The following is a 212,447-nucleotide window of genomic DNA, read 5'->3' on the forward strand; positions in this document are numbered from 1 at the left end:
GTTTTATCAAGTCTAAAGTCAGTGCAGAGTTTCCCAAAAAATCTTACAACACTTCATGCTTCCCTCTGCTGACAACTTTTATGGAGATTTGGATTTCATTTTCCAGCAGGACTTGGCAAACTGCCCACACTGCCAACAGTACCAATTGGACTTATATAATGTTCTAATTTTCAATGATATTCTATTTTTTTTTAGATGCACTAGTATATAACATATTACTATATAGAGAGAGCCAGAAAAAAATACTATTTCAAAATCATAATGAAAGTTTCTCTGATTTTCGTATTCATATGTATATATTTTTTTGTAAAATGGACATATATGTATCTTCAGTTTTGAGATGCTCTAAAATGAGTGGGAATAATATTGCATTAATATTTGCATTGACTTCCATAGAAAGCTCTGAATTTCTAGGGATACATCGGATCACACTTTGAAAGCGTGTTAAATAGAAGTATATTTCCACCCACGAGGGGGCGCTGCAGCTCAACTATAATCCATTATACATAACTCTTAATACTGTCAGACCTACATTCTCCCATTTAATCCAGAGCAGACAGCAGTAATACAGCATTACAGCTCCCCAGCTGTGTTATCTGTTAGACATGCCTCTCAGATTATATACAGACACATATCCATATATACAGCCCTGGAAAAAAAAATAAGAGACCACTTTCTGAATCAGTTTCTCAGATTTTGCTATTTATAGGTTTATGTCTGAGTAAATTGAACATGGTTGTTTTATTCTATAAACTACAGACAATATTTTCCCTAATTCCAAATAAAAATATTGTCATTTAGAGCATTTATTAGCAGAAAATGAGAAATGGCTGAAATAACAAGAAAGAGGCAGAGCTTTCAGACCTCAAATAATGCAAAGAAAACAAGTTCATATTCATAAAGTTTTAAGAGTTCAGAAATCAATATTTGGTGCAATAACCCTGTTTTAATCACAGTTTTCATGCATCTTGGCCTGTTCTCCTCCACCAGTCTTACACACTGCTTTTGGATAACTTTATGCCATTACTCCTTGTGCAAAAAAAATTCAAGCAGTTCAGCTTGGTTTGATGGCTTGTGATCATCCATCTTTTTATATATATATTTTTTTATATATATACATAGTGTTACTGTATTTACTGTATACATTCACCACATTTTCACTACTGATGTGTGCTTTAAATTAATGATAAAAGTAAAGAATATAGAATTTTTGTTTTTAAAAAATTGAAGATGCCTGTCCTGTTGTGGGGGTGGTGCTGAGTGTATGGGTGGAGCTGGTAGGTGGCAGATGCTGTTCCACAGCTGGGGCAGAGAGAGAGAGAGAGAGAGAGAGAGGGGAAGAGATGGAGGGAGGGGTGAAGATGGTGAGGGAGGAGAGTGATGAGAGCAGGGGAGGGACTCCCTGTCTTGTCTGTCCGTCTGATTGGCTGGTTGGCTCTCTGGTTCCCGCCCCTTCTCTGGGAGAGAGCGAGAGAGGCTGGGCCATCCTTCTGTTGCTCTGTTGCTCTGAAGGAAAGCGAGAGAGAGATAGAGAGAGGGAGCGCACACTTTCAACCTGTTGCAGACGACGATGAAGGGCATGCGGCGTCTCCGGAGGTGTTTGTCGACTCGCTTTGAGGACAGATCGTCGATTAATCGCGACTAGAGCCGAAGGAATCGCCTGCGTAAAAGCCGTGCCAAAGGAGGAGCCTCGGTTTGGGGTAATTTAGGTGTTTTTCTGGAGGCTCCGCCCTCCCACCTGTTAACGGAATTAGGAGCCTGCCTGATGCCGCTGGGGGTAAAACACGCTGGTTGAAGGGGGGAAAAGGGCGATTAATCGGGGCAGGAGGGCTAAACGTCAGTAAGGTAGGGCGCGTCACTGCTGGGTCACTCGTAGCCTACTTGGACACACACATTCTGATGGACATCTTCAAGACTGGAGAAGATGCTTAGATGATCGAATAAAAAGAGAGAGAGAGAGAAGCTGAGAAAGAAAAACACATATACTCATACTTAGAAAGAAAAAGAGAAAAAAGAAATAGAGAGAGAGAGCTGTAGTAGGATCCAGGCTCTAAGCTCTAGGCTGGCACTGCCACCCAGTACCACACCATCATCACCCCCTTCAGCATCATCAGCATCATCATCAGCATCAGCACCACTTTGACCACCAGTCCAGGGGGCTCTCGGATTGAGAACGATGGCCCAGCCCCGGCCAGCTCAAGCCCGTGCCCGGACCCCCCAACCCGCCCATCACAACTGACCATGGAGCGCAGAGAAGCCGAGGTCACCAAGCCGTGATGACCAACCTGGTGTCCAGCGAGGTGTCCAACAGGAGAAACAGGATGGATGTGGTCATCCCGTACACTTCGGATGTGCCATGTGACAGCAACGGGCAGCGCATGTGGTGGGCTTTCCTGGCCTCCTCCATGGTCACTTTCTTCGGTGGGCTCTTTATCATCCTGCTGTGGAGGACCCTCAAGTACCTGTGGACCGTCTGCTGCCACTGCAATGTCAAGAAGAAGGTAGGTGGGCTTTGGTAGTTTGGGCTTCAGGTGTGTGAAGTGCGTGAGTTTTGGGTGGGTTAGTGCCTACTTATAGTCACAGTGGGCAATTTTTTGAGGTTTTGGAAGGTTTGGAGATTGGAGGGAGTTATGAGTAAAAGAATGTTGGAGAGATGTCTGGAGGGTTGGGTGGAGTAATGGCTAAAAGAATGTTGAGGAGGGTGGATGAGTTACAGGTAATTGAAAGTTGGAGAGATTGTCTATAAATTGGATGGGGTTATGTGGAAAAGAAAGTTTGGAAGATGTTTGGAGGTTGGATGAAGTTATGGAGGTTTTAAAATAACATTGAGAGTGTTACGGGAAAGAGAACCTTTTGTAGATGTCTGGTGGTTGGAAAGACTAACGGGTAAAAGACAATTGGGGAGATGTTTGGAGTTTGGAGGGAGTTATGAGTAAAAACAAAGTATGGGGAGATGTTTGGAGGTTGGATTGAGTTATGTGTAAAAAAGCATTGGGAAAAATTAAGGGAAATAGAATGTTGGGGAAAATCTGGAGGTTGGAAGAAGTTATGCTTGATGGCTAAAATATTTTTTGGGAGATGTTTGAAGGCTTGATTGAGTTTTGGTTAAAATAATTTTGTGGAGATGTTTGGAGGCTTGATTGAGTTTTGGTTAAAATAATTTTGGGGAGATGGCTGGAGGTTGGATAGAGTTATGGATAAAAGAAAGTTGATAAGATGTCTGGAGGCTTGATGGAGTTTCGGCTAAAAGAATGTTGGGGAGATGTTTGGAGGGTGGATGGAGTTATGGCTAAAACAACATATGGGGAAATGTTTGGAAGTTGGATGAAGTTATGTGTAATATAAAGCTGGGGAGATATTTAGAGGTTGGATGGAGTTATGGGGTAAATATGTTTGTATGTTAGATGGAGTTATGAGTAAAAGAGGTTGGGGAGGTGTTTTAAAGTTGGATGGAGCTACAGGTAATTGAAAGTTGGAGAGATGTCTGTAGACTTGAAAGATTGAGGGGTAAAATACGGTTTGGAAGATGTTTGAAGATTGGATGAAGTTATGGGTAAAATAAAATTTAAGAGAGTTACAGCAAAAAGAGCTTTTTGGAGATGTCTGGAGGTTGGATAGAGTTAGGGGTAGGCCTGGACAATAATTCGATATCGGTATTTATCGCGATAAGAAATGTTTCAATAACGGTGATATCATTTTTGTGGTATATCGATATGTATTATTTACAGAATCTGTCACGGACAGGCGTTTTACTGGCGTCAGCTCGCCGCACAGCTGAACACAATCAGCTTCCGTAGCTGGACTATCTCTGTGTGTGATGACGTAATCACATAGGCACGTAGCCAGATAGGCTAGGCTAGGCTAGGCTAGATTTGGCTAGGCTAGGGTAGGCTCGGGTCCGCTACGCATCTAAAATGCCTCGCGCTGGAGCCAAACGGAGCCGGCACGAGCGGATCCAAGGTTAAGGTAGGCTCGGTTTGCATCTGAAATGTTCCGCGCTGGAGTGGAACGGAACGGAACCGAGCCTAGCCTAGCCTCGGGTCCGCCCACGGGTCCGCTCGGTCCGCCTACGGGTCCGCTCTGTCCGCCTCTGGTTCGCTCGGTCCGCCCACGGGTCCGCTTGGTCAGCGGTCAGTCGCGGGTCCTCTCGGTCAGCCGCGGGTCCTCTTGGCTCCCAGCGCGGGACATTTTTGATGCAAAATGAATGCCCCTGCCGCTTCCACAAGTGATTAATTGAAGGAGGGAGGTCTAATTCAGTGGTGAGGATTTGGTTCGACTCTCGAAGGTCTGCTAAACTTCAGTTTGCTGCTAATTGTGCCGGAGAGTGGAGCAGGTTAGCAGCGGTAACGTTAAAACATCTAATCTGTTCCACCACCTCAATCAGTTTCACTACATACAATATTTTCCTTATACTGGCTGAAGCACTTTTATAGCTTATGTTGTAAGTTATTTAAGTTATTTAAAGTTTATGAATCCTTTAGGTTTGTTTATTTGACGGGGATATCATGTTCCTTTTATGTTGTATGTTAAAGAGTTGTATTTTGGCTGAAGCACTTTTGTAATATCGTGCCACATCACTCACCCCTAATTATCACATCAGGGTACTAATTGTTTTGCTGTTTTAAGCAAAAGAAAAACTCACACATTTCTAATTTCCTATTAAATATCTACTAGAGACAGATTATATCTGTAAAGTGTCATTTATTTTACTTTAATACTGGATATATGGAGATATTTGGAGTGCATTATTATTATTAGTATCATGTAATTCTCAATTATTGACTTCTGTTATAAATCTGCTAAAATTATTGTTTTTTTTTTTAAATATCTTAAAGGTGTGCAATATCATATCGTATACAATAATAAAAAAGTTTTTTGTTTTTTTGTCATATCGCCAAGAGTATCGTTATCGCGATAATACCATGAAATATTGTGATATTATTTTAGGGCCATATCGCCCACCCCTAGTAGGTACGTATTTCCATTGCAGGGATTCTTAGCAGTTTTCTGAGGCCTTCTAAGTATTTATATCGATATCGGAATTATATCGTATCGACCGAAATTAAGGAATATATCGTGATATGAATTTTGGCCATATCGTCCAGCACTAGTTATGGGTAATAAAATGTTGGAGAGATGTCTGTGGGATGGATGGAGTTATGGGGAAAAGAAGTTGGGGAGATGTTTGGAGGTTGGATGGAGTTACAGTTAGTTGGTTGTGGTGTTAGGTTGGAAGGTCTGTAGGCTGGATTAAGTTATGTGTAAAAGATCGTAATGGAGATGTCTGTAGGTTGGATAGAGTTATGGATAATAGAATATTGAAGAGATGTCTGTAGGTTGGGTTGAGTTTTGTGGAAAAGAAAGTTTGGGAAAGTTTGGAGGTTGGATGAAGATATGGGTAAAATAACATTGAGAGAGTTATGGGGAAAAAGAACATTATGTTGATGTCTGGAGCTTGGGCGAGGTTATAGGTAAAATAACATTACAAGAATTATGGGGAAAAAAACGTTATGGAGATGTCTGGAGGTTGGATAGACTGAAGGGTAACAGAAAATTGGGAAGATGTTTGGGGATTTGATGGAGTGACAGGTCATTTAATGTTTAGGAAATATCTGCAGGTTGGATAGAGCTATGTGGAAAAGAAAGTTTGGGAGATGTTTGGAGGTTGGATGAAGATATGGGTAAAATAAATTTAAGAAATTTATAGGGAAAATAACTTTATGGAGATGTCTGGAGGCTTGATGGAGTTAGGGGGTAAACGAATGTTAGGGAGATAAGTGTAGGTTAAATAGAGTTTTGGGTAAGTTATGAGGAAAAGAACATTGGGGTGGTGATTCTTTCAAACTTTAGGAAGAAATTTAAGAGCGTAAAAAATGACCATTACATGCATGAAATCTAAATAAAATATGTCCTATCAGCACTATTTTGTTTAGTAGACATTAAAAAAATAACAGAGCTGTTCACTGAAACTATTGGATTTGGGTTGAAATTAAAACACATTTTTCTATCACTTTTAAGCCAAAATGGAACTTTGTGTTTATTAAGGGACTTTTATTTTGAAGAGTCAGCTAAATCTCACTGTATCCCTGGAATGGAATTCAATGTTTTTTTTTCTTCAGTCGATTTAGTTAAAAACAAAAATATATTGGTCATAAATTGTAATTGTTGATTTTAATATTTTTATAATACTATATATTATATTATATAATATTATATATTAAAATATATTGTCTGTATTTAAGGATCAGAAATGTGCAGCTTAAAAGTCTCTTTAAAGTAAGTTGTACCTTGATCAAACACGTCTGGCAGCATCAACAAGCTTCTGTTTGGATTCTGATTGGATGTTTGTCTCTGGGTTCAGGGTTGTGTTAAATAGGTAGAATATCTGGCTCTGATTCTCCCTGTTTTTCAGCACCGGTGTTCTCATGTTACTGACAGTTCTGAGGTCAGGGCTCTGGGAAGACCTTAGCAGAAATTAAATATTAGTCTTAGTTCGTTTATATGATTTACTTTAATATCTGACGTGTGTTTGATACCGTAGAAAAAACAGTGAAGTCTGTGTGAAGAACTTAGGGTTTAGGGGTTTAAACACATCCATGAATAAAAAAAAAGTGTGTTTGGGGTCACTCTCCTCATTCTTATTAGTAAAGGTTCTTCAGATGGTTTCTCTCTGTCTGTTTTGTGTGTTGTTTAGCTTGTACCTTGAATTGTTGAAAAAAATGTTACTTCTATAAACCCTTTTCACACATCCTTAAAGATCCAGTGGGCTGCTGGGGATTGTTGGCTTGGTAGAGTTCCAGTTTTGATTTAGATTTGATTATTTACCAGCTGTACCAGATTATTTACCACTTAAAAAGTGTTAAAACTTGACTTGGGACCTGATTTGAGACTTGAGTGTTATAAGTTGGGTCTTAACTTGAGATTGAGTGTTAAGACTTTGGACTTGACTTAAGACTTGAGTGTTAAAACTTGGGACTAGACTTAAGACTTGAGTGTCAAGACTAGATACTTAAATGTTAAGAGGTGTGACTTGACTTGAGACTTGACTTGAGACTTGAGTCTTAAAACTTGACTTTACTTGAAATTGAGTATTAAGACTTGGGACTTAACTTGAGACTTGAGTGTCAAAACTTGGAACTTGACTTGAGACTTAAGGGTCAGGACTTGGGTCCTGACTTGAGATTTAAGTATTAAGACTTGGGACTTAAAAATGAGACTTAAGTGTTAAGAGTTGGTATTAGCTTGAGACTTGAGTGTTAAGACTAGGGACTTACCTTTACTCTTAAGTGTTAGGAGTTGGGACTTGACATTAGACTTCAGTGTCAAGTTTTTTATTTGACTTGAGACTTAAATGTCAAGATTTGGGACTTGACATGAGACTTGAGTGTTAGGAGTTGGGATTTAATGTGGGTCTTGAGTGTTATAACTTGGGACTTAACTTGGGACTTGAGTGTCAAGACTTGGGACTTAACTTGAGTGTTAAGACTCAGGTTCTGACTTGAGTGTTAGGAGTTGGGACTTGACTTGAGTGTCAGGAGTTGGGACTTAACTTGGGACTTGACTGTTACAACCTGGGACTTAACTTGGGACTTGAGTGTCAAGACTAGGGACTTAACTTGGGACTTGAGTGTCAAGACTAGGGACTTAACTTGGGACTTGAGTGTCAAGACTAGGGACTTAACTTGGGACTTGAATGTCAGTCCTTGGGACTTAACTTGGGACCTGAGTGTTAAGACTTGGGCTTGACTTGGGACTTGACTGTCAAGACTTGGGACTTGCATCTTAGCGACTTGTTCCCATCTCTGACTGTTGGCATTACCTGGCTTTGTACACTGATGACTGAAAATCCAGACTTTTCACTGTAGAGTTGAATGAAATTGGGAATTTAGGAAGTGGATAATTGGAATGTATACTGACCTCGTTTTCTGTCAGTGTGTAGGTGTAGGGTGACGTTAGCTGCTGGTTAATTAGTGTAGTTAAATAATGAATGGCTGCACGCTGCAGTGTAGGTGTTGATCTGTGTCATTAGGGTACTACTAAAACAGATTTGCCGTGGTGGAATCAACACAAAGCTTCTCACACATTTATACTCTCTTCTCCAAACTCTTCTGCAACATCTGATGAACAATGTATTTAGCTTGTGGCTCTCTATATGGACTGTGAAGTTAGGAGTGACTCAGATCAGATTCTTCATGTTCTATTTGGAAAAAGTCACTCAAAATCTGATTTTCTCAACAAATCCGATGTTCATTTTCGGCCATAGTTATTGAGCAGTTTCTTGGCTGTTGACACTCATTGGCTCAGTGTAAAGTTATGAGTTTGATTTATGTACACATGCTACTTATACGCCCTGCTCTGTATGCCTGTTTGCTGGGATTCTTGACAGTTTTGCGAGACCAGAGATATTTTGAATGATCCAACAGGTACAGCCACACATTCCTAAACCATCATTAAATAAATAGTTCCTGAAAACAAAAGCTCAGCTTGTCTTTCCCGCCAGACCAGGTAGTACTGCAGACCCCGCCCACAACATTCACACCCCATAAGACTGATGGGTGGATTAATAGACAGAAAAAAGTTTGGGCACCCTCCAGTTCAGTCAGGTTTGATGGTTTCTGATCATAAACAGCCCGCTTAAAATCACACCACAGATTATTTTCAATAATATTCAGGTCTGGGGACTGATATAATCTGAGATGATCATTCCAGAATGTTGTACTTGTTCCTCTGCATGAATGCTTTAGTAGATTTAGAGCAGTGTTTAGTTTTTAGGGTCGTTGTCTTGTTGAAGAATCCAGCCCTGGATACAACTTCAACTTTCTCACTGATTCTTCAACATTGTTCTCAAGAATCTGCTGAAATTGACTGTAATTCATGCGACCCTCAACTTTAACAAGATTCCCAGTACCTGCACTGATCACACAGCCCCACAGCATGATGAACCACCACCAAATTTTACTGTGGGGAGCAGTAAAGTGTTTGTGTTGGAATACTGTGTTCTTTTTCCTCCATGCATAAATAACCGCCCTCCAAATAACTCAATAAATTTAGTTTCATCAGTCCACACACAGCACCTTATTACAAAATTAAGCTGGCTTGTCTAAATTTGCTTTAGCTTTAGCATACCTCAAGCGACTCTGTTTGTGGTGTGTGCTCAGAGAAAAGGCTTTTTCTGCATTAAATAATCTTCCATACAGCCTCTCCTTGTGTAAAGTGCACTGAATAGTTAAACGATGCACAGTGACTCCATCTGCAGCAAGATGATTATGATGTAGGTCTTTGGAGCTGGTCTGTGGGTTGACTATGACTGTTCTCACCATTGGGACTTGAGCCTTGAGTGCTCCTTACACTCTCTGCTCTGTATGCCTGTTTGCTGGGATTCTTGACGGTTTTGCGAGACCAGATATATTTTGAATGATCCAACAGGTACAGCCACACATTCCTAAAACATCATTAAATAAATAGTTCCTGGAAACAACAGCTCAGTGCGTCTTTCCCACCAGACCAGGTAGTGCTGCATGGGTGCATTAATAGACCGATATAAAAAGAGTGATAGATGGGTGGATGAGTAGATAAATGGATGGATTAATGTGTGAACAGATGGAGATGATTCATGGTATTGTGTGGACAAGTATCTTGAGTCTCCAACAACAACATTAATGAATACCTGAAATGTGGATGGACAGGTTGTGTTTCATGCTCTTGATGGATAGATAGATAGATAGATAGATAGATAGATAGATAGATAGATAGATATTTACATATTTTTAAGACTACCCATCCATTCAACCCCCTATCAATCTACCTATTAGTCCATATATTTCATCTTCATCTTTCCATCCCTTAATCTATCCAACCATCAATGTGCACAACTATCCATTAATGGGTAGAGCAATTGATGGGTGGAAGGATGGATTTATAGACAGATGGAAGGATACATAGATTAATATTTTGATAGACTGATAAAGGAATAAATTATTAGAAGAATGGATGTTTGTTTTTTAGAATATTTTGTTTGCCAGTTGGCTGGATGGATGGATGATTGAATGAATGTATGAATGGATATATAAGTTTAATGGAAATTTTGATTTAGATGGAAAGTAAGATAGATTGAGGGTTGATCAACTGATGAGTGAATGGATGAATGGGTGGGTACTTGATAAATGAATTAGTAGATGAAAAGTTACAAAGATTGAGGGATAAAGTGATGGATGGATGAGGGATATAGGGATAGATCGATAAGTTTAATAGGTGGGTGGATGGATAAATAGATTGATGGTCAGATGGATAGATAGATCAGTAGCCTGGTAGATGGTTGGATGAATGGATAGATGGATGATTTGATATATTAGATGTTGGATGAAGTAATGTGTGTGTGTGTGTGTTTGTGGTGTGTGTTTGGGAGGTAATACTCAGGCTGATGTTAGATGTGTCTGTGTGTGTGTGTGTGTGTGTATTTGGTAGGTAATGCTCAGGCTGATGTTGATGTTAGATGTGTGTGTGTGTGTGTGTGTGTGTGTGTTTGGGAGGTAATGCTCAGGCTGATGTTGATGTTAGATGTGTGTGTGTGTGTGTGTTTGGGAGGTAATGCTCAGGCTGATGTTGATGTTAGATGTGTGTGTGTGTGTGTGTGTTTGGGAGGTAATACTCAGGCTGATATTGATGTTAGATGTGTGTGTGGTGTGTGTTTGGGAGGTAATGCTCAGGCTGATGTTGATGTTAGATGTGTGTGTGTGTGTGTGTGTGTGTGTGTGTGTGTGTGTGTGTTTGGGAGGTAATGCTCAGGCTGATGTTGATGTTAGATGTGTGTGTGTGTGTGTGTGTGTGTGTGTTTGGGAGGTAATGCTCAGGCTGATGTTGATGTTAGGTGTGTGTGTGTGTGTGTGTTTGGGAGGTAATGCTCAGGCTGATGTTGATGTTAGATGTGTGTGTGTGTGTGTGTGTTTGGGAGGTAATGCTCAGGCTGATGTTGATGTTAGGTGTGTGTGTGTGTGTTTGGGAGGTAATGCTCAGGCTGATGTTGATGTTAGATGTGTGTGTGTGTGTGTGTTTGGGAGGTAATGCTCAGGCTGATGTTGATGTTAGATGTGTGTGTGTGTGTGTGTTTGGGAGGTAATGCTCAGGCTGATGTTGATGTTAGATGTGTGTGTGTGTGTGTGTGTGTGTTTGGGAGGTAATGCTCAGGCTGATGTTGATGTTAGATGTGTGTGTGTGTGTGTGTGTGTGTGTTTGGGAGGTAATGCTCAGGCTGATGTTGATGTTAGATGTGTGTGTGTGTGTGTGTGTGTGTGTGTGTGTGTTTGGGAGGTAATGCTCAGGCTGATGTTGATGTTAGATGTGTGTGTGTGTGTGTGTGTTTGGGAGGTAATGCTCAGGCTGATGTTGATGTTAGATGTGTGTGTGTGTGTGTGTGTGTGTGTGTTTGGGAGGTAATGCTCAGGCTGATGTTGATGTTAGGTGTGTGTGTGTGTGTGTGTTTGGGAGGTAATGCTCAGGCTGATGTTGATGTTAGATGTGTGTGTGTGTGTGTGTGTGTGTGTGTGTTTGGGAGGTAATGCTCAGGCTGATGTTGATGTTAGGTGTGTGTGTGTGTGTGTGTTTGAGAGGTAATACTCAGGCTGATGCTGATGTTAGATGTGTGTGTGTGTGTGTGTGTTTGGGAGGTAATACTCAGGCTGATGCTGATGTTAGATGTGTGTGTGTGTGTGTGTGTTTGGGAGGTAATGCTCAGGCTGATGTTGATGTTAGGTGTGTGTGTGTGTGTGTGTGTGTGTGTGTGTGTTTGAGAGGTAATACTCAGGCTGATGCTGATGTTAGATGTGTGTGTGTGTGTGTGTTTGGGAGGTAATGCTCAGGCTGATGTTGATGTTAGATGTGTGTGTGTGTTTGGGAGGTAATGCTCAGGCTGATGTTGATGTTAGGTGTGTGTGTGTGTGTGTGTGTGTGTTTGAGAGGTAATACTCAGGCTGATGCTGATGTTAGATGTGTGTGTGTGTGTGTTTGGGAGGTAATACTCAGGCTGATGCTGATGTTAGATGTGTGTGTGTGTGTGTGTGTGTGTGTTTGGGAGGTAATACTCAGGCTGATGTTGATGTTAAATGTGTGTGTGTGTGTGTGTGTGTGTGTGTGTGTTTGGGAGGTAATACTCAGGCTGATGCTGATGTTAATGTTAGGTGTGTGTGTTTGGGAGGTAATGCTCAGGCTGATGTTGATGTTAAATGTGTGTGTGTGTGTGTGTGTGTGTTTGGGAGGTAATACTCAGGCTGATGTTGATGTTAAATGTGTGTGTGTGTGTGTGTGTGTGTGTGTGTGTTTGGGAGGTAATACTCAGGCTGATGCTGATGTTAATGTTAGGTGTGTGTGTTTGGGAGGTAATGCTCAGGTTGATGTTAAATGTGTGTGTGTGTGTGTGTGTGTGTGTTTGGGAGGTAATGCTCAGGCTGATGTTGATGTTAGATGTGTGTGTGTGTGTGTGTGTGTGTGTTTGGGAGGTAATGCTCAGGCTGATGTTGATGTTAGATGTGGGTGTGTGTTTGGGAGGTAATGCTCAGGCTGATGTTGATGTTAGGTGTGTGTGTGTGTTTGAGAGGTAATACTCAGGCTGATGCTGATGTTGATGTTAGATGTGTGTGTGTGTGTGTGTGTGTGTGTGTGTGTGTTTGGTAGGTAATGCTCAGGCTGATGTTGATGTTAGATGTGTGTGTGTGTGTGTGTGTTTGGGAGGTAATACTCAGGCTGATGTTAGGTGTGTGTGTTTGGGAGGTAATGCTCAGGCTGATGTTAGGTGTGTGTGTTTGGGAGGTAATGCTCAGGCTGATGTTGATGTTAGATGTGTGTGTGTGTGTGTGTGTGTTTAGGAGGTAATACTCAGGCTGATGCTGATGTAAGGTGTGTGTGTGTGTGTGTGTATGTGTGTGGAATGGGACACCCTGCAGAGTGTCCTAACTCTAATCAGACACACCTGATCCGGGTAATTAACTCAGCTCAGTGTTAGACTCAGGTGTGTGTGGGACAGGTGCTGTAACTAAACTCTGGGGGGCGGAGCTTCATCAGCATTGAACGCTTAGCCTGATTCTTTCCTAGCGTGCAAAAGTTTGTGCACCCCTGCACACCATATTGTTTACTGTGAACCGTAAGCATGACCCCATCTCCAAAAGTCATAAATTATATTTATAAATATGTTTAGAAATGTATAAATATCCTAATTAAAAATCTGTTCATTTCTGTCTTTTAGAGTGTCATAATAATAAAGTAAAAAGGGCAAATTGATTGGAGAGATTGATAGATAAATATTTAGATAATTGAAGATATAGATAGTTGTATAGATTATTGAATGGATGATTAAAAGGATGGCTGGATGGATGGATGAATGGATTCATAGGCGAGTAGATAGTTAGATTGATGAGAGGATGGATATATGAATTGGTGATTAGATAAGTGGATGGATAGTTGTTTAGATTTATGGGTAGATAGATAAAATAAATAGTAGGTAATTGGAAGAATGGATAAATGTTAGGGGTGTCACGATCTCGATATTTTATCGAAATCGAATCGAAATGAGGTCACGATCTCGAGTATCGAAGTCAAAAAGAGGATCGACGATCCCTCCCGCGCGCGCTACGCAAATAGCGCAGCGCGCTACGCAAATGGCGCGGCACCAACACAGCGCATCCTATTCATTTAAATAGAGATAGCCACTGCATGAGCGCAGTCGGCGGGAGTGTGATCACTGTTTTTATCTGTCCAACGGGGGAGGGGGGGCGGGGGTTGGGCGCGCAGGTTTTGTATCTGTATCTAACGGAGGGGTGGGTGCGCGCAGGTGAGAGCGTGTGAACTCGCTGAAATGCGTGTGTCAGTGTGACTTGAGAACACTGACTATAGATCACAGTGAGGTGGATTAAAAATCTTAAACTTATAATTGACTACACCTGTTGCTTTCCATTGAATTAAAAAAACATCTTTCTCTCAGATAAAGTAAACAGAAGCGTGTTTCTGACTAAAATAAAAGCTTTTCAGGAGAGATATAAGTTATGTGTAAATATTTATAGGACAATACCCACATCACTTATCTAACCAGCCTGTACTGATTTCTGCCCCCCAATAATGCTTTCAATAACCTCTTGTAACCCCTGGGAGCCAGGGGTTACACTCTAATAGCCTTTAATAGTCTTCAGTAGCCTTTAAAAGACTTACCTGGCGGCCGTGGTGTGTCCACTAAACTCCGTAGTTATAAACATCCTGAGGTTAGCAGCGCGCTAACTGACATGTTTATAATGTAATCCGAGCAGTGACTCCGTGTCGGCTGTTCTAACCTGCTGCTGTTAGCTGCTTGGGCTGAAAGATGAACTGTAGTGAGCTGTATTATCCGGTTAGTGGGGTTAAAACCTTTATTTGTTTACAGAAACAGTAAAAACGGACTGGCTGAGCTCTGTAGCCCGTGGCTGGGCTGTACTGAAGTAGTGACTGAGTGAAGAGAGCGGGGCTTGTGCTGCTGCTGCTAGTGGTTGGATGAAGAACTGCAGCTTCATGTAATGAGCAGTTTCACCAGCCATCCACACACAGCTCTGATAAACTGCTTGTTTTAATAGTGCACACTGTTGCTACCAAAAAAAGTCACTAGATGGCATTACCATATATATCTTAATAAATAATAATAATAATATTTATAATATTTATAATAATAATAATAATAATAATAATAATAAATATATTATTTAAATTTTATGAGGCATAAAATAATAACAAGAAAAAAAAACAAGAAAATCGAGAATCGAATCGAATCGTGACCCTCAAATCGAAAATGAAATCGAATCGAGGATTTAGAGAATCGTGACACCCCTAATAAATGTATAGATAGAACACTGAAGAGTGAATGTGTGGGAGGATTAATACATAGATTGTTAAATGTCTTGATGGATAGATTGATAGGTAAATTAATTGATTGATGGATATGTGGATAGATCATATGGATAAAATTAAGGATGAATAATGAATGGATAGATAGATTAATGAATGGATTGATTTATAGACAATAGATAGATTAACAAATGGATAGATTGATGGATAAAATAAAGCATAGATAGATAGATAGATAGATAGAAATGGATGGATATAATAAAAGATGGATGGATAAGAAGGTGGGTGGATGGATAGATTAACAAATTCATAGATTTGTGGGTAAAATAAAGAATGGATGGATGGATGGATAAAAAGTTGGATGGATGGATGGATGGATGGATGAGAAGTTGTATGGGCAGATTAATAAATGTGTAGATTTATGGGTAAAATAAAGGATGGATGGATGGATGGATGGATGGATGGATAAGAAGTTGTATGGGTAGATTAATAAATGCGAAGATTTATGGGTAAAATAAAGGATGGTTGGATGGATGGATGGATGAATGGATGAGAAGTTGGATGGATGGATGGATGGATGGATCGATAGATTAACAAATGTATAGATTTATGGGTAAAATAAAAGCATGGGTGGATGGGTGGATGGATAAGATGTTGAATGAATGAATGGAAGTATGGATAAGAAGTTGGATGGATGGATAGATTAACAAATGCATAGATTTATGGGTAAAACAAAGGATGGATGAATGGATAAGAAGTTGGATGGATGGATGGATGGATAAGAAGTTGGATAGATGGATGGATAGATGAATGGGTGAATGGATAAGAAGTTGGATGGATGGATGGATGGATGGGTGGATAGATTAACAAATGCATAGATTTATGGGTAAAATAAAGGATGCATGGATTGAAATACAGACGCATGAATAGTTGGAATTGAATTATAAACAACCAATTTTATTGTTTTAATTAATTAATTTTTATTTCTAAATAACTATGAAGGAAAAATAATGCAAAGCAAAAGTTTGGGTACCCTGTTTATCAGTGCTCCGTACCCCTGCTGCTTTATGAAGATCTCAGATAGCTCTTCGGATCTAGTGACCATAGTTTTTCACTCACTTCAAATATCATTATTACTCTATCTCTAATCTATCTCTCTCCCTGTCTCTCTGCTGGATCTGTTGTGCACATGCTGTGAAAATGAGCAGCACACACACACACACACACACACACACACACAGGCCTTTCAGGGCCCGGTTCTGCTGCTGCTTGTGAATCTCTGTGTTGGTCTGCAGCTCGGTACGTGATGAAGGAGCTTGTTGCTAAGCAACAGGTAGCTATTCTTCATCAACAGGGGGCGGGGTCAGATATACAGGAGAGAGTGATATTGGTGACACATGCAGACAGAAAAGCTGTACACACAATCTCTCTTTCTCTCTCTGTCTCTCTCTCTCTCTGTCTCTCTCTTGCTAGATGTTATATTGGTCGATCACAACTGGACCTCATCCCTGACTCCCCAACAACTCATCCCACCCAGAAGTATTGGATGGAGCTCCTCAGGGACTAGACAAGTTGTGTGTGTGTGTGTGCGTGTGTGTGTGATTGTTGGTGCATTTGCACATCTGTGTCAGCAATGTGTGCATTGTAAAGTAACAATCAGAATTAGAAAATGCAAATCAGAATTAGAAGGGGTGGTCATACACTGAAATGTGCCACTGACAAACGTTATAGGATAGTATTAATGAAAATTGACCTGGATGTGTTACCTCATTGGATAGCTTGGCGACACCCACAGTTATAAGGTGTATATGTTGTGAGGTGTTATCTTGTGAGTGAGTTTGAACACCAGCTTGTCAGCTTGTTCATGGAGCGGAGACTTTATTAAATGATGGTAGTTGCAGTGAGGCGAGGTGAGTGGGTGGTAATGATGGTGACCGCCAGCGTTTGGCTAGAATTGTCCATGTGTCCCTAAGTTTGACTTCCTATTATTCCAAAATGCTGAAGTAATATCACTTATAACTTGTATTATTAATAGTATGGAATGTGTTATTTGTGGAATTAAAGGTGACATTTAATAACAGTTTGATTTCCTAGGTTTTACTTCTCACTTCGCCAAATTGCTGCAATTTAATCAATCTGGAAACATATACTTTAAATACATGAAAAACAAATCTTTATGAATGTAGTGGTGTGATATGATAATCCTTTGATTTTCATGTTTTATAGGACTCCAAACTCTGGTCTATATACAACCAAATGGGCAAATTTCCTACATTCCTACATTACATCCAATTATTTTATGTTCCTACAGTATTATTGCTCAAAACATTATTAATACTATTACAATTGTTTTTAAGACTTCAGTGGCGCCACTATATGCAATGTTTAAATATATAGTGTATTTAACCTGAAAACAGATGTTTGTTATTTTAGTAAGAGACAGGTCTGCATTTCCACTATGTTACTCTGTTCTACAGATAGGTAGTTGTGGTTCTGGAGTATATTTTGTGTATTTATTAGATCTGGTTAAATTTTGTTTTTTGAGCTGTAAAACTAGTTTCATTTTCAGTTTCAGCACAAGAAGCATGAGCAGCTTTTTCCCCAATGGCTTTTTAAATGGCTTTTTAAATGGTAAATAAAAGGGATTAAAAGCGTGAATTCAGCTGTAAATGGAAATATCTGCGCAAAACTGTGCTGGACTGAGGTGCACAGTTTTCGACACGTGTCCACGTTTACAAGCACGTACCCAACCATGTAGATGGAGGCCATGCGGTTACCTCATGTTTACTTCTGCCACCCCCTCGTGCTCCCCCTCCCCCCTGCACTTCTTACACACTTACACGGACACAGAGATAACGCTGTGCATCTACTTGTTGTGTCAAGAATCAAAACATTGCAACATGACGTGTTTGATTTATTTGCTTTAAGTGACATCACACGTCCTGCGATGTGGCTGTTGTGCATGTACACATTGCAATGATTATGCTTAAAGGATATATTTGGCAGCCCTAGTATAGTGTATGACTAGGCTAATTGGCTGTATTGAGTAAGTAGATTTTGCCATTTTAAGTCATAGTAGTAAATCTGATTCTTAGTGGCATTGAAACTCTGAGAAAGCAGGTTCTCCTGCGGGTTCCTCTGCCCGGTCCTGTCAGTCACTGGTGCTGCCCGATATTACAGCTGGCAGCAGCAGACTCTCAGACGGCAAATAATCCTCATCTGTCCTCAAGAGCCCATTAAGCTCCAGCATCCGCCAGCCTTCACACTTCCCTCAGCACACAGTGCTCCAGCTTCACTTTCCCAGTTCCCTTCTGGAGTCGCCCAGTCTCAGCTTCACACCCTGCAGTGCTCTGGACATTTTTTTAAGTTATTAATCTGTAAAAAAAAGGGTAAAATCTTAATTGTTAAGCTGCAGATTCATAGCATACGCATAGCATTTAAATCATGCCTTTATCTGCTGCATTCAGCCAAGCCCACTTTTAAGTGTTAGTTTTTTCTGCATTTGTGTTAGAATTTTCCATTTCTAGACATCTCCAGCATTTTAAAGAAGCAATCAACAGGAAATGAGAGCGAGTGTGTAAAATGGCTACAGCAATCCATTTTTCAAAACACCAGAGAGAGTTTTATCATTTACTACTGAAAATATAATCCCTAATGATCCTTTAATCTTAATAACAGCACAGCTAAAAAGCTTTAACACACAACACAGAAAGACAGGGTTTTTGCTCCATTTTAAAAGTCAAATTTAACGTTTTTTAAATACATTTTTTAGACCACAAAAATATAATTTAAGTGTGGTCATATTTTATTTTGGTAGAAAATAATTTGTTGTATTGGAAACCAATTCTTAATGTAGCTAACTCACCGCTAACATTACTATGTTATATAGCCCAGTGCTAATGTTAGCCAGTTTGCTGCTAACCTTAGTTCTCTCCCTGGTAACGTAGCTTACTTGCTGCTATTGTTATTATGTTAGCATGTTAGCTAACTCGCCACTAATGTTACTATGCTAGCCAGCTCTCCGCTAACCTTAGTTTTCTCCTCAGTAATTTAGCTAAATAACTCGCTGCTAACATTAGTATGTAAGCTATCTTACCACTACCGTTGGCTAGCCCTATGCTAACTTTAGTTATCTCCCCAGTAATGTAGCTAGATAACTTCCTGCTTATGTTACTATGTTAGCCAGCTCTCTGCTAACCTTAGTTCTCTCCCCAGTAATGTAGCTACATAACTCACTGCTAACATTACTATGTTAGCTAGCTCTCCGCTAACCTTAGTTCTCTCCCCAATAATGTGGCTAGATAACTCGCTGCTAATGTTAGTATGTTAGCTAGTTCTCCGCTAACCTTAGTTCTCTCCTCTGTAATGTAGCTACATAACTCGCTGCTAATGTTACTATGTTAGCTAGCTCACTGCTAACCTTAGTTTTCTTCCCAGTAATGAAGCTACATAACTCACTGCTAATGTTAGTATGTTAGCTAGCTCTCCACTAACCTTAGTTCTCTTCCCAGTAGTGTAGCTACATAACTCACTGCTAATGTTAGTATGTTAGCTAGCTTGCTGCTACCATTAGCTAGATCTTCGTTAACCTAACTAGCTAACTCACCTTTAAAGTTAGTATGTGTTTTCCTACTGGTATTAAACACACAGTCTCAAAGTATAATAACTACAGCAAATTTACTGCAATTTAAGACAATTTAGGACCTTAATTACCCAGATTTTAATTTAAGACATTTTAAGACTTTTTAGGGACAACCTTGGAGAGAAAACCAATATCAGAACATCCTAACCCAGAGAAAAAGCCCAGTCCTGAAGCTCTGCTGAAGCAGATGTCTCTGGTGATGTTTGGCTGTCAAGCAGATGTTCGTCTAAAAGCAACACTAAGAGCATCAAAAGTTACTGGAACTTCAGAACATAAGAGCTATTTATTTGGTTAAAGATGTTTTGGTTATATTATATTATTACTCATTCTGTACGTTTATCATCACTGTGGGTAAAATCTATATCAGTGTAGCTTCTGCCACACCAGATGTTCTACACAAATTAAATAAAGACTGTAATTATGTAATTATGGGAAATAATGTGGATACAGTCAAAATTTTACAGTTGTTCTTTAGCAGATGTTTGTATTTTACCATCGGCATGGAGCTCGTTGATGTTTAAAGTCTAGCTTTTAAATTTTGTATTTTAAAACTTTTATTTTTTGAATGTTACACTTTGCAGCTTTCTGGAGTTTTAAGTTCTGAACTTTACATTTTGCATTTTTTATATAATATATATGTAATATAAATATATAGTGTATGCATTTCCACAGTTTTTTTAAAGTCTGAGCAGTAGGGGTGGGCGATATGGCCCTAAAACAATATCACGATACAATATTCTCTAAAACAAATTCCATTAAATCAATAATAAATACTACTACAAAAAAACAATGAAAATAAGTTTTATTTAGTATAAATATGACAGTAATATTTTGAAAACAGTAGCTGTCCAAGATTCTGTTTAAAGAATTTGTATAAAATAAAAAAGTAACAACATAAATCTAACACAGAACTAAAATTGCATGCATATACATTTTAAGCACACAATTAAAAGTAAATCAAATAAAAAAATAGACTGCTTTCAGTGCTATCGCAATGTCATAATATGGTGTTTTTTTATCGTTTTTTTACTAAAAATGAGACACATCTTGTTTAACTACTCTAGCAGGCTCTAGTAAAACTGAATGAGAAAATAATAGAATTTGAAGGTGGAATTTAAGGTGGAAGTGAAAACTTTGGGGGAAAATGCTAATGCTAACTTTTTTGCTATACATAAGTAGATATAAATTTATTTAGAATGAGACTCCTCTTGTTCAACTAATCTAGGAGGCTCTAGAAACATTGAGTAAGATAGAAATAGAACTAAGTTGCTATGAACGTACTGTGAATCTCCTTCACCTGTGGCTCCAACATGCATCCAGCTTAAGGGTGCTTTACTGCCACAGCTATTTTTTGCTATATTTTTGCTCATGATATGATTCAATCATGTCATATGATTCTTTTTGAATAATGTAATCATTCCTTTTGATGATTAATAATCTGTGCATTTTTGGGCATGTTGGTTTAGGTTGTGTTTGGTTTGTACGTGCTGTATCTTGTTAGAGGTGGGTAATGTGGTAAGGCCAGTCTGTTGGGTTGGTAGTAGGTAAATACGCCCAGCGGCGGCTGGGATCAGGAGTGCCTGTAGAAGTGATTTGAATAATTTGAGGACTCTTCACTGCTTCTATTTCTGCTGGAGATGGTGTGATTAATCCTGACCCCGCTCCTCTCGGGTCTGAAATAGCCGAGTCGGTTCTGAGAGGCTGAGGATAAACGACCTTTACTGTCTCGGCCTGTGCCGCTTTTTAGGCCAGACTCCATCACCAGCCGGCACGGCCCCGTTCCTTCACAATTCGGTGTTTAAGATGAACCCACTGCCACACGTGTGTGTGTGCGGTGTGTGTGTGTGTGTGTGTGTGTGGCTGCTTAATTGGCTGTTTGTCACATTTGGGAAGCACTATGGTGACACTTTACTTTGATGCTTAATTTCTAGTTATCTCCTACAGGGTGTTAAGCCTTGGAACCCCGTTGACGAAAATTGCGTCAAAAATCGGGCATTGTATATACAGCTTAATTACTCAGGAATGCTTTAACACCCCAACATAATTTATACATTGTGACAAACAGGGAACCCTATTGTTTCTAAAAATAGCACTGACCTCACACTGAACTGAAGTGTTTTTGAGAAATCTGTAGTGAAATACACCTAAAGAATAGGCTTACCTTCATATTTATATGCTGTATTCTTTCATTATAACACCATGTATTGTCTCAAAACACCATAATCCACAGTAAATCTCATGAAATCATTGCTGGCACTGATTTGTCCGAACAAAAATAGTAATAATAAATAAAAAAATGCTACAAAATTCTTTTTTCAGCCAATAATATGAGGTATGAAATCAAATAACATTTGAATAAATGCATTTGTGTCCAGATTGGCTCAAATTACTCTTAGCCTCTTAGCCTGCTATGACTGTCAAGATCTTAGCAATCTGCATCCTAGAGATGGAAATATCAACCCACCAATTTTAGCTAATTTAAGTGCAAAAATATGAACTTGAACTAGCTGTGAGGAACCACAGAATAGTTAAGCAGACGACTGGAAGAAATAAAAAAGACGAATTAGATAGACAGTACGTACGTAAATATGACCCACAGATTGGGGACAGTATATTATAGTAAATACTGATAAAGTTTATTATAGTACAATCTATAATAAAACAAAATATTATAGTACATATGATTGATTAATAAGTGCATTATAATGCATAAAAACACATCGTCCTTAACTGTAAATTCGAATTAATCGATAAAATCGATTAATCGCCCAGCTCTACCCTGAGGTAACACTTCATGATTAATTTACATACTACTATCCCATGACTTTTGGCATGCCAGTGTATAGTTTATCACTGAAGTGGTAAAAAGCCAGCAGCTTTTGCTGTAGATGAAAAGAGTTCAGTTCTGAGGAAGAACAACAAAAACAACGCCTACATCTCTCTCTCTTTCTCTTTCTCTTTCTCTCTCTCTCTCTTTCTCTCTCCCTCTCCCTCTACCTCTCTCTCTTTCTCTCCCTCCACCTCTCTCTCTCTGTCTCTCCCTCTACCTCTCTCTCTCTCTCTCTCCCTCTACCTCTCTCTCTCTCTCTCCCTCTACCTCTCTCTCTCTCTCCCTCTCCCTCTACCTCTCTCTCTCTCCCTCTCCCTCTCCCTCTCTCTCTCTCTTGCGCTCTTTATCTGGTTTTGAATGGACACTCTTCATACAACAGAGCTACAGCAGCAGCACCACCCCGTCACACTCCATAATAATGAAGGATAACAGAACTCTGCAGGTCTCTCCAGTGTATTATAGTACAGATTATAATGCCATCTGTCATTGTACAGTCTATTCTACTACCATACAGAGAGTACATGCTATATATGATATAGTATACTGTATTACAGTCTATGATAGTACAGTTGATTATAATACCGTATAGTATAATACACTGTATATGAAAGTACAGGTGATTATGATGCAGTAAATTGTTGTACTGTACATAAAAGTACAGGTGAGTAAAATACAGAATATGTTAATAAAGTGTGTTGTACAGTTTGAAATTGTACATTCTATATATGATACAGCATATTCAAGTACGTTATATAAAAGTTCAGGCAGTTAGGATAGAATATATATTGTAGTACAGTAATGTACATGAAAGGACAGGTGATTGTAATACATATACAGCTCTGGAAAAAAATAGGAGAGTTTCTTTGATTTTACTAAACTGAAAACCTCTAGAATATAATCAAGAGGAAAATGGATGATCACAAGCCTGAACTGCTAGAATTTTTGCACCAAGTGTGGCATACAGTTATCCAAAAGCAGTGTGTAAGACTGGTGGAGGAGATCATGCCACGATGCATGAAAACTGTGATTAAAAACCAGGGTTATTCCACCAAATATTGATTTCTGAACTCTTAAAACTTCATGAATATGAACTTGCATTATCTTTGCATTATTTGAGGTCTGAAAGCTCTCATTTTCTGCATATGAATGTAAATAAAAATATTATGCTCTAAATGACAATATTTGTGTTTGAAATTTGGGAGAAATGTTGTCTGTAGTTTATAGAATAAAATAACAATGTTCATTTTACTCAAACATATACCTATAAATAGCAAAATCTGAGAAACTGATTCAGAAACTGAAGTGGTCTCAGTGGTTAGGAGGTTGACTCTTGGCGGGTGGAGGCGGTGTGGATGGGTGCAGGGGTTAGGGGGTTGACTTGGCGGGTGGAGGCAGTGTGGATGGGTGTGGGGTTGGGGGTTGACTCTTGGCGGGTGAAGGCGGTGTGGATGGGTGCAGGGGTTAGGGGGTTGACTCTTGGCGGGTGGAGGTGGTGTGGATGGGTGCGGGGTTAGGGGGTTGACTTGGCGGGTGGAGGTGGTGTGGATGGGTGCAGGGGTTAGGGAGTTGACTTGGCGGGTGGAGGCAGTGTGGATGGGTGTGGGGTTGGGGGTTGACTTGGCGGGTGGAGGTGGTGTGTATGGGTGCGGGGTTGGGGGTTGACTCTTGGCGGGTGGAGGTGGTGTGTATGGGTGCGGGGTTGGGGGTTGACTCTTGGCGGGTGGAGGTGGTGTGGATGGGTATTGGGGTTAGGGGGTTGACTCTTGGTGGGTGGAGGCAGTGTGGATTGGTGTGGGGTTGACTCTTGGCGGGTGGAGGTGGTGTGGATGGGTGCGGGGTTGGGGGTTGACTCTTGGCAGGTGGAGGTGGTGTGGATGGGTATTGGGGTTAGGGGGTTGACTCTTGGTGGGTGGAGGCAGTGTGGATGGGTGTGGGGTTGGGGTTGACTCTTGGCGGGTGGAGGCAGTGTGGATTGGTGTGGGGTTAGAGGGCTGACTTGGCAGGTGGAGGTGGTGTGGATAGGTATTGGGGTAAGGGGGTTGACTCTTGGCGGGTGGAGGCAGTGTGGATGGGTGTGGGGGTTAGGGGGTTGACTCTTGGTGGGTGGAGGCAGTGTGGATGGGTGTGGGGTTGGGGGTTGACTCTTGGCGGGTGGAGGCGTGTGGATGGGTGTGGGGGTTAGGGGGTTGACTCTTGGCAGGTGGAGGTGGTGTGGATGGGTGTGGGGGTTAGGGGGTTGACTCTTGGCAGGTGGAGGTGGTGTGGATGGGTGTGGGGGTTAGGGGGTTGACTCTTGGCGGGTGGAGGTGGTGTGGATGTTTCTAGAATGTTTGTGTTTTCCTGAGCAGCTCACTGTTTAGCCTAGGATGCCCTCTATTCCCCAGCTTACTGTGTGTGTGTGTGTTGCGGGGGTGGATGTTGGTGAGAGTGCATGCGTGGGTGTGTGTGTGTGGGCGCAAACACACACACACACACACACGCATGTTTGCATTTGGGAGGATGGGGCTTGTCCGCACGTTGCCTGGCATGAGAATAAAATATCCTGTACACACACACTTTCACACTCACACACAGACACACACACACACACACACACACACACAGACAAACACACACTTGCACAAACAGTTCTATTAGCGGAACACCATTAAGAAGGAGGTCAGCTCTAAATCCGCCTCCTCCCTCTCTCTCTCTCTCTCTCTCTCTCTATCTCTCTCTCTCTCTTTCTCTTTCTCTGTAGCTCAATTCAGTTTATTTTGGAGATGCACCAAAATTAAACATTTTGTCTGAAACTTGAACTAAACACATTTTTTTCACAGGTTTCTATTAAATGTGGTACTTTAATATAAATGCACAGTGCATTTACCTCAGCAGTGCTGTTCTAATAATCAATTTATATCAGTACTGCTAATCTCTTCACACGAAGCTAGCTAGCCACCAATGCAGTACAGGTTTAGTCATGAATTTACCTCAGTTGTTGCTATTCTAATCATAAATGTATTTTAGTAGTTCTGATGTAGTCTTACATTTACCTCAGTAGTGCCATTCTAATCATAAATTTACCTCAGTAGTGTTGATTTAGTCATAAATTTAACTCAATAGTCTTGATTTAGTTAAACATTAGCACTGGCTAGTCATAAATGTTCCTCACTAGTGCCATTCTAATCATAAAATCACATCAGTAGTGCTGATTTAGTCAAAAGATTACCTCAGTGGTGCTAATTTAGTCAGAAATTTACCTTACTAGTGCCTTTCTATTCATAGATATTTCTTCAGATATGTTACTTTAAGCACATGTAGCTAGCTAACTTGAAATTTACACAAAGAAAGGCTGTCAGTCTTTAGATGAACAAACAAATACTAAAGCTATGTTAGTTTACCCACTTGAAACACTTGCTTATTAGAAATATTTATTTATTTATTTATTGTGTGGGAAGCCAGTTTGACTCGTACTGAGGACGTGATGTATTTGTTATGGTGAGAGAGAATTTGGTTGGTTAGGATGCAGCTGAATGCCCTCTCTCTCTCTCTCTCTCTCTCTCTCTCTCTCTCTCTCTCTCTCTCTCTCTCTCTTCTCTCTCTCTCTCTTTTGTGTGGTTAAGAACTGAATGGAGGTTTTAATGAAGGGTGTTTGAAGAGACTCAGTGAATAATCACACATTTGATGGTTTCCATTATTCTGTCCCCTCTTGAGCGGAGCTGTAACGTGCAGGCGTAAGCAGGTGTATATATTTATTTATACACCTGGCTCAGTCATCCAGTGTTCAAAACCCATTTTGCAAAGTGTTTTGGACTACAATATTTAGGCAAACTTGTTCATATGACATATATATTTGGATATTAATATTGTTATAAAAAACATTGAAATAAAACAAACAGCATACTTTTACTTTTTGAACTCTTAATATACAAATTCTTTTAGCACTTATCCAAAAGCTGTTTATACAAGCACATTTTTCCAGGTCAGGGCAGATGTAGAATGGTGCTGAGATAACTGAAACTAAAATCAGGTGAAATAATAATACGAATAAAGAGGACAAAAATACAATTCAAAAATAGCTCAGTGTGATTTTGATGAGCGTGTCATTTTAAAGGGCGACTAACCCCCCTAATTTTAGCTGACTCCACCCACAGCGCAAATTTGACAAATGCTAACATTCGGGAGGGGTAGTTTAGGATTGGCACCGGGTGATGTATGGGTTTAGGGGTGTGACATCCTCAGCTATAGCATAGTTTAACCTGTGAGGGCGCTGCAGAGGTGGACATGACATGACGTTTTTTTAAGGCAAGGAAATTGGAAAAAATGGAAACATTTTATGAAAAAAAAAAAAATATATATATATATATATATATATATATATATGGTTTAGGGTTTAGAGCCCCAGCAACAAGAAATACAGCACCACTACATAACAATTCACATAAAATTATTTTATTACAGTACATTGAGGAACGGACTGAAAGATCTGACACCCTCCAATATAGAAATCTGCTCAGTATGTAACAGACTGAGATCTAAATATTTAGGGTAAAATCATCAGCCATAACATTAAACACATCAGTCTGCCACATAAATCTATAGTATTAGTTCTATAGGTGTGCCATATTTGATGCATGTAGCTCAAGCAGTGTGTTCTGTAGAGAAGTTTAAATGTTTGGTTAAAAGTTTACGGAATGTTTTGGTTAAAGGTGCTGATGATGTTGCCTTGTTGGGACATGGTGTCTATCCACCAACCATCCACTACTCCATCCATCTGGATCTATTCAGGGTTAATGCTCGGCATTCATCAGTAAACAAGACTGTTTGGAAATTAGTCTTTATGTATGTCTGGATCCACTGCAGCCGTTTCTGCAGCAGGGAGATCCTTTTTCTTTTCCTAAGTAGTTTCCCTTTAATTGGGCCCTGAGACACAATACCATCCATGAGTTTAATTGAGAAACAAAAAAAAATCTCTCTGACACTTAAATACAATTTGCATAATAATTGGAATGCGTGTATATAGGGTAGAATGAGTGCTATAGGGTTAAAGAGTATAGTTATAGGACATACAGGGTAGTATTGAACTGGATTTTTTAACAGACTAAAATGAGCTTCTGGATACTGGATACTCCTGTGTTGTTTTTCATTCTATTTGCAGAATATTGTGATTAAAGGCTGCGGTTGGTGCTGTTTGTGTGTGTGGGGCTGTGCTGGACTGGTGGGAGTGTTTTGTCGCTGTGTAATCTAGCAGATGAGGGTTTTTTGGATGATGGATGTTAAGCTCTTTTGTATGGGGGCGGTTTCTCAGCTAATTAACCAAATGACCTGCGCTGGCCAAGGCCCTGATTTATAAGCATCACTCGGATGCTGATGGAGATGGAGGGATTAAATGGAAGGGGCTGTTTGGGCAGGCGGGTGGAGTGCGGAGCGGGACAGGCTGAATTAAATGAATGCTTGCTTGAATAATGCAGCGGCTTGATGGAATTGTCCCGGGCCCTTTTAATGTATTTCTCTGAATAGAGCTTTAATGCAGATGGATGTAGACGAGCAGCCGGTGCTTAATTTAACTCTCCAAAGGCAAATGATGAAACTCTCTTCAGGAGGAGGAAGAAGTGATTAAAAGACGTAGTGCAGAAAGTGGAGAGTTAATTTTAACACAGTCGTATTCAATTACAGCAGAGCTTAGTATGAATATTTTATTATAGAGCAATGTGGTTCTGTTAGCAGAAGATCAACTCCAGAACTCATAAAAATAGTTGTTGGAATTGAATAAAGCTTTATATGTACAAAGTAAATGAGAATATACAGGGGTTGGACAATGAAACTGAAACACCTGGTTTTAGAGCACAATAATTGAATTCTGCCGTGATTTGGGCAGCCGTGGTTTTATGTTTTTTGGATACAATCCGGGTTAGCACCCGAACATCCCTTTCAGACAGCTTCCTCTTGCGTCCACAGTTAATCCTGTTGGATGTTGTTTGTCCTTCTTGGTGGTATGCTGACATTACCCTGGATACCATGGCTCTTGATACATCACAAAGACTTGCTGTTTTGGTAACAGATGCACCAGCAAGACGTGCACCAACAATTTGTCCTCTTTTGAACTCTGGTTTGTCACTCATAATGTTGTGTGCATTGTAATATTTTGAGCAAACCTGTGCTCTTACCCTGCTAATTCAACCTTCACACTCTGCTCTTACTGGGGCAATGTGCAATTAATGAAGATTGGCCACCAGGCTGCTCCAATTTAACCATGAAACCTCCCACACTAAAATGACAGGTGTTTCAGTTTCATTGTCCAACCCCTGTACTTTCTAATTTGTTTCTGAATTTCTTTGGATATTTGAATGATTTCTAGATTTTGAGTATCTTTTGGTCTACTTTGCTTTTTTTCAGGCAGGTCCTATTTAAATCTATTTTAGTCTACAGTCCCGCACAGTGTGTGTTGATGGTGACGGTGTGTTGTTAGGCTGCACTTAATCTTAGCTGTAGATTAATGAACCCTGGAGACCGGACTGGCTGGAACAGCAGGCGAGCCTCGTTCACTCGAGCAGGTTCTCTCGTTTATCACTCGCTTATGCATTTGCATAATGTTTTACACTCTGTGAGTTGACGAGCGCTAATCAGTGTGACAGGGAGCAGTTAAGGGATCATCACCCAGCAGATCCAGCTCCAGCTGTGCTGAGGCGTAAGCTTCTGCGAGCAGGCTTCACTTTTACATGCTTTAATAAACGCTCTCTCTCTGAGTTAATGAACTTAATATGAAAAACACACATGCAAGACTGTCACAAGTCTTCTATATGGACAAGTAGAAATTTTCCAACTGCTTTCACTGCTGGTGTGGCTATTCACCTAAATATATTAGACATATTTGAATTTAAGTTGTCTGACCAAAGGGGTATGGGTCCCCCCTTATATACTAGCCTTGTAAGTACATGTGAGCCTTGGTTCCTCCCGAGTTTTCTTCCTGCTCCAGCTCTAAGGGAGTTTTGCCTTACATAACCTAACATGTACTGCTTTTACTTTTTCTGTAAGGCTTTGATTGCTGTCACTGTTGGATGATTATATCACCTCACCCCCAACTTTTCAAATCATTACACAAGTACTAGGTGTAGCTCCATTGTTCATCATTTCATTCTACCGTTCCATCATTTTATTTACTCGAAAACTATCCAAAAAACAAAAACAATTTATTGACAGTTCTGGTGGAAACCGGAGAGTTGAGGTGCACATTGAATTCCGCCGTGATTTGGGCAGCCGTGGTTTTATGTTTTTTGGATACAATCCGGGTTATCACCCGAACATCCCTTTCAGACAGCTTCCTCTTACAGCGTCCACAGTTAATCCTGTTGGATGTGGTTGGTTCTTCTTGGTGGTATGCTGACATTACCCTGGGTACCGTGGCTCTTGATGCATCACAAAGACTTGCTGTCTTGGTCACAGATGCTCCAGCAAGACGTGCACCAACAATTTGTCCTCTTTTGAATTCTGGTCTGTCACCCATAATGTTGTGTGCATTGCAATATTTTGAGCAAAACTGTGCTCTTACCCTGCTAAATGAACCTTCACACTCTGCTCTTACTGGTGCAATGTGCAATTAATGAAGATTGGCCACCAGGCTGCTTCAATTTAGCCATGAAACCTCCCACACTAAAATGGCAATTTTATGTATATACACACACAAACACACAACATCTATGGAAAAAATAGTTATAAGTTTATAGGTTTAGGTATAAGTTATAAGTTTATATTCATAAAGATTTAAGAGAAATCAGAAATCAGTATTTGGTGGAATAGCCCTGTTTTTTAATTACAGTTTTCATGCATCTTGGTATGTTCTCCTCCACCAGTCTTGCACACTGCTTTTGAATAACTTTATGCCACTCTTGGTGCAAAAATTCAAGCAGTTCATCTTGGTTTGATGGCTTGTGATTATTCATCACTTTAAGTGGTCTCTTTTTTCCAGAGCTGTATATACTAATATCAAACATAAAAGGTGTTTATAGTAAAGGATTTTTATACCTAAACATGAGGCACTATTTTATCTTTTGAGTTCTCCGCTCTGTGAGGTGCCTTCCTATCTCGAGGTAGAGGTGTTAGTCTGCCAGACGCACAGACTTTACACAGCTCACTGGCCACTTTACTGGAAACATCTACTACCTTGTGCTTTTACTCGCTGTTGGACACTTTATTAGAAACATCTACCTCACTTGTGCTTCTACTCTCTGTGAGCATTTTATTGGAACCCCCTGTGTGCTGACTCTGTGTGATGGTTTCAGGTGTGTGAATGTGAGATGAAAGCTGTGGTGGTGGCTCTTTATGGAGCTTCAGATCTTCAGTCTCTGGGTTTTTGTGCAGATGAAACGGGCGAGACGAGATCCGGGGGTTTAGGGGTCCATTAGAGCCGAGATCAGACCGGCGGAGATCTTTGATTCATGAGGGATATTTTCAGAATTAATTGGACAGAGGCAGCAGTTCCATCAGCCGTGGCTATCAGTCTTTGAACTTTGCCATCTTCTAGATGAAATATTTATCAGGAGCGGAGGGTCTGAGGGCCACATTTTCAGTCTTGTTCATTAATCCTGGACAGGCTGAGCGCCGGGACTCCAATTACACATTCAAGCACACGCCATGAGGCCAATTACACATTCTTCACAATATACTGCACATTCCTTACCACAGTGTTAATACGCATGGTGCGCTTCCACTTACTGGCCACTTTATTAGAAACACCTACCTTGTAATTCCACCTTAATTCCAGTTTATTGAAAGTTAAAGGGCTTTATTAATTCCTAATAAGAGTAATTCAAACTAGTACTCACAAACACAAAGGGAAGATATAATATCAAGAATGGTGAGAGAGTCCAGGTCAGTAACACAGCAGGGCAGTGTAGGAAGGCAAGGCAAAATCGTCATCATACAAAATACAAAAACAGTCATACATGGGAAAGATAAACACTTTGTAAAGCCGGAGGAACCAGTCTTATACTCGGCGGTGAGTGAATAAAGTGAAGGGGTATATATAGTGTATACAAAGAGAGGAACAGGTGAAATCAGTATTCAGGTGATTGTGCTCTGGGGAATATCAGGTGATCATTAATGTGCTGTGTGATGTGAGGAAGTGATGTGAGGAAGTGAGTGAGGGCAATGGAGTTCAGGTGTGACATCTGATAAAACTTTAATGTTGGAATAAGGGTACATTAATTAACAGTACTAATTATTTATTGACACCAGTTAATACATTAATAATTACATTATTTTTAACTACTGTTTCAATTAAGTAATATTTGTTATTCATCATTTAATAATTTAATAATTTAATAATTTAATAATTAATGTAGTGATGGTAAATCATGTGTTAATTGAAAAAAAAGTACGGATATTTTTTGTTTCTATTAAATGTTTAAAACTGGTAAATTTATACAAAATACAAATTTAATATTTGTTTTGTTGCAGACGTATATTCTTAAAATTAATAAAATAAAAAAATAGCCAAAATTTGGTTATTGCAAAATACATTGAAATCCATATCGCCCACCTTAAGATATTAATTAATACATTTATTTTATTTTTTATTATTATTATTTTTTTAAATACACAAACCTAAATTGGAAAACTGTTTGGAAAATATAAACATTAAAAAACATTACTTGACTTTTAAATTACAAACAAAATGAGCCCAAAATATTAGATGTTATATAAAAACAGTGACATGATAAAAAAGTGTGACATGCAAAAGTATTCAGCCCCCTTTTCTCTGAAACCCCTAAATAAAATCCAGTGCAATCAATTACCTTCAGAAGTATTTAATATGTAATTAATTAATATGTAATTTATTCTCAGTATAAATACACCTGTTCTCTAAAGGACTCAGTGGTTTGTTAGAGAACACTTGTGAACAAACAGGATCATAAAGACCAAGAAACTCAACAGACAGAGTGTAAAGCATTTACCACTTCGTAATGTTTCCATTCCTTCTCAATACACTTAAAAGATGTTTGGCACAGAAGACACCAAGAGATGAAGTGTTTCAGGTGTTAATGTGTTCTTTTATTCTTGCAAACCAGGTGTTTATTAATGTGTGCAAGAGGAGAGTGTTGTCTTCACATTTTCCATTTACAAATCCTCCAAACGCACTTTACAGAGGAGAGTTCAAGACTGCAGGCAGGCCAGTTCCAGTACCTGTACCCTCTTATTCTGCGGCCAAGGGTGTAGGAGTGGGTTTGACATTGGGGGGGATGCATTTGCTAATATGAATCAAAGCCCACCCTATAGTGACTTAGAACAGTTAATCACAAACAAAACAAAATACATTTTTTGTGCTTCTGTTTATTATTAGTTAAATCCAACCAAAGGTGACTTTACAACCTAAACACGTTTTTAGAAAATCTGAATTATTATTATTATTATTATTATCATCATCATCATGTATTGGCATGTTAATTCTGTTGTATACTTACATTTTCTCCATTCTTAGTGTTGGGTCCTGTGTTTTTAATTTTTTCTACTGAAAGTACTTCTTGCGATGGTGTCCTTTTATTAAAATAATGTAACTTCACGTTTCATAGTGATTTTTGGCAGCAGTTAATATAAACATTAGATAACTTAAACCCTCCCAGTCTGTTAGCAGAACAAGACATTACCCAAAAGGCGTTTTTATTTCAGTATATTGTTATTGTTGAGATTCATTACTCTCATCATTAACCTTGTGTGTAAAGTTGGTGTTGTGCCGAATTCAGCACCCCTGCCAGGAAAAGCACCCCCTCTCGGGCTTTAACTTTCCTTAAAAAATGGAAATACCCAAGATACTGTAGATACTACAAGATACTAGCAGCCTCTCCCGAGAGGGGGTGCTTTTCCTGGCTGGGTGCTAAAATCAGCACCGTCTCATTGATAAAAGTGGAGATAATTGCTTTAGCTAACTTTATTTACAAATGTGCTCCCAAGAGGAGGTGCTTTTCATGGCAGGGGTGCAGATTTCAGTGCGTTTTCAAAATAAAAGTTTTTATAAACTTTAAAATAATTACAGCTTTTTCTCCATGTTATTTTTGGGGGGACAAATCCACCTATTTCTGATATTGGGTGGGTCCACGTCCACCCCCCACCCCCCCCTCCCCCCGATTCCTACGCCATGTCTTTGTAATGTGTACAATATGTGGTTCTGCATAGTCTTGTTGAAAAATGTAATCTGAATGTAAACAGGCCTTGCTTTTGCTGGTTGTCTATATTTTTGGTTCTAAAGGGAATTTCCTGATTTTTTTATGGTGTGGACTGCCTGACAGGACCAAACCAGTGGTCATTACCCGCTGGTACTGTTGGGCTGTGCCAGTGTGGTAGAGTGAGTGGCAGAGAGCAGGCTGGTATTCAGGACTGTGTAGTTACAGTTAAAAATAAAATCCCCCAGGAGCTGCAGCGTCCACACTGATTCACCAACAGCTGCTAGCACACACACACACACACACACACACTAAGACACTGACACATAGACACACACACACACACACACACACACACACACACACACACACACACACACACACACACACACTACTGTTTATATACGCTGTCAGGGCACCAGGAGACATACATATATGCATATATGCAGCAGTAATGATACAGTGTCACAAATCTCTCTAACAATTGTCTAATAATATATAGCTGGTAGATGGATACACACACACAGACTGACATGCATAAAATCATAGAAAAGGAACTAGTGTTATGTTCCATGATTTTTGGCATGTCCCATGAAAGCTGAAGAATGCTGGATTTCACCCAGACAATCGTAGCCAGACACCGCTGGTCACCATTATCACCACTGCACTGTCCACTGTGTGTGGTAATACTGCCTTCTATGACATTTTCCTGCCCTTAGCAGAAACAACTGCAATCAGGTGTTGGCAGTTACTTACAATGAGTCTTTCACAGAGCTGTGGAAGAATTTTGGTTCACTCTTCTTAACAGAATTGTTATAACTCAGCCACATAGATGGACATGCTGGTGTGTTTTGGATCATTGTCCTGCTGCAAAACCCAAGTTCATTTCAGCTTGAGGTCACAAACAGATGGCCAGATATTCTCCTTTAGGACTTTTTGATAGACAACGGCATTCATGGTTCGATTTATCACAACAAGTCTTTCAGGTCCTGAAGCAATAAAACAGCCCCAGACCATCACACTATCACCACCATGTTTTACAGTAGGTATGATGTTCTTTTTCTGAAATGCGGTGTTACTTTTATGCCAGATGTACTGGGACACACACCTTGCAAAAAGTTTAGAGTCATCAAGATGTTTTCTGGCAAAATTATGTCGAGCTTTATTATTCTTTTTGCTCAGCAGTGGTTTTTATCTTGGCACTGTGCCATGCAGTCCATTTTTACCCAGTCTCTTTCTTATAGTGGAGTCATGAATGCTGACCTTAACTGAGGCAAGTGAGGCCGGTAGTTCTTCAGTTCTTTGGATGTTGCTGTGGGGGTCTTTTGTGACCTCTTGGATGAGTCGGCGCCTCTCTCTTGGGGTAATTTTGGTCGGCCGGCCACTCCTGGGAAGGTTCACCACTGTTCCACATCTTTGCCATTTGTGGATGATGACTCTCACTGTGGTTCGCTGGAGTCCCAAAACTATAGAAATGGCTTTATAACCTTTTCCAGACTAATAGATCTCAATTACTTCCTGAATTTCTTTGGATAGTGGCATGATGTCTAGTTTTTGAGTATCTTTTAGTCTATTTCGCTTCATCAGGCAGGTCCTATTTAAGCAATTTCTTGAGTGAGAACAGGTGTGACATTTTTCACACAGGGCCGTGTATTTTTCTTTTCTCCCTTAATAATAAAAATCATTGACTAATATTTAAATATGTTTGATTACCTGAAACATTTAAGAGTAATGAACATGCAAAAAAAGAAAAAAAAAATCATGATATGAATACATATAAATATTTTAATTCCTTTACTTAGTTTATTTTTTGATCCTTTTTTTTTGTTTTAGGGCATTTTTGTGTTCTCTTGCTTTTGTTTAAAGGCTCTTGTGTCCCATGTGCGTCTTAAAGCTGAATCATTTCTGTGACTAATTAATTAAATTCATTAGGCGTGATCCAGGAAAAAAAGCCTCTTGACATTTAAAACTGCGGTCTGCCCTTTTTGCCTGCGTGTGTGTGTGTGTGTGTGTGTGTGTGTGTGTGTGTGAGAGAGAGAGAGAGAGAGAGAAAGTGTGTGTGTGTGTGTGTGTGTGTTTGGCTTTGTATGTAATGATGGTAGTTGTATCAGATGTTATGAAACTGTACTGGAAGAGGTGGGAGGTTATATTGTTATATCAGAACAGCTTTTGATCATCTAAAATCATGACCTCACTAAAGCTTGTTTTCTTACTGAATGCAATCAAATCCTCACAGCAATGCTCCACTATCTAGTAGAAACTTTTTTTGGACAGTAGAGACAGTTACTACAACAAAAGCAGTATAAACATTTTTTTAAATAGCCTTGATTTCTGAAAAGAAAGTTAATTACTGTATTTTTTGCACTATAAGGCGCACCTGATTATAAGGTGTACTATCAACAAATGTCTATTTTCTGGTCTGTTCTCATACATGAGGCACTGGATTGTAAGGCGCATTTTAAGAGTTAAGTAAAGCTAAGCTAAGTAAACAAAAAGACTTTATTTTAAAGTTAAACGAGCGATGGATGTTAATCTACACAGATTTCTCTCCTGAAAACTGTGTTTGGGTGAGTAAGTATTATTTACAGTAAGCTTAGATTTACAAATTTCTCCAGCACCAAGGCTGGAGCATTAGCGGTTAGCGGCTAATGCCACCCGACAGAGCTACACTGAGGAACCCTGAATGCTCCGGTAAGCCAGGACGATATTATCTAGCGGTTTATCCCACGTAGCTTGTTTTAACACTGTAAACATGCAGGCTATAGTCCAATATACTCACCTCTCAACGGCAAAAAAGCTAGCATGATTAGCGGCTAATGCTGCTTCAGCAGTGCTACTCTTCACAGCAGGCTACAGGCCTGAAATAGCGGTGAGCAGCAAAGGCTAATGCTACTCCAGCCCCGGTGCTGGAGAACTAAACTGAAACTCCTGTAAAACACTGCACTTCAGCGGAGAGGCTTTACTGCTCCTTACAAGCTGACTGATAAAATTCTGATTAAAATTTAAGGATTTCAAACGCGCCTTATAGTGTAAAAAATATGATGATCAGCAGGGGTCCCAATACTTTTGTCCATGCAGCGGATGTGCTCAGAATGTGTGCACTAAGCTGGTACATTTTGATAAATGGTTGCCGTGGTTACTGTGGTCCCCCTTGTGATAAGTTAATGTAGTTGTAGTTTCTCACTGTACGTTGCCGTAATAAATATAAATGACGTAAACTGCAGCAGGTAGAAACCAGTAAACTGGGCTGTTTACACATAATTAAATTATACAGCATCAGCTCTGTTATGATCTCTATTATCTTTATGATATTTACTCTGGGTGAGAACTGATTGGCATTGTTTATTACAGTTTTTTTCCAATTGCTATCCCACTAAAATGACATGTGCAGCACCATTATATAAAACTGATACAAAGAGAAAGTCAACTCCTATTAAGACTCCAACACTCTAAACCCGTTTTTTGCTTTAGACACTTTAGATTTCGCATCTCAAAACAGCACTTTTTAATACACTGAACACGATTCTCTGCATAACACACAACAATCTAGTGCCACCTGACCAAGCACCTTGATGACTAATTGTTGCCACTTCAATCAGGAATTTAAATCCACTTTTTCTTGTGCTTTGAATAATACTATAGGTCTCTCTCAGTTGTAAATGATGCTGCATATGAAAATGTTCCTCAGCCTCCTCCACTCTCTGCAGTGGCAAAAGTAGTAAAAGAAAATCCTCAGAAATACGAGTCGATCAGAGAGACGAAAGGGTGTCGACGTCAATTAGTGAGTTCATAGCCTCGCCCACCTCGACTCAGGACTGCCCACAGGCGGAGCTTGCAGCTTCTGGTTACGGAGCTAGTTAACGTTAGCTATCTTGTGTAAGTAACTCTAGGTTTAAATCGGATCTCCGGTTGATTCCGTGTTTTACGAGACATTAAATATACACTACGGGAACACGGTTTTAAAGGTAGCACAATTCAACAGAATACTGGTCAAAGGATGCGCCGTTCACGTCGGATTTTATGATATAGAGCGGAGGGGGGGGTGTTCCGCGTGGCTGACATGAACTTGGGTTTTGCAGCAGGACAATGACCCAAAACATACCAGCAAGTCCACCTCTGAATGGCTAAAGAAAAACAAAGTGAAGACTTTGGAGTGGCCTTAGAATGACCTTAAAAAGGCTTTTTATTTTCGATGGGTGCTGCTAAGGGTGGCCCAACCAGTAATTAGGTTTAGGGGAAAAAACTTTTTCACACAATTGTACTATATTAGTATCTTATTAAAACTTCTTTTTGTAAACATATTTACCTTTATGGCAAATTCACATTAAATTAATATTTTTAGTTTTTTATATCATAAACTTTTAATGATCAATGCTCAATTACTCCACCTGTACTTGTATGTCACAACTTGGCCATTTACTGACCTTTGTGTATGTATTTGTATGTGTGTGTGTGTTTGCAGGATGTTCAGAGGGTCATTAACCCCATTGGAGCAGGTGATGGAGTCGGTAAAGTTGGAGACAAGAAGGAAGCGGCTGCGGCGGTCAGCGAGGTGGGCTGGATGACCTCAGTGAAGGACTGGGCCGGGGTCATGATCTCTGCGCAGACGCTGACCGGACGAGTGCTGGTGAGTCAAAACCCTGCTGACCTTTGCCCTATATATAGATGGGTCCGAACGTTATTCCAGAGAGTTCACTATAGGTCATGTCACGCCTGTCCGGAAACATCTACAGGCTACAAGCAGAAAATTAGCATCGCTGACTAGCATGCACTCTCCTACATTGACTTGGTTGCCAGATTGTAGATACGGAACCTACACATACAAGTGCAAGACGAATTTTAAGATCTTTTACAATGGTAGCATATAATAATCCCATATTTCCTATATTTTAGTTACAGTGGTTTCTGCCGAGGTGCTGTACAGCTGGGGCTCATTCGCTCCACCTATGCTGTAATTGTTAGCATTTCACAGTAGCATGTTGTAGTACAGGGGTCAGCAATTAAGTTTGGCCACGGGCCAGACTTTGTCCAAGCCATTAGGTGCCGGGGTGGTTTTGGAAAATGAAGTGTAATGGGATGGAGTGCTACAGACTAGTAGCTCTCCAGTCCAGAGGGTTGTTGAACCCAATTGCAGAACAGTTTATCTTAAAATCCAGATAAAAAAAAGATAAACCCAAAAAGAAAGGAAAAAAAAGAATAAACACACCATTCAAAGTGTCCTCAGGGTTGTGGACCAATACATTATCGCTGCCCCCCATAGTGAATTGGGACACGGCCGGGAAAAAATGCTCTTATAAGAAGACTAGGAAACTAGCCAGCACTAGTCTGGATTACTGTACCTATCTTAAAAATCTCACTGCTTTGATAACACAGCTGTATGCGGACCACAAAGTATAAATGTGAGACTCAAGTGTTAAAATGATCAGCTATTATTATTATTAGCTTAAGCTCAGTGCTAACCTGTTCAGGAGAAAATTAGCAGCTCACCATCTGTCTTGTAGTCCTTCTGGGCTCCAAACTGTCTCCATCTATCCAACACATTGCCAATATTTACTGGTGTTTTACTCCATATCTGATTACAGTGTTTACCTGCTATTGTGTTCCATACCTGACAAACCAAGATGTGGAAATTGGACCCTCATATTGACCTCCTCTTTGATTCCACCAGTGACATGTACAGCTGTCCGTAAGGGGATGCTCAACATTTGATTTGTATTTACTGCAGTAGAGTAAAAGTGAATTACGCTCCTCGCCTGTAGGGGGAGCACAGGAGCAAAAATACCCGTTTTCACACAATACTGAGTTAACTAGCAGCTTAAGTGTCCTGAGTGTGACAGGTGTAGGGAGGCATGACACGCAGCTAAAAAAAAAGTGGAGTGTGTGTGGGTTTGTGTGTGTGTGTGTGTGTGTGTGTGTGCGTGTGTGTGCTGTTGTGTAAGGAGGATGTAACTCTGCTGCAGCTGCTGTTGGATGAATGAAGCTCATCACTGACTGAACACTGAAATACGCTACAGTGTGTGTGTATGTGTGTGTGTGTGTGTGTGTGCACCTCTCCAGCAGAAATAATGGCTGGGTGCATGGCTGTGTGTTCAGCTGGCCCAGTCTGTAGCTATGGTAACAGCAGCTTACGGTAGCACGGCAGATGTGTGTGTTCGTGTGTGTGTGTGTGTTTGTGTGTTTCAGGAGGTGATGTAAAGCCTGTTCCAGCTCAGTCTTTTGCACACACACACTGTCTCTCTCACACACACACTCACACACACACAGCCTGTGGCCTTGGTTTAGTGACATGGTTGCTGACGTCGGTCTGTGAGGAAACTGAGTTAGTTTTTTATCTCCTTCAGAATCAGAGGATTTTAAAGCTCTGACCATGTTCCTCCCACACACACTCACACACACTTACATCCTACTGAATCATCCTACTGAATCCACAGGTCATGGTGGAGCTTGTCTTTTATGACCCATATGCCGTTCATATTAATTTAGGAACAACGAAAACAACAACAATACTAATGTTCTCCACCAGTCTTTCACACTGCTTTTTGGTGACCTTATACCACTGCTGCCTCAACAATTCAAGTAGTTCAGCTTTGTTCGATGTCTTGTGACCATCCATCATCCTCTTGATTACATCCCAGAGGTTTTCAATGGGGTTTAGGTCTGGAGAAAAGTTGGACCGTCAACCTATTCTAATATCAGTCAGCACCCAAGTACAGGAAGTTGAGGCATACCAGAAGAAAAAATAATTGGTGTTGTGCTGAAATCCGTCTCCCCTTGGCTTGTTTTGACTTTCAATGCATTAATTTATTTACTGTATCCATAGATTTACTCTTATATGTGAACAGAAATAAAAGGACTCTAAGGATAATCTTTTACAAAGAGGATATGAAGTATAGAGAGGCTCCTCCCACATAGCTAGGACGGAGTAAAGTTTTTTTTTTATTCTGCTTTAAATGCTTTAACTGCAGTGTGAAACCAAAATTTACTGCACTAAATGTACAGAATATAATGTAACAAAGACCAAATGAACCTTGGCGCGTACACTGATCCAGACTTTCAGGTTTGAAAACACCCTTAAAAGCGGTAGTAATTATTTTCTGGGTAATACATCAGGTTAAACTGCACCTGAACAGCTGTTTATCTCAAACATGGGGAGCACAAACAAATGCAAAACTGCTTCAAGGGTGCAAATGAACGGAAAGTAATCTTTTTTTTTTTTACCAGACCAAATAGTTCTAATGAAAACACCCAGTATAAATTGTGCTCTATGGCTTTAGGAGAGCAGGGAGTTCCAGGAAGCTGTGCGAGGATTCATTTTCACTGTTAGAATAAGCACAAAGCGCAGTTTACTCTCAACCTCTAGAGAAACGAGGGAGCAGGTACTGTATGTTCAGAATGAATGATGACTTCTCGTGAAAAAGGTTACTATGTACTGTCATCATGTCAGTGTGTGTGTGTGCGTGCAAGCAAATACTATAGGCATGCAATATGCGTAGGTGTGTGCACGCATAAATATGTCCAAACATATATGTATGTATATATGTATGTATGCAAGTGTGTGTGGGTGTATTGGTGTGTATCTGTATGGTCTGAGTGGTCAGTATTGTGGGCTGTACAGAACAAAAGGTCATGTGGAGAAGAGCATAGAGTCTCTCACGGTTTCACAAAACAAGAATAAACACAGATTCAGAATTCAGTTTGAAGTAGATCAGCTCTCACTAGCTCTCACTGTAAGATGTACAGGGGTTGGACAATGAAACTGAAACACCTGGTTTTAGACCACAATCATTTTTTGTCCCGACGGACAGTTCTGGTGGAAACAGGAGAGTTGAGGTGCACATTGAATTCTGCCGTGATTTGGGCAGCCGTGGTTTTATTTTTTTTGGATACAATCCGGGTTAGCACCCGAACATCCCTTTCAGACAGCTTCCTCTTGCGTCCACAGTTAATCCTGTTGGATGTGGTTGGTCCTTCTTGGTGGTATGCTGACATTACCCTGGATACCGTGGCTCTTGATACATCACAAAGACTTGCTGTCTTGGTCACAGATGTGCCAGCAAGACGTGCACCAACAATTTGTCCTCTTTTGAAGTCTGGTATGTCACCCATAATGTTGTGTGCATTGCAATATTTTGAGCAAAACTGTGCTCTTACCCTGCTAATTGAACCTTCACACTCTGCTCTTACTGGTGCAATGTGCAATTAATGAAGCTTGGCCATCAGGCTGGTCTAATGTAGCCATGAAACCTCCCACACTAAAATGACAGGTGTTTATAATTTCATTGTCCAACCCCTGTAGATGAAACTACCTCCACCATGTTTGAAAGCTGTACACTATCCTGGCTAGCTCTCACGTGTGTTGTAGATGAATAGACCTCTGCCATGTTTCCAAGCTTTACTTTATCCTGAATTACTGTTAATTCAGTATAATTTTGTACTGTTTGAAGCAGGTCAGCTTTCCCTTCTAAACACATTGTAGATCTACAGCTCTGGAAAAGAAAAATTAAGCGACCACTTCAGTTTCTGAATCAGTTTCTCTGATTTTGCTATTCATAGGTATATGTTTGACTAAATTAAATATTGTTGTTTTATTCTATAAACTACGGACAACATTTCTTCCAAATTCCAAACAAAAATATTGTCATTCAGAGCATTTATTTTATGAAATGAAATTCATAAACGCTGGGAATATTTAATCGAGTCTAAATGATGATTTATGCTTGAGTGACGGGGTGGTTAATAGGATCTAATCGAGTCTATTAGGTCAGTGGTGGGGAATGTTAATGGACTCTAAGCTTGTCTGCAGATTATAGGCTTGGTAGCAGATCATCCATCCTTCCTGTGGAGTGATAGAAGAGCAGAGTGTGCTGCAGTCGGACGGAGCGGAGCTGAGAATAGTGACGGGGTTGACATTTTATCAGAGAAACAGAGAAATGGAGAAATGTTTCTAAATGACCTGGATTCATTAGCCTGTATAGTGTGATATAATGCTGTGCATCATCTCCTCTGATGTCACTGAATGAACACACTGGCCTTTTCACGACTGATAGAATCACAGTATGTCCTGTGAGCTGTACGGTTTGTTGGCATAATATATATTATATATATATATATATATATATATATATATATATATATATATAATAGAAAATCTTAATAAAAAAAGAATAAAAGAAATTCTTCTGAAAATGGCAAACAATACATTACCTTACCTTGTGTTTTTAGTCACTGGCCACTTTATTAGAAACATCTACCTACCTTGTACTTCCACCCACTGGACACTTTTTTAGAAACACCTTCCTTCCTAGTATTTCTACTTATTGTCCTCTTTATTAGAAACACCTGTCTACCTTGAGTTTGGCCACTTTATTTGAAACACCTACCTACATTATACTTCCACTCACTCGCCACTTTATTAGAAACACCTGCCTACCTTGTACTTCCACTCACTGGCCACTTTATTGGAAACACCTACCTACCTTGTACTTCCACTCACTGGCCACTTTATTAGAAACACCTACCTACCTTGTACTTCCACTCACTGGCCACTTTATTAGAAACACATACCTACGTTCTACTTCTACCATTGGCCACTTTATTAAAAACACTTGTGTACCTCGTATTTTTACTCAGTGGACACTTTGTTAAAAAACACCCACCTACATTGCGCTTCTACTGACTGGCCACTTTTCACTTGCTCTTAATTAAAAATATTTTTTTGAAATGCAATTTATTGTAAGTAGATTTATTCCATGATCTGATGTTTCATATTGTTGTTCTTCAGAGTTCTGGATCTGAGGTTGAACTGTGTGAAGGTGAGGGAAGTTTAATTTAAATTAGAAGGAAAATGAGTAATTTCATCCTTTATTAAACTCCAGCACTGAAACAATATCCTAATCATGTTTACTCCTGCTGCAGACATGCTCCAAATTACCCACATCCATCCTATCAGCCGAGTCATAAACCAGCAAATTATACCTGTGTTACATTCTCCCTGTTCAGCCCAATCCAGCAGAAGAACAAGGTGTATCTATTTCCTGTGTGACTGAAAGACGGCAGGAGGAATAATAATACAGAGCTTTATTTCACTGCATGAACTCTCTCTGTTTAAATCAGAGGAACTGTGAGAACCGAGAGGCATAATGAGTTTGAGATTAAGATGTTTTCAAGACCTGCTGGAACTATAAACTTATCTAGACCACCTATTTTGTGTTCAGTGTAAAGGTTTCTTCCCACCTACCATGTTTATTCTGAACCAAAATAGTAAATGCGAGAGGCCACGAGACATGGTCCAAAAAAAGAAGTGGTATTGGGCAGGATCAGCTCAATTGCGGTCAATAAAAACACTGTAATAGATTATTCAGACATTCAGACCAGTTACAGGAAGTTGAGGCAGGCTGTCCACAATCAGTAAACAATAGAAGAAGAAAAAGAAGCAGTGTTGTGCTGAAATCAGACTCCCGCCTGGTTTGTTGGTGCGTCATGCAGCAGTATGAGTACAATATTTTGCGCTGGTGATTCTGTTTCTACTGTAACTGTAGATTTATAAACAGAAATAAAGGGACACTCCTGCACTCAAAGGGACTTTGACAAAATATCCAGAAAGGCACCTCGCAGAATTGACAACATTTTACCAACCAATCATTGTAAGGTATATAAAAAGCCCACCCTTGTAGACTGAGTCAAGACCAAATGAGAATAAGACTGAGTCAAGGCCAAGTGAGCGAGTGACTCATGAGACAAAATGAGAACAAGACTGTGTCAAGACTTAGACCAAGCTAAGACCAAATGAGGACAAAACTGTGTCAAGACTTGGACCAAGCTAAGACCAAATGAGGACAAGGCTGAGTCAAAACTTAAACCAAGTCAAGACCAAATAAGATCAAGGCTGAGTCAAAACTTAGATCCAAGACAAGTCCAAATGAGAACAAGACTGAGTCAAAACTTAGAACATGTCAAGACCAAATGAGAACAAGACCGTGTCAGGGCCAAGTGAATGAGTGACACATTGCTGAATAAGAACAAGACCAAATGAGAACAAAACTGAGTCAAGAATGAGACCAAGTTAAGACCAAATGAAGACAAGACTGAGTCAAGACTTAGACCAAGTCAATACCAAATGAGAACAATACATAGTCTAGGCCAAGTGAGTAAGTGACTCATTACTAAGACTAAATGAAAACAAGACTATGTCAAAGCTTAGACCAAGTCAAGACAAAATAAGGACAAGACTGAGTCAAGACTTAGGCCAAGTCAAGACCAAATAAAAGATTGTTTAAAAACTTAGTCTTGTTCTCATTTAGTCTTGAATTGAAAGTCTTGAAAGTTTTTACACAGACTTGATTTTATTTGGTCTTGACTTGGCCTTAGTCTTGAATCAGCCTTGTTCTCATTTGGTCTTAACTTGGTCTAAGTCTTGACTCAGCCTTGTTCTCATATGGCCTTGACTGGGTTTAAGTCTTGACTCAGTCTTGTCCTTATTTGGTCTTGGCCTAACTTTTAAACAGTCTTTTTCTCATTTAGTCTTGAATTGTTCTGTTTAAAATTTAGGCCAAGTCAAGACCAAATGAGGACAAGACTGAGTCAAGACTTAAACCCAGTCAAGGCCAAATGAGAACAAGGCTGATTCAAGACTTAGACCACGGTAATACCAAATGGGAACAAGACTTAGACCAAGTCAAAACCAAAAGAGGACAAGACTGAGTCCAGACTTAAACCAAGTCAAGACCAAATAAATATAAGGCTGAGTCAAAACGTAGACCACAGTAATACCAAATGAGAACAAGCCTTAGACCAAGTCAAAACCAAATGAGGACAAGACTTAGTCAAGAGTAATAACAAGACTAATTGAAGACCAAGTGAGTAAGACAGACTCATTTCTGAGTCAACTTAGATCAAGTCAACACCAAATAAGAACAAGTCTGAGTAAAATCTTAGAGCAAGTCAACACAAAATAAGGACAAGACTGATTTAAGACTTAGATTTAAATCAAAACTAAGACCAAGTGACAACAAAATAAGAACAAGGCCAAATTAGTGAGACAGATTCATTTCTGATACTAATGAGAACAAAACTGAGTCAATACTAATATTAAGTGAAGACCATCATATAGGGCAGTTGAGTCATGAATAAGAAAATTGAGAGCTGGATTCAGAAACACATTTGAAACTCCTTGTTTGGTTTTCTGTATTAGTACACCTGTACTGACGAGGTCATCAGTGTACATCCTAGAGAGATATTGGGGTAAAGAAAGAGTGGGCGGGGTTAGGTGGGGTGGGTGGAGTTTGAGTAGGTGGGAAATGCAGTAGAATAAGCTGAGCGGAGAGCAGATGGTGCCAGGCCGGTGAGGAAGGTGTCGTGTCTCTAAGTGGTTTGACCCGCTGTAGTGTTGCTCCCTCCTGAATATTTCAGAGGAAACCCAACTGCAATCAGGATGTAAACAGAACAGCGGGACAGGCCTGAGCTGCAGTGTAGCCTTACTCTTCAATTTACAGCTCCTTTAACCCCTTCTTACCATCTAACTCCTACTGTATATACAGCCCATTCACAAGAGTTTCCTCCTGATGACCTTTAGCTGGTTAGACCCCACCCCCTGAGAACTGAGACACGTACAGTAAAAGCAGATTTTTTAGGTTGTAGTTTATTTTACTCTTTTATTTAAATCTAAACACTTTTTTTAAATGTCTCAGGCTTTCAAACCAATTAGAGAAAGATAAGGCAGGCTATTAAACAATAAAAGAACAAATGAAGCGGGTGTTGTGCCAAAATTTGAGAGAAATAATAGGTTTTTAGTACCACTTTTTGGCAGGGATGCCAAATTTGGCACAACACCAGTTTTTTTATTTTTATTTTTGAGAGACAAAGTTTTTTCAAAATTTTTGAGAGACGAAAATTTTTCAGAGCCAAAGTTTTTTAAAAATTTAGGGAGATGAAGTCTTTTAGGCACCCATGAAAAAACAGGACTAGATACTGGGAGGAAGATTCACCTTCCAGCAAGACCCTAAACATACAGCCAGAGCTACAGCGGAGTGGTTTATATCAAAGAAAATGTCCAGTCAAAGTCCTGACCTAAATTGCATTGAGATTCTGTGGCAAGACATGAAAACTGCTGTTTTTTTTTATCTCCATCCAAACTGGCTGAGCTTGAGCTGGTGATCTCCTGCACCAGTCTTGCACACTGCTTTTGGATAACTTTATGCCACTCCTGGTATAAAATTCCAGCAGTTCAGCTTGGTTTGATGGCTTGTGATCATCCATCTTCCTCTTGATTATTTTCCAGGGGTTTTAAATTTGTCTAAATCAAAGAAACTCATCAATTTAAGTGGTCTGATTTTTTTTCCAGACGCTCTCCATCCAACCTGGCTGAGCTTGAGCTGTTTTGCAAAGAAGAACCTCCTCCACCAGTCTTGCACACTGCTTTTGGATAACTTTATTCCACTCCTGGTGCAAAAATTCAAGCAATTCAGCGTGTTTTGGTGGCTTGTGATCATCCATCTTCCTCTTGATTATTTTCCAGAGGTTTTCAATTTGGTAAAATCAAAGAAACTCATTGTTTTAGATGGTCTATTTTTTTTCCAGATGCTCTCCATCCAACCTGGCTGAGCTTGAGCTGTTTTGCAAAGAAGAATGAACAAAAATCTCTAAAATTATCATTACTGATTTACTACAGAATCCAGAGCTTTTTTTTCTTGCTTTTTAAAAAAAACTCAGAAGTCTTTAAACTTTTGACTGGGCGTGTATATAATGGAAGTGGAGTCTGGGCCGGTGAGTACGCAGTTCCTCTAATAGCTGTTCCTCTGAAAGCTCTGCGCAGAATAAACTGTTGGAAATGTTTTTGGACGGATTCCACGAGCCGCATTTAATTAAGATGAAAAGATTTCGGAGACTTTAAGTGCTCAGCCTCACATTGCGGATTAACGCACCGGTCACCCCGGGTCACTCCTGCAGCACGGGGTGGGTGTGTGTTCAGAAATGCCAATAATACACACGATCTACACAAACATTTACACACACAAACACACTCAAACACACACACACACACTCTTGTAATCTGTTTTGTCCTGAACACTCTGCAGTGCTGTGTTTTTAAATAATACGCAGAACTCATCACTGCGGGTTTCTTTTTTTAAAATGCTGGCAAATGATCTGCACGAGATCATAATTCAACTCCATCCACCAGGAGAAATGATCGGACTGTATAAACCGGTGCTAATCAGTAATAAAGAAAAGTGCTGCTTCTGTAAAAACGAAGCCCAGGACAGCTACAGAAAACATAAAAGCTTTTAAAACATGGAGAAGCACAATGAACTAATTGAGGCATTGGTACGAATCCAATGAGGGGGTTCTGAGTGACGAAGATTCTCTTCAGTGATTCCCCAGCCATCCGTAAGTGTGAGTTCCAGAGAGCATAACTGCCACACTCCACCCATTATCAGCGTGATGCTATCTGTAAGCTAATGTAGTAGAATTAGCAGTAGTGTTCTCCTGCAAGCGTGTTGAGCTCCTATGGTGTATGGTATTGTATGAGTGCCAATTAGAGAAGAATTGTCTTGTTCTAGTTCAGGTTTTTTCCCCCCAATTTGCAAGGTCAATTACCCAATCCACTCATTAGGACTCCCCTTTTCACTAGTGATGCCCCAACACCAGGTGGGTGAAGACTAGAACATGCCTTCTTTGATACATGTGAAGTCAGACTCCGACAATTTTCTATGTAGCATTGGCAAGTAGCATCACACTGTGCACTCAGAGGAAAGTGCAGTGACTCTGTTCCGATATATCCGCTCACAGTCGCAGCCTTGTGCTGAACGACATCACCCTTTGGAGTGAAGTGGGGAGAGAGTGCGCCATCTACCCACCCAGAGAGAGCATGGCCAATTGTGCTCTCTCAGGGCTCCGGTAGCCCATGGCAATGAACATGAACAGGATTCGAACCAAAAGTGAAACCTTTATAGTAAAACATAGAATCACAATTTCTATATCAGTGTCAGAGGTGTCAAGTGGAAGTAAAGTGGGAAGTAAAAATACTTTTTTTAAGTTACTTAAGTTGAAACGTTGGTTATCTATACTTTACTGAAGTAATTAATTTTCAGATATATTTTTAAGATGATGCATGGCAGAGACTCCAGAGAACGCGCGCGAACTCGAAATGTCCTAATTAAGATTTTTTTTATATATATGTGTTGTACTAAAATACATTAATTTTCAATGGGCATATATGCAGCTGAAACAGATAGCAGCCTAGTGCATTCCAAATTGATCAACATTAACGTTTTAATATAAGATTACAGTCATTATGGCTTTTAGAAAATGTGTTTTGAGGAGGGGGGGTCTTGCACTATTGGCTCCTGAGGTGCGACCTAAGCTTTTCTCCCTTACATTACTTTTAATTTTATACTTTGAGTTGTTTTGAAATCATTACTTTTACACTTTTACTTGAGTAAAAAGCTTAAGTTAGTACTTCAACTTCTATAGAAGTATTTATAAACCCTTTTTAAACTTTTAATTTGTGTAATCAATTGAGAAATAAAGAAAGAAAAGGTCTTAATTAGAAACACATAAATAGCAGATTATTTTACTGAACATTATTTAGTAAAGCTGATTTTTTAAAATACCAAATGCAAATGGTATTAAAAAGAGATCATTTTAAAAACAGAGGAATATTTAGTACAATAAAAAAAATCAAGTATAAAGCTAAGAAAGAAAATTACTTCTCATAAATAGTAGATTCTTATACTAAACTAATGTTATATCTAGTAAAAGCTAAAAACACTGGCATGGAGATATTGAAAGTGTTGATATACGGATATGAGTTCCTTGGTAAACATGCTGGATGCCAGTATTCAGATTAACAGTTCAGTGGAACACCAATGTTATAACAGAGCTTGTGATTAGAATTGAGTAAATATTGAATTTTGTATTTAGCATGAATTTGCTTAGGATACAGTTGTTCAGGATAGGAAGTGTGGGATTGCAGTACTATTTAAAAACTTTGAAAAAGTTGCCAGGAACAACAGATGATTAAAAAATGTAGATATGAGCCATATTTATTGGTCTACACATATACGAATGTAGTGTGTAACTAGTGCAAGGCTAGTTTGTAACTTCTGCCAGATTCTCATCATGGATTAGTAAATGTTAGTAAGTGCAATTGTTCTATAAAGCTTAGAGATACATATAGTATTAAAAAAAATAAAATACAAAATTTTAGCAATACAAAAATCATACTTTCTATATCAGTTTAATTAAAAAAATCCAGTAAGAAACAAAGAAAGAAAGAAGATTTTTCATAAATAGCTGATTATTTAACTGTGAAATATCTAGTAAAAGCTGAAGACCACTGAAATGGAGATGTTGCAGATGTTGTTGTGATATACAGATATGCGGATAAAGAGATATGCTTTGGAATTCTTGGGTAAACATTCTGGATGCCGGTATTCAAATTAGCAGTTCGGTGGAACACTGTGATGTTTTAACAGGGCTTATAATTAGAATTGAGTAAATATTGAATTTTGTATTTGTTCCAAAGGTCTGGATAGTTACGCTCGTCATCCAAAATAATTGCTGTACCCAGAAGGAATGTACAGTAGATGCAATGCAATGTAGAGGTTCCTAATGGTGTCCTACGAGAATCCATCCCATGCAGCGTAAAAGTTCTCACACAGATCCTGCAGATTTTGCGGTAGGCGTGGAGTGTTGATGACGTGGACATGTGATGTGATGGATTTGCCCTTGCCCTAATCTGATATATTAGCCACATAGTATACTGCTATGAACGAACACTGTCTCTGCTGCTCCATGCTGTTTACACAAGCAACATGTGCAGAGTTCCCTGCCCACAACCTCACAACTTCTTTTACTATGCTGACATATTTGATTTGAAAATGACTTAACTGATGCGAGTAATGCCTGCCGTTCTTTGAATGTTGATATGTGAAGAGGTCTTTTGTGGCCTCTTGGATGAGTCATCTCTGCACTCTTGGGGTAATTTTGGTCAGCAGTTTCCATTTCCAATGGTTCTCACTGTGGTTTGCTGGAGTCCCAAACTTTAGAAATGGGTTTATAACCTTTTCCAAATTATTAGATCTCAATTTCTTTATTACTGAATGTCTTTGGATATTGGCGTGATGTCTTTTGAGATGAGCTTTTGAGTATCTTTTAGTCTACTTTGATTTGTCGGCAGGTCCTGTTTAAGTGATTACTTGACTGAGAACAGGTGTGGCAGTAATTAGGCCTGGGTGTGGCTAGAGAAACTGAAACAGTTAAATTATGTTTTAACTTGTGGTACAAACACACACTTTTTCACACAGGAATATGTAGGATTAGAACAGGAACAGTTTAAAAACTGCATTTTGTATTAACTTGTGTTGTCTTTGACTAATATATATATATTTTTTGATGATCTGAAATATTGGGGGTAAACACCAACTTTTTCACACCACTGTATACGGCGTATGCTGTGGGGGCTGGTTTTCACAGTATGCCATTTTTTTTTGTGCATAACACCCAGGCAGGAGGTGTCAGACACTGGCACATAAGGTTCGGTACATCCCTTCACTACTACTGCTACTACTAGCGGGTTTATTTGATTTATCTGTTCTGTCTGAATAATCTAATTATCCGTCCCATCTCCGGGCAGAGCAGCCTGAATCCTCTCCCACAGCATCAGCTACGTCACACAGAAGCTTCACACTGAAGCTGGCAGAAGCTGTGATGTTCACGCCGTGTGTAACACCTGGCCTACACGCTACACGCTGCTGCTGCTGCTGTTATCTGAAACCATCAGCCTGGGGTTAAAGGAGACGCTAGTGTTAATCCAGTGAGGTGTATTATGGGTAGGGTCCTGATAATCACCTGGCATATTGGTGATGCTGGAGCTTATAGGGTTGGAAGTTCAGGATAATCTGATTGTAAAGGTACCTTGTTTGATTGGTTAGCGTTGGGTTAGCGTTTGCATTCATTCTGCACTTTATTTTATGGATCAAAACTATGTTTTTTGTGTGGCAGTGGATTATTTATGGATTTTTGATTAATCAAAAATGAAAAATGTATGATGCTATAAATACACAGCTATCACCTAATCAACCATGTACAACATACCATACAACAGTAACCAACATTTCATTTTTTTTAGCATGGCGGAAAAAAACAACAAAAGAAACATTAAACCCCACTGAATACTGGGATGAATTATAAAAGGGATTAATTGGAAGCCTGATTAATGAATATCTGGGTTATATTAAAGACACCATGTAAGTACACCATATCCTGGACTGCAGAGGTTCCACAGCTCAGTTTGGTAGAGGAGGGATAATGAGGCTCCTTGAGGCTGTGTTTCTCTGGGTCTAGGCTCGGACTAAGGCTGAACGATATGGATTAAAAAATAATATCTCTATTCTTTTTGATGAATGGCAATATACATTATATATCTCAATATTTATTTCCCATAAAGTAATAACATAAAGAAAAATACTGCTGAGACAAAGCTTCATTTCCCATTTATATTTGCTGCAGGTACTTTTATCATTCAGTGCCATCTCTTGTATATTCGAGAAGACTATTTGTCTATTTGTTGCAATATGCATTAAACCAAAATTTGACCGGTGCAAAAGTATGAGCACCCTTATCATTTTATTGATTTGAATACTCCTAACTACTTTTTACTGACTTACTGAAGCACAAAATTGAGCTTTGAACTTCATAGCCAGGTGTATCCAATCATGAGAAAAGATATTTAAGGTGGCCAATTGCAAGTTGTTCTCCTATTTGAATCTCCTCTGAAGAGTGGCATCATGGGCTCATCAAAACAACTCTCAAATGATCTAAAAACAAAGATTGTTCAACATAGTTGTTCAGGGGAAGGATACAAAAAGTTGTCTCAGAGATTTAACCTGTCAGTTTCCACTGTGAGGAGCATAGTAAGGAAATGGAATACTTTTCACCAATTTTGGTTTAATGCATATTGCACATTTTCTGTTAGTACAATAAACCTCATTTCAATCCTGAAATATTACTGTGTCCATCAGTTATCAGATATATCAAACTGAAATGGCTGTTGCAAACACCCAAATATTTAGAACTAAAAAAAGATTAATAGGGGTGCCAAAACTTTTTCATATGACTGTATATTATATTTTTTTGTATATTTACTAGTGTTTACATATTACCCAGCCCTAGCTTTTTGGCTGCAGCTTCAGAATGATTTTCTGTTTCTGCCTTTGTGAAGAAAAGCTTCACAAATGCATGTTTTGATGAGTTTGATGGGAATGAACTCCAGTGTTCTGTTCAGAACCCAGACCTTAACCCCACTGAATACTGGGATGAATTATAAAAGGGATTAATTGGAAGCCCGATTGATGAATATCTGGGTTACATAGAGGCTATAAGTACAACATACACTGGACTGCAGTGTTCCCACAGTCCAGTTTAGTGGAGGAGGGATAATGGGGGTCTGGACTCAAACCCCCAGTTCCAGTAAAGTATGATGTAAATGTCACAGCACACAAAGAACACAATTAGACAAATCCATCTTTTTTGCTGCAGCTTCAATAAAACCATGATTTTATGAGTTTCTTGTAAAAGAAATGAACACTGGGCTATAGATAAATTGTCAGTTTGAACGATGAACAGTTTAGGGAAGTCTCTTATCTGTTTTAAAATGACAAGAACACGGTTTAATGAGTTATGATATTGAGGAACTCCAGCGATCTGCACCAAGCTCTGACCTCAACCCCACTGGAAAATGGAATAAATTTATTGGGAAAATTAATTGTGAGCCAGGACTTGTCCAGCATCCTGTCCTGACCTGATCATGCTCTTTTTGGTGGAATGGTACAGGCTAGGGCTGCATGATATATTGTTTAAGCATCGTCATCGCAAAATAACTTAAGGCAATTAAATCAAACATGTCATGTTGAAATATTTTGATCCTTGACACAAGACGTAGATACACAGTGTTGTCTCTGTGTCTGTGTGAGTGACAGGCTGCTGCTGCCTGAGAAGTGGGAGGGGGAGGGGAGGGGGTGGCAGGAGTAAACACGAGGTAACCGCATGACCTCCATCCACATGGTTGGGTACGTGCTTGTAAACATGAACACGTGTCGAAAGCTGTGCACCTCAGTCCAGCACAGTTTTGCGCAGATATTTCCAGTTACAGCTGAATTCACGCTTTTAATCCCAGAAAAATGCTCTCATTTCAAAATACAGCGCGCTTAGCCGTTTACAATGCTAGCAATTGGGGCATAGCATTGCCCATACAAGGAAATCACTATTTTTACAACATTAACAAGTATCTCAAAGTAGCTCCAAACTTCATTGATAGAATTCTGAAAGCCCTGACATTTGAGAACTTTAAAAAACATTGTTTATACCAACAGTACCCTCAGCTAGTTCTCTGGAACCCGCCATCTTGAAATTAAGCCGACTAATGAGCATGAAGGATAAGGATGGTACTGTGTGTATAAACAGTATTTAGTTTTTTTTCCCTGTTCATTCACATTAATTGAAGTACACTTGGGATACAAGTTTACACAAACAGATTCACATACGTCTTGATCTAACTCAATTTTCGAAAATTTCTCCAAAATACCCTTTAAGTTTATTAAAAAAGATGGGGATTCCTTTGAAAACATTATATACGGCCTTAAAATCAGCCTTTTTTATTCATACAGTTTGGTAAAACATTGTTTCATCTCTGTCAGATTAATTCACAAACAGTGTTTTTAACAAATTACCTGTGCACTTTTAAAGTTCTCAGTTCCTTGTTTTAAATTTCTATTTCTATCTGTCAGGTTTGGAAATAATTTGAGCTTTTTATAGGTGTAAAAATATTGATTTATTCGCATGCATTGTAAAGTTGTTGAGAGCATCGGTTAAAAGCAGAAGTTTGTACTCTGTATCTTGTTTTACTACACCCAAAGTTCATTTCACACAGGATTTCTCCTTTAATTTAGAGTTGGGTTTAGCTGTTATTTAAAATACGATTTGAAAGGTCCATTGCTTTTAGTCAGTCCGCCGTGGACGGCGCTAAAGAATAACACATACAGAAATATCTTTGTTTTTATTTTTTATTTTTATTTTAAGGAGTCAAGGATTCAAGGAATCAAGGATACTTTATTGTCATTCGCATCACATGTGGTACATGAGTTGGAACGAAATTGTGATCTTATGATCCAGTTTACACCCAAGAGCTGTTGTTAAAATAGATAATATGGATAAAATAAGATGACAAAATAAAAGAAAACAATAAAAATAGAATAGAACAAAATAGGTAAAGATAAATACACAAAAAATTAAATAGGAAGAGTAGGCAGGTAGAGGCAACAGAAATATTTATAAATATTATTAACAACTCCAAGAGTTTTTTTTTTTTTTGCTTTCACTAAATAAACCATGAATAGTTGACTAGTGAAAGTTACTGTAATAAATAATTAGCTGTGCAACCTCTTTATCCTTCATGATTTTGATGTTAACCCCACTAGAGTGAAGTCATGGCAGTCTGATGGATAAGTCTGGGTTCAGTGTTCCCACAGTCCAGTTTGGTGGAGGAGGGATAATGGGGGTTCTTGGCTGGATTTCTGGGTCGGGGCTCGGTCAATGTCACAGCACACAAAGACCTTTTACACAATTCTACTTGTGAGAAGATCTGTTCTGTTCCAGAGTGGGACTCAAAGCGATCTCGATAAAGCCATTGTTTGATGAGTTTGATTTGGAAAAAGTCCAGTAGTCTGCACAGAGCTCTGACCCCCAAAGCCTCTAAACATTGGGGCAGATTCATTGCAATAAATGAAATATGAATTGTGAGCCAGATTTTCCTGTTCACTGTGAGTGCCTGACCAATTGGGCACAAATGTTTGAAATTCAGCCTGACCAATTGGGCACAAATTCATATACATAAACCTTGGGGTGAGTTGTTGCATTGGGTCCGGAAGGATAATGGAACATTCTGTACATTTCTGAAGTTGTGATTGTATTTAACATTGATTGATCCACATTGTCCTTTGTACTTTAATAGAATACGCCACAGAAGGCATTACCACCCACAGTGGACAGCTCAGCACAGTGCAGCAGATGGTAATGATCTTCAGCTGTGGTGTATGGCCAGAATTGTCTGTTTGAACAGAAAAGGGACATGCACGTCCAATGCAGGAGATCCCACACACATATCCTACAGATCTGTGCACCACTGTTTAGAATCTTGAGGAAATGGCAAAAGTCATGGGACACAATACTACTTTCTGTCCTATGACTTGATAAGTGGGTGAGTGAATAGCTGTGTAGGTGGAGAAGTGGGTGGATTAGTGGGTGGGCGAGTGGGTGGTTGGATGTCTGTGATTGGAGGATCGTTTGGAGTCACACTGGACAGCAATTATGTCAGTCTGATATTCTGGAGCCATCCGCAGTCTGGCTCCCATCCAATCAATACTGCAGTAATTACCGTCTTCAGAACATTCACTTACTAAATAATACACCACTCACCATTCATAAACACACTGAATGTGTGTTTGTGAATGTGTGTGCTTGTGTCTCTTTTTGGGAGGTCCAAATCACCCAGGATGATGAAATTTAGGGACATTTGGATAATTTCCGCAATGTTTTTTCTTCTCCAGGAAAACTAGCTGCTGCTAGAAAAAAGTAAAAAGGTTTTAGGTGGGCTAAATTACTGAATGTGTAATGGGTCAACCTAAATTGTAGGTGAAGCTAAATTTCCATACACTGAACTGGAGGTTGCTGGTGGAATAAGTGCCTAAATTTAATTTATTTAATAAAGTTGGACCAAACTAAACTTGGATTAAATGGGTAGAGCTTATCTGCTGTAGACTGACTGGATGGGGCTTAACTGCTGTAGGCTGAGTGGGTGTGGCTAGACTGATCTAAAATGGATATATGGCCCTAAATTGCTGTGCACATAATGGGTGGGGCTAAATTGTGGTAGGTTTAATGTGTGGGATTAAGCTGCTGTTGGGTAAATGGGTGGAGTTAATCTGCTGTAGGCTAAATAAGTAGGGCTAGACTGCTATAGACTGAATGTTGGGGCTTAACTACTGTAGACTTACTGGGGCTAAACTGCTGTACTTTGAAAGTGTGGAGCTAAACTGCTCTAAATTCGATAGGTGGGCCTAAATTGCTTTGCACAGACTGTGCGAGGCTGGACTGCTGTAGACTGACTGGGTGGAGCTAAACAACTATATACTGTGTGGGTGGGACTAAACTATTGTACACTATTGGACTAAACTGCTGTAAATGAAATGAATGGGATTAAACTGCATAGATGCATAGAGCTAACATGCTATGAACTAAATGGGAGGGACTAAACTGCTGTAGGCTGAATGGATGGAACTAGACAACAAAATACTGAATGGGTGGAGCTAATCTGCTCTAGGGTGAATAGGTGGTGCCAAACCTCTAAAGAATGGATAGGAAGCTTGATTACTGTAGGCTGTGTAGATGGAGCTAAACGTCTGTGCATTGAATGTGTGGGATGAAACTGCTATAGGTTGAATGGGTGAGGCTAAACAACTGTAGACTGACTGGGTGGATCTTAACAACTGTACTGTACCGAGTGGGTGGGGCTAAACTATTGTAAAAAAAAAAAAAAAAAAAAAAAACTATTGTGGGTGGGACTAAACTGATGTAAATTAAATAAATAGGATTAAACTGCTCTGTAGACTGAATGGATAGAGCTAACATGCTATGAACTATATGAGAGGGACTAAACTGCTATGGGCTAAATAGGTGGAGCTAATCTATTGTAGACAGAATGGGTGGAGCTTAACTGCTGTAGGATGAATAGGTGGAGATAAACTTCTAAAGACTGAATATGAAGCTAAATTACTGTTGACTGAATGGATGGACCCAAACTTCTATGCACTGAATATGTCAGATTAAACTGCTGTAAACTGCTGAATGGGTGAGTCTAAAAAAACTGTAGACTGAAAGGGTGGAGCTAATCTGCTGTAGGCTGAGTGGGTGGGGCTAAACTGCTCTAAAACGGATCGGTGGGCCTACATTGCTGTGCAGAGAAAAGGCAAGGCTAAACTGCTGTAGACTGAATATGGTGCTAAACTGCTGTAGACTGACTGGGTGGGGCTAAATTTCTGTAGACTAATTGGTAAAGCTAAATGCCTTACATTTCAATAGTGATTAGCTAATGTACAGTAGGTTTAATGGGTCAAGCTAAATTGTTGTGCGCTAAATTGGTGGAGCTAAATTTCCGTGCTCTGAATGGGAGGGACTAAAAGTGTTGCTGATGGAATAAAAGGTCATACATAGAGAAAAAAATTGGATAATTGACCATTTTGCAATGTTCCTGTATGTTCTGTATGGACATGTTTTTACATGGAAGCTCAAACTGAAACTTTGTAGAAGATAATGCGACATGTGGCCTTTAATGAAGCAGCCCTGTGCACTGGGCGAGTTTTTAGGTTACGTTATGCATATTGGAGAAATAGGCCTGAGGGGACAGACCAACAGAAAAAGAAAGAGACTGAAGATGAGAGAGCAAGAGAGAGAGAGAGCGTAAGAGCGAGTATCTGTGTGGCGTTAGTATGCTGTAGCTGGCAGTGCCCTGCGGATGGTCACTCGGAGTAAACAGTCTAATCTGCTTTAATTAGATTTCTCCTTCACACGTTCCATGTGTTCCACACGTTTCTTGATCCAGTTTATTTGATGTAGCAGTTATATAGTAATTCCTTTGGAGAGCTAATTGTCAAACAAAAGCAGTGACATTGTATGGAAATTGAGGCAAAAATTTTCACCATAATGTCAGATTTGCTGAAAGCAAGCTCAGCATCTCAGACCGCCTTCATTGAGTTTACTCAGCAGCCTAAAGGACCAGAAGCAGAGCAGATTTCCCCCTTGATTCCCATTTGTCCAGCAAGAGCAATGTCAGAGTAACAGTAAAAGTGCAGTTCATGTTTTTTATTACCAAACCATATACATTTCCATGAAGTTGCAGTGTGTCTTTTCTATTGTAACATCAGGAAAAGTACACCTTGCACTGCTAAAAACACACAAAAGCATGTATTAATTCTCTTAATTAATTATGGGTGTGTTTTTAGCATAACATGCAATAAACCAATCAGCATTTTACTTGCCATTCCCTTTAAGAGCCAACTGTCCAATACTTCTCAGCAGAGGAAACTGGGAACAGCAGAAACCCACCAAAGATCCCCAAGGTGAAGCAAGCGTTACAACTAAAAAAGTAATACGACAATGCATTTTATGTTGATGTAGAGTAATGTTATTTATTTTGTTTTCTGTTTATTGTTGATGTCAAAGTTTGCCTTGCTGCCAACAATTCACAATTCACAATTGACAATTCACTGCCAAGATAGCAATGAACGTGTGACTATTGACTGGTGTCTGTTTAGGTTGTATTTAATCAGTGGCGCACCTGTATTTACCATTGCCAAGATAGCAATACGCCAGAAATGTACCTGAACACACCTCACTTCCAAACCACCACGCCCATCAGCGTAGATATATTCACAAGCACTGTTGTTATTTAAACAACGCAAGCAGAGGGCATGAAAATAGACTTTTGGGGGGACTTTTGAAATTGAAAAATGGATAGGCTTTTTTGTAATTAAACCTATTTTTTTTATCTTGTAGCAGAACTACACATCAAACTGCGACCATCTAGAATAGGTGTTATACCTGTAGTGGTTTCACTTTTGACAAATGTTGCGCTGGCCATTGTTTTGCAGTAAAATATTAAAAACGACCATACATGTTTTGCAGCACCAGGACAATACAGCAGTCTGATTGTATAGAATATTGTGTATTACAATAATAGTTTATTGTGGAGCCTGAAGCCGTTTTTCTATATGACTGTCAGAAAACTTCCAGAACATCAGGCAGGTCTTGTAGGTGGTTCCTGGTATGCAGTGGTAATTACCTACCAGATTTGCTCTAAAGAAGGGTAACCGGTAAACTGACGACAGTCTCACTTATCCTCATATAGGTCCCACTAACAGAACTTTAAAAACTAGAACTTTATAAATCTGCTGTAATGTCTTGGTAATGTCAGATATCACAGAACATTTTCAGAGGTCTTATGGAGTCCATACTCCAATGGGTTAAAGCTGTTTTGGTGGATCAAGGTGGGACAGATATGCTGTCTTTTCAGTTTTCTCAGTTTGGCTGGATCCTGTAGACAGTTGATTTCTCTTTGCTTCACTCTCTCTCTCTTTTTTGTCTCTCTCTGTGGGTACCTCTCTCACTCTTTCTGTGTTGTTTGTGGGCCGACAGCATGGCCCAGAGGAATTCTCCTGCTCGGCGAGTCCGTCCATGTTGTCATTCATTTCTTTCTTCAGCGCACACGGTGAGCCAGCCAATTAGACTCACCTCACTGAGTCCACAGTGAAGCTGCACTTCATCCATACGTCAATCTGGGCAGCTTCCACAGTCTGGTCTCACATCCATCTCACTCTGAAGGCTGTTAAACACCGAACCCAGTGTAAATAAACAACACAAATGCATGAAATATTCATTTTCTGCATTAGGAATAAACATACCAGGTGCAAGGTGCGGTTCATGCCCAACAACCAAATATCTTCAACTGCCAACAGATATTTGATTAAATATCAGGTCATGCAGGTAAAGCAGCATTTATTGATTAACTTTCTGTTAATGGTGGAAGACTGGACTTGGATTTGTTACTCAAACTTAAAAACTTAAAAAATGGAATCTTAAAACTGGAATCGCCATCAGAGACTTTATTTGACTAAATTTGTGAGACTCTGAGATCTAAAACTTGGCTTTAACTTGTTCTCAGAGATTTGAGACCTGGCTCTTGTTCTCAGAGACTCGAGATGTGGCTCTTGTTTCCAGAAAACCAAGACTTGTCTCTTGTTCCCAGAGACTCAAGACTTGGCTTCAGCTTGTTGCCAGAGTCTCAAGACTTGGCTCTTCTTCCCAGAAACTCAAGACTTGGCTTCAACTTGTTCCCAGAGAGCCAAGACTTGACTTCAGCTTGTTCCTAGAGTCTCAAGACTTTGCTCTTCTTCCCAGAGACTCAAGACGTGGCTCTTGTTCCCAGAGACTCAAGACCTGGCTCTTGTTCCCAGAAAATCAAGATTTTGCTCTTGTTCTCAGAGACTCGATATTTGGCTTCAGCTTGTTCCCAGAGACTCAAGACTTGGCTCTTCTTCCCAGAAACTGAAGATTTGGCTTCAGCTTGTTCCCAGATATTTGAGACTTGGCTCTTGTTCTCTGAAACTCAAGACTTGGCTTCAGCTTGTTCCTAGAGACCCAAGACTAGGCTTCAGCTTCTTTACAGAGACTCAAGACTTGGCTCTCGTTCCTAGAGATTTGAGGCTTGGCTTTTGTTCCCAGAGACTCAATGACTTGAAACTTGGCTTTAACTTGTTCCCAGAGACTCGAGACCTAGCTCTTGTTCTCAGAGACTCGAGACTTGGCTCTCGTTCCCTGAGACTCAAGATTTTGCTCTTTGTCTCAGAGAATCGATATTTGGGTTCAGCTTCCCAGAGACTCAATGACTTGAAACTTTGCTTTAACTTGTTCCCAGAGACTCGAGACCTGGCTCTTATTCTCAGAGACTCGAGACTTGGCTCTTTTTCCCAGAGACTCAAGATTTGGCTTCAACTTGTTCCCAGAAACTCAAGACTTGGCTTCAGCTTGTTCCCAAAGACTCAAGACTTGGCTTCAGCTTGTTCCCAGAGACTCAAGACTTGGCTCTTATTCCCAGATACTCAAGATTTGGCTTCGGCTTGTTCCCAGAGACTCAAGACTTCTTTTTATCTTGTTCCCAGAGTCTCAAGATTTGTCTCTTGTTCCCAAAGACTCGAGAACCGGCTTCAACTTGTTTCATAAGACTCAAGACATGACTCTGACTTGTGCCTGGAGACTTGAGACTTGATCTGATTCTTACCCAAAGACTTAAGTCTTTGCTCTGAGCTCAGGCTTACAGTCAGAGATGCAACTGAAATTTGCACTTTAAAGACTCAACTCTGACTTTCACCTCACAGATTTGAGACTCCTTTATCAGACTTGCATTTAAAGACCCAGGATTCAAATGCTTTGTACACAGCTCAAATTTCAGTCTGAGCAGCTTTTAAGGTGATTGTCATGTGATGAAACCAAACTAGGGTTATGGTTAGGGTTCCTTTGAACCTTTTGATATCTCTTAACAGTTCTGGAACACAAATGATCTGTCAGCTTGGTTTTGGTTGTTGGCATGTAAAGGTGATGAGACCTAGCGACAATTGGAAAAACACACACAGTGTAAGTACCTGTGTGTTTGGAGACATAAATATAGCACAGCTGACCTCTGCCTCACCTCTGTGCAGACCCTTCTTGGCTGTGCCAGCTGCCGGGGTCAGGAGGTTAAGGGGTGTTTTATTGATGTGTAAAAATGCTGTAGATTGTGATGATGGCTGTATTCTCAGAGCTCCAGCAGATGGCTGGCAGCTCAGTCTCTTCATTAGAGCAGTTGGGCAGTGTGTGCAGTGGTGTGTGTGTGTGTGTGTGTGGCGGTCTGTGTGTGTGCGGTGGTGTGTACAGTATACGTGCGGTGGTGTGTGTGTGTGTGTGTGCTGGGCTGTGTGTTCGTTGACGGAGTCTGGGGCAATGGAGCGACTACTGGGAGAGACTGTGTGTGTGTGTGTGTGTGTGTGTGTGTGCTGTTGGAGTGTGTAATTTGTGTGTTACTGTACTGGATCTTTTCCACTGCACCTGCAACCTCAGTGCACAAACAACCTTACTGTCCTTCTTCCTTTTCCATCCTTAATCTACTGCACACAACTTGATTGGTAGTCAAATTGCCTTTTTTCTAAGTTTAATCTCTAATAACTCAAAAATTCTACAGTACTATAACTCAATACTTTCATCATTAATAGTATAGACATGATTATTGAATAATGTGATAGTGTCATTTAGTAAATGTTTGATTTGCTGGTTTTACAGGACTCCAAAATCTGGTTTAGACATTTTACCCCCTAAATTTTACTTACAATTATTCCAAAATAATACAGCAATATAACTCAATACATATGTCATTAATAGTATAGAAAGGTTTATTCAAGAATTTAATGGTGTCATTTAATAACAGTTTGATTTGCTGGTTTTACAGGACTTCAAAATCTGGTTTATGCAAAATCAAATAGACATTTTATCCCCTAAATTTAACTTACACTTATTCAAAAAGCTACAGTAATATACCCTGATACTTATATCATTAATAGGATAGAAAAGATTCTTCAAGAATTTAATAGTGTAATTTGATAACAGTTTGATTTGCTGGTTTTACAGGACTCCAGAATCTGGTTTATGCAAAACGGAATAGACATTTTATCCACTAAATTTAACTTACAATTATTCCAAATGCTAGAGTAATATACCGTGATACTTATATCATTATTAATATTCAAGAATGTATTGATGTTATTTATTAAAAGTTTGTTTTTTTGGTTTTACAGAACTCTAAAATCTGGTTTATGCAAAACCGAATAGACATTTTTCCTTAGTTTAACCTCTCATTACTCCAAAATGCTACAGAAGTACTTATATCATTAATATTCATAAATGTATTGATGATATTTAATAGCAGTTTGATTTGCTGGTTTTATAGGACTCCAAACTCTGGTTTATGCAAACTAAATAGATATTTTTCCATATGATGCAGTAAAATTATTACAAATTATTACTCAAATACATGAGAAGGTTATCTTTATGCATTTAGTGGTGGGACATGATAATCCTTTAATTTTTATGTTTTATAGAACTCCAAACTCTGGTATATATACAACCAAAGAGGGAAATTTCCTTAATTCAAATTCTTACAGTGCTTTTATTTGAAACATACATTATTATTAATACTATTACAAGTGTTCTTCAATCTGTGTCATTTAATAATCCTTCGATTTTTTTATTTTACTTTATAGGAGTCTAAATTCTGGTCTATTTGTCACATTTTACCATCCCATTACACCACTTTCCTACAGTAACATAATTAGAAAATTAAATGATTAATACTGTGGAAAGTGTTTTTTTTTTTTTTTTTTTTTTTTATAATTTTATTGATTTTCTTCCCTAATTTACACGGCAAATCACCCAACCCACTCAATTGGACTTTCCCTTTCACTAGTAATGCACTAACACCAGGAGGGTGTTAGTGATACATTTGAAGTCAGTCACCGCCTCTTTTTAAACAGCTGCTGATGCAGCACTACCGAGTAGCATCACAGCACACTCAGAGGAAAGCACAGCGACTTGGTTCTGATACATCAGCTTTTTTTTTTAAGACATCAGTGGTGTCATTTGATTTGACATCTAGATTTTCTTCTTTAATAATAAGACTTCTAATCCTGGTCTGTACATAACGTAATGTTTAAAATATAGTGCAATTAACTTAAAAACAGATTAATTTTATTTTTAGTAAGAGAAAGCCTGCATTTCCAAAATGTTACACTTTTCTACAGCTGACATATTTCACATTAATCTACGTCTTCTTATTCTCTGACCCTGAATATAGTGCAGTATTCTCTGTATCATGATATGTATCGTATCGACAGGTTCTTGCCAGTTCTTACTACACCTCTAAAACTCTATACTGCCCCCAAGTGTACTGTTATTTACTTTATTGCACTGCCCCCACCCCCAGGCTTTACTGCCCCTGACTCTTAATACCTCTACCCCCCCCTCCCCCCCCGCTCTAATAATCTGCTTTGTGGAGATGAATCCCTCTATCTTTCTCTCTCTGTCTTTGTATGTCAGACTCTATCACTCACATGCAGCTGTTTCCAAAAAAAGCTTGAAAGAGTTCTGTATTCACTTTTACCTCTATTGTTTGTGTGTGTGTGTGTGTGTGTATGTGTGTGTGTTTCCTAGTGTACTCAGAGAAACTCAGCCACTGGTGGCTGAGGGTCGGCTGGAGGCCATTTACTCAGTGTCCATTCTCACTGAGTGTGTGTGTGTGTGTGTGTGTGTTGGTACGCATACCTGTTGACTGGTCTGTCCTCCAGTTTCAAAAGCAGTTAGTTAATGAGATGGAGTTGACCTTTGACCCCTGAAAGCGTATCCCGGGGTAACGTCAGTAAACATGGCTGGAACAGGTGTGTGTGTGTGTGTGTGTGTGTGTGTGTGTGTCCACTGTTCTGAATATACAGTACTGACCAAAGGTTTAGAGAAGACCAATATTGGTGTCACTAAAGCCATCATAGCAGTGTCTAAATGCAGATATCATCAAAGTATATCATAATAACCTCACTAGCATACAGCTCTGGAATAAAAATGAGAGACCACTTCAGCTTCTGAATCAGTTTCTCTGATTTTGCTATTTACAGATATATATTTGAGTAAAATGAACATTTTTGTTTTATTCTATAAACTACAGACAACATTTCTCCTAAATTCCAAATAAAAAATAGTCATTTAGAGCATTTATTTGCAGAAAATGATTAATAGCTAAGAGATTCAGAAATCAATATTTGGTGGAATAACCCTTGGTTTTAATCACAGTTTTCATGCATCTTGGCATGTTCTCCTCCAGCAGTCTTACACACTGCTTTTGGATAATTTTATGCCTTTACTCCTGGTGCAAAATATCAAGCAGTTCAGCTTGATTTGATGGCTTGTGATCATCCATCTTCTTCTTAATTACATTCCAGAGGTTTTCAATGTGGTAAAATCAAAGAAATTCATAATTTTTAAGTGGTCTCATTTTTTTCACACCTGTATAAAACTTGCATATCTTAAGATTAGATCGAGCTGTTAATAACTTATTAATAACTTACGGAACCTTTAAATGGGAGGGCTTAATGACTGCAGGATCTACCTATTGGCTAGCCAGGTCAGACCACTGCCGTAGCAATTTAAGATGAGAATCACTGGCATGTTAGCGCCCCATTAGTGATGCTGGATGAGCCTGGTTCTTTGCATGCTAATGCCACGTTAGCAGTGTTGAGCGATGCTAGTATTAATCCTGCATTATGCATTTAGTTTTGTGAAAGGAAACCTCTACAACATGGCCCTGGTAACCAGTTGACCCTTTAGTGGAAAAGAAGCCATAGAATCTGAACCAAAGCCAAGATTTTACAGTAGCTGAGACAAAATCAAAATAAGGCACATCTATTCCAAATGAGGCCTGAGAATTTGTACTAGTTGATTTAATGCAAGGCCAGATACTGGGGCTTTGTGGTAGTCAAAAATTAGTCATGCGCAGTTGAATATAACAACTATAATTGCTGATAAAAATCTCAGTTATGTGTCTGTGAAACACAGATGAGAAAGAGGTAAAGACTGAGAGAGAGAGAGAGAGAGATGCTGGTTCAGGTCTCAAAATAGACCCACAACACCTGAGTCAGTGTTAGCCAGTCGTGCATGTGGTCAGCTGATCTTTAGACCGGCCTCAGTAGACAAAATCCAACACACACGCTTATCTTTTTATAGCAGAGCGAAAGCACTGAAATCGTCTTCATAAACCCAGATATGAAACTTTATTTACATCCATACAGATATGAATTCTGAGGTAAACTCTGCTGATGTAGTTTTATTGTTTAACTAGCCCTTAGCCCTATATTGGGGTCAGTTTCTGACAACAGAGCTGCTTTTGTTTTAATATTATTAGATAAAATTCTATATTTTTTATTATTTTTATTTCTACTTGCTCTGGTAATTACAGTGGCGTGCAAAATTTAGGACAATTACTGTAACTGTGAACAGTTGAACAAGTTGAAGATGAGGGGCCCTATTTTAGGGACGTGAGGGAGCGTCACAGGTTTGCTGGTTTCAGACCAGCAAGATTGTGGGGCCAGAACCGGCTTTTATGGACAAGAACCTCTGATTTTGTGGTGGAAATGCAAAGAACTGCTCGGGAACCTGGCACCAGCACCGGCACCGGCAACATGTCGGTGGAAAAGTGCCTTCAGTGTAGTGTTGCCGGGCTGCATTTACTAGCGCTAACCGTGGCTAAGCGTGGCGACACCCCTGTTCCTAACTAGTGTCGCATAATATGCCTTATAGTCCGGTGCACCTTATGTATAAAAAAATAGACCAGAAAATAGACGTTCATTGATAGTGCACCTTATAGTGCGGAAAATATAGTAACTAAACACATCTCACTTCCAAACCACCACGCTCAATGTAGATATATTCCTAAACAACATTGCTATTTTAATGGTGCAGTGGAGTGTACAACATGGCCCAAAATTCTCATAAAGGTTAAAAAAGTAAAAAAAATAAAAAAGGAAAATAAATTTTTCTTTGACTTTTCACATGAAGATGTAAGAATGGAATCAATTAAATCAGAAAGCAAAGAGAATGGCTTCTGGTAATAGATATAATGATCCTAAACACACCTTAAAGTACAAAATACACAAGCTGAATGTTTTACAATGCTCCTCACTGTCTCTTGATCTGAACATCACTAAAAATCTGTGTATAGATCTCAAAAAAGCTCCAGGAATCTCACAGATGTGTCTTCTATAGACTTGACAGCTCATTCAACTTCACACAAGCCTTAACAGAGGGAACATTGGGAGGTGAGGGCGAGTTCAAGAACAACCGTTGAAAGCTTGCTTATCTTCCCTATTCCTTATCACACATGTGCTCTAGCCTCACAAAGTGTTAGAGCATGATATCTGATGAAAAGAGACTACACCCTTATCTATAGACTATAGAAGATGAGTTCAAGCACTGTCCTCAATCTTCTTTTCTTCTCACAAGAAGTTAAAGCTCGTTAACTGTAACTTCTAGGAAAATGTCAGCTAACAGTTTTACTGCATAAGAATTAAGAATGAGCCACTAATGCAGTAATACCAAGATACAATAAAATAGAGTAGGTGTTTCTGATAAAGTGGCCACCAGTGCATGAAAGAACAAGATACAGTAGAGTAGAGAAGGTGTTTCTAATAAAGTGGCCACCAGTGAGCGAAAGCATAAGATACGGTAGAATAAAGTAGGTGTTTCTAATAAAGTGGCCACCAGTGAGTAGAAGCTTTAGATACAGTACAGTAGGTGTTTCTAATACCACCAACGAGTGGAAGCACAAGATACAGTAGAGTTAGTGTTTCTAATAAAGTGGCCACCAGTGAGTGAAAGCATAAGATACAGTATAGTAGGTGTTTCTAATAAAGTGGCCACCAGTAGGTGGAAGCATAAAATATAGTACAGTAGGGTGTTTCTAATAAAGCGGACACCAGTGAGTAAAAGAACAAGATTCAATAAAGTAGAGTAGGTGTTTTTAATAAAGTGGCCACCAGTGAAGGGAAGCATATGATACAGTAGAGTAGGTGTTTCTAATAAAGTGGCCACCAGTGAGTGTTAGCATAAGATACATTAAAGTAGAGTAGATGGCCACCAGTGATTGAAAGCACAAGATACAGTAGAGTAGGTGTTTCTAAAGTGGCCAACAGTACATTAAAGCACAAGGTAAAGTAAAGTATGTGTTTCTAATAAAGTGGCCACCAGTGAGTGAAAGCACAAGGCACAATAGATGTTTCCAATAAATTGAAATTGAAATGTTTTTGTGGTTATTTTTTGTGCATTAAATAACGCCCCCTAAAGGGCCAATCAAGGGTATCATAGCTGTTTTTGAGCACCATGCAAAACATTAATCAGACAGCGAGTCCGAGTACAATATTCATGCACTGCTGATGTAAATATAAAAGCTATTACAGTGTTTATCAACATGGCCATCCAGTGAACCCACGGTTAATGGCTCCTGCTGGATGTTCTGGCGAGTGTTCTGCGAGTGTTTAGCGTGGGGGCCGGCCCTTCGGAGGACCCCGCCATTGAGAGGGCGAGCAAAAATTAAAAATGCATGCTGGAGTTTTCTCATCAGCAGGGATCAACAGTAGAGCAGCGACAATGCTATTTCCCATCACGGAAAAATAATCGGCCTGCAGCTCATCCATTATGCATGCTGAGAGCTGCTGCGATAAAGAACGAGGCAGAGGAGGCCATTGTGTAACGTAGAACCAGATCCAGCCATACACGGTCCATCCTGCTCCTTAAATACATTATGTAAAAGACCAGCTCGCAGTCCAAGCTTAGATAAACCTTGTCTGATCTCTGATGCCCTCCTTAGTCTGATTTACTCTGTCCTTTGTCATGTCCATTCTTGTCTGATGCCTTGTTTCCTTTTATGTCTGATCTCAGCTTTCCCCGCTTTGTTGTTCATGTCAAATCTTTCGTTATTTTTTTTTACATTTTTTTTTTTTTTTGGCTGGTGTGTTCCTGATGAAAGCCAGTTTCATCAGAATGTTTTTTTTTATGGTCTTTGCAACCAAACTTGAGAAAGCTTTCGATTTCAAGTTGAATTCACTTTTTCTTGGTGTTTGTGAAATACTATAGATCTCTCTGAGTTGTATATGCATGCTACATTAAACTGTTCTTCGGCATCCCTTTTCTGCAGTAGCTAGTAAAAGAAAATCCTCAGAAATACAAGTTGATCAGAGAGATCTTAGGGTGTCGACATCAACCGGTGAGTTCATGGGAGGAAGGCAGGTAGGTGTTCTGCTGCAGTTCTGCTAGCCAATCAGAGGCGATATATATATATTTGCATGTTTGAATATTAATGAGCAAGAGCCAAGAGACCTCTAATCCAGGGTACTAAAGCAGAGCTAAATAGAAACACCTGAGCACTTTTTTAATCAAAAAATGGCTCACATGGCATTTATTAATACTAGAGAACACAACTAGACTGTTTAAAATGAATGAAAAAATGATGGAATGAGACTTTTGAAGTAAAACAAGTTTTTTCTTTACTTAGTTGAGCAGTTCTTACCATAATCTGGATAAACTTCACTGATTCTCTCAAACACATTAACCCTTTCAGACCATGCATCCATTTCAATAGTCCATTTGTGTGTGATGTGTGTTCTTCTTTCTTGCATATTTTAGCACTTAACACAGAGTAAGCCCTATAGTCAATTAGAACAGACATTTATCAGCCAGTCAAACAGCAGCTTAGCCCCATTAAAATCTGCACAATGAAATAAAGCATGGCAGCATCCCAGCTATATGGAGATTTTTCCCCCATCATGTTGTCGGTTTTAACGCTTAGGAATTGCGAGTCCACTGAAATAAACATAAAATATAAATAATATATGTAATTATCATTTACTTATTATTTAAGTCATGTATTTACAGAATAAATACATGTTTTTTTTTAGTGCATCGCATCATGGAATCATTTAGGTTTGCAAGGGTTAAGTGGTGAAGAAATTCAAGTAATTAACTCTTGACATGTTCAGCACAGCTGTTAACTGAAAGCTGAACATTTCAGGTGACTATACTTCATAAAGCAGACTGAGAAAATCCAGCCAAGGTGTGCGAAACTGTCATATAAACAAGAGGTGCTACTTTGAAGTGTTTTAATCTACAATGCAGAAGGTATTTTTAAAAATGAAAAACTTGATTGATAAAAAAATGAATTTAAAGTACTGTATATGTTTTGTAGCAGAAAAGTAGTCAAAAGCGTAAACATGTTGCAGCGGCTAATATTTTACAGTGGAACCTATTTTAAGATTATCAGCTTTTTTTTTTATTATGTTATATTAATTATTCCAATAATTACCGTATGAATTGTATTTTGGTTTAAACCCATTCTTCTCTCCCATTTCTAAACTCTCTCTGTGCTGTAAAATGCTTCTGAATCTGTGATGATAAAATGTGGTATCTTGGTTTTGCATCAGGTGTACTGCAGTCATTTTATCCGTGTATGATTCTGACCCTGTGGTCTTCTATTCCCCCAGCCCCACAGAGAGACAAGACAGAGAGCGAGAGATGAAAGGATAGAGATAGCATGGAGATGGAGAGAGATCGAGGACAGATATAAAGGAAAGAGAGAGAGAGAGAACGAGGGATGTATAAAGGAAAATCTCAAATCTCATCAGTCAGTCTGAGTGGGTGTGTTCATCCTCCTGGTCGGGGAGATTTAGTGTAATACGGGCTCCTGTGGTGCAGTGTGAGAGATGATAAAAAAGTGCTGTAATTCAGGTACACACACTCGTGCAGTCGCACACTCTGTGGTCACATGTCTTACTGAGCCGTGACGACCCGTGTGAATATTGCACCTGTTACAGAATAAGACAGATATCTGAGTGTTACATAATCCAACCAGCTGTGAACAAATCAGGCAGGTGCTGAACATGGATTTACACTGTACCTTTATATACAACAGAGAACTGTCCTTCCACTAAGACTCAGGTCTATTTAGACTCAGGACTATTCAGATTCAATGTCCACTGGTCTATTCAGACTCAGTATCTACTTAGACTCAGGTCCACTCAGACTCAGGTCCACTCAGACTCAATGTCTACGTAGACTCAGGTCTGCTGAGAAATCAGGTCCACTCAAACTCAGGTACAGTATATTCAGACTTGGGTCCATTTAGACTCAATGTCCATTTAGACTCAGGTCTATTCAGACTCAGTGTCCACTTAGACTCAAGTCTATTCAGGCTCAATGTCCACTTAGACTCAGGTCTATTTAAGACTCAGTATCCACTTAGACTCAGTTCTAGCAGGAAAACTCTAGAAACAAAGTGCAGCAAGAAAGATTTAATCCCAATAAACACGTATGACAATTAGTAATAGTGAATATAGTGTATATAGAGTCTTTGGCGAAAGCCCCGTCGAAGCCCAGGTCCGCAGCGTCTGGAACCTCGCAGATCCTGCCGTACTTGTACGGCGGGGGCGGAGCCTATCCCCAAAAATATAAAAGATATAATTACCCACAGGAGGATCCTTTACCTGGTTCACGTATTCTGGAAGGAAAACAGTTATAAACAAGCTTGAATAAGGTGTTCAAGATTAAAGTGTTATTTGCTGAGTACGTGTGCATTACAGTAGTTGCGCTCATGTTTTGATAGCATACATTTATTAGGTTCGTTGTATACAAAGTACTTGTATACACTGCTTGAGGCTATTTTAGAAGCGTATGATAAGCGTAACGTTGACGTGATCAGCATGAGAAAACACTGCGGACTAACAATACATTAAGCCTTTGAGGGGCACAACTTTTGGACGCCGTCGTAGCAAAACGCGGACTACGAGTCCAAAGGGAATAAGAGCGGGCACGGCCCGCTGTGCAGCAAAACGCGGACTACGAGTCCAAAGGGTATAAGAGCGGGCACGGCCCGCTGTGCAAAAAAAAAAAAAAAAAACTCAGACTAGGAGTCTATGAGCATAGGAACGGGCACGGCCCGTGTTGATATCTAGGAGCATAAGGAGTAGGATATTTGAGCGAGCGCGAGCTGTCGTGGCAGTACGTTATAACAGTATATTCATTTGACGTCTGTATAAAAATCTTACAACCGCCTCCAGTTGGTCCAGTGGGTATTTAGAGCGGGCACGGCCCGCGATCGCAGCAGCGAGGACTACGAGTCCAGGGTTAATAGAGCGGGCACGGCCCGTGATCGCAGCAGCGCGGACTACGAGTCCAGTGGGTATTAGGGCGGGCACGGCCCGAGAATTAAACTTTCCATTATCATTGACTTATAACATTTTACTGATGATTGTTATTAGACACCTTATAAGTCATGATGCGAACAAAGCAAATATAACAGGGGAAGCGAAATTAATGTCAAAACAAATGTCAGGAAGCACCAAATGCAGAACCAAGGACAGACTGTCCTTGGAGAACACCCCCAAAACCAAAGGACCAGGGAAATTAACATCAGCACAAACCATAAGACATAAAGCAACGACAAACCGGATCGGATACTTAACATTGAGGCACGGAATTTGCACAGCAGTACGTCGAAGCAACCCGTGATCGGTAAATGCGCAAAACTTCGGCCACTAAAAAAGTTTCAAGGCAATAGCAACCGCTGCCCACGGCGTTGAGTAATATGTTAATCCACGGAATCGTAAAAGTAGAATTTCTGCAAGAAATGTACATGCCAATCATGAAACAAAACATAGCACAGGCAACACAAAATTAACCCAATAAAAGGCAGCAAATCACCAGAATTAGACCAGGTACGGAGTCAGTGCAGTCCACGAATCACGTAATCGAGAACCTGTGCAGTACTGTACATACAAGCAGCATCGGACACGAGTCCAATCAAGCAGCGGAGCGGGCACGGCCTGAGACAATAAACAACGCGGACAGCGAGTACAGTAAAGCATTAGAGCGGGCACGGCCCGAGACAATAAACAACGCGAGCTGCGAGTACGGTAAAGCATTAGAGCGGGCACGGCCCGAGACAATAAACAACGCGAACTGCGAGTACGGTAAAGCATTAGAGCTGGCACGGCCCGAGATAATAAACCACGCGGACTGCGAGCCAGTAAAGCATTAGAGCGGGCACGGCCCGAGATAACAACGCGGACTGCGAGTACGGTAAAGCATTAGAGCTGGCACGGCCCGAGATAATAAACCACGCGGACTGCGAGCCAGTAAAGCATCAGAGCGGGCACGGCCCGAGATAATAAACCACGCGGACTGCGAGTACGGTAAAGCATTAGAGCTGGCACGGCCCGAGATAATAAACCACGCGGACTGCGAGTACGGTAAAGCATTAGAGCGGGCACGGCCCGAGATTATAAACGATGCGGACTGCGAGTATAGCAAACCATTAAAGCGGGCACGGCCCGAGATAATAAACCACGCGGACTGCGAGCCAGTAAAGCATTAGAGCGGGCACAGCCCGAGATAATAAACGATGCGGACTGCGCGTACAGTAAACCCTTAGAGCGGGCGCGGCCCGAGATAGTAAACAACGCGGACTGCGAGTACAGTAAACCATTAGAGCGGGCGCGGCCCGAGATAGTAAACAACGCTGACTGCGAGTACAGTAAACCATGAGAGCGGGCACGGCCCGAGATAATAAACAACGCGGACTGCGAGTACAGTAAACCATGAGAGCGGGCACGGCCCGAGATAATAAACAACGCGGACTGCGAGTACAGTAAACCATTAGAGCGGGCACGGCCCGAGATAAGAAACAACGCGGGCTGCGAGTACAGCAAAGCATTAGAGCGGGCACGGCCCGAGGTAAACAACGCGGACAGCGAGTCATTAAAGCATTAGAGCGGGCACGGCCCGAGGTAAACAACGCGGACAGCGAGTCATTAAAGCATTAGAGCGGGCACGGCCCGAGATAATAGGCAGCGCAGAAAGCGAGACATTAAAGCAGTAAGTAGAGCAGGCACGGCCCGAGACAATAAGCAGCACGGAAGCGAGTACAGAAAAGCAATTGAACGGGTACGGTCCGAGATAAGAAGCAGCGCAATAGGCACTTGCGACGAGCAAAACAGCTGCATAACAATGCTTTATAACAAAAAACGTATTACAACCAATTATGAAATTTACAAAATAGCGCCACTTCGACAAAATAACTTAAAACAAATGAAACAGTCAATACAATCACCCAATAAGAAAAAGTATTAAAGCAGCTCCATAACAAAAAAACGCCACAATACAAATATCAAATACAGTGCTTCAAAATTAATGTGTAAAATACGAAGGTATATAAAATGGAGAAAACGGCACCCATAATAGAGCCGGTTCCAATAGGTTACTTCGAAGAGTCGGCTCCAGAGCCGGATCGATCGCGAACGACACATCAATAACATTCAGCAACAGTAAAGCCCAAGACCGATAAACGAACCATAGGAGCGTCGCGAGAATGAGATCACAACGAATGAGGATTAACCAAGGACACTAAGTTTATTTATCATCGATCAAATTAGGTTTTGGTGCTGCATGAACGAAACACTTTGCAAGCAGTGCCTGAAGGGTCAGCCCCACTGAGGCGTGGGCGAGTGTGTGTGGACAGTAGGAAGGGAGCAGGCTATCAGCGCCACATTGCTGGTTCAATTTAATTTCGAGCACTAAACGTAAGCAACACAAGCAGGCGTGCGGAGCGGCAGAAACGTAAAAAAAAAACGGAGGGCGGGCGCGGGGCTAAAACTATCGGGTGCCAGCAGGAGCGGGTTTAAAAACAGCCATCCAGCCCAGACTTCTCGAGCGAAGCGTACAAACTCAGCCACAGGCACCGGACAGAGCCGTGGAAAACGCAGAAACACCAAGCAACTATCCGAACACCGCCGAGAAAAGCCTCAGCACTAGACCAGAACGCCACAGAATCGACACTGAGCCGAAACAGCCAGCACGATTCAGCACAGGGCTGCGAGCCGAGACAAAGCATCGGAGCAGCAAGCGCGACACGGTCACGTGATCCAGCAAAACAGGAACCCAGACCGCCAACAGCAAACACAGCGAGGATCCAACCAAAACGCCAGCGACAGAACAGAGAGCAATACAAACCAACATGGATCCTACGAGCAGGAAATCGAGCCAACTACGAACGAGCAGCCACGCAGACGGGCGAAAACGGCAAACGGAGAGCAGGCAATGACAAACGGCAGAAACACCATGAAGCCACGCGGCAACGACCGGCGCCCGAAAACGTATGTCAGCGTCTGCAAGCAGGGGAGAACAGGTATGAGGGAGGTCTTTTAAGGACAGGTGGGAGTTGGTGATTGGCTGAGAAAAGTGGCGTGATTTCGAGTTTCCCGCTAGAACCTACGCGGAGCTTTCAGATCTATTCAGCCTCAGTGTTCATTCAGACTCAGATCTATTCATACTCAGTGTTTACTTATACTCAGGTCCATTTGGACTCAGGTTCACTCAGACTCAGGTTCATTTAGGCTCAGGTGTATTCAGATTCAATGTCCACTTAGACTCAGATCCACTCAAGCTCAATTATATTCAGACTCAGGTCCACTTAGACTCAGGTTTCCTTTGCCTCAGGTCTATTCAGACTCATTGACCAACTAGACTTAGGTCTATTCAGATTCTGATCCATTTATACTCTGGTCCACTAAAACCCAAGTTTATTCAGACTCAGGTTATTTTATTCAGACTCAGGTTTTTTTATTCAGACTCATGTTTATTGACAACTTATTGACTTATTGACACTGATCCAATTAGACTCATTCACAAAGGTTCACAAAGACTCAGGTCCACTCAGGCTCAGGTGACAAACTCAGGTCCACTTAGACTCAGGTCTAGTCAGACACAGCATAGAGCTGCAGAGTAGTGGAACTGTGTTCTCTGGAATGATGAAGCTTCATGCAGTTCTTATAGACGGGATACGTTGGGGAGTTGGGGATGAGGTGGCGGTTTGATCATTCAGCCCAGAACATCCTGACCTCACTGATGCTGTTCTTGTGGTTTGTGGATGCAATAAAATCCTCAAAATAATGCTCTAACATGTAGTAGGATGTCTAACAGTCTGGACAGGAGAGAAAGTTACTCCAACAAAAGCAGGATGAAATCTTTTTGTAGTAGCCTCGATTTTGAAAGAAACAGGGAATGAGCAGGTGTTCAAATACTTGTGTCTATATCGTGGTTTATAGGTAGACACTTGCACTAGTGCACTAGTATGTGTGTATTTCTCTATTGGGAGGAAAGTGTGTGTGTGTGTGTGTGTGTGTGTGTTGTGTGTGTTGTGTGTATCAGTCTGGATAGAGTTGTGCTGTGGTTCTCCTGGGTGGGTCAGTCTGGGGCTGGGCTGTTGTGTCGGGTATGTGAGTCCCTCTAGAGCTGACCTGCTTCTACCTGCTGTGTCCCACTTTTACACACAAACACACACACACACACACACACACACACACACACACACACACACACAAATGCTGCAGGAAAAATGTTCTGTTCACTTAAGAGAACAAAAAAAACATGTAAACAAGACACAGGATAGAATTTAACAATATTCTGTAAACCAATCAGTCAGTCAATCAATCAATCAACCAATAAACTAATTAATTCAGTAAAAGTATAGAGAGATAAGAAAAAAAAAACACTGTAGTGAAGTGTCCCCTCAGGCCATGGCTTGGGAATGCCCACCCCTGTATAAGTGGTGAGGGGTTATCTTCTGATAACACCTCACCAGTGGTGGAGTCATGAATCCTGCATTTTTTAAATGTTGCTGTAGGGTCTTTTGTGACCTCTTGGATGAGATGCCGCTGCACTCCTGGGAAGCTTGACCACTGGTCCACATTTCTCACTGTGGTTTTCTGGAGTCCACAAACTATAGAAATGGCTTTATAACCTTTTCCAGGCTGATAGATCTCAATTAATTTCTTTCTCATTTGTTCCTGAATGTCTTTGGATATTGGCATGATGTTTAGCTTTTGAGCATCTTTTGGTCTACTTCGCTTTGTCAGGAAGGACCTATTAAAGTGATTCCTTGATTTAAAAAAAGGTGTGGCAGTAATTAGGCTTGGGTGTGGCTAGAGAAACTGAACTCAGGTGTGAAAAACCTGAGATAAGATTTTTGGATTTAAAAACTGCGCCTTATGTGTACTCATGTTGTGTTTGACTATAATTAAAATTAGTTTAACCCTTTCAGACCTGAATTGTAGTAATTCTAGTAATTAAAAAATATAAGAATATAAGAATGCTGTTTTTTTTAGTGACATACACAAAACAGGACTGTAATATTTGAACATAAACTCTATATTAAATTAAATCCAAAAAACTTCATTTTAAAATCAGTATTTTTCTGAATACAAATCAAACAGTTAATGTCCTCCGAACCTTTAGTTTCATTATGGTTGTCTAGTTTTTTTTACATCTGTTTTCAAACCTGCAGAATTTGGGTTTGATTCCTGTTACTGATCTAAATTATTACGTGGAGTAGAGTGTGAACAGGCAGCTTCTCCAAGTGTCCTGTAAGAGATTTTATAGCCCTCAGTTTTTCAGAGTGTAAATAAGTTATTTTACTGCAGGAAAAATGGGTTTTATATCACCTACACCTGTAGCCTGTGTAAGGGTCAAGGAATTTTAATGGGCTTTAATGTCCAATGCATTGTTTAGCTTTTTTAATATTTGATATTTTACCAACCAACCAACTAATATATATGGAGGACCAAAAAAGTATAAATAAATAAATGCACATATAAATGTAGTGTCACGTCTTAGCCCTGTCTCATGTCTCTGTGTGTCTTCCCCACGTGACCTGTGCCTCTCTGTGTCTCCTGTCAGTAGATTTCCACCATGTGTTTCTCATTTGTAGCTCCGCCCCTTCCCCAGGTGTTTCCAATTCTAGTGTGTTTTATGTTACTATAAATAGCCCTCCTCTGCCACCTTGTCCTCCATCGGTCTTTGCACCTTCCCCTGTTGTTTCGTCTCTCTCTGTGTTTCATAGTTTCTCAGTGTTTCATAGCCTCTGTTCTTCACATCGTAGTTTCTGTTTATCACTTGTTCATGTTTCTAGTTTCTTGTTTATGTCCGTCTTCCTTGGCTCCTTGTAGATACCCCTGCTTTGTGTTTATTAGTTTATTCCCTTGTATATATTTCCCTAGCCCTGTTAGTTTATTTCTAGTATATCTTGTTTGTTTAGGTTTATGTTATTTTGTTTCACTGTTTATTTTGGTTATTGGTTTATTATCTTTGTTATGCATTTTCTTGTTTCTTTGTTTCTTTGTTATTTATTTAATAAATTATTTATTTATTTCGCCCTTACCTGCACTTGTGTCCGCTTTCCTCGTCACCCTGCCTGGGTCACCCCCATTTCCGTGACATGTAGAAATAGATAAATATCTAAATAAATAAATTAATTAATAAATATATATATCGATAATATATAAAGTAAATAAAGATTATAAAAAGTGTTCTAAACCACTTAAAATGAGTAAAAATTAGCTCTTACTTTGAGTCTGAGTTGCTGTGTTTTCTAAAAAAAAATGAAATACATGATGTCCAATGTAATGGACGCACAAAGGGTCTGAAAGGGTTGATGATGTAGGACATTTAAGCGTGACAAATGTGCAAAAACATAAGAAATCATCAAGAGAGCAAACACTTTTTCACACCACTGTATATTCTATACCGGTTAAACAGTTCTTGGTCAGCACAGTGTATGTTGTGTTAGATTATACAGCAGCTGGCAGAAGGACAGCAGGTTCTAGAGCTGTTCTACTTAATGAGTTCTGGGTCAGCACTGAACAATTGTTTTCCGGATTTCCTGAGGAGATCTTGTTGCTGGTTGTGGTGGTGGATGGTTGATGAAGTGTGTGTGTGTGTGTGTGTGTGTGTGTGTGTGTGTGTGTAATTGTAGTTTCGGTGTACTGACTGATCTAGTCTTACACTTCAACATGACTCTTCCCAGGTATGGACGGCTGATCAGGTTTCATATAACAAGCTGTACAGCACTGCTCTACCTTTAACCCTCACTTAACCCTTAAACACCCAGAGCATTTCACCAACGACCCAACACTTACTGTACTGCTCTGCACTTTCAGTTACTACCTGTAATTAACTCTGTATATCATTATAATACTAAACCCAAATAAACATAAAGTCAGTGATCTAGAGTATTTATGTTTCTACTATTTCCCTAAAATGTTGCTAAATTTAAAGCATTTTTATGCTGGTCCAATTAACAATATAGTTTAGTAAATAAAAAAATTGACATTTTTAAATTAAGATTTTGTATTGGCAAGATATTGTTCATTTAGTACAAAATCATGATACAGGGGTTACGATTCAGTACATCACAATACAATGCAATACTGTAAGAAGGGTGATATATTGCAATTGTTTAAATCAAATTTTGGGAAAAAATGATAAAATCTGAGTATAAGAAAAATGTACATTTTAGGTGTCAAAACCATGGGACACAGCACAAAATGAACCACTGTCTGACATAAACCTTTGCATACTGTGTACTCTGCATACTGTGTACTCGTTCAGAGGTGATTATTTTTGGCCTGTATTTTGCTCCTAACTTCGGTTAGCACTGCTGGAGCAGCATTAGCATTACTTGGTAACCACGCTAAGCACTAGCTCTTTATTATAAGGGTGTAGCCTGCTAGCCTTGGTGGAAATCCGCAAATCTAAGCTTACTGTAAATAAACAGAAGCACTTTACTCACCCAAATAAACAGTTTTCAGGAGAGGAATCTTAAAAAGAAAATGTTTTTTTTAAAGAATTAACTTACAGTTTTGTTTACTTAATTTAGCTTAGTTTTATAGGTCTCACTGCTGGCTGCTGAATTAGAGGGAAATCATGGCGACACCCCTGTTCCTTACTAGTGTCACATAATGCGCCTTATAATCCAGTGCACCTTATGTATGAAAATAGACGTTTATTGATAGTGCGCCTTATAATCTGATGTGCCTTATAGTGTGAAAAATACAGTATACTGTATGTCGACAGTGTGTGTTAACTAAAGATGTGTCCTGTTTTCTGTGTGTGTGTGTGTTCTCTCTTCAGGTGGTGCTGGTGTTCGCCCTCAGCATTGGAGCGCTGGTCATCTACTTCATCGACTCTTCTGAGTGAGTGTTTCTTCATTTATATGTCTCAGTTTTGTCCATGGGTTTAATGGTGGTCCCAAAAATGAATGCACACAAGCATCATTGATGGGAAGAGGAGGGGTTAAACATGGGCACCATCTGTGGGGGTCTAGATGGGACCCATTTGCCCAACTCAAGCAAGCGCTGGAGGGAGAGAGGGGCTACGTCATTGGTCGTTTTGTGTGCTTATATTTAAAGCAATGTGCTAGACTAGTACTGTCTGTATGTGAATCAGCTTATTAATGTTACATAATTATAGAAGACATGATGAAACAGGTGATGTCCCACTCCTGATTCGTCCTGAGGTGCAAAAATAAATTATGGAACTTAATAAAAAAATAAGTCAAATTGGTCATGCCGGAAGAGCAGCTAGTCTGTCAAACTCTAATTTAAAAATATTAAAAATATAAAAAAAAAACATGTGTGATGTGTGTAGTTCAGAGCAGGGTGATCAAATGCACTAAAATCCATAACTGTACCCTGTACATAATTTTACGTTTGTGTGTCTGATTTACACATAAATTATTATATTTATTTTGTTATGACACATTCACCCATCCTGGGAACTCTCTTCAAATTCATTTACATTTTTTTACTGGGTTCTTTGGGTGCTCAGCACCCCCAAACCTCTGATTTCAGATTTTCTTTTTTTTTTCTTCAATATTAAAGCTGCTTGAAAAGTTGAAGGAGCTGCTGGTTATTCTTAAAATGTAGAAAAATAAAACATTTGTTTTTTTATTATACACAGTGATATGGTGTTAAATAAAACACTATTTCTACACCTTTAACAAGTAGTTTAAAGTAGCTCCACACTTTATTGGTAGAATTCCGAGAGCCCTTATATTTAAAAGGTGCTCAAATAGATTATTAAAATAATCTATTTGTAATGTGTTGGATGGGCTATGCTATGCCCCTATTACTAGCATTGTGAGCCTCGGCTAAAAGCTACGTATTTTAGAATGCTAGGGGTGCACAAAGGTGAACTATTCCACAAAAGTTTGTACTCATTATTATGGTTAACTACACCCAAAGTCTATTTCACACCAGATTTCTCCTTTAATAAAGTTGAAACATGATCAATCTGATCATTAACATTTTTAACTGCCGCAAATCATGACGGAGAAGCTCATATTAAGGTACGGCTGCAGGACCTGCAGGATTATTCAAACAATAAATAGCACAGAATGTATATGTTAAGTTTTAGTTTTAGGTTTTATCTGTGCAGAACATTTGTAGTTAGAGGAGTAACCAAAATGAAATCTAAAGAGCTGTGTATGGGTGAAAAACGAGCAACTGTGAAACTGAGAGATTAGAGCACCATTAGAGCGCAAATATTGTTAATAGCCAAAACACCTGTATGGAATGTCCTGAAGAAGAAAGTCTTCACTGGTGTACTAAGTAAAGGGTGAAAAACAGGTAGACCAAGGGAATGTCAGTTGATGACAGAAACATTGTGAGTTCTGTAAAGAAAGACCCTAAAACAACTGTTAGTGACATCAGCAACCACCTCCAGAGAGCAGGAGTGAATGTATCACAATCTACTCTTCAACAAAAGTACAGGGGTTTCAACTGAAGATTAAAACCACTATTAACAAGGTAAATAGGAATTTACCAAGAAGTATAGAGACAAGCCTGTGGACTGATTATGAACTGATGAAAGAAAGATAAATGGGTACCACTTTAAAATAAGACTACCTTTATAAAGGCTTTATAAATGGTTTACAATTAGTTTATTACTGGTTACTAATTAGGTTGTAAATGCCTTAAAATCATTAATAATCAGTTATAACACATACATAGAAAGGGCAACAATATAGATGGCTGTGGGTTCACTATTTGACAAACGACAGGTCATTGTTGCCCTTTCTACGTATCTGTTATAACTGATTATTAATGATTTTTAAGGCATTTACAACCTAATTAGTAACCACTAATAAACTAATTGTAAACTATTTATAAAGCCTTTATAAAGGTAGCCTTATTTTAAAGTGGTACCAATATATGTATACCAATGTGATGGAAAGGCTAAAGTTTGGAGAAAGAAAGGATCTGGCATGGCTTAAGCTCGGCATTAATCTTAATTGATGTTTAATGGACTTAGAAGTCTACAGAAACATTTTGTATATTAAGTTAAAGAAAGATTTAACCAAACTAATTTTGACATCCTTCATCATGCAGTAAAATGATGACCCAAAACCCACTGTATAAAAAAAAGCATCACAGAGAAAGAATGCAGAAGGTTAATGATGTCAGTGGGTCACAGACATGATGCAGTTATTATGTAAGTAAAACATTTGCAACTAAAGATTAAGTCTTTTATATTCACTTTAATACTTTTACTCATGAGACAAATGTGTGGGTCTAGGCGGAATGAAGATGTGTATCAGATCCAGATGTAAAAACCTGGAAATTAAAGCTAAAATGTTAAGCTTTTAAGCTTATATTCATCTTTTAATGATAAAACCCAAGTTTTTTTTTAAGTCTACAGCAGAAATAATGGATCGGCGTCACTGTCTCAACATTTTTGAAGGGGACCATTAAATATTGAGCACTTTACCATAACACCATATCATCATAACATTTCGTCCCTATCCTGAGAGATTTATCAGTAGCTGCCGCTAGTAGTAACCCACTAAGAACCCCCCCACATAGCCCACATACCACTCATGTCAGACCCACACAAGTATGTTGGCTGTGTAACATATTCATAACACACCTATTCCCCTCCACAGCAGTGCTCTATAGTGTAACAGCGAATCATCATGATCATGATCATGATCATCATCCTCTGTCCCCTCACAGCTGATCAACACAATGAGGCTTTGTGATGCAACTCTTCTGCTTGTGTGTATAAAAGAGAGACAGAGAGAGAGAAACAGAGAGAAAGAGAGAGATAAGCCACTTGTCCTTACATCATTCCAGTCCATATTCATTTGTCTGCAGCTCATTTCATCCTCCCTGCACACGCTGACCTTGCGGGACAGATTAAGGATGTGCGGCCGTTATATAAACACTGGGGTAAAGACCTGCAGTATCTGCTCAGTGTTCCTGCCTAATGCCCCATTCAGTGATTAGTCCCAGCATTGCCGACTTCTTTTTTCATGTAGCAGCTGAACTGTGCAGGTTTTTCCCACAAAGGTGGGAAAACGCAAAAGTTTCGCCAGCCTTTAGATTAGTAACAGTGATGTAAATACATTTGTAACACCTAAGGATGGATTAAGGATAGCCTGCAAAACGTCTGTTATGAAATATGGTAGTTTACCTGGCAATTTGTAGTTCCCTAGAAAGTCAAGGAGCCATGGTAATGACTTCAGTGGAAGTCAAGGGACCCATCAGGGATCCCACCAGCCTAACAAGAATCAGGACACCCTACCTCTAGACATGCACACTCAAAACAGAGGATTAGGGATAAGTGGTAGGGCTAAGGGGTAAAATGTGATTGGGCCTAAGCACATCTTCTACCCTGCATTGAATTTGTTCTGTCTGTTTGCCTCCAAAGGTTAATACCATAACAATTGTGACTGAGGTGGGTTTAATGTTATGGCTGATCCAGTTCCTCTAAACAAAAGATCTGAAGTAAGTTAGACTCTATAAAAGAGTCCACCTAAACCCCCGCAATGTTTAGTTCTTCTTGTCCAGTGCGTTAGGATATGGTCATTAGAGCTGGTGTTTAACTGTGGCAGTTTTTTGGGAAAGACCAGTGATGTTATTGTTCTACTGATTACACCAACTCCCCTGTTTCAATTCCTTGTTTAATGTTAGTGTTAGTGTTCCCTCGTCCACTTGCCCTAAATTTCCTAGTAGAATCCTCATAGTAATGGCTGTTTCTTTGCTAAATTAGCTGAAGTGAGTAGTAGCTGACTTTAAATCTTCTTTAAAATTTCCTACTTACCGAGGTTGGAGGCCGTAAATATGTTTTTTATCACATTAGAACCGTGAATCATACTAGACTTTTCTCATGTATTGCTATTAATTTTATTAGTAAACTAATAACAATAGTGTAAGCAATAACAGAGCAATAACAGAAGTGTAAGCAGTTTACAATATGAACTGTTTGCATCAATTTGTTGACCTCTTGTTCCTGACACGCCTCCAACTGGGATACTCTTATCTAAAATTCTGAGTTTCTTACTGGTAAATACGAGTTTGTGGTGGCGTTCATGTGCTCTCATCTCATAAGTACGATATTTCCAACACAACTTAAAGGCAGCATAAATATTGGTACATAATTTGCTCTTTTCAGCCTAGATCAGCGAAACAGTTCAAACATATACATATATAACCAAAACCATAACAATTGATTTCCTCTTTTAGGGTTCCCACACATCCTGGAAAAATAGAAAATAGAGATAGCATATTTTAGACATTGATGCCTACTAGAGCAACAGCATTTAGACCAAAACGGATGCTTCATATTAAGCCACGCTGAGGCTGGCTCTTAGCATTGTGGCTAACATGCTCCTAGCCTGCTATTGTCCCTGTTCGCATTATGAAAAACTGGCTCCAACCCTGCTTAGCCCGACTGTTAGCATTGCTGTTAACCTGCTTCAACCCTGCTGGTGTGACTGTTGGCATTGTGGCTTTAACCCTTTTAGAATAGATTTGTTTAAAAATAGATTTGTTTACACCTCTCAAAGTTATGTTTTTTTTTATTTCAAAATGTACATGGTTAGCAGACTAGCGCACTGAAGCTAACCTAACCACTGGTCTTCTAACTGAAAACTCAACTCAAACTCTAACTTTCCAGTGATGAGTGGAAGTTGACGAGGGCACGTTTATAACCGCATTGAAACGCAGCCCAAGTTCCACTCATGCGGTGATAAGGAAGAGGAAAGGCTGACTTCCTGTCTGAGAGGAAACAGTCTGTCAATTAGTGCAGATCAGAGAGAAACACGCACAACACAACTAGAGCTGCAGTATCACCAACAAAATACACAGTGTGTCCAAATATTTGTGGACACCCTTTCTAATGAAGGTACTAGCTACTTTAAGTTGTAGTATTGCTAATGGAATTGGACTTTCTTGAGCAATTGGAACCAATTGAAACCGTTGACACCATGCTTAATGCCAGGTGGGGGGCTATAGGGGTCAATGATGGTGCTCCATCCAACACTGTTGTGCATATACTATAGTATGTATTAAATACACAATGAATTTGGTTACTCGTGAGTCTGGAATGTGTACTTTAATGTCTGATTGGATTGATTTTAAATTTAAATTTAAAACTGTTCAGTATGAATGTGAAACACAGTAAATTAGTTTAAGCTTCTCAAAGTTTTTTTCTGCACTTGGCTTGGCTGCACTTATTAGCTTGGTGTGTTCATTTACTCTAGACCTTTACTTCATTCTACCTCACTCTACCTCACGCTATCTCACTATATCTTGCTCTACCTCGCTCTACCTCATTTTACCTTGCTCTGCCTTATTCTACCTAATGCTACCTCACTCTAACACACTCTACTTTGCTCCACCTCACACCTTTGTCTGTCTGCCTCTCCTCTATCTCTCTCTACCTTACTCCACCTTTCTCTACCTCACTCTGCCTTTCTCTGTCTCCCTCCACCTCACTCTAATTTGTTCCACCTCGCTCTACCTCACAATCTTCCTAACTCTACTGCAGTCTGCTGATTTTAACCACACACTAACTTGCTCTACCTCACTCTGCCTTCCTCTAGCTGGCTGTGCCTCACTCTGTCTCACTCTACTACATTCTATCTCACTCTTTCTTGCTCAATCTCACTCTTTCTCACTCTACCTTGCTCCCTCTACCTCACTCTCCTAACCTTGCACAGACCACCTCAGTCAGCCTTTTTTCGTTCTACCTCGCTTTTTCTTAGATCTTCCTCACTCTACCTCGCTCTACCTTATTCTACTACACTCTACCTTGCTTTATCTCGCTCTACCTCACTCTGCTACACTCTACCTCGCTTTATCTCACTCTACCTCACTTACTGTACTTCACTTTGATCTTCTTAACTCTACATCAGTGTGCCTCTTTCCACCTTACTCTACTACCCTCTACCTGGCTCTACCACACTTACTTTGATCTATTTCACTCTCCATCTTTATTCAGCACTCTACCACACACTACCGCACTCACTGTACTTTACTTCAATCTACTTAACTCTACCTTACTCTTTCTTACTCTACCTTGCTCCCTCTACCTCACTCTACCTCACTGTAACTAACTCTACCTCACTTCCCCTATGTTCTACCGCTCTAGTTCACTTCACCTCACTCTACTTTGCTTCACCTTGCTCTACTTCACTCCACCTCTCTCTACCTTACTCTATTACACTGTACTTCACTCCACCTCTCTTTACCTCACTCTACTACACTCTACTGCACTCTACCTCGCTCACTTCACTATATTTTGATCTACTTAACTCTACCTCACTGTACACAGCTCCCTGTACCTCATTCTACTACACTTTACCTCACTTTACTTTAATCTATTTTACTCTATATCTTTCTACAGCACTCTACCGCACTCTACCCCGCTTACTTTATTTTACGTCAATCTACTTAACCCTACCTTACTCTTCCTTTCTTGCTCTTGTATGAGTTTGCTTTCATTCACACTGTTATCTCAGCTCTTTCGGTGTGTTTATTCAGGTTGGTTTACGTTAAAGACAGAGGGGTATCTCCTGTTTATCAGCTGTCGTAAAGGCAGGTCGGTATCGTCAGGTGTGTTTGTGTTTGTGTGTGCGTAGAGATGTACACTGTGTGTAAGCCGGCCTCTCTCTCTGGGGTATTAGTTACATTAAACGTCTCTTAATTACAGAGGGCGCTGGGTTTCGGATCGCTCCCCATCACAGAGCTGTGACGTTCTGCTCAGACCTGCTGGAGCATAGCTAACCACACTCAGCCAGGTCCTGCCGCACATCCTGCTGCAGCAGCTGCTCTAAAGCTCCACGAACTGGACCGATCTGATCTAATCTCAGAGCACTGGACTTTCTGTTCCGTCAATCTGTTACATTCAGTCCAGGCACTTCAGCCTGACAGCAGTTTGGTATATCTGTAGCCTGCAAGAATCACCTGCGGAAATCTAGTCTAAATACACATCTTACACCCTCTGCAAGGTGTGGTGCGACGCACTGATTGGTTTCTTTCACACTAAGCCTAAAACACACTCATGATTAATAAAGAGACTTAGTACTTGCCTTTTATGCGTTACTTTTCCCATCATTATGATAGCAAAGCCACACTGATACACCCTAAATCAAGCTGCATGGTGCGCTTGAATCACTAAAATAGGGCCCTAAAGGTCAAAATGTATGTGGACAGACACACTTCATAAGCAGTGCATTCAGCTGCTTTAAGTTGTACCCATTGCTGACACAGGTTTTGCAAATGCACTAATGTGGCTTGTCTAGTCCATGCAGAGTGTAGAAGCCCTGTCAGTATAACAAGATTAAACAGGATTGTTTACACTCTTTTAATGAATGAAATGTACAGTTGGGTCATGGTCCCAAAGCACTGATCATATCCTTTATATTTCTATTAGCATATTGTTGATATAATAAGAAAATTTTTACAACATGATAAAATATTGATATATCGCCCTATGAAGTGAATTTTGTGCCAAAAAGTTTTACACAAAAAAATAAAATCCGCAATCAAAGTTTTGAGAATAAAAAAGAATTGTATGTTGCAAATTCAAAAGAGAAAACATATAAAGCAAATATATTTATATCCAAATACTTGGTTACTTTATTATCCTTTGCAGTTATTTGAAAATTATTTCAGTTTGGATTTTGTCAGTCATCGCATTTATTTTTATGTTTTTGGGGATTTTTAATTTATTTTATTTTTTATTTTTTGGGACTTTTGCTTTTGTCAGTTTCAGATGAGGTTTCAGGGTACCAGCAGCCAAAACTGTGCAAAAACTCAGAAGGAAAAAACCGAAGCAGAAGCAAACGAGAGATTCCAGAAGCAAAAGTCTTTAACAGAAAAATACAAAAAAAAAATAAAAGCAATGACTGACAAAATTCAAACTAAAATAATAATTTAACTGCAAAGGATAATAGAGTAACAAAGTATATTTAAAAATATATATTTGCTATATGTTTTTTCTCTTTTGAATTTTCAACATACAATTTTTCCTTTTTGATTTAAAAAAATTGGATTACAGATTATTTTTTATTAAGTGCAACAGGAAACTGTCTGGGAAACTTACCCCAGGTGTGTAACTTGACTGTATAGATGTTCCTAAAAGTCATTTGGATCATCAAGGTGTTTTCTGGCAATATTGATTAAAGAGCTTTAATGTTCTTTTTGCTCAGCAGTTCTTTTGTGACCTCTTGGATGAGTAGTCGCTGCACTTTTGGGGTAATTTTAGTCGGCCGGCCACACCTGGGAAGGTTCACCACTGTGTGGATAATGGCTCTCACAGTGGTTTGCTACAGTCACAAAACTTTATCTTTCTCATTTATTTCTGAATTTCTTTGGATATTGGCATGATGTCTAGACTATCTTCTGGTCTACTTCGCTTTGTCAGGCAGGTCATATTTAAGTGATTTCTTGATTGAGAACAGGTGTGGCAGTAATAAGGCCTGGGTGTGACTAGAGAAATTGATCTCCACAGTTCATAAACCACAGTTATATATTTTTTTCCACAGGACCATGTAGGTTTGGAATTGTTTTCTCCCTTAATAATAAAACTTCATTTAAAAACTTCATTTAAAAACTGCATTTTGTGTTAAGTTGTGTTTGTTTTTGTCTATTAGTTGAATTAGTTTGATGGTGTTAAACATTAAAGAGAGATAAACATAAAGCAAAAGAATAAAAAAATCATGTACCACTGTACATTTACTTCAAAACAGCTTTCAGTATGTTAACACTGGGCTTCATGAAAGGTCTTGTATTCATGGTGAAACTAAAACAAAGCAACATCCTCCTGCAATTAGACTCACCTGCTGTTCCAGCCGGCTTTCTTGTGGACACAGTGACCACCACACGGCATATGGCAGGAAACAGGCCAGAAGAGTCAATACAGAGATGCAGGAGATAGCGGTGCGGAGCGTACACCAGCGCTGATGAGCTCATAATGGAAAACAAACTGGTCTGCTGTGCTGGATGTGCTGGTGGCAGATGTTTTTCATAATAAAACGTGTTATAAAAGCTGCAGATGCGCTTTTGCTGATAAGCAGACAAGATGAGAGAGAAACAGTGAGAGATGTCGTTTCTGAAATTCAGAAGGTTTGAGGTCAATATATTGTCCACCATATATATCATTTCAGCATCGTCAACATGATCTGCAGAAAATAAAACAAAAAAATCTTCACAGATTCAATTTCCTGACTGAAAAACTGCATCAGATGTTATTTAACCACAGAAACATATGACCACACTGACCAGCTTTAACACAGTTATTTTTATGTTTTCTAGCTCTGCCCTCAGATGCATGATTTCTCATCATATTAAACCTCTTCTTTTAATATCTCTCATCATTACCAAAGAAATTATTCTGCTTCATTAAAAAAAAGATAGAACCCAAACTCACAAAATTATCTGACTTAGCAAATCATACAAATTATAAAAATCATTGTAAAATAGAAAAAAAAATGACTGCTCAAACTGGAAGTCTACACTATATTGGGAGTTAATTTCATCTCATCTCACCTCTACACACTTTTTTAAGACATTAAATATGTTTTATACTTTAGAAAACTCTTTATAATAACAAATAAGATTCTCTCTTTTACTGAGGAAATTGCAGTTAAAACCATGTTAGGTACATGTTTTAGTGTCTAAAATTGTATTTCTTATTTTAATATCACTATACATATCATAAAACACAATATTGTATTTGTTTTCTATTATCGTGCAGCTCTAGCCAGTGTTGTAAGGAGCCTGTTGGGGAAACTTTGTAGTCTGTGAATGTTTGAATGTGTGAATTTTTTAGCAACTGAAATGGTTGGTTTTGATTGGTTGTAGCATTTGTTTTGTACATCTACCCAACTAAAAAAATGGTTTTGATTGGTTTAGCAACTGAAATGGTTGGTTTTGATTGGTTGTAGCATTTGTTTTGTACATCTACCCAACTAAAATAATGGTTTTGATTGGTTCAGCAACTGAAATGGTTTGTTATGATTGGTTGTAGCATTTGTTTTGTACATCTACCCAACTAAAATATTTTGGTTATTTCTGCTTCTTGGTTTCACCAATCCAACCATGGTTTGCCCATCCACTTAAGTGAAATGGCAGTTTTGGTTGGTTTTGGTTACTGCTCAGTTTGACCAACCCATACAGCTAAAATGGTGCTGTCCCCACCCAACTCAACATAAATAATCATTTTGCAAATGAAATTGTTGGTTTGGATTGGTTGTACTACAGGTTTTGCACATCTACCCAACAAAAATGATGGTTTTGATTGCTTTTGCCACTGGGTTTGTCAATTGCGTTAACTAAAAAACTTGGTTTTGGTTATTTCTGCTTCCCAGTTTCACTAACCGACCCACCGACCTAACTAAAATAGATAATAGATTTGGATATGATCTTCTACTGCTCAATTTGACCAATCCAAACTGTAAAAATGTATATAATTATTGTTTCTACCATTGGAATTGCCCATGTTTGTAACTGAAAAGGTGATTTTGTGTAGTTGTATTATTGGTTATATCTCACACACACAGCCAAAAGAGCAATATTGATCATTCCATCGATATACCATTGGATTTATGCATCCATGCAGCAAAAATAATTATAAAATAAGTTATTTTCATTTGTTCTGCCACTGCCACTTGCCCACCCATTCTATTAATGCTATATAATAGTCTCCGTATCCATCTAGCTGATATGGTTTGTGCTGCTGTATGATAATGCTGTGGAGAAATTAAAGGAACATTAATTGCGCACGTTATAATTGCAGCATAGTAATTAATTTTTTATCAGTTTGACCCTGATGTGTCTCTCCAGCGCCACTCACTCCCCCCCTCTCTGTCTGAAGCATGATAAAACCACCTGCCTTTGCCTCGCCTTAATTAAAATTAGAAATCTAATCCAGTCAGAAATCAGATAATTAAATCAGGCTGATTGAATCAGGCAGTAATAGAGCAGGCAGACTGGCCGCGGTACAGCAGCTTTTCCGGTCCTGCAGGCCTTTAATTGCTGGTCCTGGTGCAGTTGTTTAGCTCGGGCCTTTTTAGTTCAGTAGAACTGGTGCTGGTTCTAAATCCGAGGCCGCTTTAAACTCAGGCTCGTCTTTTTATAGCGTAAACTGTCAGCGCAGAGCTGAATACACAGTCTGCACTGCCTCTGTACTTATTAGCCTTGCTTTATTATTCATGAGGGGTGTCTTATATGACTGGCTTGGCTTTGGTCACCCAACGCACCATGGTTTCTATGTAATGCACACCTGTCGTTAGCCATGTCCCAAATACAGCTGTCAGGAAATGAGCGATTACCCTGATTTTTTTCTTTTGGTAGTTTATTTATTTATTTATTTTGCTGCTTCCCTTGTACTGGAGGCTTTGAGAACATTACATTTTTCCTAATTTTTAATGTTCTAAAGAAAAGATCAAACTTTACATCATGTCCACCTTCTTGGCAAAAGTGTGGAACAGTGGTGAACCTTCCCAGGAGTGGCCGGCTGAACAAAATTACCCCAAGAGCGCAGAAACTACTCATCCACAAGATCACAAAAGACCTCACAACAACATCCAAAAAACTGCAGGCCTCACTTGCCTCAGTGAAGGTCAGCGTTCATGACTCAATCATAAGAAAGAGACTGGGCAAAATTGACCTGCATGGCAGATTGCCAAGATAAAAAAACACTGCTGAGAAAAAAGAACATTAAGGCTTATATTAATTTTGCCAGAAAACATCTTAATAATCCCCAAGACTTTTGAGAAAATACTCTGTGGACTGAGGACGAGTCAATTTCCCATTACATCTGGTGTATAAGTAACACCACAATTCAGAAAAAGAACCTACATCCTACAAAAGATCATACCTACAGTAAAACATGGTGGTGGTAGTATGATGGTTTGGGGCATGTTTTCTGCTTCAGCACCTGGAAGACTTGATGTAATAAATGAAACTGTCTACCACAAAATCCTGAAGGAGAATGTCCGGTCATCTGTTTGTGACCTCAAGCTGAAACAAACTTGGGTTCTGCTCATTATATTCATTATGATGGGTATATTTTTACAGTGTAATGATGCTGGTGGTTGTTCTAGTAGTGCCACAGGAAGTGGGAAGTGTACCCTCATGCGCAGACTGAATTAATATTGCTTTTCAAGGACAATGAAATAATAATCCTGAGCCAAAATCTATTTCCAGCCTTTAATGGACTGCATACATACATTAATAATGTGATTAGATTTTTAGTCAAAAACTGCCTTTTCGAGCAAGAAACTAAATACATGAAAAAATGTATCTTAAAAAGGTATTATAGATATCTATTATGTTTCCTAATAAGATTTATGTTTTCGTGAGATTTGTAATTCCAGAAATAAAAATATTATGTTTAATTAAACAAAACGACAACATACACCTGCCTATTTATTGGTTTATCTTAATTAATGGGTATTAAATTTATATTTTATGTTGCTTTTGTTGGAGTAACTGTTTCTTCTGTAAAGAGAAGACTTTCTAGACCGAGGTCAGGATTAATAGTGTCAAATAACAAAGTGGTTCATCCCACATAGTTTGTTTTAAACCGGTAAACATGCAGACTACGGTCTGTTATACTCACCTCTGAATGGTGAAAGAGCTAACGCCTAGTGTGGTTAGCAGCTAATGCTAATGCTGCTCTAGCAGTGCTATCCGCGGTTAGCAGCAGGCTACAGGCTACGATAATACTCACCTTGAGCGGCGAAAGAGCTAGCGTTTAGCGTGGTTAGCGGCTAATGTTAATACTTTTTCAGTCTCAGCGCTGGAGAAACTTCACTGAAACTCCTGTATAAAGCTGTACTTCAGTGGCGTGGCTTTACTGCTTCTTACAACCTGACTGGTAAAATTCATACATAAAACGCACTGACGATTTTTGGGAAAATTAAAGGATTTAAAGTGTGCCTTATAATCTGAAAAATATGGTACATTTTAAAAATAGCCTTATTACTCTAGTTTAAGTAGTTTAGAATCCAGTACTTTTATACTTTTACTTGATTAAAAAGCTTGAGTTGATACTTCAACTTCTACAGAATTTGAACTACAGTGAGTTTGAACACTGGCCAACATGCTCATGGCAAGGCCAGGTGAATAAGCATTCATGGGTCATGGCAAAAGTCGTGGGACATAGTACTATTTCCACTAGTTCTATAGTTAAACATTTGCTTGCGATGATGTCATGTTTACACTGTAAAGAACCCAGCCCCCCTGCTCCACCCCCTCAACCACTACACCTGAATGAATATGGAACATTGGTGCTAATAGGGCTGCAGTTCAGCTGGTCATGCATTATTTACTGTAGTGCTGCTCTGCTGAGGGGCACAGCGGTGGGAAGTTGAGCTGGTTGGGATGTTTACATTGGCACCAGCAGTGTGAGTGTACCATCTGTTCACAAGAGACCTGTCAGTCATCAGCCTAAATAGTAAACAAATATTCACTAAAACACATGAAGACATGAAGACATTACATAATAATTAGAGAAATATTGATACTCTCTGCTTTGAAATATAGATAACCTGAGCATAGTTAATATAACATTTGGTTAAATGTACCTACCATATAACTAACATCAACTAGAGTAGTTAATGTTGAACACATTGTCAATCATTTATATCTAATATCATCTTGCTGTTGTTCTAATAAACGTTAACAGGAGCAGTTAATGTCTAGCTAACACCAGCTATTTAGCACCTAACTAACATCAGCTATATAATTTAACATCCAATTAACATCAGCTAGAGTACTTAACATCTGACTAACATCACCTAAAGTAGCTGTTGATAAGGAAAGTTAGCGTGAACAGGGATTGGGTAATTGGCCTTCCAAATGGGGAAAATTTGGAATTGGAAATATACATATTTTACATGTTTTTTTTTTTAAAGAATGACTTAATAAAAAGAATATTTACCTGAATTAGATGAATCATGATTCACTTCTTCTCTGAAGTTGTTTAACGTCTCTGAATTTTTAATTTCATTCTAGCCTTGCAGATTTAAAGCTGTTTATTTGCTAAATGTTTTTTTTTGTCGTGTTTTTTCTCTTTACACAGTCCGATAGAATCATGTCAGATTTTCGATGAGGACATCACGCTGCAGATCGACATGGCGTTCAACATCTTCTTTCTGCTGTACTTCGGCCTGAGAGTGAGTACTTAATCTCATTACTAGGGGTGTGAAAAATATTGATATATCACAATATTTTGATTTGCTATACTGTATCAATTCTAAAACACACAGATGATTGATGATTGAGGATAATTCATGTTTTTTTAAACATGTTCAAACTTTTTTTAATGTTTCACTACTTTGTTACTTTTAAAGGACCATTATATAAAACAATAGTTTTATATAACATTGAAACATAACTTTGCAATTTAGTTTAAGTTTTGTTTTTGCAGAGGGTGGTTGCAAATATGTGAGATGAACCATGTTCATATTATATGATGATTACAATAATTAAGCCAAGCAGAAGAAGTTTTATACTGGAAAAATACTTTTAACTATTTTTCTAGATCTTCAAACTTTAAAACGGGTCAAATTTACCCCCAAACATGTCAGGAGGGTTAAGATTGGAGCAGAGAATGAGATCACAACAGAGTTAGCTGCGATTCAGTTGAACAGCTAATGTTGTTAGCATTGCCTCAGGTGAGCATTGCTAGTAAGATATTGGTTAATACAAAGCATTTTGTAGTATTTTGTGCATTTAAACTTTATGTAAACATGTCCACAGGTTGAACAGTACTGTGTGTATAACTGAATTAATGAAACTTAAATGACTGCTTCGATTTTTTACCTTGGGGTTGGTGAGACTCTCCCCTCTTTCTGAGTAGGAAAAAATATTTTTCCGTACTTTGCTTAAAGTATTGAAATTTATTGTGATATATTAAATAATTAATACACAGTCCTCAGTCCTCAATAAAGCAATTGTATCCATGAACTGGGAGGCTAATATAACTCGCTAATACATATGCTAAACTTGTATGTACACCTGTTAGCTAGCATGTTGCTATCAGCTGACAGCAGGCGGTCAAACACATCACAAACTTTCGTCAGAAGGAGTGCAGGTGTTTAGAAATCTCTAATAAACGTTGTTATAATACTCGTTGTATAATGTTAGGTGGAGGTTCTGGGAGGGGCAGGTGGGAGCTTATTTTATTGGTTCATTTTAATTTGACTTCACCCACTGACGCATTTAGAATACATTTTAAAGGTGAGAAAAATAGACCACTGAAGTCGTGTGGTCATTTTGTAGTCGGCGCCATGTTGTTTATGCCCATATTTGGGGTTCCGTTTCTAAGAGGTTTTGGTCTATGGAAAAAATGAATGGGCTTTTTAAAAAACTGGCCTCTGTCACATTCTGTGGTATATAAATATGTTCAGACCCCTGTATGTTTTATTCTGTGTACATTTATGTCCTAAATACCACTGGATCTTCTGAATTACGATTGAATTAGATTGTTTAAGGGTAGTAATTTAAAAAATGCTTGCGTTGTAAAAAACAGGAACAACTAATTTGTAGTTAATACTTGTACTTGTTTGTAATTAAAATTATATAGCGTTGCGCTAAATTATACTGAGTATGCTAGTCATATGTTATTTTCAGCACTATTTTTTACAATTTAGGTATATTTGTGTGAGCTGTCCAACTAAACTTTTTTTAAAACTTATTAAAGGTGTGATTAAAATATAGATGACATCACATTGAGGAGTTTTTGAGGAGTGTATATAAACCAAAGGAGTGTAAAAAACAAAAGCTCTTATTGCTGCAAGGATCAGCTATTCAAAATATATTCACCTACACTAAACTAACTAAAGTAAACTTTTAAAGGTTTATAATTTTAACACATAAAATTTCATAATCACAGCTTTAATTTGGCAACACAAAATTAATGTTTTGGTAGCAAATTTCACAAGTACAGTTTTATTGCAGAAATATCGTCTCCTAGGACACATTTTGTAAAAGTATAGTTTTATGATAAAAAGCACAGTTAATATAAAATATGACTAAGCACATATTTTTATTAAGTGCATCACCAGTACAAAATTAGCACATATACAGATTAAGCGGGTGAATGTATGTCAAATGAGATGAAGTATACTTTTAATTATTCTGCATAAAGTTCACAAGTACACTATTATTATTTTTAAATACACAACTTAACACAAGCATACAGGGAATGAAAAATCTTTCAGTGGTAGTGAGTGTAATTATTTTATTCCATTATTTTGTCATTTTGGAGCATTTCTATTGGTCCATTCATCACAAAAATATGGTACAGTATTACAACTGTCATATTTGCACTATTGCACTAATGAAGGTTCAAGGTTTTTGTGTGAGAGTGATGATAATATTAATATTATTATAATATTATAAGGGTAAATATACTTATCTATCTCTCTCTCTCTCTCTCTGTCTTATTCTTTCTCTCTCTCAGTTCATTGCGGCTAATGATAAGCTGTGGTTCTGGTTGGAGGTGAATTCGGTGGTGGATTTCTTCACGGTGCCGCCAGTGTTCGTGTCGGTGTATCTGAACCGGAGCTGGCTGGGTAAGAGCTCACGGCTTTGTTTAATACTGGTCTGGTTTCAGCACCTCTTCACATGTTTAGGTTGTGCTAGTCATCAGGAGATAAAGGGAAAACTGATCCTAGATCAGCATGTGCATCTAAATATTGTCACCCGTCAGACAAAAATTCAGAGTGTCAGTCAGAGAAAGGGAGTGTCCTGGAATAAAGCTGGTCTATCTTGCCACCTAGTGGCAATCTCTTGTGTGACAGAAGGAATAATAATAGTATTAAATCTATATACTAACAGCCAGTGGGTTAGTATATAGATTTATATTAATGTCTCTGCAAATCCAATCAAATCAAAATTTTATATACACACAGTGGTATGAACATTTTTCATGATTTACCTTTATTGGTTGTTCAGATCAGCAATTTCAGTTCAATGTATCATATAGCAGAAGAAGACAGTGATATTTGAGAAGTGAAATTAAGTTTATAGGATTTACAGAAAGTGTGCTTTCTTTCAACAAAATAAGGCAGGTGCATAAATTTGGGAACCCCAACAGAAAGATTTTTATCGGTATTTAGTAGATCCTCCTTTTTCAGGAATAACAGCCTTTAAATGCTTCCTGTAGCTTCTAGTTAGAGTCTGGTTGAGCTTCTGTTTGAAGGTATTTTGGATCATTCTTCTTTATAAGTCATCTCCAGTTCAGTCAGGATTGATGTTTTCTGATCATGAACAGCCCTCTTTAAATCACACCACAGACTTATTATAATATTCAGGTCTGGGGACTGATATAATCTGAGATGTTCATTCCAGAACGTTGTACTTGTTCCTCTGCATGAATGCTTTAGTAGATTTAGAGCAGTGTTTAGTGTTTAGGGTCGATGTCTTGTTGAAGTATTCAGCCCCGGCGCAACTTCATCTTTCTCAATGATTCTTGAACGTTGTTCACAAGAATCTGCTCATACTGCCTGACATCCATGTGACCCTCAACTTTAACAAGATTCCCAGTACCTGCACTGACCACACAGCCCCACAGCATGATGAAACCAACATCAAATTTTCCTTTGGGGAGCTTTAAGTGTTTTTTCTTGAAATGCTGTGTTCTTTTTCTCCATGCATAAATAACTCTATAAAGTTTAGTTTCATCAGTCCACACACATCACGCTATTCCATAATGAAGCTGGCTTGTTCAAATGTGCTTTAGCTTTAGCATACCTCAAGTGATTCTGTTTGTGGTGTGTGCGCAGAAAAGGCTTCTTCTGCATTACTCTCCCATACAGCCTCTCCTTGTGTAAAGTGCAATAAATAGTTGAACGATGCACAGTGACACCATCTGCAGCAAGATGATGTTGTGGGTCTTTGGAGCTCTGGAGGTCTGTGGGTTGATTATGACTGTTCTCACCATCCTTCTCCTCAGCTTATCTGAGATTTTTCTTTTCCTGCCACTTCAGGTCTTAACTAGAACTGTGTCTGTGGTTCTTCCATTTCCTCACTGTGTTCCTCACAGTGGAAACTGACAGCTGAAATCTCTGATATCTGAGCTTATTTTAGCCTTCCTCTAAATCATGATGTTGAACAGTCTTTGTTTTCAGGTAGTTTGAGAGTTGTTTTTTGAGGTTCCCATGTTGCCACTCTTCAGAGTAGATATAATGAATAGAACAACTTGCAGTTGGCTCAGTTTTAGTGTACTCCAAACTTCTAGTACTTAGAAAAGAGAGATGAGGAAATGTGGTTTGGGTGAAATGTCACTTTAAGACAGTATCTGAGTGAATCAGCTTATCTGGCGGCAGCTGGGATTTGGTGCCGGCTTTAGGAATTACAGAGAGATTCACTAGAAATGTTCCCATTGTTCAATCTGCTGTGTCCTGTGGATTTCTCAGCCTGTTCTAGCATGTGGATGTGTGTGTGTTCCTAGAGAGATACCCATCCATAAGAATCTATACCCATCCATACCAATCTATACCCTATAATCATACCAATCTGTACCCATCCATACCAATCTGTACCCATCCATACCATTCTATACCCACCCATACCAATCTGTACCCATCCATACCAATTTGTCCTCACCCATACCAATCTGTACCCACCCATACCAATCTGTACCCACCCATAGCAATCTGTAGCCATCCACACCAATCTGTACCCATTAGGGGTGTCACGATTCTCTAAATCCTCGATTCGATTTCATTTTCGATTTGAGGGTCACGATTCGATTCGATTCTCGATTTTCTTGTTTTTTTTTCTTGTTATTATTTTATGCCTCATAAAATTTAAATAATATATTTATTATTATTATTATTATTATTATTATTATAAATATTATAAATATTATTATTATTATTTATTAAGATATATATGGTAATGCCATCTAGTGACTTTTTTTGGTAGCAACAGTGTGCACTATTAAAACAAGCAGTTTATCAGAGCTGTGTGTGGATGGCTGGTGAAACTGCTCATTACATGAAGCTGCAGTTCTTCATCCAACCACTAGCAGCAGCAGCACAAGCCCCGCTCTCTTCACTCAGTCACTACTTCAGTACAGCCCAGCCACGGGCTACAGAGCTCAGCCAGTCCGTTTTTACTGTTTCTGTAAACAAATAAAGGTTTTAACCCCACTAACCGGATAATACAGCTCACTACAGTTCATCTTTCAGCCCAAGCAGCTAACAGCAGCAGGTTAGAACAGCCGACACGGAGTCACTGCTCGGATTACATTATAAACATGTCAGTTAGCGCGCTGCTAACCTCAGGATGTTTATAACTACGGAGTTTAGTGGACACACCACGGCCGCCAGGTAAGTCTTTTAAAGGCTACTGAAGACTATTAAAGGCTATTAGAGTGTAACCCCTGGCTCCCAGGGGTTACAAGAGGTTATTGAAAGCATTATTGGGGGGCAGAAATCAGTACAGGCTGGTTAGATAAGTGATGTGGGTATTGTCCTATAAATATTTACACATAACTTATATCTCTCCTGAAAAGCTTTTATTTTAGTCAGAAACACGCTTCTGTTTACTTTATCTGAGAGAAAGATGTTTTTTTAATTCAATGGAAAGCAACAGGTGTAGTCAATTATAAGTTTAAGATTTTTAATCCACCTCACTGTGATCTATAGTCAGTGTTCTCAAGTCACACTGACACACGCATTTCAGCGAGTTCACACGCTCTCACCTGCGCGCACCCACCCCTCCGTTAGATACAGATACAAAACCTGCGCGCCCAACCCCCGCCCCCCCTCCCCCGTTGGACAGATAAAAACAGTGATCACACTCCCGCCGACTGCGCTCATGCAGTGGCTATCTCTATTTAAATGAATAGGATGCGCTGTGTTGGTGCCGCGCCATTTGCGTAGCGCGCTGCGCTATTTGCGTAGCGCGCGCGGGAGGGATCGTCGATCCTCTTTTTGACTTCGATACTCGAGATCGTGACCTCATTTCGATTCGATTTCGATAAAATATCGAGATCGTGACACCCCTAGTACCCATCCATACCAATCTGTACCCATCCATACCAATCTATACCCATCCATACCAATCTATACCCATCCATACTAATCTGTAGCATCCATACCAATCTATACCATCCATACCAATCTACACCGCTCTATACTCATCTATGCTAATCTATACTTCTTTATACTCATCAATACCAATCTATACCCATCCATACCATCTGTACCCACCCATACCAATCTATACCCATCCATACCGATCTACAACCATCCATACCAATCTGTACCCATCCACACAAATCTATACACATCCATACCTATCTATACCCATCCATACCAATCTGTACTAGTCCATACTTCTTTATACTCACCCATACCAATCTATACCCATCAGTATTCATCTATCTGTAACCATCATCTATACACTTACATAAGCATTTATAGCCACTCATACCGATCTATACACATCTATACCAATCTATAACCATTCATACACATCTATACACATTTATAACCATCCATTTTTATCTATACCCAATCATATTCATCTCTACCCATTTATACCCATTCATGTCTATATCTTTTCATACCCATCTATACCCATTCATAACCATCCTTACCGATCTATTTCCATCAATGCTCATCTATACCCATTCATAATCCATTCATAGTGGTCAGGGTTTAAACACAACACTAAATGAACTGGTGTCACCAATATTTACATGCAAACTAATAAACAGTATTGAAAAACTAAATATCGCAATACGTAAATATTGATATTTTCTTACACCACTAATGTATATAGAAATCAGGCTGTAAAATATTTAATTGTAACTCTTGAAATTTCATTGTATCTGGCTGTCAGTTTAATCAGGCCACACCCACTTACTGTATTCTAATGCTGTAACCTGGTTTGAGAGTCACTTCAGGTGAGTTTAAAATAGAAACCCATTCTCTAAATGGACTTCTGTTTACGTCTTGTGGCGGTGACGTGTTGTGATTGGGTGAGAGACTCTTTTTTTCTCTGAGTGGAGATTGCTGTAATTTCAGTCCACTGGTCAATCAGGCCTGATCCTAAACCCCCGGAGTGTTCTCATCCATCGGGCCGCATTACTCCCTTCTAATAACATCACTGAGGCATCTGTGGCTTATCCCAGAGTGCTTCAGGGACAGCACAGCATAGGGTATGACCCATTAATAGCCATCCATACTCAGCTTTGATTATCCATACCAATCTATATCCATCCATACTGTTTTTATATATTGCATCTATGCTATCTATACCTTGACATATCTATACCATCTTTCCTTGAAATATTTATACCATTCATACCAATCTATACTATCTATACCCCAACCCATCCAAACTACTCTATTACCATCCATACTCACTCATACCTATCCATAACAATCTATACGCATCTATACCCCAACCCATTCAGACTACTCTATAACCATCCATACTCACTCATACCTATCCATAACAATCTATACGCATCTATACCCCAACCCATCCAGACTACTGTATAACCATCCATACTCACTCATACCTATCCATAACAATATATACACATCTATACCCCAACCCATCCAGACTACTGTATAACCATCCATACTCACTCATACCTATCCATAACAATCTATACACATCTATACCCCAACCCATCCAGACTACTGTATAACCATCCATACTCACTCATACCTATCCATAACAATCTATACGCATCTATACCCCAACCCATCCAGACTACTGTATAACCATCCATACTCACTCATACCTATCCATAACAATATATACCCATCTATACTCACTCATACCAGTCCATATCAATTGAAATCTTTTATACTCATTCATACCTGTCCTTGACATATTTATACCATTCATACCAATCTATACCATCTATACCCAAACTCATCCAGACTAATCTATACCATCTATACCCATATACCTCCTTACCAATATATACCCATCCGTACTTATTTATATACATCCAAACAAAGGTAAACCCATCCATATTCACTTATATACATCCATTCCACTCTTTACTTCAGTTTCTGAATCAGTTTCTCTGATTTTTATATTTATAGGTATATGCTTGAGTAAAATGAACATTGTTGTTTTATTCTATAAACGACGGAAAACATTTCTCCCAAATTCCAAATAAAAAATTATCATTTAGAGAATTTATTTGCAGAAAATGAGTAAAATAACAAAAGAACTCAAATAATGCAAAGAAAACAAGTTCATATTCATAAAGTTTTAAGAGTTCAGAAATCAATATCACGTGGAATAAACCTGGTTTCTAATCACACTTTTCATGCATCTTGGCATGTTCTCCTCCACCAATCTTACACACTGCTTTTGGATAACGTTATGCTTTTACTCCTGGTGCAAAATTCAAGCAGTTCAGCTTTGTTTGATGGCTTGTGATCATCCATCTTCCTCTTAATTACATTCCAGAGGTTTTCAGTTTGGTAAAATCAATAAATAAAGTCATTATTAAGTGGGCTTTTATTCTTTTCCGGAGCTGTAAGTGATCTTAGTGACATAGTTCTCATGAAAGAGACACAACACAGCAGCATGCAGTTAAAGGCTGTGCTGCCCCCTACTGGTATACTGCTGTATGAACACTGATGGATAGATACAGAGATGAGGGGCAGGTGAGGTGTAGTTAAGTACAGTTGAATGTACACATTCATCACAGATCTATATATTTACAGTGCTGGTTGCACAAATTTATAGAATTAATATTTTTAAATGTTTTAGAGTATTATTATTGCTGTGGTTTAAAAAAGGGCCTTATATTCACTGCAGCCAAAGAAGTGAAATCACTTTTGATTTCTGAATGCTGATTGTGTGATATATGTTTTATATTAAGTGTCTAATAAAAGCATAGCAATAACAAAATGTTTTTAATATGACAATATCAGAGTTAACAGTGTACCCAGTTATACCAATCTATACCCATATATATATATATAATATATATATATATATATATATTTTAGTAGCTCTGGAAAAAAATTAGAGACCACTTAAAATGGTGGGTTTCTTTGATTTTACCAAATTTAAATCCTCTGGAATATAATCAAGAGGAAGATGGATGATCACAACCCATCAAACCAAACTGAACTGCTTGAATTTTTTTTTTAACAGAATTATTACACCAAATATTTATATATATATATATATATATATATATATATATATATATATATATATATATATATATATATATATATAATATTTATGTAATATAATATATATTATATATATTTAAAGATTTCTGAACTTTTAAAACTTTATGAATATTAACTTATTTCAGACATTTCTAATTGTCTGCAAATAAATAATTTAAATGACAATATTTTTATTTGGAATTTGGGAGAAATGTTGTCCGTAGTTTAAAGAATAAAACAAAATGTTGATTTTTCTCAAACATATACCTATAAATAGCAACTGAAGTGGCCTCTTTATTTTTCCAGAGCTGTGTATATATATATATATATATACCTAACCATACTCATTCATATCCATAAATAGCCATCAATACCCATCCATTCTTATACATTTATCCATCCATAACACTCCATACACAACTATACTTTACTATACTCATCCAACCCATTTATTCCTGACCTTTCCTTTATGTAGCATTCATACTTCCTATGTCATCCATAGCTATCCATTTCTTTCAGAACAGTCTGCAGTCCTATCATCCTGTGTGTGTGTGTGTGTGTGTGTGTGTGTGTGTGTGTGTGTGTGTGTGTGTGTGTGTGTGTGTGTGTGTGTGTGTGTGTGTGTGTGTGTGTGTGTGGTTGTGTTTGTCCTACCGTGTTCCCCAGAGTGTGTTCAGAGTGAAAATGCTCATGTTTCTGCTGTCAAGATTGAGATTGGGCTGCAGGCCAGAACTGCAATTTACTGTGTGATTGTGGTATCACATTTACACTCCCTCTACACCACACACACACACACACACACACACACACACACACACACACACACACACACTCTGTATCAATCGAAATTTGGAATCACAGTAAAAATAGGTGTGTGTATACTGGACCAAAACATCTGTATTTGTTTGAATGTAATAAAGATGTGTGTTAGAGATTATAAAATTAGATTGGATTAGAAGGATGAGTTTATTGGGGAAAACTTTACAATATGTTTGGCATCCTTCAGCACATTGTGTTGTGGAATGTGATGGGGGATATACAGCTAATAAGCAGCTGAATGTGGGACAATTGGCCTAGCTAATTTATGAGAGAAATGGGAGAAAATTAGAATTAAAAAAGAATTTGTTGGACCTGAATAATATTCATTTACAATGTGAATAAGATATATTTTCTCTGTCTCACAAATTAAACAATCACATGGTCAAATTTACAATAATGCACTTTTATTTTAACGAATTGCATAGTCATTTTAAATAATACAAAATAGCAACTGTGCATTCTTATGCATATTATATTTGAAGCTAAAACTTAAAACTCTTTAAAAGTTAAATCAAATCATTCTTTAATTCAGCATCAAAAGTTCTTAAAGAATAATGCACTCATTATTTTCTGTATTGAATAAATCTGAGACATTCAGTCAGTAATGTTTCCTGAGGTTTGATTTAGTGAAAAGGATTTCCTGTAAAACACTATTTGAAATCTGTAGAACATGTATCTTCCTGTGTTCAGCAGATTACAGTGGTTTGTTGAGTCAGTGTACAGCATTCTTCTTTTTTATATTACATGCATTTTGATTAATTCAGGATTGATTTTATATCTGTTTATAAATCCAGAGTTGTATTAAATTTCTTCCTTTGTTTTATCTCTAGCCTTCTTCTAATAGCATCCCTGCTGTAGATTGAAGGCAGGATTCTTTATCACAGTCCAGGTCTTTAGCTGGTGTACAATAAATAAATAATATAGGAATATTATATGTTGGAATTGTGAATTAAATTATTTTTGAATAAAATAATTACTAAATATTTGCTAAAAGATAAGTATTAAGTAATTTTACATTTCAAAGGAAGAATATAAGTGCCAGTAACTACATTTTAAGAAAATGAAAAATGACATTGTAAAATAGGAAAATCGTCTTAAAGTTATTAAATGATATTTTTTATTATTTTCTATGAATATTGTAAGATTGTCCTATTATATATATATATTTTTTTTTTTTACTTGTTTGTTTGTTTTTAAAGTTTTGAATATCCATTTGATATAGTAAAAGCGTTTTAATGTATTGGCATATTCTTTCTTAGTTAAAAAAAAAATACTTTTAAAGTAAAGATAAAAGGAAAAATCCTACCAATGTAAAAAAAAAAAGGAATACATTTTCAATAGATAAAAATGTATTTGTGTAATTTTTACAAATAAATCTAATAACTTAAATGATTAATTTACGTAAAATTATTATATTTTAAGTTTCATAGAATTTATTATTAGTTTTATAGTTTATTAATTTTTTTAGTGAACTTCTTTTTTATTCTTTTTTTATTTTAAGAAATTTGTTAATATTATAATTTTTTTACAAATCCTAAAATAAGATAATATATTAGATATATTGGAAATTGTTTTTTTTGTGAGCAGTAAACAATAAATGATTAAATAAATGTTAATCAACATCCAATATCAACTGGCTGTAACACAGAAAAAAAAATAGAGAGCCCAAGGTCTAACACTGTAATATCTGCAATTTTTATATTAATATATATTATTATATATAATAAATATTAATAATATTTTAAGATAAGGAAATATACAGATATTTCTGTCTGAAAGATCCATTGGAACCAGTAAACAATTCTAGGCAGCAGCCATGGACATAAAGTATGGACTATAACCCCTGTTACTGACCCCTGTGGAATCTGTGGAAGCTCTATGAGCTGTGGGAGCTATATGAGCTGTGGGAGCTGTATGAGCTGTGGAAGCTGTTAAAGCTGTGGGAGCTATGGAAGCTTTATGAGCTGTGGGAGCTGTACGAGCTGTGGAAGCTGTGGAAGCAGTGGGAGCTGTGGGAGCTGTGGAAGCTGTATGAGCTGTGGGAGCTGTGGAAGCTGTATGATCTGTTGGAGCTGTGGAAGCTGCGGAAGCTATAGAAGCTGTGGAAGCTGCAGAAGCTGTGGAAGCTATAGAAGCTGTGCAAGCTATAGAAGCTGTGAAAGCTGCGGAAGCTGTGGAAGCTATATAATTTATTGAAGCTATAGAAGCTGTGGAGTGGAAGCTATAGAAGCTGTAGAAGCTGTGAAAGCTGCGGAAGCTGTGGAAGCTATTGAAGTTATTTCAGCTGCGAAAGCTATAGAAGCTACGGAATCTATAGAAGCTGTGAAAGCTATAGAGGCTGTGGAAGCTATTGAAGCTGCGGAAGCTATAGAAGCTGCAGAATCTATAGAAGCTGTGAAAGCTATAGAGGCTGTGGAAGCTATTGAAGCTGTGGAAGCTATTGAAGCTGCAGAAGCTATAGAAGCTGCAGAATCTATAGAAGCTGTGGAAGCTATAGAAGCTGTGGAAGCTATAAAAGCTGTGGAAGCTATAAAAGCTGTGGAAGCTATAGAAGCTGTGAAAGCTGTGAAAGCTAAAGAAGCTAAAGAAGCTGTATGAGCTGTGGGAGCTGTGGAAGCTATAGAAGCTGCGGAATCTATAGAAGCTGTGGAAGCTATAGAAGCTGTGGAAGCTGTGGGAGCTGTGAAAGCTATAGAAGCTATTGCAGTTGTGGAAGCTATAGAAGCTGTGGAAGCTATAGAAGCTGTGGAAGCTATAGAAGCTGTAGAAGCTATTGAAGTTGTGGAAGCTGTGAAAACTAAAGAAGCTGTATGAGCTGTGGAAGCTGTGGGAGCTGTGAAAGCTATAGAAGCTAAAGAAGCTGTGGAATCTATATGAGCTGTGGAAGATCTGGAAGCTGTATGAGCTGTGGAAGCTATGGAAACTATAGAATCTCTGGAAGCTCTGGGATTTGGGGGCAGCTCTGCAGAGCTGTAGATTAGTGACTGGCGTCAGATCACGGCGGGTTCAGAGAAAGCTCTCTCAGCGCAGATGAAGACCCAGATTGCTGTTCGGACTGTTGAACGCGGCCCTGCGTTTCCCGGGGCAGTTCCTAAAGAGCTTACGCTGTAATATCCTGATGGAGGGGGTTTGCTTTAAGCTCACTACTACACCACTGATCACAACCCACAAATCCCATCCTAAAGCCATGCTTTGTGTTCTTTATTGTTGGCTTGTGGGTTTGTGAGGGTCTTCAGAAGCTGCCAGATGCTGGTCTCCTTCTTTAGAGGCTGTAACTCTTCTTCTGCTGTTGCTTTTTTTATTATTTAAAAAATTAAATAAAATAAAAACTACAGAAGACTGGACAGAAGATCAGACGCCCTCAGGATCTGGAACTGGATAATGGACCTGACCATGCTGCTTCTACCTGCTGCACATCTTTCAGAGGCCTGAACTACAATCTAATCTGGAATTTTTGCCATTTTTGTTACTTTCTTCTGAAAAATTAAGCATCCTCTCTCACCATGATCCCCACGAAGATGCTGGCGTACCGCGGGCCGGACGGGCACACGCACTCACAGGCTCTCCCCAACACCCGCAGACGCAAAAAATCCTGCGGGCAGCTTTTTCATAACGGATACCGCGTCAAAATGACCCACGGCCATGCACCCACCACTGAGAAGGAGCAGCAGGACGGATGCCACCAAACCTTCTCCTCCTGCTTCCATGTGATTTCTTACTGGGGTAAGAAAGAGAAGGTTACTGGTGCGGTCCAGTTAAACCCCCACAGGCTTTACAGTATACAGTATCTCTATAAAACACTCATTATGATGATTTATTATTCAGACACGTTTTACTAAATCCTGCTTATAATACGTATTTTTTTGTATTTTTAGTGGCTAGAATTAATATTTAAAATTTATGTTCTATAATAAGTAAAAAAAAGTTAACTTTATTGATACTTACCTTTTCTAGAACATCAAAGTCTTAAAGTGCTTTACAATGCCAGGACACCAAACACCGAAATAAATAAAATACGGATTAATAATTAGCATTATGTGCAGCTATATAATATTTTTTTTTATATTAAGTATTTTATGCTGCTATGTAAAACAAATTATGACCTTTTTATGATTTTTTTTTTTTTGCTAAAATGTTTAAAATGTAGTATTTTTGGTAGCAAAAATGACAATTATAGTATATAAGTAACTATACATATAGATATTAAGTATTTTATGCTGCTATATAAAACACAAATTATGTAGCATTTTTAGTTGCTAAAATGTTTGATGTTGTTTTTTTTTTGGTAGCTACAATAATTTATATATAGTATTGTAGTTGCTTAACTCATTAATAATTAGTATTATGTGCAGCTATATAAAACAAATTTAGTATTTGTAGTTGCTAAAATGTTTAAAACTTACATAAATAACTAAATGTATTTTTGTATTTTAGTTAGTCTGTCACTGAAGCTGAGAATACAAAACAGTGGTTTTGATATTTAGTCTTTTCTGTTGTTAAAATGTTTGAAATGTGTTTTTTTTTGGTAGCTAAAATTACTTTATACAAAATATAGATTCTGATATTTAGTTTTTTTTTCTGAGCTACATATTAAACAGGGATTATTATGTTTAGTATAGTAGCTGTAATGATTGATATACAGTATTATAGTAGCTAAAATATTGATTATTTCTATTCTGTGCAACTGCATGAAACAACATATGATATTTAGTATTTTGTGTAGCTACATATAAAACAATTTTTGTTGTTACATAAAACATGTATGATATGTTAATTGCATTATAAAACACTGAAATCAATCAATAAATCAATCAATCAATCAATAAATCAATCAATCAACCTTTATTTTGACTTGGAAGGACATTGAGGGCAACCCTCAATTTCACTGTAGCCTAGCATTTACAAAAACGGACTGACATGACAGTTAATTATAATTAAAAGACAATTTAAAATAACAGTGGATAAAAAAACAGATACAAATAAAATAATAAGAAGAATAAAACGTGAGGTTTAATTGTTAAGAAATTAAGATCAAAAGAATTTAAGAGATTATCTTCTTAATATGTTCGTTATATGTTATTGAAAATAGTCAGTGCAATATCTGTTTTCTACACTTTATCTTGCAGTTTTGAAAAAAACAGGAATTAAAGTAAGAATTCATCTATCAAATCAATTATCCAACATGTCATACTGTTACTCTTGTGATAGAATTATACTAATAATAATATCATATTATTATACTATATAAAAATAGCACATTCAATGTATTCAAAATAAAAATGCATTAGTCAAAATACTCTGCTAATATGAGATAGGTCATGGAAAGGAAGATTTCTTTTTATTTTTGAAATTAATTCTAATGAGTGATGCATTTGATTTATTTTGGGAATGTATGTGACATTGCACATCCTGCAGTGTTACTATTGTGCAGACCCTACCAGACTGTATTGTAAATATACCACTAGAATAACAAACATTGCACACACACAGGATATTTTACAGGATGTCCAACATTTCACTAATGTTCAGCACTAATATACAGCTTTGAAGAAGTTTCTTAGATTTTACCAAATTGAAAATCTCTAGAATATAACCAAGAGGAAGATGGATAAACACAAGCCAATTTTTGCACCAGGAGTGGCATTTCTGTACTCTAAAAACTCTCTCTGATTTTGTTCTGTATATGTATTTTTATTTTTCAAGAAACCTTAAGGAATTTAAAGTACTTTTCAATATATAAATAACTAAATAATTAAAATCAGTTTCTTATGCATACATGACACAAGTTCCAAAAAAAAATCTCTCTCTCTCTCTCTCTCTGTTTTAATTACGAGTACATTTGTAAACTTTGTGCATGTGTGTGTGTGTACTGTAAGCTGTTTTGGCCTGTTATGAATGGGTTCAGTAGTTTTGGTTATGGTTCTGTTTGTCCTTGACCGTTTCTGAGGTACACTCCTGAAAAAGCAGGACTTTTGGGATTTTGCGTCATGGGTATTTACCCGTTTGACAGCGTACCACCTGTTTTTGTTTAATCCAGGTTTTTCATCCCACTTTTTCATCCCTCTCTCAGTCTAGCAATGAAAAATCATTCAGTATCAGTTCAGCTATTCACTCTGCGTACCTCTCTTATTCACACTGTGCTGATTTTATATGATATACTGTAGTTAAACTGTTGTTTTTATAGGGATTTATTTTATTTGTGTTGTTTATGTGAGCTAATGAAGTTGACCTCGTTGTTAACCATGGACGAGGGGTTTAAAGGTAAGTTCTGTCGTATGTGCTGAGTGTGTGACAGCAGTGTTTTCTGATTTCTAATGAGTGTTTTTTTTATTTGTGTGTTTTTCTTGCAGGACTGAGGTTTTTACGAGCCTTAAGATTGATACAGTTCTCAGAAATATTACAGTTTTTAAATATCTTAAAGACTAGGTAAGTGGATTTTTTTTAATCACTTCTTTGTATAGGCATAATATTATTATGCTAATATTTGTATTTGTTGGTATTCTTATCATTATTGAGGTTCTAAGTATTCATAAATATTTAATATTTATTTTTAATGTTTGCTTTGAAGTTTTAGGCTTGTAACTCTACTTTTTACACAATAACTCGCTATCACGAAGTTTGTATAGTTAAAATTACTGTTATATGTAGTATAATAAAATAAGTGTATATAAATGGAAAATGTTTACAGTGAAAAAGTTACAGTATTATCCTATCATCCAGAAGAGTTGTGTTTATTATATGTATATTATACCACAAAATCAATATCAGTATAAGAGTTGATGCAGCAGTGAAGAAGTGCTGCTTACACTTATACTTTATTACTGTAACACAACTTTTTTGTGTTATAAAGACAAATAAAAAGGTAAATACAATGTATATAAATAATAAATAGGTATTTTTACTGTTTTACTGGAAGACTTGTGCTCTATTTAATTTTAAACACTTGACATTTATATATTTTTATATAATAATAAATAAAAAAGTAATTTTAACTTCATTTAGATAATATAACCATGGCCTTTCCGAATTCCTCCGCCCACTCTTTTTTTAATTTGACCATAATGGACAGAATTCTTGCAGTGTCCTACCAGCTTAGAGTTAAAGCTGCAGCGCAGATGTCAGGAAGGGCTTACAGCTCGGCTGAATGTTGCTCTATAATCTCCTGACAATGCACTCCGCTGGAGGTACAGGGGTCACATTGAGTGGACGATAAGCCTCACATAGATAGAAAATGACCAGCATAGATAAAGCAATCCAGTTATTTACTGATCTGTATTAGAAACACCATTATTCACTGGCCACTTTAATAGAAACACCTGCCTAACCTATATTTCACTTATTGCCAATTTACTGGAAACACCTATTCCTTACCTTGTACTCTCATTCACTGGTCTCTTTATTAGAAACACTTAGCTAACTTGTGCTTTCATTCACTGGCCTCTTTATTAGAAACACCTACCAACCTTGTGCTTTCACTTACTGGAAACACTTATGTATTACCTTTTGCTTCCACTCACTGGTGGTCACTTTATTAGAAACACCTACCACTTTTTGCTTCCACTTATTGTGGCCACTTTATTAGAAACACCCACCAACCTTGCGTTTCATCTATCTAGCCACTTTATTAGAAACACCTAAATATTATTTTGGACTTTTACTCTTTGGATGCTTTATTGAAAAACAACTCCCTAATCTGTGCTCCACTCATTGGCCACTTTAATAGAAACACCTATCACCTTCTGCTTCCATGCATTGGCCACATTATTGGAAACATAGACATCTTCTCTTGTACTTTCACTTATTGGCCACTTTATTAGAAACACCTACTGTACCCTCTGCTTCCATGCACTGGCCACTTTATTAAAAACACCTACAGCTTCACTTGTACTCACTCATTTGCCACTTTATTGGAAACGCCTAGTGTACCTTGTGCTTCTGCTCACTGGTCACTTTATTAGAAACACCTACTGTATCTTGTATTTCCACTCATTGGCCACTATATTAGAATGCCTGCATCTTATCGTGTATTTCTGCATACTGGACACTTTATTAGAAACACCTACTATATCTTGTATTTCCACTTATTGGACACATTATTAGAAACACCTACATCTTACCTTATGTTTTCAGTCACTTTACACTTTATAATAACCTGTACTTGTACTGTGTACAGGTACAGTCTCAGTGGAGGTACGAGGTGGGCAGTGGCCAGAAAGTGCTTAGTGATTGGAGCTCTTCTGTATTACACAACCATAATCTGTCAATAATCTCTACAGTGAAGTCACAGCAGAACAGGAAAGATGTTTGATTATTACAGTATTATTGATATATCACTGACAGATATGAATTCTGTGTTCTGCAGCAATTCCATAAAGTTGGTGAATTTGTGCTCAATCTTCATAAGCACATGGCTAACTGCTGCAGGCTTCATACACTTGGTAAGTTTGTGATTCTTAAAGTTGTTCATGCAGTGAACTCTCTGGGAGTCCCATTGAATTGGTGAAGATCCTTCCCTCTTGTAGATTTCTTGTCCCAGCTGGTTCCATATATTCTTGATTGGAGATAAATCTGGCAACCGGACAATGCAAGAAAGTGTAGCAATCCTGTCAAGTGTAGTACCTTTCAAGGCATTTGGGAGCCCCAAGCAAAATTATCCTAATTTATTCAAAGTAAATGATCAATTACCGCTGTCTTGTTTCTTCTAGTCTTTCATGATTCTTGAAGTTGCTTATATTTTGCCGGCTGCAGGAATCATGAACCTGTCTGTTTGGCTACTTTCCCGCATTGACCATCACAGAACTTAAAGTGACGCTCACACGCTTTGTGTTTGCATTCAATTCCCAACAAGTCGTTGCCCTCAGGCAATTGATTGTTTTTCTCCCCAATTTAGCTATGCCAAATACACCACCCACTCAGTTTTAATATCATCTATCACTACCAATGCCTCAGCACCAGGATGGTGAAGCCTAGTTCATGCCTTCATCGATACATTTGAAATCAGCCACCACCTCTTTTCGAACTGCTTCTGATTTATCAGTAGGAAAGCGCAGTGACCCAGCTCAGATAAATCAGCTAACAGACACATGTGCTGACCAACATTACCTGGGGTGTGATGTGGAGAGAGAGCACCATCTACCCATCAGGAGAAAGAGCGTTGCCAGATATGCTTTCTCAGACTCCGGCTGCTGATGGAAAGCAACATGACTGAGATTATACCAGTGACCTCTTGATCATTATGGCAACACCTTAGTCCGCTGGACCACTTGGAGCCCTTGGAAATTGATTGTTTTGCAGGCCTTGATGCAATGGGCATGGATGTGTGTGGGAGACAATTACCATGACTGCAAATTAAGATGATGATGGCTGGATGACAGATGGCCTAGATGGCTGTGGGCAATTTGTGGATATAGATCCTGTTTCTCTTAGTCCAATGATGCACCTCTTCTCAAAATCTGTCAAGTGTGGAAGCATGTCTAGCAGTCAACAATCATTCTCAAGAAGCTGAATGACATCATAGGAAAGGCCGTCCTCAAATATTTGGTTATAAACTGTAGATCAAGTAACAATTCCAGCTAGTAACTATTTGATTTGTGTTGCAGGTGGAAAACTCAGGGGATCCTTGGGAAAACTTCCAAAATTCCCAACCACTTTCCTACTGGGAATGTGTGTACTTACTCATGGTAACCATGTCCACGGTGGGCTATGGAGATGTTTGTGCTAAAACGACGCTCGGCCGCCTTTTCATGGTCTTCTTCATCCTCGGCGGATTGGTAAAACCCGTCCCATATCTGTTCTCTCCTAGTTTGTTTTAGAGCCCTGCGGTTCTCATGACCCGAGCCATCGTATCCTTGAGCACCAGAGCTGGACACTGTCCCCCTTCATTTGATTCCAGCCCCAGTCCAAACCCCCTGCCCCAACCCCAGCTAGTGCTTGCTTTGTGTTTTTTTTTTTTTGCTGCAGTATGTGTTATGATTAATAACATTGATACATTGTATCCAGTATATATATATGTAAAGTTTTTACTCTGACAGATTATTATGATGTTATAGATTAGATTTGTTTATGCTTTGTTTATGTTTAAGTGGAACCATCAGCACATATATTTATTTATTTTAATTAAGAATATCTGTAATCTGCGGTTTTAGATGACCCCCTCCCAAGTTTCCCCTACCCAAATTCCAACAAACTTCATGAAGGGTTGATGAGGTATAGCATAGTCCTGATGGTCATAGTCTGTGAGCTGTAAAGGTGATTAGTGAATGGTAAGATTTTTTTTCGACCAAATTTCGCTTGTAAATTGAGTTTTATAATTAAAATCAGGTCATATTCAAATGATATGGCAACTTACTTGGTGTAGTTCATGTAGTTAATGAGATGAAAGGATTTTCTGTGCTATGATTCGTAGTTAATACGTTAATAATATATTTAAGACCATTATTGCATATTTTAAGGTGTCATGCATTATATATTATATATAGTTAAGGACTATTTAATTATCTACATAGGGCTTAAAATATAAGTAAAATCGGACCCATAAACAATCACGTGATTGGCTGAGCCAATGTTTAAATCTCCATACCCATACAAACTAAATTCTGAATGTATCTGAACGATAATATAGCATTGTGCTGGGCCATAATGTATTTTAACAGCCGGACATTCAACTATTAATGAACTACAGGGTAAAATCTGAAATGTATGGTGTCCAGTGTTCAGGTAAATTTCTGCCGTATTGCTATCTTGGCAACAGAAAACACAGGTGCGCCACTGACTGAATACAACCTACACAGACTACAGTCTGCTACACCATTGAAATAGCAATCCGTCAAAGTCTGAGTGCATTGAGGTTTAAGCCATGCAGGGCGCACTTTTCCCGACGCTACGATAGCAAAGACTTACTTATAGACCTTAAATTAAGGTGCACAAGTGACGGCTTGTCTTGTAAGTCCTGTACCATGACAAATACAGCTACAGATTGTATGATTGGTATAAATGGGTAAATGTTTTGACAGTCAAATGTTTTGAACCGCAAAATAAGCATAAGAAAGTTGAAAAATAAGTAAGTTGCCTTTTATATTTACAGAGTATATTGACCTGACACTTTTTTTTTTTTTGATGACTACACCACCTCAGGCTATGCTATTCACACAACCCTGCCATAAGTGTTTGTTGGACTAAACATGGCTCTTGAGGTTTTACTCCTCCACTGCATTTCTGACAAGATCCTCAAACACAGATTGATATTTATCTGTGGCACTTTTTCCTTTCAAAATCAACATCCCTGCAGAGCGAGGGATTACGATTACACCAACTCTTAACGAATGCATTTCGCTCTTGCTTTTATAAAAGACTCCATTCTGCTCTAAACCAGTAGCGTTAACTCTCCCCCCTCCATCAGATGAATGCTGACTTTATTATTCTTTACGCTATTCTTAATTTTCTCCAATAGAAACGTTACGATCGCTTAGTAATGTTTTCTTTATTTCTATTTATAAATTACTTTTCATAATTTATAAATATCCTCTATGAAACGTAGAAGCTGCTTTAGCTTCTATCAGACTTCTATTGTCTGTCTGTTTTTTAGTCTCTTCCTCTGTCTCCTGTCCTCTCCTCAGGCCATGTTTGCCAGCTACGTCCCTGAAATCATAGAATTAATAGGAAACCGCAAGAAATATGGTGGTTCCTATAGTGCGGTAAATGGGAGAAAGTAAGTATTGTGCGAATCCCGCCTGCATGCCCCTCTCTCTCTCTGTCTCGTGCATGTAGGCCATGTTTGCTCGCTACGTGCCAGAAATCGCTGCTCTCATCCTTAATCGGAAGAAATACGGAGGGACTTATAACTCGACCCGAGGCCGAAAGTAAGTCCCAGTAACTGCAGGAAAAAACTGTTCCTGATCCCTGACAACAGCTATCTACAACTGTTTCACCAGATATGTTTCCTGTCGGTGGTCCACATTAATATTTTACATATAGATGAATCTATATTTATATTACATTGAACGTACAATATTTACATTTAACTTATTTTAACTTAAAAATAGCGTTAACAATAGGTTCACAATAAATTGTCACAATTATTTCAGACAGTACTAATAGACATATAATCGAATTTAGCTGTATAATAATTATGTAATATTAAATTACTAAATGAAATGAATATGAAATAACTTTTGTGAGCAATATATTGTTCTCGAATTATTACGATAAACAATATCAGTGTCATTTTAATGCTATTTAAATGATACTGACATAATGATAATAGCACAGCATAACAATGCAAGTATACCCTTAAAGACAACAACATTAAATGAATTATAGTTTAGGAAATATATACTTTTTTTTGACGCAAGGTAGAAAACTAGGGAGACCAGCATGATTAAGCTAAATTATGTCCATACGAACCCAACTTTTAAATCAACTTAAAAAAGAATACAAAATAAAATAACATTGCTGTTCCAGTAAACACCTGCTGACACTCCTGACACACCTTCACAGTCAGTTTCCTCTGCTAAGAAGCGCAGAAGTGCTGCGCTGTAAAAATAGCAATCCGCCAAAGTCAGAGCATACCTGTCTTTTAAAGAAAATGCAAGGCAAGCGACACACTGATTGGTTTATTTTATGTTACGTCCACGCCATGCCACGTTACGCCTGAAATCAAGCTGCACCAAGCAAGGTTGACAGCTCGCATATAGATTGCTAAAATAGGGACTCTAGACCATTTTCTACAGGTCAACCAGCTTCATCTATTTAGCCAGTCTAGTTAAATTGTTTATAGTAATTTACTCACTAGTCCATCAAATCAAACACACACTATGCTGGTCAAAAGCCAGTAAATAGTAAACAGTTTTCACCTGGATGACCAGTTTTTTTGTAATCATAAATATAATATTGCTAACTAATATTAGCGGCTAACCGCTAGCGATTAGCCGCTAATGCTAATGCTCCTGCCTTAGTACTGTAAACAAACAGAAGCACTTTACTCACCCGAATAAACAGTTTTCAGGAGAGAACTCTGTGTAGATTAACATCCAGTGCTTGGTTAACTTTAAAAGAAAGCTTTTTTTTTATTTAAAGTTTTGTTTACTTAGTTTAGCTTAGCTTAACTTAGTTAGCTGCCCCCACACCACCACCACCACCTGCTGAATTAGAAGTTCCTTATAGTATCTCTCGAAATGCCCCTTATAATCTGGTGTGCTTTATGTATTAAAAAAAATAGACCAAAAAATATATGTTTATTGATAGTACGCCATATAATACAATGTGCCTTATAGTGCAAAAAATATGGTAAAACTTTACAAACAACCGTACTTATGACAGTAATAAACATTGTTAAATAAGTCACTGTTAGGTCTCGGCTAAATATGAACTGACAGTAGGTAAGACATTACTAAATTTACTAAAGTGCTAAAAGTGCTAAATGCACAGTATTATTATTTAACTTGCTTCTTACAGATTAGCAAATTTGCTATTTAGCAAAGTAAACAAACAACCTGTACAGCTAACAAAGCCTTTAAACAAAGGCTAAGCGAATTAGCGCCTGCGGCTAACGTGGGTAGATTTCACTGATTAAATGTCACAGCATTAGCCATAGCAGTAGTGTTGTGTAGTAGGGGCTAGTTAGTTTTGTGAGAAAATCTGTTAAAAAAATGAGAAATAGATACAGCAATACGTTAAGGCTACTACAGCTAGCGCTAATGCTAAAACCTTTAGAGGATGCGTTCTCTTATTCAATAATTTCTTATATATAAATAAATACAGTAAATGTCACAACCAAAACAATCATGCACGTGTACATGTACTTACAGACCACTGCTTTCTGATGTGATGCAGCATTCTCTTCCCTCTGTCCTTTTCTCTGAGGGTTTTGGTAAAAAGAACTATTTTAAAAAGAAGAAGGAGAAGAAAAAAAAGGCACAGCCATTCCACTGCTTACTGTGTTTCTGTGTTAGCCACCATCGCTTGCAAAGTTGCATTGGTTTCATTTGAAACTTGAGCTTTTTGTGTTTCTTGTGGCTTTTAGTGCTATATTTTAATTAGTGCTGTTTTTTATTAATGCTGTATATTAATGCTATATATTAGGGATGCATTAAAATTCAGCAACTGAAACTATACAGATGAAAAAAAAAACAACCACTGCACTTGAGTGAAAAGACTAAATAATGTATACCAATGTATACTATTATTTTCTTTGAAAACAAGTATTTAGCAAGTATTTAATTCATGCTATTGGTCCAATATTGAATTTTGTTAAATTTCGGTTTGTGCCCAAATGTTACAAATGTTCATTTTGGTGCATCCCTAATATATTAGTGCTAAATAGTAGTGTTGCATATTAGTGCTCAATATTATTTAACACTTTTAAGTTACTACATGTTTCCTTATGTGTTCCTTCATAGTCGGGATGACTTCAGCGTTAATTCACAATGTAGAAAAAAAAAAAACAACAACATTGAAAATAACTTTGAGTTGGTTTGTCCAAATTTTGTATAAGTACTGTATATATTATTAGTGTTATGTATTATTAGTGTTGTTTATTAATGGTATGTATTATTAGTGTTGCATATTAATACTATATATTATTAGTGTTATATCTTATTAGTACTGTATATTGGTGTATACATTATTAGTGTTATATATTATAAGTACTGTTTGTTAGTGTATATGGGCCATTCCACCGAAAGGTGGAATTAACATGTGTAACATGTATAAATGTGCCCACAAAATAACTTTAAAATACATTTTATTACTAAGTATAATGTCTTTGTATAATGACCAAAATGCAAAAGTAAGATATGTAATTAAAAACAATAATAAAATCTACTTAGAACGACTACAAATCTATTAACACTGCAATGATTAGTGTTGCATTTTAGTATTATATATTACTGTATATGATGTGTTATATATTATTAGTACTGTATGTTCGTGTATATGGCCCATTAAAATAAAATACTAACTTTAAAATACATTTTATTATTAAGCATAGTGTCTTGTACATTGGCCAAATTACAAAAGTAAGATATGTAATTAAAGACATTAATAAAATCTACTTAGAAAAAAATAGGATTTGTTGCCTGTCCCCACTTTCTTACTATAAACTTTATCATGAAATATAATTATTAAAATCCTTCAGAGATGCATTTTTTTTGCAAACAAAAAAAATTTAAAAATTAAAGCATACACATATGCAAGCAAACTGCTCTGAGTTTATGATTTTACTTCTGTTATTTTTGATAAATTCTGACAGAGCCAGTTAATCTGATTGGACAAGCAAAATTAAGTTTTATATTCAGAAATTTTTAAATATGATTGTTAATCCAGACACTGCACAGCTACACTTATTTTAGTAGTTGCAACAATAACAATAACAATAAAAAATTTTTACTGTTTATTTTAAAATGATTTCCTTATTATTGTCATAATCTTGTATACTCAAAGTATACACTCAAATAATCAAAGTGTACTAAACCAACAAAGTTGCATACCTGTGAATACTCTCAATCTAAAGAATTTACATTTTTTAAAGCATTAGACTTTTTTTTTTTCAATTTTACAAAAATACAGTACTGTGGAAACATTAAAGAGCACCCATCATTTATTTCATTTGCATTAAAAATAACCATTAAATATATATTTTTTTCAAAGAGCTTGTAAAATTAGTTCATAAGCAAATATATATATATATATATACCTGATATTCCACTAAAACAACCGCTGTCAGATTTCCAGTACCTAACATACTTTTTGTATTAGGCCATTTTTGAAAGACTGGAATTGTTTTGCTTTACATCTGATAATATCTGTCCATTTACTGTGAGAAGATAGCTGTTGGTGTGGATCTGAAAGTTGGAACTGAGGTGGAACTTAGGAAAAAAAATCCTACTGAGAAAAAAACTAAAGATAGACAGACAGACAGTGAGACAGATGTCCATCCTCTTCTAGAAGTCTACGCATTTTTCTGTATCCTAATATACAATGTGAGAATGGATGGACCTCAAATAATGCAAAAAAAAATTAATATTTTAAGTTTTATTTTAAGTTTTAAGAATTCAGAAATCAATATTTGGTGGAATAACCCAGATTTAATCACAGTTTTCATGCATCTTGGCATGTTCTCCTCCACCAGTCTTACACTCTGCTTTTGGATAACTTTATGCCACTCCTGGTGCAAATATTCAAGCAGTTCAGCTTGATTTGATGGCTTGTGATCATCCAGGTTTCTCTTGGTTATATTCATGAGGTTTTTAATTTGGTAGAATCAAAGAAACTCATTGTTTTTAAGTGATTTACTTAAAGCAGCATTATGCAAGAATTGGATTACCAAAACATTTTTTTCTTCAGGGCTTCCCCTAAAGTCCAATACTGTACCTTACGCTTTTAGCCACAGCTGAAGGACATGCTGTACACATGCATTTTTGGGCGTGCTGAGAAATCCTGAAGCAGTATCTGAAGTAAAAGAAACATGTGGACTGGTTAGGAAGCTTTACACAGTTTGGGAGAGGGGTTTTGTGCAGCTCCACCAAAGTTCCATAGTGCAGTAGCAGTGTTTTGGCCTTAAGTGGGAATCTCAGAGATTCCATTCTCCCCCTCAACTCACAGTCAGTGAAGCATCAACATGATCCTGCGGCTGATATTATAGGAAAATGTAATGTAAGGCTTCTTTAAAGTCAGTTTTATCTGGAAATGAACTATTTGATGGGTAGGTCTTTGATATCTGCACAGTACTGCATGTTCTCTGATTAGAATTAGAACAGCATATTATTATGAATACATTCGAAATTGTAAATGTGTGAATAGGGGGTTATAGTTATCCTGTACTGTTAAAATAAAGCGAGAGTATTTGTGACACCAGGTGAGCAATGATGAGCAATACTGTTCAGGTAAGAAAGGTAAGAAAAAGTATTGGACGGAAGAAGATTTGAACTGATTTAACTTCAATGTCTTTCTCAATAAGCAGTGTGTCTTATGACTGCCCATAACTTTTATCTCCAGGCATATTGTGGTGTGTGGTCACATCACTTTGGAAAGTGTTTCCAACTTCCTCAAAGACTTCCTCCACAAGGACAGGGACGATGTCAATGTAGAAATTGTTTTTCTCCATAAGTAAGTACATCAATAGCAATACAAGTAAAAAAGCACATTCATTACTCAACTCGTTCAGAGTGGGGGTTTGAGTTGAGCTCATTGTTGTGGGGTCTTTTGTGAGCTCTTTGATGAGTGGTTGCTGTGCTCTTGGGGTCATTTAAGTCGACCAGCCACTTCTGGGAAGGTTCTCCACTGTTCTGCATTTCAGCATTTGTGGATTATGGTTCTCACTGTGGTTTGCTGGAGTCCCAAAACTTTAGAAATGGCTTTATAACCTTTTCTAGACTGATAGATCTCCGTGATTTCTTTCTCATTTGTTCCTGAATTTCTTTGGATATTGGCATGATGTCTAGCTTTTGAGTTCTTTTAAGCTTTTGAGTCTTCTTCGCTTTGTCAGGCAGGTCCTATTTAAGTGATTTTTTGATTGAGAATGAGTGGCTAGAGAAATTTAACTGTAAATTAATTTGGCATCAATATTCAGAAATCGGGGTGGGCTCTTATAGGTTAATCCGTGTCTATTGTAAATGCTGGGCTAAATCTGAAGCTGAAAATCAGTGTCATCCTCAATGTACCTCAGAATGAAAATAAAGGCTGATTGATTGATTAATACGAGGAAATGTCTTTATTGCATTAGTGCAGGTGCAGTGAATTCCCTGCTATTGTATAAATGTAAAACTATGTCCTTACATCTTTGTGTTTCATTGTGTTTTTTTCTGTTTTTGTGTGTCGTAGTATTTCCCCTAATCTTGAGCTGGAAGCCTTATTCAAACGGCACTTCACTCAGGTGGAATTCTACCAGGGATCCGTCCTAAATCCCCACGACCTAGCAAGAGTGAAGGTACAGCACTGTGTTTATCGGGCAGCACATGATTATTACACTGTTCAGTGACATGATTTCCACTATATGTCCAAATATGTCTCGATATGTCCTTTTAATGGATGCATTTAGCTACTGTTACGTTGGATCCATTGGAGACATCTTGTTTAGTCCCTGTAGGACAGATGTACTGGCAATAGAGTATAATTGGGGGATAGAGGGGTATAGAGTACCTCAGTATTGAACTGTGGAGCAGTGGAACTATGTTCTCTGGAATGATGGAGCTCCATTCAAAACTTTAGCAGGAGATGAGTTTAGGAGTTAGGAATGAGATAGGGTGGGATGGAGATCATACAACATCATGATCACACTAATTCTCTTGTTACTGAATGCAAACAAATCCTCCCAGCAGTCTAATCTAATCTAATAGAATGTCTTAACTGGAGTTCAAGCGGATCAAGTGGTCAAGCAGACTAAGATGCTGTCACTATGATCAGAAGATCGCAAGGTTCGAATCCCAGTCATGTAGCTCGCCATCAGCGGCCGGAGTCTGAGAAAGCACAATTGGCCATGCTCTTTCTCAGGGTGAGTAGATGACTTCACTCAGCACAGGCATCTGTGAGCTGATGTATTGGAGCTGGGATCACTGTGCTTTCCTCCGATAAAAACAGACCTGCACAAACAGGATAAACTTTTTTAATGCTCATGATTTCTGAAGAAACTATTATTGAGCAGGTGTCCAAATATATATATATATATATATATTGCATTGTTATCCATAAGTATTTGAGATATACCTCTGTTCTGTGTTGTTGTAGATTGAGTCAGCAGACGCCTGTTTGATTCTCGCCAATAAATATTGTGCAGACCCTGATGCAGAAGATGCATCAAATATCATGAGGTAAGCAATTCTCTGTGATCCGAGCAATGCAAAACTTTCCAAACTGAATTTAAACAAATTAAAAACAGAATTGACAGACAGACACATGGTCAAGTAGATAATTAAGATGATAAGGGATGTACCAAAGAGAGAGACTTTTATATTGATATGACTGTATTTTCCTGTAGAGTAATATCTATCAAGAACTATCATCCAAAGATCCGAATCATCACACAGATGCTGCAATACCATAACAAGGTGAGAGGTTTTCAAACATCCTTATTTTTCTGTTTATTTTTGCCACATTTCTTTCAGGTCCAGTGAATAACCTATGATGGAAAAAAATCCAGGGAACTTAAATTGTTAGCATAAACTGCCAGGCCTTTTGTACTGAAAAACTGATAAAAAATTTAAACAAGTAGTTGTTTACCTTCCAAGTGGTTAGTTGACAACTTTAGCAATAGAAATAATTGAGCTTTGAAAATGGATGCAAGAAAGTGTACAATTCAGAAATGCTATATTACTGTTACTGCACTCTCTAACACATTACACATTTACACTTTCATCATAATAACTAGAAAAAGACAGAAACACAGAGAACTCTGTAACTATTAAAAGCATAAGTATTTTCTTTAGAGAAATTACAGATTAAGGCAGAGAGCAAGTGAGTAATGTTACCTACACCTTAAAAAGACTCTTGGAAACTGGAGAAAACCTGTGCAAAACTATGTTTGGCTGACCCACATGGAAAGGCCTTTGGCTGAGCTTAACATTGGACTGAGGGTGTTCTCACACTAGGCACAGTTTGGTTTAGTAGAGCTGGAGCACGGTTCTGCCCCCTCCCCACTTTAATGCTGGCCTGCACTCACACTACGTTGAAACAATCCGTGCCCAAGCACCCTGCGTCATTACTCACTGCTTGCTCAGTGGTCTTGCCGGTGTTGTGCCAAATTCAGTACCCCACCATAAAAAGCAGCCTCTCTTTGGAGCACATATGCACTGTCTCTGTGATAAAAGCAGATAAAATCTGCTTTAACTTACTTAGAAATACACGCTAAAAGTCACAGTTATCTCAGTCACGGCTACATATATAATAAAGTTAATGCTAACAAAGTCATTGCTAATTAGGCAAAATATAATATAATAATATAGCATATCTTGGCAATACAGCACAGCTACTGGACTACTACAAAATATTTTTGCCCGGTAGTGTTCTTTAAATAAACAATATATAATATAAAAGTATGTGTACTGTATTTTTGACACTATAAATCTCACTTAAAATCTTTTCATTTTCCCAAAACTCATCACTGCTCCTTATAATCTGGTGAGCCTCATGTAAAACTTTTACCAGTCAGGTTGTAAGGAGCAGTAAAGCCACTCTGCTGAAGTACAGAGTTATACAGGAGTTTCAGTTTAGTTCTCCAGGACTGAGACTTGGGACTGGAGCTGTATAAGCATTAGCCGCTAACCGTGCTAACTGTGCTAACCGCTAACTCAGAGGGGAGTACTATCGACCTGTAGCATGCTGCTTACCCTGGCTAGCACTGCTGGAACAGTATTAGCATTAGCCTATCGGCAAGCCTTAGTGGAAATCTAAGCTTACTGTAAAAAAAAGGAAGTGCTTTACTCACCCAAATAAACAGTTTTCAGCAGAGAAATCTGTGTAGATTAACATCCAGTGCTCGTTTGACCAAGAAAATGTAAAAAAAAAAAAAAAACTTAGCTTAGCTTTACAGAGCAGGTAGCAAGACCTGTTGAATTAGAAGGAAAACATGACAACACCCTTGTTCCTTACTTGAGTCGCATAATGCGCCTTATTATCCAGTGCGCCTTATGTATGAGAACAGACCAGAAAATAGACGTTTATTGATTTTTTTTTTTTTTTTTGCTTTATAGTGCAAAAAATAAGCTATGCACACAAACATCGTGCCAACCTGCAGTCGTTAGAACAGTGGACACTAAGTGTAGCTTTGTTTCAGGCTCACCTGCTGAACATTCCGAGCTGGAACTGGAAGGAGGGGGATGATGCGATCTGCCTGGCCGAGCTGAAGCTAGGCTTCATCGCTCAGAGCTGCCTGGCCCAGGGCCTGTCCACCATGCTGGCCAACCTCTTCTCCATGAGGTCATTCATCAAGGTAACACTGTTTCTCTGGCTATATATACTTTCAGACATTTGTTTTACATTTATACATTATTTTATTCCACGTACTATGTTATGTTACGTTGTGAAGCTAAGAGTCTGCCTAAGCCATTTTAACCACCAACATTTCCAAAATTAGGGAAAATTATAGAAATTATATAAAAAGGTCACCATGTATTTCATTTGAACAACCCCATGAAGTCAGTTGAAGGTAGGACATTGTGTAGAACATAAATAAAAATAAAAATGTGCAAATTAGTGCTGGGATGAACCGGTATACCGAGTGGGGAACTAGAACCGGTATGGATTTCTCTCATACCGCCATACCACTAGAAGGTGCTGCGGAGCGCCGTGCAGAACAGCGCCGTCAGAGAAGCACATGTAGCCCTGTGGAGCCAAAAGGTGTGTCTCAATTCATGGGCTGCATCCTTCGATGGACTCGGTGGATTTGAAGGCCGATTACGTCACAGCGGTGCGACTAGGCTGTCCCATTTGGAAGACTCCTTCGAATGCGGCAGACGAATGCAGCCTTCTTTTCCTCAGAAACGAAGGATGCACTGGGTGTATCTTTTGCAGCCTACAGTATCCCAAGATTCATTGCGCGCCGGCTTATTTCAGCGCGAAAAGGACAGAGTCAGCAGAGGAGTATTATGTAGTATATGTAGTATTATGTAGTTTATAGATATATAAATACTTATAGATCTATCTATTGTTATAGGTCTATTGTTCAATTCTTCAGCTGTTTTGCTGCTAATGAAGTTTGATTTCTTCATGTATTGTTTAATTTTGTGGGACAAAGTAAACCCTGTACTAAGCAAAGCCTTCATTTAAAGCCTTAGTGTTTTATACTATATTTTAGTGTTTTATACTATACTCCTAACAGTACAGTAACTCACAAACCTGTATTAAAGCCCAGTCATGCAAAAAATAATATAAAAAAAAATAAAAAATACCGTGATGTACCGTGAAACCATCAGAATCTTGAAAAATACTGTGATATGCATTTTTGGCCATACCGCCCAGCACTAGTGCAAATCCTTTTTAACCTATATTCAGTTAAATACACTACAAAGACATATAAAGATATTTAATGTTCAAATTGATAAACTGTATTGATTTTTGCCAATTGCTAAATTCCTGCTAAAGTCCAACTGTTGGACTATTTGCTGATGCAGTTGTTCACAAAGTGGTGAACCTCACTTCATCCTTGATGGAGCTGAAAAACTGAGCCTTTTAGTTATGGTACCCTTATACCCAATCGTGACACTCAGCTGTTTCCAATTAACCTGTTCACCTGTGGAATGTTCCGAACAGGCGTTCCTTTTTTGGAATGTGTTGCAGCATCAAATTCAAAATGAGTGAATATTTGCAAAAACAATAACGTTTATCCATTTGAACATTGCAGTGTATTCAACTGAATAAAAGTTAAAAAGGATTTGCAAATCATCGTATTCTTATTTTATTTTTATTTTACACAACATCCCAACTTCATTTTAATCAGGGTTGTAGAATCTGTTAATTAATCGTCTGTATCTGTAATCTGTGCTGTGTATCAGATTGAAGAGGACACGTGGCAGAAATATTATCTGGAAGGAGTCGCCAATGAAATGTACACAGAGTATCTGTCCAGTGCCTTTGTGGGGTTATCTTTCCCTGCGGTCTGTGAGTAAGTACAGCAATGTATTATTTTCTTTATTCACCCAATACTAAAATTAATATAGAACTGAGAAATAGAATAAAATATTATTCTATCATGATAATATATGCAGTACCATTTCTCATATGTATGTTTAGATATAAGGTTTTTTTTTAGATCATAATTTCAGGATGTGCAATACATTATGATACTGACAGATAGGGCTGGGTGAAATATGAAGATTTAAAAAAATTGGTATCATGATGGTGCAAGAAACATGCCTTACGTGGCTCTAAACGCACAAAAGGCATGAACTAATTCTTTTAATTAATTATGGGTGTTTTTTGGGCATAACGTGAAATAATTCAATGAGTGTGCTAATAGTCATTCCGTTTAAAAGCCAGGTGAGCTCTGACTTTGGCACGTTGATATCTTAACAGCATGGTGCTTTTGCACATCACAGCAGAGGAAAATGACATACATGTTCATGCTGTAAAGGTGCCCCAGCAGGTCATTTATATTTTGTTCTTTATTCTGTTTATTGTTGATGTAAAAGCTGGATTTGCATCCATATGTGTTTATAACAGGCTGAATGAATGTGAACGGTCAAATTGAAATTCATGCGCCTTTTTGCTTTTACACATGCGCTACGTGCTTCTCTCTTGTACCCACACATCTCTTGGTGCAGCTGTCTGGCCTTTTTTCACCTCCTCGTCCTGAGCATGTACTTCAGACCAGCTGTTTACTCTCCACTCCAGCAAAAGATGCTCCACATAAGAGCTGCTAACGCATCCATTTCACCTTTAAAAAGAAACAAATCATCTCTCAAATATGAGGTTTTTTTTGTTGAGGGAGAAGGTCAGTGATGGGAATAACAGCGTTGAAATAAACAGCGTTACTAACACCATTACTTTTTTCAGTAACGAGTAATCTAAGTAATTGCTCTGACTGTAACTATAACGCTGTTACCATTCTCGACACCCCGCTACTGCACGTTACTTTAGCCGCTCAATTAACTTTTTTTTGTTACGGGGGCGAGTACGCAAAAAGTAAAACAATAGTTACTTTTACTGGTAACTAGTTACTTTTATAGTGGAGTAACTCAGTTAGTAACTCAGTTACAGTTTTGGAGAAATAACTAGTAACTATAACTATAATAATAATAATAATACATTTTATTTTTATAGCGCTTTTCAGGATACTCAAAGACGCTTTACATTGCATAAAAAACACAATATGAAAATACATAGTAAAATAATCATCATCATCATCATCATCATCATCAACATCATCAATACCGTACAATAGAAATCAAATAGAGCAAAACAATCAATGCATAAAAGATAGAAAATTAAAAATTTAATGAGTTAAAAACAGATGAAGAAAACTAATTTATGAAGAATAACTAATTACTTTTTCAAAGTAACGTGCCCAACACTGGAGAAGGCGATGTTTATACACGTATCAATGTGCGCATGTGAGACGTTTCAAGAACAGGTTTGTTCACATTACACAGATACAGGCCACTTACATTTATTAATGTGAACCTTCAAGATCTAAGCAAAAAATCTGATTTGAGCAATGTGGCTTGCAATGTGAACGTAGCAATATATATATAGTATATGGCCATTCAGAAAAAACAGATATAATTAGCTGGATTGGTTTTCACCATTGCCATCAAGTACAGAGTGGCAGGTCCAGTTTTTACTTTTCTTTCTTTCTAAAGCATCTCATATAGATGTCTCTTTTTTAACGTATGTGACGTTGTGTTGTTGCAGACTCTGCTACGTGAAGCTGAAGCTCCTGTTGATAGCCATTGAGTATAAGTCTGACCAGAGAGAGAGCAGGTGAGTAAAAGCTTTATCTCTGTTGGTTAATCTTATGTTACCTTTTTTGAGGGCTTACAAAACTTCTTGGGTGCAGAAGATAAGCTTAAGGTTTGATCTTTAATCAGTTCCAGTCTTATCAAGTATAAATATTATTGTTTTCAAGGTTAAATATATTTTAATACGTAATAAAATGTTAATATAAATGTGTCACTATATCAAACATTAATTAATTAATGTGATGATCTAATGATGTTCTCATGCACCAGTGGGTGGGGCTAAACTATATTAACAAATAATACCATTTTACAACTCTCCCTACATCCCTATTATAGACGAATGTAAATATGTGTGTGTGTGTGTGTGTAGTACGTTGATTAATCCAGGAAATCATGTGAAGATGCAGGAGGGAACGCTGGGCTTCTTCATCGCCAGTGATGCCAAAGAAGTGAAGAGGTAAAGAGAGACCAAGAGAGACACAGACAGACTGGTCTGAGACACAGACAGGACTGAGAGATGGACAGGTCTTAGAGACATACAGGCATGACTGAGAGACAGACAGGGCTGAGAAACAAAACTGAGAGAGTGACAGATAGAAATGAGAGATGGACAGGTCTTAGAGACAGACATGACCTAGGGTCAGACTGGACTGAGGGACTGACATGTCTGAAAGACAGATAGACATGACTGAGAGACATGAATAAGAGAAAATAAACTGAGAGACAGACAGAAATGAGAGATCGACAAAGAGGACCAAGAGATAGACAGGCCTGAGAGACATGAGTGAGAGACAGATAAGACTTAGAGCCGGAAAGGACTGAGAGACAGACGGGTCTAGGAGACAGACAGGATTTAGAGACAAAGAACTGGGAAACGAACTGACAGAAAAGAGACATAGACAGACAGAAATAATGGATGTGTCTTAGACACATACAGACATGACATGACATGAGAGACAGACTGGACTTTGAGACAGACAGGACTGAGAGACAAAGAACTGAGTGAGAGACAGACAGAAATGAGAGATGGACAGGTGTTAAGGACAAACCTAGAGACAGACTGGACTCAGGGACTGACAGGTCTGAGAGACACAGACATGACGGATGGACACATAGGACTGAGAAACAGAATGGTCTGAGAGACAGACAGGATTTAGAGATGGAATAGACTGAGAGATGGACAGGTCTTAGATGCATACAGGCGTAACATAAAAACGAACTGGACTGAGAGATAGACAGGTCTAAGAGACAGACTGACATGAATGAGACACAGACAGGACTAAGAGATGGACAGAGAAATGAGAGATAGACAAAGAGGACTGAGCGACATACTGACATGACTAATAGATCGGTCTGAGAGACAGACAGATAGACAGGACTGAGAGACAAGAAATGAGAGACAGATAGACAGAAATAAGTGATGGACAGACGGGACTAAGAGACAGATGAACAGACAGACAGGAGTAAGAGAAAGACAGGTCTGAGAGACAGACATGGCTAAGAGATGGGCAGAGAAATGAGAGACGGACAGAGAGGACTGAAAGTTAGACAGAGAACTGAGAGACAGACAGAATGAGAGACAGATAGGACTGAGATAAAAATGAGTAACATGTTGCTGTTTATTTCTCAGGGCCCTTTACTACTGCAAAGCCTGCCATGATGACATCACAGATCCGAAAAGGATAAAGAAGTGTGGGTGTAAACGATGTAAGTGTTTAGAAATGCTGCAGTGATGCTGCTCTGAGAACAGTGTTTCAGAAATGGGATTTACACTCAGGTATTAGTGAATAAACACATCAGTGCTGTTTTGCAAAAACTTGTATCTCTATTTCTGCTGTTTTTACTTAATGATATAATTTAGCATTTGTTCTGTATCTAATCACAGTTTTCATGCATCTTGGCATATTGTCCTCCTCCACCAGTCTTACTCAATGCTTTTGGATAACTTTATGCAACTCCTGGTGCAAAAATTCAAGCAGTTCAGTTTGGTTTGATGGCTTGTGATCATCCATCTTTCTCTTGATTACATTCCAGAGGTTTTCAATTTGGTAAAATTAAAGAGTGAAGAACTGTTTTTTTATCCTGTGTTGCTGCTGTTTTGGGGATATAAGGTTTTTGCGTAACAGCAATGATACGTGATTATATTATGTTTTAGTGGTAATGTTTGCACAACAGGGTGGCTGGTATGTATTAAAAAAATGATGATGTAGGAGTTATGACACAAGTATCTCATGTGGTATTCAACCAGGTAAACCATCTGTTTGGGATTTAATCAGATAATAGATAGATAAAGATAGAATGTGATGAAATGAAAGACTGTATTGTTCTTGCTGTGCTGTCTTCTTATTGTCATATTCTAGTGTTATACATCTATGACTTATGCAACACTTTAAAAGGTGTATTACCTTACATCATTTTAATACATAAATTAATACACAGACGTGCCACATACTGTATTTTAGGACAGGATCTAGTATTGTGGAGCTAGTGTCCCATGATTTTTGTCTTGTCCCATAAAAGCTAGAGAGCACTGCACTGACCTGCAGGATATTTGTGCAGTGCCTAATATGGTCAGTTCTAACCAGATGTCGCCGGGCACCATCATTACCACCCACTGCACTTGCTGTCCACTGTGGGTGGTAATGCCTTCTAGAACATATTTTTGGTACGCATATGTTACAAAATGATTTGAAATTGAAATGTAAATATTACTCAAACACAACACAAGTAAACACAAAATTTAGTTTTTAATTGAAAGGGTTTAATAGGTTTTCATTATTAAGGGTGAAAAAAAAATCCAAACCTACATGGCTCTCTGTGAAAAAGTGATTAGCCACACCCAGGCCTGATAACTGCCACACCTGTTCTCAATGGAGAAATCACCTAAATACAACCTGCCTGATGAAGCAAAGTAGAACAAAAGATACTCAAATACTAGAAATCATGCAAATATCCAAAGAAATTCTGGAACAAACGAGATCAGCCTGGTAAAAAAAAAAAAGTTATTTGGAACACTGGTCAAGCTTCCCAGGAGTGGTTGGCCGATCAAAATTACCCCAAGAGAGCAGCGACGACTCATCCAAGAGGTCACAAAAGACCCCCACAGCAACATCCAAAAAACTGCAGGCCTCACTTGCCTCAGTTAAGATCAGCGTCCATGACTCCACTGTAAGAAAGAGACTTACGGAAACATCTTGTGGTCCTCAAGACTTTTGAGAAAAACCTCTGTGGACTGACGAGACAACAGTTAAACTTTTTGGAAGGTGTGTGTCCCATTACACCTGCCTTAAAAAAGCAACATAGCATTTCAGAAAAAGATCATCAAATCTACCAGTAAAACATGGTGGTGGTAGTATTAATGTCTGGAGCTGTTTTGCTGCTTCAGGACCTGGAAGACTTTGATAAATGTGATAAATGTTGTCAGTTGTCTACCAAAAATCCCGAAGGTAAATTTCTGGACATCTGTTCGTGACCTTAAGCTGAAAGGAACTTGGGCTTTGCAGCAGGACAATGACCCAAAACACATCAGAAGCAAGTCTACCTCTGAGTGGCCTAGTAAAACCTCTAATTTGAATCCTATTGAGATGCCGTGGCATGACCTTAAAAAGGTGGTTTATGCTGGAAAACCCTTTAATGTGGTGGAATTACAACAATTCTGTAAAAAAGAGTGAACCAAAATTCCTCCACAGCTCTGTAAAAGACTCACTACAAGCAAATTACCGCAAATCTTGATTGCAGCTGTTGCTGCTAAGGGTGAAACAAAAGTGTTATTAGGTTTAGGAGCCAAGAGGAACATGTAGGTTTGGACTGTTTTCTCCCTTATTAATATAAACCTATTTTAACATGCAAAAAAATAAGAACATATAAGTTTTTGACAGTTATTTGATGGTTTAAGCTTCAAAAATATGATTACTTTATTTTTCTGACACACTTGACATGTTCCTTCTTTCCTGCCTCCCTGGAAATGACTCTTTTGCTGTGTTAGTGATGTATTGTGAGTAAACTCTGGTTCTCTCTGTTTGTTGGTGTATATGGCCGCTGCATGTGTCAGTGAATTTACTGCAATCCTCCTGCATCCTCCGCAATCGCTGGCCTTCACCCTGCTGTCAATAATTAGAAACTCTAAACACACATAAAGCTTATAAAATAACTATGGTCCTGTAATAGTTCCATACTTAAACAGTAAATTCAGTTTCATAATAGCAGTACAATCCAGGAGTCCAATAAACTCTTCGGTGTGTAGTCTTTTCCCTGGAGTTTCTCCAAAAAGCAGATGGAACTGTGCCATATTGTCATGCATGTCCCCCGGTGTTACGTGTGCATGACGCATGACAGCTTTAAAAACCCTCAGTTTGATAAAAGCCCCCACATGAATGACAGAACATCCACTCTTTGTCTTTTCATTGCTCTTCCCACGTTTCCACATTGTTCCGCATTATTTGTGCCGGATGTTTCCAGCCCTGGTCCTGGAGAACCTTATGAACAAGGTTCTCCTGGACCAGGGTTGGGAATCTCTGGAACCTTTGCTACATAGACACATCTAAAGTATACAAAAGGGAATCATTTGTTGCTTTCACACTCCACTTCATGCGTTAATAGTAAATTAAGCTTAAAAACTCTGTGAACTAGGTGTACCTCAGGGTTCCACAATAAGTCTTTCTAGAAGTATTTGTTCTCCACTTTTAGCACGCTAACGTTGAATAAAGCTATCATAAACAGAAGAAAGAAGAATAAAGCTTTATACAAAAGCTGTACTGTACCTCAGGGCTCAGTACTTTGCCCTTTTCAGATGGTCTTCTATTGAAGTTCTTCAGAGGTGAAGAAGCAGTGGTCCATCCAGTTAATTTTATCCTCTCACTTTCCCTTTTTCTTCTCCTTCACCCGTTAACATCTTCAGCTCACAAATAGCCCAATATTGATGCCATAATCATCAATAAAGCTCCTACAAAAAATACCTGTATCAGGATCCTTTTAAAACAATATTCTTTTTTGATGGTGTGCCTCAGGGCTCAGTACCTGGCCTCCTTTAGTTTGTTTTGCTTTGTAGTTTTCAAAGGTGAAGAAGATCCTTACAGTCTTCCAGTTAACCTGAAGGTCTCCATCTCCTCCTCCTCTCTAATCCAGCTTCCAAAAGTATTGCAATATTACTGTACACATAGTTAATCAAATTGAACAGGATTGGGTCAATTGGCAAGAAGAAAGACTCAATACTTGCAGTTTTCGAAGTGAAGAAGGTCCCTGAAGGTCCTTAAGTTGAACTTATCCTTATTCCTTCAGCTCCACCCCCTAACCTTTCCCCCACCCCCTTTCCCTACTCCACCTCCTTACTATTAACCCAACATTATGGTAATAATATCTAAAAAAGCTTACTTAAATGAAGAGAATTGTATTGACATTCAGATAAAACTTTGCTCTTTTTTAAAGGCGTACCTCAGTAAGAGGATCTCTCCAGTTAACATGCTCCTCTCCTTCTCCTTCACTTTTTAACAACTACACCTCCCTACTCTATTAACCCAGTATTAATTGTATTCCATGAACAGAACTGTCCTAGTAAAACTTTACTCTGCTCTTTCTAGAATGTCCTGCTTTGCAGTTTTTAGAGGTGAAGAAGGTCCATCCAATTAATCTTATCCTCTCCATCTTATCCCCTTCATCCCCATTTCTTTATAACTCCACTATTAATACACTATTAACTCAAAATTGTTATATATGAATAGAGTTCTATCATTCTCCATCTAAAACTTTACTTTTTTGAAGGAGTTTCTCAGGGCTCAGTACTCAGCCCTTTCTAAAATGTCCTGTTTCGCGTATTTTGGAGTGAAGAAGGCCCATCAACTTAACACAGACCTCACCGTCTACCAACTATATCTCCTCACTATTAACCTAATATTAATATATTCCATGAACAGAACTGCACTAATTATCTGGTTAAACTTTACTTTCTTGAATGTGTTCCTCAGGGCTCAGTACTCGGCCCTTTTTAGAATGTCCTGTTTTACAGATTTTAGAGGTGAAGAAGGTCCATCATTTGAACCCAAACCTCTCCATCTACCACTTTCCTTTCTAACAACTATTAACCCAATATTAATGTATTCCATGAACAGAACTGCACTAATTATCTGGTAAAACTTTACTTTGTTTAAAGGAGTTCCTCAGGGCTCAGTACTCAGCCCTAATTAGAATGTCCTGTTTTGCAGTTTTTAGAGGTGAAGAAGGTCCATTAACTGAACCCAAACCTCACTGTCTACCCCTCCCTTTCTATCAAATATATCTTCCCACTGTTAAGCCAATATTAATGTATTCCATTAACAGAACTGCACCACTTTTCTAGGAAAACTTTAGTTTTTTAGGGTATACCTCAGGGCTCAGTACTCTGCCCTTTTTAGAATGTCCTGTTTTGCAGTTTTTAGAGGTGAAGAAGGTCCATCCAGTTAATCTTATCCTCTCCATCTTATCCCCTTCTCCTCCAACCCTTTCCTTCCCAACTCCAGCTAAGAAGGCCTGCAGGCGTGGAACGCGACTGGCATGTTGTTTAGATTGTGGAGAGGCAGATTACGGCTGCTTGTGCATGTCCCGCAGTGTCCGCAGCAATGCGGAGACTGCCTTTCCTCTGTCACCCACCTGTCTTAGCGATAATTCGGCAACTTTGCGCTCCTGTAAGTCCTTACACACACCTCCCTTGCACCTCGCCAGCCTCGCTAGTTTGTTGTCGTGCTAAGCTAAGTGTGCTAAGGTGCTAGCTGGTGTGGCTAGCTGGTGGCGTAGCTGCTGTTGTTTCGGCTTCGGGCAAAAAACGTTGTACTTGTATTGTAGCTGCTGTGAGCTGTGGATCGCTTCTGCATGTTTTATGCAGTTTTTTTTTATTTTCTGATTTAAAATTTAGCACAGTTTTGATGCTTTCATGACTATAATAAGCTATTCTCTCTGTAGTTTTGGTTTCTTAAGCAATGTTTATCAGTCAGGTCCCATTCCTTTTCTTTTCTTTTCTTTCCATGCATTTCTGGGCATTTCATTTTCGATTAACAGCTGCTAACTGTGTCCGCATTGCGCTAATCATTCTTAACCACAGGCCTCCTTTCAGGCCACGCCTCCTTTCAGGCCACGCCTTCTTCGCAGGGTCTCTTCGGGGGCCGTAATCCGATCACCTGCTCTATTTGTCCAGCACAATAATTGTTTGTTCATCAGTTCATTACAACATGTACCCTACTAACTTCACACTGTCTTTGCATTTTTCTCAGCTAAAAGTAACTATAACGGATATATCAAATCAAGTAAGTTTTCCTTTTTCCCTCCATTTGTTTCTTAACCTCCAGTTGTGCATTGTGTCAGTCATTTTCCATCTAGTCCTGTTTCCTTTTTTCTGGAAACTTGGCCCATTTTTTTTTCATTTTTTCATGCTGTCTCCCTCCTGTCCCTTTTCACTTTAGAAGCTACAATTATATATGTTGTTCAATTCATTTCACTTAAACGTTTGTGAAAGAATGAGTCAATGAGAAGCTGATTATATATTGTATATATTGTTTATATTATATCTGGTGTGATACAACTAAAACAAAAACGAGTGCCAGTCCAAAATAATTAGCCTTTGCCAGTTTATTCCAAAGATTTTTGTTTTGTCCTGGATAGAAGAGAAGTTTTGAAGTTTTGAACAGATAGTTTAATAGATAATGAAAACATAAGGGAAATATCAATCAAATCAATAAAAGTTTGTGTGGCTTCAGAGTTTCTGACTATGCATAATAACCTAAATGGATTTCCTGCCATGGCTCGGCCAGAAAGCATTCAGTTTTCCTTCAAAAGCTCTCAGGAAGCTCATATCTAGCATATCCTAACTTCCCTTATTCTGATCAGCTCAACGTCAAAGTCTTTGTCAATCCAACCATCTACACCAATTTCCACCAAGTTCCAATGTCAACCTGACCGAAAACATTAAAAACATGGTCTCAAACCTGTTTGATTAGCCTGTTCTAATCTTGAACAGGCAAAAAGAAAGAATGTTCTGGACAAAACAGAGTTTTAAATGAAAATGAAAATTGTGTGACTCTAGAGTTCTTGATTATGCACGATAACCTGAATGGACTCCCTGCCATGGCTTGGCAATAAACCAATCAGTTTTCTCTCAAACCATGTGCTGGAAGCTCATAGCTAACATATTACAGCTTCCTCCATTCTATTCTACTTACAATATATGTCTGTTGGAGCTAATCATTCACTCAAAGTGAACGATGTACACCCTTCCAAGGTAGACCCGACTTAAAACATAAAAAAATGTTCTCAAACCTGTTCAATTAGCCTGTTCTAATCCACAGGTTTCTGTTCATTGTTAAAAGTATTCAACAAAATACTGATTAAATATAGAGTTTTTCTTATGGTGATTCCTAGAAGACACTCTGAGGCCCAACTTGGCTGAGATAAAACACAGCACATATGGATTTTACCCATGGTTACATATGAATCTCTAAATTAGAATTAACCAAAGATTTGGGAGTTTGCTGGGTTGAATCCCGGTCATGCAGCTTGCCATCAGCGGCAGGAGCCCTGAGAGAGCACAATTGGCTTAGCTTTTTCTGGGTGGGTAGATGACGCTCTCTCCCCACTTCACTCCAAAAGGTGATGTCGCTCAGTACAAGGCATCTGTGAGCTGATGTATCAGAACTGACTTTCCTCCGAGTGCGCTGTGATGCTACTCGGCAATGCTGCATCAGCAGCAGTTCAAAAAGAGGCAGTGAGTGACTTCACATGTATCAGAGGAGGCATGTGCTAGACTTCACCCTCCAGGTGTTGGGGCATCACTAGTGACAGGGGGAATCCTATGAGTGGGTTGGCCTTGTAAATTGAGGAGAAAATAGGATTTGAAAAAATTTAAATAAAAAAACATAATTAACCAAAGATCATAAAATAAAACTGGATGACATATTGATGATGATAAATATTAAAACTGATTAATATATAGCTGATTGATTTGGAGTTTTTTCAACTGACATTGTCGTAATGCAGCTTTACAGAAATTTGTTAGCAAAACGAGAAAGAGTCATAAACATAAACATGAAACAACTGAAACCACCAGTGAACAACAGGTGAACATCAACCTCAGTAGAAACTAAGATGCACACTCCCATCCTCTTCTTATTAAAACATTTTGTACATTACATTGATAAAATATCACTATATCATCACATAAGAACTGAGTTTTTATTTATAGGTCATAGTGGTAATGGTACGGAAAATTAAAAGTAAACCTTAATGTGTAATAATGCTAATATAAAAAAGAATATTAGAATTAAACGTAGTTTACCACAAGCTTTTACGTAATTATTAGAAGCTACAGTGCTGAAGACTTTACTTTTGGATTGGTCTAAAATTGGTCTTAAAAAAAAAAAAATGCAAAAGTACAAAATTGTGAATTGCGCAGTGTAACAGCCCATGGCTGCTGATTTGTTGAGTCAAAAGAAGGAATTTCATTCAATACAGCTCTGGAAAAAAAAAATTGGTGGAATAACCCTGAATTTTAATCATAGTTTTCATGCATCTTGGCATGTTCTTCTCCACCAGCCTGCCTCTGTAGTTCTTTTTTAGTGTAAAATATCATTAAACTAAATTATATTAATCTAATTTATTCCTGACATACTCTATTTGTTTTTATTGATTTTTATCACTGTTTGCAATTGCATACAAATGTTATTTACATTAGAAGAGCTTTAATTGTAATTGAAGATTGTTTAATTAATGTTGAAACACAAAATAGACATTGACGTTGCGCAACATATAACAAGTCAAAAGGATCAGAGCAGATTAAATTTCTGACCCATTTGGCAGAGAGACTCTGGCACTCAGATTATGGCACAGATTATTGGTCGGCATGCTCAGCGTTTACAGAAAGGATTTATTTCTCCGTCAATGTATCTGATCGATTCAGTGTTCACAACATCTGACCCACTGATTTGAAGTGAATTAAATAAGAGTGTTCCTAATGAAATGAACAGTGAGTAAAAGCATAATCATTAACCCCTTACAGTTTGCCCAACCAAGCAATACTAGCTATGATAACTATTACTTAAAAGTAAATTATATTACAACTCTAATTCCAATGAGGTTGGCACATTGTTTAAACCGTAAAGCCCGATCTGGACGGGATTAGTTTCTCAGGGGGTCCTGAGAATTTTCTCTATATTTTATGGGGGTCCTCTGTGATTTTATTCCCATCCGGAACAACCATGTATGTGTTTTCCTCAGACGTCCTCTGAGAAAATTACAGGCTGAATTACCTACTGTTTTTTATCTGAACTCCGTGGTCCTACGGTAAAGTTAGTCCCATACGAATCCATATGTCTTGAAACATGAGTTTCTTCACCTCACATGCTACGCACTGTAATTACACTTTGTGCGTGCATTTCCATAGAGATCCAAGTAAACACAACATCGGTGGAAATGGAGGAGCTACTGAACGTGATGTTACGTGACCGAGAAAGCCAAAAAACTCACTGGTCCCCCTGTTTTTTTCAATTGCAAGAGTTTTTAGTCCAAGTGTGAAATATTTTTTTTTACAGGCGTCCACCTGAGAAACTAATCCCATCCGGATAGGGCTTATGACGATTTGCAAATAATATTTTTAAAAAATCCTTTATTCAATTGAATTCACTACAAAGACAGGATATTTAATGTTCAAATGGATGCAAATATTCACTCATTTTGAATTTGATGCTGCAACCGTTTATCCATTTGAATATTAAATATCTTGTCTTTGTATTATATTCAATTTAAGATATGTTAAAAAGGATTTGAAAATCATTGTATTATTTTCATTGGAATTAGAGTTGTAATATAATGAATATGTGTGTGTGTGGAATGGAATGGTTTGTAGATACTGGATAGTGTAAGTAGGTAGACTAGTGTGGTTAACCCCAGTTTGATTAATTAAATTAAGTGGTCTTTTGGTCAGAAAATCAATTTTAAATCATTAAAATATCAATTCCTTATATACAGCATTGGAAAAAATTAAGAGACCACTTCAGTTTCTAAATCAGTTTCCCAGATTTTTCTATTTATAGGTTTATGTTTGAGTAGAATAAACATTGTTGTTTTATTCTATAAACTACAGACAACATTTCTCCCAAATTCCAAATAAAAATATTGTCATTTGGAGCAATTATTTGCAGAAAATGAAAAATGGCTGAAATAACAAAAAAGAGGCAGAGCTTTCAGACCTCAAATAATAAAAAAAATCAAGTTCATATTCATAAAGTTTTAACAGAGTTCAGAAATCAATATTTGATGGAACAATCCTGTTTTTTAATCACAGTGCATTTTTCATGCATATTTGCATGTTCTCCTGCACCAGTCTTACACACTGCTTTTGGATAAATTGTATATGCCACTCCTGATGCAAAAAAAATCAGCTTGTTTGATGGCTTGTGATCGTCCGTCTTCCTCTTGATTATATTCGAGAGGTTTTCAATTCGGTAAAATCAAAGAAACTCATCATTTTTAAGCGGTCTCTAATTTATTTTCCAGAGCTGTATATGTATACATATCTATAGACCCCCTACCTGTTTCTCTGTTGTACTGTATCTGTTCCCTGCACTGCATATGTATGTATATGTGTGTATATATACACTATATGGACAAACAGTATTGGGACACCCCTTCCCATACATGGTTTGTTCTTAAAACGAGTTTATTATGCTTTTGTTGGAGTAACTGTCTCTACTGTCCAGGAAAATTTACACTAGATTTTTCAAGCAATACCATGGAAAATAAAGTAACCTATTTATTAGAAGGCATGTCCACAAATATTTGGTCATGTAGTGTATGTATACAGTGGCTTGCAAAAGTATTCATACCCCTTGAACTTTGTCACATTTTGTCACCTTACAACCAAAAACTTATATTATTGATTACTGATATTAAACTTATATTATAAAAACGTATTTTATTGAGATTTTAAGTAATAGACCAACACAAAGCAGCACATAATCAAATAAAAATCTGAAAAGTGTGATGTGCAAAAGTATTCAGCCCCTTTACTCTGAAACCTGTAAATAAAATCCAGTTTCAGTTCAGTTGCTTCAGACGTCACTTAATTAGTTAATAGAGTCTGGCTGTGTGCTGTTTAGACTCAGTATATTTAAGTTTGTGGTTGTAAGGTGACAAAATGAAAAGTTCAAGGGGTATGAATACTTTTGCAAGCCACTGTATGTGTGTGTCCCCTGATTGTCCCCTGCCTGCTGGGATTCTATGGTTTTCTGTTGTCTGATTATGATGTTAATACCGTATACTGTTCAGTCTGGTCTGGGCAGCTCAGGTTAACGTGTGTGTTGTTGCAGTTGAGGAGGTCCACCAGTCCACTCTGTCCCCGAAGAAGAAACAGCGCAATGGAGGAATGAGAACATCACCCAACTGCTCCCCCAAAAACCTCAGGTAACCACACTGGCCTTTTTGTTTGGTCTGGACTTTCAGACTTTTCAGTTTGATCTGAACCAAAATACCAGGTGGGAAAGGTGCCATGAAGCTCTGTCCAAAGAACCAACATCTGGTTCAACCAAAAGAGGTGGCCTCAGCTTAGATCTACTGCACCCTGATCCGGTTCGTTTGCAGTGTGAAAGCACTGTTTTGGGTGTTTCAGACCAATTACACAAAGTGTGAAAAAAAAGTGGAAAAAGTATTGACATTCATTCCTCAGGTAAAAGTATAGATTCTTGGTTTTAAAATACTATAAAATAGAAGTTGAAGTATTAACTCATGCTTTTTACTCAAGTAAAAGTTAAAAGTACTGGTTTTCAAAAAATGCCATAAGGGAAAAAGGATTCTATAGTGTACTACCCCCCCTCCCCAAAACACATTTTTCTAAAATCCATATCGACCATAATGTTATATTAAATTGTTAATGTTAATAAATTTGGGATGCACTAGGTTCACTATTTCAGCTGCATATATACCCATTGAAAATAAATGTATTTTAGTACAATGTAAATATATTAAAGAAGATTAGTTGAGCCTTGAGTGTATTATTGCGATTATAGCACACTTTCATTATCACTGTTTATCACTATTGAGAGATTTTGAGTTAAAGATAACGAGTTAAAATAGTTCCATTACTGCTCTGTTTGTAGCTGCGCTGTTTGGCTTGTAAGCGCCGCATTGTTGCTAGGTTACCTGTATGTGGTGGAGTAATACTGTAAATGGAGAGCTCCGGTTACAGTGCATTACCGGCTGATAACGGCAATCATAGAATGCCTCTCAACCAATTAGGTTGATAGGGTAGATAGGGTTTTTCAGAATAAAAACAAGCTGAAATGAAATTAAGTAGAAACAAGGCTATTTTTCAAACTTAAGGAGTAGAAAGTTTGGATAATTATGTGAATGTAAGAAGAAAAAAAAAATAATTACTTCTGTAATGTGTAGAGAATAATGTCTACTTAAGCAACATAAGGCAGAATTTGGCACGACACCAAGAAAGCCAAATGACAGCTTCTGCAAACCCAACAATGCGAAAGTATAAGGAGACTCTGCCTATGTAGGTGATGATGACAGGATGTAGTAATATTTTAAACCAAAACTACTCTACTCTACCAATTGTAGACTGTCATCATTTTTGTAGAACATCATTAAGCATTATTTAGTAGCATTGATATTTTTGCTATTTTTGATATTAACTAGCCTTCGATTATTGATATGGGGTGTATTTTACTTTAACTTCACTGCAGTAAACACAAATCATGTTTTATATTTACCAGAAATTGGTTTGTGTGTGTTACCAGCTACAGGTTGACTGGAACTTTTACTCTATAAACGTGCTCTATAAAGCTTGCTCAAGCTCAAAACAGTTGCTATGAAATAACTTACCCCTGTGGAAGGAGTCTAAAAGAGGTTAATGTGTGTGTGTTTTTTTTTTTTTTTTTTTCATATCTTCAGACATGACCCTCTCCTGATCCCCAGTCATGATCAGATGGAGACGATGGACGTGAACGTGAAGAAATATGACTCCACAGGGATGTTTCACTGGTGCCCGTCCAAAGACATCGAGAAGGTCATACTGGTGAGTTCTGCTGCAGACAATCACATCCAGAGAGATACGGAGTCATACTGCTACTCACAAGTAGTTTCATATGGAATTATATGAATAATTACATGGTAGTGAATTTGTATGGAGGATGAAAAAAACATAAGTGTAATTAAATAAATGCACAAATAAATGTCTACTTCTATAAAAATATTGTACTAATAGTAATAGAAGTGTTTTATTGTTCCTCAGACTCGCAGTGAGGCAGCGATGACGGTGCTGAGTGGTCACGTGGTGGTGTGTATATTTGGGGACGTGAAGTCGGCAGTGGTTGGGCTGAGGAACCTGGTGATGCCGCTGAGGGCCAGTAACTTTCATTACCACGAGCTGAAGCCCATCGTGTTCGTGGGCTCTCTGGAGTATCTGAAGCGGGAGTGGGAGACGCTCCACAACTTCCCCAAAGTCTCCATACTGCCCGTGAGTCTGGAAAAGCTGGGGTCAGATCTGGGGGTCATGAAGAGATTCATATATATATGCAGTACCAGTGAAAAAAAAAATATTTTAAAACAAAAGCCATCCAAACTATAAAGAAACACATATTGATTATTTATTAAACCAAAAAGTGTTAGACAAACCAGAATGTGTTTTATATTTTAGATTCTTTAAAGTGGCACCTCTTGCTTAGATGACAGCTTTGCACATCTTGGCACTTTCTCTAAGATGAAACTGGCACTCATCAGGACTGCCTCAGAAAAGGAAGAGCTACCTCTGTCGCACAGGATACGTTTTGGTTTGTTTAACACTTTTAAGTGACTACATGATTCCTTATGTGTTCCTTCACATTCTGGATGACTTCGGTATTCATTTACAATGTAGGAAAAAAATAAAAATAAAAACAATGAATGAGAACTCTTATTTTGGAAGGGGCTACTCTTTGATAGTGTACCTCTTGGTGAGAGATTATTGACTGCTAGACGTTCCTTTATGATGCATTTAAAGACCACCTTAGAATGTAACGAGGCAAATGAGAACAGATTTGAGTGCAACTTTAGATTTCTACAGTTAATAAAAGATAAAGTTTAAATTTAAAATCTATTACATTTACAGTAAGATGCTAATTAATAATTTAAAAATCATGCATTGTGATTTTTTTCAAAAATATTTTTTGATTCTGTCTCTTACTGTTTAAATTTACCTATAATGAAAATTACAGACCTCCCCATTCTTAGTAGATTGGAAAACTTGCTAAATCGGCAGTGTTTCAAATACCTACTGAATTTCCCCCAACTTTATATAACAGAAATCTGAGATAGTTATATGTATTAGAGCCCCTCAGCCCCATTCAGTGTTTTACAGGTGTTTGTATTGTTGTTTATTTGTTTGTTTATGCTGCTTATGAAGGGCAGTCCTCTGAGCAGAGCAGATCTGAGGGCCGTCAACATCAACCTGTGCGACATGTGTGTGATCCTGTCGGCCAATCAGAACAACATCGACGACGCGTCCCTGCAGGATAAGGAGTGTATCCTGGCCTCCCTCAACATCAAATCCATGCTGTTTGATGACAGCATAGGTCTTCTGCAGGCCAACTCACAGGGTACACACTCCCATCCCTCTGTTCAGAGGTTATATGCATGCCCACTAAAAGGGACTGTAGATAATTGTCTATACTAATTCTGATGTTAAAGTGTTTTTGTCTATGTAACATATATTTATAAGTTAATTTATGGTGTGTTTTGTATATACAGGCTTTACTCCTCCTGGAATGGACCGTTCATCTCCTGAGAACAGTCCAGTTCACGGCCTCGTGCGCCAGACCTCCGTCACAACAGGAGCAAACATCCCCATCATCACAGAGCTTGGTATATTTATATACACACAAACACACTCAAAATAAATGCTAAATAATATGCTTCTGTGCTACATCTAACCTAACCATCTATAAACCAAACATCCGCAACCACATGATCATCTATATATGGCTTCTTTTCTAACAATGTGGCGTTTTTGGGAGAAAAGCATGTTGCTTTATTGAAAGCAGCTAACCTACACCAAAACGTTCATGTTTTTCAAACATTCAAACTTTTGGTCCTTACAAAGAAAAAACTTACAAATATGTATAGAATGCAATTGTTTTACCACATTGGCTTTAAGGACACTTGCACCCAGACGTACACATCCATAGATATATATATACTGATACAGATGTGGTGGAAAATGTACAAATACTCATCATGAACGTGACAGTCTAGGCAGTATTAGGCTTTTAATGGTTTCTTTCTTTTAAACTTTAATGGAACTTTATCAAAGGATTTGGTGGCTATCAACAAAACATCTTCACTTAAAAATCCTAATTTTGCCCAAATATAATTTGACCCCTCTTTTGAGCATAATTAATGAAGTTGGTTAAATTTGTTGCTTTATCTGAAATAGTCAAAAGTCAAATGCCAAAGATTGCGAATTCAAATCCCAGATTATGCTACCTCTCCATCAGCATCCTGAGTCCAAGAGAGCACAATTTTCCAAGCTCTTACTTGGGTGGGTAGGTGGTGCTTTTTCCCCTCATCATGGCCAGTACTGGAATCTGTGGGTGAGTTATGTTGGCTAAGCTAAACTAGGGTTTGTGAAAAACGTCAAGGGGTCAGTGTCCTTTTAGAACATCCAGTTTTGCCAAGATTTGAACCATTTAGCTGATTTAGCTTTTTGACAGTGTTTTTGAGGTAGAATGCCTAATCTCCAAATATTAGTTCAAAGAAATCACTGAAACCCAATATTGCCATTGTCAGTCATGTGCATTCATGATGAGTGTACATACACCTTTTACTACAACTTTTTTACTCTACTGGAGAGCAGAGCTGCAGTGTAGGTGTGTGAGTGTACGAAGTGTACTAAGGTTGGTGCGTGTTTCTTGTCGTTAGCTAAATCAGACAGGCTGCTGAACGCAGTGTGTGTGAGACAAGACAAGAGCATCGGGACGAACATCCCTATGATCACTGAGCTGGGTAAGACACCCTTCAGATCAATCAGCTGCCTCTCTCGGCTTCTCGCACTTTCTTCTTAGCTTTCCAGAATTTTACTTTCACTTCTCCCTAAATATAATGTTTTGCTTATAGATATGTCTGTTTAATTCTGTGCTGTGCAGTACAGTGCGTGGTTAGAGGAGTTTAATAGAAGGTTCTTTGAAGTAACTTATCTAAAAAGAGCAGATGCTAATCCCATTAAGAAAGCTCCCACCAGCCAAATGGCACAGTATATGACAGAGTTAGAATTTATGCAGCAGAACAGTCAAGTTAGGGAACAAGGATAGGACAACATTTTAAAAAGCTAGGAAAGAACCAAAGGAGTGAACAAGATATAAATCTAAAGAAAGATCAAGACGGAAACCAAATCAGAGGTCATGACAGAGACCAAATCAGAGGTCAAGACAGAGACCAAATCAGAGGTCAAGACAGAGACCAAATCAGAGGTCAAGACAGAGACCAAATCAGAGGTCAAGAGAGACCAGATCAGAGATCAAGAGAGTCCAATCAGAGGTCAAGACAGACCAAATCAGAGGTTAAGACAGGGACCAAATTAGAGATTAGGACAGAGACCAAAGTAAACGTCAGGATAGAGGACCAAATCAGAGGTTAAGGCACAGACCAAATTAGAGGTCAATTCAGAGATCAAATCAGAGGTTAAGACAGAGACCAAATGGTTAAGAACTGCATCAGTGATTGAGACAAAATCAGGGATCGGGATCAGAAAAAAGTCCAAGACAGAGACTAAACTGGATATAGACTAGGACAAGAGGAGATCTGGAAGACTGGGACTTAATCACAGATTGAGAAGGGCATTCGAAATTGATACAGAGGTTGGGTCAGAGACGAAGACAGGGACTGGATTCGAGACAGAGATTGGATCAGGGACTAAGATGGGAACCAAAAACTGAACGTTTAAAACACAGATTTGGCCACAGATTGAGAAAGGGGCTGTATCAGAGATTGCTCTAAAGATTCACTTGAAACCTTCTAGCAGATTTGGCAACTTGGAGGTTACTCGATCAATTGTAGGCAACTGGCACAGAGACAGACACTGAGGGCAGAATCTCTTCAGAGACTATTAAAGATTTAAAAAAAAACATTGTTTGACTGACACTGGACTAGACTTTGTGACTGAAACTGGCACAGATCTCAACAAACACTAGGGCAAGTGTTGTGACCGATATTTGGGGCAAGTCTTGTGACTGATGCTGGCATAGATCTTGTAAAAAAACACTAGGGCAAATGTGACTGTTACTGGGGAAAGTCTTGTTACTGATATTACGGCAAGGCCTATACCTGATGCTGGGAAAAGTCTTGTGACTCTTACTGTTGGAAGTCTTGTGACTGACACAGTTGGAAGGTTTGTGTCTTTTGATTGACACTGGGACAAGTCTAGGAACTGCCATTTGGACTGTTACTGTTGGAAGCCCTGTGACTGACACTAGAGCAAGCTTGTGACTGACACTGGGGCAAGGCTTGTGATTGACACTGGGGCAAGGCTTGTGATTGACACTGGCTTGAGTCTCATCACTGACACCAGGGCAAGTCTTTTGACTGACATTGTTATAGGTCTTGCTACTGACACTTTGGCAAGTCTCGTCACTGATACTGGGGCATGTCTTGTCACTGACACTGGAGCAATTCTTGTGACTGACATCAGGGAATATCATGTTACGGACACTGAGGCAAATCCTGTGATTGACAAGTCTTGTCACTGTTACGATGGAAACCCTGTGACTGTCACTGGGAAAAGTTTTGTGACTGACACCGTATTCTGTCAATGACACCAGGAAAAGTCTTGTGTTTGAACACCGCACAAGTCACTGTCACTGACACTGGGGCAAGTTCTGTGACTGACACTGGGGCAAGTCTTGTGACTGACATTGGGACAAGTCTTGTGAATGACACCGGCACAAGTCCTGTCACTGACACCAGGGCAAGTCTTGTGACTGACACTGGTCGAGTTTTGTGACTGCCACTGGTACAAGTCCTTTCACTAACACCAGGAAAATCTTGTGATTGACCGCAGCACAATTCCTATCACTGACACCAGGAAATTCTTATGACTGCCACTGGCACAAGTTCTTTTCTCTGACAGCAGGAAAACTCTTGCGATTGACTGCCGCACAAGTCCTGTCACCGACACCGGGGCAATTCTAGTGACTGTCATCAGGGCAAGTCTTGAGACTGACACTGGGACACATCTTATGACTGACACTGGGGCCAGTCTTGTGAATAACACTGGGGCAAATCTTGTGACTAAAACTAGGGCAAGTCTTGTTACATGTCTTGTAGCGGTCACTGTTGTAAGTGCTGTGACTGACACTGGGGCCAGTCTTGTGAATAACGCTGGGGCAAATATTGTGACTAAAACTGGGGCAAGTCTTGTTACATGTCTTGTAGCGGTCACTGTTGTAAGTGCTGTGACTGACACTGGGACATGTCTTATGATTGACACTGGGGCAAGTCTTGTGAATAACACTGGTTTAGTTTCACAGTGGTGTAAATAATGTGACTAAATGTGCATATGAGGCCAAACATGGTGGGTCAGAACAGCTTGACCATTTTTATTACTTTAGAAATTGTAAGAAATTTCTAGAAATTTTCACCACATTCTTTAATTAACTGCAAGAAATGTTGTAGTCCAGATACCTTGACCCATAGTCAGAAGGCTTCTCACTGAAAACCTGTTTTTTCACTCAATACAAGAAAAGTGTCCTTGTCCTTCAGCAGATATGCAACTCAAGCACAAGACAAAACTGTTTTCCTGAGGACAGAAGAAATCATGCTTGCAGTAGTTCACTACTTGTTTCTGTGTCCATCTGTGTTTGCTTTTGTCGGTGGTCATGGCTGGCTGCTGTTGCATGCTGCTCTGGACCTATTTAGCCACTGCTTTCACTGCTGTGATCCAACCAGCATGCTGATTGAGCTTTTCCATGGCTTTGCCTTTGCTTTGAGACAATGCTACTGTGCATATCAATGCTTGTAGGTTGTGTTGTGTGTATGTACAGTGTGTTGCATTGTTTGTGTATGTGAATTAATAGTTTGGTATGTATGTGTCTGTTCATAGTGAATGACTCCAATGTGCAGTTTCTGGATCAGGATGATGATGATGATCCAGACACGGAGTTGTACCTCACTCAGCCTTTTGCCTGCGGAACTGCCTTCGCTGTCAGTGTACTCGACTCACTGATGAGTGCGGTGAGTCCACAGAAGTCTTGGGTTTGGTTTAGACTGTAGCACATTTCAAATACAAAAGGCTCTATAGAACTAAAATTAATCTGAGATGTTCTTTTTCTATCTTCTCTCAGACTTACTTTAACGATAATATCCTCACGCTGATCCGGACGCTGGTTACGGGAGGAGCCACCCCGGAGCTGGAGGGCTTATTAGCGGAAGAAAACGCTTTACGTGGAGGCTACAGTACTCCTCAGACCCTGGCCAATAGGGACAGATGCCGGGTGGCACAACTGGCTCTCTATGATGGGCCCTTCGCTGACCTTGGGGTAAGTGAGAGAACTGGACTAGACTGGAGATATATTTAAAGTACAAGATCATGATTGTATATTTATATTGATGTTTGATATTTTGCAACCTCAAAGGTTTTCAGATACGGACAGCATAATGTGCATAGTCAAGCTAGCTAGCTTACCATAACTTGGTAATAAAAACTGTCAAAAGTTGGCCATCACAAAGAGCAATTGGAATTTTTGGACGGACCTTTTTTTGGACAATTTGGTCCTGTAGTCTGGATGGTGGATGTTCAGACATAACTAAAAGAGACCTATTTTAGTGATCTATAGGCGAGCCATCAACCACACACTGTATAACTTGATTAAGAGCATGTCAGTGTGTCTTTGCTGTCGTAACGACGGGAAAAGTATGCTCTTGCACAACTCGAAATGCACAAAGTCATGTACTTATAATTAATAACTTAATTAATCGTGTGTGTGTTTGGCATAACGTGAAATAAAGCAACAACTCAGCATGTCCCTTGCCATTCCCTTTAAAAGCCAGGTTTATTTTGACTTTTCTATTTCTATTTTTTTACCAGTGCAGTGCTTCTCTGTGCTGTGAAGTCGCACAAGCAGGTCAATTACAGGAACAGCAATGTTATTTTTTTTTGGTATTCTGTTTATTGTTGATGTCAAAGTTGGGTTTGTGCACCTCCCTGGCCAAGATAGCAATGAATGTCTGATTGTTGACTGTTGTCAGGCTTTTAATCAGTCAGTGGAGCACCTGTGTTTTCCATTGCAGAGATGGCAATGTGCTAGAAACTTAACTGAACACACCTAATTTTAAGACCAACACACCCATCATAAAATGTATTCATAAGCGCTGATGCTGTTTAAAAGATGCAGGCCCAAGGTGTGAATATAGACTGTTCGCCAAGTGTAAGATAGCAATGACCATCACAACACCCTTGCGCAGGGTGTTTGTAAATAAGGTAGGGGTAAAAACACCCTATGTAATTTTATCTTTAAGTATAATTGTTAGAAAAGGTCAAGCTCAAGATTGTTAAGATTAAAGGGTTGTTAAACTGGTTCATTTGAGATGTTCAAATAGCAGAAATTCCCATGTACATGAAACATATACATGTTTTTTGGCCAAATAATAAACTGCATTTGCTTTCCAGGATGGTGGTTGCTATGGAGATTTGTTCTGCAAGGCATTAAAGACGTACAATATGCTGTGCTTTGGGATATACCGGCTAAGAGACGCTCACCTGAGCGCGCCAAGCCAGTGCACCAAGCGGTGAGTTTTTAACAGATCAATGCAGCAACTGTCTGAAGAATGAGGTCTGGACAGTTATGTAATGTAAAGGCAGATATTTTTCTTCTTTACAGAATTTCTTTTTCCTTGTTGCATGACTTTTATAGTAAAATATCTGTAATGATCCATAATGAATCCTGCTATTTAAAATGTTTTTTTAGCCCTATCCGGACGGGATTAGTTTCTCAGGGGGTCCTGTGATAATTTTCTCTTAATTCTCTTTGAGATGTCATCTGAGAAAATTACAGGCGGAATTATCTACTGTTTTTCACTGACTTCCATGGTCCTCCAGTAATTTAAGTCCAGTCCAGACCCACATCTCTGAGTTTTGTCACCTTGCGTTTAATAAAATAGCTACTTGTGTTTCCACAAAGATCCACGTAAATACAACAGAGAGTGGAATTGGAGGAGCTACTGAACATGATGTCACAAAAAAGCCTAAAAACTCACTGGTCCTTCTGTTTTTTCAATTGCAGTCCATACGCAAGAGTAAAAGTGTGAAATATTTTTCACGGATGTCACCCTGAGAAACTAATCCTGTCCGAAAAGGGCTTTTGACATTATTTCTATTTACTTGAAACAAAAACATATTTATTTTAATTAATTAGATAATTAACACAAAAATCTAGGATTTGTTTTGTTTTAGTTTGGCAATATTAAAGCCAGTTACAAGAAAAGAAGACAAGAAGTTGATTATAAGGTTATGGCTGACCAGTGTAATGTACTTTATATACAAAGTTTGTTTTAAAGTGGTTGATCTATGTATGAATAAATGCAAATATATATAATAGCTTTTTTTGATACTGTATTATAATATCTCAGGGTAGTTTTGATGCTGTCAAACAGACAAACCTGGGACAACATGAGGGAAACGGTATGCATATTTTAAAACATGGAACTGTACAAGCATATTAGGAGACGAAAGTCTATGCCCATTGCACAAACTGTGTTCATGTTGGCAGGTCTGAAAGCGAATCGATTGTGTGAATCGATTCAGAATCATCCCTGTCCAAATCGATATGTATCTAACAATTGAAAATTTCGCCCACCCCTGCTGTACTCTCTATAACGTTGCTCCAATCTTATTAATGTACTTGAAAAGGGAAGTAATTTAAAAATCAAAAAAGTCGAGGTACAAAATGCACCAATCACCTTACCCCACACTTAGCAATGGGAGCAGATTTCTTTCACACCTGCAGCAGATCACACTAGAGTTCACTACTAGTGAACCACAGGCCGCAGATTTTAGGGGAACCAGATATTGGTGCTTTGAACTATTTCTAGTTCTCCAAACAGCTTTTACACTTGAACAAATGTGCCAAGCTCGCAGTGCAAGAGCATCCAGGTCTGGTGAAAATGCCCTTACTTCACATTTCTCTCTCTCTGGCTTACTGTCTCTCAGGTACGTCATCACCAACCCCCCGTATGAGTTTGAGCTGGTGCCCACAGACTTGATTTTCTGCCTGATGCAGTTTGACCACAATGCCGGTCAGTCCCGGGCCACTCTGTCCCACTCGTCCCACTCTTCTCATTCGTCCAGTAAGAAAAGCTCCTCGGTCCATTCGGTCAACACCAGCACCCGGGCCGGCCGCAGCAAGAGCCGAGAGCCACGAGACAAGCAGAAGTACGTTCCACTGTAACACCCTGAAGACCTGTCACTATACCTCCTTCTCTCTCTCTTTCTGTCTCTGTCTCTCTTTCTCTGTTTCTTCGTGCCTGTGTGATACGTCTGGCCTCATGCCCCCTGCCGGCCATGAGTGTGAGGAGTGCAGTACGAGTGTGAGTGTGTGTGCGCGAGTGTGTGTGTGTGTTATGGCACACTCTGCGCACTCTCCTGCAGCCGTGTGCCATTAGCATGTGACCTCAGAATGTCGCAGCGTCTCCTTCAGCGCCTGACGAGACTCAGAACAGTGAACTAAAGCTCAGCCTGATTCAGCCCTACACACTCTTAACACATACACCCCATCCTCCGGAGCCTGACACTTGACTCCACCTCACGACTCCACCCGAGTCTCCACCCTGCTGTGTGTCTTCAGCCACGGTTTACAGTTTACGTTAACAGGTGGTGTTTTATTTTCTTCACTGACGATGACGATGATGATGACGCTGAGCCGGACAGGCTGGATGGTTCTGAGAAGGTTTTGCACTGAAACTGCACTTTAAGCACAAAGCGTTTGTCTGTAATCAAGCCATCATGTGTGTGTTTATCAGTTTCTGTATGGATTTGTTTAAACTGCCTTTTTTTTGTTCTGGGAAAGAGTCTCATTCCTCCTGCTGTAGAAACACCAGTGTTAAATTAGCACCTTTTGTCTACATCAGCTCACAAGGGCCTGTATGATGACTTGACGCAAGATTTTCATTAAACAATTCCATTCAACATATATTCTTCAATTGGTGCAACCATGCCACATTTATATTAATTGACCCAGTGATGGGTAGCAACCATACTGAAGCTCAGTGATTACCTGTTCAACAGAAACATAGCCATATCCAAATAGCTTATCCATTTCCATGGCAGCTGCACACTGTTTGAGTGCTGTTGTCTACGTATACCTGCCAACCCTGAGTGTGGAAATGGGACTAGGGGAATTGTGGTGAGCAGATTCAGAGGCTACATCCCACACAGATTTCTGTGATGTAAATCTCTGCTAATACGAGCTGCCTGTGATTAAACTCAGCATGTTTTCTTAATATCTGATGATTAATAGATTAATACATCCTGATCATGTTATGAGTTACTAAGAAAATATAATCCTTAATGGTCCTTTAATGCTGTAGGTTCTCATTTAACGCTGGTGGATTTATTGTACAAAAACTTATAGAGTAGATCCCCCTTTACAGCTCAGTCAAAGGTTTGGACACACCTGACTAAACGTATATTTTTCAAAATATAAAAATATATAATATTACATGTCAAAAACATTTTGAGCTAGAACTTTATATGTAAAATATAATAGAAACATCTGATATTACGTATTGTTTTAAAACTTGATTCTTGGCAAATATTAAGCATTTTATAGTTAATGAAATGGTAATGTAGGCGTCGTCTTTGATCCAGATCTTGAAATGTCTTGACATTTACAGATCCTACTGTGTGTAGAAGAAGGGAAAAGAGGAAAGGTCAGTAAGATAGGTGTTATGTGTAAGTAGAGGTCTTTTAAAAACTTGTAGAAGTTGGAGTGTGGTTTAGGTAAAGGTGACATGAAGTCTACTGGTAGAACTTTCACAGAAAATTTGCATTCTAGTAATTTTAACTTGTTTTATTTCATTTTATCTACCAAATAAAACAATTCTACACAAAATGTTTAGCTTGTCTTAAGAAATAATTATTTTAAAAAAATTATATTCCCTATTTTTCGCACTATAAGGCGTACTATCAATGAACGTCTATTTTCTAATCTATTTTCATACATTAGGCGCACTGGATTATAAGGCTCATTTTAAGAGACACTGTAAGGAATTTCTAATTCAGCAGGTGGGGATAGGACGTAGGTAACTAAGTTAGGTAAAGCTAAGCTAAGTAAACAAAACTGTAATTAAAAAAGACTTTCTTTTAAAGTCAAACGAGCGCTGGATGTTAATCTATACAGATTTCTTTTCTGAAAACTGTTTATTTGGGTGATTAAAGAGCCTTTCCGTTAATTCAAAGTAAGCTTAGATTCCCGAATTAGCATTAGCATTATTGGCTAACCGCCAACAGTCCAATATACACACCTCTAAACTGCGAAAGAGCTAGCGCAGATAGTGGGTAATCCTAATACTGCTCCAGCAGTGCTAGCCAGGGTTAGCAGCAGGCAACAGGCCAATAATACTCACCCCTAAACAGCAAAAGAGCTAGCGTGGTTAGCACTTAATGCAAATGCTTTTCCATCAGTGCTAGCTGGGTTCAAATCAGGCTACAGGCCAATAATACTCACCTCTGAATGGGGAAATAGCGGTTAGTGGCTAATGCTACTCCAGCCCTGGTTCTGGAGAACTAAATTGAAACTCCTGTATAAAGCTGTACTTCAGTGGAGTGGTTTTACTGCCACTTACAACCTGACTGAAAAAGATTCATACATAAGGCTCACCGGATTAAAAGGCGCACTGACGATTTTTGGGAAAATGAAAGGATTTTAAGAGCACCTTATAGTGTTAAAATTCGGTAGTAAAATAAATCACTCCCTCCATGTAATATGATGTAAAACATGTTTGAAAATAAGTTGTAATTGAAGCAAACCAAGAATTAACTAAATAAAACTAAAACAATGTAAATTGCGATTGCAAAAGTGTGTGAAGCAACATCAAGGCAGAGTGGATCATCTTTGAAGGTATCTATCTTTTTTCAATTTGGAGGACTGTGTTTAGATGTGTGTCCAAACCTTCGACCTGTGCTGTGTATTCTGTCTCTCACGTGAAGGACTGATGCCATGCTTCAGTATGTTTCTTCAGATTCCTTCTGAAGAAAGAGCGTGCAAAACTTATCAGGCATTTGATCGGTAATGTCCGATAACTACTACGGGAGCCTTGAATAAAAATCGGGAAGTAAAGTCCAATTCATTTATAAACCATTTAAATAACACTGTTTATGATTCCAGAAAACATGTATCTCACATTTCACTGTTTTATTTCTGTCTTGTTAATGGAGATGATTTGATATTACATAAGATAAGCCTGATATAAATCTACAGAAATGTTTTTAAAGCTTCTTTCAGCAGGATATAGGTGTTACAGCACCCTCTAAAGGTGACATGGGGGATGACATCAAAATTCACACAATCGGCCTTTAAGACAACAGACACTTGTTTAGGAAGCTTTAATAAATTGTAATAAAGGTTGAAGTGAGCTGTTGTGAAGGGCTTATGTAGGTGTTATTTAGCTTTAAGAAGGTTCTTTTGTGATGTTGGATGTGATTTCACCTGGCAAAGTCTTATAAGAACTGCTGTTTGCTGGAATAAGCCAGTAGGAATGTTTTTGTAGGTCTTTTGTAGGTCTGTGTCACTCATTATCTCAGTCATAAAATGCATCTTTAGATGTTTTACACTTGTCTAAATAATGTAAATCTAGCTAGGTCTGTCTCAGCGGCCGGAGTCCGAGAGAGCACAATTGGCTATGCTCTCTCTGGGTGGGTAGATGGTGCTTTCTCACCTCATAAATCCCATTTTGAGATTTGCAGGCGCAGTCTATTAGCTGGTGTATCATAGCTGGGATTGGGGCGCTTTCCTCTGAGCACGCCTAGTGATGCTGCACTGATTGGCTGCAGTTGGGAAAAAAGCAAAGTCTGACTTTACATACGCTCGTCCTCACAATCCTAGTGTAAAGAGCACTACTAGTGATAGTGGGAGTCCTACTGAGTGGGTGGATACATTGGCTCAGATAAACTGTGGAACGGATTGGGTAAAAAAAATATATAAAATTAAAAAGTTTGGCAGTTGAAGGGTTTTCCTCCTGCTGTAAAGTGGCTGTTTTAGGGATACAAGGTTTAATGAAGATTTAATGAACATGACTCTTCTAAAACATTAAATATTTCAATAATTTACCAATAATTACCTAATCAAAAGGTAACAATTTCATGGGATATTAAACTGTAGCCAATTGGGTAAAAAAATCAATAAAAGTTAATCTATAAAAAATTTTAATAAAGTGAAAAATAAAAAGTCTGACAGGTTTTTTCTTGAACATGACTCTTCTACAACATTAAATATTTCAATAATTTACCAATAATTAACAAATTAAAGTTAACAATACTATGGGATGTAAAACTGTAGCCAATTGGGTAAAAAGAATCTATAAAATGTAATCTATATATTTTTAAATAAAGTAAAACATAAAAAGTCTGTCCGTTTTTTCCTTCTCCTCCTGTAAAATGGCTGTTTTGGAGATACAAGGTTAAATGAAGATTTTATGAACAGGACTCTTTTAAAACATTAAATATTTAAATAATTTACCAATAATTACCAAATTAAAGTTAGCAATTCTATGGGATATAAAACTGTAGCCAATTGGGTAAAAAAAATCTGACATTTAATCTATATATTTTTTTAATAACGTAAAACATAAAAAGTCTGTCAGTTTTTTTCTTCTCCTCCTGTAAAATGGCTGTTTTGGAGATACAAGGTTTAATGGAAATTTTATGGACGCTAATCATCTAAAAAAAATAATTTTGTTTTTGTTTTAACTATTGTTTTTTTGGAGCTCAAATCTAATACATTTATTTTAGTTTTTGGGATGATCCAGTCTAATCATGTAATTAAATGCACACGTTTATTTTTTAACAGTTGCTAATCGAATATGAAGAAGTTTCTATGGTTAGTAAGTGGATTTTCAGACGTTTCCTTCCGTATTTTTGTTAAAATAAAAAAGAAATCTATCATTCTCACTCTCATCCTGCTCACCGTCCCACCTAAAGTGATTTCAGTATTTTGAAGGCTGTTGTTTCAAAGCTGAAATGAGGCTCTGCTGCCTTTGTCAGGTGGTTCAAAGTGAATATAAAGTACTCATTTTATTGAGTACGCGCAAAAACATCTTTCACCAAGTAAACTGTTAAAACTACTTGTGCTTTTAACTGTTGATCATGAATCATGTTTCATTTCTTTGTTGATTTTTCTGTTTATATTCATGTTATGTGCTAGAATTCTTGGACCAAAGTACTATATATTTTTTTTGTTTTGTTTTTTTCTGGTTAATAAAATTTTAATCATGTGTATACCTTCCATATATTAATGATGAAATAGTATACTCTATATCTTAAAAGTAATCCTAATAAAATATCTTTTTCTGTATTAAAGAGATGAGCAGGTTTTTGTATTTGTATTTGTTTCAGAAAATATGAACTCCAGTTTTATATTCTTTAAAGCTGATTTTTTGCATGCAGCTATATAACAAAACAGCCTGTAGAAAACACTGCCATGCTGAAAGCGATGTTAAAAAAGTGTTTGCCCTTTCATGATTTCTTTTTATTTTTTTGCATGTTTGTCACTTTTACATGTTTCAGATCATCAAACAAATTTAAATATTATTCAAAGACAACACAATCAAACACAAAATGTAGTTTTTTTAAATAAAGGCTTTTATTATTAAGGGAGACAAAAATCCAAACCTATATTTTCCTGTGTGAAAAAGTGTTTGCCCTTAAACCTAATAACTGGTTGTTTCACCTTTAGCAGCAAAAACTGCAATCCAGCATTTGCAGTAACTTGCAATGAGTCTTTTACAGCACTGTGGAGGAATTTTAGTTCACTCTTCTTTACAGAATTGTTGTAATTCAGCCATATTGGAGGGTTTTCCAGTATGAACCATCTTTTTAAGGTCCTGCCACAACATCTTAATAGGATTCAGGTCAGGACTTTAACTAGGCCACTTTAAAGTCTTCATTTTGTTTTTCTTCAGCCATTCAGAGGTGAACTTGCTGGTGTGTTTTGGATCATTGTCCTGCTGCAGAACCCAAGATAATTTCAGCTTGAGGTCACGAACAGATGCAACAGTGGAATTCATGTTTTCATTTATCACAGCAAGTCTTCCAGGTCCTAAAACACCAAACCACCCAAGACCATCATACTACCACCACCATGTTTTACTGAAGGTGTGACGTTCTTTTTCTGAAATGCGGGTTACTTTTGCGCCAGATGAAACGAGACACGCACTCAACTTTTGTCTCTTCAGTCCACAGAGTATTTTTCCAAAAGACTTGGGGAACGTAAAGATCTTTTCTGGCAAAATTGAGACGAGCTTTAATGTTTTTTTTTGCTCAGCAGTGGCTTTTTTTTCTTCTTGGCACTCTGCCATGTAGGCCATTTTTGCCCAGTCTCTTTCTTATAGTGGAGTCATGAAAGCTGCTGACCTTAACTGAGGCAAGTGAGGCCTACAGTTCTTTAAATGTTGTTGTGGGGTCTTTTGTGACCTCTTGGATGAGTTGTCGTTGTACTCTTGGGGTAATTTTGGTTGGTCGGCCACTCCTGGGATGGTTCACCATGGATAATGGCTCTCACTGTGGTTTACTGGAATCCCAAAACTTTGGAAATGGCTTCATAACCCTTTTCAGACAGATAGATCTCAATTACTTTCTTTTATCATTTTTTTCTGATTTTTTTATATAAGCATGACGTTTAGCTTTTGAGTATCTTTTGGTCTATTTCACTTTGTCAGGCAGATCTTATTAAATGTCTTGACTGATAACAGGTGTGGCAGTAATCAGGCCTGGGTGTGGCTAGAGAAATTGAACTCAGGTGTGAAAAAACAGTTATGTTTTAACACTTTTTCACACAGGACCATGTAGTTTTTTTCTCCTTTAATTATGAAAACCTTTATTTATAAAAATTACATTTTGTGCTTACTTGTGTTGTCTTTGACTAAATTTAAATGTTTAATATCTGTTTGATGATGTGAAAATGTTAAGAGTGACAAACATGCAAAAAAAAAACAACTTTTAGGGCTCTTTAGGTCTGATAATAAATTTTATGCATGTGTTATGTAAGTACAGTATGCTTTATTATATATTATATAGAGTTTTGCACAGTTCTGGATGTAGTAAAGGTGCAGTGTGATCAGTTTGATTTACACAGTGTGCTTTTTCTCCAAAGTGCAGCCTGGAAGAGTAGAGGCGGGGTCACAGGTATGGACATAAACATGCATGACACCCCTGTCCCAGCGCCTCATAATGCAGTCTATTATGAGCGGGACACTGATATCACATCAGTTAGTAAAGCAGCTGTCATTTCTGTGCTACCTCTTTGCTTTCTGCCTGAAAGTGAAGATGCTCAGGGTGTCAGTGGTCGCATTAGAAACATCTCAGCAGTGAATGATGTGGGTCTGACCTGCATGTCTCAGACTGGATTTGACCTTAAATCTGATCTAATGAACAGATTCCACATTCAGTCTTCAACTGATCATCTCAGATTTGCCCTATACAGTTAATAATGCTAGTGCTAATATGGTAAAGTTAATATGATTCAAATATTTTACCCAATAGAATTTTCTGTTACTGTTATTTACGACATGCTCAAACAGTAAAACTTTGTAATGTTTAATAATAATAATACCTTATTTGATGTCAATTATTCATTAGTTTAAAAGCTTAAAATTAAGTCCAATTATAGTCCACTATGTTAACCCTTTCATGGATGAATTATGTGAATTATGACAACATGAATCAAGATTAAGTGTTAGGCTGATTATTAAGTTGTTTTTTATAAATATATATATACAGCTTTGGAAAAAAAATGAGACCTTTGAGTTTCTTTGATTTTACCAAATTAAAACCTCTGGAATATAATCAAGAGGAAGATGAATGATCACAAGCCATCAAAACAAGCTGAACGTTTGCACAAGGAGTTAAGGCATAACGTTTTCCAAAAGCAGTGTGTAAGACAGGTGGAGGAGAACATCCCAAGATGCATTAAACCAATGATTAAAAACCAGGGTTATTCCACCAAATATTGATTTCTGAATTCTAAAAACTTTATGATTTGAACTTGTTTTCTTTGCATTATTTAAGGGTCTGCAAAAAGCTCTGCATCTTTTTTGTTATTTTAGCCATTTCTCACTTTCTGCAAATAAATCCTCTAAATGACAATATTTTTATTTGGAAATTGGGAGAAACGTTGTTGGTAGTTTATAGAATAAAACAGCAATGTTCATTTTACTCAAACAGATACCTATAAATAGGAAAATCAGAGAAACTGATTCAGTGGTCTCTTATTTTTTTCCACAGCTGTATATTTATATTCTGAATGAGTTACTCCACTCATAACTTTGAAAGTTAACTTAAAAGTATTGTATTAATGACACAGTGAATGGAAAAAAATATATTTTACAAATAAATTTAATAAAATAAAAGTAAAATTTAAATAAACCAAATATTTATTGCAGAGATGCGTTTGGATTGATGGACCTTGATCTTTCTGACATTTTTGACCTTCTTTTGGTTTTCTTCTATGGCTATAAAAATAGAAATTGCTGTCCACCATGCGCGAAAGGGTTAATCCTATATATCCTTGAAAGTAATGTAGATGCTACCCTAAAACTTGAACATGTTCTCCTGTGACACTGATGTATCTGGAATTATGATGCACATCTGAGATGTTCACATGGGCCGACCCAGTCTGACTTGCTGGAGCCGTTGGATGTTTGGTGCTTCCACTACACTGGGGACTGGTGTACTGCTTTACGGTTCTGGTGCTGTAGATGCTGCATGGTGTTCTCCAGGCTTTAGAGCATGATGAATCCAGGGCTTCAGTCCTCCTGAACCGCCCAGGCGCTTCAGGGCCGTCGCATGTGTAGTGTTCAGAGGAACTGCCTGCTGAACTGTGCTGAACACTCGCTGTTTCTGTTTTTCTACACTGGCAGTATTAAAAGAAGGTCCCAATATGGCGTCACATCAATGTCAAAAGTCTGTGCTGCAAAAATACCAGGTGAAAAAAATTAACCAGCGTGTTTTAACATTTTGCTTGTGTAAATTAACTTCTTGCGAGCGCAAATGTGAAGCTCGCGAGCACAAAAAAGGGGGAGTTGTGTGTGCGCTGAACAAAATACTGCTCTCAAGCTTCATTTTTCTCCTCTCGGATGTTTATTTTCCTCTCAAATTCACAGTTCTCCTCGCATGCCATGCAAATTACCTGCAGCAGCAGTTTGTGCTCCAGTTAGTTTTTTGCCCTCGAGTTTTGAAAGGAGTGGTTTTGACAGTTTGGGGGCGGAGTCAAGGTCGCCTCCCTCAGCGAATGCTATGGTTTGTGACGGACCACATACCTCCAAGAGCCGGAGGAGGGTGTAGAAAGAAGGACAGCAGGAGAGTTAGCTAACTGGCTAAAGTTATGATAAAATCTAAACAACCGGCCCTCCGGTGCTATTAGCCTGGGTTTAGTGCATAACTTTAGCTAGTTAGCTAACTCTCCTGCTGTCCTCCGGCTTCTGGAATAGGCGGTCCATCACAAACTCTGGAGATATCAGCCAATAGCATTCGCTGAGGGAGGCGATCCTGACCCCGCCCCCTAACTGTCAAAACCACCCCTTTCAAAACTCGTGCGCAAAACACTCAGTCGAGCACAAACTGCTGCCGCAGGTAATTCGTGTGAATTCGCATGGCGTGAGAGGAGAACTGTGAATTTGCGAGGAATAAAAAATGAAGCTTGACAGTAATATTCTGTTCAGCGCGCACACAATTCCCTTTTTTTGCTCACGAGCTTCACATTTGCACTTGTGAGAAGTTAATTTACACAAGCTAAACGTTAAAACAGCTGGTTCATTTTCTTTCACCTGTTATTTTTGCGCCCCAGACTTTTGACATTGACGTGACGCCATACACAGATGTTCATATTGTCAACCATTGACTTGATCTATAAAGAGTGATCATGTGAGAGGCCACAGTGTGTAAAGAAGGTCAGGTGATGCCTTAGCAACAGATTTAGCCCTCTGTGGTAGATTTTGGCCCCATTGAGGAAAATGTGGAGAAAAAAAAAATAATATTATATAATAATAATATAAAAGGTGTGGACAGCAGTGAAGAACATGTAGAAGCAGTAAATTAATGGTTAATCTAAACTTTTTGTCAAGTCAAGACTTTTCTGTTGTGAGAAAATGCTGTTAAAGGCTCTATATGTAGACTTACCATTTACATCCTTTTTCATATATAAAAATAAATAAGGTAAAATAAATGGCATTATTTTATACATTTTAGACATGGATTCTGTTTATTTACTACATTTAACAGATTGAAAATAAACAAGATATTTAAATAGTGACCATTGTAATTTTTCAAGTAATTCTAAATATTTTTACACATCTTTATTCTAAATGTATTTTATTTTAAAAAGTATTAAATAAAAGTAAATAAGTGTTTATTTCCTCAGTAAAACCCTTTGTGAAAAAAGTATACTTACATTATGCTAAAATCTCCTCTGCTGACAACTTGTATGGAGATGCGGATTTCATGTTCCAACAGGACTTGGCACACTGCCCACACTGCCCAAAGTACCAGTTGGTCTTTTAGAATATAAAAATTTTCTGAGACACTGATTTTTTATGAGCTGTAAGCCATAATCATCAACAATAAAATAAATAAACACTTAAAATAGATCATTCTGTGTGTAATACATCTATATAATTTTTTTTTATGATATTCAAATTTTTGTACATGTATGTGTGGGCACAAATGTTAACCAAAATATTCAAAATAGTTGAGCAATGTTTAAAAATATCCAATTTTACATGAAACTGACTTTAAACAAGTTTAAACATAATTGTTTAACATATTTTACAGTGTGGTTGGGGTGTCCAGGAGAAATCTGAAACAGAAATTTGTTCTTCAGAGTAGCTCACAAGATTTTCAAATTCTTGTTACTTTTTTACTGTATGTTTATGCATATTTGCATATGTGTACTAATGTTCTGCTATGTAAATGTATTATTAAATAAATTAATAATATTTCCAGGCAGAAATATTATTGTAGAAAGTATGAGTAAATGAGAAAAAATATGTAAAAAAAATACTAAATAGTGTGAAGATGTCCAGCACTGATACACACTCTTATTGTGTGATTTACTTTTTTATTTATGTGTTTTTGTGCTTGTTAGTTTGTTTGATGTTTATTTGATGTCATCATTCTCAAACATCTACGTGACGCTTTTTTACTGCCAGTGTTTTTTTTGTCACTTTTTACGTGTTAAAGAAAATTAGATTTAAGCAAAAAATTCAGTATACAATCTCCAAACACTTGCACCAAGTGGACCACCCTGATTGACCAAGTTTGTTGGAGCCAAATTCTTAAAAATGTTTAAATATAAAACTCTCAGATCTCTCTGCAGCTGAGTTAAGTGTATGTGACTACGAGACTGATGCAGGTACTTCTCTTCTGGACCTTCTCTTCTTTTCCCCTCACTGTAAAACGTCCACTCACCAGAAGACTCAATACCAAGATAAACCACAGGAAGCCTTCACCAGGAACATGCCAATCAAACCCAACGTCACCCGATCAACATCCCCATCTGATCAACCCAAGCCATTCGGTACAAACCCACCCGATCCACCAGAGCTGAGGAGCAGAGCTGAGGATCAGTGAAGATCCTGGACTCTACTGATACTGTGACTGTGAACTGGATCATTCACACACATTTCCATGCTTTAATTTAGTCATTTATTATACGTTTTATTTCTGTTTTTTTTTTTTTTTGCACTCTAAGTATTACCGGAATTCAAAGACAACGATTTTCTTAAAGAGTTGCACTTTTATAGCCGAGTACAGTAGAATGTATTGTAAATACAGTAGAGGAGGGCAGACAATCAGAGAGATCTTCTTCACTTGGTTAAATAAATGATTACAGTTTTATATGTTAAATATACATATATATATACAGAGGATATGTAGATAACAGACGGCCGGACTCCAGAAGCTCCTTATTTTAGGGAATGAAGGCCTCCAGGAGAGCAGGATCAGGTAGCAGCTGGTAGATATCAGCTATCTATCATATATATAGATTATGCTTTAGAACGGATCTTCAAGACCATGGGCCAGATTCTAAAAACTCACTACAAGAGCTAGTGTGGAATTAAGGGATGATAAAAAAAACGTAATAGTCAATCAGTCAGTCAGTCAATCAATCAATCAATTAATCAATCAAGCAAGTGTTATTTTCACTTGGTAATACACTCAGGGTAACCCTCAATTTCAATGCAGCTGAGCTTTTACAACTTTAAGGGGCTAAAAATTTAAATCAAATATTAATATTTAATCAGGTAAGCTAAACTGGTAAAACAATGGTAAAAGCATTAGAAAAACAAAAAAAACAAGATTAAATATAAAATTGCAAAGAAATCAAATAATTCTGAATATAATTATAAGTGGACAGGCTGAAATGTAAAGCTATAATATAAAGAAATAAATAATTAGAATAATAAAAGAGAACAAACACTAATAAAGAAATGGAGGACTGAAAAATCAATTAGCTAAAAATAACAAGATAATAAAGAAAGTAAATGATAAAAATAAAATAAAAGAGTATAACAGAAGGAAGAAAAATAATAATAATAAAAAGGTAAAAGGCCAAAAATAAAATTAAAAAAGGATGAAATAAATAAATAAAAATAAAAAATAAAAGACAAAAACACAATTAAAACAGTTACAGGCTGTCTGAAGGTGGTAAGAAACTAAAAGTTTAAAATGATTTCGTGACACCAGTGAGCTTAAGTTTTAAAATGTTCTGTAGCTAAAAGCAGCAGTAATAGTAATACATTCTATTGTTTATTGCCTATTTTTTATTAACCATTTATTCCCTTCAATTACAGATAGACATTTATAGATTTATGACAAAGCCTCATCTGAACCAGCTGCTGAATAGTACGTTTCCGGGTAAAAGCTGTTGAGTCTAAAACTGTAAACATGACAACAAACCTTAGCCAGTTGATTATATATTGTCCATACAAAGCTTCTCCAGTTGACATATAAAAAAAGAAGATGTTGTGGCTTTAACTGGTCCTGCAGTACAAGATACTGTCAAGGCACTATGATCACGTGGTTCACTGGTGCAAATCGCCATCAGCAGCCGGAGTCCGTAGAAAATGTGTTAAAATGAGATAATTATCCTTCTACATTCTACATTTGGGCTAAAATTGATCTTACTTGTTGCTTAATTTAACCCTAACATCATTTTATTACTGTTATTAGAATCTGTGGCCAACAAATGGAGTATTTGTTAAAGAGTTATTAGTATGCATTAACAGCAAATGCGCTTCATAAATACTTTATTGACACTTTATTACATTAGTTCTTATGGTGAGTTTTCAGAATCTGGTCCTAGAAATGGTCTATAAATGTGGGACAAGCTCTACAACCTTTGCCTTAAATGCAGTAGACTAGACAAAACTATTGATCTGACTCTTTTGTGTTGCCGGATGTGATTTTACTCAGAGAAACAGAGAATCTCAGTACGTGTGCTGACTTTGATCTGTGATGAATTTTATACAGTGGATCTTTTCACTTTAATCACATTAATGTAATAAGTAGGTGGAATAATTCAGAGTATACTGAAGCCCATTCAAAGAGCCAAGAGCCTTGTTGAGGCTGAGCTGTCCACATTTAATTTCACGCCACAAGTCGCAAAGTGGGAAAAGTGGGTCCTCGTTTGGTCAAAGCCGCTACACCGGGTTGGCATTGAAGGTGATATGAGCTTGGATGTTCTTCATAGCCGACCTGAGTATACTGCCTAATAATCAGAAATGTGTAGAGCAGCAAAACCTTAGGAAATTAAAAAACAGAAAAAGTACAGAAAATCGCCATCAGCGGCCGGAGTCTGAGAGAGCGTGGTACAGTATGTCATGCTCTCTGGGTGGGTTGGGTAGGTTGTGCTCTGTTTCCTCATTACTCCTGTTGTGATGATGGGAGGCACAGGTATCTGTTGGCTGATGTAGCAGAGCTGGGAACTAGCATTTTCTGCAGTTGGAAAAGAGGTGGAGCCTGACTTCACATGTATGACAGGATACATGCACTGGTCTTATCACTCCTAGTGTCAGGAACATTGCAGGGAAAGGGAGATTAGGTAGCCTCCAAATTTCAAATTTAGTAGGAAATTGGGTCAAATTAGCTAATTTGGTCCAAATTTGGTCCAAATTTGGGTTAACATTAGGTAAGTGGCCTTTCACATTTGGTTGCAAATGGGGTAAAATTGGGCCATTTGCATTCAAATTTGGTAGAAAATGGGGTAAAATTTAGTAATTGGCCTTCCAAATTTGGTACAAAATTGGGTAAAAATATGCTATTGGCCTTCCACATTTGGTTGAAAATGGGGTAAAATTGGGTAATAAGCTTTTTAAATTTAATTGAAAAATTGGGTCAAATTAGGTATTTGACATTTTAAATTTGGTACCCAATAGGGTAAAATTAGGTAATTGCCTTCCACATTTGGTTGAAAATTGGGTAAAATTAGGTAGTTGGCATTTCAAATTTGGTAGGAAATTGGGGTAAAATTAGGTAATTGGCTTTTCAAATTTGGTTGATATGAGGTAAAATTAGGTAACTTGCATTTCAAATTTGGTAGACAATGGGGTAAATTTAGGTAATTGACCTTGCAAATTTAGTAGGAAATTGGGGCAAATTTGGTAACTGGTCTTTAAAATTTGGTTAAATATGGGGTAAATTAGGTAATCTGCATTTCAAATTTAGTAGAAAATGGGGTAAAATTAGGTAATTGGCCTTTCACGTTTAGTTGAAGAGAATTAGGTCATTTGCATTTTGAATTTGGTAGATTTTTTTTTTTAATTAGGTAATCGACCTACATTTAGTAGGAAAAGGGGGTAGAACTAGGTAATTGGCCTTTCAAATTTGGTTGATAATGGGGTAAAATTAGGTAATTGACCTTGCAAATTAGTAGGAAATTGGGGCAAATTAGGTAACTGGTCTTTAAAATTTGGTTAAATATGGGGTAAAATTAGGTAATTGACCTTCAAAATTTAGTAGGAAATTGGGGCAAATATGGTAATTGGCCTAATTTTAATTAGGGTAAATTTAATTATTTGGTTGTTTAAATTTAGAAGAAATTGGGGTAAAATTTAGGTAACTGACATTTCAAATTTAGTAGAAAATTGCGTAAAAGTAAGTAATTGGCCTTCCCAATTCGGTAGAAATTGGTGTAAAATTAGGTAATTGGCCTTCCAAATTTAGTAGAAAGGATAAAATTTCATAATGTGCATTTCAAATTTAGATGAAAATGGTGTAAAACTGGGTAACGGGCCTTCCAAATTTGGAACAAAATGGTGTAAATTATGTAAGTGTCCTTCACATTTAGTTGATAATGGGGTAAAATGAGGCCATTTGCATTTAAAATTTGTTTAAAAAATGGGGTGAAATTAGTTAATTGGCCCTTAACATTTGGTAGGAAAAAGGGGGGAAATTAGGTAATTTCAGTGCAATATACTGATAGAGGGAGCCGCAGATAGTGTCGAGAGGGAAAGTATATAAAAACATCAATGCTTTACTGGTTTTCTGGTTTACTGGTTTTCTGGGTTACTGGTTTCTGCACATCTCTGTCTTTATTATAAAGCAAATCAATCACAGCTCAGTCCTCAATAGGCTACACCAGTGGTTCTCAAACATTTTGTATGAGATACAGTGAAATAGCAGTACAGTGGAACAATACATTTTCCATAGGGTTACTTCCTGTTCAAAGATTGCTCCATCCTAAACTAGGATTGGGTGTTTTAGATGTCATGTGATTTGATGACAGGTTGCCACAGCTTGTGGTGTTACCCCATAGATTTATTCATTTATTGATTTGTTGGTTCTTTTTCAAAGCTTGACTCTTGACCTGCCCACAAACTTAAATATATTCTGGCACATTTCATGTATGACCAGTATGCTAATTCTTTACAATCAATGGGTTTGTTTGAGAATTTAAGAGCTAAATTGTGGCTCCAAAGCTAACTGCTAAAGTTAACTGTTAGCATATTAGCACCACCTAGTAGTGCACCAACAGATCCCTCTGGTGGTCCCACAGTTTGAGAACCACTGAGGCTTGGCTGAACTAACCCACATATAATAATAGCAGCATAACTCATTCATAACAACAGCTAAAAATACTAAAATCCTTTTTTTTATTTTACATTGTTTAATATAAAATTATTTATTTATTTTATAATACGTTTCCACTGAAATGTCTATGAGGGTTTAAAAATCCAAATGTACAGATGTAAAAATTATTTCACATTAAAAAAGCATAAAAATAAACATAAACAAATAATAAAAGTGCTCTAACTCTGCCTAATAAACAGCGTTCAGTTACTGTGTTCACGAGTGCTACTTTTCTGTTCCACAGAGCAGAACTGAGTGTTTTTTTTTTCCAAGTCAGCTTGTGCTCATTATAGCTGCCTGCAATTGAAACCCTGCATTTCATTTACACTCCAATGTTATAAAGTGAAATGTCTCCACAAATCGGACTTCTTTTACTGGGAAAGTCAGGAGAGCTTCATCAATTCTGAGTTCAGAATTCAAGATGGCTTCCCCCTGCTTCAACAGTAATACAAGCAGTAGTAATACAGCACCCTCTATAAGTATTGGCACCCCTGGTTAAGAAGAGTATTTTTTTTCCCATGTTTAAGAGTGAGGATAAGAAAAATAGGCCTCTGTGTAACACCATATTTATACCCCAGGGAAACAGGAAGTACTCATTAAAAGGTTCCTAGATACTTTGATTCACTTTATAAACTTTTAAACAGTAAAAAAAGGCAAAAATGGTTCAAATACATTTATTTCCAAGAAATTGTTAAGGGTTCCAATAATTGTGGAACAGATAATTTTATGAAAATGTATTATTATTTCTTAGTCAGGATTTTTCTTTATTCACTTGAGTTGAAGGTAGCTTTTTTCTAATTTTATTCAGAGTGAGATTATGCTTCTGCAATAAAAATTACATTTATTTTAAAGCTTTTAAAACATTTTAAATATGGGTGTCAATTATTATGGAGGTTGCTGTACAGTATAAACTATACAGTTTACTATCAATTCTACATAATCAATGTCCAAAATAAAAATGTGTAATTCCAAAACAAAAATCAACTTTACAGGAAAAGATTTTAAACCTTCTTAACTTTCCATGAAAGTCACTGTAAGAAAAGTGTTTATTTCAGGTCTTTTTGGAGGGTTTCTATTGGTCCTTTCATCAAGAAATTAACAGTTTGTGCTTTTTAATTTATGTAGTAAACAAACATCTCCAAAAATGGATACTTGTTTTTAATTTGACAGCAACAATATATGTATGTCTTAGTGTCTGATTAAATAAGTCATATACACAGAACTGTTCAAGTTCTATCTGTAGACATGTTTCCATTTTAACCTGGAAAAATGCTAACAATGCTAATCTGGGAAAATGCTAACAAGAATCTAGCGCACAATAATTGCTAACTGGTAAAGCTAACCGTTAAAACTGTTAGCAAAAAACTGTTAGCATGGGCAGAATCGACAACTAAGAAGCTACTACTGACTCAAATGTGACTTTTTTTTAAATTGATGCTTTATTGATTTTACAGTTGTACATTTGTACACATTTCTGTTTTGAGCATCATCTAGTGCACCACCTGGTAGTGCTACACACATCGCAAAAAAATTGACACAGGGTAAGATACAGTTTGTGTTTTCCAATTATTTAGTAAACTAAAAATCTTCAGAAATGGAGACACTTGTTTTTTATTGGACAGCAACAATATATTAGTGTCTCATTAAATCAGTTGTACGCACTATGTGTGGACATGCTTCGAAGCTTAACTGGAAAAATGCTAGCAATGCTAACCTGGGAAAACGCTTACAGGAACCTAGCACACAATAATTTCTAACTGGTAAAGCTAACCGTTAAAACTGTTAGCAAAAAACTGTTAGCATGAAATGGACACTTTTTTTATTGGACAGCAACAATGTATTATTGTTTCATTAAATCAGTTGTACACTATGGGTGGACATGCTTCCATGCTAACCTGGGACAATGCTAACAATGCTAACCTGGGAAAATGCTAACACGAGCCTGGCACATATTAATTGGGACACATTTTGTTTAAATTTGCTATAAAACACAATGGTAAATGATGGTTAAACCAGTTGTGGTAAACTCCTAAGTCTTTAGCTAGTCCAACTGTCATGTGGAATATTTCTGGAAATGTATTTTTAATAGCACAAAATTATCTAAATTAAGTTAAACTGGAACACATCAGCTCAAGTCTGAAGTTATTTCCAGCTCTGATATCCGACATCTGAGGTAAATGGAATGCAGAGTAACCCAGTGCACCGATGAAGAGTTAAGAACACTGTTAGCTTTGAAACGGTCTGAGTTTTTGTTGATTGATCAACATAATATTTCTGCCTTTTTCCCGTCTGTGTTCACTTTCCAGTCTGAGCTGTACTGAAATAAGCTTTATCTACACAACCAGACTAAACACATGGAAGCAGTATTTCCATATTAACCTAGTTTACCAGAAATCTTAGATCTAAAACACAACGCAACGCTGGATATTAGACACAATAAGTAGATGTAATTTCGGAATGTACTGGAAACCCATACGCTGTTAAAACCCAAATGATTTGAGTCTGTTTTACATAAAATTGGATATTTCCAAACAATACTCAACAATTTTGAGTTAGTTGAACATTTGTGGGCACATGTACACTTAAACTGACATCTGAGTTTAGTCTGTTGCCATTGGCAGCTTCTTTTCCATTGGCTTCTGTCTCAATCTATTTGCATACTTGGTGTGTCCAACAGTTTCTTACAATTACCATCAGTGTGTAGTGATTCCCCCTGGGCCACCTTAGAAATAAATCAAGGTTCCCTTTAGTTGTAATAACTTGATGTTCTCAAGTTTTCATTCCAGTTTACTTACCTTTTTTAAGGCAACAAGTTTCCTCAAAAATTTTAAGTAAACATAACAAAAAAATTGTGCAAACCGGCTACCTTAAAAAGATTAAGTAAAATCAACTTATACGGTCTTACAGTATAACAGTAATAAAAAAGTTAAATCAACTTTAGTTGTAATAACTTGATGTTTTAAATTATGCTAACTTACGTTTTTCATTGCCCATTACTTAACTTTTTTAAGGCAATCGGTTTCCTCAATTTTTTTAAAGTAAATTCAACTTATCCAGGCCTACAGTGTAGATGTGGTGAAGATAATTTAAAAGTTAAGATAAAATAAGTTTTTAAAAAGCTTTAGAAAGTTTCCTGTGAATTCTTCAATAAATAGATGGGACAGTGAGGATAGATGGGACAGTGGGGTTTGATAGAATGGGGTCAAATGACCTATTAAAAACAAGTTTTAAATAGTTAAATAGTAAAAGAATGTTCTGTAAATTATTCTATGCCAAACTCACTACACACACCTTTTACTTCAGTTTAAAAAAGAAGTGTTGCTTCCAGGCTTTTGGTCTGTAGTGTTTGTGATGTCATTGGGTGCTGGCATTTGGAACATCCAAGCCGTTTTAACCCTGATGCCAGCACCGTGCCAGCAGACGACCAAACGACCAAATGAGGACCCCCAGAGCCCACTGCAGCGAGAAGTGGCCTACCATTAAATCCACAGTCACCCAGTTACAGTGCTGAGACTGAGGCACTGGAAAGTGAAACACAGACCCCTTCATTTTAATTGTGTTACACAATAAACATATATTACATATATTTATGTTAATTAAATCCGTATACCAGAGCTTATTAAAAAGTCATAGTTCATGTTCTTTTTGTTTAAACATAACATACGAAAAATAGGAAAATAGTAAAATACTGACTATACAAAATCTACTGACTAAAATGATGTATATGATTTTATTTTGTATTTTCACATAAATAAACATAAGTGTTTGTGTTGGTAAGTGTGTTTGCAAACTGTTCATTAGGAGAAAAGGAGAAGAGTGATTTGGGTTTATTTAATGGATGATGATGAAGATGACGATGGTGTTGATAATCGTGTCCCGGTGCCACTCTAACGGTAAGTGTGATAAATCCATGTAAAGCTCAAACAAGCCTAGAGGTAAATAAGTTAAATACAGTAACATTTACAGTTCAGGCTAGAAAAAGTAAGTGAATTCTTTGCACTGTGGATGTTATCTAATGTGCCCACACTATAAAAAAACAAAACTTAAAATTGTTCTCCTTAATGTGATTTTTAAGTCCACTGTAAACTAAAGCAAACTTATCGTCTCAGTTAACCTTAGTAATTTACTTTGGCAAAAGTAACAAATTGTAGATGATCCCTAGTTAAGGTCAAGCCATTTAGACTTTTTACTCTACTGAGCAGTAGGGCTGCAAATTTTTGGGAATCCCACAAGTCGATTCAGAATCGATTTTTGGGGTCACAATTAGATTTTTTCTCCCATTCTTTTAAAATTGGTTAGATTTTTTTTTCATAATCCTCCATACTTTAGCGACGCAACAACAAACACTGTAACACGACACTACATGCCTCTCTGTAGCCTAATAGGGAGAGGCAGTAAGAGCAAAAACTTTTCCTGTCCTGTTGCTGTCCTGTAGCTTAGCTACTATTTTGTGGAATTCATCAAAATGCAACAAAATGCACTTTTTACTTTTACCAAAATCGTTAAATTACATAAGGCATTACCTTTTGGTGTAATTTTGGACAATTTGTAAAACCCTGTTTTTCCATAAAAATTACCCAAATGAGTGAGAAAATGCCTGGGCATGTTGAATTGTACCCAATTTCATTCCGATAAGAAATAAAATGCACTTTTAATTTTTTCACTAAAATTGCAAATTATGTAAGGTGTTTTGTTGTAATTTTGGGCCATTCGTGAAACACTTTTTTACCCAAAAACTGATTCTAATAAGCAAAAAAAGCATGGGTATGGTGAATTGTATCCAGTGTCATTCAGAAATGAATGAAATTTGCCAACATTGCCAACAATAATAAAAAGATATGCGTGTCATTTTCACACCTTCAGGGACTCTAAAGGGGCTACCAACCCTCTCCCTATGATTCCAGCCCCAAACATGACTCCGCCCCCTCTTTGCTGACATTTCAGCCTTGTTGGGACATGGTGGCCATCCACCATCCATCCATCCATCCATCCATCCATCCATCCACTACTCCATCCATCTGGAGCATCCAGGGTTAATGCACAACATTCACCAGTAAACATGACGGTTTGGAAATTAGTCTTCATGTATGTCTGGGTAACTAAAATAGTAGTTTTATGGACCACAACATGCCTCTGGAGGATCTGACACCTTGAGGTTTGCGGGACTCCAGAGGCACCAGCAGCTTCAAATACCTGTTTGCTGGTTTGTAATGGTATTTTAGTAGCTGCTCTCCTAACCCGATAAATTTGCCTGGCAGAAACCTTCCCAATTTTGCCTTTATCTGCACAAACCCGTCTGTGCTCTGAATCAGCCACAAATCTCTCCACAGTACGAATGTTTTCAAGAAATATCTAATGTTTTCATACCTTGTCCAAGGTATCGCACTATTTCACAATTTTCAGCAGCGGAGAGATCCTTTGTCTTTGCTATGTTGCTTAAAACCTGTGGCCTGCTTAATAATGTGGAACAATGCATTATGGATTTTTATATAAAAAATATACTGCTGTCATTGGGAGGTTTGTTCAATAAAATTGGATTTATACTTGCATCGACCATTCAGGAAAATCTGTGAAAAACATTAACTGCATTATATTTTGGAACATGGTGTAAACTGTGCTCCCCTTTCAAGGATGTGGGCGCTAAGCTGCGGAGGCATTCTGCTGCCTTACATTAATTATTATGACTTTATTCTCATAATATTACGACTTTGATTTTACAGTCAACTGTACTTCAACGCTGTTGTAGTCATTACTTTTTGTTTTTTCTTTTTATGTTAGGTTTAACACCAATATTTGTACTTTGAGAACTAAATGCATAATATGATGCAGTATGAGTTAAGGGGCATGTCTTTTTCTTTCTTCAGTTAATATATGTAAAAGAATCAAGAACAAATGCAGGAAAATAAAAGTGGGATTAGGTTTGAAACTGGGGGGCGCCGAGTGGTCCAGCGGTCTAAAGCACTGCCACTATGAGCGGGAGGTTGCAGGTTCGAACCCCCGCTCATGCAGTTTTGCCATCAAGCTGCCGGCGCTCAGAGGGAGCACAATTGGCCCTGCTCCCTCTGGTTGGGTAGATGGCGCTCTCTCAACACATCACTCCTAGGAGTGATGTTCGCAGCACATGGCGTCTGTGAGCTGATGTACCGAAACCGAGCCGCTGCGCTTTCCTCCGAGCATGCTGTGATGCTGCTCGGTAATGCTGCATCAGCAGCAGCTCCAAAAGAAGCGGTGGCTGACTTCACATGTATCGGAGGAAGCATGTGTTCCTTCACCCTCCTGGTGTGTTGAGGCCTCACTAGTGATAGGTGGAGTCCTAATGAGTGGGTTGGGTAATTGGCCGTGTAAATTGGGGAAAATAGAAAAAATATATAAATAAAATTATTTTAAAAAAAGAAAAAAAAAAAGGTTTGAAACCGGAGTAAAAACTCTGCAAATCAGACCTATCTTCTACCTTTTGGTAATCAAAACCATAAGTATTTAGGCCTATATTTTTAATTCTTCTTTTTTTGTCTCAACATTGAATAGCGTTCAAATTCTATCTAATGAATCTAATGAAATCTGGAAGTTACTTTATACAGTGCAAGTGGGGTGTTGGCCTTGAGACAGAGTAAAACAGAAAGTAAAGCATCATCTATACATTCATATCATCTTGCTCAGACTCAGAACATCCAGACCAGAGGCAGGTAAGATTGAGTGTTATTTGTATTTTATCTCTTTGTATTACAGCCATATTAATTATTTATTGATTCTTTGTCTGTTTTTCTGTATGTGTGTGTTTGTGTTTGTGTAAAACAGAAGTCAAAGAGAGCTCAAACTGAGTAATAGACGGGCTCAGCATGATCAGCATGTCCGCAAAGAAAAAGAAATGGGAAAAGGAGAGGCGGAGTAAAAGAGAGATAGCAGGAATCGTAGGTATGTACAAACTTCTTTTAGGAGACAAATAAAATCATTCGGAACACAGGCCTTGTTTCCTTCTCTAAGAAGGCTTTGCTTTGATTTTTCCTTCACATTACCCGAGATGGATGTTCTGAGACTAGTTATGCACGGATCAATGCTAAAATATTGTTCTCTGATACCTGATCTTTATGCTCTTTTTAAATCAAAATATTGATCCGTTTGATACTTTAGTCATTTGAGAGTATATTTATATATCACTAACAGGAACACAGTGGAAAGTAACTAAACTACTGAGCTCTTGTCTTGTCTTGTCTGGTGGGAACTACTTTTTCCTCCGCCTGGGTCAGTGCATAATGCGTGAGCACTGCGGCTCGCTGCTCAATCACTCACTCAGTCTGTACACAGTGGCGGTGCTGAATCATGTGTGAAGCTGTTTCAGGACGCCTCTGGTGGAGTCCTTCAGTGCTGCAGGCTGGCACTGTATCCAGATACAGAGGGAGAAAATGAGCAGCTTTAGGCAGCGCTGGTTATGAAATAAATACATGCTTTAACAAAAATCTGCAAAGGTTCAGCTTAGAGTAAAAATATGTGTATCACTGAGGTGATTTATTCAGGTAAGGTTTCCTAAAGAACTGATCGTTTAATTGATAATCTAAAGTAGATTACATATAGTAGGCGTTATTAAATTATAGTAATTGTGATAAAACTTTGGGTCTCCCTATATTATAAAAGTTTGTATTACCTTATCGTAGGTTATTTGGAGAGACTACACGCATAGTTGAATCTAAATAGGATTAAGCGTTCAATGCAGAAAACCCCAATCATACTTCCAAGTTTAAAATAAATGAATACATAATTTGGATGTCTTGTCTTTTTTAAGAAGCTATGATTTGAAATACACTTCATTTTAAGATTTACCAGACACATTAGGTGTATTTACCCAAAGTATCGGTATCGGATCAGTATCGCCAATACCAGCCTGAATTTTACTCTGTATCGAATTAGAAAGGAAACCGGTGGTATCGAACATCCCTATCTGAGACATGATTATGAACAGGTCTAATGTTCTAATGGTGGCAGGGAGATCTCAATCGTGAACTGAGTTCAGTCTCACTGTTAATGGCTTTGTTAAGCTAAGTTGCGTTTTTTTCTGCTGGGTCAGTAGAGTTGGATGAATTTACTGTGTTTAAAGTCTTTAAAACACTGAGGGCTTTATCGTACACCCTGTTACATCCCGTCAACAGTGTCTATTTTCACGAAATATATCTACGCCGATGGGCGTGGTGGTCTGTAAGTGAGGTGAGTTCAGGTGAAATGGAAAACAGGTGTGCCACTGATCGATTTAAACGCTGACAACAATCAATCGTCACCGGTCCATACCTATGCAGTTGCACCGTGTAGACCCCCTGCTCCTTACACACACACACACACTAATCAGTAGTAAACAGAATAAAGAATAAAATAAAAGTGGTGTACCTATAAATTACCTGCTGGTGCACCTTCACAACATTAAAGCACAGCTTAGTTTCTTCTGCTGAGACGTGCAAAAGCGCCGCACTGTTAAGATATTAACGTGCCAAAGTCAGAGCACACCTGGCTCTTAATGGGAATGACAACTGGCACACTGATCAAGCTGCGCAATACACAATTGTCCGGTGCTCTATATATCGCTAAAATAGAGCCCTGGTTCTCTTCCACAACACACTGCCTTGCCACTGTATCAGTAGCTCAGTAAGCTGTCTAGTGTTAGTCCTGGCTTCATTTGAATTTGTTTTGTATTTCGCTATTTGCAGGTAAGAATGTATTATACATAATAGATTACTATGACAGGCCTGGAAAAGCATCTGCTGAAGGACCATATGCTGAAGCAGGGGCGTATGCATGTGCTTTCGAAGACAAACCTGGAAACCGCGTCCCGAAAGCAGGAGTCTTCGCTGAGGCTGGAGTAGGACGAGCTCGAGCCGAGTGGAGAGTCTGTGAAGCTGAAGCCAAAGGTCCAAATGCCTCTGCAGGAGTTCACGCTGATATTCTGGGTGTCGAGGCCGAGGCTGCAGCTAGTTTAGGACAAGCCCGAGCACAGTTCAGCATCCTTGAAGCCGAGGTCAAAGGTCCAAATGCCTCTGCAGGAGCTCAGGCTGGTATTGAAGGAGTAGGTGCCATGGCTCGAGCTGAGATCGCAAGTGCATCAGCATCTGCTGGACTAGTTGGAGTGAAGGCTGGAGTGGGGTTTGATACTGGTGTTTCAATAAATCCTCTGAAATTTTCTGCTGAATGTAAGGTCCTGGGCTGCGGATTGTCTCTTGGTGGAAAAATGTCAGTTTCATTGCTGGGAAGTGAACTAAGCATTAATCTATGGTAAAAAAAAAAAAATCATAAATTTGAGTTACATTAAGTAAACAAAACAATATTAACTGCAATTGTGTGCTATTGTGTAGAAAAATGTAACTTTTCAATAAAACCTTTAAACTTGTTTACTTTCATATATAAATTGAAAAATGCATTTAACCAGCTGTTTTACAGTTTGGTTACTACTTTGCTTTGATTCCAGCCCTGACTTTACAGCAAATAAAGAAGGCTGTCCAGGCCAATATTCACATCATTAGATACCTTAACATAGCCTATACACATGCCAACACACAGACTTTGGGAAAATATTCTGTGGACTGCTTTGCTGCTATACTGTAAAAAAAAAAAAAAACGTAAAAATGTTCTTCTTAATGTGACTTTTAATCGGCTGAACAATAAATATTGAATTGCACCATAAACTATAGCAAACTAATTTCTTCAACTAACTTTACTAACCAAGTTTCATGCTAAAAGTTGGCGTAACTAAATCATTTGTGTTGACAAAATGTACAAATTGAAGTTTAACCCTAGTTGAGGCCAAGCCAACCTAATGCTTAGTTTGACTCTTTAGTTAAACGGGGTCTACTGAGCAATTATGCAGGGGTTTCACCTGATTTGCGTGCTATTTGCATATTGGGGCATGTCCTCCCATCTCTCACTCACCATCAGTGTGTAGTCATTCCCCACAGGCTGCTGCCTTCTTTTGGGATTTATTAGTGATGGGGAGAGGAAGCTTTTAAAGCTTCTTCCTGATTGTGCCGAAAAAGATTTGAGGCATTGAAGCCTCAGAAAGAGTGACATCTGGTGTCTGAAATAAATTATTACAGCCTGCACTTTATCACCAAGCAAATGAACCCTGTGAGATTTACTGATCACTCAATATCTGCTCTGATCTGCTGATAACCCTCTTTAATGATTAAATTGATGCAATAAATACTTGGTTGTTGTCATTATTGAAAATTACAATTAATATAACGTTTTTCTTTTTAAATGATTAGAAGACATATTTTTTCAGTGTATAGTGACCCTGGCATTTGAACGAGTGTATGTGGTTAAAAGGATAGTCAGCAGAACTACACACATTTCCTAGAACCTGAATGAATGATGCCAACTAACAACACAAATTGTATTTTTAAGTTGGTAAGACTTAATAATAAAGTTTTTTATGCATATGAAACATGCATTATCTGAACTAAAGATTTCTAGCTGGCACAACTGACCCCCCATAAAAGAGAAAATTACTCCAGGACCCCCTGAGAAACTAACCCCACCCAGATAGGGCTATGAATTACTTTTCACTTGTTTTGTTGCTGTTTCTTGATAGTTCAGTGTAGCTTTTTTCTTGGGGTCCTCCAAAAAAATATGCTGTGTTGCAGTTAGAGCTGCATGATAATGGATAGGGCTGACATCGCAATATTTTTTATTCCACTGGGATATATACTGCGACATAAAAAAAACAAAACAAGAATTTTCACCTTACAGAATCTCACCAGAAACATTTCATGATAATACACTATGTATGGAATACTGGAGTATAAATAATGCAAATATAATCTGACTCTCTTGGATCTGTCATGGAAAATATTTTTCTTTTCTTTTTTAACAGGTAGCAAGAAAGTTACATTTGTCCTGTGATGTGACTATTGCACTTGTGCAAATTGCAATAATAATGCTGAAACAATATAATGTGCAGCCCTACTTGCAGTTCACTTTTGCTGTGTTTATGAACTTGCATTGCGTTTGTATTTTCCAGCCACCATATGAAACATGCTAAAGATGATTGAAAACATTCAACACACTTACCCTCTGCTTTCTTAGCATCACAAAATACTGCAGGACAATCATCTGGCTTTTTCTGCATATTTGTGATCCCTCCCCAGCTTCAGTATCCAGTGAATTTGAAAAATCCATAGACTGTATATAGCTGGACAGAGCATCGTCTCTCAAAAGTGAAGCCACCACAGGTCGGGCGCCCCCTGCTGTTCGGCTGCAGAAAGCTGTGTAACCCCACCCACCCCCATAGGTTTCAATGGCAAAACAGACAACTTTTAATCACGTTTTTTTCTAATATGCTGTAATTCTACCTCCATTATTTAAATGCAGCAGCTAGTGTAACCTCTGCTTATATTGTCAATTTTTTATATTCTCACAGAGTTCGTTTTTTAAAACGTTATTCAGCTCTATTCAAAACAGGTGTGGTTATTGCAAAAGGGCTGGTTTATGGGCGGGACCAATAACAGACAGTCAGCTCCGCTTCGCTCCGCTCTGCAGCCTGTGACCGCGAGGCAGCCCTCAGGGGCGGGGTTATTTAAATGAGTAGGAGCTCTCCACAGTCTTTCTCCCTCCTCTGGACTCTACTGCGCAGACTCTGTTCTCAGAATCGCCAAAATGGCGGAAGATTTTGGCTTCATTTTCATTGAATGAATGGGAACGGCGACACGGCGTCCATCTTTATATACAGTCTATGGAAAAATCTGATTGTTTCTACTTCTACACTCATTCTGAATGCTGGATACAAAACAGACATCAGGATTCATGTCGTTTACTTGTTCCTTAAAACAATCAGTCAAAAAGGGTGCTTAGAAACATTTAAGCTTATAGCTTCTAAAGACAATAAGGCCTACTCAATTAAGATCATACTTTGTCACTATCTTCAGAAGACCTAGGTCTATTGTTTGGGGTAATTTTGAACTTAAAGATAAACAGCTAAAGCACCTGACTGTCAAGCAGATGTCACTGTGGCGGATGAGGATTTGAACATCATCATTTTCAGAATCAATTGATTCATTTGATTCGATCGCACCAAAACCCAACTTTTGCCTTCACTATCAATTACTCGAACTCGACTTCTGAACTTTCATGCTAGGGTTGCCACCTGTCCCGTAAAATACGGAATCGTCTTTTATTTGGTAAATAAATGTTTCAATACGGGACGTTCATCAGTCCTTCATCCCCCTTCATTTCCTGAGACTGAGCTGGTGTGGGTAACTATGTTATTATCTGGTGATTTTGCCAGAAGATGTCAGTGCATGGGGCAGAGCTTATTTTAGTAGACTATTGAGGTTTAATTGATTTTGGTTTAGGATGCTGAGTTTTGTGTTGAATGAATAGTCATTTATTTAATATACAGTAGTATAAGCCGATATAAATATTATTTATGATTACTTAAAGAACAAATCAAACTAATGGATTAACAGATAATACATAATTAATTCTGTTGTTAAGAGGAAAAAAATAGAAATACAGTGTCCAATGATCATTACACGAAATATTATAATAAGTGGTTTACTGAAAACATACCACTGCTGCGGTTGCCCCGTCCCATAGGTGTCGGGCCTAATCAGCCATGGTGGGCGTAACTTATTTTAAATTCTGAAAGGTGGCAACCCTACCTGCATGTGTCCCTGCCAGTGAACATAAAGGTATTGAGACAAATCTCACGAGACTTATGGACCATGTACATCCAAGGCGCAACACCCCACTCCACTGTGAAAGACTTAAAAGCACACAAACTCACCATGCCTCCATACCACAGTACTCTAATCTAAAAAGTGGCTTACTGAAGGCGCTTATTGTATATTCAGAGGCTCAGATGTGTGTTGTCTGTTAGCCTAAAGATTTTTTTTATATAAGAAAACCTTTCGGGGTACCTAGACAATATGGTATATATTACAATATAACCATTAGGTTTCATACAGTATTTTTTTCTTATTTTCTTTTCATTTACATTAACCAGTTGGATAGCTGAATGTATGTGAAGTTTATTTTTAACTGTGTCCTCTAATGTTATGTTATGTCTATGGATGTAGATATGAATATATTATTTTCTACCTCTTTAAATTATTTTACCCTGATATTCGTTCCTGTTTGATTTATTTTATTTACTTATTGTCATTCATTTACCTTTTATCACGTTTATTTTCCTTTTTCTTCTTATCCCCCAATCATTTATAAAACTGTGGGAGAATTATTTCAATGTAAAAGTCATATAAACAAATATTCCATTTAGATAAGAAAGAAAAGCAAACATTATGAACAAAAACGTTTCATTGAAGAATTTTATTTGTTGTTATAAATGTATCACATTTGCATCATTGCATCACTTTCAAATGATAGCACATTAAGGCACAATTGGTGGCATTAATGTATTTTTACCAAAGTCTGAAACTCAGCTCGCTTCCAAATAAAGAAATTCCCATTTTTCTGCCGACTGACACTCCACAGCCCAGGAGCTTCACTTCAGCGCTTCCACCGCTGAGATCAACACCAGTATCAACTCCCAGACCAACCTTCACTCCTAATGGTCCAGCAGATGCTGATGCACTTGCGATCTCAGCTCGAGCCATGGCACCCACACCCGAATCATCAGCGTGAACTCCTGCAGAGGCATTTGGACCTTTGACTTCAGCTTCAAAGATGCTATAGTCAGCACTTCCTACTCCAGCCGCAGCGCTGACTCCTGCTTTCGGGACACGTTTTCCTGGTTTGTGTACAGCATAGCAGAATTAAAGAAAAACAAATCAACTATATATACACACACACATTTTAGATGATTTACAGTCTCTGACTGAACACCAGGTGGAGCTACGGGGCAGGCATTTTTGATAAAGTGGCCAGACAGTGTGTTGTAGAATAAAGGTCCAGTGCTTAATGACTTAATATACAATACATTCATTTAAATCATCTCTTAATAAAAATGCAGTAGAGCAGGAATTTCTGAGCTATAGCAAAAATTATCTGGCCCGGATTCGGCACAAATCAAAATGGATCTGGCCCAGTGTCCTTTTGCATGGTGGCTAAGCTTCCCTGTGCCAGAATTGTTTGTTATGTTTATTCTAAATTTTAAATGATTTGCAGAGAGCTAATTATTAGTTTCTATTTGTTGCGTTTATTTTTCATTCTTTTTCATTAATCAGTGGCATCACCGTACACTAACTTACACTTACTTGGATTCTTCTGAATGAAGAGACTTGGTTTTAATTGAGTATGTGCTCCTTTAGTTTAGGTCGTTTTTTATTTTTCATGCTTATTAACAAAGGGGGTTTCAATTGTTTAAATATTGGTACTAATCCTCCCTGTTAAAATATGTTGGTATGAGGTTTTACATTTTTATATACAATATTGTAAGAAACTGCCAGTGATTTTATTTATTATTGTTATTATTTTTTTAAATATATGAGTAAGTGTGGTGAAATTGTTCTAATACTTAAATGATTGCATTGAATGGCTAATTTTATGTTCAGATTACATTGATGATCCCCTTAGAACCTATAAATTATACCCAGCCATAATATCAATTAATTTTTTTTTGTGTGTATATATATATATATATATATATATATATATATATATATATATATATATTAAAGTGGTTACTGAAAATTAACAACCTCTCTTGCAGGCACATAACAGTATTAGACGTCATCTGATGTCATGACCAACATTTAACCTATTGACGTTGGTGGCCAGCTGGGTCTGGCTACGCTGTGGCAGTGTGCACAGCGTTAGTGCTAACCTCTCAACCAGGTAACCACAAGTTCAGGATTGTGAAAGCCAGTGCTAAGATAAGTCTGAAATAAGCTTTAATCAGATAATATGCAGAATATGGATTTATAACCAATACTGAATAACCATTACCCAACTTCTCAAAACTGCATAACATTCCCCCTTTTTCACACCTTCTGTTCAGACCCACAAGCTTAAGTTAAATGGGATTCTATACGCTTTGACTTCTCTGACTAAATGCTGTCACAATTAATATAAGATTCATATGCTCTAAAATAGAACCCTGTGGGACTCCATCAAATAGGCAATTCCAAACCACATTCACCAAGTATTTTTTAGATTAGCAATTAGGACTAGAAATAATAATTAACAAAAACTAGCGATTTAACTGTATCTTCTAATAAGATGTACATACCTGCCATTTGCTGCTTGTCTCTTTAGTCTGCACAGTGTTGGTCTTGTTATGTTTTGAGTTCTGTTTCACACAAACATTTTCGTAAACACGTTTATAAGAATGCTTTTACACCAAAGATGTATTTACTGCAATAGTGTTTATATGTAATTAATATAATTAGAGGTTAAACATCTTGCTTACAATGCAAACACTGAGTCCCTGTCCTAATACATATAGACCGGAGTGCACCTGAGTACAGTAAAAATGAAGAAAAAAAAACTGTATATTGACTTGCCTATGCTTGTATCAGATTAGTTAAAAACACACATTTAAGTCTATTACTCTCCCCAAATATAGGGTATAACTATATGACTTTGCTGATTGTCCATCATAAACCAGATGATGCATTTCTTACCTCTTTCCAGTCCCTGTTCTGGGTGTGATGGGTGTGATGTGAATGACATGAGCAGAATTTATAGGTGATGTACAAGTTTCACTTTTACTGTGTCCAATCAGCAGGTTTTCTTTCCACAGGATAAAACTGAAAGCACCCCCACCCACTGAGAAAGGCTGAAAGTGAAAGAAAACCTTTGTCCAAAATGTTAATTATGTTTGCATGTCTAGAAGCATTTGACCTTCAGAGTGAATTCCTGAGTTCATCCATTAGTGGGATGGGTGTCTTGTGCTGCAACGATGCATCAGACAGACGTGATTATACACTTTTATAACTTCACATACTGTACTGTATATTATTATACAACACTATAGTTAGGCCCGTCACGATAACAGCATTTTCTGGACAATATATTATCTCAGAAATGATTTCAATAAACGATAAAATTGGCATTTTAAAGCACAACTATATAAAATGCTTGTTCCTGCTTCTGGGCTCCCAAAGTAGCTTTAAGACAATATGCCATAGTAATAATAAACTAGCATAAGAATACTATAACATCTTTTTACAGTGAAACTAACTTTATTATTAAGAACAGACATTGGGCTTCCAATATAAAAATACAGTATAAAAAATATTCTTCTAAATGTTCTCTAAAGCTGTTTAGTTTTTGTCACTATTACTTTCACATGTCACACAGTACAGCTGTCTGTATATCTCTGTTAAGCATTTATCAATCTCAACAAACAAATAATCCTTTGTTGAAAGCACACCAAGGTCAATAAGCTCTAGTGTTCTATAAAATAAATAAAACAATCAATGCTGAAGTCTTAGAAATGTTATATCAATACAAGTCAATCAGATTTAAATATTCTACTGCCTTATTCCACATTTGATAGTAGAATTTATATTTTGGCTTAAAAGAAAAGGACACTCTGTACTAAAATGTTTTATAGTATTTTTTTTAGTTTAATATGCCGGCTGTGTCTCTTTCCTTAAAAAAAAATAAAAGATAAAAGATTTTCTACAGGGTTTAGAGCTGAAGACTGGCTAGGCCACTCCAGAACCAGGCGGACTAACAGGTCTTTGAGGGCCAGAAGTTTTGCTGAGTGGCAGATGTTTAAATACTGTAACACACAAATAAATTATAATTATTATTAGATTATGTCTCTCACAGTGACATGCACCTAAGATGAAAATTTCAGACCCCTCCATGATTTCTAAGTGGGAAAACTTACAAAGTCACAGGGTGTTCAAATACTTATTTTCCTCAGTGTATACAGAGGTGTCACCTAAAATCAGTCTTCTTGGAGAAAGTGGTATATTATTACTTTTCCAGAAAGGTACATGTGGGCACTGGAGCTCTTTAAAGGCCACGCTTGCAGGTAGAATTTTAGTTGTAAAGATGAATATTCTTCCTAGAATTCTGATTACAAATTTTATCTGGGATGGAAAGCGTGCTAGGATCAAACTGACTATTCTGCAGCGACGGAAAGAAGCAGGCAGACCTTCTTTACACAATTTAAAATTTTACATTTTATACTTTCAGCTGAGAGCCATCTCTTATTGGTTAGACACAGATTCAAGAGTTCCCTGGCAATATATTAAGGAGGCTCTGATCAAACCTTATAGGTTTTAAGACTTACCATATACTGTGCATGAACAAAAGCAAATAAGACTTAAGTTTGGAAACCTTATGACAACCACACTGAACGCCTGGAGAACAGTTGAAAGGACTATGTGTGATCTTGTTAAGTTTACCTTCTCTACACCATTGTGGCATAACTGTAACTTTGTATCTGGTGGACGGCCCTTTGTATATCTCCCTTGCCAGTAAAAGGATATCTTTACCTTTGATGACTTTTTTGACGACTTTGGCTTTTTTTTTTTTAGAAAATAAAAGAAAAAATCTCTATTCCCGACACATCTTACTTTCTGTATCTCAGACTCAGATCTGCCATGAAGGCATATGGAGTTCCCTGGGAATATCCCTGAGTATCTCCTTACAACCAATGTCTAAATGGTTTAATCGTCAGACTTGAAAACAAGGGCTAGTCACAAGTATTTACAATATTATATAGATAGATAGATCATACCCTTAGAAATATCCTTTACACGAGAAAGGGAACTGGAACATCTTGCATTCCAGCCTGTGTGGGATGAGATATGACTTAATCTATTACCTCGAAGAATCTAGCTCGTCAATTAATTAAATATAAATGTATACACAGGGCTTATTTCACTCCATTCTTAAGATACAAAATGGGCAAGGTCCCTACGCCTTACTGTACTGTCTGTAACACTGATTCTGTTGGTACATTTTTGCACATGTTTTGGGAGTGCATTGTGATTTCTAAATTCTGGGACTACATTCTACTTACAATTTCCAATATGCTTGAAATTCATATTGACAGAAATCTGTGTCTTTGTTTATTAAGTGATGATTTTACAGAAGTGAGGTTTTACATTTACACTAGTTTAAAAAAGCCTACTCTTTGCTGGCTTAACAGCAGCTAAAATACTACAATATTTAATTGGTTTAATCCCAAAACAAGACTCTCAAAACAATGGCTTTTATCCTATTATGACATTGTCTGTCTTGCACAGTCTATACTGCAATGATGAAAATAAAGCAAAAGCAGCTACACTTATGGGGTGGGATACCATCAGATCAACTCTTAAGGACTTGCTTTTATCTCATTAGCCAATTTTAGACACTCACCTTATACTTTGTTTTTCCTTCTTATTTGGTGAGACAGTAACTGAGATGGTTCATCCTTTATATCTGTATCTCCTTATGTTGTATTTTCTCTTTTTTGTGCTGAATTGTAAATTCTATACTTTGGTTTAAAAAAACTATAAAAAATGTACAGGTGGGTAAGACCATAACATATGGAAAAAGTGACTCTTCTTCTTTACATCTCCAACACAAATTTGGAACATGAAGTCCATAAGCGTGTAATCTCTGAGGGGTATAATGTATTATATGTAGTATTTTCATTTGTACAGATCTTAACTTAAATCATCAAAGAACTGAGAAATGTAAGTATTCCATACATTTCTAAGCTTGCTATTTGATATTTTAAAGAATAGGTAATAATAATCTCTAATTTTCATATATAATTTGGATACAATTTTACTATGATTTTCAAAATAAAAAAAGCCATTTATAGTGAGGAAGGTTTAAAAATAGTATTTCTATTAATCTGATCAAATGATTTCTTTAATTGTAAAAAATATATCTGAATCAGAGGTGCCTATTTAATTTTTCTCTTTTTTTAAACTGCATTTATTTAGTAGTTTGCCATATTTACAGTTTGCTGCTTTTTTTCTGCAGTAAAATATGTTATTTACATTCTGAAAATTTGAGGCCTTTGAAATCTCCTATAGGACACTTGGAGAATCTGCCTGTCCACTCTCTACTTCACTTAATAATTCCAGATCAGTAACAGGAATCAACCCAAATTCTGCAGGTTTGAAAGTAGATGTAAAAACTAGACATAACGAAACTAAAGGTTTGGAGGACATGAACTGTTTCATTTGTATTCAGTTGTAATGCTTGAATAGAAATCTTCAAGATTTAAAGGACCATAAAGAAATATCTCTTGCAATGCAAAATACTGAAGCGAGAAAAAAATATTCTGATCTGAGAAAGATCAAAGCAAACAAGAAAGACTTTCCTTTGATTAGGCGAGCAGGAAGGTTGTAACATTAGCTGGTGGTGTTGTAATGAGAAGCTTAAGCTAGTGTGTAGAAACCATGTTTTAAATGGTCTCTCACACGCTATTGCACTCATTTCTCTGTGCTCATTGACAATTTCCCCATTCCCCTGTTAAAGGAATAATTTCCCCATTTCCCTGTTTAAGGAATAGTTTCCTCATTCCTCAGTTTAATTTATAATTTCCCCATTTCCCCTTTTTCAAGTAATATTTCCCCATTCCCCTGTTTAAGTTATAATTTCCCCATTCCAAGGTTATTATTGTTAACGAAAACAAACAAAATAACGAAAACTGAAAGTGAAAAAACATTTTCGTTAACTGAAACTAATAGAAATGGTAATTAACCCTTAGAATATAATATATGACATATAAATGACTCAAAAGTGTCCACAGAAAAAGTATGAAACTACCTGCACTCAAACTAAAGCTAGGTACGGTGTGTGCACTACTTTATATATAGTTTTTATTTTACTTGTACTAAGTATTTTTTACTAAGTAGTTAGTTTGCACTAAACATTTTTATTTATTTAGCCTAAAAAGTTTTGTATATAGTTTTCTATCATCAATATTCTTATGCTTTTAACTCATATACACTCTAGTCTCACCATTTTTGAAAAGATATCTTAGGTGTAAATATATTTAAAGTCCATGCATTCAAAAATAAGTAAAAACAAATAAACAGGTGCTTGGTAAAATTTTTACCAAAACATGATCAGTTCCAGGAAAATATAACAATTCTGCTTCCTTTTACATTTTAAATGATTATATTTTTGAGCGGCCGTATGGCTTCTGGAGTAAAAGAGTTCAGTGCATGTGACTGTCTGATATAATTACTGTATTATAAGACCTGAAACAGGAACTGACAAAAACGAAGAAAAAAACACACCAAAACAGCCTAGGGTTCAAAGGGTTAAAAAAAAGGTAACCAACTGAAACTGAATTGAGAGTTTATAAAACAAACTGAAATTACAGATAGAATACCCCTAAGCGCTGTTTTCACTTAAGCAGTTTTACAGTGGACGGGTCTGTGACGTTACTTGTGGGGCTGCACGATATATCGTTTAAGCATCGTCATCGCGATGTGCACATGCGCGATAGTCACATTGCGGGACGTGCGATGTTACCCAAGTCAGTAAAAACAAACACGTCATGTTGCAATGTTCTGATTCTTGACACAAGAAATAGATACTCAGAGTTCTGGGTGAGCAGCGCTGGCTCTGTCTGCTGCTGAGAAGGGAAAGGGAGGAAGGGAGGGAGGGAGGGGGAGCGGGTGTACATGAAACTGACTTTAAACAAGTTTAAACATAATTGTTTAACATATTTTACAGTGTGGTTGGGGTGTCCAGGAGAAATCTGAAACAGAAATTTGTTCTTCAGAGTAGCTCACAAGATTTTCAAATTCTTGTTACTTTTTTACTGTATGTTTATGCATATTTGCATATGTTGTAATAATGTTCTGCTATATAAATGTATTATTAAATAAATTAATAATATTTCCAGGCAAAAAAAAATATTGCTGAGATAGATGTTTTTTGAATAGTGTGCTTAGATGCCTAAAAATACCTGCACCAGTAAGTGGAGCTAAAGTGAAGATAGAAATAGAGATAAAAATGAGAATAAGAATATTTGAAAATGCAAGATATGGAAAACAGATGTAGAAAGTATGAGTAAATGAGAAAAAATATGTAAAAAAAATACTAAATAGTGTGAAGATGTCCAGCACTGATACACACTCTTATTGTGTGATTTACTTTTTTATTTATGTGTTTTTGTGCTTGTTAGTTTGTTTGATGTTTATTCGATGTCATCATTCTCAAACATCTACGTGACGCTTTTTTACTGCCAGTGTTTTTTTTGTCACTTTTTACGTGTTAAAGAAAATTAGATTTAAGCAAAAAATTCAGTATACAATCTCCAAACACTTGCACCAAGTGGACCACCCTGATTGACCAAGTTTGTTGGAGCCAAATTCTTAAAAATGTTTAAATATAAAACTCTCAGATCTCTCTGCAGCTGAGTTAAGTGTATGTGACTACGAGACTGATGCAGGTACTTCTCTTCTGGACCTTCTCTTCTTTTCCCCTCACTGTAAAACGTCCACTCCCCAGAAGACTCAATACCAAGATAAACCACAGGAAGCCTTCACCAGGAACATGCCAATCAAACCCAATGTCACCCGATCAACATCCCCATCTGATCAACCCAAGCCATTCGGTACAAACCCACCCACCCGATCCACCAGAGCTGAGGAGCAGAGCTGAGGATCAGTGAAGATCCTGGACTCTACTGATACTGTGACTGTGAACTGGATCATTCACACGCATTTCCATGCTTTAATTTAGTCATTTATTAAACGTTTTATTTCTGTTTTTTTTTTTTTTTTGCACTCTAAGTATTACCGGAATTCAAAGACAACGATTTTCTTAAAGAGTTGCACTTTTATAGCCGAGTACAGTAGAATGTATTGTAAATACAGTAGAGGAGGGCAGACAATCAGAGAGATCTTCTTCACTTGGTTAAATAAATGATTACAGTTTTATATGTTAAATATAAATATATATATACAGAGGATATGTAGATAACAGACGGCCGGACTCCAGAAGCTCCTTATTTTAGGGAATGAAGGCCTCCAGGAGAGCAGGATCAGGTAGCAGCTGGTAGATATCAGCTATCTATCATATATATAGATTATGCTTTAGAACGGATCTTCATTGGACGACAAGACCATGGGCCAGATTCTAAAAACTCACTACAAGAGCTAGTGTGGAATTAAGGGATGATAAAAAAAACGTAATAGTCAATCAGTCAGTCAGTCAATCAATCAATCAATTAATCAATCAAGCAAGTGTTATTTTCACTTGGTAATACACTCAGGGTAACCCTCAATTTCAATGCAGCTGAGCTTTTACAACTTTAAGGGGCTAAAAATTAAAATCAAATATTAATATTTAATCAGGTAAGCTAAACTGGTAAAACAATGGTAAAAGCATTAGAAAAACAAAAAAAACAAGATTAAATATAAAATTGCAAAGAAATCAAATAATTCTGAATATAATTATAAGTGGACAGGCTGAAATGTAAAGCTATAAAATAAAGAAGTAAATAATTAGAGTAATAAAAGAGAACAAACACTAATAAAGAAATAGAGGACTAAAAATCAATTAGCTAAAAATAACACCAAAATTATGAAGAAAGTAAATGATAGAAATAAAAAAAAGAGTAAAACAGAAGTAAGAAAAATAAGGTAAAGGTAAAAGGCTAAAAATAAAAACAAACAAAAAAATAAATAAAAATGGATGAAATAAATAAATAAAAAGACAAACTAAAAGACAAAAACACAATTAAAACAGTTACGGGCTGTTTGAAGGTGGTTAGAAACTAAAAGTTTAAAATGATTTAGTGACACCAGTGAGCTTAAGTTTTAAAATGTTCTGTAGCTAAAAGCAGCAGTAATAGTAATACATTCTATTGTTTATTGCCTATTTTTTATAACCATTTATTCCCTTCAATTACAGATAGACATTTATAGATTTATGACAAAGCCTCATCTGAACCAGCTGCTGAATAGTACGTTTCCGGGTAAAAGCTGTTGAGTCTAAAACTGTAAACATGACAACAAACCTTAGCCAGTTGATTATATATTGTCCATACAAAGCTTCTCCAGTTGACATATAAAAAAAGAAGATGTTGTGGCTTTAACTGGTCCTGCAGTACAAGATACTGTCAAGGCACTATGATCGCGTGGTTCACTGGTGCAAATCGCCATCAGCAGCCGGAGTCCGAGAGAGCGTAGCACAGTGGGTTGGCTTTCCAAATTTGGTAGAAAATGTGTTAAAATGAGATAATTATCCTTCTACATTCTACATTTGGGGTAAATTGATCTTACTTGTTGCTTAATTTAACCCTAACATCATTTTATTACTGTTATTAGAATCTGTGGCCAACAAATGGAGTATTTGTTAAAGAGTTATTAGTATGCATTAACAGCAAATGCGCTTCATAAATACTTTATTGACACTTTATTACATTAGTTCTTATGGTGAGTTTTCAGAATCTGGTCCTATAAATGGTCTATAAATGTGGAACAAGCTCTACAACCTTTGCCTTAAATGCAGTAGACTAGACAAAACTATTGATCTGACTCTTTTGTGTTGCCGGATGTGATTTTACTCAGAGAAACAGAGAATCTCAGTACGTGTGCTGATTTAATTTCACGCCACAAGTCGCAAAGTGGGAAAAGTGGGTCCTCGTTTGGTCAAAGCCGCTACACCGGGTTGGCATTGATGGTGATATGAGCTTGGATGTTCTTCATAGCCGACCTGAGTATACTGCCCAAAAATCGGAGATGTGTAGAGCAGCAAAACCTCAGGAAATTAAAAAACAAAAAAAGTACAGAAAATCGCCATCAGCGGCCGGAGTCCGAGAGAGCGTGGTACAGTTGGTCATGCTCTCTGGGTGGGTTGGGTAGGTTGTGCTCTGTTTACTCATCACTCCTGTTGTGATGATGGGAGGCACAGGCATCTGTTGGCTGATGTAGCAGAGCTGGGAACTAGCATTTGCTGCAGTTGGAAAAGAGGTGGAGCCTGACTTCACATGTATGACAGGATACATGCACTGGTCTTATCACTCCTAGTGTCAGGAACATTGCAGGGAAAGGGAGATTAGGTAGCCTCCAAATTTGGAAGAAAGCAGTATGCATTTCAAATTTAGTAGGAAATTGGGTCAAATTAGCCAATTTGGTCCAAATTTGGTACAAATTTGTGTTAACATTAGGTAAGTGGCCTTTCACATTTGGTTGCAAATGGGGTAAAATTGGGCCAGAAATTTGCTAGAAAATGTTGTAACATTTAGTAATTGGCCTTCCAAATTTGGTACAAAATTGTGTAAAATTATGTAATGGCCTTCCAAATCAGGTACAAATGGAGTAAAAATATGCTATTGGCCTTCCACATTTGGTTGAAAATGGGGTAAAATTGGGTGATACTTTTTTTTTTTAAATTTAATAGAAAAATTGAGTCAAATTAGGTAATTGACATTTTAAATTTGGTACTGAATGGGGTAAAATTAGGTAATTGCCTTCCACATTTGGTTGAAAACTGGGTAAAATTAGGTAGTTTGCATTTCAAATTTGGTAGGAAATTGGGGTAAAATTAGGTAATTGGCCTTTCACGTTTAGTTGAAAAGAATTAGGTCATTTGCATTTTAAATTTGTAAATTTGTAAATTTGTAGAAAAAATGTTAAAATTAGGTAATCGACCTACATTTAGTAGGAAAAGGGGGAAAATTAGGTAATTGGCCTTTCAAATTTGGTTGATATGAGGTAAAATTAGGTAACTTGCATTTCAAATTTGGTAGACAATGGGGTAAAATTAGGTAATTGACCTTGCAAATTTATTAGGAAATTGGGGCAAATTAGGTAACTGGTCTTTAAAATTTGGTTAAATATGGGGTAAAATTAGGTAATTGACCTTCCAAATTTAGTAGGAAATTGGGGCAAATTAGATAACTGGTCTTTAAAATGTGGTTAAATATGGGGTAAAATTAGGTAATCTGCATTCCAAATTTGGTAGAAAATGGCGTAAAATTATGTAATTGGCCTTTCAAATGTGGTAGAAAAAAGAATAAAATTAAGTATTTGGTAGGAAATTGGGTCAAATTAGGTGGAAAATGGGGTAAATTTAAGTATTTGGTCTTCCAAATTTAGAAGAAAATGGGGTAAATTTAAGTATTTGGTCTTCCAAATTTAGAAGAAAATGGGGTAAAATTAGGTAATTGACATTTCAAATTTAGTAGAAAATTGGGTAAATATAAGTAATGGCCTTCCCAAGTCAGTAGAAATTGGTGTAAAATTAGGTAATTGGCCTTCCAAATTTGGGAGAAAGGATAAAATTTGATAATTTGCATTTCAAATTTAGTTGAAAATGGTGTAAAACTGGGTAATTGGCCTTCCAAATTTGGTACAAAATGGTGTAAATTATGTAATTGGTAAATTATGTAATTTAGTTGATAATGGGGTAAAATTAGGTAATTGGCCCTTAACATTTGGTAGGAAAAAGGGGGGAAATTAGGTAATTTCAGTGCAATATACTGATAGAGGGAGCCGCAGATAGTGTCGAGAGGGAAAGTATATAAAAACATCAATGCTGTACTGGTTTTCTGGTTTACTGGTTTTCTGGTTTACTGGTTTCTGCACATCTCTGTCTTTATTGTAAAGTAAATCAATCACAGCTCAGTCCTCAGTAGGCTACACCAGTGGTTCTCAAACATTTTGGATTAGATACTGTGAAATAGCCTAATGCATTGGGGTACTTTCTGTTCAAAAATTGCTCCATCCTAATCTAGGATTGGGCGTTTCAGATGTCATGTGATTTGATAACAGGTTGCCACAGCTTGTGGTGTTACCCCATAGATTTATTTATTATTTGATTTCACCCCAGTATGCTAATTCTTTACAATCATTGGTTTTGTTTGAGAATTTAAGAGCTAAATTGTGGCTCCAAAGCTAACTGCTAAAGTTAACTGTTAGCATGTTAGCACCACCTAGTAGTGCACCAACAGATCCCACTGGTGGTCCCACAGTTTGAGAACCACTGAGGCTCGGCTGAACTAACCCACATATAATAATAGCAGCATAACTCATTCATAACAACAGCTCAAACTACTAAAATCCTTTTTTTTTATTTTGTATTGTTTAATGTAAAATTATTTATTTATTTTATAATACGTTTCCACTGAAATGTTTATGAGAGTTTAAAAATACAAATGTACAGATGTAAAAATAATTTCACATTAAAAAAGCATAAAAATAAACATAAACAAATAATAAAAGTGCTCTAACTCTGCCTAATAAACAGCGTTCAGTTACTGTGTTCACGAGTGCTACTTTTCTGTTCCACAGAGCAGAACTGAGGGTGGGTGAGGGATGGTCGTGTGTAAAGTGCACTTAAATTAAGTCAGCTTGTGCTCTGTATAGCTGCTTGCCATTGAAACCCTGCATTCCATTTACACTCTAAAGTTATAAAGTGAAATGTCTCCACAAATCGGATTTCCTACTCGGAAAGTCGGGAGAGCTTCACCAATACTGAGTTCAGAATCCAAGATGGCTTCTCTGTGCGTCAACAGTAATAAAAGCAGTAGTATTACAGCACCCTCTATAATTATTGGTCTATTAATTATAATCTAGGACAACAATGCAAAAAAAGAGAAAAATCTAAGCTTTAATTCAAGTGCCTTTATTTGGTGGGGAAAAGAAATCACTCTTTTAAATGAAATCACGTGTGTTGTGAACCATTTTTGAGAAGATTTGGCCACATGTTTAGGATCATTATTTTCTTGAAAGATGCAGTGACGACCCATCTTCAGCTTTCGGGCAGAGGCCACCAGATTCTGATTCAAAATTGACTTGAATAGTGTGTTTGCTTGTTTTTAAAATGTTTAAGAGTGAGGAAGAGAAATAGACCTGTGTGTAACACCATATTTATGCCCCAGGGAAACAGGAAGTGATGAATTACTAATTAAAGGTCCCTTGATACTTTGATTCACTTTATAAACTTTTAAACAGTAGAAATGACAAAAATGGTTCAAATACATTTATTTCCAAGAAATTGTTAAGGGTGCCAATAACAGTATACTATCAATTCTACATAATCACTGTCCAATGAAAAACATGTATTTCCAAAACAAAAAGCAACTTTACAGGAGAAAGATAAAACCTTCTTAACTTTCAATGAATGTCACTGTAAAAAAAGTGTTTATTTCAGGTCTTTTTGGAGGGTTTCTATTGGTCCATTCATCAAGAAACTTGGACACAGTGTAAAGGACAGTTTGAGCTTTTTAAATCATGTAGTAACCAAAAATCACCAAAAATGGAGCTACTTGTTTTTAATTGGAGAGCAACAATATATGTGTGTCTTAGTGTCTGAACTGTTCAACTTGTATTTGTAGACATTTCTATTCTAACCTGGAACAATGCTAACAATGCTAGTCTGGAAAAATGCTAACAATAACCTAGCACACAATAATTGCTAACTGGTAAAGCTAACCGTTAAAACTGTTAGCAAAAAACTGTTAGCATGGGCAAGATTTGACAACTAAGAAGCCACCACTGACTCAAATGTGACTTTTTAAATTGATGCTTTATTGATTTTACTGTTGTATATTTGGACACATTTCTGTTTTAAGCAGCATCTAGTGCACCAACTGGTAGTGCTACACACATCGCAAAACAGTTTGTGTTTTCAAATTATGTAGTAAACTAAAAATCTTCAGAAATGGAGACACTTGTTTTTCATTGGACAGCAACAATATATTCGTGTCTTATTAAATCAGTTGTACACTATGTGTGGACATGCTTCCATGCTAACCTGGGACAATGCTAACAATGCTAACCTGGGAAAATACTAACATGAACCTATCACATATTAATTGGGACATATTTTGTTTAGATTTGCTATAAAACACAATGGTAAATTATTTAAACCAGTCTTTAAGTAGGAATTTGGAATATTTTTGGAAAGCACAAAATGATCTTAATTAAGTTAAACTGAAACACATCGGCTTAAGTCATTTCCAGCTCCAAAATCCGACATCTGAGGTAAATGGAATGCAGAGTAATTACCCAGTGCACAGATGAAGAGTTAAGAACACTGTTAGCTTTGAAACGGTCTGAGTTTTTGTTGATTGATCAACATAATATTTCTGCCTTTTTCCCATCTGTGTTCACTTTCCAGTCTGAGCTGTACTGAGATAAGCTTTATCTACACAACCAGACTAAACACATGGAAGCAGTATTTCCATATTAACCTAGTTTACCAGAAATCTTAGATCTAAAACACAACGCAACGCTGGATATTAGACACAATAAATAGATGTAATTTCGGAATGCACTGTAAACCAATACATTGTTTGAACTCAAATGATTTAAGTCTGTTTTATATAAAATTGGATATAATAACAATACTCTATAAACTATTTTGAGTTAGTTGAACATTTGTGAGCACAAATACATTCAAACTGAGATCTTTGAGTTGAACCAACTTAGTTTAGTCTGTTGTCATTGGCAGCTTATTTTCCATTGGCTTCTGTCTCAATCTATTTGCATACTTGTTGTGTCCAACAGTTTCTGACTAACACTCACCATCAGTGTGTAGTGATTCACCCTGGGCTACCTTAGAAATAGGTTCCCTTTAGTTGTTATAACTTGATGTTCTCAAGTTTTCTTTCCAGTTTACTTACTTTTTTTAAGGCAACATGTTTCCTCAAAATTTGAGCAAACTGGCTGCCTTAAAAAGGTTAAGTAAACTCAACTTATACGGTCTTACAGTATAACAGTAATAAAAAAGTTAAATCAACTTTAGTTGTAATAACTTGATGTTTTAAATTATGCTAACTTACGTTTTCATTACCCATTACTTAACTTTTTTTAAGGCAACCGGTTTCCTCAATTTTTTGAAGTAAATTCAACTTATCCAGGCCTACAGTGTAGATGTGGTGAAGATAATTTAAAAGTTAAGATAAAATAAGTTTTTAACAAGCTTTAGAAAGTTAGAATTTCCTGTGAATTCTTTAATAAATAGATGGGACAGTAGGGATAGATGGGAGAGTGAATTCTTCAATAAATAGATGGGACAGTAGGGATAGATGGGACAGTGAATTCTTTAATAAATAGATGGGACAGTAGGGATAGATATGACAGTGAATTCTTCAATAAATAGATGGGACAGAGGGACTAGACGGGACAGTGGGGTTTGATAGGACAGTGGTCAAATGACCTATTTAAAACAAGTTTTAAATAGTTAAATAGTAAAAGAATGTTCTGTAAATTATTCTATGCCAAACTCACTACACAAACTTTTACTTCAGTTTATAAAAGAAGTGTTGCTTCCAGGCTTTTGGTCTGTAGTGTTTGTGATGTCATTGGGTGCTGGCATTTGGAACATCCAAGCCGTTTTAACCCTGATGCCAGCACCGTGTCAGCAGACGACCAAACGACCAAACGAGGACCCCCAGAGCCCACTGCAGTGAGAAGTGGCCTACCATTAAATCCACAGTCACCCAGTTACAGTGCTGAGACTGAGGCACTGGAAAGTGAAACACAGACCCCTGCATTTTAATTGTGTTACACAATAAACATATATTAAACATATATTTATGTTAATTAAATCCGTATACCAGAGCTTATTAAAAAGTCATAGTTCATGTTCTCTTTGTTTAAACATAACATACGAAAAATAGGAAAATAGTAAAATACTGACTATACAAAATCTACTGACTGCCCTGTTTTTCCATGAAAAATTACCCAAATGAGTGAGAAAATGCCTGGGCATGTTGAATTGTACCCAATTTAATGCAGATAAGAAATAAAATGCACTTTTAATTTTTCATTAAAATTGCAAATTATGTAAGGTGTTTTGTTGTCATTTTGGGCCATTCGTGAAACACTTTTTTACCCAAAAACTGATTCTAATAAGCAAAAAAAGCATGGGTATGGTGAATTGTATCCAGTGTCATTCAGAAATGAAACAAATTGCATTTTTTTTCTCCAACATTGGCAAATTGAGGCTATTTATTACCTTTTGGTTAAATTTTTTATCTGAATAATAAAAAGATATGCGTGTCATTTTCACACCTTCAGGGACTCTAAAGGGGCTACCAACCCTCTCCCTATGATTCCAGCCCCAAACATGACTCCGCCCCCTCTTTGCTGACATTGCAGCCTTGTTGGGACATGGTGGCCATCCACCATCCATCCATCCACTACTCCATCCATCTGGAGCATCCAGGGTTAATGCACAACACTCATCAGTAAACAAGACTGTTTGGAAATTAGTCTTCATGTATGTCTGGGTTCACTGTAATCGTTTCTGCTTGTGAGCTGTGGTTAGGGGTGGTTGAATAGTAGCTTTATGCACCACAACAAGCCTCTGGAGGATCTGACACCTTGAGGTTTGCGGGACTCCAGAGGCACCAGCAGCTTCAAATACCTGTTTGCTGGTTTGTAATGGTATTTTAGTAGCTGCTCTCCTAACCCGATAAATTTGCCTGGCAGAAACCTTCCCAATTTTGCCTTTATCTGCACAAACCCGTCTGTGCTCTGAATCAGCCACAAGTCTCTCCACAGTATGAATATAACGCTTAAGTTTTCATGAAATATCTAATGTTTTCATACCTTGTCCAAGGTATCGCACTATTTCACAATTTTCAGCAGCGGAGAGATCCTTTGTCTTTGCTATGTTGCTTAAAACCTGTGGCCTGCTTAATAATGTGGAACAGTGCGTTATGGATTTTTATATATAAAAAAAAATACTGCTGTCATTGGGAGGTTTGTTCAATAAAATTGGAATTATACTTGCATTGACCATTCAGGAAAATCAGTGAAAAACATTAACTGCATTATATTTTGGAACATGGTGTAAACTGTGCTCCCCTTTCAAGGATGTGGGCGCTAAGCTGCGGAGGCATTCTGCTGCCTTACATTAATTATTATGACTTTATTCTCATAATATTACGACTTTGATTTTATAGTCAACTGTACTTCAACGCTGTTGTAATCATTACTTTTTGTTTTTTCTTTTTATGTTAGATTTAACACCAATATTTGTACTTTGAGAACTAAATGTATAATATGATGCAGTATGAGTTAAGGGGCATGTCTTTTTCTTTCTTCAGTTAATATATGTAAAAGAATCAAGAACAAATGCAGGAAAATAAAAGTGGGATTAGGTTTGAAACTGGGGGGGCGCTGAGTGGTCCAGCGGTCTAAAGCACTGCCACTATGAGCGGGAGGTCGCAGGTTCGAACCCCCGCTCATGCAGTTTTGCCATCAAGCTGCCAGTGCTCAGAGGGGGCACAATTGGCCCTGCTCCCTCTGGTTGGGTAGATGGCGCTCTCTCAACACATCACTCCTAGGGGTGATGTTCGCAGCACAGGGCGTCTGTGAGCTGATGTACCGAAACCGAGCCGCTGCACTTTCCTCCGAGCATGCTGTGATGCTGCTCGGTAATGCTGCATCAGCAGCAGCTCCAAAAGAAGCGGTGGCTGACTTCACATGTATCGGAGGAAGCATGTGTTAGTCTTCACCCTCCTGGTGTGTTGAGGCATCACTAGTGATAGGTGGAGTCCTAATGAGTGGGTTGGGTAATTGGCCGTGTAAATTGGGGAAAATAGAAAAAATATATAAATAAAAATATTAAAAAAAAAAAAAAAAGGTTTGAAACCGGAGTAAAAACTCTGCAAATCAGACTTATCTTCTACCTTTTGGTAATCAAAACCATAAGTATTTAGGCCTATATTTTTAATTCTTCTTTTTTTGTCTCAACATTGAATAGCGTTCAAATTCTATCTAATGAATCTAATGAAATCTGGAAGTTACTTTATACAGTGCAAGTGGGGTGTTGGCCTTGAGACAGAGTAAAACAGAAAGTAAAGCATCATCTATACATTCATATCATCTTGCTCAGACTCAGAACATCCAGACCAGAGGCAGGTAAGATTGAGTGTTATTTGTATTTTATCTCTTTGTATTACAGCCATATTAATTATTTATTGATTCTTTGTCTGTTTTTCTGTATGTGTGTGTTTGTGTTTGTGTAAAACAGAAGTCAAAGAGAGCTCAAACTGAGTAATAGACGGGCTCAGCATGATCAGCATGTCCGCAAAGAAAAAGAAATGGGAAAAGGAGAGGCGGAGTAAAAGAGAGATAGCAGGAATCGTAGGTATGTACAAACTTCTTTTAGGAGACAAATAAAATCATTCGGAACACAGGCCTTGTTTCCTTCTCTAAGAAGGCTTTGCTTTGATTTTTCCTTCACATTACCCGAGATGGATGTTCTGAGAATAGTTATGCATGGATCAATGCTAAAATATTGTTCTCTGATACCAGATCTTTATGCTCTTTTTAAATCAAAATATTGATCCGTTTGATACTTTTGATACGTTTGATAGTCATTTGAGAGTATATTTATATATCACTAACAGGAACACAGTGGAAAGTAACTAAACTACTGAGCTCTTGTCTTGTCTTGTCTGGTGGGAACTACTTTTTCCTCCGCCTGGGTCCGTGCATAATGCGTGAGCACTGCGGCTCGCTGCTCAATCACTCACTCAGTCTGTACACAGTGGCGGTGCTGAATCATGTGTGAAGCTGTTTCAGGACGCCTCTGGTGGAGTCCTTCAGTGCTGCAGGCTGGCACTGTATCCAGATACAGAGGGAGAAAATGAGCAGCTTTAGGCAGCGCTGGTTATGAAATAAATACATGCTTTAACAAAAATCTGCAAAGGTTCAGCTTAGAGTAAAAATATGTGTATCACTGAGGTGATTTATTCAGGTAAGGTTTCCTAAAGAACTGATCGTTTAATTGATAATCTAAAGTAGATTACATATAGTAGGCGTTATTAAATTATAGTAATTGTGATAAAACTTTGGGTCTCCCTATATTATAAAAGTTTGTATTACCTTATCGTAGGTTATTTGGAGAGACTACACGCATAGTTGAATCTAAATAGGATTAAGCGTTCAATGCAGAAAACCCCAATCATACTTCCAAGTTTAAAATAAATGAATACATAATTTGGATGTCTTGTCTTTTTTAAGAAGCTATGATTTGAAATACACTTCATTTTAAGATTTACCAGACACATTAGGTGTATTTACCCAAAGTATCGGTATCGGATCAGTATCGCCAATACCAGCCTGAATTTTACTCTGTATCGAATTAGAAAGGAAACCGGTGGTATCGAACATCCCTATCTGAGACATGATTATGAACAGGTCTAATGTTCTAATGGTGGCAGGGAGATCTTAATCGTGAACTGAGTCCAGTCTCACTGTTAATGGCTTTGTTAAGCTAAGTTGCGTTTTTTTCTGCTGGGTCAGTAGAGTTGGATGAATTTACTGTGTTTAAAGTCTTTAAAACACTGAGGGCTTTATCGTACACCCTGTTACATCCCGTCAACAGTGTCTATTTTCACGAAATATATCTACGCCGATGGGCGTGGTGGTCTGTAAGTGAGGTGAGTTCAGGTGAAATGGAAAACAGGTGTGCCACTGATCGATTTAAACGCTGACAACAATCAATCGTCACCGGTCCATACCTATGCAGTTGCACCGTGTAGACCCCCTGCTCCTTACACACACACACACTAATCAGTAGTAAACAGAATAAAGAATAAAATAAAAGTGGTGTACCTATAAATTACCTGCTGGTGCACCTTCACAACATTAAAGCACAGCTTAGTTTCTTCTGCTGAGACGTGCAAAAGCGCCGCACTGTTAAGATATTAACGTGCCAAAGTCAGAGCACACCTGGCTCTTAATGGGAATGACAACTGGCACACTGATCAAGCTGCGCAATACACAATTGTCCGGTGCTCTATATATCGCTAAAATAGAACCCTGATTCTCTTCCACAACACACTGCCTTGCCACTGTATCAGTAGCTCAGTAAGCTGTCTAGTGTTAGTCCTGGCTTCATTTGAATTTGTTTTGTATTTCACTATTTGCAGGTAAGAATGTATTATACATAATAGATTACCATGACAGGCCTGGAAAAGCATCTGCTGAAGGACCATATGCTGAAGCAGGGGCGTATGCATGTGCTTCCGAAGGCAAACCTGGAAAACGCGTCCCGAAAGCAGGAGTCTTCGCTGAGGCTGGAGTAGGACGAGCTCGAGCCGAGTGGAGAGTCTGTGAAGCTGAAGCCAAAGGTCCAAATGCCTCTGCAGGAGTTCACGCTGATATTCTGGGTGTCGAGGCCGAGGCTGCAGCTAGTTTAGGACAAGCCCAAGCACAGTTCGGCATCCTTGAAGCCGAGGTCAAAGGTCCAAATGCCTCTGCAGGTGCTTACGCTAGTGTTTTTGGTGTAGAGGCCAAGGCTGCAGCGGTTTTAGGACAAGCCCAAGCACAGTTTGGCATCCTTGAAGCCGAGGTCAAAGGTCCAAATGCCTCTGCAGGAGCTCAGGCTGGTATTGAAGGAGTAGGTGCCATGGCTCGAGCTGAGATCGCAAGTGCATCAGCATCTGCTGGACCAGTTGAAGTGAAGGCTGGAGTGGGGTTTGATACTGGTGTTTCAATAAATCCTCTGAAATTTTCTGCTGAATGTAAGGTCCTGGGCTGCGGATTGTCTCTTGGTGGAAAAATGTCAGTTTCATTGCTGGGAAGTGAACTAAGCATTAATCTATGGTAAAAAAAACAAAATCATAAATTTGAGTTACATTAAGTAAACAAAACAATATTAACTGCAATTGTGTGCTATTGTGTAGAAAAATGTAACTTTTCAATAAAACCTTTAAACTTGTTTACTTTCATATATAAATTGAAAAACGCATTTAACCAGCTGTTTTACAGTTTGGTTACTACTTTGCTTTGATTCCAGCCCTGACTTTACAGCAAATAAAGAAGGCTGTCCAGGCCAATATTCAAATCATTAGATACCTTAACATAGCCTATACACATGCCAACACACAGACTTTGGGAAAATATTCTGTGGACTGCTTTGCTGCTATAATGTAAAAAAAAAAACAAACATAAAAATGTTCTCCTTTGTGTGACTTTTAATCGGCTGAACAATAAATATTGAATTGCACCATATACTATAGCAAACTAATTTCTTCAACTAACTTTACTAACCAAGTTTCATGCTAAAAGTTGGCGTAACTAAATCATTTGTGTTGACAAAATGTACAAATTGAAGTTGAACCCTAGTTGAGGCCAAGCCAACCTAATGCTTAGTTTGACTCTTTAGTTAAACGGGGTCTACTGAGCAATTATGCAGGGGTTTCACCTGATTTGCGTGCTATTTGCATATTGGGGCATGTCCTCCCATCTCTCACTCACCATCAGTGTGTAGTCATTCCCCACAGGCTGCTGCCTTCTTTTGGGATTTATTAGTGATGGGGAGAGGAAGCTTTTAAAGCTTCTTCCTGATTGTGCCGAAAAAGATTTGAGGCATTGAAGCCTCAGAAAGAGTGACATCTGGTGTCTGAAATAAATTATTACAGCCTGCACTTTATCACCAAGCAAATGAACCCTGTGAGATTTACTGATCACTCAATATCTGCTCTGATCTGCTGATAACCCTCTTTAATGATTAAATTGATGCAATAAATACTTGGTTGTTGTCATTATTGAAAATTACAATTAATATAACGTTTTTCTTTTTAAATGATTAGAAGAAATATTTTTTCAGTGTATAGTGACCCTGGCATTTGAACGAGTGTATGTGGTTAAAAGGATAGTCAGCAGAACTACACACATTTCCTAGAACCTGAATGAATGATGCCAACTAACAACACAAATTGTATTTTTAAGTTGGTAAGACTTAATAATAAAGTTTTTTATGCATATGAAACATGCATTATCTGAACTAAAGATTTCTAGCTGGCACAACTGACCCCCCATAAAAGAGAAAATTACTCCAGGACCCCCTGAGAAACTAACCCCACCCAGATAGGGCTATGAATTACTTTTCACTTGTTTTGTTGCTGTTTCTTGATAGTTCAGTGTAGCTTTTTTCTTGGGGCCCTCCAAAAAAATATGCTGTGTTGCAGTTAGAGCTGCATGATAATGGATAGGGCTGACATCGCAATATTTTTTATTCCACTGGGATATATACTGCGACATAAAAAAAAAAACAAGAATTTTCACCTTACAGAATCTCACCAGAAACATTTCATGATAATACACTATGTATGGAATACTGGAGTATAAATAATGCAAATATAATCTGACTCTCTTGGATCTGTCATGGAAAATATTTTTCTTTTCTTTTTTAACAGGTAGCAAGAAAGTTACATTTGTCCTGTGATGTGACTATTGCACTTGTGCAAATTGCAATAATAATGCTGAAACAATATAATGTGCAGTTGCAGTTCACTTTTGCTGTGTTTATGAACTTGCATTGCGTTTGTATTTTCCAGCCACCATATGAAACATGCTAAAGATGATTGAAAACATTCAACACACTTACCCTCTGCTTTCTTAGCATCACAAAATACTGCAGGACAATCATCTGGCTTTTTCTGCATATTTGTGATCCCTCCCCAGCTTCAGTATCCAGTGAATTTGAAAAATCTGATTGTTTCTACTTCTACACTCATTCTGAATGCTGGATACAAAACAGACATCAGGATTCATGTCGTTTACTTGTTCCTTAAAACAATCAGTCAAAAAGGGTGCTTAGAAACATTTAAGCTTATAGCTTCTAAAGACAATAAGGCCTACTCAATTAAGATCATACTTTGTCACTATCTTCAGAAGACCTAGGTCTATTGTTTGGGGTAATTTTGAACTTAAAGATAAACAGCTAAAGCACCTGACTGTCAAGCAGATGTCACTGTGGCGGATGAGGATTTGAACATCATCATTTTCAGAATCAATTGATTCATTTGATTCGATCGCACCAAAACCCAACTTTTGCCTTCACTATCAATTACTCGAACTCGACTTCTGAACTTTCATGCTAGGGTTGCCACCTGTCCCGTAAAATACGGAATCGTCTTTTATTTGGTAAATAAATGTTTCAATACGGGACGTTCATCAGTCCTTCATCCCCCTTCATTTCCTGAGACTGAGCTGGTGTGGGTAACTATGTTATTATCTGGTGATTTTGCCAGAAGATGTCAGTGCATGGGGCAGAGCTTATTTTAGTAGACTATTGAGGTTTAATTGATTTTGGTTTAGGATGCTGAGTTTTGTGTTGAATGAATAGTCATTTATTTAATATACAGTAGTATAAGCCGATATAAATATTATATATGATTATTTAAAGAACAAATCAAACTAATGGATTAACAGATAATAAATAATTAATTCTGTTGTTAAGAGGAAAAAAATAGAAATACAGTGTCCAATGATCATTACACGAAATATTATAATAAGTGGTTTACTAAAAACATACCACTGCTGCGGTTGCCCCGTCCCATAGGTGTCGGGCCTAAGCAGCCATGGTGGGCGTAACTTATTTTAAATTCTGAAAGGTGGCAACCCTACCTGCACGTTTCCCTGCCAATGAACATAAAGGTATTGAGACAAATCTCACGAGACTTATGGACCATGTACATCCAAGGCGCAACACCCCACTCCACTGTGAAAGACTTAAAAGCACACAAACTCACCATGCCTCCATACCACAGTACTCTAATCTAAAAAGTGGCTTACTGAAGGCGCTTATTGTATATTCAGAGGCTCAGATGTGTGTTGTCTGTCAGCCTAAAGATTTTTTTTTTTTATATGAAAACCTTTCAGGGTACCTAGACAATATGGTATATATTACAATATAACCATTAGGTTTCATACAGTATTTTTTTCTTATTTTCTTTTCATTTACATTAACCAGTTGGATAGCTGAATGTATGTGAAGTTTATTTTTAACTGTGTCCTCTAATGTTATGTTATGTCTATGGATGTAGATATGAATATATTATTTTCTACCTCTTTAAATGATTTTACCCTGATATTCGTTTCTGTTTGATTTATTTTATTTACTTATTGTCATTCATTTACCTTTTATCACATTTATTTTCCTTTTTCTTCTTATACCCCCAAATCATTTATAAAACTGTGGGAGAATTATTTTAATGTAAAAGTCATATAAACAAATATTCCATTTAGATAAGAAAGAAAAGCAAACATTATGAACAAAAACGTTTCATTGAAGAATTTTATTTGTTGTTATAAATGTATCACATTTGCATCACTTTCAAATTATAGCACATTAAGGCACAATTGGTGGCATTAATGTATTTTTTACCAAAGTTGGAGACTCAGCTCGCTTCCAAATAAAGAAATTCCCATTTTTCTGCCGACTGACACTCCACAGCCCAGGAGCTTCACTTCAGCGCTTCCACCGCGGAGATCAACACCAGTATCAACTCCCAGAGCAACCTTCACTCCTAATGGTCCAGCAGATGCTGATGCACCTGCGACCTCAGCTCGAGCCATGGCACCCACACCCAAAACATCAGCGTGAACTCCTGCAGAGGCATTTGGACCTTTGGCTTCAGCTTCAAAGACGCTCCACTCGGCTCGAGCTCGTCCTACTCCAGCCGCAGCTTCGGCTCCAGCTTTCGGGATGCGTTTTCCTGGTTTGTCTTCAAAACCATCTGCATACGTGCCTGCTTCAGCATATGTAGCATCAGTAGACGCTGCTCCAGGCCTGTCGTAGTAATCTATTATTTTGCCTGCAAATAATTCAGAAATGTCAGTGATCAGTGAAAAAGTACAAATGATGTTTTTTTTATTTTTGTAAGAGTGACATACAAAACGATCTGGGTCTGGATTTGAAGTGCATTTTACGTTAAACTACAATTATGGAACCTATGAGTGTACAGCATGGCATAATTAAAGAAAAAAAAAATATATATATATACACACATTTTAGATGATCTACAGTCTCTAATTGAACACCAGGTGGCGCTACGGGGCAGGCATTTTTGATAAAGTGGCCAGACAGTGTGTTGTAGAATAGAGGTCCAGTGCTTAATGACTTAATATACAATAAATTCATTTAAATCATCTCTTAATAAAAATGCAGTAATTTCTGAGCTTATGCTTCCCTCTGCCGGAATTGTTTGTTATGTTTATTCTAAATTTTAAATGTTTCGCAGAGAGCTAATTATTAGTTTCCATTTGTTGCGTTATTTGTTCTTTTTTTTTCATTAATCAGTGGCATCACCGTACACTAACTTGGATTCTTCTGAATGAAGGGACTTCATTTTAATTGAGTATGTGCCCCTTTAGTATAGGTCGTTTTTTATTTTTCATGCTTATTAACAAAGGGGGTTTAATTGTTTAAATATTGGTACTAATCCTCCCTATTAAAATATGTTTGTTATGAGGTTTTGTATTTTTATATACTAGACAATATTGTAAGAAATTGTTAGTGCTACCCTCTCGACCAGGTAACCACAAGTTCAGGATTGTGAAAGCCAGTGCTAAGATAAGTCTGAAATAAGCTTTAATCAGATAATATGCAGAATATGGATTTATAACCAATGCTAAATAACCTTTACCCATCTGCTCAAAACTGTATAACATTCCCCCTTTTTCACACCTTCTGTTCAGACCCACAAGCTTAAGTCTAATGGGATTCTATACACTTTGACTTCTCTGACTAAATGCTGTCACAATTAATATAAGATTCATATGCTATAAAATAGAACCCTGTGGGACTCCATCAAATAGGCAATTCCAAACCACATTCACCAGGTAATTCCTGACAGTTTTTAGATTAGAAATTAGGATTAGAAATAATAATTAACAAAAACTAGCGATTTAACTGCATCTTCCAATAAGATGTACATACCTGCCATTTGCTGCTTGTCTCTTTCGTCTGCACAGTGTTGGTCTTGTTATGTTTTGAGTTCTGTTACACACAAACATTTTTGTAAACACATTTGTAAGAATGCTTTTACAACAAAGATGTATTTACTGCAATAGTGTTTATATGTAATTACTATAATTAGAGGTTAAACATCTTGCTTACAATGCAAACACTGAGTCCCTGTCCTAATACATATAGACCGGAGTGCACCTGAGTACAGTAAAAATGGGGAAAAAACAAACAAACTGTATATTGACTATGCTTGTATCAGAATAGTTAAAAACACACATTTAAGTCTACTGCACTCTCCAGATATAGGGTATAACTATATGACTTTGCTGAATATCCATCATAAACCAGATGCTGCATTTCTTACCTCTTTCCAGTCCCTGTTCTGGGTGTGATGAGTGTGATCTGAACGACATGAGCAGAATTTATAGGTGATGTACAAGTTTCACTTTTACTGTGTCCAATCAGCAGGTTTTTTTTCCACAGGATAATTCTGAAAGCCCCCCTCACCCACTTCGGGAAGCTGAACGTGAAAAAAAACCCTTTGACCTTCAGAGTTCCATAAGTAGGATGAGTTTCTTGTGCTGTAATGATGCACCAGACAGACGTGATTTTATACTTTTATAAGTGCAAACACTGTACTATACATCATTATGCAACACTATAGCTCCTTCCTTTCTTTGTTCTGTCTATCTATCTGTTAACATTTATCAATTTAAACAAATATACAATTAAACATTTGTTGAAAGCACACCAAGAAGAATAAGCACCTGTGTTATTAAATATTCCATAAAATAAATAAAGCAATCAATACAAATGTATTAGAAATGTTACGTAGCTACAAGTCAATCAGATTTAACCCTCCTATTATGTTATGGCTCAAATTGAGCTGTTTAAAGTTTAAAGATCTAGAAATAATTAAAATAGTTAAAAGTATTTTTTTCAGTATGAAACTTCTTCTGCTTGCCTTAATTACTGTAATCAACAATTAATATAAAAATGGCTCTTCTCACATATTTGCAACCACCCCCTGCAAATACAAAAATAAAAATAAAATATTCACACTGCTTGTTGTTGATTTTTTGTTTTTTGTTTCAGACATATTTTGGATGATTAAACATGCACCGGGTCAAATTGACCCAGGAACACTATTGCTGTTTCTGACATATGAATATAACAGGAGTGTTAAAATTTCTACTGCCTTCTTCCACATTTTATAGTAGGATTTATATGTTGGGGTAACAAAAGTAACACTAGTTACTTTTAAACGTTTTACTGTAAGTAGTTTTTTTTCCATACAGTTAAAGATGCCATAAAAAGTAAAATAGTTTTCTTGGCTATTAGTGCAGAAAATAAAATTATTTTATCTTCTACTTTGCTATGTTTAGATACAGAGAGGAAGTCTAGTATTTTCATTTGAACAGATCCTAACTTCCTACTGAGAGTAGAAGATTTTATGTTGCTCCATACATAGATTCAGGAATTATCATCAAAGAATTCATTAATGTCAGTATTGCATACATTTTTAAACTTATGTGATGTTTAAAAATATCTCTAATTTTATATATATATATATATATATATATATATATATATATATATATATATATATATATATATATATATATATATATATATATAATTTGGATATGATTTTACAATGATTTTCAAAATCAAACAAAGCCATTTCCAGTTAGGTAAAGTTAATATATTCAAAGAGGTCTTTCCCAATATTTATACCTTTGGAGCTCCATTCAACCCTATGTAATGTTTTCTTATTTAATGCAAATAAAAGGTTCAACCGTAGACCTGAGCTTGAAAAAAAATGCTTGGTATTCCAAAAATATTGCAGAAGGCTTTAAAAATCAGTTGGCATTTGAACAAAAAATACATTTTGCTTTAAAGAAGGTGCAGGACCATGAGGTAATATCTATTGCAATGCAAAATACTGAAGTTGGAGAAATGTAAATCTATCTGAGAAAGATTAAAGCGAATGAGGAAAACACATTATATTCCTTTGACGAGGCGAGCAGGAAGGATCTAACTTTAGCTAATGGTGTTGGACCGAGAAGCTCAAGCTAGTGTGTAGAAACTATGTTTTAAATGGAGTAATTGGGCTTGTTCACTGTTTCTCACACGTTATTGCACTCATTTCCCTGTGCTTATTAGTCATTTCCCCATTCCCCTGTTTAAGTGATAATTTCCCCATTCCAAGGTTATTATCGTTAACGAAAACAAATGAAATAACGAAAACTGGAAGTGAAAAAAACATTTTCGTTAACTGAAACTAAGAAAAAGGGTAATTAAAAGAAAAAAAAGGTAACTATCTGGAACTGAATTGAAAGTTTATAAAACGAACTAAAACAAACTGAAATTAAAGCTAGAACACCCTTTGTTTTCGTGTTTGTTAATTTATTTATAAGCGCTGTTTCCACAGCGGGCAGGTCCGTGGCGTTACTTGTCTATTTACTTTTTTCTATATATTACCTATGTTTCTATTTACTTTTTTTATTATTTAATTGAAATATAATGTAAGACGCCATATCTCTATAAAAATTACAATGAGGCATACAAGTGAGTCATGAATACAAATATGTATGTATGCAAGAATATGTAGTATTCTAAGTATATGTGGATGTTTAAAAACCTATATTATTCTTGTATATATTTACTAAAACAGGACAACATTATGCGGGTAGACCACTTTTCTTGGATCAGTCATAGAACAGTGGATCTCAACTTTAGTTTAGGAGACTCCCTTCCCTTTATGTTTTAAATGCTTTGCTCGTCTAATTCAACACATCTAATTCTTATTTAAAGTTTGATATATCAACACCCTGCTATCAAAATCCAGCTGCTCATCCAAAGAAAACATATGTTTTTATTTTCTACTTGACCAGCTGGATAGATTTCTTAGCAGGGCTGGGCATTTTTTTTTCATCGCAAAAGTAAACTACTATTACTACTACTATCACTACCATTTTGAACACTATAATCCTCTCTACTATTAATAAATACTACTGTTACACTACTACTATTACTACTACTACTGCTCTTACTACTAATACTACTGCTACTGCTCTTACTACTAATACTACTGCTCTTACTACTAATACTGCTATTACTACTGCTCTTACTACTAATACTACTGCTCTTACTACTAATACTACTATTACTACTGCTCTTCCTACTAATACTACTATTACTACTGCTCTTCCTACTAATACTACTATTACTGCTCTTACTACTAATACTAATATTACTACTGCTCTTTCTACTAATACTACCACTACTAATCCTACTTTTACTACAACTACTGCTCCTTACTACTAATACTAATATTACTACTGCTCTTACTACTAATACTAATATTACTACTGCTCTTACTACTAATACTAATATTACTACTGCTCTTACTACTAATACTACCACTACTAATCCTACTTTTACTACAACTACTGCTCCTTACTACTAATACTAATATTACTACTGCTCTTACTACTAATACTGCTCTTACTACTAATATTAATACTGCTCTTACTGCTAATACTACCACTACTAATCCTACTATTACTACTACTACTGCTGCTCTCACTACTAATACTACTACTAATCCTACTATTACTACTACTACTGCTGCTCTCACTACTAATACTACTACTAATCCTACTATTACTGCTGCTACTGCTCTTACTACTGATACTACCACTACTAATCCTACTCTTACTACTACTACTCTTACTACTAATACTACTACTAATCCTACTATTACTACTACTACTGCTGCTCTTACTACTAATACTATTACTACTGCTACTGCTCTTACTACTAATACTACCACTACTAATCCTACTTTTACTACAACTACTGCTCCTTACTACTAATACTAATATTACTACTGCTCTTACTACTAATACTACTATTACTGCTCTTACTACTAATATTAATACTGCTCTTACTGCTAATACTACCACTACTAATCCTACTATTACTACTACTACTGCTGCTCTCACTACTAATACTACTACTAATCCTACTATTACTATTACTACTGCTGCTCTCACTACTAATACTACTACTAATCCTACTATTACTGCTGCTACTGCTCTTACTACTGATACTACCACTACTAATCCTACTATTACTACTACTGCTCTTACTACTAATACTACTACTAATCCTACTATTACTACTACTACTGCTGCTCTTACTACTAATACTATTACTACTGCTACTGCTCTTACTACTTATACTACCACGACTAATCCTACTATTACTACTGCTACTGCTCTTACTACTGATACTACCACTACTAATCCTACTATTACTACTGCTATTAATACATTTTTAAGCAGGGCTGTGCATTTTTTTCATCCCTAAACTATAATTCATGCCATAGAGCAGGGGTCACCAACATGGTGCCCGCGGGCACCAGGTAGCCCGCAAGGACCTTATGAGTAGCCCGCAGGCCTGGTCTAAAAATAGCATTTTTGTTGCTATTCTTTTTTTTTTAAATCACAGTTGCATTGATGTAATTTTAGATTATATTACATTAATATTAGCTTAGAGATAGCCTATAGTTTATATATTATTATACAATATAATGTAATATAATATGTAATATTATATTAAAATATAATATAAAATGTAAACACTTGCAGAGATTTATAATAATAGTGTTGCCTATTGATATCTGTGTCTTCACATAGATGAATGTCATTAATTATTAATAATAACATATAATTAAAGGTAAATTGAGAAAATTTGTAATTTCACGAGTGTGTATCAAACTGGTAGCCCTTCGCATTAATTGGTACCCAAGAAGTAGCTCTCAGGTTCAAAAAGGTTGGTGACCCCTGCCATAGAGGGTTAAAAGGGTTCATCCTAGTCTTGGAGGACCACTGTCCTGCACAGGTGAGGGCTATGCATTCTTTAACACAGCCTTTTCTGTACCATTTCACAACCAGCAACTCTTCAGAGGCTTTGAGCAAATTTGTTACAGTGTGTAAGAGCTCACCCAGAAAGAGGGTTAAACCCAGGTCTTACAGTCCACAGCACAGACTCCTAACTGGGTGAGATACCTAGCAGAGGTATCTCCCAAGAGCAGAGTAGATGAGAGTGAGAGCACAGATTGACTCAAACTCATGCCATCTTGTTGCTCTACTCATCTAACAAAACAGGGTCGGGATAGCTCCCTGAGAAAACAAAAAGAAAAGCCCACACTAAATGTGGGGGATTTTGGCAGAAAAAGGACAAGGGATTCCAGGAAGAAGCTGGCTTTCCCAGCAGAAATGGGAAATAAAACTGAAAACCAAAAAGGAAACTGAAGAATTAAGAAGGGGAAAACTT

At 37.8% G+C, this 212,447-nt stretch overlaps 2 protein-coding genes and 2 long non-coding RNA genes across 19 annotated transcripts; 3 read left to right on the forward strand and 1 right to left on the reverse strand.

Moving 5' to 3' along the window:
* The first annotated feature begins 1,484 nt into the window (after positions 1-1,484).
* Positions 1,485-163,690, forward strand: LOC103038321 (calcium-activated potassium channel subunit alpha-1-like). 15 transcript variants are annotated; one of them, XM_049464508.1, is made up of 32 exons: positions 1,485-2,501; positions 37,926-38,090; positions 79,652-79,713; positions 93,896-93,989; positions 96,281-96,392; positions 110,159-110,234; positions 112,171-112,246; positions 113,408-113,578; positions 115,424-115,515; positions 120,801-120,911; positions 121,626-121,731; positions 122,529-122,611; positions 122,779-122,848; positions 124,573-124,728; positions 126,290-126,399; positions 128,148-128,216; positions 128,565-128,651; positions 129,825-129,901; positions 134,686-134,850; positions 135,433-135,465; positions 140,518-140,611; positions 142,106-142,229; positions 142,446-142,670; positions 143,595-143,787; positions 143,939-144,052; positions 145,109-145,192; positions 148,284-148,414; positions 148,525-148,719; positions 149,850-149,968; positions 151,389-151,610; positions 158,545-158,576; positions 162,858-163,690. In XM_049464508.1, exons 1-32 carry the CDS (start codon positions 2,277-2,279, stop codon positions 162,875-162,877), a joined length of 3,693 nt encoding a protein of 1,230 aa, XP_049320465.1. In that variant the 5' UTR covers positions 1,485-2,276; the 3' UTR covers positions 162,878-163,690. The 15 variants fall into 15 exon arrangements, with proteins under 15 accessions (XP_049320465.1, XP_049320469.1, XP_049320467.1 ...); XM_049464512.1 differs by having other exon boundaries at positions 158,550-158,576; XM_049464510.1 differs by lacking the exon at positions 115,424-115,515 and adding an exon at positions 115,575-115,666.
* On the forward strand, positions 73,190-73,773 carry LOC125781187 (uncharacterized). Its single transcript, XR_007424325.1, has 2 exons — positions 73,190-73,473; positions 73,587-73,773. It is a non-coding gene; the product is annotated as an uncharacterized LOC125781187 (long non-coding RNA).
* Positions 163,691-165,080: 1,390 nt separating the features above from the next.
* LOC111197390 (uncharacterized) lies at positions 165,081-201,953 on the forward strand. Its single transcript, XM_049465053.1, has 5 exons — positions 165,081-165,910; positions 165,953-169,057; positions 171,318-171,409; positions 174,312-174,428; positions 201,274-201,953. Exons 4-5 carry the CDS (start codon positions 174,353-174,355, stop codon positions 201,951-201,953), a joined length of 756 nt encoding a protein of 251 aa, XP_049321010.1. The 5' UTR covers positions 165,081-165,910; positions 165,953-169,057; positions 171,318-171,409; positions 174,312-174,352.
* Positions 180,800-183,540, reverse strand: LOC125781186 (uncharacterized). Of its 2 annotated transcripts, XR_007424323.1 has the most exons (4): positions 183,074-183,540; positions 182,860-182,907; positions 182,680-182,739; positions 180,800-181,239 (listed from the first exon to the last, which is right to left on the reverse strand). It is a non-coding gene; the product is annotated as an uncharacterized LOC125781186 (long non-coding RNA). The 2 variants fall into 2 exon arrangements; XR_007424324.1 differs by lacking the exon at positions 182,860-182,907 and having other exon boundaries at positions 183,074-183,528.
* Positions 201,954-212,447: the final 10,494 nt, after the last annotated feature.

Source organism: Astyanax mexicanus, chromosome 15, assembly GCF_023375975.1.
Source record: "Astyanax mexicanus isolate ESR-SI-001 chromosome 15, AstMex3_surface, whole genome shotgun sequence".
In the NCBI taxonomy this organism is placed as follows: domain Eukaryota; kingdom Metazoa; phylum Chordata; class Actinopteri; order Characiformes; family Acestrorhamphidae; genus Astyanax; species Astyanax mexicanus.

Excerpts from the sequence above, each read along its gene's own strand:
- LOC103038321 (XM_049464508.1), top strand. The coding sequence starts at position 2,277 with ATGACCAACCTGGTGTCCAGCGAGGTGTCCAACAGGAGAAACAGGATG. Across the intron at positions 143,788-143,938 it reads TCTGCAGGCCAACTCACAGG|GCTTTACTCCTCCTGGAATG; the intron begins GTACACACTCCC and ends TTGTATATACAG. Across the intron at positions 151,611-158,544 it reads GAGCCACGAGACAAGCAGAA|TGCAGCCTGGAAGAGTAGAG; the intron begins GTACGTTCCACT and ends TTTTCTCCAAAG.
- LOC111197390 (XM_049465053.1), top strand. The coding sequence starts at position 174,353 with ATGATCAGCATGTCCGCAAAGAAAAAGAAATGGGAAAAGGAGAGGCGG. Across the intron at positions 174,429-201,273 it reads AGAGATAGCAGGAATCGTAG|GTAAGAATGTATTATACATA; the intron begins GTATGTACAAAC and ends CACTATTTGCAG.